The 223,025-nt window shown below is 37.1% G+C and overlaps 20 protein-coding genes and 3 long non-coding RNA genes across 36 annotated transcripts; 6 read left to right on the top strand and 17 right to left on the bottom strand.

Moving 5' to 3' along the window:
• Positions 1-3,818: 3,818 nt before the first annotated feature.
• Positions 3,819-43,318, bottom strand: LOC109097640 (coxsackievirus and adenovirus receptor homolog). Its single transcript, XM_042765146.1, has 7 exons — positions 43,114-43,318; positions 19,009-19,178; positions 11,797-12,001; positions 8,095-8,250; positions 7,722-7,844; positions 7,394-7,532; positions 3,819-5,689 (listed from the first exon to the last, which is right to left on the bottom strand). Exons 1-7 carry the CDS (start codon positions 43,262-43,264, stop codon positions 5,416-5,418), a joined length of 1,218 nt encoding a protein of 405 aa, XP_042621080.1. The 5' UTR covers positions 43,265-43,318; the 3' UTR covers positions 3,819-5,415.
• A 464-nt stretch (positions 43,319-43,782) lies between these two features.
• LOC109097980 (EH domain-containing protein 1-like) lies at positions 43,783-62,277 on the bottom strand. The gene is made up of 5 exons (XM_019111606.2): positions 61,451-62,277; positions 57,959-58,056; positions 46,184-46,596; positions 45,482-45,646; positions 43,783-45,255 (listed from the first exon to the last, which is right to left on the bottom strand). The coding sequence occupies exons 1-5, from the start codon at positions 61,849-61,851 to the stop codon at positions 44,734-44,736; spliced, it is 1,599 nt and encodes a 532-aa protein (XP_018967151.1). The 5' UTR covers positions 61,852-62,277; the 3' UTR covers positions 43,783-44,733.
• Positions 62,278-64,539: 2,262 nt separating this feature from the next.
• LOC122146441 lies at positions 64,540-66,865 on the bottom strand. Its single transcript, XR_006160996.1, has 2 exons — positions 66,423-66,865; positions 64,540-65,196 (listed from the first exon to the last, which is right to left on the bottom strand). It is a non-coding gene; the product is annotated as an uncharacterized LOC122146441 (long non-coding RNA).
• A 3,424-nt stretch (positions 66,866-70,289) lies between these two features.
• LOC109097982 (protein cornichon homolog 2) lies at positions 70,290-72,429 on the top strand (the record flags this gene model as incomplete). Its single annotated transcript, XM_042764561.1, has 5 exons — positions 70,290-70,385; positions 70,599-70,646; positions 71,431-71,543; positions 71,630-71,773; positions 72,151-72,429. Coding segments are annotated over 5 exons (429 nt in total), but the record flags the coding sequence as incomplete, so codon positions are not given.
• A 6,886-nt stretch (positions 72,430-79,315) lies between these two features.
• On the top strand, positions 79,316-81,620 carry LOC122146440. Its single transcript, XR_006160995.1, has 2 exons — positions 79,316-79,365; positions 81,118-81,620. It is a non-coding gene; the product is annotated as an uncharacterized LOC122146440 (long non-coding RNA).
• LOC109098186 (ubiquitin-like protein FUBI) lies at positions 81,299-82,683 on the bottom strand. Its single transcript, XM_019111796.2, has 5 exons — positions 82,548-82,683; positions 82,364-82,448; positions 82,107-82,251; positions 81,831-81,886; positions 81,299-81,668 (listed from the first exon to the last, which is right to left on the bottom strand). Exons 2-5 carry the CDS (start codon positions 82,436-82,438, stop codon positions 81,543-81,545), a joined length of 402 nt encoding a protein of 133 aa, XP_018967341.1. The 5' UTR covers positions 82,439-82,448; positions 82,548-82,683; the 3' UTR covers positions 81,299-81,542.
• Positions 82,684-82,844: 161 nt separating this feature from the next.
• Positions 82,845-84,005, top strand: LOC109098187 (39S ribosomal protein L49, mitochondrial-like). Its single transcript, XM_019111797.2, has 4 exons — positions 82,845-82,942; positions 83,111-83,258; positions 83,422-83,546; positions 83,633-84,005. The coding sequence occupies exons 1-4, from the start codon at positions 82,853-82,855 to the stop codon at positions 83,777-83,779; spliced, it is 510 nt and encodes a 169-aa protein (XP_018967342.2). The 5' UTR covers positions 82,845-82,852; the 3' UTR covers positions 83,780-84,005.
• Positions 84,006-84,551: 546 nt separating this feature from the next.
• On the top strand, positions 84,552-86,739 carry LOC109097983 (zinc finger HIT domain-containing protein 2-like). Its single transcript, XM_019111611.2, has 2 exons — positions 84,552-84,712; positions 84,804-86,739. The coding sequence occupies exon 2, from the start codon at positions 84,852-84,854 to the stop codon at positions 86,430-86,432; it is 1,581 nt and encodes a 526-aa protein (XP_018967156.1). The 5' UTR covers positions 84,552-84,712; positions 84,804-84,851; the 3' UTR covers positions 86,433-86,739.
• LOC109097984 (delta(14)-sterol reductase TM7SF2-like) lies at positions 86,628-91,617 on the bottom strand. Its single transcript, XM_019111612.2, has 11 exons — positions 91,471-91,617; positions 91,179-91,244; positions 90,880-91,076; positions 90,736-90,790; positions 89,879-90,073; positions 89,599-89,702; positions 89,122-89,241; positions 88,850-89,018; positions 88,694-88,774; positions 88,377-88,499; positions 86,628-86,991 (listed from the first exon to the last, which is right to left on the bottom strand). Exons 2-11 carry the CDS (start codon positions 91,237-91,239, stop codon positions 86,831-86,833), a joined length of 1,266 nt encoding a protein of 421 aa, XP_018967157.2. The 5' UTR covers positions 91,240-91,244; positions 91,471-91,617; the 3' UTR covers positions 86,628-86,830.
• Positions 91,618-91,792: 175 nt separating this feature from the next.
• On the bottom strand, positions 91,793-97,538 carry LOC109097965 (vacuolar protein sorting-associated protein 51 homolog). The gene is made up of 11 exons (XM_042765143.1): positions 97,204-97,538; positions 96,882-97,011; positions 96,265-96,411; positions 95,854-96,073; positions 94,789-95,677; positions 93,929-94,144; positions 93,769-93,852; positions 93,537-93,671; positions 93,261-93,382; positions 92,676-92,763; positions 91,793-92,557 (listed from the first exon to the last, which is right to left on the bottom strand). Exons 1-11 carry the CDS (start codon positions 97,378-97,380, stop codon positions 92,297-92,299), a joined length of 2,469 nt encoding a protein of 822 aa, XP_042621077.1. The 5' UTR covers positions 97,381-97,538; the 3' UTR covers positions 91,793-92,296.
• Positions 97,539-97,682: 144 nt separating this feature from the next.
• LOC109097966 (FERM domain-containing protein 8) lies at positions 97,683-104,568 on the bottom strand. Its single transcript, XM_042765144.1, has 10 exons — positions 104,402-104,568; positions 103,884-103,971; positions 103,612-103,779; positions 102,778-102,879; positions 102,634-102,692; positions 101,606-101,772; positions 100,987-101,208; positions 100,642-100,915; positions 100,089-100,311; positions 97,683-99,953 (listed from the first exon to the last, which is right to left on the bottom strand). Exons 2-10 carry the CDS (start codon positions 103,969-103,971, stop codon positions 99,841-99,843), a joined length of 1,416 nt encoding a protein of 471 aa, XP_042621078.1. The 5' UTR covers positions 104,402-104,568; the 3' UTR covers positions 97,683-99,840.
• A 659-nt stretch (positions 104,569-105,227) lies between these two features.
• On the bottom strand, positions 105,228-106,754 carry LOC122146521 (gastrula zinc finger protein XlCGF7.1). The gene is made up of 2 exons (XM_042765735.1): positions 106,623-106,754; positions 105,228-106,390 (listed from the first exon to the last, which is right to left on the bottom strand). The coding sequence occupies exons 1-2, from the start codon at positions 106,687-106,689 to the stop codon at positions 105,723-105,725; spliced, it is 735 nt and encodes a 244-aa protein (XP_042621669.1). The 5' UTR covers positions 106,690-106,754; the 3' UTR covers positions 105,228-105,722.
• An 889-nt stretch (positions 106,755-107,643) lies between these two features.
• On the bottom strand, positions 107,644-110,273 carry LOC109097633 (ras-related protein Rab-1A-like). Its single transcript, XM_042765142.1, has 6 exons — positions 109,999-110,273; positions 109,530-109,602; positions 109,329-109,424; positions 109,149-109,244; positions 108,876-109,007; positions 107,644-108,337 (listed from the first exon to the last, which is right to left on the bottom strand). The coding sequence occupies exons 1-6, from the start codon at positions 110,010-110,012 to the stop codon at positions 108,143-108,145; spliced, it is 606 nt and encodes a 201-aa protein (XP_042621076.1). The 5' UTR covers positions 110,013-110,273; the 3' UTR covers positions 107,644-108,142.
• A 324-nt stretch (positions 110,274-110,597) lies between these two features.
• Positions 110,598-134,504, bottom strand: LOC109097634 (EH domain-binding protein 1-like). 3 transcript variants are annotated; one of them, XM_042765139.1, is made up of 25 exons: positions 133,973-134,487; positions 130,102-130,159; positions 129,638-129,733; positions 129,353-129,406; positions 128,943-129,124; positions 128,079-128,218; positions 127,546-127,620; positions 126,239-126,505; positions 125,366-125,527; positions 123,763-124,086; positions 123,276-123,335; positions 122,975-123,146; positions 121,750-122,466; positions 120,911-121,303; positions 115,182-115,401; positions 114,896-115,068; positions 114,282-114,330; positions 113,624-114,181; positions 113,470-113,539; positions 113,327-113,376; positions 112,327-112,447; positions 112,131-112,230; positions 111,979-112,052; positions 111,571-111,685; positions 110,598-111,477 (listed from the first exon to the last, which is right to left on the bottom strand). In XM_042765139.1, the coding sequence occupies exons 1-25, from the start codon at positions 134,074-134,076 to the stop codon at positions 111,390-111,392; spliced, it is 4,422 nt and encodes a 1,473-aa protein (XP_042621073.1). In that variant the 5' UTR covers positions 134,077-134,487; the 3' UTR covers positions 110,598-111,389. The 3 variants fall into 3 exon arrangements, with proteins under 3 accessions (XP_042621073.1, XP_042621074.1, XP_042621075.1); XM_042765140.1 differs by having other exon boundaries at positions 112,327-112,438; XM_042765141.1 differs by lacking the exons at positions 110,598-111,477; positions 111,571-111,685; positions 111,979-112,052; ... (6 more) ...; positions 114,896-115,068; positions 115,182-115,401 and adding exons at positions 117,537-119,282; positions 119,578-119,937; positions 120,175-120,600 and having other exon boundaries at positions 133,973-134,504.
• A 7,936-nt stretch (positions 134,505-142,440) lies between these two features.
• LOC109097977 (leucine repeat adapter protein 25-like) lies at positions 142,441-146,136 on the bottom strand. The gene is made up of 2 exons (XM_019111605.2): positions 145,352-146,136; positions 142,441-143,905 (listed from the first exon to the last, which is right to left on the bottom strand). The coding sequence occupies exons 1-2, from the start codon at positions 145,604-145,606 to the stop codon at positions 143,642-143,644; spliced, it is 519 nt and encodes a 172-aa protein (XP_018967150.1). The 5' UTR covers positions 145,607-146,136; the 3' UTR covers positions 142,441-143,641.
• A 1,145-nt stretch (positions 146,137-147,281) lies between these two features.
• On the bottom strand, positions 147,282-148,696 carry LOC122146438. The gene is made up of 3 exons (XR_006160994.1): positions 148,288-148,696; positions 148,117-148,186; positions 147,282-147,600 (listed from the first exon to the last, which is right to left on the bottom strand). It is a non-coding gene; the product is annotated as an uncharacterized LOC122146438 (long non-coding RNA).
• Positions 148,697-150,005: 1,309 nt separating this feature from the next.
• On the bottom strand, positions 150,006-154,589 carry LOC109097976 (protein ZNRD2-like). Of its 2 annotated transcripts, none has more exons than XM_042765137.1 (4): positions 154,456-154,589; positions 153,939-154,090; positions 151,352-151,436; positions 150,006-151,269 (listed from the first exon to the last, which is right to left on the bottom strand). In XM_042765137.1, the coding sequence occupies exons 1-4, from the start codon at positions 154,469-154,471 to the stop codon at positions 150,818-150,820; spliced, it is 705 nt and encodes a 234-aa protein (XP_042621071.1). In that variant the 5' UTR covers positions 154,472-154,589; the 3' UTR covers positions 150,006-150,817. The 2 variants fall into 2 exon arrangements, with proteins under 2 accessions (XP_042621071.1, XP_042621072.1); XM_042765138.1 differs by having other exon boundaries at positions 153,939-154,167; positions 154,456-154,564.
• A 462-nt stretch (positions 154,590-155,051) lies between these two features.
• Positions 155,052-159,061, bottom strand: LOC122146520 (solute carrier family 35 member F4-like). The gene is made up of 7 exons (XM_042765734.1): positions 158,989-159,061; positions 158,544-158,856; positions 157,426-157,642; positions 157,189-157,314; positions 156,683-156,875; positions 156,434-156,523; positions 155,052-155,482 (listed from the first exon to the last, which is right to left on the bottom strand). Exons 1-7 carry the CDS (start codon positions 159,059-159,061, stop codon positions 155,184-155,186), a joined length of 1,311 nt encoding a protein of 436 aa, XP_042621668.1. The 3' UTR covers positions 155,052-155,183.
• A 1,021-nt stretch (positions 159,062-160,082) lies between these two features.
• LOC109052317 (arrestin-C) lies at positions 160,083-165,847 on the bottom strand. Its single transcript, XM_042765136.1, has 16 exons — positions 165,733-165,847; positions 164,579-164,604; positions 163,807-163,837; positions 163,636-163,696; positions 163,504-163,548; positions 162,924-163,117; positions 162,620-162,679; positions 162,460-162,536; positions 162,225-162,360; positions 162,059-162,143; positions 161,583-161,655; positions 161,336-161,473; positions 161,023-161,106; positions 160,858-160,881; positions 160,723-160,772; positions 160,083-160,583 (listed from the first exon to the last, which is right to left on the bottom strand). Exons 2-16 carry the CDS (start codon positions 164,590-164,592, stop codon positions 160,579-160,581), a joined length of 1,077 nt encoding a protein of 358 aa, XP_042621070.1. The 5' UTR covers positions 164,593-164,604; positions 165,733-165,847; the 3' UTR covers positions 160,083-160,578.
• Positions 165,848-169,830: 3,983 nt separating this feature from the next.
• LOC109097992 (proto-oncogene DBL-like) lies at positions 169,831-185,534 on the top strand. Of its 7 annotated transcripts, none has more exons than XM_042765132.1 (27): positions 169,833-170,084; positions 170,953-171,072; positions 171,774-171,890; positions 172,206-172,355; positions 172,764-172,888; positions 173,160-173,274; positions 176,054-176,173; positions 176,346-176,537; positions 176,624-176,815; positions 177,684-177,855; positions 177,939-178,027; positions 178,125-178,210; positions 178,385-178,451; positions 178,821-178,936; positions 179,006-179,075; positions 179,403-179,495; positions 179,678-179,770; positions 179,847-179,972; positions 180,127-180,348; positions 180,714-180,806; positions 181,465-181,543; positions 181,657-181,708; positions 182,780-182,892; positions 183,131-183,237; positions 183,375-183,487; positions 184,689-184,803; positions 184,978-185,534. In XM_042765132.1, the coding sequence occupies exons 1-27, from the start codon at positions 170,034-170,036 to the stop codon at positions 184,990-184,992; spliced, it is 3,003 nt and encodes a 1,000-aa protein (XP_042621066.1). In that variant the 5' UTR covers positions 169,833-170,033; the 3' UTR covers positions 184,993-185,534. The 7 variants fall into 7 exon arrangements, 6 of the variants coding, with proteins under 6 accessions (XP_042621066.1, XP_042621061.1, XP_042621064.1 ...); XM_042765127.1 differs by having other exon boundaries at positions 182,696-182,892; XM_042765130.1 differs by having other exon boundaries at positions 169,833-170,167; positions 182,696-182,892.
• A 148-nt stretch (positions 185,535-185,682) lies between these two features.
• Positions 185,683-190,469, bottom strand: LOC109097646 (coagulation factor IX-like). Its single transcript, XM_042765133.1, has 8 exons — positions 190,311-190,469; positions 189,716-189,885; positions 189,605-189,629; positions 189,327-189,440; positions 188,642-188,776; positions 188,123-188,385; positions 187,800-187,923; positions 185,683-187,585 (listed from the first exon to the last, which is right to left on the bottom strand). The coding sequence occupies exons 1-8, from the start codon at positions 190,375-190,377 to the stop codon at positions 187,002-187,004; spliced, it is 1,482 nt and encodes a 493-aa protein (XP_042621067.1). The 5' UTR covers positions 190,378-190,469; the 3' UTR covers positions 185,683-187,001.
• A 1,196-nt stretch (positions 190,470-191,665) lies between these two features.
• LOC109097993 (fibroblast growth factor 13-like) lies at positions 191,666-207,464 on the top strand. 2 transcript variants are annotated; one of them, XM_042765135.1, is made up of 6 exons: positions 191,666-191,966; positions 192,247-192,323; positions 200,423-200,533; positions 200,627-200,730; positions 202,731-202,929; positions 206,048-207,464. In XM_042765135.1, the coding sequence occupies exons 2-6, from the start codon at positions 192,272-192,274 to the stop codon at positions 206,182-206,184; spliced, it is 603 nt and encodes a 200-aa protein (XP_042621069.1). In that variant the 5' UTR covers positions 191,666-191,966; positions 192,247-192,271; the 3' UTR covers positions 206,185-207,464. The 2 variants fall into 2 exon arrangements, with proteins under 2 accessions (XP_042621069.1, XP_042621068.1); XM_042765134.1 differs by having other exon boundaries at positions 191,667-191,966; positions 192,178-192,323.
• Positions 207,465-215,149: 7,685 nt separating this feature from the next.
• LOC109097647 (pinopsin-like) lies at positions 215,150-220,970 on the bottom strand. Of its 4 annotated transcripts, none has more exons than XM_042765124.1 (5): positions 220,496-220,970; positions 219,179-219,507; positions 218,020-218,250; positions 217,761-217,938; positions 215,150-217,534 (listed from the first exon to the last, which is right to left on the bottom strand). In XM_042765124.1, exons 1-5 carry the CDS (start codon positions 220,947-220,949, stop codon positions 217,503-217,505), a joined length of 1,224 nt encoding a protein of 407 aa, XP_042621058.1. In that variant the 5' UTR covers positions 220,950-220,970; the 3' UTR covers positions 215,150-217,502. The 4 variants fall into 4 exon arrangements, with proteins under 4 accessions (XP_042621058.1, XP_042621060.1, XP_042621057.1 ...); XM_042765126.1 differs by having other exon boundaries at positions 217,761-217,930; XM_042765123.1 differs by having other exon boundaries at positions 215,150-217,938.
• Positions 220,971-223,025: the final 2,055 nt, after the last annotated feature.

The following is a 223,025-nucleotide window of genomic DNA, read 5'->3' as shown; positions in this document are numbered from 1 at the left end:
ACACAGAACGTGTTTTGCGTTTAAATACAGAGAATCCAGTGTAGTTAGATTTTTTTTAAAAAAGAAAAAAGTGGTCAAAACAATGATGACTAAGAGATGTACAAATAAATGTTCCTCAAAAACCTGTATTTGATATACAAACATGATTTTTCTGATGAAACCAAAGCAAGTGTTCATTTTGAAATATTATTACTAACAATATAAAAACGTATTCTTATAAAATTTAATAGTAGTACATTTTGTATAACAGGTTTTTCCAGCTGGTTACAATAGCTCATTTTATTTCTTAACTATCTACATTTAATAATGTTCAGGAATGTAAGCAAGTGGAAATATTACACGTTTACCATTGAGAGCCTGTGTGTATGTATTTAAATAGTCTTCTAGCCCTCTGGTGCAGCCTAAAGTTCAGACTAAAGGTCTCTAGAAATGGCTCAGAACATTATTGAAATCTCAGTCTGTTATTATTATTAGTTAACAGTTCTACAAAATTACTTGTGTTGACTGCACAGTACATGCTGTGAATGTGGTGTTCACATCTGATTAAAACCATATGTACAGGTTGCCCAACAGGCTCCACATTCCTTTGTGTGACGGTGGAGAATAAGCAAACAGAACCCCCTGGAGGGCATGTATCTGTTATCTGGTTCCCAAATGCATTCCAGACTGTGCTGTGCGGCCTCTTAGTGGTAGTTATACAGAACCCAGGCCAAGTCATTTAAAATCAACAATATATTATATACTTCACTATCTGAAATTTTCCCCACAGGACCAGATGTAAAATTCTGACCTGTGGAATTGATATTTCTCATTCTTTAGTAAGAATTCTGCTTCTCCTGGAAGTCTATGGAAAACAATGATATGGGTGAAGCAAATCTTGAGAGCAAGACCACCACTGCTTTGAGAGGCTTCTGTAGTTAGGGCTCAGAGCATTGCAAGATAAATTCTTCCCTCTCCCATGCTTCTACTCTCTGTGTACAACCAGATAATGTAACCATGGAAACATGCAGCATCCAACCAATCAGCAATCAACTCCCTCCCTCCAGCCTGCTCCTCTCATGATGTGCAAACAATTAATACCTTCAGCAGGAAAAATAAAGTGTATTTGAGATGGGATGTTTCCATGTCCTCGTCTCACTGTCTGCAGTTTTTGCTCAAGGACAGGAGGTCTATAAGAGTGATGTTTAATGTTGTGTGCAGAGTCAAATCCCACACACAAAAGCAGAGGTGGGCATTAAAAAAAATACCTAACAGCACACATCACTGAGTCTGGGAGTTAAACGCAGCTTGGAGGAAATGAATTTTCCTTACATTAACACAATTACATTACTTTGTAATGTACTTTTGATAGCTTGAGCATGGCATTTCTGAAATTACTACATATTCACAGTGCAATTAATCCATCCAATTGCCTTAATGAAAAATATACTGACATCCAGCAGTTAATCACTTGCTCTGTACTAAAGTTATGACTTGCTGGGGTTTGTGATTGGTTACAAATTCTCATCTATCAATAATTAGGTTTGCAAGACATGATCTTTTAGTTAGAAAATAGATATCGGCATCATTGAAACTAATTATGTTATTGACCACCATTCAAGTTATGTTATTGACCGCCGCCTGAGAAATTAAACATATTAATTAAAGGTGGCTTGAAGTCCTTCATTGTGTGAGAGTAAAAACCAAACAAAAACATTAAAACATTAAATTACATTCACAAAGGGTTCACAGTGCCATAATGTTAGGATAGCATCTGTGAGCAACGGCTGTGGTTATTCAGTCTCATACATAATACATAATAGCAGTATTGTCCTGAGAAAAAGACTCGGCAATACTGCACTGGATAAAATGTATAAAGAGACCTTCAAAATAAATATTTAAACAAAACTGCAACAGTCTGCGGTAGAAAATTCTGTCATCATTTTTAAATATTACAGATGCATATTACTTTCTTCCAAAACATTTTGTTTGAATATTTTCCTAAAAAGTGGACTGGTTGCCTTAAGCTTAAAAATGAAGAAGAAAAACAAGTGGTCCATACACTTGAACAACAAATTTTCCAAAGCAATATGATAAATATATGATAGAAAAAAGGCTTATATTTAAGCAGCATTTGCTTAAAATCTACATCTTCACCATAGTTCTCAAATCTCAATTGTGCATCTACTCATTTCAAAAAGAAATGTATGTGTGTTCAAAAAAGGAAAGGCCAGTCAATTCTCAAGTGCATAGAATAAAAGTAGTTGTATAGGTCAAGTAACCGAAGTTGCCCGCACACCAAGAAAAAAACCTTTTCACTTTTTTCACAAGCAATAAGAAAAAGTGGATGATGTTGTCATGATTGTTAAGTGTTAACTATGTAATTGGTTGTTAGTCTCTGTCAGAGATTTATTCATAAAATATTGTAATGCACGATGTTGCCATATATAAAGGTTTAAAAATAAAAATGGATGTTGAAAGTAAAATGGCTGATAGTAATACATGCAAACATAAAAAAAAAAAACTGGACGCAAGAACAGCTGTTACTTCTTAACCAACTGGTTAATGAAAACAAGGATATAATCAAAGGAAAATTTAGAGTTGGGATAACCTCCAAAACCAAAGGCGATACCTCCAAAACCAAAGGTGATACCTTTTTAAAAAGTCATTTTTATCAGATGTTTCTTAAATGTTTACATTCAGAGGCAGATTGCCGGCAACAGCCATTTTAGCATAGTTTGTGGTTTGATCTTAGTGACTTAGGAGACCTCTTCCCTACTCCTAACGTTTCACAGATTTAGGAGCTAGTTTTAGAGCTAAAACGCTTTGTGAAATACTCTTAGAGCAAAAATGTAGGAGTCCTAAATTTATGATTGACGCCCATTATTTTTATAAGATTTTCTCCTAAATCAGCGAGTTATGAGCTACTTGCCTGAAGATGTTTTGTGAATACGACCATGGTTTTGATAGACCTCTAGTCTAGTAGTCTGATTGTGCTTTATTTTTTCAGTGCGAGCAACTTTGGTTAATTTTGCTCCTGTTTATTAAAATATATAACATATCAACAATGCCAACATCATGTGTCTCAACATCAAACCTCATGCACTGTAAAATATTTTTTATTGTAAACAAATATCAGAGTATGTTTTACAAGAAAATACTATTTACTTCACATTTCTTTATAATTACTACACTTTGTAAAGTATTAGCAATTTCTAAGTGAAGATTGTTTCTACACCACGTTTTTCAGTGTGTGCCTTATTTGATTTTAGACTTCAGATTAGCATTCATTTTTGGGTAAACTAAGAGTTACACTCAGTTATACAATGCAAAGAACTTTTTGCAACCATAACAAATGTATTACTAGCTGATTTGTTTAAACCCACATACAAGTCATTTAAATGCCCATTATTTGACCCTTGTCTATTCAAAGCTAAGCAAAGCAATTTGTCACCCATTTCTACACTTTCATTTACTTGACTTAAACCAGGACAATGGTTGAGCTTGCAGTACAAATTAGTTGTTTGCAGTGAATCGGCTGACTGCTTCTGGGAGCATGTTTTATTAAGCACTCTCAAGGGCACCAATCCACAAGTCCACATGCACCGAGTTTTTCACTCACACACAAACCACCATCGCTTCAGGTTCTGTTGCTTTTGGTCAGCAAAGCCACCGGTGCTTTTGAGAGTCATTGATTAATTGTGGTCATTAGTCGGTGAGAGAATGGCCTCACCTGGAGTTAGAGGTGGAAACCAACGGGAGATTAAAATTAATCACTCTGAAAAGCAGAGACTGCGGAGAGCAGGATGAAGAGGAGGGAATGACTGAATATCTCAATGAAAGTGTGTAGAATGACAGTTTCATTTTTATTCAAAAATACATCACAAAAAGCACACAAAAATAAAATGAGGTTTATACATGATGTGCAAACCAAACAAATAGGAAGCAAAAAAAGTTAATGTAATATTAGTACAGAGTTTTTTTAAAGAAAACATCTACAGTTAATAATCATTGGTTGTCTCTTATTAGTAAGGACAGTATCTATCTCTTTAAATGGCACTGTACAGAGAACCGGCCTAACCTCTACTGTAATGAAATACCAACTGGGCCCCATCCAAACAGAAAACAGATGATTTGGTTCAAGAAAGTCGATTCACACAGCAGTAAAGGTTTGCTGATCAAAGATCAGATTTCCATGTTTACACTGGCATTAGTCTCCATGTTTAAACAAGATGAACCGATCCTGTAACTGCATCTTACAAGCTTAATAAATAAAAGCCAGGGAAATCACAAGTGCATGTGCTTTTGGGTAATGACAACATATGTATAATAAATGTCAATAATACCTTAGCCAGATTGTGGATGATTAGCCTGATCATCCTCTTGTCCTTCATTAAATTCGCAGCCTGAGTGCCAACAGCCATAAAGACAAATGAAATCAATCGCACCCAACATTACAGTAAATATATTTACACATTCAACAGGAACCCTGGTCAAAAGACAAGCAGATCGTGAAAAGGCTGCTATCTGTGTACATCAGACACACAGCATGTCCTTAATCAAAATGTAGTTTGAATTATGATTGTTTTGTAATCATTCATGTGTTATTTACTGCTGACATGGACCCACCAGTGACACCAGTTCATTACACCCAAAGTTAAAAAAGGCACAGTGTGATGGGGGTTTACAACTGCCAAATGGTCCAAAAAAATAAGAAATTCAAAGCAGTTTATGAGTTCCAGTATTAGCTCATTTTCAGATAAAACAATCTCATGTTCACATATACACATCACATGTACATTTTCAATCCAAACAAACGCTGTTATCTTTTTTAAAAAACAATATCATCCAGAAACCAAAACCGACCCACATATTTTCCACAGATCTCTGAGTAAATTTTTACCAGGTTTTGTAGCATAAAGAGATAATAATTGTCATAGATAAATGGTTTAAAGTTGCCTAAAAATGTTTCAAACTGATAAAAAAAGCAAAAAGAAAAACAAATGGCTTGGGAGTTCTCATCTAAAACCAAGAGCTATGGGTTGTACTACATGCATTTCATTTAGTTCAATGGGTTTCACTTCATCTCTGGAGAACACTTAATAAAAAAAACAATTCAAGTGTCTTATATTCTATAGGGCCTTCTATTTTAAAAATGAAAAAAAGAGAGAGAAAATAAAAACCATCATGCATTGCATTATTATTTACAAAACAGGAGCAGGAGAATCAGTCACCTTTCCGCATACCATTACCAAAGGTTTTGTTAACATTTGTTGAAGTTCTGTAAGTCAAATTGTATTATCATAGATGGTACAAGCTGAGTTTGACTCACTGCGATCTCTACAGAGACCTTTATTTGCTCCTTCTCAAATTCTACTAGAACAATGAATAGAATAATGACAGTCAAAATGTGTGGCGAATGATCCCAGTTCAGCTTTACACAATGGAACCATCCCTGTTCTGGGCTGGGACCATGACAGCAATGGCCCCCATGCGGCTTAGGTTGGGGCCGGCCATTCTGCTGGGTGGGGGAATAGGGGCATGACTAGGGGGCTTCTCGTACTCTTCAGAGGGTATCTTGTCATACTGGGACTTGGTGTACTCGTGCAGGTTAGAGGGAGACATGGAGCCCAGGGAGGAGCGCTGGCTGCCCACGCTGGTGAAACTGCGTGCGGTAGAAACACGACTCTTTGGAGGAGGGACATCCTCTCTGTGGGGGAGAGAAAAAAAGAGTGTTCAATCAAAACATGTGAGGGAGTCCATAAGATTTACTTCTGCATTAAAAAAAAAAAACAAGGTTGAAAGATTTTTGACATTTTGCAACTTAACTGTACCTTGTCATAAAAAGTTCAAATTACATCATATCTACAGAGGTTATATAATATATTCTATTATATTATTTACTGTTTTCCTTTTTGGTTGTTTCTGCATGTTGGTTAGATCACATAGCTTCTTTGATGCACCAAATGACTTTGATTTATGCAGTTTTGTTAATACACTACTGTTCAAAAGTTTGGGGTTGAGATTTTTTTTTTAAATATTTTTGAAAAGTCTCTTATATTCACCAAGGTTGCATTTATTTGATTTGCAATTTAAAATAACAGTTCTCCATTTCATTATTTTAAAATGTTTTTTTTTCCATTGATTTTTATTTTTTTCTAAAGAGTTAAGAAGAACATTATTTTTTGAATATCAAAAATTTAATCAATGAAATGCGTCCTTGCTGAATAAAAGTGTTAATTTCTTCAAAAAAAAAACAGAAACACTTAAATGTTTATTTAAAAAAAAAAGACTGTGCCAAGTAAGTAAATATAGCAACATAACTAGGCAATTTCCAAACCAAAAGAACAAGCTAAATCTAATTAAATGGTCTCAATAGAACCATTTTTTGTTGAGTTTGAAAGCACAGTTCATGAGGAAGTCGAGTCAAACTTCAAACTGTGTAATGACAGATCAATTCAAATTAAGAAATCATCTCCCTCTGCACCACCACAAAACTTTGACAGGCAGGAATGGGCACAATGAGGCTAGAATTGCAGCTGAGTCGAGATTTGTTTGGTTTGTTTTGGTGCTTTGCCACTCAGGTCTCAGATTGGCTGAATAAGACTGTGGATTTTCCAGTGTAGCCCATCGGGCCTGCTCTTTACCCATCCTCCAAATTAACAAGCATTCAGCAGCAATAATCCATTATAGCACAGAACACAGCAAACGAGCGCGAGACAGCGGGGTCTCCTCTGAGAGAAGCTGGCTTATTTGGATAATCCTCTTTTGTCATGGCCTATGTGAGGCAGCACATGGCTCCCAGACAGAGTGTCCAGCTCTGGGGTCCGAGGGGGGCCTAATACAGGGCTTGACCCACACCCTGCCCCTTCTCAGAGAGGAATGCTATTTCAATAGGTCGGGGAAGCGAGAGAGGGACAGAAGGGGGGGCACTGACAGAGCAGGAATCGACTGAACAAACAAACACACAGAACTGATTACACCAGCCTTTCATTTGAAGAGAAAAGAGGTAAGAGGGGAAAAGTTACGGCATCACTAGTCAGTTTTGCTGGCCATCAGCTTTGTTTGGTCATCAGTGAGCATAGAGGAGGCATGTGATTGGATGGAGAAACTGAGTGAATCACACAGACATGGGGACAGTGACATGTACTAAATGGGATCTGGGTCAAGAGCTTCCTTTCTCCTTCATTCTTGCTCCTTTCGTTATTAGGCTGAAGACCGTTGTCTAACAGTATGTCAGTTGGGAGAAGCAAGTGTTCTTATAATTCAGTGTGTGTCTGGGTGAATTACACTAACAGGTATTTTCTAAAGAACTCCTCATTTATACAATTAATTAGGGTCTTGTTGGAAAAGGTTCACATAGACATACCTAAAAGTAACTACATAGGATTACGGTCAAGTGTGAGTGTTGTACCTGATCTCATAGGCAATCTCCTTCTCGTACTTCTTCTTGTTGCGGGCACGGCAGAAGCAGAAGAGGAGGAGTGCGAGGAGAATGAGAAACAGCAGAATGCAGATTACTACAGCTGCGATGATGCCGGCATTGTTAGGGGCTGCAAAGGGTCAGAGAGAGACTTTGAGATGAACAAGTTTCTAAGAGTCTAAGACATTACCCATAAGCCCTTTCACCACATCACAGTAATCAGATAATGAGGGAAAGACAAAGATGCACCACCCTGGATGCAGGCAGAAACTCAGAATTTGCTATTTTAATGTTTAAAGAGGAATAGGGCAAGACTCACGTTGTGTGATATTGACCTCCACCAAACACTCTTCTGTTCCAATACGGTTTTTAGCAATGCATTTGTATGTTCCTGAAGCTGCCTCAGTTGCGTTCCTCAGACTCATGGTGCCCCCGACTGGATCTGTGCACAGCAGCAGACAGATTCTTCATTTTAACTGAGGCATCTGACAGTTATGACAGTTTATCAAAATTGTAAAAAAAAAAAAAAAAAAATTTTATTATATATATATATATATATATATATATATATATATATATATATATATATATATATATATATATATATATATATATATATATATATATATATATATATTTTTTTTTTTATTATTATTATATTATTTCAAGGTACATGGGTCAAAGGAACTTACCCAGCACTGCCAGGGGCGGCAGTAGTTTATTGCCTGTGGTTCTTTCCCAAATGTACTGCAGTGGTTGTGTGCCCTCCGCAGAGCTACACCTCAACACCATATCTTTCCCCGCATGAGTCTGACCCTCTGCATAACATTTGGGTTTAGAAGGGCGCACTGTGGGAAAGAAAACAAAAATAAGAGACGGTTAGAACATAAGAAAAATAAAACTACTAAAAGGACCAGCAGTTTCATTGGAGCTATTCCTCATGACAATTTGATGACTTCTCAGGCAGCACTATAAATAGCTCCAGTCACATGGTAAAATGAATTAATTGTCCATAAATAATATTTAAAGATTATTTTATTATTATTATTATTATTATTAAGAAGCACAAGTACATAAAAAATGCATAAAAGATATTGAACAATAATTTATAGTTACAAAATATCATGCTAAAGATTTATAAACATATGTACAAAGTACAGACTGTCTTATGCATATAGAACTACGCAGTATGAATGAGCTATTAGTATAGCAATGTTTTGTGCATGAGACAGCAAGTTAAGGCAAATATCTCAAGTAGGAAAATATCATCAATCCACTCTCTGACCAGGTAAAAGCTCAAATATCATCTCCCGTCTCACATATAGTGCATCACGGAAATAAAGGATGAGTCCCAGAGGCCCTTCTTTCACACTCCACCCATATTCATTCTCGCAGCATCATAACTAATCAGTATAGGAAGCCATGATCACAGTAATGAATACAGCTGCTGCTATTACAGGTGGTGTCAATAAACTTAATTAAAATCAGAGCACAGTGGGTGTCAACATTCTTTGAGATAAAAGAGCGAACAAAAGCAGAAGTAGTAGATGGGAAAGTGGCTGGGTATTTGTAAAACAGACGGCATGTGTTTTCTAAAGATATATGCATTAAAAACAGCAGGGAAAGTGGGTGAAATCTATGTATATAAGGCGGGAGGGAGATAAGGAAAGATAGTGAATGATTGGATAGGGGAAGGGTGGAGAACATAGGGAACTCTGTGTCGAAACCAAAGCCTGCACAAACAGACCCCTTCCTCGCTTGGCAGGAGATGACATGAGAATTCAAAGGCAAACAAAACTCCAAATTAAAACCAGGAGGAGGAGACAGATACAGAGCCCCACATAAGGATGGCAAAGATATAGAACTAAAGGGAGACAGAGTCCACACAAATAAAGAGACGGGGGCAAGACAGACACAGGAATGTCAAAAGTCACTCTCTGTGATTCCTCCTAACCTTGGGCGGGATGTTGGCATTTGAGTCTCTATCGACATCATCGTTTGATAATTGAAGCTGTAAAAACAGATCTCTGGGGCTGCTGGGACAGAGGCTTAGAGACCAGAGGATTAACAGCAGGCAGGACTGAACAGCAATTTAATAGGATGAGGGGTCAGAGCACAGCAGCTTCCTCTGACAGAGAAATGAAATGTGTGGTGATGGAGAGGTGTGCGGGAGAAATCAAGGTGTAGATTGACTAATGCACGTGCTTAAACCAACTCACACATCTATACTAAAAATCCATATCTGTTGCTTTGAGAAAGACAGTTTGTTATTATTTGACATTACTTTATACAAGTTGAAATCGTTTTACAGCTTAGCAGTGTGACCAAGGCAAGCATGTCAGTATTCTGAGGAGATCACACTTGACTGGTCATAAAGGCGAAAGGAAAAACAAGAATGAAAAAGTCAAACTGCCCGATGCAACTCCACAGGCATAAAGGCATGAAAAGAAAAAGGTCAAGCACTTTTATTTTCTGCTGTCTGAGAAAAGATGAACTTACTTTGTCCACCTTGAATGCTAGATAGTTCACCCTAAGTTAACAAACTTGAAGCGTGTCATTTTTGTAAATATTGACAACATCAACAAAACAATGTTGTAAAGAGCTTCTCTCCTCATTCAATCTGGGAAACAATTTATGTTGAGACATGTTTAATTTAAATTTGACAAAATTTAAGCGTTTGATAACATCTCTGCTCAACTACCAACAAAACAAAAAGCCAACAGAAACACGCCTCTGTTAGTGCAACTAAGCAAATGAACAGAAACAAAGCCCTCACGTGCTGAAAAAAATTATATATATAGACATATGTATATATATTATGTTAGTGCAACTAAGACAATTCATAAAAAATATATAATATAATAAAATAAAAACTGAAAATATAAAAATAAAAGCTAATTCAAAATATTAACAAATATTAAAACAGTATATAAATAATAAAATGTTAGAGCAGTTGAAGAAATTTGAAAAAAAAAGAGCTTGCACCTACTAAAAATGTTGTGTGTTTCTCTGTTTCTGCATCCCTAGAGCAGAGCCGTGTCTCTCTGAGGTGGTAATGTACCACATATACAGCCCCTTTAAGTGAATGCCCTTGGACTGCTATCTCTGATGGAGACGTGTTTAGTAAGGAACACACGCACACAGCCAGACAGCATCTGCTCTGAATGCAGGTACAGAGTCCCCGTGGTCATCAGCGATAGGATAAGGGGGGACTATGAAGGGAACAGGCGAACAGAGAACAGCTGTATTCATCAACTGCTGAGAGCACAACCAATCTGTGTCCTTCCATCTGTCTTACTGTGGTCCACCTCCAATCACCGGGTCAGCTCTTGACAAACAGTCCTTCACTTTAATAAATTAATGGACTTTAAGTCCAATAAAGTCTTTTGCCTAAACAATCACTGGTTCATGAATTGATACTAATGTCAGTCAGCCACTTCACTTTCACTTTTTTACTTCATCTTTCGAATCTGGATACCATAGTAAAAACTAAATGTAACTGAACACTCCATTAAATAAGGTAAATAATATAATATAATAATATAAAAAAATAAATGTTCAAACGTTTCAGGTCTTATGCTCACCAAGGCTGTGTTTATTTGATCAAAAATACAGTAAAAATAATAATATTGTTAAAAAAATTATTCCAATTTAAAATAACCTTTCTATTTTTATATATTTTTAAAATGTAATTTATTGTTTTTATGTAACTTTATTGTTTTAACGGACCAATATTTTTGACAATCCTATTCATAATAAATAAATAATCTTTCTGGCTACACTGAAAAATATAAGCACACCACACAGATCACTTGGTGGACTGTCCATTTAATGCTGGGAATCCACCTCTATTAAAAACCTTTTCCCTGTTCCTTTCTTCTTCTATTTCCTGATTCGTTTCTATTTTTAATCATGCATCTGCAATGCAAATAGACATCTCTGTTGTTTGGTTATTGAGTTTCAGGACGTATCACTGTCGTCATAATGTTTGGGGAGTTGCTTCTGATGGCCTTGTTTGCCTAGGGTGTTTTCTGTGTTGGCACTAGTCATCACAACAAGGAACAGGTGATATTTCACACACGATGCAGCACTGATATCACACTTGCTGTTGACAGCGATCAATGCATACCTTGAAAGGCATGTCAGAGAGCCTGTGAAATCAAATTTTATTGTGCGTTATGGTGCAGATCAATACATCGTCACTCAGGACTTTCCCTTAAGTTATATAGCTCACCTTCCAGAAGAAAAGAAAAAAAAAAAAAAGAATGGAGAGTATTTCTCAAAACAACGCCAAATAAGGCAAGCATTTTTGTATAAAACAGGGTAAGAGATTGGTTGTCGAGATAACTTATTTAGCCAAAAGTGGCATTTACAAGCTAATATTTTTTACTCACCCATGACGGTAAGGAGGAACTTCCTGCTGCTGATACCAGGAACCTTCTTCACCTTGCACTGATAGGTGCCTGTGTCTGTGGCTTTCAGACCCATGATGTTCATGGAGGCATCACCGTTTTTAGGGTCAGGGGAGTTGAAGTGAACTCTTCCTTTAAGAGGTTCATAATAGTGTTCAAAGGCCCTGTCACCCGAGTACACAATCACCTGTGGGAAAGAACAAGAGATGACAAAGCAAAAGAGAATCATGTTTTAGTAAGTCTTACTTAGGGCATGGCGATATGACGATATATATCGGATGGACAAAATTAAAAGTCTATCGTTTCATATTATGCTCTAACGTTTTTTTCATGGTGCCGCAAAATACATTGTTTACAGCAATACTTTTTCATCATTTGAATGACGGCAGTCTTACATGCATTACACGGGGATGCAGGCAGACGCGTGGATAACAGCATGCGCGCGCTCACGTCACGTTGCAGTGCGCGTGGTCATGAAAACGTAACGTTTGCACGTGTTTTTAAGCACTGCAGTTTAAAACAACTGATTTTAGGCCGTTGAAACACAAACAACAGAGCTATATGCACACGCTGTCTCTGTTTCTGTGTGAGAGGAGTGCGTAAGCCGCTCATCAGCTGCTAATAGAGCTTTTGAGCATTTTTTGCCGCTTTATTGGCTTTGAACAATTGCATAAACACTTATATGCGTCCAAATGCCTGGCTTTGCAAGTATCCTCATAAACAGTCATTTAGGTCTTAAGGGATTGTAAACAGTTGCGAGAGAAAGCGCATATGTAACAGTATATTGGATCCGGACTTCGGTCTTAAAGAGGAAGCTGTCCAATATTTGTCCTGTCTGCCATTCATGTTAATAAAAAAAACAACAGTAAGAGAAAATCTCTCATTGCTCTTGACTAAATCACTTTTGTAACTAGAATAAGAAAATAAATAAATAATGATAATGCTATTAACTATGCGTGTGTGTGTGTGTGTATGTATATATATATATATATATATAATAATATATATATATATATATATATATATATATAATATATATATATATATATATATATATATATATATGTATATTATATTATATATATATATATCTATATATATGTGTATATATTTATATATATATTATATATAATATATATATATCTATATATATATATATATATATATCACAATGCGTTTCACAAAGATTGGATTGTGTTATTAGATAAATCAGTTAGTGAGTTAGACAGATAGATAGATAGATAGATAGATAGATAGATGATTTATAGATAGATATATATGTATATAATTATATGTTTATAGATTAATAAATTATTTCAATGTATTTCTTATTTATTGTAGTTTTTTGTCCCATTGCTTGTAATTAGTTTCTTGTTCTTATTTCATCACTGACTGTTTATTTATCTTCGGTGAGCTTGAGTTTTATTTTTATTTTTTTAATATACCGTTATCGTGAAATTTCTCATAACGTGATATAAGATTTTGGTCATATCGCCCACCCCTAGTCTAACTCATGTATTAATGAAATGTTACTCAACATTTCGGTTTAACAGCTGTGGGTGGGAAAAAGTGCAGTGTTTATGCATCAGTGAAAGGTTAAACTAATGAACACATTCAGACCAAAACCTCATTTTTCTGCTTTTGAAAGTTAGTTGACAAAGACAAACACAGTGCTCCCTCTTATCTTAAAAATGTCCTTCAGCACGAGTGAATTATTTGCCCTTTCAATTTACAACCTGAACAAAGTATTCTCGTTAGGCTAATTTAACACCTTCTGTCACCAGAAGGAATATACATGCTTCTCTCTCACAATGCTACATCATAAGGGACAGTACAGGTCTGTTTATGGCTAAAAAAAACATACATGCTTAGTACAAACACAGATAAAGACAAGTCTTGTCACCCATGGATGGAAAATATGGGATCCATTTAACAGAACCCATCCCCACCACATCATTTCCATGACGACAGAGAGGCAGATGTATGACAACACAGAAGAAAGAATATGTTGCTATTTTGATTTCATCATGACTTTAACAATAGTTAGTCTTCACTCTAGGGTCAGTGTGAAGTTTCACCGCCATCTAGAAGTCAAGTCTTCAAGGACACAGTGTGACTTGTTAAAATCAAAGTGTGCATATGTTTACTTGTGCGTCTTGTTTACACTTGAGTGTATGCGTGTATGCCTGTAGGTATGTGCACTTCCTCCAGGGCCACATCAGGCTTGTTTGAAATGCAAAGCAGCACTGAGTCACCTGTGAAATCAGTCTGCTTTACAGCCCAGGCAATTTCTGTAGGCCTGCCTGTTTACATCAGTGTCTACCCTCACTGCACAACCACAGATGCTGCCCTGACCCACAGTATCTGCTACTGGGAACCAGTACATGCCAACTACCACAGCTTTTACACATGTAATCATATACTACTATAAAGTAGTAGAAACTTCCTTAAATGCACATTCCTGGTACTGACCCACATTTTTTGCTAATATTCCTGTATTTGCAAATTTATTTTATTGATTTTTGCATGTAACAATTTTAAATATTAACGCATAGACACTAGTTAGTTAACAGGTTATTTAGGCATAACTTTAGCAAACTTATATATTTTTTCACAATTCCAGATGGATAAAATAATAGAATTTAATAGAATAGAATTTTAAAGAACTTAATGCTTTTGTATTTAATTGATCAAAAGTTATTTATCTTACAAATTTTTTCCATTTCAAACAAAATGCTGTTCTTTTGAAATTTCCATTCAAGGAATTCCGAAAAATAAAACCTATCACAGTTTCCACAAAAACATTAAGCAGCAGAACTGTTTTCAACATCTTTAATAAGATATCTCTTAAATCAGCATTTTAGAATGATTTCTGAAGAATAATTTGAAACTAAAGACTAAAGAAATGATGCTGAAAATTCAGCTTCACTGTAAAATAACTTATTGCATTGTATTTTATGGTCAGCAGATATGTTCGTAACATTAGTGGCTAATTAGTGGTTTTTACAGACCTCAAACTTTTGAATGGCAGTGTATGTCATTACATAAAATTTTTCACATTACTCAAATTTTGTATCAAATGGCATTTCATGTTGATTTAAACTGTTCAAATTAACAAGACACCTTCTCTCTGACTGAATTTTCCAATCAATGCAAAAAAACAGCAACTGGGATACTGCAAAAAACTCATCTACTTTTCTATATGTAAAAATGCAAATGATAAAATTACTGCATTTTGACTTCTATTTTCTAAATAATCCTTTTGTTTTGTGTTTCCCATTGTCACTCTCAGACTCAATCACAGCAGGGCTACTGTGCAATTGCAGGTGCCGCTTAAGAGATTATGGAGCCACAGTGCATGTACAGTGAGTGCCACCCCCAATTCCCATCCATTCTTCAATATAATGCTAAAACTAATGGCCAATGCATGGAATTTGTCAACTCGTCAACAGCGTCCCACAAACAAGAGAATCATTCATGCTTCACTGTGTCCCAAAGACCTTCACAATGAATACAATCATTGGAAACTGGGTTCTGCATTCAAGGTTGATTCATTGTTTCAGTTCTTGCGCTTAAATTTTTTTTAAAAACTGAACTGTTGATCAAAAGTGTGAGATGAAAAAGAAGGGATGTGTGCAAAATAGACCAAACACTGATAAGTCAGTTGGTCTTTGTTTATAACTCCTCTATCATTTATTGACACATTTAGTAGCTTTTCAAGGCCAATCAGAGAAGGAAAGAGTAAAAATCCTGTAAAAACAGAAATAATGTTAAATATTATTACAACTTAATATAACGTATTATTACAACTTAATATAACAGTTTTCTATTAATATGTATACGCTGATTGGCCAGCTATCCAGTGCGTTGTGATTGGCCGAACACCCCAAGCGTGACAATTAGGCAAAATCACCCTCATAATCGCAGATGAATCGCATTCAATTTCGAACGCGATATCGCCTAAATTGTCAGTGAACTACGGCTCTGTGTAGTGAAAGCCGCTCAATCTGAAAGCAGGTGATGCTGATTTAGTACTAATCACGGGACCGTCTTTACTGACGAGGTGCACATGACAATCGAATTCGATTTATTGCACAGCCCTACCGGGTGCCGCAGCATAAATGGCTGCCCACTGCTCCGGGTGTGTGTTCACGGTGTGTGTGTGTTCACTGCTGTGTGTGCACACTTTGTCAGGGTTAAATGCAGAGCATGAATTCTGAGTACTTGGCTGTATGTCACGTCAGTTATAATTTTGCACGTATGTGTCATTTCAGGCACAAACAGACAAATAGATGTGGAACTGAATGGAATTCAGAGTTCACGTGGATCTGCGTGGCTCTTACCATGTCTACACTGGACACGAGCAGAATGGCGCGACAAAATACTATAGAACCCTTTATAATCAGTGATGCTGTCTACACTGGATGCGGCACGGCACAACAAATCCCCGACAGTAAACTGATGCCACATTCTAGTTAAGACGAACTGACACAAAGTTCAAATTATTTGAAAAGGTCACTTTGTTGCATCCAGTGTAGACGGACTTTGGGGCTGTTCACGTCACGCCTAAAAACGCGTGGAAAACATCAGCTGTGTCACTCTCTCCTTTCCGAAATGATTGGGAGCATGCGCTTTCGTGGTGACTGCCGTTGCTAAGCAACTGTGACCTGTGCTTTCCACGATGACGCGGAAGTTTCAAGTTCAACAAAGGATAAATGAATTTCCAGCACTGAAAATCGCTTGCAGTAGCTCTGCTACTAAATTTATAAAAAAAAAAAAAAAAGAACGCTGTACATCTGTCGCATCCGGTATAGACGCAGTGTCTGTGTGTGTAAGCAAAGAAAATGATCAGTATAAATATAACGATCAGTATACTAAACATCACACATCCTGCGATGTGACTATCGCAGATGCACACATCACGGTATCGATGCTGAAACGATATGTCTTGTAGCCCTATTGTAAATCAAAATAGAATAGAATCATGAAATTTGTGTCAATGCCCAGCCCTAGTAGATATACAATAATAATAATAATAATATTATTGATGATGTATATATTTTTATTGTTGTTAGTAATAACAGTTGCCAAAGCAAGAGTAAAACATTGCAAAGAACTGGGGCACAATAACAATTTCTCCCAAAATACAAACAACAACAACATTGAAGTAGTCCATGTCCAACCTTCAACTTCTTATAAACCATTAAAAATGATTAAATGGGTCAAAGACAAATTTCAAGTCCTGGGGCAAAGCCTGGCAGAACAGAGGGGGAAGAGGTCTATGCCCATGAGTACGACCCAGCAAACTAAGCAACTGAGGAGAAAGGGAGAACGATAAAAATAGAATGAAAAATTAGGTGTAGAACGACAGAAGAAACGGAAGGAGCTTTGAGAAGAAAAAAAGATGGAGTAGAGAGAGAGAGCATGTGTGAGAGAGAGCGAGATGGTAAGAAAGGTGCAAGGATACCATTGAGATCGACCGCTGAGGGCTTCCGACCCAATTCTGTCCCCAGCTAAATGCATAATCTCTGGAGAGAAAGAGTATGGAGGTAATCTCTGCATGTAGGGGCTGCAGCAGACAAGCACACACATATCTGGCCGCTTACTCTACCTGCAAGTCCAGTGTTAGGGCAAAAATCAGCCATTTGAAAGGCAAAGATAGATGGTTTAATTATGGTTTATATTACAGAGATTGCATTTGTGTGGATGCAGGGGGAAAAGCAGTGTCTTTGCAGACCACAATTCATAGAGAAGTGTAAGCACTTAAAACACACAAAACATCAATACATGACATCAGTTAACAGCTCCCAAATCCAATAAATCTCAAATCAATGTGAGTAAAACCATAATGATAATATGATCATTTATATAGACCCACACACATATCCATCCAAGGAACAACTTTACAGGGTACTAAAACAAGAGGACACGTTCATAAAACACCCAATGCAGTGTGCTGTTTCCCTCTGACAGATGTGGTGCTCACAAACCAGCACCTGCTCGCTGCAGATCAAAGCAGGTACAATGTATAATCAAAGGTCAACCTTCATGGACGATAACACCACCAATGCCACCAATACTTGACTTCTAAATGGATCTTAATTGGGATGCTGACAAGTATTGTTGTTTAATCGTTTGGGATTCAAAGTGTGGTTTTCTGATTAAAATTGTGACCCATTTAGCGGCCAAAAATTTTATGATTATATATTAATATGACTAAAAAACAACAACAACAATTATTATTAGTGTTGTGAATCAGTTTGTGAATATGAGTTTGTGAATATTGCATTCCCAAATGCATGTTTCAAGTGACTCAAACTCAAAGATGCAAAGATTTCCAGCAAACATCTGTGAAACTGAAAACACCTGATCATGAGCTGCTTGTGCATGAACATCAAATTAAAAATCAAATAGGTTCTGATTGGAGAGAATGTGATGTTGTGTGAAACTTAAGACTAGAATACACTATACAACTTTTAAAATCTGAAACTATTTTAAAACACTGGCCATCATACACTTACCGACTTTGTAAATAGTTACAGATGAAAAATTGGCCATCATAAGCTAAACGACAGAGGATCACACACTACCAGACTTTAAAAGTAATTTCGATCACAACAAACTCACGCAGAAATGTGCGCCTTGTTGCTAGGAGACACATACCAAATGAAAACAACATGTGTTTTAAAATCAGCTCAAAATATTAAACATTTGATCTCCTCCGACTGGATGGAATCAAAGTCTGAAGCTAAAAAAAAAAAAAATAAAAAGAGTGTGACCATCATACACTATGTGTATATACTTTTGGCAACTAACGTCAACTTCTCCAGACTGAAAATTGTGGCAAAAATTGTGTAGTGTATTTAGCCTTATATATGTAGTGTAGCCTTTAGTCTAGAGCACTGTGTATGAGTGTGGATGTTGACGACTGTGCAGTAGAAATATCACTGTTCTGCTTTGCACAACAGAGGCAGTCAAACTAGTTCTGAGAGTTTGTTTTTGCTGATAACAAGAACTTGTGACAGAAAGAGAGGCAACAAAGCACAAGGGACAAAGTCAAACTAAACCTCCCATAGGCTTTTGAATAATGCAGACATAAAATATGTTTTCACCAAGCACATAAATAGACAGTCTCTTTCACATAGACACTAACCTTATCTCATAACTTGATACACAATCACATTGTCTACTCACCACTTTCTCTTCTTTCTGGTTGTCAGAGGGCTGCAGGCTCCACTCAATGTCCAGAGGCCCAGAATCCTCAGCAGAGAGAGTAAACTGACAGTCCAGCTTCACAGTCTCTCCACTGGCTTTCTCAATGGATGTGGGGCCAGTGGAGGTGATCTGTAGTCCACAGGCTGAGCCTGAAAGGAGCAGAAAAGATAATGCTTTCAAACAGTAATGAACATGTCACATATTATTTCCAAAATGAATAATTTGCGCAATCAGTTTCTTTTGTAAATGTGTGGACGGATGTTGTTTTCACATCACTACACAGTTTGGATCTGATATCAATACAGGGGTTATAACTCAAAGCCTGAGAAATGCGGCATCCTTGAAACAATTCAAGGATTCTGTGGTCTGAGAAGATATGCATGGTGCATAGCCTCATTAGAGCTGAAGATAAATACATCCAAGATCATCTATTCTTGGAATGCACTTAATTTAGTAAATGACGACTAACAGAGCACACAGCAAGTGGGGCTTTGTATAGCAGAGCTCAAGAATAAGTATAGACATTACAGTGTTTTTCGATAGCTTTTTTTTTTCTATAGCCCCCCTAAAAATGGCCTAGCAATGCCCATGGTTTCAGCACAAAAGCACATTTAGCAAAATATTGTTTAATTATCCATATTGACCAAAATTCCACCATTTCAGGCCCAAGAAGGAAAAAAGCAGCTTATAAACAATAGTTTGTTTAATAAGGCTAATTTTTCATTAAATAAAAACCTTTTTAAAAATTAGAGAAATTTCAGTTTCAGTTGACTGCACCCATAGACATTCAGAGTGATGCACAGCTGAAACTTCAGAACAAGAAAGTCCAGTTTTTTGAAAACAATTAGAAACAGGTGGAGTGCCATTGCCGTAGAGATCAGAATATTGTAGAGGATGCTTCTGGCTACTAATCAGAGTTCAGTCCCATGAGGTTCTGCTCTTTCATCACAATCAAGGGACTGGTTGTAGATCAGCTTTTAAATTACATTTCACACAACACAAAAAGTTGAATGAAAGGTGCTGCAGGGTGTATTGCACCGCATTATATAAAAGAGAATCATTTAAATGTCACACTTAAGACATTGTGTAAATTCACCTTGGGTATCACCGCTGCTTTAATTTGTGGGGTTGAAAAATATTACGAATGTGTATTGCACAAGGAATACTGATTCAAGTGAAAAGCGGCACTGCAGTCAACAAATTAATATTGCTGGCATGGGCCATTCAAAATCCCCCCATTAACAGTAATATATGCTCATTTACCCATGATCAAAGTAATTCTTTAAACGAATGGATCCTTTGGTGACCCTGGCTGAAGGCTGCATTTCATTTCATTTTAATTAATATAGCCAGCTCTCTAGCAGAGATCAGGGCTACACTGAGGACATGACTTCATTCAATCACCTAGGCCTATTCTCTCCATCTAGATCCATAAATCTGGTTCTAAAACCTGTAGTGCTGTGCTCCACTACCATGCTAATCTAATGCTAATTTTTTTTATTATTATTTTTACTATGATGTGACTAAAGAACATATGTCTTTCTTACCAAAAATAACAAACCAGTATAAACTGGATTTGCTACAAATCAAAGCCACCATTTACTGCCCCACCCTTTATCTCTCAACTATAATCATGCAAATTAAATAGTAAATAACAGTTTGCATATCTGATGGACATCACTAATCAATACTGGCCAAGCATGAATACAGAACAAGAAACCTGAACTGAATATAAACTTAGCATGGCTGTACACAAAAATGTGATTTTCATTGCATGTGTTCAAAGTGTTCAACAGAGCCAACAGATGTACAGACACACTCGTGAAACGAAAATCACACATACTAAACAAGACACCAACAATGACCAGGTAATGGTCTTTTTATAGTACCTTAGAGCATCTGCAGTGGCATTTCACAAATGTTTCTTTTAAATTTGCAGTGTGCAGCTACTAGAATAACTCAACTGGGTAAAAGAGTGAGTGAAACCAAAATGTTTAAAATGCAAGTTGAAGGTTTGCTAACATCAATATCCTCATATTTAACTAAATTAATTACAAATGCCACAATTCATTTTTCATTATCACATGATTCGGTACCATTTTGAAGGGCACATGATAGCAGCCTATCAATAAACCATATATTGTTCTTTAAATTGATTATTTAAAAGTCGCATTTGCGACCATAAATATTAATTTGCGAGTGACGTTTTTGCTGAGGTCGCCACTGGCGACTACCCGACGAAAGCTCCTCAGGATTTAACCGTTAAAAAGTTTTCTCAGGCGGAAGATTTGCTTCATTCTAGCAGCGCCCCGTCTGTGATAAAACGAACTCGGGCCGAAGGTTCATACACACAACTACACCGAGTGTGGACCTGCCGCGTGTACAACAGCTTTCGGCCGAGATCGGCCCATAGGGAAAAAGCTGTGTGTCAGCCAGAAGTGTTTTGTAGAGTCGGCGCGGCTCTGGCCCATTATCTTCTCACCGATGCCGAGACTGAACCGACAGAGATGCATTTCAGCCAGAATCAGCCCGAGTGTTATTGCTATCTGGGTATATATTTACATGTTATAACTTTTTTCCTAATTGTTTTGCGATCAAATCTTTTGTTATGTTCACGTATTAAACTGAGACGATGCGTATTAAAGTTTTAGTGTAAAAAGAGAGTTTCAGACAGTCCTCATCTCTGCCGCACATCAGTGCTGACGCACACAGTATGATAAACGCAGCTCCGCTGTGCAGCGAGAGAGAAATGACGGAGACGGAAGAAGGGAAAGTGCAGAAAATACAGCACAACTTGAACAAACTAGAACAGGTAAAGCTGTCAGCTGTGTGAATATTGGCAATATCGTTAACAATTCTCGTTTATAATAATTACTAATATGGCTTCCTTAAACAAGATCTTGGTCTGTGTTCTTTTAATGAGTGAACTTCATTATTTGAAGTGCAACTGCCGTCCAGTAATCGCAAAAAGCTCTGTGCTTTGTAACTTTTTAATAAAAAGTACCAGCTTTAAAATTATTCCGAATTCATAATGAAATTCAAACAATACAGTTTTGGCGCTCCTTAATGCAGCAGGCGCGGTCGCTTTAGCGCCTCAGTTTCAAGGGCAAGTGAACCCATTTAATCTTTCTCTTTACTAATATAGTACATAGTGAACATGAATTAACATCAAATGGTATGCTATTTTATAAGAGAGCCTACAGTACAACTTACTGAAATATCACGTGTAAAAGCTCATTCAGTGTTTCAAACTGAGGAAAACCTGTAAAGCTTGTAAACATTGCAACATAATATACGTTTACCTCAGAACAACCATTCAGTGTCAATAAGCTCATCAGTCAGCTTAAAAATAAAGGTGCTTAAAAGGTTCTTCACAAAAGCATTTTTGGTTCCACAAAAAAACATTCAGTCAAAGGCTCTTTAAAGAACCATATCTTTCTTTATAATCTGGAGAGCCTTATTTCGCCACAAAGAATCTTTTGTGAAACCTAAAGGTTCTTCAGATGTTAAAGGTTCTTTATGAAACCATTTAGACAAAAAAGATGTTCCCACTTTAAGTGAACCTTATTTCCCAGGTCATCTACAAGATTGATTAAAATGCTGATAAAGTCAAGAAAAGATGAGACATAAACGCATGACAGTGTGATTGAAATGTTAAAATATTAAAATAATAATAATCGTAAAATAAATAAAACACGTTTATTCTGTGGCACCTAAAAAAATTATCTGGCTCCTATGATTTAATATTAGAATTACACTGACATGTAAACATGTATCAGAGGCCAATTCAAATCAGGAAAAACTACTCCTATTTAAAAATTCAAGACATGCTTAACTGTGGAGCTTATACACAGTACAACTCTGCTTTAAAATATCTGAAGATTAAGGAAACAAAAGGAGATATTAATCAAGAACAGACTTAGGATCTGCTGCCTTGGCAAAAACATATGTAATACTACTCCACATAAATAACAGACATGTTCGAATCTCATGGAAACAACAGTGCCATACTGAAATTTGAAGTTCAAAATACACTTCTAGTCACATGACCAGGTGCTGCCCAACACTACAGCTGATCTCAAGTGAAACGGATGCTGACCATGTGGGTCTGAAATAAGGAGGACCTAACTTCTAAGAGTATCCATCTCTGCCTTGCTGTTCTTGACCTCCACCAGTTGAGCATGACACAACAAATCCTACGAGGTTTAAAAGAAAGCATTCTGACCTACTAGAATGAGGCCACAAGACCACCACAACACTCTTCTCTCAGTCCCCCATTTATCTCCCACTCTCTTATTCCCCTCCTAACTCTCCCTCTCACGTCGGTCCCATGAGCCCCAGCCCTGCTGATTGTAGACCCCCTTTGTGTGCTCACAATAGGTAAAGAATCCTGTCTCCTGGCAACACATCCTTCTGAGAATGCCAGAGAGGGGATGAACGAAAAGGGGGAAGGTAATGCATATAAAGAGTGAGCGATGCAAACAAAAAAAAGTGGGGGAGGCTAAGTGAGAGAAGAGTAATGTCTTGGTGTGGACAGAAAGAGGGTGAATGTAAACAAAAGACTAACAGCTATGGGGTTTACAATCAGCTTTAAATTGCAGAACACAATTACAGTCAGTTGCAGATCAGAAAAAACACATTTGCTGCGTCCCAATTTGCCTACTTATACTATGCCCTAAAAGTATGTACTCTTTTTGTGAAGAAGTAGCACATACTTTTGAGTATGTAGCAGAATAATAGGCAAGCTTTGGGACATACTACTTTATCATAACTGCGTCTTTAACGGACACTCTGTTTCTTAGTCACGCACATCCTGTCACCATTTAAACTACACTGTCAATCATCTTGTCATTTAATTTAATTTCCTATCCTTTGGAATACTCATTTCAACACACTACGATTTGGGACGTACTAATTCTAATTTCGAATACTATTTAGGATGTATAGTATGCCAATTGGGATGCAGCAATTATGTCAAAGTTAAAAAAACAAAATACAAGTTCTGGGTCCACAATCTTAATAAGCAGCCACAAACAAGACTAGAATAACACAAACAGGAAATGATGAATAGAAGGTTTAAGGATCTTTATGCAGAAATGTTTACACCAATGCCCCCCAAAATTGCTTGGTAAGGTAACAAGTTTAGCTTGTTTTCCAGGAGCAGTTTGACGTATGAAAAGTAAAGCAATACTAACAGTCAAATGATGGCATGCACATCCATTGCCATTATAGTTTTTCAGATTTCCCTAATAATGTAAAATGTGTATTTTTTCATATCACAATATGTATTGCAGAAAAAAAATATTGCAATGTTTTTTTCCAATAGCGTACTGGCCTAATAAAAACACTATGTGTGCAAGCATGTCTGAATGTTTAAGAAGGTAAAAAAAAGCACAGTGAATGTGCATGCCAATAGGATTGATGGTAAGTGAAGGACATTTATCAATTATAGAACAGTGATAAAATCATGTGTATGTCACATTTTTCCATTTCCCAAAGTCAATTCAGCGATATCTGAGCCACACACAGGAAAGGAAAGGTCACTCCCGTATATATGACATGCAACAGGAGGAAGATTTGGAAGGATCTTTCCACAGAGTCAATCCCTCTAGTTTACAGACAAACAAAAAACAGTTAATGCATTTCAAAAGCTAACAAGATTGTTCTGCATATCAGCATGTGAAGCTGTTGTGCATGCAGTACAGCAGAGCATGAATTGTAATTAGGTTGTCATTCGAGGATGGCTGGAGTACACTGTTAAATTGCAAATGGAGCGCTCTCTCTCTCACTCACATAAACTCTCATTTCAGAAGCAGCAGTGGAGTGGGAGTTATTTTGGGGTTCTGACAGTAGAAGAAAATGACAAAATAGACTGTGACGGCTTTATAGAGAATCATGGCATATGTGGCATATTTTCCAGGATGGGTGGAAGGATTAAAAAATGCTGATAGGTCTATTTTGAAAACACTGCGGATGACACTGCTAGTTAAAAATAAATAAATAAATAAATAATAATAATTCACTCCTCTCCATAGCATCACACTCTCTCTGAATTAATTTGTTAAACTAAATACCCTTCTTTTCTTAAAAATAAATAAATAAAAAATTTTCCCACAGCCATCATCTGGATTGAGTCAAAGTTTTGACTTTTACAGTAAAACAACAAAAATAATCAGAAAGTGTTTTAAGCAAAGAAACAGAATTTTTGACTAAACCTGGCCCCCTCTGACTCTCGCTCTCTCACGTCCTCAAGGAACAAGAGGCAGTTTTTATTTATCATCTTATAAGGTGACTGAGCCAATGGGCCATTACTCTCATTTCTCTTAGCATCTGCTTATCATCAACTCCCTCCCTCCACTCCCTTCTCTGCCCTTCAGACAAGTGACCTTTCCTCTCCTCTGCTCTGCTCTCTAACCCCGAGTCAGACGAAGTAATGAATGCAGAACCATTTACATTTTTCCCTGCCCACCCTCAGGTCACTCACACACATCCCTCCCCCACCACCAAATAATGCAACACTTTCCCATAGTTGGAATCCCCTTTGTATATGGCTAAGACAGACACAGACATACACAGGGTGAGGGAAATGTAGAATTTAGTGCATGACAGGCGTTCCAGTTCTGCTGAGCTTTTATGCGGGCGCAAATTCCGTGAGAGCTTAGTCACGATACATTCCAAGTAACTCAACATTAACTGGAAAAATGTACACGAGCAGAACAAAATCACAAGATTAGAATTTTTAGTAAAGTTTAGTAAAGAGGAAAGCAAGCAAGTCATGTCTGGAATGACATAAGGGGGAGTAAAAATTTTTTTGGATGAACTATCCTTCTAAGACATGATCACGGTCTCAAACACAACCGGAAACCAAGCAAGTGTACTAGGAGGAACAAACCCTTTATAATTCAAGTAAACAAGAGGATCATGTGCCTGGTCAGTGCTTGCTGAGAGGCCAGTCCAGGAGACAGACCCCGCGTAAAGGGATAGACTGCTGATTCCATAAATCTCTCCTGTCTACTGGGACCTACACTAATCTAGACACATGTATTTTTCCACGCAGCCTGTCTCTCTCTTTCAATCAGTGTCAAATAAACTCTCTCCGTTTCTAATACACAACTTGAGCGATCAAACGACACACCCAATCTGAACTAAATCCACCGGTTCACTGACCTCTTCCATCTGCATTACATCAAAACTATTTCCACAACAACTAAACAAATCACAAAGTAGCTTAAAAAAATGAACACTGCTCCATCTCTGGATCATTTTCTGCTGCACTTCTGTCATGTTTACGACAAGCAGCAAATTTGGAGCGTGAATAAACTGTAAAACTGTAATACAAAAAAACACTGACATTTCAGGAAGAAAATGTGGGTTGTATCATTGTGATCTGTTATTTGAGCAACTGTAAAGCCTTGTATAAAGCTTGCAATATAAATGAGACAGGAGGGAAAAATACTAAATGAAGATGTAAAATGAGAAATTTGCTCTTCCAGATTTCTCTAAGGGGAGATAAGCTGAAAGTGAATACATCTCATTTTTGTGTACTTCTAATCTGACAAAACCAGACTACTAACAGTCTTTGATCAGTAACTCAGATGAACAGAGCAGAACAGAGAGAGGCTGACACTACACATGAAACCTTGAGCACACGTTAAATTAACTGTTTAATTGAGAGCTACAACACCAATCAAATGTAAAACCGGCACACATAATCCCACACTCACATGTACACACAACGGCTTGAAGTTCTCATGCATGTCTTTAATGATTTTGGAAGGGCCGAGAGAGCAGAGGGCTCAGGCTGACAGAGCGTGAATATCATTCTAGAACATTCTCTCCTGAACTGCAGTGCTCAATTAAGGATTAAAGCCCCCAACTCGTTTGGCAATAATAAGTCCTCTTCTCAGAGTTATTAGCAATGGCTGCTTATGAAAGAGAGGGCTGGCCTACAACCGTCATTGCGGCTGACTTCTCTACAGCTTAATGTACAGAACACCGGTCACATTTTGACCACAGCAAGAATTCCACAAGAGTATGTAGGAGACAGAAAAACAGAGTGCCGTTTAAAAGCAAAATACGGCACACCAATTTATTCAGACAACTAGGGATGCAATGATACCATTTTTTCAGAACCGATCCGATCCAATACTAAAAATTCTGAGTATTGGCCAATTCCGATCAGATCTGATAACACCACAGTTTTTTTTTTTTTTAATCAATGTATTAAACTAAAATAAACATTTACGTTTTTCTGTTTGGACGATGCGTTTTTTGACGGGACTTATTTTGACAGCACTGCTGTCACATTCTACCTTTTTGTTACCTATGTAAAAAAAAAAAAAAAAAAAAACCTTGCAAACTTTGTTGAATCCAGCTGCGAGAACTTATGAAGTGTGCACCTGTATCCTGCACAATCGCGTATGCTCTTCGTGATGGTCGATCCTTGCAAATTGAATATGGACAAGAGGAGAGTCCAGTTTCACTGAGATGTGCAATCGACAAACTAAAAACTTGTGATTTTAAATTATGCTGTACTTCATTGCTTTTGCCCAATGTCATATTCATGTCATTTTCACTATGTACTGTATGTAAAATGAGTGTTAACCTGGCTTTATTTGAAAAAAAAAGTGATTCCCAATACACACAAACTTCCCCGAATACTGAGTGCTTTGTTGGTTACAGTGTTTACTTCCTTTTTAATTACATTTCTATTAAATATTTGTTTATTTGTGAAAAATACATTGTCATTTAAAGTACAAGCCTGTTTATTTGACATTATTTTTTTTAATCCATTTTCAATTGATTTCAAATTTCTTAAATATTAAATAAAATTAATACAATTATATCGGCCATTGGCCACCCTGCTTTCCAAAATATCGGCATTGGCAGTCAAAAAAACAATATCGATCGACCACTACACAATATTACTGTTTTTATTGTATTTTTGATCAAATAAATGTGCTGGTGAGCATAAGAAACTTTTGTCTTCGGAAAAAAATTTGTATATTAAGGAAAAAAAAAAGTATCAACAACCTACAAACTTTTGAATAGGAGTGTATATCATAGCTCATTCCTAGTTCAGACCGCATGTGGTAGGGTCATGAGGTAGGGGAGACCGGGACAGATGATGAGTCTGTTTTATGCGCAGTACTATATATAGTTTCTCTTGTAGAACGAGCCGGTAGTCTTCAGGACACAAGCAACTAGTTCACACACTCGCCCAAAACATTTAACAAGACTTAGTAGGAAAAGATTTGCTTTACAGATGGTGGAAAATGTGAAAGCAATTATTCCATGGACAAAGAGTTTAGGTCTAGTTTAGGATTAAAACTGTGGGTGTTTTTCTGACACTCCCAGGCTGCAACAGTGTTTTATTTTCATCTACAAAATATTGTATTTCTAATAATGGATCCACTGGGAGCTCGGCAAACTGTGAATTTGATAAACTGTGTGCCCATGTAAATCAATAGCACTTGACAACTGATAAGTGACATTGTCTGTATGGGCACAATGCCATTACCAGCACAGCACTACACTGAATCTGACAGATCTCCACATTCTAGAATTCATACCAAGTTTGTATGAATACCAAATTCATACAAAACGCAGGCTTCAGCTGTTCCTGGTGTTCTTTATGAAAGAGACAGCAGGACAGTAAAGATAGGACTTTAGTCACTAGGTGAGAGCACTATCAGATCACACCCAGCCCTGCTGATAACACACACCATTTCGACTCCACACAGGACAATCTGTATGGACCTCATCTGTCATTCTCTGTAGTGAACACAGAGTTTTGTTAAAACGTTTCCATTTACACTTGGCCACATAAACGTGTCGTCGCAAAATGGATATAAATCTGATCTTCAATTTCCGCGTTATATTTAAATTTAACATTCATGTCAACGAAATCAAAAGATAAGCGCTGCATTTTATTAAATATCAGCTCATTTCAAGATCAAAGACCGCAATAGAAGAGTGTGTGGCATCAGCACTGGAAAGAGAAGTTTGTCTTACTACTTTCAATGAAGATGATTGTGTGTTGAGCATCTGCATCATTCTTTCAGTTTCATTCGCGGCAGTTTGCCTGTCGGTTTGCTGAAGAGATGCTCAGCTGCTCATCCACAGCGATGGGTGTTGCATTAGCGCACTCTGACTGATGTCATATAGCATATACCGTAACACGCTCTCACACGTTAATTTATTATTTTAACATTTTGGGAGGAGTAAACTTTACATATGTGGTTTCAACAACTAGATGCATTTACACTTGTCCAGTTTAATCTGGAATGCATCCCAGACCACCTCCTGAAGTGGTTTAAGCGATTGGATTTATATCGGTCTCGAACGCGTTTCGGAGGGTATTTACACCTGGTCTTTTCACGATTGGATAGCTATCCGATCAAAAAAAAAATACAAAAAAAAATGCATGAAGTGACCAAGTGTAAACAGACCCTGAATGCCATGCCATTTCCACACAGCAAATATTTAAAGATCAGTCCACAAAATTGTTTACAGAATTGTTTACAGTGCCACTAGATGTGTATGAATGTGATACAGCAGCAAACAAGATCTGCTTTAAAAAGTACTGAATATGCATCACACAAGCTTGCTGTAGGGCACAGCACATTGTGTGGAACCATACACACATTCATAATGCAATGCGTGTTTCTCTCAACTTCCAACAGGCAATGGACCAATGAAGTTGCAAATGGATCACGGTGCATGAATTTCACTTTGCCTTTGCTTTGAATTAAAAGGTTTCTCTTACCCAATCAAAGAGTAAATAACATTACATGGGGGAATTCCAGCTACTGGAAATGCAGGGATTAATGTGTGCCTGTTTTTCTTTGTTAACAGCTTGCCATCCTCCATCACACCTCCTTTAATTTTATCATTAGTTAAATAAATTACCATTCCAGGCAGTCACTGCATGCCTGCACTATAACATGACTTCTTTAAGAATGTCTATAAGCTTTTGTGGGTAAGCATAATTTCCAAATACATAAACAACCTTCAGATCTAACATACATATTGTGATCCATATTGTTTTAATGTTTTGTAAAATAAAAATAAATCCATTTTGTTGTTACATAAAAACACTGCATTTGATTTTGATGATGTTTGGAGTACAATATGAGGACAGTGTAGTGATAGAAGCCTTTTGGGAAGATTCTGGCTCACATCAGTACTGGCTCACACCTAGACATGTTTATTTAACAAATCCACATTCATCAGACCAGAAAACACACAGATGACCTTTTCACAGGCAAATTTTATACACTAAAAATTAAAAACAAAAAAATAAAAAGTGTACACTCTTTAGAAAACTTAAATTAAACATTTCTATGTAATTAAACCTGCAGACATGACCATTACAGAACATTCATTCATCAAATAAAAGTCACTGAATGCAGAAATATACCTGGAAAAGCAACTTGCTTCTCAACCTCAACTACCCAAGTGCTTTGAAAGCCAATAAGCCCACACAACATGCATGTCCATTTGCACTTACACACAATGAAACAAACACACTAGAAGCTAAACGGCCTTGTATCTAAAGAGGTTAAGTCAAAAGTGGTCAAACAGACAGACAGCTGTCTCTCAGCTTAAAGATCAGTCAGGGTCAGACAGGCAGTAATCCCAATGAAAGTGTCTGATCTGCGCTAACAGGCCTTCACTCTCAGCAAGGAACCTCAATCAAAGAATCAGAGAGAGCTTGTGTTCAGAGTAGGGCTGTGCAAAAAATCGAATGCGATTTTCATGCGCATCTCATCAGTAAAGACGCTCCTGTAATTAGTAGTATTTCTCCAGCACGTGCGTTAAGATCAACTTCAACCCGCGGACATGAAAAACAACCGCAGACTTGGCAACACTGGTTCAGGTGGAGCGGCATTTACTACACAGAGCCGTAGTCCACCGACAAGCTATACAAAATCGCTTTCAAAATCGAAAAAGAATCGCCTGCGATTTTAAAATCGATTTTGTGTAGATTGTCAGTGAATTACGGCTCTGTGTAGTAAATGCCAACCAGTGTAGCCAAGTCTGTGGTTGTTTTTCATGTTCGCGGGTTGAAGCGACCCCAATACCAATAACGTGATATTTACCCCCTAAAATGTGAATATTACCAAGGGAACCCTGCCAAAAACGTGTATTTTTATCGCCCGGAACGAAACGCGTTTGGACTAGTTTTGAGAAGCTATTGGGCAGGTTTTGTTTTGAAAACCTGGCAATCCTGATCTGAACGCACGTGCTGGAGATATACTACTAATCACAGGAGCGCCTTTACTGAGGAGATGCGCATGAAAATCGCATTCGATTTTTTGCACAGCCCTAGTTCAGAGCCAAAACACCAAAGTGGTCATATACCAACTTCTTATGTGACCAAGGCTAAAACAAAAACCTAAAATATATCAAATGATGAAAAACAATTTTTATACTCAAATCTCAATAAACATGGAACCTTTCTAAAACACAATAGGTAGGATATGTGTGACAGAAACAGACCTATTATTAATCTTCATTTAAATCATTCTGCAAAACATACTGAAAAAACAAGTCAAGCAGAACGACCACATGGCTTTGGTAAAATGACATGTCAGAACACAGCCAAGAGCCCTAAAAAAGCAGTTATTTTATTTTGCAGGCCTGGAAAGCTTGAGTCTTTAGCTTAGGTGGGTTTTGGAGGCAAAAAGGCACACTAGGCTGTTTCTATGATGCTGAAGGAATTCATATTCTCACCAGTAAAGAAAGTGGGACAGATGTGTAAGGCTAGAATATGCTCAGACGACAAACTAAAATATTCTGAGGGAAGCTTTGTTTATTTAGGATGCACAAGAGAAAAAAAAAAATCTTTAACCTCCTAAACCAACAAACAGTTAATCTTAAGATTTCCAATGTGCCAGAAGGCTCTAGAGAATCTTCTCTCATGCTAAGGTAAATGTCAAACCATTGTAAACACTCTAAAGAATAACGTGAAATGTCAAAGTTCTGATTTTAAAAAGGGGGAACGTGTCTCTGTGTGGATGAACAAAGGACATTTCAAAAATGTGTTTTTATTTGTGTCAGATGAGAGCACACCAGAGAAGAACAGTAAATCTGAGGATTACAGAACACCTAGCCCTGCCTAAATGAATCACTTTATACAGAATGAAAAGGGAGGGGAAAAGAGAGAGTGCTCTAAAAGTACAGAGATAACAAAAAACTATTTCTTCTGATACTAGAACACAGGATGGAAAGGGATGAGAAAACAACACCGAGAAATGATGGCCTTGTGATGTGGCCATGAATTAAACACGAATCCATTAAGACACTTAACAGCTGGCTGCCATAAAGCATTTTTCCAGAGGAACATCTACAGTAGTGGAAATTACACACAGCAGCTTTATACTGGCATCACACAGACTTTACTGTATATGCAAAAGGCTTAAAACAAGCAAACCTGAGACAGATTTCAGCATAAAGGATTTAAAAACTAGGTTAAACTTCATAACTACCACTGCATGGGTAAAATATTTTTTCACAATACAAACTCCACTTCAAACATTACTGTTTGCCAAGTACTATAAAAACACAACTTATATAAAAAGGCAGTCTCCAGGGAAACAATGCGTTTTGCAATTACAGACATTTTTTTTCCTCTGCATCTTGATATCTCTGTCTCCTTCTTTAAAGCTCTCTTTAATGTCCACTGGATTTGAGCAAAATGCTATTGCATATACAGCCCTTACTGACCATCAAACATGCACTGAAAATAAATGCATCAATATTTGCATAGCTGCTATTAGAGCTGGGCGATTTTTCCGATTTTATAGATTAATTCTAATTTAATGTTTTGCCACGATTTTATTTTTTAGAAATTGAGGAACATCAGAATTAGACACTTTGACAACATGCCAATGATAACAGTAAAGAGAAAAGAACGATCCAACCGCATGTTGGCGCACGTGATTAACCGCTCACTGTGACGCGCTCATATCGCTAGGCACCATTCACACAGAATGCACTTTTGTGTTGACAAAGATGCGACATGGGCAGTGGAAGAGGAAAACATGCAAGAAGATATAAGTAAACTTCTTTTAACTTGCCACATTTTTAGAATGCCGTTTCATGCATGAGATGCTGCAAGAGACACAAGTGCAACAGTCAAACACGTCCATGTTTACATAGAAAACAGGGTTGGGCCAATAGACGATATACCACCGTCCATCACCGATGACTGACAGACATGACGATGTTAAGCTGACATCGTGACCCCCCCCCCAACTCCTCTCCCGCAATCCGCCGCATCCCAGTTCCGTGTTCGGAAAGGAAATGAAGTGTACAACGGAAACCCTAAAGGGAATAAATTTAGGGTTTATTACCATAGTCCATAATAATAGTCCATAATAATACCATAATAAAACAATTTTACCGTCGGTGGCAGTAGACAACCACCGCGGTGATGTGGTTGTCACGGTGAGTGTCACAGCCCTAGTGTGAACTAGGATTTAGCTGCTTTCAGCATTGTTTCAGTATGTTTTCTCTTCCGCAGTTCTGACTCATTCGCTGCTCATATGTTGTATGTGTTTAAAGCCTACCCTGTCTCTAATGACAAATGACCATTACACTTCCGCGCAAAGTTTTATACAGAAGAAACCCAGGAAAACATTTCTATGGATGAAACATGAAGCTAATAAACACACAATTACAACATTATGATTTGTATTGTTTTATGAAATTCTACCTATTTTTATAACAATACAGACTGTTTACATGAGAAATGCTAAGCAGGTGTAGCGATTAGCTTGATATAAATGGCTACTAATAGCACATTTCAGCTACATTATATGACCAAAACCCACATTAGATCGCAAGTTATTGAAAGTTATTACAAACAGTTTTGAGAAAAGTGTAGCACAAATCTTATAAATTGTCTTATGTAGCATGATGATACAGTGTGCATGAATGGTCACGGAACATGCGTTTTTAGTCATGTAGTGTGGATAGAGATCTTTTCTGAAACGTGTGGCTCACTGACATGGTGAGATTAACCCCTTAGGTATCGAAATTTGGTACCAAACCACAAGACAAGTTATTATCAACAAAAAGGAAAGAAGAAAAACAAAAAAGAAACAAAGAAAGATGGTATTAAAATGCATTGCCACTGTCAGTCATCCGATCACAAGTGGTCATCAGAGGCACATTACATCTTAAACCTTATTTTATAACATGCATTTTAAATGTGTCTCCTGTGATCACTGGTATTAGAACTTTATCTAGACCCCCCTCTTTGTTTATCACACTCTACATCACTTTCGTGGGTGTGCAGAGTGCAGCACATGAATACAACTTAATGAATGAAGCCATTACTCTACTTACGATCGAGCAAGTAAGAAAGCGAAAGGAAACAATAAGAGTGGTAACATCGATTGCAATCTTAAAGGGGATGTAACACACATTTTCTGTTTCATCTCATGTTAATCTTGAGTACATATAGATTAGTATTGCATCCTTCATATAGCTTTAGTTTGATCAGAATTATAAAAGAAAGATGCAGAAATGATTCAGTCGAAAACAGCTGAGCTCCTGGAGGTGTGACATGGGCGGAACTAAAGTCTCCAGCATGTTTGTGTTGTTTACATTATATGCACTTATGCGCCGATTGCTAACAAAACACAGAAATTCTATGCAGTTTTACTTACCACTTGAGGTTCCGACTCATGACTGGGATCTTTTATCGCTGGGACCACTTGATATTACAGTATACATCGATCTGCAAATCCAACATGAACTGGGCCTTTTTTATAAAACATTCGTCACTGAAATGACGGGAACAAACAAACATACGTCCGCAAGTCCGTTGCTGCCCCGGAAAAACAAACTGCATCCACTGTTCACTTAACGCTGGGTTCTTTGGGAAACTGAACAAGGTTATCTTTCCATCACAACCAAAAACACACTTCTTTGGAGACATTCTTGTGTAGCACTGCCGACGACTTCTGTAACCCCGAATGAAGCACGTTGATGGGCTGCTCTTGCTCTCGCTCTGGTTGATTTGTGCACATGCTCTTCCTGGGAGATGTGCCCATACAAGTAATTCCACCCATCATGATGTCTTGAAGGGCAATCTTTCAGAAACTTTTTTGACCACATGTATGTAATTGAAAGTAGACAAGCTCAATGTTTTAGACCCCGTTTACACCTGTATCTAGCATTGTCCAATCATCGGATCAACAAATCACATCTTAATACCATGTGTAAAAAAAAGCCTATATGTGAGACTGCTCAAGAAACTGGTGATTAGACCCCTGATCATCACAACCCTGAGGATTTTAACACCTAAATCCAAAACCCAATGCAATGAAAAGGTCAGGCAGTACATAAACAGACACAAGCTGTTGACACCTATATTCAAGGTTATACTCAGGAGGTGGACCTTGCTGATGCTTTTTTTGCCTTTGTTTTCTAACATCACGAGAAACTCAAATATTTGCACTATAACACACTGTACACTTCCTTCCTCCCCTTTTAAAGCATTTAAACTCATTTCACATTCATGCACACTCACTGTGTCTAATCATAGCTCCAGAAGCAGAACGTAGGAAATTATCATGAAGGCTGTAATGAAACAGTTTGTTTGGGTAAAGATGGGCACTAGATGGTTGATTTATCAGAACTACTAGAGCCCAAAAGGTTATTCGTATTACAAAATTACAGCATACATTGCATATGAGCACCACAGGCTAAATGTAAAGATTGCAACAAGAATCCTCCCTCTTGCAGAGAAAATGGCACATAAAAGGAAATTGTGTATAGTAATGATTATCTAGGAAAAACAAATCGCTTTTCTCTGCACACGAGGGTCATTTACATATGTAGGAACAGATTACAATTTGCCTTAACATAAGAGTGGGGTTGACTTGAATGATAATGCCAGAGGAAGTGTGTGCGTGTGTGTGTACAGAGGGGGGTTGAAATGACAAGGACATTCCATTTTTTTATTTTTCCAGTCTGTGCAAATTTGCTTTTTCTCTCATGCGCTGGCAGTCGAAAATGCATAATGTTTCTCAATGAGATAAAGTGCCTAAAATTGGTTCCTACACAGCTGCTTTACTTCTTGCTTTCCTTATTTCTGGAGGAACTAAATCTCTTTGATAACATAAAACAGAGTGACAAAGATCTTGTACTATACATGAATAAATTTCCTAATCTACAGTATAATCTAATCGTAGAGAGCTGGAACAGACTTCTTGCATCTATCTGGAAGCTTTAAAACCATTTCTAAATTTGGCAATGTTTAAATGGCTTTCAGCTCGGCTAATGCTGGACCAGAGATGAGGTTGTTTTAATGGGCTAATCTGAGTAATACAAGTAAAGTGCCAATATTTGATTTTCTGCTCCAGCTGATTCTTAAGGAGACTGATAGCAAACTTCATTTTTCCAATCAACGTGAGTGTGTGAGAGAGAGAGAGACAGAAAGAGACAACAGTCCTGGCACATATGAAGTTTCTGAGTAGAAGACCTGCTAAAGTAAATCCCAGTAGACATGATTCCTGCATAGTGAAGGCTCTCTCTCACACACACACACACACACACAAACTCTCTGTTTGTGTTGTCACAAACACTGTGACTGCACCAAGACTGCACACACAGACATACCAATGACAAGCTTGCAGGCATAAATGCACACACACATACACACTCAGTCTTTAAGGCAAATATAATCTCACACTGAAGCCTGACCACTCTCTCCCAAACAAAACACAAACACATAAGCCTATACACCATGCATTAAAAGCTGCATACTTTCAGAGAATATGTTTTCTCCTACCAATTTAGATTAAAGAACAACTGTGCTTTAGGATTAAGGAAAACTGCTGCATGACTGTCTTACTTTTTCAAGTGAATAAATGCTGAAACATGCTGATTATCTAAGATAAAATACAGGAGTTAAGTGCACCGCACACAAACAATGTCCTCGGAAGACCGCGAGGACACAAAGGATCATGTTAACCCAGTCTAGCAGTACCTAAACAGGAAGGACAGGATCTACATTCCAAGTAATTCTGACAGACGTCATCGATGTGTTTATGACAGGACACAATGGAGTCAGATAACTGGTACACATTACTAGTAATTCTACCATTGCATGTTTTAGATTAAATTATGTCAGGTGACCTATTTAGTTTACACTACTATTCAAAAGTTTTTTTCTAATTCTTTTAATATAAAGTTCAAAAGAACAGCATTTATTTGAAATGGTAAAGACACTTCATTTACTTTAGATGAAATTAATGCATCCTAGTTGAAGAAAAGTAATAACTAACTACCAAAAAACAACTTTATGAACCCAAATTTTGAACAAGACAAGGAAGGAAAAGGAAGAGACAATGACTGAACCATATCAATAGTCATGTCAGCCAATTACTCATGAAATCATAAATTCAGCAAAGAGTACTCATTATTGTCAACATCATTACAGATGGAGCAAACTAAATTCTCTGTTCTAATATGTCAGCTGTTATTTATGCATAATATTGTTCTATTTTTATACCAATAGGCGCATCATTAAAAATATTTGTTTCCTGCAGTTTACACCCAAAAATAAAGATTCTGTCCTCATTTACTCATCCATGTGGTGTTTCAAGACACACAAAAGAAGATATTTAGAATTTTTTTATTTTGTTTGTCCATACTGTCAGTTAGGTCCTATGTTGTTTTGCTGACTAGGGCTGCAACAAATGATTATTTTGATAGTCGATTAATCTAACGATTATTAGTACAATTAATCAACTAATTGTCGATTATGTCACTGATTTATCAGTAGACTTTGATTATTCAGCTATTGCAATTAGTTAAAATATTGAGTTATACATATTGTAAGGGGTAAGGGATGAGATGCTTTATTTTTGGATAAACTATTTTATTCAAGCACAACCTTCACAACAAAATCTCTCTTAAAATACCTTGTAGGGTTATGATAATCAAAACAGTCCTGAGCTAGATCAACTTTTGATCTCTGCAAACCAAACTATCACTTAAAATAATATTTTTTTTCCCCACTAATAAGAAGATTTTATCATTAGTCAGCTTCACACTGGAGAGCTGCTTTATAACAGAAAATCAGGTTGTAATTCTAACTGAAAGCGACACTGACTCTGGTTTTTCATGTTTGATACTGTAAAGCTTTATTGCATAAAGTACTAACGTTATATAAATAAACATGACTTCACTGGAGTACCGAACTGCAGAGCTCATGCAAACATCCACATCGTTGTAATCAGATGCGTTTTAGACTGCTGCTTTCACACCGCGCTCAGTTTTTGTTTTTATTTCGTAATTGAGATGATTACATAATCATCCAAACGCTGCTCAGCAGCCTCAGGTTCGGCTTTGCTGCGTCTGCTTTGAAGCTCTTGAATTGCATTCGGAGAAGGCTGAATTACAGTCGTGCACTACAGCGCCACACTGGTCAAACCACGTTATTGCAGGCTCTTACATTGGGTCATATGAGATAAAACGACTAAACAACAAAAATATTTGTCAACAATTTTTTTTTGTCAACGTTGTCAATAATGTCGACTAATCGTTTCAGCCCTACTGACTACCTTTCAGTTTATGGATGAAAACGGTTTAAATATTATTCAAAATCTCTTATTTTGTGGTCAACAGACAATTTTTATTTAACAATCTAATTTTTGGCTGTACATCATTTGAAGTCCACTTCACAGTGCGATATTAGGGGATTGGAATGTACCACAAGATTTCATAAATCATAGTATCAAAAGGTCTATTTGAGATGGAGACATCTCTGTCTGAATCACAGATGGGAGTTTATTAGTCATGTGTCTGCACTAAGACTCATTATGGGATATAAGCATTACTGAGGGGTGAGTCGAGGGATACAATGATGGATGCACTACAGGTCCTCCTTATCACTGCTGAAAAAACAAGGAGGAGCTGATGTGTGATGGATGGAGAGACGCAGAAGGAGAGGTTTCATCACCTTGTGTTTATGGAAGGTTTATCAGAACAGTGGGAGGAGAGAAGTGTAAATCCCAGCCCAAGACTGCCTGGCTATGATTTAAGCTTAACAATGATTCACACATCGCTATTAAAAAATAAATAAATAAATAAATAAAAACTGCCAGCCTTTACATACTTGACCCTCAACCTTGCCAAATCCCTCTGAAATGATTCCTTGTTTCATGCGTCTTTTCGTCTCACATGATATCTTCTAATCTCCCACTCATACACTCAGCCATGACTTTAACCTCTGCTCCCGCATCTCCTTTCTGTTTGTTTCTATTGTTTCTTTTTATTTTTATTTATCTCTAGTTTGCTTATGTCAGCAAGTGTGAGTGATGATCCATGCATGCATAAGACTACAATTGAAACTGGAGTGACCAAAAAAAAAAAAACACCTTACAACCTTGGTTATTTATCATTATCACCAGGTCTAATGGAACATGATCGGCCCGCCGTAATGGCCCACTTACTCTCCAAATTGAAAAAGAAGGCAATGAAATCAGGCAAGAGAAAGTGAGCAAGCGCTTGGCACACGGGACCAGAGTGTTGAAACGCAACAGGAGTAGGTGTCGCCTGCCGTCTCAGGTACGAGTCTTGCATCCTAAATTATTTATGAAGCAGAGGCCTGAATATTCATATGGGTAGCATGTCCTTTCTGTTAGATGGAGGGCATACAGCGTCCACACGTGAACACAGGTGCTTGGAGTGTGATTATACTCTAAAGCTCAGTCCCTTATTCAGAAGGACAGCACCAGGGGGAATGTTGTGTTGAGAGGAGAAACACACTACAAAATGCAGGGCTTTGAGTCACAGGTGAGGCTGCAGTCAATATCAGCATTTCATTTTGAGAGGCTTTGCTGGTTGGATTAGACAGCGCAGCTGAAGAGCAGAGTAGAGAGGGTGGCCTGAGGCCATAACTCAGCAACTTGTCTCCCCTTAGATTACACAAAGACAAATCTCAGTGTATCTCAAATAAATATCTCACTGCCTCACAGCATGCCTTCAAGCCATACCTGCTCAACATTGTTTCCTCTCTGTGGGTGCCCACTCTCACAAAACACATCAAATAGTTTCTGTTCAATCTAAAAGTAAACTAATTAGAAAGAAATGATATTTATTGAGAGCAGTAAGTGCAATATAATTATAAAAAGACTGCCATTTTATATTAATAGAAAAATAATTATCATAGTATAATACTATAATAATTGTTTTTAGAATAATTCATTATAGTAACAAGCACATTAGCAAGCACAATAATAAAATAGTAGTTAAAAGAAAATAGCAGTTTCCCTTTAAATTAGCTTGTTTATTTGTCTTACATCTGTCAAATCCACTGAAATACAATAATTAAAAAATTAGATGGTGAGATATCTGACTGGCTGGTAAGAAACTGTTTAATTTATAACTTTCAATAAATATTCATTTATTAATAAACCGTGTGTAAAATGAACCATGTTCTGCTGAAACCTGCCTGACAGCATTTTGATATCTCAGAGCACTAGTCTTGAAAAATGTGACATTCAGTAATTTAAAAATATATATATAAAAAAAAAAATGATACATCCATATTCCAATTTTTATTTTTCGTAATTTTTTGGAAAGAAGATTTTTTTTCCCCCCTCAAACTCAAATACAGACTAAACCAAGATTTATTTTTTCACTATTAGCTGAATGTTTGGAAAGAGCACTCAGGAACCCACTCCAAGTAGTGATTCTCTACTACAACCACGTTCCAAGGACTCGTGTGTGCTACAGGTCTCCTAGCAACGGTCTCCAGGCAGGGTCTCCGGAGTAGTTAGGTTTCTCAGGTAACTACAGCACAGGTCTACTCAAGGTTAAGGAGACTTTCAGAGCAGTATACTGACCTTAAATGAGGTTAAAACAAGACACTACACTCGGTCGCTTGTGAATGGGAAGGTCCTGTAGGGTCCTTAATGGCTTTTGAAGACAAGTGTGAGTCAAAATTTAGAGAGGAGAACCAGATAATATTGAGGAGTTGAGTGCATACACAACATGGGCCAAACATGAATGAGTGAGCTTGCGCACATACACAAGCACAGGAGCAAAATAAAAGTGCTGACTGACCAGGGATGTCTGACGGCATCTGGCTAATGTCGAAGTGAAGGGACAAGCCTGTCAGAGCCTGTGGACGCTATTATTGGAAATAACAGACACTTTAATGGACACTAGGGACTATAGGACAGAACAGCCACAAACTGTGATTTGGTATTAAGGGAGGGACATTCTCATTCTAGACAACATTTGATTGGACAAAAATCCCGTGCAGGATGAATCATCTATTTTTTTATCCATTTTCACAGAAGAAAAATACTGTACATTTTAATTTTGCAGCATATTATTATTATTATTATTGTTATTATTATTTTTATTATTATTATTATTATTGTTTTTTTAAACTACTACATTCCAGCTACTAAAATTACTTATAGGCTACAGATAGAATATGATATATTATAACAAATGACATCTGTAATATTACACTTGTGGAAAAGCCATGTCTTTACATCCCCAGTTTCCCTTTATGAATAATCTGTGTTGTGACAGAATGACACCATGAATGAAAAATATACTTGCTGGCACCAAAAACAACATCCCTGTCTACTGAGAAGGACACACAGCACACAAATTTCAAACTCGACATTCTGTTGTGATGGCAATGAGTCTGACAGGTTAACACCATCGAGGAATAAATGTCACACACACACAAGCCTTCTAAAACATACCTGAATGTCGTCCATGGAAATGGGAAGATGCATTATGTTTTATAGCTATGATCAAACACTACAACCATTCTTACACACATTCCATACATGAATTTAAAACAAAAGCGTGTGTGCACAAAGCTTGTTATTGTTAGACTCCAGTTTATCAGTAACCAGTGACATGGAAAGTCATTGCCCTATCCATGCCACTCTTTCTCAGTTTTATTTTTTCCTTGTGCTGGCCTGTGTGCTAGGCAATCTGAATCTCTGAAGAACACATGTAACCTTTGACCAAAACTGCACAAACAGTATCAGTTGATACTCAAGAGAAATAAACCGGAGGAGTGGGTGGTTTCTGTGTTAATGCTTGCTTTATCATTATCCTCATTCCCTCCCTCTCATGAACCAACAACCAGAAGCGCCTAACTACTAAACAGCATGTGCCTCTCATAAAAAAAAAAATCAATGTTAACTAGAAAGAAGTCCACTGCTAAACCTAGTGTGCTTTTGTTTGTCTTCTCAACCAAGGGATCAACAGGGAACCTCAGTTTCGGACATCTAGAGGAGTCATCTTGAGAAGGGGGGTGTAAGTGGAGTTTGCATTGCCAGATGGCAGCCTGAAACAAGCCCCTCTTGATGGCTTTAAGACGGTTAAGCTATTGTGCACTGCCAATTAACAACAATATTCAAGAAACGCATTTTAGAAATTTAATATATCAGTGTGACCTTTAAACATGTTCAAATAACACATCTGGTTCAACAGCAGCATAAAACAAGACTTAATAAACATCATGAAAATAAACCGCTATTTAAACTGCGCTTCGCGGACTGGGTTCCTGTTAACAAAGCCACGGATTAAAATAAAAATACATATTTAACTCAAACGTATACGTATATACTAGTACCGTTATACTAGAATTATATTTATTGTGTAAATGTAGTGTTTCCCTACTCCGCTTGAAATATATATGACGTTATTTTATAAATAATTCTAAATAAATTAAAAATAAAAGTAATCTATTTACAATTAAGGTATTTATTAAAAGTTTGTTCTATCAACTGGTAATATATTTAATTTAGTTGTTCTTATAAATATCGCCGTAGTAAGAGGTTAAATTCTAGATTTTGAAAATAGTGACCTTTTTTTTAACTGACCAACGCCAACGTACTTTTGCCAGTTTGGTGTACAGCTGAAATGGTATTATACAATTCTGATATAACACAAATCTAGAAGGTAAATGAAAACAAAAGTATTTTAAAAAATAAATAAAAAAACTTTTTTTGGGGGGTGGTGGGGGGGGAGAAATAATTTATTAGAATAATGGGGAAAAAAAAAAGACAAATTCAAACTTACCTGCGAGGAGAATAACATTGATTAAACACAGGCAGGACGTACTGAAATCCATTGCTCTGCTTTTAAGCCAAATTAACGGTGTGGGTATAAAAACAACTTTTCCCCGCGACTGTTTAACGCTCACTCTTCTTTCGCCAGTCTGGCGTTGCATCAGAAGTCCACTAGCTCGCTCGCGCAGGTGGATTGTGGCTGGAATCTGCACACGTGATTTCCGGAGGTATCAGCCGGTGAACACTGAGGGGTTTTCACGCCCTCTTGCGTACACACGCTCCAAAGGCTGCAGAGTTTCTCCTCCCATCGACGCATATTGAATGAATAATTTAGAAGCACTGATCACTTTAAAGCAAAATCTAATCTTAACCTTTAATTTTTCTACGCAAATGCTACAGAGAGTTTCATGTGCTCCTTACCACTATTTATTCTAGCATTCATCTTTAAACAGTCTTTTGAGAATCTCAAATCTCAACTGCGCATCCTTTAAATGACTGTGGAGTAACTATTTTGATGCTTTTCAGGTAAATACTTCATTATTTTCCACCTTCATAAGCTCAGATCTGGCACAGCCCCTGCTTGGCTTTTAAAAGAGGCAAACACTCAGCATAACATGAGGATATGAAGACATACTAACTCTTACTAAAATACTCTGTATAGAAAACTAAGAGGCAAATGCAGTTTGTGGCATTTTTTTTTATTGCAAACTAGACCAACAAAAAATATACATATGAACAGTATTTATAGAGAAGGAGTGACACTTATAGAGAAGCTTTTGACACTGTAGCAAAGAGAGGCACTCAAGAACAGACAGAAACTAATGTGAGTGGTTCTACAACCGACTCCTATCATACAACTAGAGTCTCTGTCTGTTGAATATCTTGTCATAGACACTTCCTTTTGAAGTTGTAATTCATAGAAAAACACTTCTGAACCATCACACTTGACAACACAACATCAGTGAACAAACAATACAAGAATGCAGCACTGTTTTGTGTTTATAGTGATAAAAAAAAGATGAAGATTAAATTGACAAGTCCAAATGGTAAAACCAAAATTGGACAAATTGGTGAACTACAACATTGTTTAACAGAGTTTCAAAGCTCTGGTGTTCCCAGGATCCAGATAATATAGATCCATCTGCAAAGCTAATGTAGTTTAAAAATCAAGCAGAACCATTTTTCCTTGCATGACTTTAAGTATGAAGCAGCATCCGTGCAAGATATGGAACAATTAAATACCTCTTTCTAATACAGCCTATATTTTGGTTATAATGAACTCATCTCCCTGCCAGCATGCCATCATACTTGCTTAAACAGAATTTGACTACATCAAGCATTTGAAAAATACAATTACAGGATGCAGTTTAATTTATTAATTATTATTTTTTTGATTAGGTTGCTAACTACTGGTCTAAGAGGAACAAAGAAAATAATAATAGTGAGATTGACAAAGTGTAGTGATGGATAAATTCAAATTTATTTGGCTCTATTCCCACAGCTAATACATGTTTAATTTTATCATAAATTCTGTTTATATATTTTTTACTTCCAGACCCTCCCCCATCCTCCCACATCCATAACCTCTACAAAGATTGGCTCAATGAAAATATTTATTTTCCCAAATTGTTTACTGTCCTCGTTTAGAAGGTGGCACAAGGTGATCAGGAAGATCAGCAGGTAACTCATGACCTTCCAGTTTGACCTTGATGAGGTGGTTAGCGAGGGCGAACTCTTCGTCGTCCAGGTACCCATCCTTATCCACGTCAGCAAGCTTCCAGATCTTTCCTAGAACATTGTTAGGCAGCTTGGATTTGACCATCTCCTTCTTGGCCATGGCACCAGAGACCTTCCCGTTGACAGGTGACAGGGTATAGAAGATCTCATCGTAAGTTGGTTTGTCTTTTGCCACTATCCACTCCAGCTCATCAATGCCTTCACTAGCACCCTCTCCATAGCCATGCCCGAAGGGTCCATTCATGGTGCCTTCAAAGGCACCACCATGGACAGCCTGGCTGGGCATAGCAGCCTCCTCCTGCCGAACGAGGGTCATGAGTTTGGCAATATCGTTGGCCAGCATATCCTCCACTGTTTCCAGGAGCTTGGGCTTCAGTCCCTGAAACTTAGTGAAATCTTGACCAGCGAGGATTTCCTAATAATGAGGACAAAGTTGTGATAATATTTTTTAAACTAAAACTAGTTTTAAGAAGTAAGATAAAACTAAAAATCACCACATAAATTAAGGGGCTATATTGTTATAAAATATTTACCACTCTTAAAACTTTAAGATAATATTTTATCATGGTATTACACTTTCAAACTCCTAACAAAAATTATATTAAAATCATTTTCTGGGAGAGATGGGACTATTTCCATACCTGCATTTTACTGAGTTTCGGGAAATCACCAGGTGAGATCTGATGTTCTTTTTCAATCCTTGTATAAATGTCACCCAGGTTAGCAATGAGCTCCTTTTTCTTATTCTCTTTCCCAAAAACATTTGGCATTTCTTTCTTCAAAGCACTGATGATGTAGGCATGAACCTAGAATTAGAGAAAACTGCTTTGTCAGAACATTTAATATTTCAAATAAATCTGTGCTATATGAGCAATTTGTCAATCTGTAAAATTGCAGGGACTTGAATGATAATAATATTAAGTTTTTAAGCAGAAAAAACAATGGTAACATTCATAATAATAAGAAATTTTTCTTGAGCACCAAATCAGCATATTAGAATGATTTCTAAAGGATCAAGTGACACTAAAGAATGAAATAATGGCTGTGGAAAATTCACCTTTGTCATCAAAGGAAAAAATTTAATTTTAAAAAGATATTAAAATTATTTTAAATTGTAAAATCCTAAAGATCGATAAATAAATCTATAAAAATTCAATTTAAAAAAAGGAAGAGGCTTTGGGATGATTACAATTTTATGAAGTGATCACATGAGGGCAGCATACACCAGATTACTTATCTAATCAAAAACCTTAAAGTACTTTCAGTTTTAAGTAAGTGTCCAGACAACACCCCCTATGTCATTACTGTAAAAATAACTAACTATAAAAGCTTTCACTTCTTACTTTGGCTAGACGGGCTCGTTTGATAAGGTCATTCAGCTTGCGCAGCGCTGCATTTCGTGGAAGTCCCTGGATGTCACGGAAAAGGTCTTGTTCCTCTGCCTCAAACAGTTTCCTGTTATCTGGAACCAGGAGAGGCTGAGCCCAGAAAGAGCCAATGTAGACCCTGATGACCTCTGGGGTGTTGACAATTTTACCAAGTGACCACATGAGGGCACCATAAACCCTCATGAGCTGTTGGGTACCGATCTGATCAGCTTTGTTGAGCACCACCCGCATCTTGTCCTCATGGTTTTTCAGAGCTCGGATCACCTCGGAGAACTCGTCTGAGATGTCCAACTTGTGTGCGTCAAAGAGAAGAATGATGCGGTCCACGCGTTCAGCAAACCATTCAAGCACTGCAGCAAAGTCATAACCTGAAACAGAGATGTGACATATTAAAGTTTGTTTTTTTTCACATTAATGATTGTTTAGTTCACTTAACAAATAGTCTTTCAGTTTATTCACAGCAAAAGGAACTTGTTCGTGTATGTGAGCCTCTCTGATAAAGTGCAACCCAACACTTTTCTTTCTATCCAGATAAAGGGCAGTACATCAGTCAGCAGATATGTAACCCTAGAACTTCCTGATTTGGCCCACATCACTCCACACCAACTTGACACAAACAAGCAAACTCAAACAAACTCACACAATACAACATAAAATTTGGTTTTCCTGTCAAAGGAAACCAATTGACTCATGAGGGGAGTACATCTGGCCTTTCACATGAGAACAAAAAAAACACAAAGTCAGATGAAGAGCCGTCTAGTTTACTACAGCCGAACTGACATCACATCCACTCACACTGACAAACAGGAAAGAGAATAAATTGTCCCACAGACACTCCTTCCTCTCCCATGTTTGGATATTTTCTGGCATAATGGTTTTTTAAAGATCACAGGGAACAATGGAAATCCGCATCAAATGTTTTGACAGTAGTCAAGGAGATGACGATGTGTCATGCTGGAACGATGCTGGAATATGAAATGTATGTGGTAATGGAAAGTGTGTGTACTCCCCAAAAATGCTATATTTTCTCTTAGGTATTTTGACGTTTTCAAGAAGCCAAACGCACAAGCTGCATGCACATTTTACAACAAGGGCCAGCATAAATATTGCTAGACTCCACAAATTCAGCTCACTTGCCAAAAAGCTGCTTATGAGATCTTGAGGGCAAAGGTTTAATCTTCAGAGATTTGTCTATATGCAATAATACACATACTAAAAACAGGATTTCCGGCCCAACTCTCTTGCTTACCGAGACAGAAGTTACCAATTTATGTGTGGATTGTGTAGAGCGTGTGTGGAAGACAGGAAAGACTGAATCCCAGCTCACAACAGTTGTGTCAACGTCAGCAGGATGTGAAATCTGGATCTGAATCTAACGTGGGCAAGACTTCACAGATTTAGTGCTGTTCTTTATCGACTGTTATCCATCACAACACTGATGGCAGTACTGATGAAGCAGGCCTAATGAATTATAATAAATGATGTTATAATCCATAATATAATATTTAATCTGCCCTTAAATAATTTAACAAGTAAAAACTGAAATGCAATTTAACAAAATGAAAGAGAAGCAAGTACACTTTACTCATACTTATAAGACCTGAACTTTTTTGGTTTATCTACCGAAAAATTCATTTTTCTTTTCACAGCAGTTAAGAATTTACTGTGTGAGTATATAAGCAATAATAGAATGCTTATTTATGCATATAAATCAGTATTCTTTCACAATAGGATCTATTTTCTCTGTGAGTTTCTGAGACTGAGTGAAGGTTGTCTTAACTATATTCAGAGCAGACACAAATAATGATTTTGTGTGCGTGTGTGTATATTTTATATACACACACACACACACGCGACAGTGGAGGTAGCTTATATTAAAGCAATATGGCTTTTCCAATTCTTTGCTTGTTTTCCCTTCTAATGCTTTCCAAAAAACACATCCTTGTGTAAACTATGGGATATCCTTGTTTGCATAAGCATGCCACAGTAATTGTATTTGTTCCAACACTAAAATCTGTGCAAGTGGGCACACAATTGTGCCAATTAATAAAATTAAATTAAATCAAAACATTGTGAATATCAGGACAATTTTATGACAGTAATTGTATTAATTTTTTTATTCCTTTTTTGATGATGCAGATACGGTTAAAAAAGTTGTTTCATTATTTATTTTTTATTTTTGTGAAAACAAACTAAAGCAAATGAATGAACAAACAAAAAAGCACAGATGAATGAATGAAGACAGACTAAATGACTGACTGTCCATGCAGGAAACTCTGTTCAGATAAGTAAATATAACTGTTTGGAAAACAGAAATCACACCAGCTATCTACAAACATGTCGTTGAGTGCATATTATGTATGGTTAAAACAAGGTTGGGACTTAAAGTTTACAGCCAACACAAAGATTGTACGTGCAATAGATATATATATTTGGGTTCATTCTGGTTTAAAGGTTGGACCAACTGTCCAAAAAAAAAAAAACCCTTTGGCTCAGTATGGATAGCTGTCATTTAAAACAAAGGCTAATCTTTAGTATTGCTTCCACCCTGCTAAGATCAAATCCAGACATTGACCCACAATCTCTCACACATTACACAAACACATTATGAAATACTGAACATGCATAGATCATTTAACAAGGTTTCGGTAAAGGTTAACAGTGGAATCTGTACCTCAAGACCCTAAAAACAACTTATAATCTGATGCTAATGCCAGTGAAGGTTACAGTGTTTTGTAATGAGAGCCCCTGTCCTGTAGCATCTCTGCAAAAAGATTTGCTCATAACAAATTCATTAATAAGCAGCAGCTGTTTGTGACACAGTTGTGAATGTTGCTTAGCAGACATCGGCTGTACAGCTGTTTCACACCAGATGCATTACTATAAACTGAAATTTCCTTACAGCTCTGAGCCTCTGACATGGGCATTTCTTGCAGTTTCATCTTAACATTCAATAATAATAATAATAATAATACACCCTTTTTCTGTGAGTAATCGCACACTTCATGAAATTAAGCATGGACCATTTATCTTGTTTCAAATGTTTATTTTGTCATCATTTGCTATATCTAGCAAAGTAAACCAAAAGATTAAAGGGTCATTCTCAAAAATCTGTATTTTCTGCAAGTTTTTTTAAAGATAAATTTAGATGTCTTTCCAAAAAAGGACACTTACAAACTCCAAAAGGACACCAAAGGAGCCCATACAAGTACATATGAAAGAAAAAAAAAATCTGAATTTTATAGTATGTGTACAGTTCAACAGCAAAGAGGCTTTTTACATTTTACAGAAGTCAAGTTGCGATACTGAACAAGACCTTATGGAGATGCCAAAAAAAAAAAAAACTTAACCGCCTGCTGACCACATATATCTACTGCTGTAGACAGATTCATTCATTATCGTGAAAGTGTGTGGTAACAACGTCAACATACGGAAATGTCTGTGCTGTGCATAAATACAATGTGTGATCAGTGCGTCAAGAGCACTCATACACGCATTATTATAACAGACTCACGCGTGCTTACTGTACGACTCTTGTACATCACCGCAATAGTCTTTACCTGGATTGCAGTCTTCATCCATCAAAACTCTACTAGCGAGACTAGTTATCCAGTTGAGAAAACGTAGTTTGCGTCTCATCTGGCCATACAGTGGTGGGATGTTGACAATCCGTTCAGTCTGTACTTCACACAGCACAACGTTTGAGGGCTCACGCTCTTCAGAGACAATCACAGAATATGACAGAGCTCTGCAATCTCTGATGTAATCAGCCTGGTTTCCTTTATATAAGCGCTGTTTTGGATGGATTGTTTGAACGCATTCGCTTCCTGGATCACTGGACTGAAAACTTTCCCTGAGTTTAGCATCTTAAAATTATCTGATCGCAACCAGAGAAGTAAAATTGGGTTAAAGGGTAAGAATAGAATAGTGCTTCAGTAATTGTGTGAACTGCATTAAATTATTTTAACGTATTAAGGATTGAAAAATTAATTGCATGTGTTAACGCGTTACCAATGACAGCCCTAATAAAAACATTTAAATACCCCTCAAAATTGTCTTTGTAATACGTCATACATTTGACAGTACAGACTCCAGACTTATGACCACTGCACTGATGGTGCCATAAATTCAGTTAACTATTAACCCAGCAACTGTCTTCGTGATAACTGATCTTAGGTTTTTTTTTCCTCAATCCTGATCCAGCATTGATTTGATAACCTGAATTTGACAAAAAGTCTTTAAACCCACTGATCTCCATGTCACATGCAATTCTTTCCTTTTTCCACATTTGAAAACTAAATTAAACATACTTTTCATAGTAATGTGCTATAATTTTATACCATTAGCATGAATGTGTAGAATATGGGAGAAGGCCTGAGTTGTATGCATTCATTTGTGCTTGGAAGGAAATAATCCCTTTCCAATATCAGCACATGTAAATGTGGCACCTCCACAAATTGCTGGAAAGCACAAGGAGAGGAAGGATGTAGAAATCTGAAATCTGCTATAATGATCTCGGTAAACAATAGCACATACTCAAGAGATCAGTTTATCTATCACACTGAAATTAAGTCATTAGAAAGATAACTTAGTGATTCTTCATAAAAGAACCATTGCTTTACACAGAAGATTACAGCATGTAATTGTGACAAAAAAAAAAAATTAAAAGAAAAAAAAAAACCTGAAAGATTAGAGTTCATGTTGATGTTAGTTATTGTTATAAGTTTGATGTATTTGAATGATATATTTCATTTTAATAGAAAATATTATTAGAAAAGTTTATTAAAATAATTCTCTAGTCCACATAAAACAAAATCAGAAAATGTAATAGGCTATAAGGAAGGAAAAAACAAACACATAGGCCTAAGTGGTTTGGGAATATCCCAGTATCAAGCAACCTGACTTAAAGCAGATATATGAACATTCATTTTGAAGTGCCTTGTTGTTAACTGCTTGTAAAGCCTAACTGAGGTCAGGAGGAAGGAGAACGGATGTGAAGTCAGCAGACTTTAGAAGATTATTTACTGACCTCACAATTTTACGAATGAGCAGGACATGTTTAGAGGGATAAAGACAAAACCTGTAAGAATGCAGGTTAAAAACATAACACACACATACAGTGCTGTGTAAAAGTCTTAGGCCATTAGTATTTTCACCAACAAAAAAATAATTTAAAGCCAGTTATTTCTATATGTTGCTTTAGTGTGTCAGTAGGAAGTAACAGTTTACATTTCCAAACATTCCTTTTGCCATTAATTGTAATAATCCAGTGAGATTTTTGTATGCACAAGGAGTCTGACAACAACCAGTGCTCCACAGAGATCTGATCTCATCATCATCCAGTCTGTCTGGGATTACGAGAAGAAACAGGAAAAAATGGAGACTAAATCCAGAGGAACTGTGGCAATGTCTCAAAGATGCTACAAGAAACCCACCTAGAAAGCTACAGTACTGTGAAAAGTTTTAGGCACTTGTGTAAAAATGCTGTAAAGTAAGGGTGCATTCAAAAATAATGTCATAAATAGATATTATTTATCAATTAACTAAATCAAATCAACATTTGGTGCAACCACACTTTGAATTTAAAACTGCTTTTGTCCTTAGGTGCACTTGTGCATAGTTTTTCAGGTAGCTTTACAGGAAGGTTTCTTGTAGGATCTTGGAGACGTTGCCACAGTTCTTTTAGATTTAGTCTGTCTTAGTTTTTCCTGTTTCTTCATGTAATCCCAGACAGACTGGATGATGATGAGATCAGATCTTTGGGTGGAGCACTGGTTGTTGTCAGACTCCTTGTGTATACAAAATTTTACTGTATTATTACAATTAATGGCAAAAGGAATGTTTGGAAAAGTAAACTGTTATTTCCTACTGACACACTAAAACTAAATATAGAAATAACTGGTTTAAAAAAAAAAAATTTGTTGGTGAAAATACTAATGGCCTAAGACTTTTGCACAGTACTGTGTGTGTGTATATATATATATATATATATATATATATATATATATATATATATATATATATATATATATATATATATACACACACACAGTACAATTCAAAAGTTTGGAAACATTACTATTTTTAATGTTTTTGAAAGAAGTTTCTTCTGCTCATCAAGCCTGCATTTATTTGATCAAAAATACAGAAAAAAAATGTAATATTGTGATATATTATTACAATTTAAAATAATTGTTTTTTAAATTTATTATACTTTAAATTATCATTTATTTCTGTGATGCAAAGCTGAATTTTTAGGATCATTATCACATGATCCTTTAGAAATCATTCTAATATGATGATTCATTATCAGAGTTGGAAACAGTTCTGCTGCTTAATATTTTTTCAGAACGTGATACTTTTTTAGGATACTTTGATGAATAAAAAGTAAAAAAAATAAAAAATAAAAAAAAAGAAGCTATGTTTTTAAAATATAAATATTTTGTAATTACAATATACACTACTGGTCAGTAATTTGGGGTCAGTAATTTTTTTTTCTTTCTTTTTTTTTAAAATAAAATCAATACTTTTATTCAGCAAGGATGTGTTAAATTGATAAAAAGTGATAGTAAAGAATATATATTATTAGAATATATATTATTATAATTTTTTTTTTTTTTAATAAATGCAGTTCTTTTTAACCTTTTATTCATCAAATATATTAGACAGCAGAACTGTTTCCAACACTCATAATAAATCAGAATATTAGAATGATTTCTAAATGATCATGTGATAGACTGGGTGTTACATGTGACACTGAAGGCTGGAGTAATGATGCTGAAAATTCAGCTTTGCATCACAGGAATAAATTATTTTTTTTTAAAGTATATTCAAATAGAAAACTATTATTTTAAGTTGTAACAATATTTCACAATATTACATTTTTTTCTGTATTTTTGATCAAATAAATGCAGGCTTGATGAGCAGAAGAAACTTCTTTCAAAAACATTAAAAATTCCAAACTTTTGACCTGTACTGTGTGTATATATATATTTTTTTTGTATAATTTAATTATTAAAGTTTGATTTTGTTTTGCTGTTTGTTATTTTGTTTATTTATTCTGTGATTCATTGATCTGTTCTAAAGTCAGAGCAGGAGTCCAGAACCACAATATGGAAACCACACTGCTGTGAAGAATGAAGTGGGAGGAGATAATATAAGAAAGAGTACAAAATGTAGAAAATCAAATACAGAGAGAGAAAAGGATTGAATTAAAATAGAAAGCATGCTCATCCACTTCCAAAGAACTGTGTGACTGTGGCTAGACAACCAAATAGCCGTCATTCCCAGCTTAAAATTCATGTTGTTCAGATCAGTTACATAACCAATCATTCCCATCATTTTCAGACAGGCCCAGAATTGCTCCTAAACTTATTGCTGTTGGGGTTTTATTCACTAACGCCATCCAATTGACCCCTGGCTACACACCACACTACAATCCAAGACCTGGTTGTGTGAATGATTGTATGTGTGTGTTTCCATGCCAGTTCAATGCTATTTCTTCCTATGTACTGTATTTGACATGAGAGTCAAATACTCACATTTTCCATGTTTAGATAATGACAGTAGCAGGGCTCACATTTCCCTCTAACAGCATTCAATTACTTTAACACTGGTAAAGAGGAAGCTTTGAACACAATAGAGCCGGAATCTTTAAATAAATGCATCTTGTTAAGAAACACACTTTCCATACGTACCACAAGCTTTCTGAATAGCTATTATGGATGAAAAAACAATTGTTATAATGGGAAATAACCCAAACAATGGACAAGTATGCTTTTAATTGTGATTATGAAATGCACACAGAATGATGTTATGCATGACTAGTCCTTGTTTGAATATTTCTGTAGTTCAATCATAACTTTAATTAATTATTGAACCTTTAAAAAGGCCTGTCAACTTAGTAGAGCACATTTTGACTTAAGATATTCTGAAACAATTTTTGCACTGATGTACTTTTGTACTAAAAATCTCTGGTGCTTTTGAAAAAAAAACAACAACTAATTTTCACTTCAGAATGCAAGTGAAAGATTGAAATCACTCATAACTTGAGACCATTTTTGGGAATTGTTTTTAAAGTAAAAGCTAGGGATGCACGATATTGGATTTTTGCTGATTTTATATCTCTAGTGCAGAGAATCTAAAAAAATAAATTGTATGTTGCCATATTATTTGTAGATTTAACATTTGTAGATGGTCTAAAGCAAAAGATTTCCTTGTATTTAATGGGGTCATATGATGCAATTTCAAGTTTTCCTTTCTCTTTGGAGTGTTACAAGCTGTTTGTGCATTGATAAGATTCCTAAAGTTGTGAAGACTAAAGTCTCAAACCCAAAGAGATATTCTTTATAAGAAAGTTAAGACATGTCTACGTCACTGTGAGGGAAGATTTGCGTTACACCGCCCAAATGTTTACGCAAAGACAGAAGACGTAACTTTGATTCTCTCTGTAGTATTGTTGCTGCCGCTGCCGCCATGTCATGGAGATGCTGTGTGTTTCGTTGTGAAAGCGAAACTACTTTATTTGGCCTTCCAAAAGAGGACCCACCTTTAATTCAGTGGTTAAATTGTATTTGCAACACTGTTCCAGAACAGTTCAACCCAAATATTCAGATGTGTGCAGCACATTTTACGGAGGACTGTTTCCTGATACTGGGAGAGCACCCAATGCTGGCTGTTCTTACTAACAGTCTTTAAGTATGTTTTCATATTTAAAGAATTTGCCACTGATGATTCAAATGCGAGTTTTGAGCAGTGTAGAGTAGCACTTGTTTTTTGTCGTTTCTCAGATCACAAATGCACACATGGTTTTATGTTTGCGTGGCGCGATACGCAACACAATACGTAAAAAGACAGTTTAAGTCATTATAATCAGTCTAATTATGTCCCCAATGGATGCAACAAATGCATCGTTTGTAATGGGTTTTATTATTTTTGTCTCATTGCACCAGGACACGGCATCACAATATGGTAAGGAGCATAACATTTCCATCACATGCTTGAGGTATTTGGCCAATCACAATGTACTATATAGCTGGCCAATCAGCATACACCTCTCTTTTCAGAACGATGAGCTTTGTAAAAATCACAGGTTTCAGAAAGGCAGGGCATCAAGGAGCAACAATAATGTACAGCATGTGGAAAATAATGTGTTTTGTTGAACCTTAAACCACATAAACACATTGCATTACACCAAATACACACAAAAAAATATATATTTTTAGCAACGTCCTATGACCACTTTAAGTTTTCATAATATATATTATTTTCATAAAATATATTACACATTAATAAATATATATTTTTTTTTTTTTTTTTTTTTTTTACAAGTGTCGTTTGTGATTCTTAGTCATGTAAGCTGTAGCTTTAAAAAACAAAACTATTTTTTTATGACATCAGCTATTGCTTTATTTATTCAGAAACTATCTTAAAGGATTAAATTTTTTTATTATTTAAATTTCATGATATTTTATTATAATTTGTGTCATCCAAGATGTTCATGTCTTTCTTTCTTCAGTAGAAAATAAATTAAGGTTTTTGAGGAAAACATCCGAGGATTTTTGTCCATATAGTGGACTTCAACAGTTACCAAACGGTTGAAGGTCCAAACTTCAGTTTCAGTGCAGCTTCTAAGGGGTCTACACGATCCCAGCCGAGGAATAAGGGTCTTATCTAGCCAAACCATCTGTCATTTTCTTAAAAAAATATTTATATACTTTTTAACCACAAATGCTCTTCTTGCTTTAGCTCGTCTTGCTTTAGCTCTGCTTGCACATGCTTCAAGTATTACGTAATCCCGTTGGAAAGGTAGCGCACGGTTAGCTCTTCGTCTGTGTACTCCGGTTCAGAAAGGTAGGGTAGGGCATATTTTGTGTTTCAGACAAAGCAAACATGCAAAGAAAGAAAAAATTCCAACATTTTATGTGCATCTAATACAATAGAATCTTTGTGGTGACTATCAGAAGACCCTTTGCTGTGTCTTAACTCTGAATTCTCTCAACCACCTCGCCTTAAACCATCTCCATCATCACAATCAATCTTTATGACTCTCATTCTGCTTCAGAGTGAAGAAGAGTACAAAGGGCAGCAAAAAGAGAGTAACCCTGGCCACTGACGGAAGACTAATTTATGAGTCTAAGCCATTATGACTCTCACACCACGTGTGCAAATCACTGGGGTAAGTTCAGTGTGCAGCACATGGGTTGCATCTCAGATACTATGACCTCACACAAGCTTACATGGTCATGTATCAGCCTGGAAATACTTTCACCATACACTAATGAAGTTTTACACCCACCCGAGGCACTGCCAAGCTCTGGGGGAGGGAGAGTTGCTTATCAGAGATCATAGGGTGTGGTCCATTTGAAAGCAAACCTAAATAATCAACATTTGAGATAAAGCTGTGCAGTATGGAATGCAACAGTGCTCTAGAACACCTGGTTAGTGTCATATACTCACGTCTGCACTCCCTCATGGAGTTCACAGGCAATTCTCCTACATGTATACCTTCAAGATCACTCCCTTATACAAAAAACTATACAGTATGTCGGTGCCATATTACAGTGATGCATACCATGGTATTGAATGATTATCATCATAATCTTGTACATGGTATTTATATGGTACACCAACGTACTCAAAGAATAGCATGGTATGTGTCCAAAAAAACATGGAACTACTATAGTACTATAGTTTCGCACTAAAAAAAATGACCATGAAATAAATAAACTATTATATTATTTTAAAAAGCATTATTAAGATGCTACATGATGTTACTGTGGTTTCAGCCCACTCCAAGAAAGATAACAAAGTGTGCCGACATACATCTACTCACTTACATACACTGACAGAACATGCTCAATAACACATAACTGAATCTTTGAACATGGAAGCATTCACACATCCATCTTCACCGCACCCTCTCTGCTCTGTCTGTTTCCTGGCCTGAGCTGTCCCACCTCTTTGTCAGACTGTTATCCGTATATGCCACTCACCCTCTGATTGCATTTACATGGTCTTCAGGGAAAGGCAAAGAGAGGCCCACATGCACAAACACACCATGGCAGATAGACAAGCACAGGATAAGTCCATAGCAGGACACCGGTTACCTCCATACACAATGCTCTCTTAAGAGTTTTCTTGAATAAACAAAATACCAACATGCTCCTTTCTAATTTCTGGGCATGTAACAGGTCCAGACTAGTCAAGTGTACTTCTAGGGAAGATAAAAAAAAAAAAAGAAACCTGAACCTTTATCTCCTGTAGTGCTCGATTAACCATTAAATACACTGCCTATAGGATTAACTGACCATTTTGGACATTTTTGAGTCATTTTTGTTTTCAGTGAGTGCTCAGATAATCCATCATCCTGCCCAAATTATAGTATTTGATGGGAATGGAGATTCCACATTGTTACTATAGATTAATTAGGTTTTCAACTTGCCTTCCTTCCTACAGGAAAAATGGCTATGGAAGGAGCATGGGTTTGTTTTGCTCCAACATAAACAGGAGAACTAAAAATACTTCCTTCTTAAGACTCCCTATAATGCAAAAGCTAACCGAATTAACCTCTTTTCCTTTGCCTGGGACAAGCGCTACACTCACAGCTGTCTATGTAAATGGACTTTGTATTAATGGTTGTGGTAACTCCAGGAAGGAAAGCCAGGCGATAGTAAAAGAAGTGCACATGGCAATTACAGAAAGAGGATTAATAAAAAAAAAAACACTGACCTCTACTGATCCGCTGTTTCTCTCCGGACAGGATTCCCGGAGTGTCTATGATGCTGATGCTGTCCAACACTGGATTTGGCATCTGAGCACATATAAACCTGTGAAAATTGACAGGCATTTGAAACAATTAGTCATTTCACCATCGAGCCTAGTGATCTTGCAGAAATGTTTTTAGTGCAACATGATTGATTGAAAAGAATTCCCTTCTCACTTGCCAAATCTTATCATTCCAACTCTTAACTCAGCAATTCCATTACCAAATGCTTGAAGCTTATCTTTCTATGTGTTTTTTTATTTATGTGCAAACCCGTATGCTATCATTTTCATTTAAATTACCAGCACATTTTAGTCATACAAAAACAATCCTCAGCCTCAAACCCCCTACCACTGTGTTCCCTCTTGTGTATTTTACTGACTCCCTCCCTTTAATTTTTCCAGAAAATGTGCCATCACTTATTCCTTCCATGCTGCTACATTCACTACTGCCAATCGTATCCCACATTTCCTTTCTTCTTGCATTCCACTCATTATTCGACCTGCTGTCATTTGACAAAGACAATTCGTTTCATTTTGGCTGATGTTTTGTGTAAAGTGTAAAGCCAAGTATTCACGGCCAAAACAGACACACTTCTTGCATGTTTTCAGAAATCCAACTGAACAAATGTACTTTTATTTTTAAAAACTGACCAGTAAAGAACATTTGGAGCTTAACTGATTTCTAATGTTAATAGGGCTGGGCGATATATCTAATTGTTTGATGTTGAGCATCTAGTCAGTAAATTTTGTTGTCTGATTACCGCTAAATCGCCATCACCTGCTTTCAAATGGAGCGGCATTTAATAGACACAACCGTAGATCACTGACAAGCTACGCAATATCGCGTTCACTATCGAAGGCGATTCATCTGGCATAATGAACGCGATATTGCGTACCTAGTCAGTGATCTACGGTTGTGTCTATTAAATACTGCTCCATTTGAAAGCAGGTGATGGCGATTTAGTGGTAATCAGGGAACCAGATTTACTGACTAGATGCGCATGATCATATCGTTAGATATATCGCCCAGCCCTAAATGTTAATACTATTTTCAACCACTTCACCTTTTGAAGTCAGGCTTCAGATGTTCTGCAAACATCCTACAAAAGGGAAACTTCCTGCGCAATGCAAATTTATACACCACCTTTTAAAAGTCTGATTTTTTTTTTATTTTTAAGAAATTAATACTTTTATTTAGCAAGGGTATAACTCTGTCCATACACTTCTATTAAAGTAAAGCTGGACTACATATAACATAAGGACTAATAACCTTTTGTTGAGGAACACGACTGGTCCCCAAAGCAACAAAAATTTGAAGATTAATCATTTTTTCCTTTGCTGATGTAATATTCAGAGAGAGTAATTTCTCAACCTCATTTTCCCTGTCTGTAGTTTATTCAAGAAATATTTGAAATTCCAGATCCTTCCAGGACTTCATGTCTCAAGTACACCTCTAAAAAAAATCATGTCATTGCCATTTTTAATTCAGTGACTCTTTTGTGTACAGAAAATTCTGATATCAAGCTAACAAGCACATAAATCCAAATAGCCACACAATGATACATGTCAGAAGAAACCTGTTTAGCGAGATAGACAGCAGTAACGGAGTACGGTCTGTTGCATAACACCACAACCACAGCAATAACCGTAAACTGATCTTCAGCCTAGTAGAGGTTAAAACACCATATAAGGCTTACATATGTGCATACATTTGAATTTTGCTCTTGGGAAAACAGTTTCACAAATACTACAGTGGTGAGAATCTACAATCAGCTATATGGTTCACTACAGGCTAGAGCCTATGGAAAATGATGAAAACAGCTGCATTGGAGAAAGTGCATACTCAAGTTACAGTCAGAAGTAGCAGGGAGAATGAGGACGATGGCACAAAGGCGGGGCATCCATGTATTATTTAACTACTGGAACAAGGTTAATATGTAGCCTACTAAGATTCTACATTGGTCACAAGGTGCTCTCACACACCCCCCCTTGATACCTCACCAGTGACTTTCAGTCTACCTTTGAACCTTTCCCTCAAGGTCAGAGTGAAAACGCTGGGAGGGAAAAATCATGCTTAATAAGCAATAAACAGCATAATATAAAGGAAGCTGGGGTCAGAGATTTGCAAACTGGGGACACTTTTGAGAGTGACTTTTCTGAAATTGCTGATTCAGTTCCTCAAATTATCTGTCCATTGACTTAGCTGAGTCTGCCCTTATTTTAACCTCTTGCTAACCTATACAAAAAGTCATACGGATAAACTTGGACTGCCAAAACTCTAAAATCCTGTGTTTAAACGAGTAGGGCAGCACCTACAGAAATGTCTCCGATCAATTCATGCAGCAATGAAAAAACACAGCGCTTCTCAAGAAACCCTGATTTGACCTTAATATGACACACACCGTCAAGGTGAGTTTAGGGAGGGAGGCGGAATGAAATCTTTAACTATTCTCCTCCCATTCATGAATGACTAGTCAACCTAAAAGCATTCCCAGATTTTCTTTAAAAGGACATTTTTGTAGAATAAACCCTTCATTCTGCCAGCCCAGGCCTGTTGGGGTGTGAATATGATCTGTGCATATGATCCCTCTTGTTCAAGCATTGACCAGCATGAGGTTCTAGTTAAGCGCAGTGTTTTGTAAAGCTCTAAAAAGTCATATCTACAACAAGCACAAAGGAAAAGTGTGGCACTAGTGCTTGGAAGAAGACACACCCACATCTGCTCAAACTAAATCAGCCTGAAATGTACCACAGCGGACCTTTGTGTCATGTTGAAAAGACAAGTGTGAGCTGAACTGATACACCATTGTAAACGCCAACTCATCTCTCTTCATGGCATTCCCCAAGAGCTTGTTAAAAAACACCCCTAAAGGCCTCAGCAGCTGTCAAAACCAATGTCAGCTGACATTCCTCTCAGAAGGGGGAACCAAAGACTAATGAGCAAGAAGTACAATGCACACAAAATATGGCCTAAATATCTTCAATAGTTGGAATAAAATTATACATTTTTTTGTTGATATGCAGTAAAGGTTCAAACCTTAGTTCTCAGATACAAACACCTTCCATCTACAAAACTGGGGGTGAACTTGTTAGGAAATCAGTTTTTCTACTGTCATAGCTCCACCCTTGCAATACAAGCACTAGCTGGTAACTCCTGCATGCAGGACAAAGCCTAAAAAAAGTGCAAGAGATTCAGTTTTCAGTAACATGAACACCACCCTCACCCGGTCTAAGGACTGGTTTTTGACGTTTCCATTATTATAAAACTAATCCTGTGCTCACATGAACACAAAACTCTTCTGGAAAACAGCACACTAACAGCTGCGACCCTCAGCAAAGAAAGCCCGAGATAAAAACTGCAAAGAAAAATCATTAATGAAAAATTGTTTTGTTTATTTTTAAATGGAAGAGTAAAAAAAAAAAAAAGAGCTCATTAGAAATGAACGAAGATCTCACCTGTTCAGAAAGGCGTTTCCAAAGGCATTGAGTTTTCTGAAGGGTTTCTTGGGGTCGACCACTAAAGCATTGCCCGGGATGAGACCCTCCTGATCCCCGTGCATCACCGCTATGAATGAATCGGTGGTCGGCTCGGGGCCTATGCGCATCCCGGGGAAATCCTGTTCCATCAGATGCCGAATAAAAGTGGTTTTCCCCGTGGAGTACTGGCCCACTAAAAGTACCATGGGCTTGTTGTCGAAATCAGCATCCTCCAGAGCCGGGGAGTGGAAGTCGTGGAAGCGGTATGTGTCTTCCAAAGGAAATAATTTGGTCCGGTAGAGTTTCTTCAGCCCGTCAGAAACCGTCTGAAACAGTTCGGGATCCTTCTTCTTTCCGTCCTTGTTCGCCCAGCTGAACATCTTGCAAAAAATATGTGAAATAACCTTCTTACTTAAAGAAAAAAAACAGTTTAAGGGTGGTCTAAAAGTTCTTTGCTGGTTTTTAGGCAGTGTAATCCAGCGTTTCGGATGAATCAACGGTCCGGTGTCAAGTAAATTAATTTAAAGCGGACTGCCAGCGTGGTGGGTCGGTCCCTTCAGCTGTTCAACTAACTGGTGTCTTTTTGTTCCCTCGTTTAATTTCTTCTGACTTTGCCTTTTTTGTAAATCAGACTGAAGTAAGTTGAGCTCTTGCAGCAGACTGTTGTCTTTTATATCCGCTGGAGACGCAACGCACAGTTGCTCTCTAGACTCCCACAGCCCGAAGGTGGCACTCTGCGCGTGATAGTACGAGCTCGCGCCCCACTGCTTTTTTTAATGCATCACTATAGACCGGAAATCCTAGGTTACTTCCAAAATAAAAGGCGCCACCCTCCCCAAAATATGTTTTTTTTTTTTAACACAGCTGACGTTCATTATTCAACAGAAGGGTCTAGATATATAGTAACGAAACTAGTTTTTTTCGTTTTTTTTCTAACAAAGAAACAATTTTCTAGCAAAGAAATAACAAATAAAAATAATAATATTAATCTGTGTGCTGCTTTCTAATTTGCAACATATTCTTTAATGTTAAGTTGACAAAATTCTGGCATTCAAATAACTAGAATGAATGAATGAATGAATGAATGAATCAGAGGCCATAAATTACTGCATACTAGTGCATAGACATTTACCTCATTCCATAACACATATATACTAATATATTATATTATATTATATTATATTATATTATATTATATTATATTATATTATATTATATTATATTATATTATATTATATAACCCTTTATCAGGTTAAATGCCATACTAAATGCCATACTGTTCATTCCAGTATAGTATGAATTTCACATGACAAACTTACAGTACAGTAAGTACAGTAATATTCCTGTTTTTGAGGATGGGGTTGGGGGGTGGGGGTTTTACTGAGCATGTACATAACTGGCAGTCTGCTATATTTGTCCGGGACTTTCAGGAGAGTGACAGTTGCTGGTCTGAGTCTGTGCCGAGTTTGACTGTCATAACACTCGTCACCCACTATGCTCAGTGAAGACTCTATAATGTTCTTTTAATCTGAAACTTTAGATATGAATTATTTAGAAATCCTTTGTTTGGGACTTACAATCAGCAAAAGTAAATCACCCAAGAAAGAACACAAGAGGCCTCTTTATATTTTATATCACAGTATCAGAGAGTGAAAATGAAAGTCTTTCAGAATTCTCTGTGGTTTGCAGAAAGTTCCCAATGCTTTCATTGTGTTCTTAGAGAGTCAGAAAGGGATGCAGACAAACAAGTTTTATTAAAAAAACAAACATAATTTAATAGATTTTTTTAGTTCAGTCATAAGAAAAGCTGTCATTAAACAAATATAAAAAATATACTGTCTTTATGTTGTTTCTACATTCATTTGAAGATTGAATAAAATTGTGATTAATTGTGATTAATTTCAGAAAAATGTGTGATTGATTGGTAAAATTTTTTAATCAATATACAGCACATTATTTTTGAAATCAGCAATCTTGTAATGCAACATTTGTATTGACCTGTCTCTACATGTTGGTAAGCTGTAAGCTTTCTGTCTTAGAACTATTCCTGTCCAAGACTCTACTGACATTTCAGGGGGAAAACTCTGGACAAAACAAAACTGAAGGTGAAAGCAGCCTGACCTTTACAAGAAATCAAGTTGTTTGTGGGTGAAGTGGCATATATTGTCTGTGATCATACTCTCTTTTCAGTGGCTCATTCAAACTGTGACTAAAGGCCCACTGACACCAAGGATGATTACTATAAAGTGTTACTAATCATTCTATTCTTATGAGAGATGGAAAGTCCACACAACAACAATGACAACAGAGGAACAATATTGTTGGAATAACTTTACAAATTTTTGAAAACCAATCAGTATCCAGATCTAGCATTTGAAGCAGCAGGTGTGCACCTATTAAAAACAGAACATTATCATATGTTAGTGTGGACACTAATATAGTTATCATAACTGTTACCGTTCTTAGTGTGAATGGGTCTTGGCAAGTCATGGCAACGTTGATCTTGGAAAATGGTGTAAATAATGTATATCTGAAATGTATGCAAAGAATGTGACAAAAAAAAAAAAACAAGATATATGATGAAAAGGGCGAGAAACAATTCACATTTATTTAATATTAAAGAAGATCTTGATTATGATTGCAGCCAAAAAAGTGATACTCCTCAATTGGAAATCTCCATAAGCCCCTTGTTTTCAAAGATGGTTAAACGAGATGCTCTATATTATCCAAATGAAACAGTTATGTTTTGGTGAGCTCTGCTCACAAAAAAAGAATTGAAGCCATTCTTGAGGCTCTTGTAAATTTAACTATGAAACATTCTGTAAACCTTCCCTTCTATTCTTTTGATATTTCTATTTCTTTTCCTCCTGTGGTGAATTATCTGGTTTATACAAAAATTGTGAATATTGTCATTTATGTATATATTTTCAAAATATGTTGTAAATATCGAGGCAGCCCTTTCTTTTCTTTTTGTGTAATTGTGTGTATTTTGTTATTCTATGTTAGTTACCTTTTTTGTGTTTGTTAACGTAACTTTAAACTTGAAATAAGATATACAAAAAAAGAACTTGATTTTGAAATAATTTAATGTTCAAATGAAATTATATGCAGTAAAATAAAACAAATTAACATAATATCAAATAAATCATGTTGTAATATAGCCTTAACATAAATGTTCCCAGAAAATTATAGTCCAACATTTATACAAAACCATGCATTCTCTGTGCAAATCAGTGTGTGTTTAGTAGGATAAACAGGACAGTGGCCTACAGAACTGACAGGCAGCTGGACTGCAAACACTGGCTGTCAATTCATAGGTCATCACCCTGTGTCCTAGACACTGGGTTAAACATGCTTTCTGACAACATGCAAATACATTTACAGCCACATAATTAATAATTACAGATAATTAATTAGGACTGTATCTTCATGCAGAACCAAAGTAGATAAGGGTGACTATCTGCACGCAACAGCAGCTCCACTGGAAGACATAAGAAACCTTCCACATGGAGTTGCTGTTACAACCAGTCAGCACCAAATATTTGGAAAGCGTCCCCTTTAGACAGCGGAAGGAAGTGCACATAATCCCTCACAAATGTTACAGAGTCAGTGTCCCATTCTCACTATACAGGGTAGTTCTTCAAGTTTTCTAAAAATAAATAAATAAATAAACAAAACAAAAATAAGAAGATGCCAAAAAGCAAGAAAAGAGGAAGTGGTGCCACCTGAAATGAAAGCAAGAGAAAACCAAGTTAGAGGGTTTAATCAGGATTCAGACAATGGCTAATGACTGCCATTAAGGACATGTGAGAGTCTTTCTGTTGGTTCATGACTTTGACCTCTTTTTTCTTTCTCATCTTTATGATATGCCATAGACTCCATTATTGGCCAACAGCATGTCCAAAGTGCTAAGACTGATCTTGATAACAGCAATTTTATGACGGCAGTCAACATGAGGGTGCTCAGCAGAATTTGTGTATGGACTGAGAGAAAAAGGGTGTGTCGCTCAATAATTTATGTGCCTTTATGTCCCTAAGTTTAAATTTTGTAGATGTCACTTCCTTTTAATTGTGAGTTACCCATCCCACATGCTCTATCATGTTCTTTCTCTCTTCTTGGTTTCTTAGTTTATATCATATTTTAGACTTTGCCTTGCTGTAAACCTTCCATTGCTCCTTGCTACCTTTGGAAAAACAGCATAATAAAGCAATTAAAGGAGGCACACAGCACATGAGTCAGTCTGTGTTATCTGCTCCTGTTATCATCTTTTGAATCCACCATTATCTTTCTCATCCCTGCGCCGTATCCAACATTTTTGTAGGGTGAGAGAAAATCAATGGCATGAACTCATGTAGGCTGTTCATTTTTATGACAATTCCCAATTGCTGAACTTGATATCGGAGTAACACACACATGTATTTTATCAAATCTACATTGTAGAAAATAAAACAACAGCTAAAAATTTGACATGACAAAGCAGTCTGCGATTGTTGTATAAACACTGATTGAGTCAACCTAAGACTACCATTTATTTGCATTTGAACTTATCCAGTTATCTGCAATTTACTTCATTTAATGAACAAAAGTTTGAATATCTTTCTTAAACATACTCTATGCCCCTTGTAATTGATTTGTAAGATCCTGTTCCTTGAAAGTAATGTTTCAAATGTTTGAGGGCCGAGCACAAGCCTTTTGCATTCTTTTCTTATCCTCTTTAAAAGCATTGAGAAAGACTTTCTCAGACAATGCAGGTATATTTACATTAGAATATTAATCTAGCCTTTTATAAACAAACAGAAAGGTGTTAACATTGTAAATTAATGCAATAATCAGCGTAACTGCAGAGAGGCGAGGCAAAGATGTGAACCTCAATGATCTTTCTCAAAAATTACACACTCCATGTTCCTCACATATGTACCCAGTACTTTGTTTTCAAGAAAGAGTTACTTACATTCACAGTTCTTCCTCATGGGAGTCCAGGTTTTTGGAGCTAGATGTATCAGAAAAAAATGAGAATGTATGCAAACAAAAGAAACTTTTTTCTAAATATAGAGATTAAAGAATTAAGGGAAGCGAAGCAAAATATGGCTATAAAAAAATTAAAAAGGAACTGAAAACAGCAAAGTTAGTGACAGCAAAGAGAGCGAGCAGGTCAGAGGGGAGCGTCAGTCAGCAGTGCTATGTCAGGCCGAGAGAGGCCAGTTTAAAAGTGATTTGGAGTTGAAGCTTAGTTAATAATTATACTCCTTGTCAATATTTAACATATTTTTGGCCCTGCCCCTCACATCCAACATCCTGGACTCCACACAGACTATCTCAAGACCCTATTTTGTGCTCTTAGGTACATTTATAATTTTTTCAAAGAAATATATTTCATTAAAATGGACTATGCAAATGTTGTGGGCCTAATAAGCATTTAATTCTGAAGTCTCGACAGTTTAGTTTACTATAAACACAATGAACCACTAGGGGGCGCAGGGGTTTAACTTAGTTTTTATTAATTACTATGTAAAGAAGCAGAACGTTGCTTGTCTAATATCACAAAAAATACTTTAAAGTCTTATTTTTTGCATCATATGGCTATGGCATAATCATATGGCATATTCAGCCGCAGTGAGTTGCTAAGGCTTGATTTATAAATCAGCAAATGTGATGTAGGTCAATGTCTTAATTACTGGTAATGGCACAGCATGAGGTAATGCTGCATGATTAGAATAGATAAAATAGACTATGGACTCTAAACATTGATCAAAGATTGAAAAACAAGAAGGCTTTATAACAGGATAATAAAATGCTCATGAGAGAGAGTTAATTATTGCCATTGTTAGGTTAAAGAGCACAGAAGTGTACACTATGTGAAGGAATTTTGATTGTCAAACACAAGAATGGTGCATCAATTAATGTACCACGACAAAATACTCCATCTAAGCACATAATATAGTACCTCAGGCAGGTGGAAGTCTGGGAGTAAAGGGTCAAAATCTGCTTGCGTTTCTTGTGATAAGAGTTTTTGGATCGGACTAATAAAAATAAAAAATAAAAATCCAGACACACAATCTAACACTGTACCCAAATAATTATAGGCCTGTACGATAAATACATTTCAGGATATGTATTGTAATGGTTGTGTTTCTGGTATTAATTTTAGCTATTTCCCTCACTTTATCGGAGGAAATCAAGAGGAAATGAAATCTTTGAAGTAGTTATGACCTTGTTACAGTGCAAAGGGTCAAACCACAAACACACAATGTTTCATGGTTTTCAAAATACAGGAAACTATACAGGAAATTTTGAGGCTGTTGTCCTGCTTATAAAGCCACACTTCTGGTTTTTTAATCGCAAGTCAGCAGTCAGGAATACTGTCCCTCCACCCTGCAAAGTCTCAGAGTTCAGTTCATGTTGTCACTTCATCACTCCATCTATATTTTATGCCCTTTGCTCTTCAGCTCCTTTAAAATATTTCCATGGTAAAGTATCCATCACGTTGGAGGGGTTACATATTAGATACTCTAAACACCAAAAAAATAATACATATGGAAACCACATTTCATCCCTTGAACATATAATCTATAAATCTATAAGATTTATAAATACTTTTTACCCTACAAGAAGCTTGGACAGATTTTTTTTTTTTTTTTTTGATGCGATTCCTCTGTAATTACAACAGAACTGTACTGGCAAAGGTTACGTTTTTTTAGATGTACAGCTTCACAAATCAGTCAGTTGTTACTAATGTTCTCATTTACAAAGTCTACAGTTTCAGTGCTAACCAAGATGTCCCTTATCTTATCAGAGGCTAGAACAGGGTGTGTTTAAGTGTGCATGACGAAATGTGTAATACACACACCCACACAAGCACAGGTATGAATGGTCATTCACGGTCAAGTCAAGGACCAGACCAGCACAGATTCAAGTTTCTATTCTTTTCTGAACTGCACACTACTAATATGTATACATTTTTAATTCTGTGCTTATGATATGCAGACTCTTCATTAAATTCTGTTTTATACAGTGATTAATGGGACAAATTGTTTCTTTTCACATAAACTTGTTCACTTGTTCCAGTTAAGCAGAGTTTTTTACACATTTAAAATGTAATTTGAATATCACATTTCAATTCATTTTATGTTCAAATTCACTTCATGGCCCAAAATAACGATCTGCACCTAATAATATATATCCATATTATACAATCTCTCAGATTTAAGTTTCTTCTTGGCCCTGGCTGATACAGTTTTACTGATGACATATGTATAAAATGATAAAAATGTCCATTAGAAATCACTTTTCATCACTTTTTTTTAATTAGTTTTCTTTTCTTTTCTCCATCTACTCCAGTAGCAGTTGCTTCGTCTTTCTGGGCAGCCCTCTTTTTTGCCTTCTCCGTCACTGTTTCCATGGTATCCCAAACCTCATCCTCCTCTTCCTCTGCTTTCACCTCTTCAACATCTCCACTAACATCAGCATTTGATGACTATAAGAGAAAGGCACATAAATAGTCAAAGTCATTAGGATGCAGTATAAAGACTTCAGCGAGAAAGCAACTTCTATTGTTGTTACTGTTGATAGGCAGTTACATAAAAGCATATCATCAAAATGATGCTCCTCTGACACTGAACCGCTGCTTACCTCCAGTTCTCTGCTAGACAGCAGCACGCAATTGAGTCGGGACTTCAGATATACCTGCACAGAGAAAATATGTGCATTTATACAAACACGACAGTGAGTGGGAGGCACTTCTGATTATATGGTACATGCAATCAGTTGTAAATAAGAGGAGAGGGGCTATGAAGAAATCTGCAGAGAGAATTAAAGAGATGAAGTGCAGGGAGAATAGAGAAAGAAACCTGATTTCTTGTGCATTCATACCTTATGCTGTAAGGAACGGTCCTCCAGGCTGTGTACTCTCAGAAAACGATCTAAACCACAAGAGGCCACCAATGGGAGGGAAGGATGGCACTGCAACCCCCGCACTGCCCCCGCCAGACCCTTAAGACACCCACACACAAGCCCTGCAGGCAGAGAGAGTCAGACAAAACAAAACTCTCAGGAGTTCAATAATATTACAGCGCATATATGGAGAACGGCTGGCCAAATACATCCTTTAAACTTGGAACACACATAGATCCAGGACAAAAAACCCTTAGCAATGGAGCTTCAGTTCAAAACAACTGCTTTCATGCAGATCCAAGCCTGCCTTAGAGAACAAAATAGACGGAGCATCCACCTACTACTTACCTTTCCGGAGGTCAAGGATGGCGAGCTCCCCGTGAGAGTTGCCCACGACCACTGTGCCCTGGCTGGCAGGAAGAGAGAGTGCTGTGAGCGGGTACTCTCCAAACTGAGCCTCCAACACCGGCCTTCTCTGAGGCGTCGAGGGGTCATACACGCACACCTGATGGAGGAGGAGCAGAACAGAGAGGCCAAGATATTTTAAGTCATGTTTGATCACAGATGTTTACCTTGAAACACAAAGGAAGACATGAATAAATACAATAGCAAAGGGTTAGGGACAAGCTGAAAAAGATGATCAGCTCACAATATATTTGATAAATCCAATAGTAATGTGTTGCTCACAATGTGTTTCAGTTGATCACCTTAGTATTTGTTTTATGTTTTTTGATAAATATGTGAGGGGATGGCAGGAGATATGGATCTATAAGGGGAAAAGGAAGGAGGGGAGAACATAGCTTGAAGCTGTAGGAATGGCTAGAGAATGTGAAAAGTTAAAAATAAAAAGGGCCACAGATGGTACAATCATCCTACATCGTCTCTAACCTCCAAAATCTCCAGTGGTTTTGTTTCAATGCTCATGTAATACAAATTCTGTTTGTCTCTTCTCAAGATTATTGCTTTTGACGAGCTGCGCACAGACTTCAAAAATCCCATCGATCAGAGCAACCCCACCAGAGCGGTAAGGCTTTTCTTAGATCACGATTCCTTTCACACTGCACAAACTACTCAACATCCCTCTCCCAACTGTGCACAGCAGGTTTCAGAGACACCGAGACAGCATACATGCACATATGTGAACACACATGCACAAACATGCATCCATGCCTCACTCTTACAAAACAGTCAGAGTGTGCTGTTAAAAATCTTACTGCATTCTTCTGTTTTTCCTCAGAGGGAAAGAATATTGAACATTGAAAGAATCTGCAACCTCCTCCGAAGGGTGAGTGAATTTGTGGCAGATTCAGTCGAGTGAAAGCATATATAAAGTGCAAGAGAAGCCCTTAAAACAGCTAATAGAGATGCATTGATTATACAATTGTGATACAATTGCTGATACCCTTATTTGGTAAATAAATGAATAAAATAAAACAATAAAAATAAAAATGTATTATTTTAAATGCTACAGGTGTATTTACGCATCACAACATTATAATACACAGTATGAAAAATGGATATTCAAATAAATTATAAAATGTCTAATATCGGCTGATAATTAATAAAGTGCTGATGCGTACTATCATTCAAACGTTTAGGGTCAGTGGAATTTTTTTTTCTTTTTTTGAAAGAAATTAGTACTTTTATTCGGCAAGGATGCATTCAGTTGATCAGCTTTATAGAATCCTGGAAAAAATGTATCATGGTTTCCACAAAAATAATGTTTCTTGAACAGTGGTTTGTTGATCATTAATGATTTTTTAAGGATGATTTGAAACTGATATTTTTATTAGTAGCATTGATGATATTTAGATAATTGTTTATATTATAACAAAACATAAAACAATCTATCATGCATGTATCATGCAACCATACTTTAATAGCTAGAAATGTCATGACAATGCAATTTTAAATACCTTCCCATAGACCCCAGAATATCGGTCATCAGACTCCTGATTGAAAACCCTGGTGTTAAAACATTCTGTATCTCCCAAAGAACCACTAAATTATCTACTTCCTGAAAGTGGTATCATTTTATCTCTTTTTAATCCTCCCCCCCACCCCACCAGCTGGTGGTTCCAGAGTATTCCATCCATGGGCTGTTCTGTCTGATGTTCATGTGTGCTGGGGAGTGGGTAACTCTGGGCCTTAACATCCCCCTGCTCCTCTATCACCTCTGGAGGTACAAACTTTCCCTCATATCTACTTCATTGAAATTTCAAAACGGGTTTCTATAGCAATTCCCCTCTCTCTTTTTTTCTCCATCAGGTTTTTCCACCGTCCTGCAGATGGGTCTGAGGTTATGTATGATCCAGTGAGTGTGATGAATGCAGATATTCTGAATTACTGCCAAAAGGAGTCCTGGTGCAAGCTAGGCTTCTACCTTCTGTCCTTTTTCTATTATCTGTACAGGTAATCCCTCCTTATTCATCTATCTTCTAACCATTTAGATATGATCTCATATTCGGATTTTATTGTTGCCATTACTATTACTATTACTATTACTCTGGCTTATACTATTACCTACTTCATCATCTGAGAGGAACAATGGGCTTCTCAAACAGGACAAAATAAACGTAAAATAAGAAATGAAAAAAACTTTCAATGGCAGATAATAAGAAATGTTTCTTGAGCACAAACTCAGCATATTAGAATGATTTCTCACGTGGATCACGTGACGCTGAACACTGACTTTGTCCCAGAATGTCTTTCTTAATTTGAAGTAGATGGTGAAAGTTTGTTTAGTATATCTCTCTCAGTTCATTTCTCTCTCTCTGTCTCTTTTGCAGTATGGTGTATGCTTTGGTCAGCTTCTAAGTGATCAAATGAGGGACAGACGATTATGAAAGAAAGGAGAAAAACGACAGAATAAAGACCGAACTATGTCGCGCTCTCCTCTCCCTCATCCGCAAACCTTGTTCAGCTCCTCCTCAGATCTCCTGGGTGGGGATGGATGATGGACAGATGTAGAAAAGCTCGAGACAAGGAGGCATTTAAAGCCATCGATGTAAAGCTGCCTCAATCACTGCCATTAAAAAAAAAAAGTGGAGAGGTGGACCAAAAGAAAATGAGTGCAATAGACAGAGAGAAATATGGTGAACAAAAGGCTCAGACAGTGTAGATGTTTTGTAACACCATTTAATTTCTCAAGGGCTGCTGAAAATTTCTGCTGCTCATAGCAACAAATAGTTCTTAATGTCTATGAAGAGACATGTAACGTGCTACTAAGGCCATTACTGAATGTGTTACCTTGAATTTTACATCAATAGACTGTGGACTTTGTTGCAACGTCTTTTTCTTCAGATAACTTGTTATGTCAAAGTATTTAATAACTGCTAAGTATTTGCTATTTCAGTATTTGTGGTAGATAAATGTACCCTGTATGTAGAGGTACAACATAATAATTGATTAAATTATGAATATATGGCTCAGTTGTTGCAGTTCGGTCAGGGTAGTTCTATTAGTGTCCTTAAACAACCGCACAAGAGGTATATTTTTACGTCAAATCTGATGGTGACGTTTACAAAGACATTTCAAAGCAAATCAACCAATGAGATAAGTATCACAAACCGGATAACTGTTTGAGCAGCATCACATCTGCATACTGACACCCGATGTTCTGGATTCATCCATCATGAGCTGCGGTGAGGATGAGCGGTCAAGCAAGCGGCAGACTCTTAATTGAGACGGGCATGCAGGACGGGCCGTGCTGGAGGGAAGAGAGACCTGACCCCAACCTCTGCCAGAGTTCAAATACTTGATAGACTGAGACAAATCATAAAAGCACTTTTGGAATGCCAACAGATGAACTGTAGCAAACAACAGAGGAAGATGAGTGGGCTGACGTGCGTGAGACAGCCGAACACAGCAGGATGCAGATGATGGTGTCGCCGAAGATGCTTTGGACAACAGACTGATGATGTTGTCATGACAACGATGACGGTCTCACATCAAATACAAACTTTTCAGGCAATCTTCTGTCTTGTCAAGGCTATATTCAACATTTAATGCCACTCTGTTCTGTGTATCATAGGGCCTCTCAGTTTGCCTCACCTGGAGTTCCTGTGTTGTGCTGTGTCCATCAGTCTGCTAAACAAGTAATTAATGATTATTTAACTAAACTGTGTGTAGTTCTAGCTTCATAGATGAATAGAGTGGCTGAGCATATCTCTCCTGAGCTGCTGCACTAGCTAGAACGGCTTTGTATTACACTTAAAATTTCAGTTCAACAAGCGAGCAATTTAATAACAACACAGTCTGAGTGCTTTTTTAGCAACACTGCCTATCTGGTTCGAACTCCTGGGTCTTCTTTCCATCTTGGCTTTGACTTGATGTACCCTCAAAAATGTGAATATGTACCCTGGACAATCGCTATTAGCACAGGAATGTGGGCCGAGAGAAAACCGACTGGGTCTTCATTATAGACGTCATCACTGAATGTCTTTTTGTGATTAATATTAGTTCACATGCAGTATCTACATTTAAGAATACCTGCATGATTATGTCTTTTATACATGATTCATTAATGTACGTTACAGCACCTTTGGTAACTTTGTGGTCTGTATTCAGTTGAATACAACCAAATATCTTAAATACTCCAAAAGCAATTACACAAGTTCTAATAAAATAATGTTGCCAAAAAAAAAAAAAAGTTTGTTTGTTGATTTGCATTGAAATATATGTAAGGGTCAGCATGTTTTTTTTTTTTTAACCTTTTATTCAGCAAGGTGCAATAAATTGATCAAAAGTGACAAAATACTTTTATAGTTTAAGTTTTACAAAATAATAATAATTATTATTTAAAGAAATGCTGCTATTTTGATTCTGTTCTACTCTTCAAAGAATACTGAAAAAATGTAAGACAATGTTTTATAAAAATATTCGGCAGCACAACTATTTTCAACACTGATAATAATAAGAAATGTTTTCTTTAGCAGCAAATTAGCATATTAGAAAAATTTTTGAAGGATCAAGATAATGTAAAGTAATGATGCTGAAAATTTAGCTATGCCATAAAAGGAATATATTTTTGAAATATATAACAGTTGTTTTAATTTGTTATAATATTTCACAGTATTACTACTGTCAAATAAATGCAGCCTTGCAGACTGCTTTCATAAACATTAAAAAATCTTACCAGCCCCAAAATTTTGAGTGGTAGTATAACTTAATTAACTACAACATGTTGCAATATTTATAAATGTTGAAATGAGAGAGGTTTTTTTTTTATTATTAAAAAGGTCTGCAAAAGGTGCTAATTGAATTCCACCAAAAAAGAAATAAGTAAATTGAAAAGGGATGAAACTGTGATAAGAAGAAAAAAAAAAGATCAAGGCAAATATTGAAGGCCAAGAGAAAGTTTATAAATAATTTGAGCACATTCTTGCAAGTCTCAAGCAAAAGTAAATGTGAAAGAGTGATAATGAAAAGGAGAGACAGAGAAAGTGTGAGTGCACTGGAGTCAATAAGAGGCTAACACAGTTTGGTTGCCATGGAGACACAAAAAGAATTAAATGCATTTTATGTTAGGTTGTCTCTCTCTCTCTCGCTTTTGCTTGCGCAAAATCAAAACCAAAAAGCCTGTCCAAAATAGGTTTTCTGTGCATGGCCGCACAGCTGAAACATTTGCCAAAGCTTTGAAAAGCAATTTGGTATGAAAATGGAGCAGGAAAATAGAACAGAGTATAGACAAATAAATAACATAAAAATTGCAGCAAAAAAAAAAAAAAAAAATCTATTTTTTTAAACCTAAATTTTATCAAAGAGCAGCAGAGTGTAGTTTATGTGCAACACATACAGAAACATGCACGTAATCACACACATTGGCAAATTCTATTTCTCTTTCTGCTCTTTCTCTCCCTCTTTATTCACCTCTTGAGAGATGTTGCTATGGAAACTGGTTACAATTGATAAGTTTAAAACATGAGTGAGCCACAGACAAGCTGCTGGTACATATAGACACACACACACACACACACACACACACACACACTCACACACGTGAACACACACACACACACACACACACACACACACACACACACACACACACACACTCACACACAGACAGACTGAGACAGCTACACTTGTAAAGAAATGGTTCTCTTTTTGAAGAGCTGCTTTTAAATGTTGAAGGATCAGCAATTTAACCCTTTCTTTATACCACTTAAGATGCCTTTTTTCTATGATGAATCAACAGCAAATGGCATAATTTGGTCTGATGTCTAGAAAGCCTGTCAGTGCTTTTGAATGCATGAGAACATCTCCCTAAAATAGTCATTTCCACGATATGAAAAGACTGAAAAGACTGACAGAACATTAAGAAGGACAGTGGGAGACATGAATTATGCATCGGTGCAAATCTCAGTACGGTGAACCTTATCAGAATTAAGATGAGGTTTAAAGTTAGGGTAAAAAGAACTTCAAATTAGAACAGTGGGTGAGAACTAAAAGTTAGAATGATAAATCCGGTTGAGAGAATAAAGATAGTTTAGAGATGCTTTTGACACTAGAAAAAAAATCACCTGAGATTGCTTTTATCAGCACAAATAGGACTTAGTGAACAGGTAAATACATTATGTGATAATACATCCATCCATCCACACACACACATACACACAGGCCTACTGTATATTGCGCGCATGAGACTTTTTTTTTTTTTTTTTACTAAAATAAATGGCATCATAGGAAATTACATGTAAGACCTTGAAAACCATATTGTATTTAAAATACAAAAAATACATTAAATTAATAAATACATTAAAACTGTTTTTGGTGTATAGACTACTCAGAATTAATAGACTATAAACAGCACTCAATGTTCCTATTTAAGCTCAAGATGGAAAGGTCATTTTTGCATAAAGCAGAAGTTTATGCACGTATGCACTTGTTTTACATTGTTTTACTAATAATGCGATTATAACTGACATTCTCTGCATTTGGGAAGTAAAGACATTCAGGTATCCAAACACACACACTCACACGTTTCCCCTTTCCACAGATGATTTATGTACAACAACACATACGCAAATTGTAAGTGTGAATTAGTGTCTGAAATTCCGCTGAGGACTGTCAGTGGGCTCTAGTTGCCAACGCAATCAGAGCCATGATTAGCATTCATACTGGACGCGCTGCTGTGAAATATCACACAGGACCACACAGGTGTTGAGGGGTGTTAAACGCTGTCGAGAACATTATGAAAGCACTGTAGCCTATATATAAACTATAGAACAGAGCAGACCATGGCGCACTACCTCTTAAAATGCACAGGCACACCCATAATCACGCATATACCGCTGCAAATCGGCAGTAAACTACACAGTTTACATACACACAGACACGCACATCCTTCAATGATCAGCGGTGCACCTTCGGGAAAAAACGGGTGTCATGGCAACAGGAGCAGGCATCCGCAAGCGTTACTGTAGCAATCAGAGAGGAAAGGCAGCCAGGGGGCTGGCGTGAGAGGTGTCATTATAGACTGAGTGATTTTGAAGGGAGTGGGGGGTGCGAGTGGCAGGAAACGATTAAAAATTCAAGCAATAACGCAGCCAGAAGAAATTACCTCGCTTTCTCCTTCAGAACATCAGAGGTAAAGCGTGTCTGGAAATCAGAAAAGGAAGGGTGAAGGAATCTGTAGTATGCTCACAAAGTCTGCCTGAAAATTCTGAATGTGTCTGTGATGAGAGAGTAAAATCAGGAAATCTGTCTAGATTTTTTAAATAGCATAATGCTGACTAAAATGTAGTTTTTGCTAAAATATTTTGTATCCCAAAGAGGAGGCACCATAAACTGTAACACCATAAACAATGTTTTGCAGCCAGTTGCAGCAGTAATGCCAGCTTTTATTATTTAAAACCAATCATAGTTTTTTCCCCTCCCTGATGTACTGAAAACATACCAAACCATGACTTAAAAACCAAGGAAGATAGTGAAGCATCTTTTTTGTGTACCGTTACACCCCTAATAAATAGTTATATAAAAAAGAAGAAGAAGAAGCAGTTAACTTTCCAGCTAAACTGAAACATGCCAAACAAAATTTCCTAGATTAGAGGAATAATCTTTCACATTAACCTATCAGCAAATTAGTTTCTTAAAGGGGATCCCTTTAGACTGTTATGATGTAATGGATGCAGTCCATTTCAATTTGTGCATTGCTTTCATACCACGATTTCCACTTAAATACAGACTGTTTTTGCTGTAAACCCAAAATAAATGAATATGGCATCTTCTTTGTTATAAGAGGCTTTTAGAATCATTGTGTGATTTTGTCTACTTTCTGGCAGTCGTGAATAATAGCAAGTTATTTTAGTTGCACTGTAGTAACTCTAGCTGTAGCAACTGTGGTGTTTGTGCAGAAACTAGGGTTGCCATGGTAATGTTTTATAAGGGATGAACAAAGCTCTACATGCGCTGAGAAAATGTCGCTTAAAGGGACACTAATGTATACCTTCCGTTACAGCTATCTATTTTGCACCTTGACTCTGATGGACACACATTATCAGCACTTATGTGCTTTCTGCACACCCACCTAGCAATCACTGAGTCACACACACACTCGATCAGCTACATTTAGACCTGATAGTATGTCAGAGCCATCTGGTGGACAGTATAATTAACTTCAGCTGTGTTATGTTCGGTTGTGTTTTTTACTGTCTTGCTTATTTAGCCAGTGTGCAGCTTTGGAATGCATTAATTTGACCCTTGAAAATTACTAATATTTTAAAAATCAGCTTTCATAATTTGTTATTGTCCTTCTTGACTATATCAACATTTAAATAAACTTCATCCAATAATGAAAATTTAATGAAAATTTGGAGGCCATTCTTGATGTTCAGTAGATGAATTAGTTTTTTCATCAGAACAGATTTGGAGAAATTTAGCATTACATCACTTGTTCGCCAATGGATCCTCTGCAGTGAATCGGTGCCGTCAGAATGAGAATCCAAACAGCTGATTAAAACATGGCAATAAGTAATCATCACAAATCTTTTAACTTAAAATGCCACTTCTGGCCAAAATACGGGTTCATAATCCATCTCTTGTTACCCTCTCACATCAAAACAAATTTGTTTAGAACTGTTTAGGACTGTTTTTGCATGTTAACAGCGCTTGATCCGTGCATATTTCTCTCATAATTCAGATGAGATTACTTTTTCACTGGATTTGTTCATTACAAACACACACAACCTGCAGATTACTTACATTTCTTGTGGATTATTGTCATGATTTAATCAGCTGTTTGGACTCTTATTCTGATGGCACCCATTCACTGCAGAGGATCCACTGGTGAGCAAGTGATGTAATGCTAAATTTCTCCAAATCAGTTCCCATGAAGAAACAAACTCATCTACATGCTGGAGTAAAGGAGGAGTAGATGTTCAGGAAATTTTCATTTTTGGGGGATATATTTTTATTTTATTTTTTTAAAGTACAACCCCTTATTTAACCACTGACTGTTTCCACATAATCTATTTAATTAATATTAAATAGTTTGTTAATTAAGGGAAAAAAATTATATGTAAATTTAGATGTTTATGAAGTGTATATTGCTATAATGTTTCAAAGTTTTATTTATATAGAAATTTTATAGACATTTATAGCCTAGACAAAATGAATGGAAACTAAAACAGCTCTTATATTAAGTTTGACCTCTTATGAGGCTGAATATCAACATTAGCACCTCCTTTGTTATTCAGAAAGTGCGACTATAGGGTATATACTTATAAGAACGTGTCAGCTGTCCGTTTCCCTAATCAATCTGCCGGTAACCGGTTAAAAAGCTGTTTAATAAAGGACTCCCTTGATGCACTGCATAGTGTCAACTGACAGTGTGCGATGTGTTTTATACTGACCTAGCTTTTCCCGCGACCTGGGGGAGCTGATCATTTAAACCACGCGATTGTTTATCGCTATTGTCGGGTTGGTGTGTGTTGTGTGTTTTGTATTGGGATAGTTTTCCGTAATTTCACCTGGAGAGGAGAGGAAAAGGAAAAATATTAAAGGTACTGAAACATTGCAGATTTATAAATAACATAAACCTGTTATGATTAACTTGCATAAACGTGGGGTGTTGTTTTCACGACTATGACAAACACTAATGACTCGTGTCATTGTTTATCAACAATCAGTTTCATAATAAATGTGGTCGTGCCGGGTTTTACACGATCTCTTATTAACGAATGAATATAAACGGGATCATGTTTTATTACACGCTGATTGTGATGTTTACTCCCTCTGGTCAGCTTTTACGCCTCTTGGTTAATAGCAGTGAGAGAACTACAGTATTGTTCTATTGCATTGAAAGCACTTGACATGGATCACTATACACCAGTGGTTCTCAAACCTGTCCTGGGGTACCCCTGCCCTGCACATTTTGTATGTCTCCTTATCACACCTGATTCAACTCATCAGCGCATTAGTGGAGACTGCTAGTCCTGAAGTGGGTGTGTCAGATATAGGGAGACACATTTGCTGCAGTGACGAATGATAACGTTGCACATGGATTCGGGGGACAGAAATGACAAGATGTGTTTTCACAGATATCAGACTCTCACATGCCACTAGCAATCTGTAAATGCATAGGGAGGAGAAATATTTTTTAATTATATTTAAAAATAAATTATCTGAAAATGCTCCATGTCATATATGCTAATGATCACTTGATGGTACGTTCTGTCAGTTTTGCTTTGCTTGTGTTTCCATTGCTGGAAATTAATCTTAAAACGGTAGCTGTGTTTTGCACCAGGTTCCAAAAAAAATAAAAAAAAATAAAAAAAGGGTTCTGTGAGTTTTTATTTTATTTTGTTTGTGGCTGGTCCAATATGGACCACACCCTTGGATAAGAGAGTTAGAAAGCTTTGTTGCTTTACAGTTAAAATTGTTTGTATACTTATATACATATTTATGGAGATTGTATTGCAAATAAAACTTTGAACGTGTTTTTGTGTTTTACTAATATTTAGTTATTTTCTAATAAAGTATACATTCCGATCTCGAGTTAGGATGATTCTAAGGGCCCACGCACATTTGGGGCCCCCAGAGATTTTTTATTAGTAGTAACAGTAGTATTATTAATGTAATAGAAATTATAAATGTATCTACCAAAGAGTTACCAATAAAACAAAATTACGGCAAAATTATCTATTGGGCTAGTTTTGAGTAGCAATTGGGCGGGTTTTGTTGTGAAAATCTGGCAACCCTGCGTAGCCTAGAGAGTCACTGTGAGTGAGATCAGATTGTAAACTGTCAAATTTGTCTTCGAGTTCGAGGGGGGATCCAATTCAAATTCACACTCTGATTATATAGAGCAGCAGCAGAAAGCGGGTGAGGTGCCCATGGCAACCAAATACACTGCACATGAAAACTGCTGTTTGGGAACTGCTGGAGCTGCCGAGTCCTCTCTGGAGGGGGCTGCTGGCTTCAGGGGGATATGTGGGCATGCAAGAGCAGAAAGTCATGCATCTAGGTCAGGGGTAGGCAACGCCGGTCCTGGAGTGCTGATGTCCTGAAAGTTTAGCTCCAACCCTGAAAAAAAACCTCACCTGTCTGTAGCCTCAGGTGTGTTTGTTTAGGGTTAGAGCTAAACTCTGCAGGACATCAGCACTCCAGGACAGACGTTGCCTAGCCCTGGTCCAGGTGGACCCGCATCTATGGGCACAGTGGTTCAGAAGATGTTTACTGCAGCTGAGCTCATTCGTGCACTCTGTGTTATGAGACATGAAATCAGAACTGACTCTTATCTACTCTTTCCTTAGGTTTGGCTGCCTGGGGGCTCGTGGCAATCTTTGATCCAGTAGGGAAAGGCAACAAGAATAGCATAGCTTTGCATTTGGTCTTCCTATTGACATGGACTTTTGATTGGATCATCAAAGCCACACTGGCAGAATTATCAAATTCAAATAACTGAATAATGTAATGACACATGATTCAATCATATTTCATGAAATGTTTTTTTTTTTTTTTAATTATTATTTGCAACTTACAAAACCTCTTTCTTTCACCAAAGTGATTCGGTGTCTAATAATTTACAAATCATTGTAGCATATAAAGTGACCAAAATAATTTGTTTTCATGAATCAGCTGGCTTTTGTATTACACACCCCCCCCCCATCCCATCAACAATGTCCTATTGGTCAGCCAAAGAATGCAGTGAACATTGACAGTCATTTTGAAGAGCAAATTATGAGTTAGCATTTGGCCCTTTCTTTTTGCCAAATGTTGGGACAACATTTACAAAGCGCCGATTGTACTGAATTCTTCTCTTTGCCCTGCCGGTCTTTTTCTTTTTCTTCTCTTGTTTGTCCACCTGAAAGGATCAATATCAGTGCACAATATCAATAAACCAGTACATGCCCAAAATTATGATTTTATGTATATATTATATGTATATATCTTTATATATATATATATATATATATACAAAATTATGATTTTATGTAGATATGAACGTTGTTGAAATGTATCTCACCTTGGGAGTTTGTCCTCTAACTTTGCCTGCTCTAGCCAGGGAACCGTGGACTTTGCCTTTGGGTGGAAACCAAAGGTTATGTTTATGAAAACATCCAAACTAAGATAATGTATCATAAGGTAGCCAGTTACTCAAAAATTAATATTTATAGATGCTTCTACTTTTAATTTTAGCACAAAAGAAGTTTGAAACAATGTAATTCATCAGACATTCCATCTTCTACAACAATGGCATGATAAATAGTCACGGGTAGAGTGCAATAAAGTTTATCTTTACCTCCTAACAGTCTCGATGAGACCTCAAGAGTGTTGAACTCCTCAATCCCAGACTGACAAATCAGTGTCTCATCCTCAAGAGGAACCCCACAGAGAGAAATAACCTGATCATCACAGGCCAGACCCTCCCAGGCTTCGATCTGAGCCTGGAAACAAGCAGTTAATAACAATAATCAAGACATTTTCGCATTCAAGTTTTCTAAATGAACTATGAATAAAAATGTGGGCTATCAGGAAAAAAACAAACAAACAAAAAACCTTGATATGTGCAACAGTCTCTGAGCCATTCAGATGAACAGAGTGCAAAGTCTGGCCACGAACAAACAGCTGCATTATGTTCGGTCTCCATAAAACAGAATTAAAATATGTAATCAGCTTAACAAAATTAATAAAAACAGCACCATATAGACAACATTATTATTTAAATATTAAAAGTACTTACCTAAATCGCTGTTGATAAGTATGAACGCCAAACACACGACGTCTACATCAAGTCTAAAAAGCATTAGGCCTGCGCATGCTCAGTTTATTAAAGCCACATAAAAGTCCCCAGCACAGCATTTTTTTTTTGTATATTACGTTTCAGTTCCTTGAAACATAGAAGTGAAAATAACATTATAAATATAGGTTTTATTCTATATAAATTATTATTCTGCATTTTCTTTGTGTCGTCCATAAAGTTTTTTCATTCAAAGCCATGACGTCATATTCTCGCTGGTCTTTGAATTTTTTTCGTTCATAGGAATCATGTCTCTGACAGTCTGCCGAGCTGCGAGAGTTGCTTACAGAGCTTCTAATCCAGCCACACGTTCACTGAGTACTGGGGCTTGCTTAAGAGTTAGTATTACAATCCGCTTTATCGTATAATTCATCCAGGTAGTATAAAAATCATCGGTGCATCAGCTGTCACAGTATGGATTTGCTGTTTGGATGATTTGTTCTTGAAATGTTACGACCAACATACAGTCATTCTTGTTTTCACAAGTAGGATTTGTTTCATTTTAGACAGAAAGCAGCCCTTCTGAAGGATCAAGGGGCTTCATTGAATCCACAGAGGAGTTCAGGTTTGTGGAGAGACTTATTCCTCCTTCACGCATCCCAACTCCACCTAAACATGATGGTGCTGCACCGTCAGGATGGACCCCAGCATCAGGTAAACACACTCGTAGTTTTACCTTACATGGAAATGCGTATCATACTAGTGGTGTCTTAGCTATAAGGAAGGATGATTTGCTTGATGTTTAATCTGTGAAGTCGGGAAAGCATTTTGTGAGATTCTCATTCATGGAGTTCTGTTTTTGTTATTAATTATATAGCCATGCCACCTCCTCTGCCTTACATGATCCGTCGCTCCCAGATGCACAATGTGCCTGTGTACTCGGACATCAAGCATGGGAATCAGCACAGCACCCTGCTCAGAAAGGTTGAGGGAGAAATATGGGTTAGTGTAATATAAACAGACCTGTTTAGAAGCAGTGTAATATATTAGTCCAATTCTTTTATTCACTTTCTGTCAATTATTTCCAGGCCCTGAATAAGGATGTTAAGGAATTCCTACTGGGGCTTACGGGCAAAGAGCCTCCAACACAGGTTAATGAAGTAACTGGGACCATCAGAATTAAAGGGCAGTTTGATAAAGAGCTGAAGGACTGGCTGCTGAAGAAGGGCTTTTAAATTCTGATGTGGGCACAGCAAACGAACTGAACTGCATTACAAAGGCTGAGAGGAAATGTATAAGAGTGTTCTCTCCTCCTTAAAGTGGACAAACTGTAAATTATCATTAGTGTACCATTTTCAGTACCTGTGTTTTGTTATTGTATTAAAGAGTTTGTGATTATATGTTTCTATGTTGTCCCTGTTGTTTAGGATTGAAACAAATAAATGTAAGGTGTCGACTAAATCTGATTTGTAATAATTGTGTCTGGAAAAAAGGCTAAATATAAATCGGTGCATTTAATTATGTATGCACTTTTGTTCAAATGCAAACATCACACAGTTATGCATACAGTAATAAAAAATAAAATAAAAAAAGAACAATTGCTACAAAAATAAAAAAAAGTGCCAAAGAGTTTCTAATACTGTCTATGTTCAGCTATACTTCAGTCAACAAAACCAAATTTTTGAAAGTGAAATTTTGTCAAAATGTAAGTAAACAGCAAAAGTGAAAATAATAACAGATCAGTGAAAGCGAAAGGTTCATTTTCTCATAAAAGTGAGAGAACAGTCTTGAATACTCAAAATAACTGGTTTCATAATAGTTCTTGCAGAAAATACAGTTTATATTTATGTTTTTAAATTATTTTTGTCTAAAGATTTGCCGGCCTATCTATCTATCTATCTATCTATCTATCTATCTATCTATCTATCTATCTATCATTCTATCTATCTATCTATCTATCTATCTATCATGCGCAATATTGCGCAGTCTTGACGCTTGAAGAGCAAGGGCACGAATGCGTCATCATGTTGCGACGACCAACGTTATTCTAACGTGGAGCTTCAGTATGAAAGTATATTTAAAAACACGAGCTGATGAAAACATCCGCTAATTTTAATATATTTGTAGGTGCGTGGAAACAAAGTGCGCACACACAAATTCTTTGTCAGGTAAGAATAGATTTAAAATCTGTTATGCTTTCGTGAATATTTAAAAGTGTATTAACATTAGACTTGCCTTTTTTTCTCTATTTAATTGCAGATTTGAAATTGTATACTAATTCAGTCTACCTCGATCCATTAGCTGCTCATGGATCCTATTGTTAGACGTAAAATCCCTGCGTGTGTTCGTTCATTACTCACTGATAGTGCAGCAAAGGAGGAAGAACACTTAAGCGACTGGCCTGAAATAGACTCTGAATCAATTACCAGCAAAGATGGGATTGCACTTCCCAAAAGAGGTACTAATGAAACTCTCCTGACACCTGCTGATGGGACAGAGAGTGGAACTACTGCATCATCAATCAAGCCATGTGGGCTTTGCTTATCCAACCCCTCCTGTTACACTTGCCCAAGGTGTAACATCCCATATTGCGGCCTGGCTTGTTACAGGAGCCAGAATCACTCTTCATGCTCAGAGGAGTTTTACAAAGAGTCTGTGCTGCAGGAGCTGAAATCTCAAGGTGTCACAGATGAGGAGGGGAAAAGCAAAATGCAGGAAATTCTGCTCCGGCTCAGACAGAGTGCAGAGAGCGAGGGAGGGATGGAGAATTTATTAAGGAACTTGGGAGATGATGAAACCAGTGTGACTGAAAAAGACGCACATGCTTTGGAGCTGCTTTCTCAGTTAGCAGAGATTCAATCTAGTGGGGATGAAAAAAGTCACGAGGTGCAAGAAATACTAGCGAAACTCAGAGATATTGAAGACGGGAGTGATGAAGAGGAAGCTGATTTAGCTGAAAAGTTAGCAGGCTTGGATATTGACTCTCTTTCAGAAGAAGAACTCTGGTCGTTGTTGTCAGCCCAGGAAAAGGAGAAATTTGAGACACTGGTGAAAGAAGGTAGCATCGGTGGGCTGGTTGTCCTGTGGAGCCCCTGGTGGGAACGGCATGAGAAAGATACTAAAACACTAATCGAGGAACTTCAGTCTGAGAATGATGAAGAAATGCATAATGTGAATGTTGAAAAAGACAAAAAAGTCAGTAGCAATAAAGTAAAATCGGACAAATCACTTAGAAGCTCAATCCCTCCAATAAGTGCCAAAATTGCTCCTCTTCACACACTATCTTCAAACCCATCTCCTCTAGTGCGGTACAACCTGATCAATGCTCTTTATGGATACACCTTCTCGCTGCGTCTCTATAATGGAGAAATCTCAGAGATGTTGCTGGAGTTCTGTCAGGCGGTGCTTGCCATCTCAGATGGTTTGGGTGCCGGACGGGTCTACAACTCTGTCTCTGAGGCTCTTGACGCCGGAATAAGAGCTGTATCTGCAGGAGGATACTTTGATCGCGAGGACCCTTTAGCTCCCCTTCGAGCTGTGGAAGCCGTGGCTCATATTCTGACTGGAGAGAGCAGAGAGGATGCTGTTGGATATTCTCTGTCTGCTCTGTCCCAGCTGCGCACAGCTTTGAACAAGGCAAAGGCTTCTGCTCCAAAGGAAGACGAGCAGAGGAGGCGGACCTATTTCCAAGCTGGAAAGAAGTGTGAGTTTTTTCAGTCTTGGGTGAAAGAGAATCCCAAAGTTTTGAGGAGTCTGGCGGGATGTGTGTGGACGGACTATGAGCGAAGGGAGATGGAGAGGATGACATTAGAGGGAGAGAAGAAATGTTTGGAAAAGGGACGGGAAAAAAGTAGAGGTAAAGGAGGATTGATAGAAGAGATTGAGTGAGATTGTATTGTATATATTTGTAAATAAAAAGTAATAATTTAAAATAAAATAATTTGTATTGCAAGCATTTGTGTCTAAAAAAATGTTTTAATTCACAAATTAAATACAAGTAGTTTAGTGGATAATTAACAGGTGTTTAGCATTTAAATGTCTTTAATGCTACAGTCAAGACTTGTAGATTGCACTGAACACTGATGATAATAAAAATGTTTTTATTAATATAATACAATGTATTTTTCATATGTTAAAAACATTTGAATGAATGGAAAGCAATGTTATGAAGCTAATAAAAACAATATGTGCAGAATATTTTGTTGTGTCCAGTTCTCTGCACTGATGATGACATATCCACTGGTTGCTCACAACAATCTGTTGGTCGTTCAGAACATATCAGTTCATTAATAAATGTACGGGATTATTCTGTAGGGCACTCGTCTGCAGTATGTATCCCAGGCCAGTCCATATTTGGCTCTGCAGTGTTTCTCATCTCTGGCCTCTCGGTGAATGAGCAGAATGGTGAAATAAATGACATAGAAGTAAGGCAGAATATGCGACATTCCTATGAAGAAAAATCAGAAAATTCAATTATACTGCAATTATGGTTTGTCTTAATCATTTTTTTATATTCATGGCAAGACCCAGATAGTTTAAAATACAATGCCATACAATTAACTCTTACAGCAAACATCAGTTTCTTACAGAAAAACATCAGTTGGAAAGTTCCTGTGAATCCTTTCGGCTTTTTAAATTAAAGGTCTTAAAAAGCATTATTTTTACTTAAATGTTAAATGACACTTAAACAAATCTAAATGCTTTACCAAATTAGAACAATTTGATTAGTGTTATATGAATTTTATTATTATTTCTTTGTGGATTTGCTTATTTATGTCACAACTGGCAATTAAGAAGCTAGATGGTATGCTACTAAATGACCATCTAGTTTCTATCTGCCATTACAAGCCCTGTGAGGAATGTCAGACAGACTGAAATGGCAGTTCCAAACACTGCAAAAAGAAAGACTGCAGTCTTTATATATCAAACCTGCCAGCTTGGGCACCGAGGAGCTGTGTTCCCTGTTTTCTGCATTTGGATATGTGATTTGCGCTGGGCAAAAGTTATGATGAACAACAGCCGGAGCATGGGCTATGGATTTGTTTTATATTCCTTCATATTCCTTCCATATGCCATTATAACTATATCATTAATGAATGGCTATATTGTCAGCAACTGACCACTGAAAGGTTGCTTTCTCCCATAGTCCAGAGAAGAGAGAAAAAAGGAGATGGGAAAAAAGGGAAGTAGAAAAAAATAGAAGTAAAAAAATTATATCTAAGTGCCTTATGTCTGTGTTATAAATGTATTTCATGTAATTATTCTGCATTTATTATATGGAATATTGTGTTGTATTAAGCCACACTATGTTGGTCCGTCGGGCAAGAGGAGAAGTGGCCCCCCAACTAAGCCTGGTTTCTTGGCAATATTATTTGACTGCACGGACACTATTGGATAAGAACTAAACTGAGCTGATGATATCACTGTTTTCTCCACAGCTGCTTCATAAATTAATTAAACGCATTCCATAATTGATGGACTTCACACAGTTATTGAACTGAACTGAATCAACAATGAACTGAATTCAACTGAATGCCCCAACTATTAACAATTTATAATTATATTCACTTACAGAATCTTTCTAATATCACATATTAGAATGGGTCTTTTTACCCCATTAATTCCCAACACCAACTTTGGAAAAATCTTCACACATTTAATTTCCATATTAAGATATCGGGGGAAAGATGGCCTTGTATGAGTTCTTGTTTTCATATTTGGAACATATGAAATGGTTAAGCAATATCACATGACCAAAAGTGTTGTTTTTCCTGAATACCAGTGCAAAGTTATATTGATTTTCCTTCCAATCAGTTAAATCGATTCACTTACCACAAGGCAGGGACCACGCCAGAGCCATGAGAAGGTCCCCCAGGTAGTTTGGATGCCTGACAAACCCCCACCACCCTGATACCAACAGACGCTTTCCTGTTGCTGTGGCAATAGTTTCCAGGTCTACAAATGAAAAAGAAAGATGAGAAAATTCACCATTTATGTTAATCTGGAGGCCATAATTTGGTCTCCAGTAAGAAATTCTTCCTTTTCTTCATTTTAGATACTGATAATGTATAAAGTGTTCAAAAACAATAGTCACTTGAATACAAACCCAGAGTAGGTAGTATATCAAAAGACACAATGTGATTACTAACGTGCTACACTTTTATGTGTGGGGTCTCTTCTGAACTGATTTTTCTGAGAGTTGGACTTCCGGAAAATGTAATAACCAATTCCTGTGAAAGATTAAAAAGAGGAGAGTAAGTTAAAAGGTAAACATTCAGACTGCTGCAAAACAGGCTGTAGATTACCATTTAGAAGAATAATCCCCGCTGCTCCAAGAGTACTAAGTGACTGTGGGTGCACAACCAGAAACATGGCCTGAAGACCATACGTGAAGGGAACCCAGGCCAGGTCACCAAACGCCAACATGAACCCAAATCCATCATGCACAATGTCCATAGTAGTAAGAACAGCCTCCTGCAGACACATGGAAAAGTATACTGTTGTGTGTTTGGGACTCTGTCTATTTAAATATATATATATATGTGTATATTTTCAGACTAGACTAGATTTCTCATACTTCATTCCACAGAGCATCTGTCACATAGAGGAGCTGGAAGCCGTTGACAAGCAGCATGGCAAGAGATGGAGAGCCTCTCAACTCCACTTCTTTCATTAACATCCCCAGGTTTATTACCACCTGAAAAACAACAACAAGAGAGAGAAAGCTGGTAAGCTTAGTTTGGTGTTTCAAATAAATGCTGTTCTTTGAATCAGCAAATTAGAATGATTTCTGAAGGATCATGTGACACTGAAGACTTACTGCTGAAAATTCAGCTTTCTATCACAGGAACTAATTACATTTTAAAATATATTCAAGTAGAAAGTTATTTTAAATTGTAATAATATTTATCTATATTACTGTTTACACTGTATTTTTCATCAAATAAATTAGCATAAGGCACTTCTTTCAAAAACTTGAAAAATATTAACAATACAAAAAAGATTTATATGCATATATTTAGATGTGGATGTAAACATCTTTTGGGACTCTTACCCAGCCTATTAATCCAGGTCTTAGTTCACAGAAATATTTCAAGTCAAAGTCTCCAATGCGAGGGTTGAGCTCTCGACCCATGAAGAAGTCATACAGAGGATTTCCTACAAATGACAATGTAGCTGCATTGACAAATAATTCAAAGTGACAGAAAGTAGAAGCATCTGGAATATCTGACAGGTCAAAAAGGTAGACTGTCTGTATGAATAATGAAATGTTACTCAAAAGATAATATCAGAAAATCACACTAATTTGTGAATATCAGGACTGATAATCTCACCTGTGTTTCCTCCAAGTGATAAAGCATGTTGAGGTGCCCAGAAAGAGCGGATATACAGGTACATAGACAGCAGGTAGGACACACCAATGGCACAAACAGCAAGAGGCAAAATCAGCTCAAATAGATACCCGTGTGGCATTCCCAGCCAAAGACATACTATCAACAGGACAGCAGTAATGCTCAGGGCATGGAAACCTAAGAAATAAAGATGTAAGATTCTGGTCACAATCATATCTACAAATATAAATATATACATATACAGTACACTGCCTTTCAAAAGGTTTAGAAAGGTTTTTTTTTTATTTGCCATCACAGGACTAAATTACATTTTAAAATGTATTGAAATAGGAAAAAGTTATTTTAAATTGCAATAATATTTCACAATATTACTGTTTTTACTGTATTTTTAAACAGAATGCAGCCTTAGTGAAAGTAAGAGACTTTCTTAAAAAATGCTAAAAAATCTTACAATTTTGAATGAAAGTGTGCATGTATTTTTTCCTGGTAATATAAGATTTGTAATATTTAAATTATATATATGAATTATATATATTTTTTTTACTTAATCTTTAAATTTTTTTGTAAAAATGCACAGTCTTGAATTATGAAACTGCTATAGCTTAAATGAACTGAAGCACAGTTATAAGAGGAAACTAGAGTTTACTGACAAATGGAATTTGAACTCTACTTTGAATGTAATAGGTGGTAAAAACCAAGGACAAGAGGTCAAAGACTATCGCGTTTAATTTGTGTGAACAAAAACTATCCTGTTAAATTTTTCAAACACACAAAGACATTAAAATGTATTATTAGCATTATTTGTATAACATCACAAACAGGCAGACATCATATATTACCATTAATAGGATATTTCAGTCTGGATCCATCTCTGAGGACCAATCCTTCAGAAACCTATTAAAATAATAAATAGTTTAATTTTTGACATACTCTCTTAAGAGAATAATTTGTCTTTCGAAGAAACAAATGATTCACTATCTCACCTTCCCTATGGGCAGTAGATAGAGAAAACTCTGCAGGGTGATCCAACCTACAACCAGAACCGCGGCCAAAGGGTCCCATAAATGTGCAGTGGGGGGTAATGGAGGGGGCCACTGCAGGACACTGGCTGCTGGAGACCGACACACACTCAGCAGGTACAGAACCGTCAGAGGCAGGAACACAGGGATGCAGGTGGCACCTGGACAGGTGAGGTGGACAAATGAACTCCAATTTGGCACCGTAGCCACATATCATTACACATACACAAACATATGCACACATGCAACAAATAGTAGCTCACCAAGAGCACCTCCAAATTCCCTTTCAGCTGAATGTGTTAATTTGTGCTTGTTAGGCTTCATTTTGCCTGTTTGGGACAAAGATGAGCACTTAGCATGGCTGACAAAACATTTATAGTATACAAGAATAGTGTATCATTTAAATTACAGTGCATTTGTTAAATACAGTAGCTGTATAGTAACGTTATACGCGTTTGTAACGTCATGATTATTTTTAATTTTGACTTCATCTAATCAAACAAATAACCCTTTAGTAACCTATTAATGAATACATAGATGCTATTTTTCTCTTACCTCTGTTTCCCACAAACCTACTATTATTACATTGTATGTAAACCGCTCATCATCACTGTTAATGCCTGAGAGGAGGTGACGCCTACGCTCAGAACACGCTGTTTGCCTTTACTGCATCTGACCAATCAGCGCGCACCGCTGCAATCACAAGAGTGGGGAGAGACAATCAGTGAACCAATCAGAATCAGGGACGAGCGGTCGAAACCGCCCCTAATGTTTTCCTGACCAATGGCAAGAGCGTCTGTTCTGGCTTCATATTACAGTGCATTCAATAACTACAGATGTAAGGTTGCGTTTTTTCCTCCCAAGAAACTTGGACGCATTTTTGTACTTTACGTTTATTAAATATATACTATCCAGTTATGCAGATTGAACAGCCTTCACAGTCAATGAATACAGAAAACCAAAAAAAGACAATTTTCAAACATGCTGATTTGTTTTTATAGACAGATCATCATACTTTTAATATACAGTGATTAGAGTTGTTAAATAAACGGGTTATCGTTTACGTTCATAGTATGTAGTGTTCATTTTAGGACTTTGACACGAGACAACAATATTTCAGCTTTTAGCACCCAACGTCAACACAATCCTAGCCTTTAATCAAATGAAGGTTTAAAAAAAAAAAGAAGTGTGATCTCAGTCCAGCTTTAACAGGGTTCAGTCTGAGGTCACTGGCTTTATATTAATTTAACTTCACTGAAATGGATACTCCATCAGTTATATGAAATATAACTGCAAATATAAGCATTAGTATTGTCCACCAGCTGAGTTCAGTTTCAGTTATGTGCAAACTTGTTTGCCTATTCAAGTAAAAACACCCACGCTAACCCCTTTCACAGATGACCTCAATGACACTTTGCTCCATTGGAGATGGGTCCAGGCAACGATGGGCAGCACTACACACAATCTCATCCAAAAGAAAGTGCACTAGGTTCTCATCAGACACAAACCGCCACAGGTACATCTGCAAATAGTGGCAGTCCACCTGGATTTGCTGCAGTCCATATCTGCCAAACGTACGGAGACGAACACATTCCAGGAATGTCTTCAGACTTATCTTAATGATGCCAGTTAGCACCGAGACCTAGGACAAGATAGAAAACTGGTCATACAGTCTGAAAAAACATAAATAATAAAATCTGCATCGGTCAGTTAGTTAAATGATAGTAACAACAGTTAGCTAACAGCGTTTTGCTTTCTACCTTGTTGAACTCCACTGGGCTAAAGATATCGATCCTCTCAGAAAACAGCTTGTGAATGTTACTGAGCAAGTTCGTGTCCATTGGAGCACTGGAACAAAAACATAAACAATTATAAACAGAATCCTCTGTGTGGCTGTGTATATTCCATTATACCTTTACAGAACTCAGGAATGTGATCAGCTAAAGAAAACAAGAAGGAAAACATGCTATATAATAGTATATTTATAATAATGATAACAACAAATAATAATCAAAATATTATTTGTGTATTATGAAATCAATAAATATATGATTATTGCAACAATAAACTGTTAAAATATTTAATAATAATAATAATAATAATAATAATATATTCATATAATAAGTATATTCATTATTAATTAAATGTTTTTAACAGTAAAACTGTATTTTATATGTCATATTTAGACTGAAAAATGCAGGGAGGCCCTAAAACTTGTCTTTTGTTAATAACAGATTTATAAACGATTCTCATTACAAATTTGGGGGAAATGGTTGGCGCAGCTCACATTTTCCAATGCACATTATAAGAAATTCTCATTTCAAATTTGTGAAGTGATTGTGCACCTCGGAGTGTAGCTTGGTGCGTAGCGGATCTGCTGTCTTGAGCTGCTGTACACAGAGAAGGTGCGTTTGCTGGAGTCACTGCTGTGGGCTTTCCTTACTCCTTCCTCATAAAGCAGTCCCACCTAGTTAACGCATACGGAGGCAAAAACATTACAACTGCCTTATACAATGGTTAAGAATTGATATGAATCTTTTTTTTTGCATGGATTCAAATGGTCTGTTACATATCTTGAATCTTTTTTGTATATGAAATATGAACAAATGTTGCTGCATCACCTGTACATCAATAGAGGTGGTATCTTCCACCACCCTCTTCATTACAGCCCGGACATTTCTAGGTTCAATGGTGTTCACCCAGTCTCTTGTTTCCACGCTCTTCCTCAACATCTGACTGATGATTAATCCCTGAACCTGGAGCCAAACAAAACCTGCTTAACAAATGTTGTCCAACAGCAATCTTATCCCAGAATACAAGACTCTGAAGAGCTGAATCTTTTCTCATAGTTACCTTCACATAGTGGTTCAGTAATTTCTGAGCCGCTTCTCTGGCCTCTGCACAAAGGGCTGTAACTGGAGTGACTGGAGTGTGGTGCTGTTTAGAGAGGAAAGGTCAGTATGAATAATGTATTTAGAGTTTGTTTTTAACAAATATAATGGATATGGAATACCTGTACAAGAAACTGTTCATCTGTGAGTGTGAGGATGTAGGAGATGGTGGAGGTCTCATAGTCCAGACAGAGACGAGAGAGCAACAGAAGCAGAGCAGGAGGGGTGGATCCTCCTCTGTCACCCGCGCTCTCACAGTACTGACGAGACGACTGGCAAATGAACTTAATAAAGCTCACCACCAGGCCCTCACGCACACCTTGACTGCAAAACTCACCCTGAAAAAAAATACGAGACCGGTATTAGAAAAAAAAACGACAAAACGTGGGAACATATTTGGTCATTTTAGATTGAAAAATGTTCTGTTTTGAATTTTAAATTGTTTTTTTCCCCATTTCAATACAATGGTATAAAACTTGGTAATGTTTGTGAACACACACACAAAAAAAAACAAGGACACATGGTACCAAAAAAAGATAACCTCACCATAGTAAATGAACAGGGCAATACAGAAAATATGAAAGTACAGAGCAATTTTTGGTGGTTCATGCCTTTGCTCCATTTTTAACTCAAACACTGTATTAATTGAAAATGTTCTTCTAATTTAAAAATCATTTTAAATTAAATTACATTTGTTTAATTCAAAAAATGGTGAATAATTTATAGACGAAAATTCTCTAGTATCATGAAATACCCCTTAATACAAAAATACTAAATATTAAAAAAAAATATTATTGAAACAAAATATAATACATTCATTTCATTAATAAAAAAATGTTACAATTATTGTCTTTGGTCTGTTTTAACTGTTGAGGATCAGAAGTGTGACCCCTAAGTGAGGAATACCAGGGTTACTGTAACTAAAAGGTCCTATACTTGGTACTTACATATAAAACTTACATTTGTACACTTTATTCTATACCTTGAAATAAGGCTTGTTGGAGAATGTGATGTCCTTTGCTGTGAAGAGATGCACTGACGCTAATACAGACTTTAACTGATTCAGAATAAAGTTTGATAAGGACGCCAGCAGTTCTGGCAGACTAGGTGTGGCATCTTTACTTGAAGCTCCGCCTCCTGATGCACTGGCCCCTCCCACTGCTAGACGAGGCGCAGCCAAAGCCTGTCTTACATCAGTAAGGCTGTCATGGTAGAAGGTTTGTAAGGCGGACAGGTACTGTTTGATTCTCTCTCTTGCTGCCTGCACCACAATCTCAGTTCCGTGGCTAGGCACTGCCGACCCCGGAAGTAGTTTGGATATGGCCTGTAATCTGCGATGGAAGCGATCCAGGGCTCTCACTAACAGAGAGTTATCACTCACTCCCTTCTCTTCCTGTATCCTCCTCTCCACTAGAGAGAAGTATCTAGCAGCCAGGGTGTCCACAAACACATGTAGCTTGCCATTAGCCATCTCTGGGATGTTCTTTGAAGCTAACTCGCCTTCCTGTGGACGGTTGATGAACAATTCTTGATAAGAGGCAATGACTAAACAGAGACTGCTGACAAACTCGTTACACCCGCGATCTATGAACTCAAGGATGTCTGTTCCGGCAGTAGGAGAGAGGAACGGATTGATCACAGAGGAACTAGGAGATACAGGATTTGATCCAGGACTTGTTTTTTGGACCGAGCCTCCGCCGGTATCAGTAACGGCAGAGTCTTTAAGCTCCGCCTCCAGTCCCTGGAGATCCGCCTCCAACCTAGACTGGGCGTGGCTGAGGAATTTGTCACAGAGCTCCTCCGCTGGCTCGTCTAACTGCAGAAGAAGCTCAACACATTCAGAAAGGTCTTTAGCACTTGAACCTCCATCCCTGCAAGCAAATATGAATTAATAAAGAACGTGAGATTTGATTTTATGGGGGGCATTTTGAATATATTTGACTCATATCAATGATTTAATTAGCAGTTAAACCAAATATAAAATCAAATGTTTAGATGCTTTTTTAAACTAATAGAAATATGCCATGACATCCGAGAAAGCACAGACCTGAATTTCTGCCGCAGCTGTTGAGCGAGCTGCTCCATAATGACATGGCAGTCATCTTGGATGCCCCTGAAAGAGGGCATATGACTATACTGCTGCAGTACACAGCGTGCCCTCCGGTGGGAGCTCACTGCCTGGGCATAGGCCTGCAGCTCCAGACACTTATTGAGCCTTGCTGGCAGCTCAAACAGGAACTGAAGCTTACGGAGGAGTGTGTGAACACCTGCACAGAAGATGAAAGATTCATGGCTTATGTAGAGGCAGAAATCGATTTAAACTTAAAATCAGATGTATTTGAAAATACCAAATGTGGTTTGAAGTCATAATGGTTGTTATACTACCAAAACAAGCCTGTGAGATGAATTAGTCCTTTATTATTACTGTGATCCATTTATATCACATTAATATTCATACCTGATAGCTTAGTGATCTGTGCATGCTGGTCCTGCAACGTCCCACTAATGCGTGCACTGAACTCTGTGATGGAGGCCATGTTCGCAGACAAACAGTCCATTTCATCTTCCATCTTCTTGAAATCATTCTTCATTTTTCTGATTGTGTCTGTGCAGAGACAAATACACTTTGAATATAACCAGGGAAGGGTTATGAAACCAGCATGATGTAAAGCTGTGATTAATGTCTAAACAAAACAAAAGTCAGTATGACATGAATTACGGTGATATTTTCTTGCCTTGTGTAAAGTATATCAGATTGAGATGGCTTCTCGAACAAAAAAAAAAACATAAGGCTGGACCTGATTTTGCCCAGTGGGAATTGATTTGATTGTTGAATCGTTGTGTGTTTGCTAACTGCTGCAATTTCATGTGAGTGACAGAAAACCATTATAAAAAGCCTATTAATGATTTAGCACACTGCATTCATATTCGTGGCTCATCTGCTTGCTTATAGGTGTATACTGAATTTGATATCGCCATCTTTTAATATCGCCATCTTAGTTTATTAGGACACAAAAATAAGAAGAGCCATTTATGAGTTCATGATGACTTCAATAGTAAAATCTATTCACTAACCTGTGGCTGAGATGAACTTATTGTAGTTTTCATAAACCAGGGTTTGCATGTCACTGTCCAGAGACCTGATCTGTTTCACCATGCAGCTCTCATGATCCATCAGCTCACCCAGAGAACACTCTTTCCTCAACTGAAACACAAACGAGGCATTTCAAAGACAAGCCGAAGTACATTTTAGCATTCTAACATAAAACACAGTCACATACAGGTATTTCTGGAGGATAATTTATATGTGGAATAAAATGCAGAATAACGTCACAAAGTGACAGCATACTCTTTGTCACACTGCTAACAGATGTGAACACATTATTCATCACACTACCTTATTTAAATAAACCTCTGGGTCGAAATGCGGTCCGTTGATATCACACGGATCCAGAGATTCGGCTTGATCTGCGGCTTTTCCTTCCTCGTTCAGGCCGTAGTAGAGCTTCAGCATACTGTGAATCCGTCGCCGCCCGTTCGGGTCCGAATCCGGTGGGGTTGTAGCTGAACTCATTTCCACTACAGTTCAACTATAGCCTAATGTCAGAGCGAGAAGGACTTTATTTCATGAATGAATGACAGATGTCAACAAAACTTCTGTCGCAAGAGCTATTGTTGTTTGTTGATGGTGCTGCTGCTTTGATCCACAATGGCGCTACTGTAGACAATATTTCAAAATAAGAGCCGGCTCCGAATTATACTGTACGACGTATTTAATGGAAAAATACTATTTTATATAATAACCACAAACATGTAAATAATTTAACTTGGACAAAATAGCTATTGTGGAGAGAAGACAATAAAATAAACGCTAAATGCTTAAAAATCAAAACAATTTAATGCTTTTTACTATTTCCACGCATGAAAATATACACAATATTTAGTTTGTTACATTTATTTCATTCCTTCTTTTTCTCCTCATGATGTAATTTTGTTAAACACATCAAAGACGTTATTGCAAGCATAGTTCGTTTAAATAAAACACCAATAAAAAAAATCCATTATACAGAAAAGTATTTACTGATTGGTATGACAGAAGTTAGTACAAAGCGGGAATAAAAATGCATATAAATGGTTTCAGTTAATTTTACAGTCACAAAATTTTGGTAGTGAAATTTGTGTATAAAACCTCACAAACAACAAAAGACAGTGTAGATATAATTTCAAGGGACATATGACAGCAAAACTATAGCAACAGATTTAATGTGAATGTAAAAAAGGCACTTTAAATTAGTATTGACAGATTCAATATTTCTATAACAGATGTGACTATCTACAGCACAGTTAGTAGGTACATACGTGGTTGACAGATGTTCAGATTGAAATATAAATATTGGATTAGCTTTAAAATTGAAAATATAATATGGAACAACGGTACAGAAAATCTGGAAACAAGCATTTTAGGATTAACATCTTGATGACGAGAGTTTTGCATAAACACAGAAATGCAGTGGGTGTACAGATCAGCTTGTGATGCAAAAAAAATCTAAGTTTTCATTTTTCACTTTTAAATGTGATTGAGTAAGTAGGTATAGAAACGTTCACAGAAACACACACCACAAAATCAATTTAAGACAACAGATGTCATGCATTGATAAATAAAGAATCATGTTTGGTAACTAAATACCTGTTAATGTAGGGCTTGACGTTAAGATTTGACAGGTACTTGAATGTTTAAGAACAATTAAATCACTTGCTAAAAAACAGAAATTCATTCATTTAGTAATTCTTCACAATTCAGACAATCAGTAAAAGTCTCAAATTGTTTGTAAAGATGCCACAGGGTGAATAACTGGACATTAAGCATCAGAGGTTATGATCAAATAAACAATGACAGCTGACAATTAGCATGACAATTAGATTGTTACCAGATTGAACAACTTCCTTTGACATGTTTTTGTAACTGTCCTGGACAAACATTAATGTAGAGCCCTGTGCTGCTACAACTTTTGCAATAAATCATATGCATTTCATATAGTTAGGTACATTCAAGCTCTAAAAGGCTGGAAATGCAGTACAATGCTTAGGGTTTCACACGTTGTAAAAGCATCACTAGATCGAAATACAAATAGCAGACACATCATCACCGACTGATTACCAAGCACCTACACAATTTTGTATTAAAGTTCTCTCTGCTTTACAAATGCAGATTATGCTCACATGTGACCTGGATTGTTTTCAGCAGTGCATTACATGCACACCATCAGAAAGACATGATTCTCCAGAGCAATAAGGTAGTGGGACCACTACTATAACGAACAGCACTCAACGTGTAGAGTCATGATTTATGTTTGGTCACAACTGAACACACACACAAAAAAATTAATTTGAACAACCATCTTGTTACAAAGCAGAAGTCTCTATATGCAAACAAGCCCTGTAGTAAACAGATGGCAAAAAAACAATGCACTCATTCAGTACACAAGTAGAATGTCATAATCTCAGTCTATGCTTTCTTTGCAATGCTTTTCTACAGACTGCAGCCCTGGTTTTGTGTATAGGAGCAGTCGTCCTATACTAGAGGCATTGACTGTTTGCTTTGGTGCAGCAGGTCTAGTTTTAGGAGTATTAGTGGCATTGATTACAGTGCTGGACTACTGTGCTCTTGATTTACAGCCACTGGGATGTAGTTTGGTTTGATGGTTGCATAGTAGAATCTACATTCAGAAAAGTGACCTAAACAGAGCTTTCAGATCGTGTCTCATAGTCCTGCACTTGCACCAAAATATCTTTAAGTTAGTTAAACAGAACAGCATTATTGAAGCAAATTTCACATTAATTTAACGGCCAAAATAGAAAGCTTTAACCTGTGACATAATACACAAATTATCTATAAATACTGGCTTAGCTCTTCAGTCTGTGATCTTGGTCCGATCTGTCCATTCAGAGGGTTTTGCACTGTCTCTCTGAGGATCTAAATAGACAGATGTAGTTTTGGTCACCAGGCAGAAGAGGGCAGCGTTGAAGCCGGGGGTCACCCTTGCTCCAAACTTTCAGTCACCTGAACAGCCGAGTAAGTGGGAGGCTGCGCCTGTCGCGTGAAGAAAGAAGCAGCTCTTTTGGGCTTCAGACGTTTAATCTCTTTGCCTGAAACAATGCAGGTAAATTCAAATTAGCTTTGTTCCAGTTTAATATTTCTCTATTGTACATAATAAAAGTTAATGGGCAGAACAACTGAACACCAAGTGCATCCATCGCACCAATGCAATTTTAGTCTCTTACCGTCATCAACATAGCTGATGGTGTTGAGTGAATGGACTCGGCTACAGACCACGCTGCTCTGTCTGCGCAGTTTCCCCTGTCGTCGCTCTCGGGTTTTCTCATTGGTTTCCTGACCTGTAGGTTCTTGAGAAGGTGTGACCTCACCATCAGTACCTGTGGCAGCTGACTCTCCGACAGAACGTAACTCCACGCAAAACTCAATAAGACCACTCATTAGCTCGGCCTAGAGGACAAAACAAAGTGTACTGTTATGCATATGTAATATAAGTATACATAAGTAAATATGTAATACATAAGTATATCATGAAAATTTATACATGCATTATTCATACATAAAACCGTTCTAAAGTTTAGGTCTCTTTTGACCAATTTAATGTATCCTTATATGAAAATATTAATTTGTTTGATTAAATACATTTATGAAAAATAATTAACTTGATAATATTAATATTGATCATTTTATTGCATTTGAATATTTAATTACTATAATACATTTTAAATATATTCTTGCTTCCACTGTCAAACATAACAACATAAGTCGTCGTGTGCTCACCTGTTTTGAATAAATCTTTAATAATTTATTGACAGGCACGCCAGCCTCTTCCCCATCAAACTCCAGCCAGAGGATATGCGAGTCTCCCTCTGTCTCTGGGTAGCTGTGATCCCAGGAAAGCTCACTGAACTTAAGACCCAGAAGGACATGTTTCTCTTTCACATCCATAACATATACTCCTTCCAGACTGATGCCCACACTCACAGCCTTACGGCCACCTCTGTGAAGGAGGCCCTGTGCTGGCTTGTCTATCTCACCCATGAAGAAAGCACATCTGCAAAAATACACACATGTAAGGCCCAGATACTTCATATTCGAACAACTTTCCACTTGCAGTGATCGTACCCATAGTAAGGCAGAGTGTGGCAGCTCCCGAGGTACTGGTGCAGCAGAGCGATGGGCTCCTGATTGGAGCCAGTGGCAGCAGAGGAGCAGACGGAACGATACTCCTTTACAAGATTTTGCTCCATCTCTGCATTCCTCCCTCCTCTCCCCCTCAGTGTGGACAGAAAACCTCCTCCTCCTAATGCAGCGTGGGCCGGTAGGAATGAGGACAGCTTCTTCTCTCTGGAATAATATTACAGGTAGAAACAGAAATTAATTTACAGCAAATTAGCCAATAACAAATTATATTGTAAAAGTCAACTAATTAATTCTAGGACAGGATTTCCAAACTAGGAGGTTGATGAAAAGCTAACAATTACAATTTTAATGTTTTTTTCCTCTATTATAAGTTGCTTTGAATAAAAGCATCTAGTAAATGCATAAATGCAAATGCAGTAAATTACGCATAATTAAAGCAGATAATCCTAAATCAAACCCTAATTCTACATTACTCGGAACTTATTTGTGTCAATACCTCAAAATGAAGTGTAACTAAACATTGAAAATAATAAAAGAAACATGTGAAACCTCATCTTTACATTAACCATTTGATCAGTGATGTAGGAGCAGAGAAGGTCACCTGACTGCCGCTGTTAGAGCGTGGTCATCAAGCCCAGTCCCCAGCTCAATGGCACAGGACAAAGCTCCCAGTTTCAGCCAGTGTTCAGGGTCACAGGGGTAACGACCCTCTAAAATATTCATCTTGGCCTCATCATAAAGTAGCCTCAACACTCCTTCATCTTCAATCTGATATTACAAAATAAAAATGTTACACAACATAACAAATTCACATCATGAATCACAAAATCAATTTTAAAATTAATTAATTTAATATATCATTAATTCAATTTATTTTAAATTTTTTTTATTTATTTTTTAGTTAATTCAATTTTTGTTGTAAAAAATCTTGAAAACCACAGTCTTATAGGGTAATGGCAGTTTATGGTGAAGCCTGGTGCACACTGTACGTCTGAGGTAAACGTCTGGAATTGTAAAAGATTGTGCTTGTCTATATGATTGATATGTAACATAAATCTCTTTGGGACGTTTATGTTATGATCACTCAGAATAAGCAGTCCACTGGCCAGCCTCATAACTCCAGACACAAATACTCATGCAATCAAGTCCAAAGTCTTTGATAAGATGTACAGTATAGTGTTGCACAGTCTGACATACAAGGCATTTGACATTGTACATGTGCCTTGGCTTTTATGCATGATCTCTCTGGGGTCATATTGCATAATCTGACAAGCAAACCTCTTAGTAGACCAAGAAAAACGCAAAGTGTGCACTGGGCTTGAAGGAATAGTTCACCTAAATGTGACATCATATACCCAAACTCATGTTGTTCCAAACATGTGTGACTTACTTTCTTCTGTGTAAAAAAAATAAAAAAAATTCAGTGTCCATATAATGTTAGTGTGTGCATTTGATGATATTAACTTTAATTATGTGGACTTAGGACAATGGAAAATTATTTATTCTTTAAAATATCTTTTTTTGTTGTGCAGTTGATTGTGTTGGACCCCACTGACCTCCGAAAAGAAATAAAGTCATACATAAGTTTGGAAATACATGACGGTGAGTAAATAAGAGAATTTTCAATACCTGAAGTTCTTTTGACCTGGAATAAAAAACATTTCTTTTGAACAGAAGACACGGCTCATCTGAAAAATACAGAAATTTGTTATTGATAATCACCTAAACTTTCAAGTGAAGCAAAACGTATGAAAATTAAACACACAAGCATACCTTGAGAAATGTCTTCTGCGGGGGCCTCAGTAAAGCGGTACAGCAGGTCCTGCCACTGACGACACAGCTTGTAGGGCAAATGTTTCGGCTTCAACTGCAGGTCTGTTCAAACACATCACAACAAAATGAGGCTAAAGGTGGGAAACAATAAGGACTCCATAAAAAAAAAAAAACGCTAGAGTGGATTTTTTTCTATTAATCAATAAGACTGTATGTCTAACTAAGGTTGGAACAGAACACACAACTCTTGACCAATTATATTGCCCTGATTTTCAGTCAGGATGAGCTGGCAGTAGTAGTCGGATGTCAGTACAAGTCTGCAGATTTTGGGCAGTAAGAGTTGACAGATTACACAGTTTTTTTTTTTTTTTTTTTAAAGTATATTGCTTTCATTTGTCATGCGCCTCATAGAAATTAGCTGCATGTTTCTGTGCGAGTTTGTTGTGTTTGGAACTATTTGAAATCTGGTAGCGTGTGATCCTCAGTTGTTAAGTATGTGATGCACAGTTTTTCTTCGTAGCTATTACAGATTTGGCAAGTATATGATGCCTAGTGTTTTAAAATCTGTACTCTGTACCGATAATAACAGTCATGTAATGCATTCCAGACTTTAATAAGTAAAAAGCTGCCCTTGTTTATAAAGACATCAAATAATCCACAAATGCCAGCGGGTGGCATTCACGCCCTGAGGACTTCCTGATGTACCCTCCCAACACTTCACTTGCAAATCAGCCACAGAGATTGTAAATGCCATCATTGTGCTTGCCCTTCTTCATATCCTAATATTAAATTCTGTATCAGTCTGACATCTGAGCACAAAATAACGATCATTACCAAGCAAAGGAGAGCAGAACCAGAAAGCGAACACATCTACGGCAGAGTTGGGAATGTTGAGGGCTTCTCGGACATTGCGGCCGAGCTCCTGCGCATTCATACAGCCGAGACCCTCCAAAGTCAAGTGCACTGCACTGTCGCTCGCCAAGTACACCAACAGATCCTGAGCTGGAGAAACACAAGAGGGACAAATGATCATGTGAGGTCAACAGTGATCAGATCACGACCTCCAGTCCAGTGACATCAGATCCAGAGAGGAACAGAGAACCGACCTCTGGTGACCGAGGAAGCCACACTTCCTCGCTGGGAATGAGAGGGCTCTGATGGATCAGGGGGGAAGTCGCCATCATCTCCCTCCATCTAATCCAGAAACAAACACAAGTACTGAGTAGGAAACACAACGCATTTTTATTTAAGAGACTTCTGCTAATTGTTAGTGGTATATTCTGTACAAACTAAGTATAAACAGATGAAAACCTCATCATTTGGATAGTAGTTTTCAAAGCAAAATTATCCGTCATACGCATAAACAAGTTTAAATAAATACCGAAGGCTAACGCAGCAACTTTTAAGTTCCTTAAGTATTATATGATTTACAGTTTGCTTTCGCTATTTGTACCCTAAACATCAGCTGGTTTAATATACTTTATTAAAATACGGTAATATGATCAAAAAAGTAGTGAATCAAAAGAGAAAAGGAAATACAGCTGACGTCCCTGTTTTGACTGGCTAACGTTAGCTAACTTAGCTACTCCAGTAACTGACTGGACATCAAACTACAGCAACATACCGAGACACTGTCCTTCGTTTCAGAAGCTTCTTTCTCGATCAAAATAGACTGAACGCATCAATATTTGGTGGGATTAAGTTACATAAAAAGCTGAGCGTATGACGGCAGCAGCAGCGCAGCTGGATAATGTTCTTAAAACAGCGCCCACCAGTGTACTTGGTGAAATCAGCAACAACCTGGAAGAAGCGTCATGACTGTAGGAGCGTCGTACTGGAACTCGCCAAAAGAGGGCGCACTACTGCCCAAAATGCACTTTTTGCAATTGACACTAGGAAATGTAGTAAATGTATCATCAAAAACACATAAATGAACTTGAATGATTTATAGTATCGATGTATTTGCTTTTAATAAATATAAAAAATTCAAAACAAATAAAAATTCAAAACAAAAATGCTTTACACCTAAAACGTTTGTATAAAGATTCTATTCTAAATTACGAGGCGGTCATTCATATATGACTTATACTGAATAAAATAACAATTTTATCTCCGCGATAAGGGTTAAACCGATGAATTCAGAATCATGTGGCACATTTGGTCTCTGCTGATTCATAAATCAAATGGGCTTCAAACTAGAAGACTCTTCTCCTCTCTAGGTTTTAATTGTTTCTGTGCGGCGCCAATGCCAAGTCTGCGGTCCACGTGATTCATTCCCATCATTGCCATGAGTTAATGCCATCTGCTGCTGCTGCATTGGGTTGCATAAACTAAATAATAAAGATGTTTTTTAAGTTATTTGAATGGTCACTACATATAGCCATAGTTGCATTTTGAATTTTAATTAATACATTGTTATTCCAATCCATTACAAGTTGTTTTTTGCTTTTTTACTATGGTGTTTTGGGTAAAATATTAAGTCTATTAGGGGAATAAGGGAATCTACAATGGTTTTGTTTAGGACACTATACCACTACATAAAAAAAAAGAGCATAGTCTTTATTGAACCAACAGTTTCACACTGATCTGCCCATGGTAATGAGGGAATTCAGTCGCTAATCATAGTGGACAGTGATCTATAATATGTGTTCCAGGAAGCTAAAAGAAACATTTCCACCCTCCTAAAATCCTAAACTCAAGGCCTACCCTACTACCTCAACAGAAATAATTTCTTTTTTTTTTCTGGAAGAACAAATAAAATGGCAAAACATGAACAGATCAAGATAGTATTTTATTTAATAGTGATATATAGATTAACAGGGTTGTTCATGTCAATCATACTGAACAAGTGAGTTCTAGTGTTCTTGCTACTCAAAAAAAAAAAAAAAAGAACCCACACTTCATCACAACAGTTATTGTAGTTATTCACTTTGGTGAAACTGCTCTTATAATTTTTTCTTTTTTCTCACTGTGACAACTTTGGGCAATTTTTTTATGTGATTCAGCAGTGCACTTGACTGACAGAAGTCTCTACCACATGAACGGCAAATGTATGACTTCAAACCTGTATGAATTCTCTCATGCTTTTTCCTAGATCCTGAATGCGAGAAACTCTTTCCGCAGTGTGAACACTTGTAAGGTTTCTCTCCAGTGTGAAGTTTTTGGTGGTCTTTTAAGTGGCTGGCTAAATTAAAGGAGCTCCCACACTCAGAGCACACATGTGCTCTCACATTGGCATGCAATATCTGGTGCTCTCTGAAATGGTCCATGCGTGAATAACTCTGTCCGCAAATGGAGCACAAGTATGGCTTATCATTTGTATGGATTCTCAGGTGTCTCTTCAGGTGAGCAGCAAACATAAATTTTTTGCCGCACTGATCGCAGTCATGCACTCTTTCTCCAGAGTGAGAGAGCCGGTGATCTCTGAGATTTCTTGGATCTGCGAAACTCTTGTCACACAGATGACATTCGAAAGGCTTCTCTCCAGAGTGAATCCTAAAATGAATCCTAAGGTTTCCTTTTTGTGTAAAGCTCTTTCCACACTGAGGACAGGGGAACATTTTTTGGTCTCCAGTTTTGTTGTTTTCAGGCTGTGAGCAACTGGACTTTGGTTCTGTTATCAAAAAATGATCACATCATTTGTTAATTGTCTTTAAATGAATTCAAATATTAAATAAAATAAAGTGGAAGGCTTTTCTGGAATCTCTGCCATTCTCAAATACATAACTTCCATACATTGTGTAGTATTTATTATGTTACATATTTGCTTTTATTATGCTCTATGACCACTTAAGCTTTGCTAACTTAATGTAAGACGTTAGAGAATATCATGAATGAACACCAACCTTGCTCTTCAATATCTTTATTTTTCCTTCTTCGTGGTTCTAGATCACTTCTGCACCCACTTTCCATTCTTGTAATACGCACTGTTGTCTCTGTTGACTGTTGATTTGTTCTGATGTAGAATGGTAGTATTGATCATGGCTTTTAATAGTGAATTGAGAATTGAAAGTGGGAGTGGCTTGAATCGCTATCGCAAGGTGTGAATTGGAGATATTCGAGAAATGTTGTGTAAATTGTTCTTTAGACCATTTTCACATAAATATTACAATCAGTTCAGTGCATTCATTTAAATAAGAATGGATGTTTACATAGCTGTAGGAATTATCAACAATGTGTGTGTGTATGTGTGTTGAGACAGGGACCATTTTGACCCAAACCAGCAGTTTAAGTTTACTTTTAAATAATCGATTAATTTTAAATGACTGAGTAGATAACATTTGTGCTAAATAATATTTTATATATATATATATATATATATATATATATATATATATATATATATATATATAAATATATATATATATATATATTTGCAATTATATTTTAAATAACTACAAATTGTATTTATATTTTAAAAAAAAATTTTTTTTACTTTTTTTAATTAAACTTTTTAAAAGAGCAACAAAATGAAAAATACATGGATGGTTATTGTCTTCTTAACACACCATACTTAATAAATAATCCTAGAATCTAGCTAGCAGTGTTTTCACAATAATAATCGCAGCCTCTGAAATACACGGTTCACTTGTTATCATTTGTCATTCAACAAATTTTGTGGAACATAAAAGTAGATATTTTTAAAAATATTTCAGGATCTGTTTATACAATTAGATCCAGTGATGTTTTTTAGGATCCCAATGATTTAAGATGAAAACATCTTCAAAATATTTTGCTTTCTGCAGGTTTAGTGCAACATGAAGTCACATCAATTATGGGTTTAATTTCCAGATAAACTACCCTTTTAAGCTCCCTTTATATGGGAAAATAAACACACACACAAAAATGAAAGTAGAAGCAAATGAATACACACAAAACAACATTATTTATTCTTACAGAACCACAGTGAAACTCCGCATGAGAATATTGGAGAGTCCCTGCTTTACCACGCTGAAGCCAGCAATGACCATTCAACCACCTGATCTTCTTGAAAGCATGAACAAGAAAAAGCACCGCTTAAGCGAGGTGTGAATCCCAGTTCATTGTTTAGGAATTTCCATATGATTGGGTCAATTGTGAAAGTTAACCAGCTATCAACACAGTGATCTGGACCATTTTCACCTTCATTTTTCAGGCAAGTACCTGAATCAGTGTGTGCCTGTGCTTTAATCTTATTTTCAAACACAACAAAAATATGGGAAGAGCCATGAATGTTTCTTTGTTAAACAACAGTAATGAGTTCAAACTTTATTGAGCACCATGTAGGTGACAGTCTGTCATTAATTTCTACATTGGCCACCTCTACACAATACTCATCAGTGTCCAGTCCTGCTCATCACTCTCCCTGAGAAAACACGACAGTGATCTAACAGCACCCGCTGCCTGACTGTTGCACCGGGGTGCTTTCGATTTTAAGATCAGGTTTCTCTGAACCCCCTGAAGTCCCTGGTCTCATGCGCTTCTTTATCTCCTCTGCCATGGTCATGAAGGCCTGCTCCACGTTCGTGGCATTTTTGGCACTCGTCTCAAGGAAAGGGATGCCAAGAGAGTCAGCGAACTCCTGAAAAAATGTATGGGAGAAAGAAGACCAATCTTTGTGTTTTCAGTTAATGTGTACAGTGTTTGGTGTAGAAATGACATAGCTTACCTCACCAATGGGTCCTCTGCAGTGAATGGGTGCCGTCAAAATGAGAGTTTGATAAAAACATCACAATAATCCACAAGTTATCTGACAAGACAACTTTTTCACTGGAGGAAGCATTATTATGGATTATGGACTAGTATTTTGCCAGATGCAATGATTTAAAAGTTAAAACATCCTGATGGAGTTTCACTTCAGACGAAATGAATGGACGGACTGGAGTCATGTGGATTACTTGTGGCTGTTTGGACTTACGGCACCCATTGACTGCAGAGGATCCACTGGACAGCAAGTGATATAATGTTAAAACTTCTCCAAATCTGTTCCAATGAAGAAACAAACTCATCTTCATCTTGGATGGCCTCAGGGGGATACGTTTTCATCAAATGCTAATTTTGTGTGAACTATTCCTTTAACTAGTTTAAAAAGGAAGCTCATTAGTTCCCCATCAACCAACCTTAGCTGTAGTGTAGTCCACAACTTTCTTTGTAGTGAGGTCACACTTGTTTCCTACAAGTAGTTTGTTGACATTCTCACTTGCATAGCGATCGATTTCTTTCAGCCACTGTTTCACGTTGTTGTAGGATTCCTGAAAAGACACCAGCATTAAACTTTTTAAGAATGTGTGCAGTTTCGATTACATTTGGGAAGCGAACCTTTATCTTAAACAGTAGCCATAAATGTTTTAAGTACAGATGTGATTTAAAAAAAAAAAAGGAGTCTCACAAACCTGATCCGTAACATCGTACACAACAATGATCCCATGAGCTCCTCTGTAGTAGCTGGATGTAATCGTGCGGAATCTCTCCTGCCCAGCGGTGTCCCACTGTAAACATGGATGTGACTCATTGAACTGAAGTTACACATTAAATGACACACTTAGGTTGAGTTCTAAAGTATACAAACTCACTATCTGAAGTTTAATAGTTTTTCCATCCAACTCAATAGTTCGAATCTTGAAATCCACTCCTATTGTGCTGATGAAACTCTCTGTGTAGGTGTCATCCTGGAAAAAGAATAATCAATCATATTTCAACCACACACGGTCAGAGATCATTCATATCAACAGATGCTGTTGCATACAAAAACAAACAAACAAAAAAACACTTACTGCAAAACGCAATAGAATGCAAGACTTTCCAACTCCAGAATCTCCAATCAGGAGGAGCTTGAATAAGTAGTCACTGTGGAAATATGCAAAAACAAATACAGTTTTAAAACAGTCCTGAGATGTTCATTTTATTATATTCTATAACTCATATAATACTAATATTACATGTTATATAATTATATATATATATTATTCTATTTATAATTATTTAATAATAATATTTTATTAAGATTTAAGTTCAATATATATACACAAATATATCTATCATACGTTTATTTACCGAGCAACTAGACTGCAACCATGTCAATTGCTTTAAGTAGCCTACCAACCGTAACACAATTCGTACTATTTGCTATTTAATTATTATATAAATTCATCATCATCTGCATAAGAAATTTGGTTAACCTGCCAACTAAAAGTAAAGGAAATTACGAAGCGGTCATAAATGTTCATAGTTCTCACGACTTACTATTCAGGGTTCATGATGTGACAGCAAAGGGATTGTTATTGTTTGTCCTGCGGGTAGATGCGCTCTGGGTCGCCTACTGTTCACCGGCTGAGCGCAAACTCTGAGCTAGTATTTAGCCTGGAATAGCAGCAATAAAAAGAGGATCTCCGAGATTTGATAAGCCTTTGTGGACGGTTTCCAGACCTCCTTGTAAAATCAACCCAATCAGACTTCACGCCTCTCCTGTCCTCTCTGGGTTTGCAAGCCGCGCAGGTGCGGCAGTGACGGATGATGATGCGCCGCTATTCTGATCCGCTTTCGCCGCCTAGTGGTGGGATACATGCATATGTAATTGTGTGCGTACATTGCCAGAATTCAGAACACATGTAAAGTAAACTGTAATGTACAGTTTGCTTGTGCTTTGTGAATAAAATGTTGATTTTGTAGATCAGCTGATATTTACATGGAGCAAACGTGTGTCTGTGTGGCCTTATATCAGGCCTCGAGATATAAAATGTGAAATAAATAAATAATATATATGCATATTTTTAAATTTACATTATAAGCTATGTGTGTGTGTGTTTACTCTCCTCCCATGTTTTAGGCAGAAAGAAAAAACATTAAAATTCAAACAGCATCAAACTTTATTGAATAAGACACCCTAAATATTAAAATAGGAATGAATTACACATTTAATTATCAAAAAGAGTACAAACAGACAAAATACTTTTTGTATATCTATAAAACAACCCTTAAATGTTTTTCTTTTTGAGTTAGCTTTCAAGGTTTAAAGCACAACGATACAGAATGGGTTCATTTTATATAAAAAGCCCCTTTTCAAAAGGTATTAAACCTCTAAAGGCACTGCAATGCAAAATAACTTTATGAATACATTCATTTGGAGACATATATTGTCTGATAAAACATCAGAGAATATAATTTGCAGCTAACACAAGACAACAGCCCAACAGAGACATTTTGGCATAGCAGGAAACAACACACTTAAATAAATAATGTAAAAACAGCAACCTACAATAGTGTGCAGAATTTTTTCCTTTTTCTTCTTATTTCTTGTGTTTAGTTCAACTGTCTGCAACCATGCAGGTGTGTGAAGGCGGTTTGGCCTTCTTTCAGATTTTCAGATTTAAAGTAATAATTGCTTAAAATACCAAACTCTTAACCGGTGCAACCTCGGAAAACCTTCACAACGTTATGCAAATTCTGAGGGAATAACTGGACAAATTTTATATCCCACTGAGATGTAATTGAAATCTTTAAGATGTTTTGAGGAAGGGCTTCACGTTTGAGCCAAATGTCTCTGAAAGTTAAAAGAAGGCACACTAATGTAGTCCAAGTCATTTAGATCGTCTCCGGTGCAGTGAGCCACAGTTTTCATAAGAATTCAAGTTTCTTCATTGAAGAACACACTTTTCCTTATTGCTCTGTTTTCTCCGTCTTGCCTCCAGGCCTCTCTCCAGTCTCTCATCCTCCTCCAAAGCCCTGCACATACAAAATACATTCAGTGTATGTGTATGTAAAGTCTACTTTCTACAATTCACCATTCCAGTGCAACAAAACACTGACTGGACTGACCCTCTCTCTTTTGCATCCATGTCTCTGACCAGCTCGTCCCGCTTGTTGACCAGTGACACCAGTTCCTGTAGCAGAAGCTGTTCTCTGTGCTGCTGGGCCTGAGTTTTCTGCCAGTCTGATGGATGAAATATGGATATTAGTGATATGATGGTACAGTGTTGAAATACTGACTATTACAGCTGCAGCCACAGAGGAAATAGGTAGGTAAAAATGTAAAGCATTCATAGACTAATATATAAGCAAAGCAGATGTTCCTTCTTCCATTTTGTTTTGCTTTGTGTTTTTTAATAATGTTCAGTAAATATTGTGTAAAATACTCAATAAATAACAGCGGAATTCAAAATGAACATTGGTATTAATTAAATGAATATCTTTTTTCCCAGTAACTCTTAAAGTTAAATGGCTTACCTTCAATAGCCATCATGGCTCTGAGCTCTCGGGTTAGCAGCTCAAATCTTCTTTCTAAATCCTGCTCTTCTTGTCTGCAAGTGTAACATCATGAATATTTATTGATGTGGCTGACAGTGCACACTGACTGTGTCTTACATATCAGTACATACAGCAGCTCCAGATGGTCCTGTCTCCTGATCAGAGCATTCTTCTTGTTGACCAGAGTGAACCATTCCTGAATCAGCTTCTCTTCTTCATCTTTATCACTTCCTTAAGCAGATAATGTGGTATATCATGCTGCATTTCAAGAGTTAACTTGAAATCAACTTCATTCTCTCTTTCTCTATATATGAGTGTTTTTCTTACCTGTCTCCATGAGCTTTCGTAGGCTTTTCTCCACGACTGCAGCTCTGCTGTCTATGTGCTTCTGTTCGGTTTCCAGGGCCTGAAGTTCACTCAACACATATTGATTGGTGTCCTGCAGACACTGGCCAGGAAGTACCACAGGGAGACATACATAAAACCAGACAAGAGCAATACAGACAGAGAGAGGAAAAGATGGTGGAAAGGAATGGAGATTGAGAGAAAGAGAGGTGATAGAGAGAATAAAAGACCAACATTGATAAGACAGAAACAGACAATGATGTACAAAGATAATGGAGAGGAAAGGACAGGCTTGATTAAACTAAAAGCTTTATAAAACAAGGAAATTAAACATGGGATGGTAAGAGCTTGTGAGTCATGGTCTGGATTCTCCAAATTCTTCTTAAGAATGAAGTAGTTTGTATGAATGTTTCTGAAATTCTTGAAAAATTCTTGCCAGATATTTTCGTACCCTTTTCCGCTATATTTTCTTTTTTTTTACTTAAGAGGAAAATGGCTTTGGTGTTATCTGACTGTATGCCAGGTCTACAGCTTAATGACTTCCTGACAAACACCTTTTTGTCAAACTTGTCTTTTTGCACTGCTTGAAGAGTAATGCAATCATTATATTCATAATAACATAGTACTGTTTAATCACCCAATAAATAAATTTAAACATCTTATCTTTGGGGATTTAAGACAAGTTTGAGGTTATCCTAACTTTAGAAAGTAATTTACAATGAATTTTCAGAACATTCTTTTCAGGAAATCAATTTAATATGTTTTATCTTTAGAACAATCTAAAGAAAAAAGGTAAGAACTATTTCTATGAAATGTTAAGAAATGTTTTTGGCAATAAAATATTCATAACCTTATTCTTAAGTTAGAAAACAAGGGAAAAAATAGCAGTTTTATTCTTAAGAATGTTTTGTGAATCTGGCCCCAGAATTAGAGAATTATGACGATTACTGTAAACTGTCTCAAATACTGAGCGCATACTGACCATTGTCTCATTCTCTGCTGATTTAACATCTTGGTTTGCTTCCTGAGGTTCTGCAAACAAACATTACATGACAAAAAAGTGTAAATCAGAGTGTAAAATACCAAATCTTTCCAAATTCAATCATTTTTTAGATATTAGGTTACCAGTTTCAGCACTTTCTCTGGCAGCTGTTGAGCCATTAGTTCCTTCAGCTGTTAGTTCATCTTTATCTGACTGTAAAAGGTTAGTAGAGAAAAGATTATTAGATCAAATATTAAAACATAACTGCGAGGAAAGGGAGAATTTGATGTATTTTACCTCCTTTGGCTGCTCCTTTGAATCAGTCTCATCCATGGATTCACTCTTTAGTAGCGACCGCCGTTTCTTCACCAGATCTGCATCTCGAATGTGCCCGAATCCTGATCTGGAAGTAGTTGAGTTTGATCGTGGTGGGGCCACAGGAGTCTGCGCGCCTCCCTCTGTCTCCTTACTGCCCTTCTCTTCCACCTTTCCTGCACGTTTAGTCCGAGGTGGAGGAACTAGACCTCCGTTTGGCTTACCCACAGCGTCACTTCCCTCCTCTCCCAGTGAGTCCTTGCTGTTACTGTCTCCTGACAGAGCTCCAGCCTGGAGCCTCTCTGCACAGAATTTGGCTGCTGCTTGTACATCCGGCCCTTGGTTTGGCCTGGCTACTGCATAGCTGGACTGACTGTTGTTCTGCTCTATCTGTAACACACTCAGCTCCTGCCCAGTGAAGTGTGCACGGATTTGGCACAAGTACGTCATGACAATCAAACGATCTGGCACAGAGAGAAGCACCATGTCCGAGGGCTCCAGCAAACGAGAGATTCCCAGTGATGCAAAACCATCAAAAGCCTAAAAGAGAAGCAAAACAATGGGTAGCACAAATGATGAGGTTTAGTTTATGGTTAAAAAAAAAATATTTACGTGGAACATCTGCTTAAACCAAACTTACAGCTTTGTTGTTTTGCTTTATGTTGTGAGGCTCCAATGCATCAAAGTCACTGGAAAAGAACAACTAAGTCAATACACAATAACAAACATAAAAAGTTATTAAAAAGTTTTTTTTTATAATTAATTAATTAATTATAGTCATATTATGAACAATAAGCTATAAATGGCCAATATTGAAATTCTAAATTCTAAATTCCAGAATACTGGAATCAATTATTTTAAGTTTATTAAGGCATCAAAACATTATATTATAAACAATGATTTTTTTTTTTTCATTTTAATTTTATTTATTTATTTTTACATTTTTGCTAAAGATTATATTTAACAGTATAATTAAAATACCCCCCCCCCCAATATTTAAGGTTAGTGATGGCAAAGGTAAATTAAACAAACAAAAAAAGCAAATAACCATGCACAATTAAATATCTAATATCAACAAATTTCTGTAAACTTAAATATTAGTCATTAAACTATATGGTACAGATACATTTTGCATTGCTAATTTGTTTGTACTTGAAGCAAATATATTTTTTTTATGTTGGTGCACATAAATTGATTCATGCTAAGAAAGAATGAGTTTGCATTGAGCTGGGAATGAATAAATCAGAAACTCACATTATCTCAGGGTGGAAGTGATGTAAGATGGCACAGAACGCCAGGCCGTTACGCCAAGAGGTGCTGAAGTTTGTGATTTTTACTCCCTTATAGTTTCTAGTGATATCTTGACACCACTTCAGCAAGGATTGACTGGAGGTCACCAAACCAGGACTGGGCAGTGGACTGGCAAACTGTATAGTAAAAAATGGAAAAACATAAAAAGAGCGTTAAACAGTGTTTAGACAAAGCGATAAACAGTCTACATTTCAACAGGTACTTTACATTAACAACAAATGCCCCTTACATCACATGCCGACACTGCTGAACATGTTTTTACTATTGCAAGGTCCATTGGTGGTGGAATTATTTTCTTTTTACTGCGCATTGGAGGCACAATCACATGGGATGCGTCTGCAGTGGTCTGGCCGTTAACCTGCATGCTGCCTGGGCTCCTAGATGGCGTCTCGCTCCCTTTAGCCTCTCGGGACACAACAGAGGAATCCTTTTCTTCAGGATGATTAGACCTATCAAAAGGACAGGAAATGTTTTAGACACACTGACATGACTTACAAATTTTGCCATGTTATTATAAAAACACACTTCCTCGTCATTGTTTTTGTTTCATATAGTTTTGAAATTAAATTTGGAATTCAGTGTTAAAATGAAAATGAATTTGTTCTGCTAGAGTTTCCCTTTCTGCAATGCTTAGAACATTTTGTGGGGTTTTGAGGTTAATAAAAAAAACTTGCAAATATTAATATACACAGTATTATTACACTACTGTTCAGAAGATGTAGTAAGATGTTACATATACATATAGATATGCAAGATATATATTTTTAAAGAAAAAAATATTTTGAATTACCATTAGGATGCATTAGATTGATCAAAACTGACAGTAAATACATTCTCAATCTTACACATAATTTTTCAAATAAATGCTGTTCTTTTGAACTTTCTGTTTATCAAAGAATCCTGAAAAAAAACTTCCACAAAAATATTAAGCAGCACATCTGTTTTTAGCACTGACAATAAGAAATGTTTCTTGAGCACCAAATCAGCATATTAGACAGACTGGAGTACTGGCTGCTAAAATTGGCTGCTTTGCCTTCACATTAATAAATTACTTATTAAAATATATTAAAATAGAAAACATTTATTTTAAATTGTAATAGTGTTTCAATATATAACTGTTTATATAACATTTTTGATCAAATTAATTCAGCTTTGGTTTGACTTCTTTCAAAAATCTTACCAACCCCAAACGTTTGAACGGAAGGGTAAATAATGAACAGAGGTGTACATTTTTAGCCATCAACCTTTAGAGCTGTAGATGTCGTTCCAGACTTAAAGTCAAACAATATAATATTGCAAAATACAACTGAATTTTAGTCTTTACAAGCCACTCAAACTTACAATTCATCAGGCACTGGAGATGGTGGTTTATCTTGCTCTATTTGAGCCTCTTCACATCTATCAATACTTAATTCTGGTTCTTCCTTCTTCTTAGTTTCAGCTTCTGTTTCTGTGTTCTCTGTCTGGTTTGTGGGCTTAACAGCTGGTGTATCTTGGCACTCCCTTTCAGCTGCCATACGTTCCAGCTGGATGTTTTGTTCTTGCTTGTTTAAATGGACATTATCATTTAAAACAGCATTTCTAGCATTGGCTTCTATGTTGCTATCATCTAATTTAAAGCTCTCCGGTGGCACAGAGGGAGTCTGAGACTGACTGATGTCAATCTTCTCATCTATCTGCTCTGGGGAAATCACTGACGGTGGAGGTCTGAGTGTTTTTGTAATCTCCGTCTGATCTAAATTCGGTCGTATTTCATCCATGGGCAGTTTCATGCTGGACTTTAGTTGCATGGGAGGAGTTGGAGGAAGTTCAAAATCAGACTTGCAGGGGATCAAACATTTCTTAGTGCATGGAGCAGAAGCTGACGGCTGTGCTTTCTCTTCTTCTGCCATTTGACGAATCTTTGCTAACAGAAAGCTCTCCTCCAAGAGGTCGTCATCCTTTAGACTGGAGCTTTCTGTACTTTTTGAGGGCTCATGGTGTCTTTCGAGTTTAGGAGAAGGAAATGGCCATGAGACCACTGAGCTGCCTGGAGAAATGTCCTTCCCGGAAACAACGTTCTCATCAACGTTTATGTCTTTCGGTCTTTCTGTGGCTGCAACAATTATAATTTCTGACGCCTTGGTGATGACTGGGTTGCTCTCTTTTTCCATTTCATCTTTTGAAGTGATTTTTTTTGTTTTGTTACTTTTTAGTGTTTTTGGTATTGTTTTCATTTGTTTGTTTTGAGTTATTTTCACTTGTATCTTCTGTATTTTCTTCTGATGTCTCTATAGTTTTTTCAGCTGCTGTGGTTCCTTGTTCATCGCATTGTAGAACCACATGCCTTTTAGCAGCTGCAGAGCTACTATTTTGATTGATGGCATCAGGGCTGACTTCCTGTAAAGGCACTGGGGGTGGTGACTGCATACTCTCGTCTTGACACAGAGGGACAACTTTGCTAGCAGGTTGGGAAATAGTTTCCGTTGGTGTAGTGTCTTTTAATATAGGCCCAGATTCTGGTGGAAAGGCAGTCAGAGGCGATTTTAGTGTTTGTATGGCTGTGATAACTATTGGCGGTTTTGAGGATTCCTCTGGTCTGTGAGAAATGGAACACCAGAACATGAGATCAAAATGCTGCACCTTACCAATTTGGTTATTATAGCATGCAAAGGTTTTTCAGTAAAAATGCAATTAAGTGAAAATAGCACAATCAGTTCCAGCAGGGGGCTACAGCAGCGTTAGCCCACTGTCAATGTGTAATGTTTTCTGCTAACAACTTTTGCAAGCTTGCAGCAGCAGTGACAAACAAGCTGCTGTTTAGTCCTTTTTGAAAAACCACAGAGAGCCCAGAATCAATACAACAGGAACCAACACAATATGTTTCATGCTCATAATATATACACTACATCTCAAATAAATGGGTTTGGTAAGATTTTTCAAAAATTTTTAATAAGAGGTCATCAAGGCTGCATTTATTTGATCAAAAATTATTACAATTATTATAATTTAAAATAATTATTTTCTTTTCAAATATATTTTAATGTAATTTATTAGTGTAAAGGCAAAGCTGAATTTTCAGCAGCCATTACTCTAGTCTTCAGTCACATAACCCTTCAAAATTAATCACATATGCTAAGTTGGCAATCAAGAAACATTTCTTATTATTATCAGTGTTGAAAACAGTTGTGCTGCTTAATATTTTCAGGATTTTTGATGAACAGAAATAGAACAGCATTAATTTGATACAGAAATCATTTGAAACATCATAACTACCTCAACCCTTTCTTTTGATCAATTTAATGCAGCCTTGCTGAATAAACATACTAATTACTTTAAAAAATTGCCTTACTTGACCCCAAATTTTTGAATAGTAGTGTATCCCAACCCATCACTTAGAAGACTTGTCGGCCACAGGACACAGGAGACTTTAAATGCACCGCTTGATGCCAAATGCAGACTCCACCAGCCCTCGTCTCAGACACACATGAATAACGTAAAGAAACAACTAGAATGTTTGAATGTCAGCCAGACAGAACACTGACAAAATCATGCTGTCTGTGTAAAGAGGGTCATAAAAATGAGAAGCAGTGCAGGCAGAGGTGATGTCCCTTGCACTTACCCTCCATCCATATATAGCTCAGCAGACCACACTGTTCCTAAGTCTTCCTGACCTAGTTCAAATTCCAGCTCCTCCTGTGAACCCTCCGACTCCGCCATTGGCCTTAAATCTGCTGCTGTTATCTTGCCAGGCAGAAATTCTTCATGTCCATTTCTTTTTGGGCTTTCATGTATTTTTATTTTCTCAAAGTCTACCTCAGTCACCAGATGATCTGTTTCAACATAGCTGAGGTTTTGCACATCTTTCTTAGCAGTTATGTCTTCTTCTTCCTCCAGAGGTAAGCATGGCTCTTCATTCTTTTTTTCATTTGATATCACGCTCTCAGACATCAATTCCACCTTCATGTATTTGTCATTTCCTATTGGTGTCAGTATTTGGGTTTGCTCAATTGCTGTTTTTTGTTTAGAAGGGCTTCCTTTATCCTGGGTCTTGAAGTTCATAGATCCGCTTTGAGTTTCTCTGGCAGCCAGTTTCAAACACTCCACCAAGCTCATGGCCACAGGCTCGGAGGTCTGAATATCTATCTGTAACTCGCCAGAAGGTAAGAAATCCTGGATTATTGATTTCTGGGGCTCATCGTCGGTTGGATGCTCAATTTTGGTGTCAGAGAAGACCTCGGGAGGGAGAATTTCGACCACAGATCCATCTTGATCATCCAAAATCTTGTCATCTTTAACATCGGTTTCTGTTGTGCTTGGCTGCTGTAGTATTGATGTCATGGTCTCATAACTAAAGGATGAGGACATTTAAATATGATTACATTACACCATGACAAAACAAATTCTTTCCATTCGCAAAATGGCGCTTTTTGAATCACCAGCCAGTATCAAACAGGCAAGCTCTTCCTTAAGCTAAGCTTCTCATCACTACAGGACACCATACGTGTGGATGCAAAAGCCTCCTTGCAAATGCACAATCACACCTAATAACAACCTTTCAGTGCTTCAGGAAAACGAAATTGTAGCCATGCAGATGCCGTGACAAGAGGAACTCTGTGCACGTCTCAGAATCGTCCCACACTTACCCTTTATACAGAACACCGAAAATCCCCTGTATGAAGCCTACAGATACTTCTTTCTGGTCAGAAACTGAGTCATGTTCCTGTATGCAAGTGGCCACGTTTCTGTCTGTTCCTACATCAAGCTCAAGACCAAGTCCAGTTCCTGAACAGACACCAACAGTCTTCAGATCTTCTTTAGGTCCAGCTTGAGTTGCCCAAATAGTATTACTGCCAGTTTGCGGCATCTTTTCATCTGAATCTTCCTCTTTAGTGGTCTTCTCTTTATTATCTTCCCTCTGGTTAGCATTTTTATCTAGTTTGTGGTGGGTAAAGGAATCCTTTTGCTCCTTAAGCTTGGTTTCTGATGTTTCTTGTCCACTTTGGCTGCCATGGACCAAAAAGTGTAAGTGACAAGAACATTCTTTGAAGATCAATGTTCTCTCACTAGCATCTCAACTCCCAGCAAGTAAACAGATGTTTACTTTAAGTTCTAATAGAGACACATTAGAAACTCAGGCAGAATGAAACATGGACACACTGGTCAAAACCCATGCAAGTTCAGATAGTCTGAAGTCCACACAAAACACCATGCAGTGAAGTTAACAAACCTCATGCACTTACCCCCTATCCAGGACCTCTTTTTCTGGAATCAACTTGCTCATGCTAACAACATCTTCACTTTTTTCTTTTGTTTTCTCTTCGACCGCAGCCCATAACACACTGTCTTCCTCAAATGTGACCTTTTTCCTTAAACCATTTCCATCAGACTCTGTATCCAGAGACATGTTGGGCATTAGAGGGCAAATTTCCTCCAGATGCACTGAAGTTCTTTTGTCCTCTTTTGTTACAGCAATAGCAGGGGAGATCACAGGAAGTAGAGGGTTCATATGGATGGGTATACTGACTTTAACAGCTTCTATTTTCTTCTCCTTAATAGTCTGAGCTGGATGTGGTTTAAGGACAATGGAGGGTATTGGCTGTTGGGAATCTGGTTTATTTAAACTGAGATTCTTAGCATCCTTGACTTGGATAACGGCTTTTTCTTCGCTGTGAGGTAAGGAATAGGGTTTGTCACAATTTACTTACCTTGTTTTGATCAAACATGCGTTAATGAATCTTTATCCACATACTGTATATTTGCCTGCTATAACACTGGTATAAATATGAAGCCAGTGTTAGCACAAGTTTATATTCAAATCAATTATGACTTGTTGAAACTCACTCTCTTATTGTCACATGACAGTGTACAAAACCCTCAAGAGACCATTTTAACAATTAATTGTATGAGATGTGTAACACAACTCAAGCATGCAAGCACTCGGCCATGGCTGAATATTTGAGACCAACTGTTTCTTACCCTGCTTCTAAAGATTTTTTTGAGGATATTTCAGCTTTATTTTCGTCTTTTGGCATCTTGTCAGGTATTTTGTGCTTATTTATTTCCTCATCCCTTGCTTCATCGTCCTGATTTTTTACTTTCTCTTCCAGAGAACTCCATATAAGCACTTCTGCTTGGGCAAGTGAATGGACCTCCACACTCTTCTGTGTTAACACTGTGTTTTCTGACTCCTTCACAATCAGCTCTGGTTTTGTTGTATGACTGACTGTTGGAGTTTGTTCTGAGATGCATTTAAGGACTTTGGGCTCCAGGGACTGGGGATGAATGAAAGGAAACTCTTTGGGCAGATCTGATATATCAGGGGAAGCTCCTTTGGGGCTAACAGGTGGAGTTAAGGCCATTTCATTTTGACTGAGAGAATAACAGGGAAGAGAAGAATGAGACAGAAAAAAATATTATTACAGATAGAGAAATATAGATAAATTAGTATTTAGTTAAAACTTTAGGAAGTTCATCTACATTTTTTTCTGGAGAATGATGTCGATGATGTAATTATACAGTGTTGAAGTGTAACTGAAGAAGATATATGGTTGGGGAAGAAGATATAACCTCTATTCATCTATTCATACTGAGGTCAGTTAGTATATTTAAAATGTGTTATCTCTTAAAGCGTGTTATCTAAAACTATGCATGACGCCAATGAGAGTTTTATGTGCCTAAGTATTCAAATGAACATCATTAGAAGACAGACATTATAGAAGCCAGAGTTTATTGAAACGGGAAGTGACCCAAAAGAGGACAGTTCCAGATTGCCACAGTCTGGTAGAGTAATAATACCATGTCAGCAGCTAACTCACCTTTCCACAATTGTTAAACCCTTGTCCAGATTATCCTTATGGGACTGCTTCTCTCTCAAACTACTGTCGGACTTAGATGCAAGGACTTCTTCCACCCACACTTGACTTTTTTCCCTGGGAATATCTGTAGGTTCTTGCTTTAGAAGTGATGAGCTGGATAAAATGTTGGGGATATTGTGTTCTGTAGGGATTACCACAGCTGAGGCAAATTTCTCTATTATCTTGTCTTCGTCTGACTTGTTGAGGTCACCACAAAGCAGAGCACCCTTTGCATTCTGCACATTCGGTTCCTCTTTTGGAGAAACTTCCCCTGCTGATTCAATTTTTGTGTTTTCTGGTTGCTTTATTAAGTCACTATCGGTTATTGAAAAGGTTTGAACCAGACTGGACTGCACTGGCTGTTCAATGTCAATTTTGAGTGGTTCTTTCTCAGGGCGTTTGCCAACAGTAACATCTTTAATGGGTTGAGAGGCTATGATAATTTGATCGAAATCGGCCACTTTAAAATCTGGTTCTTCCTCAGCCAATGGTGGTTTCTCTGCTATAAAAACTAGATTTTTCTCCATGTGAGTGGAAACCACTGATGAGGGAGGTGTTGTTGCTGGAGCTGAGAATGGGTGTGGAGGGACAGTTCTAATGTCCAGTTCCTCAGATCTTGAAGCTTCCACAGGCTGTACTCCAAAAGTGTCCAATGATGACTTGCCAACAGGCCCAAGACTGGGGGACAAAGATACTTGGAGTCAAAGTTGGCAAAAAATGGGGTAAGAGGCAAAAGCATGATGGTATTTGGTAAGATTAGATGCAATTTTTCCTTAGAGAGAGCATTTTGTTTGTGCCACAGCGATGTTAGTGGTGAGAAAACAGGACAAATGAGACAGACGCAGGAGTAGTGAGAGAAAGCAACAGAGAGTTTAAACATGAGAGCTGATGTAGGCAAATGTCATGCTCTGTTTAAAATAGACTTATCACAAGGTCATGCATTTCTCTACTGTTATTAAGAAACTTTCTCATTAAAAGGATTCTATTTGAATTTGTGTCCATATGAAGCCTAACACACTTTCATACAGAAACACACAAAGTACTAAATTCTGAATACATCTCTGCAAATCAGACTGGGTCTGCAAAGGTGATAATACATTTTTTTATTTAATTATATAGTTAAGATTGAGGTTAGTGAATTATACTTGATGCCAGAACAACAAAAAAAAAATGTTTAAGTGCTCACCTTTTTACAGCCATGGCAGGTTTGAGCTCTTTTCTTTCAGTGCTGATGGTTTCAGGTTGATGGAGGGAGGAAGGAGATTGTTTATTAGCAATGCTAATGCTGCATATAGTCCGAGATGAGCTACACTGGTCTGATTTGAGCTCTGAGTTCTTCGTTTCTTCAGCAAGTAAATCTGTTGAACATAACGGCAAACTGAATCAGAACAATTATTAAAATAAGTAAAAGCTAAACAGCCTTTATCTATTTTATTTTCAATCATTTTCAGCTCATTTAATGACACAAATAAAGAATACTTATTCACCTTGTAGAAATGGATTTGTTTGATCCTCCTCTGTAAGTGTGTTGAGCTCCCTGGGTATCTCTGGAAAACAGTGAACATACAATAAAGAACAATTTTAAATTATTTTATTAACGTATAATGAGTTTTATTTGGTTTTGATTCTTAAATTCATTTTCAAAGACAATTGCTGATTTGAAATTACATGAGTGACCGAGGCCATCATAGAGTTTTATGCAAATAAAGTCTCTGGAGCGAGATTTTGGACCAGTGAGAGTTCCCTGTGAGTGGGACTATCCAGCATGACATGACCAACATAAATTAAAGCAAACAACAAAATATATCTAGTCGCTTGTGGTGGTCGCAATTAGTTATGACAAAACCTATTAATCACCGATGTGATTTAATGGTAAAATAAGTCTCCTAGTTCACCATAACTGTTAGACCTATCACCAATCACATAAGTTCTAATTAATGTGTCTTTTAAAGCAAGCAATAGGCAGTTTAGTACCTGAGCGAGCAGAAGAAGATTGAGATGGACAGCAGGGAGCAGCTGTGTGGGCATCAGTGGTTGACAGTGCAAGAGAAGGGGTAGAGGAAGAGACAGCTGCTGGGTTAAAAGAGGCAGGTAGGGGTTTGCTAATGGGGTAAGAGACGGGGACAGAGGGAGGTAGAGGTGACTTGGGGAGTTCACTAGAAGTGCAAGATGTTTCACACAGAGCTTCAAGATCTGGTCTGCTCAGCAAAGGAACAGGGGTCACAGATTCATTTAGAGGAACACTGAAGAAGGGAGATGTAGAAACCGCCATCATCTGTTCATTTAGCTGTGTGGATACTGTGAGGAAAAGATGGAATATATATATATATATATATATATATATATATATATATATATATATATATATATATATATATATATATATATATATATATATATATATATATATATATATATATATATATATATATATATATATTTAGAATTTGAGATAAAGTAACAGACAATACTTGATTAAGTAAAGAGGCTCATATATATATATATATATATATATATATATATATATATATATATATATATATATATATATATATATATATATATATACGTATATATATATATATATATATATATATATATATATATATTAGAATTTGAGATAAAGTAACAGACAATACTTGATTAAGTAAAGAGGCTCATGATAAACATCAGAGCAGGAGCTTTCCAACATTTTCAAAGACAACCGAATATAATGATCCTCTCGCAAGGGACCCTTCTTAAAATATAAAGGCAGCTGTATTTGAGAAAACTATTAGTATATGATATAACATGATTTTAACCAGACAAAATAAAAAAAAAGACAAAATTAAATGATTGTTTTAAAAATAATTGTCTTTTATATTGTTATTGCACTAAGGCAAATTTTTAAATGTTATTTAAAATTCTTGATTTAAAAAAAACATGCAGATTTTTTTTCTTACTGTTAAAAAAATAATGCTGTTTATAAATTAATTGTAATTTTTATGATTTCTGACAAGTCTTTAGAAAGCAGGATTAAATATATAAAATTTACTTTAGTAATATTATATTTAAAATGTAATTTAAATTTTAACAAATTATGTTCAAGATATTTTATTAATATCTTAAGTGCATTTGTTAACTGTACTTTAGTATTGCTACTTCTGCTGTTTATGTGCAGTCTGAAGGATTTCTCAATACCTGGCATGGTGCCAGCAGACGGATGTTTAAACGTGTCAGAGAGAGAGAGGGAAGAAGTTTTGGGCTTGAGGAGGGGGACAGGATTGGGGGATAGAGGGAGAGCACCGGGGACAATCTTGGGCTTAAAAACATTGGTGTGAGGTGCTCCGAAAGAATCTAAGACAGAAGTGTGATGACACAAAAAGGACGCAGACCACATGAAAGAAGAAGATTAGTCAGAGATGCGGGAAAAGTGAGAACAAGAGAGGCAGTGGATAGGAGAAAATGAATCTGACTTCTCCAAAAGCAGTCTTAAAGAGTCAAATCAGGCTAACATATGCTATGGGAACTACAGTTAGCATACTTTGAGTCTGAATTGCATGTAATCTTTGAATGTTTAGGAATCATGAGTCTGTACCTTTCAGGAGCATAGTGGGAGAAGAAGGAGAGTGAGAGAGGAAGGGATCAGAAGGAGAAGAAGGAGAAGCCCGAGGGAGTTTGAGCAGAGGATAGTCGGAGGTCGTGGGACCCTCCAGAGGGGCCTCGGAGCCCGACAGTCTTCTTTGAAAGGACACAGGAGCTGGACACAATCACAGAGGGAAAAACAGACAGAGAAACTATCCTAGAAGTCCAGGCTGTGTTTGTATGGAGGTTCTTTGATAAAACACATCCATGATGGCAGTGAATTCACACTGCAGCTAAATATGACCGCTGCTGTTCTTTGTTCGGTTTAAATGTGGTTGTAACTCTTAAAACTTTGCAATGTGTATGTGGCCATAGTGATTTTCAGTTCTCATTTTCCTGAAAAAATTTCTTTAATGCCACACACCCACATACAGTAGCAGCCCTACAGCACTTCTAATGATCAAAGAGAATTTCAAAAAAACATTTTGGTTAATTCCTCCATGTAAACTCAGAGGTGAAGACTCAGAAGGAAATGAAGTTATACCACATGACCCTGGTGTTTGTCAAAAAACATTAGGTCATTCAGTCAATTTTCTGGGTGGTGAGAGAAAAATACATATAAAATTACAGACTAGCGCCAATAAATGCATTATTTGCATTTATTTGAATATAAATATTTTGCAACATTATAAATGTCTTTACTATCACTTTGATCAACTGAATACATCCTTGCTGAATAAAAGGATTAATTTCTTTCAAAAAAAAAAAAAAACCCTCCATAGAAGCAGCATAACTGTTCATATAAATAGTTGTAGTCAAGTAGGAATGCCAACTAGATACCAATGGTACTAACAAAGACTTGATGACTTCCAGCTATCTGTGGTACCTGAGCCGGGGGACGGCTGGAAGATTTTGGGTAATGCTGGAGGGGGCGAACCAGAAGTATTTTGCTCTGTGTGGGAGTCAGATGGGGCCTGTGGCTGGGCAATGGGTGGTGGACGTGGTGGTCTGGAGCGGGCGGGTGAGGGCATGGTGCGAGGGGTTGGACTGGGCCGGGTGGGTAAAGGTGGATGTGATGTCAGGTCAGGGTTATGAACACTGCCAGACACTGGGCGTGAGAGGACACAACCAGTAGGTCTCTCTTTACCAATGACTGAGGTTAAAAGAGTGAAAAAGAAAGTGAATGATCAGGGTTGAAGGAAAGGGATGAGGCAAAAGGTAAGAGAGAGAGAAAGTTCAGGAATTTATAATGAAGGATGATGTAACTTAATAAAAGACATTTAAAGGATTAATTCACCCAAAAAAAGAATATTCTATCATTATTTTCTCACCCTCATGTCATTCCAAACATCTATGCTGTTATTTTTCTGTGTAACACTAAAGGAGAACGTAGGAAACTGTTGCGCTGTAACGGTTTAATATTTTGGAAACTGTGATACATTTGTTCAAGATTCTTTGACGAATAGGAATGAATGCTTCCTTATTGAATTAAATTATTAATTTCTATGAAAAAAAAAAAGAAATTTTACTGACCTTAATTACTTATTCAAACTTTAGTTTTGTGAATGTAAATCCTGATGTATTATTTTGTCAATATTGAAGTAATGCAAATTGTCTTTCCAGTTATATTTATGTAATTTGTGCAATATTTTTGCAAATAAATATGCATAATTCTAAAATAATCAAATTAAATTGAATCGTGACACAATTTCACAGTACATCTCAATAATGAGGTTAAGAATCATAACTGAATTGTTGTCTGAAATTAACTTTTTTCATCCCGATGTCAACTATGTATTTTTGTTAAGAAAAGTTGCATGAGTTGCATTTGTGTTCCAGGACAAAAACTAAACTAAACAGTGGGTTGTGACATATTTTTTTTGGAAGGGTGAGCTACTGCCTTTAAATTATAATTAAAAGGTTTAATGATATTCATGAAAAAATGCAAGCCAAAGTGATGCAGGACAAAGAATGATTGTGATAATCATATGCAAGAAAACCATATCAGTGAAAATTCATGAAACATTTTAGTAATATTTCATTTAATGGAAATAATTAGTTGGATGTGGCTTCATAATAACTTATAAGTTCAATTTCAAGAGAAAAAGATATCAAAATGATTGGTGACATGATATAAATGAAAAGACTGTTAAGAAGGAATATTCAAAGCACACATGTAAAGGTTGCTGTTACCTATTGCTGAAGGACTCTTAAGAGATGCAGGTCTCTTTTCTTGGGAGTGTGCTGGTCGAAGAGGAAGGTGGGGTGCTGACAGTGAAATAAAATGAAAAGGGGAAGCTCTAGCTTGTGAGGAAGTAAGTGTTACTATAGTAAGTAAAATAAACATGCATCATTAATTATTAATACAAGTCCTGTGTAAGTGGACAGAGGAATAAAGATGTAAGACAAGAAATACATGACATGATTTTGAAAGTGTTTTATCTAAACAGTGAGCTTATAAAGCCTGAGACCACTGCTGAAAATGCATCTACAATATTTAACTTTTGTCTAATGCTTTACACTTTTTAACACTTCAAGTATTCATTACCAATGATCAGCATGATAATAGCGCAGAATCTAAAATAATTATTCTTCATTTTACATAATAATGTTTTGGATTTTTCAGAATCCTAAAACTTTGCTTATTTCCAAGTATAAATTAGATGTTGAATCCTAGATTTTCAGGTGAATAACATGTGTTCATTGTTTTGTTTTGTTTTTAATACCTGGAGCTGCAGTACTGAGATTAACACCAGTACTAGATCTTTTATCCTCTTCTTCGTCACTCTCATTAAAGTCATCTAGGTTCCCAATGTCCGTTGGCTTTACACTCATCAGACTGGCGAGACTCTGCATGTCCTCATCCCTACAGAAGAAAATAATTTGTAAAGAGGTACAGGTGCAACACCTTCCTGTGAAAACCTTACTGTGTGTGTACAGTATGTGTCTCAATTCCCAGAAAATACATAAAGTCAATCAGCCATTTAAGAGCTTTCCAGACTGTGATTTGCTGTCCATTTTTATGTCTAGCAGATTGAGACTACTTTAAGCCTCTATCTCTATCTAAGCCTCCAAGTCTATTTCTGGATGTGTTATTATATCAATCACTATGGACTGTTTATTTTAATGATATCAATTAATGTATAGTTTTTAGAGGCTCGGGAACAGGTTATTTGATAGATGTTCTAATGGAAATTAGACACAAAATTCTCTTTCATTATTTTATCCTAATGTAGCATCTCTTCAATGATGCTCAAAGCTCAAAAGGCATTACTTCAGATGCTCAGGCTGTGATTTGAGAGTTCACTGTATTGTTTTGGAAAATTCTGCTCCGCTTCTTGACTTGCACATGTCAGGGAAGAAACCCTCCCCAGTGTTGAACAGCAATTCCCCTGACCGGGCAGGCAGCCACTTCTCTTTTTAGATTCAAAATGCACTCCAAATATCTGTAACTGAAATCAAGTTTTGGTGCAGTCACAAAATACGACTTGCTGTAGTCACATTCCCAAATGATTAAATCTAGATAATGTAACACCACATGAAAAGTGAGCAAGAACTCCATATGGATGAGATTAACTGAGAGAACTCACGTAGCTTTCCCCTCCTTGAGGAACACACAGGATAAGGAGAGCTTCAGTGTGGCCTCCACCACCTTAACCGACAGAGGCTTCATTTTGAGCATCAGGTCCGTCTGTGAGTGTGTGGCACTGGCAAACTTCTTCATGTTCAAGTCCACAGACGCCAGAACTTTCCGACTGCCCTTCGCTGTCTCCTGTAGAGCATCAGAGAAGGGTTATGCAGTTTCTTTCAACTTAGAAAATAAACAATCTTTATTATTTTCTTTTAAGACATTTTTTGTTTAATTGTTTTACATAATATATATATAAATATATATATATATATATATATATATATATATATATATATATAATAAAATATTAATATAAAATAATTGTGATAAACCTTCAAAGAAAGTTCCCCTTGATTTAAATAAACTCACATTCTCAATGAAAAATGTCCACTCTTTGTCTTCAAACTCATCCGCATGTGGGTCCTGTCAAATAAAACCATATTTAAAAAGTACAACACATTTAAAGTTATAGTTCAGCAAATTATATCAATTATATAAATATATATACTATCACTATCTTTAACAAGCCATATGTTGCATATATTATTAGTTAATGCAAGATAATATATATATATATATATATATATATATATATATATATATATATACACACACACATATATAGCTAATAATAAGCTGTGATAGGTGTCCTACCCTGTAGAGTGTGACGGTAATGTCCACGTTCTCAGGTACGGGCCATACCACCATTCCCCTGTAGGGGTTTTTGATGCCTGGCTGCCAGGCATGAAGCTGATGAGAAAATAAAAGATAATGTCAGTCATAATAATCCACATTGTACAGCAGTTGTAATCATTGTTAGAACTTGTAAATAACACATTGTTACACATGATCATTTAAAATGTCAGTACACTGTTCTGACTGAAAACTTGGGAAGAAAATCATCTTGAAATTCTGGATTCCCGGACATAGTCATAAACTAAATTACACTAGCATTTGCAAATAATCTGAATCCAGAAATACAGTCCATAAAACGGTAACAATTTTTTAAAACTGAATTCAACATGGGTCAATAAAAACATGAATTAACACAAAATAATATTAGTTAAAATATTTTATTTCTATATTTATTCACAATTAAAGCTTGTTTACTTCTGTACCTTTGAGCAAATGCGTCTGTTCCTCCGTGTCCACACCACTCTCAGTTTGTCTGGTTGCCTATAAAATCATTTAAAAAAGAGATCTGAGAGGGCGTTTACAAGTTCAATAATAGGATTGGTCCTTTAATTATTATTGATGAAGACCTCTACAATGACTCTAATGCTTTCCATGTGTGCTTAAAATATAGATATAGGCTAAATATAAAGGCTATACAATATGATCTTGAGAAAGCCACTGTGGCATTTCTGGTGTGTGTGTCTACAAAAAGCTAAAGGCAGTGTAACAGATCTTGTGATCTTGTCTCCCAGTGTTATCCCAAGGCAGAAAGGAATCAATAATTGCTGCCAACTGTTTCAAACCCCACACAAAAACAAGAGCACATGATGCAAGCCCTTGAATACAAGATAAATCCAAAGCTGAGAAACTTTTAGTTCACAAACAAATACACAAAAACATATAATCAATTGAGGCATGAAACTTTCTGTCTTGCCAAATAACCAAGTCGTAATTTGTTGACTGCTGGAACGTGTGGAATCTATTACTTTTACTGCCCTGCATTGTTATCTATGCTACCAAATAAAAATGCAAAAACATTAAAGAAACAAAGCTTTTAAAGAGTTCCTCTCTTGTTTAAGTCTCTTTATTGAGGGCACAGCACCATGTAGACCTAGATAAGCCTTGTATCTGATATCCAGAACATTATTCTGGATTGCCGGTATTGCCAGCAAAAATGCAAATCAATGTGCAGCTTTAAAACAAATAAATGAAAATCACCTTTTCCAGGGTTGCACTGTACTTGTATGCTTTTGTTTCCTAAATAAACTTGCCCTTTGATAGCGAATTGTTCAGATGTGAGCCCATTGTACACCTCTGAGCTTTCAGTCAGTGTCATGCTTGATGGATTAAGAATTGGAGGAAACTCGGCAGGGTCACATGACCAAGCTGAATTTGGCTCACAGCACAAAGGGTGTTAGCCTGTGATCTCCAAACCACTAAGTCTCACTGTGCTTACAAACGGCTGTTCACATTTAATAATGGCGGCTTATATTTTGTGATATAAAAGCTGTCATTAAGCATACAAAAACACTGAAGGGAGCAAAAAAACAATTTTTGCCATTATAGATACCGTTCAAAAGTTTAGGGTTGGTAAAGTTTTTAAAAAAAGAAGTCTCTTTATGGTCAACAAAGCTGCATTTGATCAAAATACTATAAAATATTAATACTGCAAAATATTACAATTTAAAATAACTTTTCTATTTTAATATATTTTAAAATGTAATTTATTCAAAGCTTAGGAAATATTTCTTACTTACATTGCTGAAAACTGCTTAATATTTTTGTGGAAACGGTGATAATTAATTCAGGAGTCCAAAAGAACAGCATTTATTTGAAACAGAAATTTTTTGTAACATTATAAATGTCTTTAGTGTCACTTTTGGGCAATTCAATGTATTCAAAGTATTCGTTTAAAAAAATAAATAATAAAAAATAAAATTTTACCGACTTTTGAACAGTGGTGAATTTGCTCATGATGTTTTTAACCCATGAAAAACTAAACTATCTATGTTTCATCACACAAATCTACTTCATACTGTAGCTTCAGAACATTTGAAATATAGCATATGAGTCACACTAACCACTTTTATGATATTTCTATGGTTCTTTTTCTTGCTTTTTGAAGTCCCTGTTCGTTAGAATCACATGGAAACTCATGGCCAGTATATGAAAAAATTCTACTTTTTCATTCCACAGAAGGTCAAACAGGTTTAACAGGGAACAATAAATAGTATCCCTTAAAACACACCAAAACGATTCTTAACGAACGTGACCCAGATGTATATTGTCATAGTGATTTTCACACTGATGTGTCAGTAGCAGCATGAACCGCTACACAAAGAGAAGCAAGACCCAGCTCTTACTCAGGTTACAGCTCGTAATAGTAACAGGGCTGACAGCGTGGTTGCAAAAATGAGTCCTTTTTTTGTAATTTTCGTTCTGAAATGCAGCCCTTCTTTTTTCATGTCACTTGGACACATAAAGTAAATGTCACAGATAAACACACACATGCTCACACACACATTCAAGTTATACTACCCCATCAGAAACACAACCACTGTGTCATCTTTCAGCTGTCTAATATCTCCAGCTCACACCCTCCTCAGCTGTGGCGTAACTTCAACAGACTTTGACCCACTAGCAGTATTTAAAAATCACAGCTATACAGTAAATCATGTCTTGAACTGCACAAGATCAAACGTGTTTATAGAAATGCATATTCTTTCATTCCTTTCTCCTTTAGAAACACTCTAACTGCTCTATTGCTTTCAAAAAGTCAGACTACAATACACACGTTTAGGTCAGCAAAAGCAACCGTGAAGCTGTGAAAAAGATACAGGACATTCTTTCTTCAGAGTTGCAAAAGAATCTGACCTCTCACATCAGCTGATAGCTCATTAGGTGATAACAACAATTACAACTGCCAACCTTCCTTTCTAATAACAATGTCGAAAGGATAAATATGAATTAGTATTAAATAATAAAATATAAATAATATATAGACTTCAGAATCGCTTACATAGAGATCATCTACATCACCAGTAAAATGATTTAGGCTATGTATAATGGAGATAAATCTCAGATAGTGCTTTACACTAATAGGCAGAAATTACAATGAGTGTTTCATTTTCTCCTTCAGGCAGATGACAAGCTATTGCATAACGGAGGGTTGCTTCATTGGTCAGGCTATGACTTGTTCAGAAAATACTGACAATAGTCCATATCACCAGATGATAAAACACAAAACTGATTCAAACGGAAGTGCTCTTGTGCACTGTGAAATATGTATATTATTGTGTATATTGTGTGTATACTGTGCACAGTGTATTTGGCATCTTTATATTGTCTTTAACTGTCACTACATAACTGTAATGTTGGTGCACGATGCACTCAAGATTTCCACTCGTGTATATGGTTTAGTAATGATAAAGTGATTTGATGGATCTTATTTAAAGACACAGCTTTTTGTGTTTGCTGTGTACTTGTTGTGATTGAAAAACATTTTTCTCAAATCCAATCAAACTGACCATGCTATCTTTGATCATAGATAAGGACAGATATACATGACGTGTGTCACTGATGAATGTGAGGACAGAAACACTCCCTGTCTGACAACAGCTGTCTCTTGATCAAGTCACTGGACTTAGACAGCAAAAATAATTCAATTATTGAATTCTCAACATTGGTTACATGGAAAATATGAACTTGAAATAGAACTAGAACTGAAAATAAATGCAATATATTGCATAAAAGATATAATTTGAGTTGTAATGTGTTGTAAAAACTGTTTTGTTAAAAGATTTATTTTGTGTTTTATTGTGTTGTATCAATTCCCTTTAAAACTTTTTATAATAAAACCGACAATGACAACACCAAAACAGAAAAGGAAAAGCAACACAACTCAGTTTAAAACACTGAAACAATACAGTATATAGATGCTGGCAACACACACACACACACACACACAAAGTTTATAATAGTCAACTAAATAAAACTCAAAAGAAGCATCAGCACTTTCTTCTGCTTAGGGGAGCATGATGGATATTCATAATATCTTCAGTGTTGACAGCACGAGTGATGGAGGCGGAAGTGGGGGGGTGTGACTGTCAACGTTCTCCAATACATTTCAAATACATTACTAAAATCGACTGCTGTATTAATTGTTCTTATCACAATCATTTATCACAACAGAGCAAAAATAAAAGAAGATCCAGTGAGTGCGCGCACGGTGCTGTTTCAGTCAGAAGAGCCGCCCTTCAGCACTGCGTATTTAGGAAGCACACGCGCTATAACGGAAAAGAAATCATAACTTACCATTTCTTTGTACATTCCAGAACAAGTTCCTGATACGAAGCCACGAACTGAAATTTAGTGGCCTTTTTGCCAACTCTTTGTAATCTTTTCCACACTGAAGTCATTCTTCTGGAGAAAATGCAGTATCCGCGAAAGTCAGACGCATGGAAATGAGATTTTTACAGTCCCGCCACTGAACAAAAAGTAAAAACTACTCAAATAGATGGCTGTCAAGTGGCTCGTGAAGTGAAATGTTCCTGCTGAGGAGCACGAGCAGCACCTCATGCGGCTCTGAACCACTGAACTGTCGCCATCGTGTAAAGACCATTTACGGAAACTACTGCATCACGTTACACGCCAGAGCGAGAGAATTAGTTGCCTTAACTAACAAATAACAACATTTGTGCGTAAAAAAAAATCCAGGGGGACTTTATCGCTTCATGTCGTGGAGCTTCACGCGATACGAGATGTCTCTAAAAAGCAGCTGTCTGACAGTGAACTGATGAAAGTAAATGTAGAAGTGCAAGAGTAGGTGGGAAGAGTAGGCTATGCAAACACGCCTATGGTGCAGCAGTACGCAACCTCCCTCACTGTATTGTATTCAGTACAGCACTAAAGGTAGCTACTGTTAACATGACGCGTCAGGGGTTACATCCAGTCAGCTAGGGGTCAAAAGAGGATTGCATAAATATGTCAAAATCATATTTTGCTAGGAAAAAAGCAACTATCAATGAGGTGAATTATTCCCCAATAGAGGAATTACTTACAATAGTTTCTTATAATTTTTTAACAATAGGTGGCGCTATTTTAAAAATCTAATTTGTGCACTTGATACATGCCCAATAAAAATGTGTAAAATTGCTCTATGTGACTCCAGAAGAAAATCATGCCAAGGTATGAGCATATTTATCTTATATGTAAATTTATATTTATATTAAGGTTAAAATTATAATCTGATGAACATGAACTTTAAACATGTGGTTCAATGGCCTAACAGACTTTCGCACAATAGGAAGAATGCTTCAAACAAATACATTATGCACCTTAAGTGCTTGGGCCCTGTGCATTTATCAACATAATGATTGGGAGCAGCAACGCGGGGCCGTCCAGACCTTGATCACGATGGGTATTTTTAGAGGACACTGGCAAGGGGTTTTTTCAAGTTATGCAGGATCTATTTTAGATGGCTGGGAGTGAGGGATAAATGGGCAGAAGCAGCTGGAGGGATTGACGGAGTGGTGCCGTTTGTGTGGGTTATGGGGGGAGTGCAGAAGTTTGGCTCAGCTGATGACCTAGAATCCAAATCGGTGACCCTCTTAGTCATATTCCTGTACGACACTAACCTCTTCCTGTCTGGTGTTGCCACTTACTGCTAACCCCATTATAATGATGTATTTATAAAAACATTACATAGCATATATTCAAATATATTGAAATAAAATCAAATGACATTTTCAGAAATACAAAAACCCTTTGATGTTATATATTGTACCATATAGGGCATTTCAAAAAAGCTCCTTAACATTAAGTGATCAGCACATGTGTTTATTGACAGAACTAACTAGCAGGGGTTTGTTTGAGATTTGTTAAATACAGTTAGTAGTCTAATTTCAGTTGTGCAAATATCAGCTAAAGCTCATGTAAACCTTGCAAACAGTCTTAAGTCAACTGGGAAACAGTGATTTGTGGTCATGACTATGAGTTTCGGGCCCCTCCCTTCACTGGACATCACAGGCTGAGTTTGGATCCGGGTAAGACATGAGCTCACTCATAATACATGCTTACTCACTAGGTGGATCAAGAAATGCCTCATCCGTATAATGACGTGACACACCACCTTAGAGTACAAGGCATAAAAAAACAAGAGCCTCATTTATTACTGTTCAACTACAGCCACATACACTATAGGCCTACTGTTCAAACGTTTGGAATTTGACAGAAAATAATAATTTTATTCAGCAAGGAACCATTAAATTGATAAAAGTTAAAGACATTTATAATGTTACTAAACTTTCTGAAAAATACAGAACTTTCTATTAATCAAGGAATGCTGAAAAAATATATCAGTTTCTACAAAAATATTGGTAATACTTTTAACATTTTAGGGTTTCTTAACTAGTTGCTTAAGCATGCATATTACTAGAATATTAGCCATTTATTAGTACTAATTAAGCACATATTAATGCCTTATTCTGCATGACCTTATTCTACATCCCTAATCCTACCCAATACCTAAACTTAACAACTACCTTACTAACTATTAATAAGCAGCAAATTAGGAATTTATTGAGGGAAAAGTCATAGTTAATAGTGAATAAGTGTTTCCTTTTCTAAAGTGTTACCAAAATATTAAGCAGCACAAATTATTTCAACACTGATAATATTAAGTAATGTTTAATGAGTAGCAAATCAGCATATTAGAATAATTTCTGAAGGACCATGTGACACTGAAGACTGGAGTAATGATGCTGAAAATTCAGTGAATAAATAATTGTTTTTTTTAATTTTGTAAAATAGGAAAGTTATTTAAAAAATTTTTAGAAGCTTAGTTAAAAAAGCAGAAAGAGGGGGGAAAGTATAGTTTTTTGCCATAATATTTATGTTTAATCAAAGGGCAGAAACTGCATTTTTTTATTTTTATCATTTAGATGTGACTGAAAAGATACACAAGTCTTGGTCTGAGTTTACTTTTAATAGACATACCGCATATCCAACAATATCTTGTACATCTGTGTTTTATTTATAGAGGCATGAAAAGCTTTCTAGAGGAACGCCACATCCTTCATCACTTAATCACTCCATCATACTAAATATATGCAGTTTATCACACTGTAAGAAAGATAGTGTCTCTGAATAAATGGTATGCAAAGTGGAAAGTACACTGGGAGTGTTTCAGTGAGCCAAGAGCAAGGTTTTGACACCTGACTGGGGCTTGTGGCGTAATGACAATTGATCAGCTCTGTACGACTGCCCAGAACTTTGTTTCCTGTGTCTACCTGCAAAGACTCAAACAGAAGACCACTTAGACAAAAACATTTCATAACTCTTTGGTTTTCTTTGAAGAACACTGACAGCAGCTGCAGTGAGCATAGAGGTTTTAGACATTGTGGTTCATCCACGTGCTCAACGTCAACTGAAATACATGTCATAGATTAAACCAAGGTTATATATGGGTGTGAGTTAAACAATTAGTAAGTTAGTGTTTTTTTTTTATTTATTAAAATTAAGTTTAAAATTAAATTATTAAATTAGTGTGTGTGTGTATACTCATTATATATACTGTATATATATATATATATATATATATATATATATATATATATATATATATATATACATACATACTTACTGTCACAGCCACACCATCTACACTCCCTGAATCAGACACTTACGCCACGCCCACTCGTTCCCAATCACCAGCATTCTGAACACCTGTGCATCATCACCAGTGCTACACATAAAGCCCTCAGTCACCATCACTCAGTGTCTGGTCTTGCACCGATCTCCCTACTTACCTGAACGCCCTTCGTCAAACCTACCTGAACTGTTTACCCTCTTCATCCTCTTCTGCCTACCTATTCCCATCGTCTTCGTCGGAGTCACCATCTGTATCACCATCACCGTAAAGGAAAGTTGTGTTACCACTGTTTGTCTACGTGTCAAGATTCACCTGTGTCTGAAACCTCTGATTAAACTTTAACACTTTTGCACTGAATCCTCTGTGTCCTCGTCTGTGTCTGACAGAAGACCAGACCTCATGCAGAGCTCTTCAGACACAGGCGAGGACCGCACCGCGGATCCCTTCACTGAATTGGTTCACGCTGTACGGTCCTCACTCATGCAACGCCCCTCACCTGCTGTCAACTGCTCATCGCCATCCAACACCGCTACAACTCTGGTCACTTCTTCAGTTGCCCCTGCGAGTCCCATGGCCAAACCAGCGACATACAGCGGCGCGGCGGAGGATTGCAGCGGGTTTTCTGCTACAGTGTTCACTCTACCTGGAGTCCAACGCTCACCTCTTCACCACCGAACGCAGTCGAGTTGCCTTTATCATCAATCTGCTCACAGGTAAAGCTCTCCAATGGGCCCAATCTCTCTGGGAATCGAATTCCTCTGCTACTGGATCTGTTACTGATTTCTGTTCCCAGTTAAAGTCTGTCTTTGGTCAACAAGCATCTGAATTATCTGTCCATGATCAACTGTTTACAATTCGCCAACAGCGAAATGAGTCCGTGAGTGATTATGCGGTTCGCTTCCGTACCCTCGCTTACATCAGCGGTTGGAATGAAACGGCCTTAATCACCGCCTATCGCCACGGTCTATGTGAGAAAATACAAAGTTTGATTGTTGTATATGAAGATTCACTGGGACTGGAGTCTCTAATCCAGAAATCCATCAGAGTCGCCCAGAGACTCACTGCATGTAGACAACTCACTCCCGCTGTATGTCCTCCGCCCGCTCTACCATCTGTAGCTCCTCCAGCACCTGAACCCATGCAAATAGATTCACACCATCTATCTACATCAGAACGTCAGCGGAGGATTAACACCGGGCTGTGTCTCTACTGTGGGGGAGAGGGACACCTATTACCATCATGTCCCGTCCGACCTCCACGCCCAGCGGTGAGTACCATCCATCTACCACCTCAAACTGCTCAATTGATTCAAACCTGGGTTACTCTAAGACATCTCCACTCTTCTATTTCAGTACAAGCCCTCATCGACTCCGGCTCAGCGGGGAACTTCATCAACCAGCAAACATTAAATCGTCTAAGTGTCAAGCGTCATCGAAGCCCCGTTGAACTCAGAATCACGACCATACAAGGAAAGCCGCTGGGCCGAGGTCATATCCGCTATTTCTCCCCCACAGTCATCCTCCGCGTGGGTTCCCTGCATGAGGAAGAAATCACGTTCATGGTGCTGGAGGAATCCACCGCAGACATCATCCTGGGACGCCCCTGGCTTAACCAACATCAACCACACATCCATTGGCCCACAGGTGAGATCCTGAAATGGGGAAAATCCTGCCATTCTACCTGCATCACTCCACCAGTTAAAGTTCCCAAGGTCAGTCAATCCATCAAGAAGTCATCCCTACCGGTCCAGTCCACATCAGTGGAAAGCCCCGAAACTCAGGTGGAACATACCATCCCTCCAGAATATCGGGCGTTCCAGGATGTGTTCAGTAAGCGGTTGGCAACGAAACTTCCACCTCATCGGCCATGGGACTGCGCTATCGACCTCCTGCCTGGAGCAACCCTTCCCAAGGGACGAGTCTATCCTCTGTCCATCCCGGAGCAGAAGGCCATGGAGGAGTACGTACAGGAAGCTCTCGCTCAAGGATTCATCCGACCATCTACTTCCCCTGCCGCTTCCAGCTTTTTCTTCGTGGCCAAGAAGGACGGAGGCTTGAGGCCGTGCATTGATTATCGCCATCTCAATTCTCAAACCGTCAAATTCAGCTATCCTCTTCCCCTGGTCCCAGCTGCCTTGGAACAACTACGTGGAGCAAAGATCTTCACAAAAACTGGACTTGAGGAGCGCCTACAATTTAATCCGTATCCGGAAGGGGGACGAGTGGAAGACAGCTTTCATCACTCCTTCCGGGCACTATGAATACCGGGTCATGCCGTATGGGTTATCCAACAGTCCTTCCGTCTTTCAGAACTACATGAACGAAATCTTCAGAGAATACCTTAACCAGTTCGTAATTGTCTACATCGATGATATCCTCATTTACTCCACATCCCAGGAAGTACACATCCAACATGTCATCCTTGTACTCCAAAAACTCCGGGAACACCATCTGTACCTCAAATTAGAAAAATGTGAGTTCCACACGCCCTCAGTCCAGTTCCTTGGATACATCATCGGCCCACGTGGCGTGAAGATGGACCAGGGGAAGGTGGAAGCCATCACACACTGGCCCCAACCTGGCTCCATAAAAGAACTCCAACGCTTCCTGGGCTTTGCCAACTTTTATAGGAGATTCATCAAGAACTACAGTTTACTCAGCTCACCTCTAACCTCACTCCTCCGGAACCGGCCCAAGTCTCTGTCCTGGAACCCCATGGCCACTGAAGCTTTCCACCAGCTCAAACAAGCCTTCCAGACCGCTCCGATCCTAGCTCATCCAGATCCCAACCGACAGTTCATAGTAGAAGTGGATGCTTCATCGACCGGGGTCGGAGCGGTACTCTCCCAGCGGCAGGGGGATCCTCCACGACTCCATCCATGTGCCTTCTTCTCGAAGAAGCTATCCCCGGCGGAGCAGAATTACGACATAGGAAATCGGGAACTATTGGCTATCAAGCTGGCTCTGGAAGAGTGGCGTCATTGGCTGGAGGGAGCCAAGGTCCCTTTCGAGGTGATCACTGACCACCGGAACCTGGAATACCTCCGTGAAGCTAAGAGACTGAATCATCGCCAAGCTAGATGGGCCTTATTCTTCACGAGATTCGACTTTAAGGTCACGTATCGCCCTGGCTCCCAGAACAATAGAGCTGATGCTCTATCCCGCCTTCATCAGGCAGACCCAGAACCAGAATCTCCCGAACCCATCCTCCCTCCAGCCATGATTGTAAGCCCCATTCAATGGGACCTTAATCGTCTGATTGAACAAGAAAACCATCAACACCCTGCTCCGCCGGGAGGTCCAGAAGGGAAACTCTTCGTCCCTCCTCAACATCGGATTACCCTTCTGGACTTAGCTCACACCTCTCCGGGATCTGGACATCCAGGCAGGAGGCGGACCCTCTCGTTCCTGCAACAACGTTACTGGTGGCCCTCGATGAGTCAGGATACCTCCCGTTACCTCAAAGGATGCTCAGTCTGCGCCATAGCGAACACCCCTAGGAGACTCCCGGAAGGTAAACTGGTGCCTCTGCCCATTCCTGAACGTCCATGGACCCATATAGGTGTAGATTTCATGACTGACCTCCCCCTTTCTCAAGGAAATACTTGTGTGCTGGTAGTAGTCGACAGGTTTTCAAAATCATGCAAACTCTTACCTCTCAAAGGACTTCCCACAGCGTTTGAAGCGGCAGAGGCACTATTCCACAATGTGTTCCGTCACTTTGGCATTCCAGAAGACATCATCTCCGACAGGGGTCCCCAATTCATCTCCAGAGTCTGGTCAGCTTTCTTCCGCCTCCTAGGGGTATCCGTCAGCCTCTCTTCAGGATACCATCCACAGACCAACGGCCAGACTGAGCGGAAGATCCAAGAGATCGGGAGGTTCCTGAGGGTCTACTGCCACCGGAATCAGGACTGTTGGAGCCAGTACCTACCCTGGGCAGAATATGCACAGAACTCCCTCCAGCAGTCTACCACCGGGCTCACCCCCTTCCAATGTGTCCTCGGATACCAGCCTCCACTCTTCCCATGGTCGGGTGAGCCCTCGGAGGTCCCAGCGGTGGATCACTGGTTCCGACAGAGCGAGAGGGTCTGGGACTCGGCTCACGTGCATCTCCAGCGGGCAGTTCGGAGGCATAAAGAGCAAGCGGACGCTCGTCGAAGACCTGCGCCACAATACCAACCTGGACAGCTGGTCTGGCTCTCGACGAGGGACATCCGCCTCCGGCTGCCCTGCCGTAAGCTGAGTCCTCGATACATCGGACCATTCAAGATCGAACGGCAACTGAACGAAGTGACCTATAGACTCCAGCTACCAGCACAGTACCGTATCTCACCTTCATTCCATGTCTCACTCCTCAAAAACCATTCACTGAACCTTTGTCTCCTCCATCCACAGAGCCTGGTGATGATGCCGTACCTCCTCCTCCCGCCATCGAAGAAGACAACAGCATCTTCCGGGTGAGAGCTATCCTCGACTCTCGACGACGGGGTCCTCAACTGGAGTACCTTGTAGACTGGGAGAACTACGGCCCGGAGGAGCGTTGCTGGGTTAATCGTAATGACATTCTGGACCCTAGCCTGCTCACCGACTTTCACCGAGACCATCCAGACCGCCCCGCTCCCCGTGGCCGTGGTAGACCCCGTCGTCGTTCAAGATCCCAGCCGTCAGGAGCCGCCCGTGGGGGAGGGGGTACTGTCACAGCCACACCATCTACACTCCCTGAATCAGACACTTACGCCACGCCCACTCGTTCCCAATCACCAGCATTCTGAACACCTGTGCATCATCACCAGTGCTACACATAAAGCCCTCAGTCACCATCACTCAGTGTCTGGTCTTGCACCGATCTCCCTACTTACCTGAACGCCCTTCGTCAAACCTACCTGAACTGTTTACCCTCTTCATCCTCTTCTGCCTACCTATTCCCATCGTCTTCGTCGGAGTCACCATCTGTATCACCATCACCGTAAAGGAAAGTTGTGTTACCACTGTTTGTCTACGTGTCAAGATTCACCTGTGTCTGAAACCTCTGATTAAACTTTAACACTTTTGCACTGAATCCTCTGTGTCCTCGTCTGTGTCTGACATATATATACATACAGACTTGATAAAACCCAAAACTAGAGTCTAATTTCAGGAACGCAAATATCAGCTAGCTCAAAATCTAGCAAAAAGACTTGTGTGTGTCACTGATTGTCCAAAATTAAAATGAATCAAACTAAAATGTAAATTGTTATAGTATATTGCTATTTATTAAATGCTGTAGACTTACATATAGACTTGATAAAACCTGAAGCACAGTAAAATGACAGGACATGCAGTCAACGTTACTGTAATTATAGTAGTTATGGGAAGAGTTTTTAGTAATGCCTGGCCTGTGTCTGAGCTTGTTCCTCCCCCCTCTCTCTGGTGCAAAAGTAGCAAGCAGTATTACCTAATAAGCACAAGAGTAGCTAGAACCATTTGTTTATACTTGCAGAGTAATGACAGAGTGATTCAGAAATATCTGAAGGAGCCTCAGTCTAAACATTTAAATTTAGAATAATTGTTTTAATCAGATGGCATGTATCTGGTATGACTCAAAGATTAACATTAAAGGAGAAGAACCTAGCAATCTTCTTTTGCGATATATGGCACCAAGACGATGGAGAGCACAGATGTTTCCCGAAGCATCTGTAACACTCCAGGCATCATGTCTCAAAACAACATCCGTTTAGAAACTTTAGAAAGTAAATGAGTGCCACCTAATGGCTGATGTGATCATATCTGCACTGGACAGCTATCTTGAACATCTTGAGCACATGTTTGAGATGTTGGTGAATAAAATACCAGACAACAAAACATTTAGCTAAACTATAAAGAAAACAAACCACTTTTAAGTGCTTTTGTGAGACCACCAGGAAATGTTTACATGCTTTATTATTACTTTTTTAATTTTTTTTTACAAAATGCACATTCTGCATTCAATGATTACCTTACTAATGAGAGACAGAGGTGGAAAAAAATTATATTGTATAATAAAAAAAGTATCTGGTAAGTGATATCTCAGTACATATCTGACAAATCTACATAATATAATGAACATCCTATACCGCACTGTTTCTGGCTACATCCTCTTCCTGTCAGTCCTCATCCGGTCTTTATGACTTCACAGGCAGTGAAAAAGCAGCTTTTCATGGTTCCCCTGAAACAAACTTACAGTCACCATTGTAATAGTATCCTACAAAAATAAAGACCTTGTTACATTTTGATTCTTATAGAATCCTTCAAACAATGGTGTCATGTCTGTCACAGTTTATATCGATGAGGATCATGGGAGATTGGATTTGTTTAAATGGGGATGTGGAAGGAGTCTTTGATCCACTGGTCTCGGGAGTTCTGAGTGGGCTGAGGAAGTGATAACAGCGTCTCACTACTCTCCCTTTCATGTTCATCTTCCTCCTCTTCATCTTCAGAATAACCATTTTCGGTGTTGAAGGAGCACTCACACAAAGAGGAGGAAATGTCCTGGAAAGCTCCTTTGTATTCCTGTATAGACTCATAAAGAGACCACAACTGGCAAAGCAAAGACATGTCTAACTGTCGAAGTCCAACCTGCAAAAGACAAGAACATTTAGCCTGTGGACGTTCAGATATATACTTGAATTAACATTATTAAACACAAAAAAATATAAGTGTTCAAACAGTTATAAGTTTGTGTGATAAAACTGTAACATAAAGAATTCATTTTTTTTTTTAAACAAAACTGTCAATGAACTGTTAGTGAAAATGTGAATCAAATTGTTTTCATTTATTGAGCTACTCAAAATGCAGGTAAAAAGCAATTCAGACCAAAATGACTGTACAATAATATTTTTCATACAAAATACAATTTAAAATACTTATTTATAATATACATGCATAATATATGACCAGTGTTGGGCAGTAACTACTTACAGTAATAACATTACTTTTTGCAGTAACTAGTAGTGTAGCTAATTACAGTTTTCAGTAATAATATTACAGTTACCATCTATAAAACAGCTCATTACTTAGTAACTTTTGATGCCTCAACCCCTACTGATTTGAAATGCAATAATTGACTCGCACAGGCACATGAGGTCACAAGTGCATCAAAAAAAGCTTGGAATATGGAAAAGCTTACATTCAGGGAATGGAAATATTGCCATAACACTGATTTTGTCAGGAGAAGAATTGATCTGAACACAGATCTGCAAGTTGTGGCATTACATGGCTTTCCCACCTACATCCATCTGATCCCCATATAAATTATATTACTACAATTAAAAATCTTCTGAACTTGTGATTTCTTTTGATAAAATACTTCATGAAATATAATCATATTTGGTAACAGAGAAATTATAGCTACAATTAGCTTCAAGCTTCACATGACAATACAACACCTTTACTTAAAAGTCACTATCAATCATTGAGTGTTTGTAAAAACTTGGATTTTGGACAAATGATGAGGCAGAAATTTATTGTTATTAACATTTAGGAAGAATTTTATGGGGAAGATACAAAATTATAACTTCTGTGGGGTGTGAAGGAAAAGTAATGTAACTAGTAGTGTAACGAATTACTGTTGCTGAAAAAGTAATAAGTAATAATATTACTTTTGAAAGGAGTAACTAGTACTGTGTAATAAATTAATTTTTTTTGGAGTAATGAGCCTAAAACTGTATATGACTAACTTGTTTTTCAGTTTTGAATTAAGCCATTTTAATTTAGATTTTTTTGTTGAGCTCAAAGTCTAAATGTCTATGTGGTGTAACTGTCCAGAGATTAAAATATGGGAAAATGATCTTTCATTATTTTCTAATCTATTATTCTTATATATATATATATATATATATATATATATATATATATATATATATATAGTAATGTTTAAACATACGTAATTTCAAAGACCTTGGATTTATTTTTATTTTTTTTTCATTTTTATAATTTCATTTTTATAACATCTATATAATTTATAATGTGTAGTCGCCAGTTTAGCACACATTCAGTGAGGGTCACACAGGCACGCGCACTCACCATCTCTTTGCGAAGCACGGCCAGCGCTGCGTCAAGGCTCGCGGGTTTACTGCGGCCAAGAGAGTCGCTTACTCTGGACTTGCTGATGTCCGCCTGGATGCGCGTCCTCTTGCTGTAGACCTTCTCAATGTCCCTCCAGGACCCTCCGCTCGAGTTTAAGATCCCGCTCAGTCCTTTAGGTAACGGAGGCAAGCCTTCAATAGAACAGACGCTTCCAGACGGACAATCCACTGGACTGGACTGAAATCCGTTCATTTCCGATTTCGCGTTTAAAATAAAAACCTGAGTTTAATCTCTTCTATGCCCGGTGTTGTTATTTTGTTCATTTATTTTTAACACCACCAAAAAAATCCAACCGAGAAGAAAAATTGTCTTTCTATATAAAAAACAGATTGTACGGAAGGTGACCTTATACTGCAACTATCACGTCCAAAAAGTAATTTCCGGTAAATAAACAGAAAAGTAACAATCTATGCGCGATTCCTCATATATAACTGTAACTTGTAGCTCGTTTTCAACATAACAGAAATAATTTCGCTCTGATAAACTCTTTGACAATCTTTGCTCTTTCAGGAGGTATTAGGTTTGATGCTCTTCCTTATTTGCATTTCGTCGTAGCAACGCATAAATCTAACGTTGGGAGATAAAAACAAAATCCTACGCTTAGATTATAAGCAAAGCCGGACAGGAAACCCTGGAGAGAAGATGAACGCGCCCCGCTTTGTTTTCGTTTAACGTTTTCTTTTGTCTTGTACAACGAAACCTCGCCCACTGCATCTCTCCGCCCAGAGGTTAGGTGTTTTTCAGAAGAGTGAATGAGAGGGGCTTGTGTTTGAGTGGTTGTAACTTGACGAAAGAGGCGTAACTTGAAGTTGTCCAAATCACACAGAACCACGCGAGATGTCAAAACGAGATTTTGTCGGGCTGCGTTCGAAACCGCATACCCTTTAATTAGGTACTTAATTTCAATAAGAACTAATTTAACGAGCGATAAAAGAGTACATACTCTACAGCCTGAATGCGTATTTGTGTATGAAGCATTAATGCGATTTAGATATCATCATCCGCTATGTTGATCATGTGACCTACAAAGTTAAAACGAGCGTAAAAACTTAAAACATATGAGTGAAAGGTTTAATGAATGTATTTGTATCTTGATAATGAAGATTGTAGTATAGCCAATACTGTTAATTTAAGTTTTATATTTTTAACTCCACTAATGTGATTTTATTATAGAATTAGAAAACCCAAAATCGTTATCTCTAGAATATTTTTTCAATTATTTTATGTGAATTTGTTTTCTTGTATAGTATCTTATACTATGATGAACACGTTATTTTTTTATTTACTGTTTTATGGCGTTATGATTGTTATTGTTAGATACAACCGTCTTACCATGATCTTTTATGTAATAAGTTTGGCAATAATAATAAAAAAGAGGTACAGGTGCACTACCACCTCACAGCATCACTAACTCAACAGTCCAGTACAGTTTCTCTCAGCGACTCTGCAATATCTGCACAAACGAAACGTCGAACAGCTGCTCAAAGATCTCACCTTTGGAGAAGATTGTTGATTTTATACTCTAAAAATGTAAGTATCACTACTCAAAAATTAACATTACCCCATAATGAATTGCATCTTTTGCTCACCCCAACACTTACATGAAATAATAATGATAAATGCCAACCAATAATTATATACATTTTTTTCCTTAAAATTACATTTTAGTAAAAGAAGCAAAATGTATTTTCTGTCGTGACATAGCTATACATGAATATACACTAATGCAGTTGATGTGAATACATCAGTTTTCAGTCAAGCAATTAATACATGAATAGATCAAATATTTATATTTTATTTACTGACAACAAGAAACATGTCTAAATGATTAAAAGAATGTATAAATGTTAGCATCACAATAAATACAGACATGTACAAGTCAACAACACATAAAACAAAGCTTCTTTCAAACTAACTGTTCTAACAATCATGTATTTACAGACGGTGAACCCCACATCTTACTATCATCTCAACACAGCTGAGACAGTTCTGCTGCTGCGCTGTGCTTCACAATCTCACTCTTCTCAACGGGGATGTCGTTGAGCAACAGGATGAGGAAGACCTTGATGACGGCTCTCTGAACCACACTACCTTGAAGCGAGAGCAGAAGAACACATGCAGGACAATCTGACTGCTGCTGTGTCTGCTCCAAACAATCGTGTGCTAATCTCCATGAGCACCACTACCTGTAAAACATTTACACAGAGTTTACAAGTACATGCATTGATTTATTACTTTTGTAGTGTGCTAAACCACTGAACTGGTTCAAAACTGTGCTTGAGCACGGCTCTTTTCTCCAGCTTGATCAGAGGATTGTAGGCCTCTGTAATAAGAGCACTGTCAATCACTTCAGATGAAAGCTCCATCACATTTTTTGATGATGCTTTTGAAGCTTCTGAAAGTCAGCCTTCGTCTTATAAACAGAAACCAGCAGAACAAACTTTACCAAAATCAAATTCTCAGTGTCTTTTGGTGTTTCTCTAGATGCTCTCGCTGCTCTGGGGTCGCTGATGATGAAGAGACCACAGCAGCATCTGGTCCTGATGAGACAGTAAGAGCTGGAGTGATGGAGCGTCTCATCCGTGTCTCTGGACCATTTCCGGATGCTGCAGTGGACTTCTCCATCCTCAGTGCACCACACCAGTCTGTAGACATTTTCATAACCTACAGAAATACACACACACAATACAAAAAGTCATTACTTTATTCTTTTGTTTCAGGTTTTTCCTTTTTTTCCCCTTTCCTTGCAGGTCCTGCTCCACCACAGAAGATCTGCAGCAAATGCACAGAAAACAACAATAAGAAAAGTGCTGTAATAACTGTTTGAAATTACACTAATTAAAATGTTTTATTTATTTTTGTAGTGTACTTACACAAATGCTTTGATGGCAGCATTCCTTCATCAGTCACTCTACAGCAGATAAACATAATCTGTTCCTGTAACGTCCAGACAAGAGTCAAGTAACCTCTGTGATTTATCTGTGATATACTGCATCTGCATGTTGAGTTAGTAACTGATGTAACTCGCTTTTTATCCAACACAAATGTTCCTAAAATTATCAATATTGCAAATGGACAAATAAAATAGATAACTAGTGTTTAGTTACTGTATGTAGATTTGTTTGTTTACATGACTTACACTCATCTAAAGCAGTGTTGACAGTGAATTCTACATAATAGCACACACACATCACTCAGATGCCTGTTTCATGTCTGTTAAATGTGCTTATCTGCAATACTTATTAAAGACTATCCTGTCAGATGATAAATAGACAATTAGTAATAGTCTTAAGATGTATATATGGTTTATGTAAATCCACTTTAAAAGAAGTGTACTTATTGGAGCTCCCCTGTTAGTTATTCATTATAAAACGTGTTTTTACAACACAATCACAAATATGCTATATTATGTAAGTAACAAACAGGGTTTAGATTAAGCCAGGATCAGGCCATAGCTCAATTAGTCTTGTCTGTGAAACCGGAGGATAGCGTCTTTACACCTTTTGCTTATATGTTGCTGATTTTACACCTTAGTTTTAAAAGATTATTAACTCCAAAATCAATAACACTGTATGAAAATAACTTGTACTCTTAAATTTAAATAATTATTTTGTGAAAAAAATATATTCTCACCATTGTAACTCATTGTAACTTCTTTCCAGTTTAACGGCAGTTGGCATCCAGCTTATTGGTGCAATACCGCCCTCTTCTGTCCCGGAGTGTGGATCAGATAATAGGTTTTCCTACTAAAGGTACGCATCACTCACATTGTCCCCTACCATTAATATCTACACACATCTTATGCATCAAATCCTGCCTAAAACCCCTGCTTTCCTTAAAAAACGTAATCAATATTCTACTCTGTGCCCTACTGAAAGCAGCCAACAACTTATCATTTTGACATCTCGCGTGATTCTGTGAGATTTCGACAACTTCAAGTTACGCCTCCTACTTCAAGTTACACCTCCTACTTCAAGTTACGCCCCTGTCTTGCAGTCTGCAGACGTACACGCTTGGCCCAGAGCGCCGTTCGGCCACAGCGTGGCGCTGTTTCTCATTCCCAGCAGCATCTCCTCCCTTTCTTTTCATTTAGAATTTTGGGTTTCAAGGACTTTTCCAGTTGCTTCACCTGAGCCTTAACTTTACTTTGGGAGGAAACATTTATAATCTAAGGGGTCACAGAATTAGTTTTTGCATTTAAAAATAACACAGGGATAAGGAATTGAAAAATGCAAGGTCTAAAGACATTAAAATTCTTTTAACTCAAGCGCCACTTTTTTAAGATATAAATTCTCAATTCTGAGAAGAAAATTAAGAATTGTGAGATATTAACTCTCACTAGCAAGAAAAAAAGTCAGAATTGTGAGATAAAAAGAAATTCCTGTTTTTATTTTTCATTCTGTGGCAGAAACAAGACAAAAAAATAAAAAAAGGAGAATTGTGAGATGCAAACTCTGAATTCTGACAAAAAAAGTAATAAAAAAAAGAAAAAAAAAAGCGAGATATAACCTACGAATTCAGAGGGGGGAAAATGTCGGAAACTAACAGTTGCAAGTTTTTTACTTGCAATTCTAAGAAAAAGACGTCTTAATTTTTGAGATATAAACTCTCAATTACCCTTTATTATTCCCATAAAAGAAACATGCATCCACACAAAGCAGCGCAATGGAATCCAAATGTTCTTCAGCATAAAGACATGTTCTATGTGAATGGGCCCTATTAAGATCCATCACGGAGAACATGTTTTTGCATTTAAAAATGTGAGACATGGGCAGTGAAATGTGGAAAAGAAAAAAATAACCCTTGGTTTTGCATTCCCCTGCAAAAACATGGAAAAACGATGGAAGACTCTGAAGTGGAATACAAAAATGCTAGACACAGGGCAGTGTAATAAAAAAGTGCAAGGTCTAGAAATACTTTTAAGCTGAACTAAGGAGTCGCTGGAAAAACAATAGAAAAGCCCCAACTATCAAACGTATGATGCTGTTATTTGTTACCAAAACAGCACTCACAGCACTGAGATGGATCTGCTGCTGTTTTGAAACACTTCACTTTGCTAACTGTAGCTTTTTCTAACATTGTCACAACATTTAAGTTGGTACTTTCATAAAATGTGGAGTTTTCATCCAATAATGAGTTCATAAAGAAACAAAGTTAAAACTTATAATGTAACTCAAATGCAAACAAATCAGAGAGAAAGAAACAGCCTTTGCAGCTCAAGCAATGTATTTCAACACACGACACAGTCACATACTCAGCCGCTTCAGTACAAACATAAACACAACCGGAACACTCCGTTGAGTATGTTACTATATATATATATTTAAATATATATGTACATGTGTGTGTGCTGTTCGTATTTCGTTATGTGTCTGCTGTTACAGCTCTGTCTGTGGTTCAGTCTTATGAGAGCTGCAGTTCTTTCAAACTACGCAGGGATTCAGCACAGCCTCGGATCAGACTGCAGAGCTGGATACTGGCCTCCACTGACACAGAGTGCTGGAGCTCCTGTGTGGCCCATCTGAGTTTGTGTAGCACTGCCTCCTCTGCGCTTGACAAGGCTGGGTGGTGGTGCAGGGTGTTGCCCAAAGGCCCTAAAGGAGGTGCAGTCTGGAGAGGAGGGTTGGCTGGTGGCAGAAAGTTGGAGCTGACGGTGGGAACAGAAAGAGGGGTGGGCTGTATGGCGGGAGGAGGACCTCTCAGTCCAGACGCGGCCCCCTCGCAGTGCTCCGGCCGGGGCTGCCCCGTGATGGAGGGAGGGGGATCGCTGGATGAAGCTCCGTTAGATTCAGGGAGAGGCTGAGTCGCAAGCTGTCGCTCTCGTACCTGTGACAAAGCTGCCTGGGCATTTAAAGCTGAAAGAGAAATTGAACAAGTCAACAGAGATACACAAGACTGTACATTCATAAATAATTCAAAGACTGCATTTAAACGTACCTGGGTTGTCCTTGTCAATATCGGAGTCCAGCTCTTGACAAGCAACACAGTAATTTTTCTTCTGCTTATCTTGCAGCAGAATTGTCTGCAAATATACAGGACAATTCATTGCATTCCTTAACTTAATAAATATGAATTAAATACTAATCTTTGTAATTCCAGTGGGGTCCATAAACTGAAAATGCTTTTTTTCTTTCCTTTTTTTCCTTTAGAAATTACAATATATGCATCATTTTATTGAAAAGATCACCTGTAACTTTTTAATTATTACAAAAAAAAAAAATTGAAAGTAAAAATGTTTATTTCCAGGTTTAAATCCCAGATTTTGGGGAGATTTGCTTTTCTTTTCTTTTTTAATTTGTTTTGGCAGATAATTAAATGTTGATTCTTACAACATAAGCCTCACTAATTATTTAAATGTTACAAACAGAATTTAAGTCTGTAGCACAGCAGATCTCAAAATGAATATTAATCTGTATTTTATTTTATTTATTATAATATGATGATACTTAAATTTCATTTATAGTACAGCCATGTCCAAAAGTATTGAGAATGACACAAAGATTAATTTTCACAAAGTCTGCTGCTACAGTTTTTAGATATTTTTGTCAGATGTTCCTATGGTATACTGAAGTATAATTACAAGAACATCATAAGTGTCAAAAGCTTTTATTGACAATTGCAATATGTTTATGCAAAGACTTGGTATTTGCAGTGTTCACCCTTCTTTTTCAAGACCTCTGTAATTTGCCCTGGCATGTTGTCAATCAACTTCTGAGCCACATCCTGACTGATGGCAGCCCATTCTTGCATAATCAATGCTTGGAGTTTGTCAGAATTTGTGGGTTTTTGTTTGTCCACCTGCCTCAACACCTTCTACAAGTTCTCAATGGGATCAGGGTCTGGGGAGTTTCCTGTCCATGGATCCAAAATTTCAACGTTTTGTTCCCCGAGCCACTTATGGCAAGGTGCTCCAGCATGCTGGAAAAGGCATTGTTCATCACCAAACTGTTCTTGGATGGTTGGGAGAAGTTGCTCTCGGAGGATGTTTTTGTACCATTCTTTATTCATGACTGTGTTCTTAGGCAAAATTATGAGTGAGCCCACTCTCTTGGATGAGAAGCGACCCCACACATGAATGGTCTCGGCATGACACAGAACTGATGGAAGCACTCACATTTTCTTCTCCGGACAAGCTTTATTCCGGATACCCCAAACAATCAGAAAGGGGATTCATCAGAGAAAATGACTTTACCCCAGTCCTCAGCAATCCAATCCTTTTGGAGAATATCAGTCTGTCCCTGATGTTTTTCCTGGAGAGAAGTGGGTTCTTTGCTGCCCTTCTTGACACCAGGCCATCCTCTGAAAGTCTTGGCCTCACTGTGGGTGCAGATGCACTCACATCTGCCTGCTGCCATTCCTGAGCAAGCTCTGCACTAGTGGTGCCCCGATCCCGCAGATGAATCAATTTTAGGAGACGGTCCTGGCACTTGCTGGACTTTCTGGGGCTGAAGCCTTCTTCACAGCAATTAAACCTCTTTCCTTGAAGTTCTTGATGATCCGATAAATGATTGATTCAGGTGCAATCTTACTAGCAGCATTATCCTTGCCTGTGAATCCCTTTTTGTGCAAAGCAATGATAACAGCACATGTTTCCTTGCAGGTAACCATAGTTAACAGAGGAAGAACAATGATTTCAAGCACCACCCTCCTTTTAAAGCTTCCTGTCTGTTTTTCTAACTCAATCGGCATGACAGAGTGATCTCTAGCCTTGTCCTCATCAACACTCTCACCTGTGTTAATGAGAGAATCACTGACATGATGCCAGCTGGTCCTTTTGTGGCAAGGCTGTAATACAGTGGAAATGTTTTTGGGATTAAGTTAATTTTCATGGCGATGAGGGACTTTGCAATTAATTGCAATTCATCTGAACACTCTTCATAACATCCTGGAGCATATGCAAATTGCCATCATAAAAACTGAGGCAGCAGACTGAAAATTAATATTTGTGTCATTCTCAAAACTTTTGGCCACGGCTGTATAGATTGTCACAAGACAACCAATAAACAATTAAATGAATAAATGTGTGTATAAATATGTGTGTTTTGAAATGTACTTTAAAATGAAGCTGAATTTTCAGCAGCCATTACCCCGTCTTCACTGACACATGATCATGCAGAAATTATTCTAATATGGTGCTCAAGATTATTAATATCTTATAATCAGTGTTGGAAACAATTGTGCAGCTTAATATTTTTGTGGAAACGTGACTTTTTCAGGATTCGATTAATAGAAAGTTCAAAAGAACAGCAGTTGAAAAAACCGTTTAATGCATCCTTGGGGGGGAACAACCATTACCTAAATGATACTGTATGTGTGTGTGTGTATTTGTGTGTGTGTGTATATATATATATAGTTATTGGTCAGAATTGTAATTATGGGGCATATCTACAGACCGTCAATATTGTACCTTAACGTTACTGTATATTTAGTTATTACAATTTACTGAAAGGCTCTTGCATGTACTTTTTCTAATAAATCACTAATTTTGTGAAGTCACAGAGGAATGAATGTGTTTTTCCTTTACCCCACACAGCTCACAGCACTCTCCCAGCATCTTGTAGCCCTTCAGCAGATAGTCTCCCATCAGCTTGCTGATCTTGTCCTGTCGCTCCCGTCGAGCCTGAAACACCTTCATCTCGGCCTCGGACGGAGGCTCCCATTCAAAGTCCTCATCATCTAGATTCATCAGAGCACACAGATTCCTCGTGTGTCCGGGGCATGATGTATACGGATCAGAAACAACCAGCTAGCGTCTGTGTACACGGAGCTTTCAGACAGTTATACCACTTCAGGTTCTCACTAATAGTCAGTTAGGCTAAAACCATTTAGAAGACCTAGATATTATGACTGACCAAAAAAACCACACACCCATTCAGCCAGATAGCCGTTGAGGCGCTAACCTGCTAGCGTCAAGACGTTATTTTTGCGCGCCTGCACATACACTACTTCAGCACGACGGAAGTAAGTCAAGTAAATGAAGATTATTGAATGATAAAAATTGGGAACTCAATAGCAGAATAAGTAGTCTATTCACATTTTACCTGCGTTTAGGGCCATGCTTTCCTCCTCAGCCGCCTCTCAACACAGATAACGCTTCCTGCTCGAAACTTCTGCAGTGAAATGTATGAAGTGCTGTGAAAATGGACTGGCGCCATCTAGCGAGCTGAATGTAGGATCTGCAGTTTTTGTTCAAGTAGGTATCGCTGCAGCCCAAGTACACTTTATAATATATATAATAATATACATGTGAAAATCATGCAACACAATTAGCTACTACTTTTTAAACTACATTTAAAATGACAATAGAAAACACAAAAATAAAAACAAATTTTAAATATGATACTAAAATAACACTGTCTTGACCATACTGATTTATTTTAAATTTACTTATACTGAAAACGGGAAATAAAGAAAATGTTTAGGATTTTTACACATTTAAAACAAAGGTTATGATGGAAAACAAAGAATGATTCTTAAAATAAACATCCTGACATTCATGTTCACTGTTTCACTTTTTATATTTTGAAAATGTTTATATATTTTAAATTTATTTTTTAAATTAATTTATTATTAATTATATTTTTATTTTATATATTTATTAAAAACGTTGTTAAAAATTAAAATTTTTGCCTTTCATTTAATCTTTATTATAATCTTATCATCATGATTGAATCTGATGGTTCTATAATAAAGATATTTTGAATTTCAAACAACATGAAAACAGAACTACAATGTAAGTAATTGCATTTACACAGACACACAAAAGATTTTATGATGTTATCACACCAACACTAGAATCAAATCTAGTCTGCTCATAATATGCTCCGCTGAGTGTCACTACAGCTGGTCTGGGTTTTGCTCTTACAATCCCAGCAGTGTCCATTACAGCCTCCTCTCCTATACTGTCCTCTCGCCAGTTTCCACGCCACAGCGTGTTGATCCAACGCAAAGTGCTCTCGTCCCAGTTTTCTGGAAGCTGCAGCATGAGGTACCCTGCTGAGATGATGCCGGCTGCCGCAGCTCGCACATGACTCATTTGCAGAGTTTCAGTCACAAATGTATCTACAGCTTACGAATGAGAAAGAGACAGCAATAGACTTAACATTAGAAAAAATTCTCAAATTCTCAAAAAATGCAAAAATGAAATACTACACATCAGATTAATCACTTTTACACATCCAGGCCTAGAGTGCTACAGAGATGACATGTTTTTGTAGGAGAGTAGGTTTTTTCTGCAATAATCCAAAAGTAAAAATCCTACTGGGTTTTTGTCAAGGGAACCAGGGAGATTCTAACACCCTGTTTGGCCTACAAAAATACGTCATCACTGCAGTGCTCTATTTCACATGTCTGTGAGCAGTGGTGGAGTGCAGGTTATATGCAGGTATGCGGCATATACCCACTTCTTTATCAGTCGGCATTGCGTATAGCCACTTCTAAATCACTTCTGATGCACATCATTCAGTTGTTCTGGATTAGCCAAACGCATGAGAGTCCAGCACATGAGTAGCTAATCCAATCGCGTGTGAACAAATGCAAATATTCCTTAAAAACACCCAGTAAAAAAGTGATGCGGTCAGGACCGAGGTGTAAATGCTCTCATGCAGTGTGTTTCATTCATATTCAGAAAGTCCAAAACAGCCTCATAGAAGTAATAACTTATGATGTGCCAGGAAATCGCTAATATGGATAAAGACATGCAGCTATCGTAGCCAAAGAAATCTCTGCTGTAGCTAAGCTGAATAAAAAGAAACGTTTTGACTGATGAAACATAAAGACAATAAGCACACGATGCAACAATATATAGTTTATGTGTTTTTCAAGTAATCTCCAGGTTTTAAAAAAAGCATCTAAATAATGCAGTGCTATTTGACATAGCATTTATTAGAGTTGGCTATAGAAACTATAAAATATGTGAAATATAAAATATAAAAATGGAAAAAGTGTTTGTATATAAACAAATCACTGTCTTTGAGGCTTCAGGTCTATTTGACAGCTTATTTATAATCAAATACATACCTGCACTCGCTGGGATGGTCAAGAGAATTCCCAGTGACATTAAACTGGGGTACGTAAATATTCCTCCCAGGTTTAACAGCACATTGAAAACTAGGAGAAACAGGACAAAAAATAAAATAAAATAAAAGATACTTCAGATAAAAGCAAATAAAATTCTGAACTATTATATTTTTCCATGGAATATTTATTATATTAATAATAATAACATTGAGTGGAATCATTATTACATAATGCATAGTCATAAATTACCAAGCAGTAGAGAAGCCATGACACAAAGTTTATCCCAGGGGATGTGCTGAGAGGGAGGCCAGTATTCCACATGTGTGAAATAAAGCAATACACACACCCAGGAGTGGAGGACAAAGCTACACAGACCCACACAGGACAGCATCACACTGGCAGGGCCTGGCTGGACATTCCCTGCATGTTTTCTGAAAAGTACCTGAGACATAAAACTATAAACTAAAGTGAAACTGCAGAATAGTACATTTGTATCAGATGTTTACACACATACAGGTTTAAAGAACACCTTAACCTTATACAGTCTTTCTGGAGGTTTGTAGTGAATTAGTAGACACACAAATTTTAAGCACAAATTATTGTTTTGAGTGTGAATGACTCGCAATTTAATTTGGTTAAACAGTTACAGTAACTGTATAACTTGACAAGATCACTGAATGAATCGCTGTAACTTTCTGAATGAATCTTTTTAGTGAACACTGGGATGAATTCAAATGCCCACCCCTAGTGCTAACCTTGAATAAAGCAGAAGCTGAAGCTGAACCAACTCCCAGTGCTACTCCTGTGATTGAGTCGCTATGGAAACCATCACCATAGGCCAGCATAACAATGCCAGTGATGGACAGGATGGCAGCCACTATCTAAATAGAGAACAGACAAATGCAGAAAAAAAGATTACTTCAAAATTGGCGAAAAAACAAGCAATTACCAAATCACTCACACAACACTCGATATCCTATTTGATTGCTCACCCTAACACCCATGAAGCGGTCCTTGAGTCCAATCCATGAAAGGAGGAAAATAAATGCCTGGCTGCAGCAGAGGATGGCACTTACATCCACTTTGGAGATGCGGCAAAGTGCCAACAAGTACAAATAACCAGATAAACTCCACAGCACAGAGAATGGAGCAGCTCCTTTCAAAACAACCCTTACAGTCAACTCTTCACCCAGGAACAGACTGCACTTTCTGAAGGATAAAATTATATACAGCATGGCACATCCAAATGCTATTAAGTTTCAAATAATACTGACCCTTAAGATAATTCTATCACATAATTCTTTAAGTAATAATATAGGATAGACTGGGCTGGGGCTAGCTGTCACAAGTAGGTTTTGAGTAAAAAGTCCAATAATACAAAGATGTCTTTTCTCTATCAGAGGTAAAGATGAATGCATGCAGCTTTAGTAGGCTGCTTTATAAATCAAAAACTCTTAACTGCATGTGTAAAAATACAGCTTAGTCAGGACGCAGGTGCATGTACAGTACAAATTATAATAAAGCTGCAGCCAACCTCAACTGATATTGCTGAAGGTTTCGCTGTTCCCAACAAATGCCAGCCAGTGTCAGTGATGACTTTGCACTGATAATGGGCTGCTGACCAGGCATTGATTCATTAACGAAAAGCTGTTATTTGTTTAGATGTACTAGAAGCTGAGAGGATTAGAGACTGAAAGCAGCTTGTACTGAACAGCTTAAAATAAAATAAGAATTATGCAATAATGATTATTTGTATTTAACTTGCTTTAACTGCATCAGCAATTTAGAAAATTAATATTGCATGAAAGATGTGCAGCTCAGGTTTGGACTGCAAAACATGCATCTTAACAACATCATATACACTCTATAAAGTTTCCAAAAGGTAGTTATCACAGCAATGCCATAATATAATCATTCTGGGTTCCCTAAAAAAGTGATCAGTTCTTAAAAGAACCATTTTTTTTCTTAGAGTGAAAAACATATTAATAATTGGTAGAATCTTTTTATGCTTTAAAGAACCTTTATGCAATGGAAAGTTTCCATGGATAGTAAAAGTTTGCTATGGAACCATCAAAGCCATCAAAATTCATTTAAAATGTTTTCTTCTAACCTGAACTCGGTTGTTGGCAGCTGCTTCTGTTTCTCCGTGAGAAGATGACACAGATAGTAGAGCGGAAAAAAGAGAATGTTCCAGGTACTACAAAACCAAATGATGAAGAACGGGGCAGGATGTCTTATCAGAGTCTCTTTAGCACTATTAGTACCCCAAGCCCAGGAAACAGCTACACAAGCCCCTAATATTAGCCCAGATGTCACCTTCCGTACAGCTCGGAATGGACATCGAGCGCAGCAACGTTTAGATGGTCTTTCTGCATCAGATTCATCCTGAACTAAAGTCTGCTCCTGAGGATCCTTCTCAATTGCTAAGAAAAACAAAGACAAGACATTTAATTACAGGATTACAAATGCCACTCCTTCCTATACTTCTACAATAACAGATTTCCATTCCAAGAAGAAAGCTCCAATAGACTATATGAAGAGTTGAAAATCATTACCTGGTGTGGACAGGTGAATTGTGACAGGTTGGGGTCCAGAGGAAGGAGATATCTTGGCTGAGAGTTTGTTCATTGTTCGTTGTGCTCTCTTAAAAAAAAAAAAAACCTAACTGTATGATGGTTTTTTTGAACTCTTTTTTGTGTGGTAGTATTATAATAGTAGTATTATTTTTTTAGTAAAAAATGATGATTGGTTATTCTGTTGTTATTAATCCCAGGTTTAACAGCTTATAGTCTCACTTGCTAAAAGCTGTTAAGTCACAGTTAGTGCTGATGTTAGTTGTTTTTATGTTGAGGGTATAAATGATATAGAAAAGAGTTAGTTAAAACTAAATTTAAGCAAGTGAAGTAAGGTTTTGCATTGACAGTTGATCAATAATTATACATTATTAATACTAAACTAAAAAAAAAAAAAAAATGTCTAAATTAACCGTTTTCTTTTTTCAAATCATATTTAACTCTGCTGAATCAATTTAAATCATTCATTTATACTAACGAAGGGTTAAATGAGGCAGAAATAGCTCTTTAAGGTAACAATTGCACTTTTTAAAGTGTGTAAATATGATGGTATGAATATCTGTATCCATAATTAACTTTACTTTGACGTCTGAACTTTATTAATCCAGATTTTGGCAGATCATCAGCACTGGACTATTCAAAATACTGATGAGATGGATGTAATTAGAACCTAATTAAGCCAAGAGATCTGGGTTATGTAATCTCCAGTCTCTAAACTACTGTAGATGCAAAAACCCTAACTTACTCTAGCTAGAATGTTATTTTTCTTTATGAAAAACTGTCGAGTCATTTTTGTCAGGTCATTAAGAGTAAATATTCATATAGTTCTCTGTGACTGAATTGGGAACTATTATTGTCCAGAAAAAAACAAAAAACAAAACAAAAAACATATAGCTTATTTAACTTACAATGATCTTTTGTAACAACATGCCCCAGTAGCTTGGCTCTGATCAACAAATAGTGTCTGAAAATCATCGAACAACAGCAATTTGTTGAAATTGCTTCAGTAATTTTATCAGTTCTCTAAAGTTTAAACTATATTCATGTTATAGTAATTAATATAAAAACATTGTCAATGAAGGTTTTAAAGGTACTTTATTTGGTTTAATCAAAAATTGCACACTTGACAAAACAAGACTCTAGACTCGAGACAACACAAGTTAACACAAGCATACATAATGAGATGATCAAACTCCATACATTGAAATGCATTGCTCAGACACACTTTGTAACCATATGGGTTAATTTATAGGTAAGATGACAACCATTAGGGAGCACTTTCACAAAGAAGAGGCATGTTATTCCTGGACTGAGAACCTCAAGGCAACCATTCACCCCACACTTATGTATTCAAGTTGGATTTATGCTTTAAACTGTCTGTTTATTACCATCAGTATGACCTAGTGAATTTGCAAGTGATACAGATGTGGTTTGTTTGCTGTGAGGTACTCCTGGCATTGTCTGAAATGCCTTTTTGCTTAATGTGGAGCTGGAGTAATGGTCTCGCTGTGAAAGTGCTGAGGGAATGTACTTGAGGATAACATCTGTCCTGTGGAAACTGATACGGGGAATTCAGTCTGTTATAATCAGAGAGGGAGACACAAAGAAAGGGAGTGAGATAATTATGCGCTAAACATTGGTAAACAACATTTGGACATCAGTTTCTTAAAAACTTGCCATGGATATAATGATGAGAAAAGAGGGTGGTTTTTTTACCTTTGGGTTTAGGGTGCATCAGGGTCAGAGGCAGCTCTACTGTCACATCACTGTATGGAGGAAACAAAAGGTTAGATAAAGGGCCATTTCTGATTTCCCATAATGCATTTCAGCTGCATTTCATTTTTGATTTACCTTGCTGTCAAGCCTCCCAGCAGCCTGAAAAAAGAGAAATAAATTTATAAATAAAACACTACTAATAATTATAATAGTAATGATACTATATCTAGAATTGTCATTTATTTATGAACAATTGTTTAGCACAAACTGGACGAATTTCTCAAAGAAAGCAATCCTCACCCTCCTCCTGATACCATGAGGTTAACCTTGATCTTGTAGGAGACCAGGATTCCCAGGATCTCCTTGTCCATGCCGCTCCTAATTCTGAAGGAAAGAGAGAAAAGTAAATGGGTAATTAGCAACTGATAAAAAAATAAAATAAAATAAAATAGTTCATGCATTTATGTATGAACTCAAGTCAGATTAGAAGTGATAGATACTAAAGAGTTCACAGTACAGTTCCAATTACTTTATTATAAGCAATATTACTTCATTCTGTGGGAGCTCTGTGAAACTCTTTATAAAAGTTTGTAAAGCTGAAACAAACGCTCACATAGTGGTTGAGGCCAAATTGGTGTCTTCATCTTTAAGCCTGCCGTCCAGCGCCAGGCCACGTTTCTCCTTGTTATTTGCCAGCAGAGGAGTGATTGAGAGGGTTTTATCAAAAGTTGCATTTCCTTCTACAGTTTCCCTGCAGAGAGCATGTAAATCACATAGTTTTGAGAACTTAAGACAGATCACTGAAGAGATCTTCACTATGACTGGCATACAAGCATACTGTCGAAGAAAATAACACTCACCCAAACTCTTCACACAGCACATTCTTAGTGTATTTGTCGGCTGAATACAGAACGACGTCTGTGGTTTGGTCAACTATGAGGATAATGGATGCAACATCAGTTCATTTGAATATACAGGTATATGTATTATACTGCCTGCTGGAATACTCAATTCTGATTGGTCAATGACGGCATTCTGTGGCTAACTTTTTTTTCTATAAATTATAATGACTACTAAAATGTAAAATTAACTGTTGTTTCTGGCACCTGATTTCCCACATAAATCTACTAATTATATTTTATATTGTTCCACTCCATGGTCTTATTCTTTTCACATTTTTAATAACTTAACTCATTTCATGTCTATTTATTGACTTATTTCGAAGTAGTCATGTAATTAGTTGGATAATAAACAGTCAACCATTTAGCAGTAAGCTACATTATTTGTTATATATACAACCTGTGAATTATTTGAAATTTCTTTAAATCTATCTCACCTGTAACCTTGATTTTTTTCACAACTTTGTTGGTCTCGTTCTTGATCTTAAGGGTGACGGGGATGGAATCACCATGGTAGTAGATCTGTCATCAAGAGGAAAAAGACACATGAGTTTCTTCTTGATTTGGTAAATATCAAAGCCTGCAGTGCACAGGGTTACATACTTCCTTGTCCAGAGAGGCTTCCAGAAAAACAGGCTTATCAGACATCATAAAGCTCTTGCAGAGCTCCGCTTTCTGTCCAGATCCTGTGTTATCAGGAGCAAACTGGATTTTACGAATGACAAGACGGCAGGTGTCCCTGTAGAGGGAGAGGACAGAACAATGGTTAGTAAAGTTCAGTGAATTAACAGTGTTTTAACATGGATTGAATGTGCAAAATTTCCAACAACAAGCTCACTTCTTGTCGATCTTCTCATCGGGGTCATCAGCTGATTTGGCCAAGTAGGCCTTGACCTCAAAGTCAACACCGCAAGCCTGCAAGAACAAAGCCATGAGCAAGTCCATTCAGCGTATTTCTATTTGAAAATAATGTATGTCATTCAGTCTTTGCATCTCACCTTTCCTTTGTCATCTGGGCCAGGCTGAAGTGTAACAGAGCAGGGGAGGTTGGTAGGAATCTGAAAGACAGTTCATTTCAATTAAAGTCCTTTCAGTTCTATGCAGATTATTCTATGACAAATAACAAGTAATAAGTAACAAATAAATAATATAATAAAAAGTAACATATATATGTATAATGCAAATAGGGGTGTTGAAGGGGTGTGTTAAAAATATCAGTCCTAATCATTGCCTGTGTTATTTTAGTGTCTGATTCACAGTGTAAAATAAATATTCTGTTGTCGGTACTGGCAGATGCCTTACATTAAAAGTGAAGGCATGACCCTGCTCTCCAGCTTTCTGTAGGAGAGTGTTATGCATCTCTGTCAGGGTGGGTTTGTGGCCTGCATCAGGATATAGCTGTATGTGCTGAATCCAGATGTCTTTTCTGAAGGAAAGCCCGATCACATCCAGGTCTTCACGACCATAGCGGAAAGCACAGGCCAGCTGAATCCAAACTGCATGAAGCAAGAAACTGGTCAAACATTGTTTTTTGTTGTTGTTGTTTTTTTTTACACGAATCCAACTGTATTTTTTTCTCTATTGTTTTAAAGTCATTTTTACATTTTAAATTGGAATCAAGGTTAGAGCAAAATGTCAAAAAAGCAAAAAGCTAAATGTTTTTTTAATCACAGGCTTTTTTTTTTCTTTGTAAAATTCTTAAATACCTAACTAACTAACTAACTAACTGACTGACTAACTAACTAACTAACTAACTAACTAACTAACTAACTAACTAACTAACTAACTAACTAACTAGCTAACTAAATAAATACATTTCTTTATTTACTTTTATCATTAAGTATTGTTATGTTTTGTTAAGACACATAAATACCGACAGTACCTTTTCTGTCTCCAAGATCTGCAGGGTCGATTTTCAGTACACCCTCTGTTTAAAATAAGAAACAATTAAAATTTAGTTGTTGGACATTACCTGTTGTCTGTGTTTCAATAATAAATGCAGACAGTTTCTCACCAACAGCGTCAACTGAGTCAACATGGTCAACATAGTCTCTCTTCCCCAGGTAGAGAGTGAGCTGAAACACAAACAGTGCATTACACACGTTTTGTCGGATAATGTAATATGAAAATTCAAGATGCATCTGCATATTGAGGAACTGACAAAACAGAAAGAGTTCAGTCATACCTGGCCATTTCCACTGGTCTTTTTGAAAACTCTTTTTGAACACACACACACACACACACACACACAAATAATAATAAATAAATAAAAGAAAGAAAAATGGGAAAAAGAAACAGAAAGAAAGAGTTTTTGGAATATGGTTTGTGGTGTAGTAAATACTGATAAAACAAGAATTTAGTTAGTGTTACAAAAGGGTGGACTCCAAAGAGGAATGAGCTGGGGTCACTTGTCCTATTTGGCCTATACCTTAGGTATTAACCCCTTCAGCCACCTCTACCTGAGCAATGTATTTGCGTTTGCAGGTTTGACCTTCTTATCCTGGGCATTTATCAAGCTGTTAAAGCTTAGTATTTTAAGACACTTCAAAGCCAAGTCCTGGACTACCCTGTGCTAATCCAGGCTCCATGAATGGAGGCAGCTTGTGTTTACTCCAAAGGGGATGCCTGGTAATTGATTGTGACTGCCAGCTTATGACACGTTCATGCTGGACTCCAGTGAATGTTTCCACTTAATGATCTATTCTAAACTTACAACAACATCCTCACAGACACATGTAATGGTTTTTCAATATGTGCTGCTTCCCATCCCATCCCATCCCATCCTATCCTATCCTATCCTACTTAGATATGTTAATTTATGATCTCTCAAATGATTCAAGACATTAACAATGCTTGCAGTTTTCCCCAAGTTTAGAAAAAACAATTTGGCAGCTGTTTTTTTGTATGATAGCTGTTTAAATCTTCAAAGGTAAGAGCAAAAAGGAAAGAAAACTTACTTGTCTGTCATCATACAAGGATTTTCCTGAAATAAATAAAAAAGAGAATATTATGAACAGTAAAAAATTCAGATGTTATCAAAAACAACAGGCCTGTTGTCAAGGTGACAAGACTGTGAGTGTGAGTCAGTGTTAGTTAACACTGAAAGCATAGAAACTTCTGTTATTTGATATTAAATAAACTTGAACAGAAATTAAATATACAGCCAATTTTAACTTATTTTATTTCAGCTAGTTGCCAAGGCAACCAATCTCACTTTCTCATTTGTAAACAACAACAACAACAAAATAACAAAAACTTTAACTAAAATGAAAAAGAAAACAGAAAATAGCAATATTAATAAATACAAACAAAATCTATAATAGCACCTCAGTGATACTAACATTGTGTGCATCTGTCCCTATCTTTATTGCCTATCACTATGTGTGTATAAAAAGCCGTGATGTGTTTTTGTGTGTGTGAATGTAGTGATAATCTCATCCAATGAACTTTTCTTTTTTCTCTTATTTTTCTTGAAGATAAATCTAAAATGAGGCATTGCTCATCCAGGGAACTCAGATGCTTTGCCATAAACCTCTCTAAACGTGCAGAGTTAACTAGGCTTTAAGGTTCTTTTTACATGCAAATCACATGGAATATATTCAGACAAAAACTAACATAAAAAATAAATCCGAATGTGGACAATTTACATTTCAAAAAGGATCAAAATAAAAAAGAGACACTAAGAAGTTGTCAATTACTTGTGCATCTTATCTAGGCTTTTATAAATGCATTAAGCAGTAAAAAAAAACATGTGGAAACCTGTCAAAAGGTTTAGAGATTTTTTTCCTTTTTGTTTTGTTTCTCAAGACCCTTTCTTTTAACTCTAAAGCACATGTTCAGATACACAGCATGAGGTTGTTAACGCACTGCTGTTCATCCCTGTCCAAAATCTGTTTTGCTAAATTGAACGGCTCTTCACAGGAAGACAATCTAAATACAATCAAAAATTGGTTGCACACACGGGCTAAATTATTATTCATTAGGCCCTGCCGATAATCCAGGAAAGATGTAGGCCTAATTGTAATGAATGAAGTCAGTACAATACTGTATTGAATACTGTATTGTTATTGAACCAATGCTGTCCTATAATGGAAAGGCACTGAGTTCTTACCTTTGCACTGGTAGGGCAATAGGGTGATCTGCTTCCTCTCTCTGGTAATCCGCAGCCTGTCTGGTGAAGTCAGAGAGTGCAGATGCAGTCAGAGGAGCAGGGTTTTATACTTGGACCTTTGCTCTGCTGGCTTGGGCTGCTCTGTTGTAGACACTGCTGTCTTTCTGTCAATCCAATTAAACACTTAACCTGCTATTTAGGGCTACAACATGTTTATAAATAAAAACTGGGAATTAAACCAAAGATCTACAGGGAAATTGCAATGGCTTAGTGTAAAATGTATGACATTTCTATCCCTGGAAATGTTATAATGACAGAGTAATATCTTGGGACAAGATTATGTATCTCAATGTAGTCCAGTTTAGAATTGAATTGACTTGAATTGAACCAATAAGTCCTGTTTATCTTTTTCTTTTTTACTTGACACAAATGTATTTTTGATTCTAAATCAAAATTATTTGTCATACAGCTTGTTACAGTAACTTAATAACAAACAACAAGCTCATTCCATATTTTAAAGAAGGTACAGTTTGATACAGTACATTGAAGTGTTGAACAATTTAACAGAAGTGCATGAAGCATCTAAATACATTTTGGTAAAATGCATACATAGTTTTAATATAATATGACAATAAAAATGTAATTAATTAATTTAATTGTAATATTTAATATACTGCAGTTAGTCTTTATAGTCTAAAGACGTGGTATTTTTTGTGGAATAAAAATCAGAATAATAAATGTCAGCAAACTGTTAAATTCATGTGTCAATCAGTTAAATAAATAAAAAAAAACTGTAGTACTGTAGTAAATGAGGTGAGAACCTCAAATCTGATCGTGTTGATTTTGCATTCCATCATTACCTAACTGAGCCACTCAAAATGCAAATCTTTTTCTTTAACATGCCCTCAGAAAATGTAAATAAATGTAAATAAATATTAATAAAATATTCCAACACAAACTGAAATGGCTGGTCTGCAGTTGGAATGTGTGCAGGACACTTCAACTTCAAAACAACTGTGAGTGATGTCATGCCTGAATATAGACCATTCACCCAGTACAGCACCTTAATATACACAGGTATTTTTAACATACCTAATAGTTAATGGCAAATGTAATTATATCCCCACATATTAAAGGTGCTTCCTTGCACAAAAGGTGTATGTAAGCTTGTTATGAAATCCCCCTTTGCCCAAGACAGTTAAATCTCTTAGCGTCAGTCAGTGTTCACTGAGATGGCCTTTACTTCCATCTGTTCCCTCCTATCAGGAACTGGCAGTCCAACGATATCAAGTTTATCTAAAGGCTCTCCACCAATCCCAGGAGATCAAGCACTCAGGTGGCGTGTGGCTCACTGGTGCAAGAATTGGCACCCTAAGGATATTTCTTGAGAGTAATCCACTTATTGCTAAGAATTCACTTTAATAGCTACAGTCGAGTCAAAACATAACATTAAGAACATATGTCTTTATTTTTAGGACATAATAAATGCAGAATGAATTATCAAAGCATTCTCTAAAAAGTGTGAGACATTAACTGATTTAATTAAAGTGAGTTAAAGCTGCTACGCAAACCTTTCTTATATGGGGACATTTTAATCACAATGATGTAACTGAAGAAAACAATCAACACAAAATTACACATTTAAGATAATTAATTACATTAGATCCATTGTGGAGGTTGATAATTACAAGTAATTTGAAAAAAATTAAAAAATAAAATAAAATAAAAAAATAATAATAAATTAAAATAAAATAAAATAAGTCAGTAAGACATTAGTCTTTCATGTCATTAGTCTTTCACTTCTAATATCTAAAGACCATATTTATTTCAAAGTGTGAAGATTTAGGATTTAATCCAAAGGTAATTACAGAAGAGCTCATGTGCGTCTGTAATTACACTTTATGGAGGGAGTGGGCGGGCTTGTTGAGAAAGAGGTAAAACCCAGGTAACAAAGAGTGCACATAAACACAGAATTACTTATTTTCTAAACAACTCCTAAAAGAATAAAATATTTTAGAATTATTAAGAAAAAGAAGTGAAGTCATATTCCACTTCTTGTATCCATCATACACAGGACTGTTGAATATTTTCAATCTAAAATTTTCTGACTCAACCAGCAACAGAAACGAATAATGAAGCAAAAATTATGTAGCAGATTTGTTTTTGAAACATTTTTGAACTTTGAGTAATTTATGATCCAAAACTATGTTAATGAATGGCTTAAAAGAAGTCAAACTCACATCTACTAAATATATGCAAAGTTACACATCCTCCCTAGATGGCATCTGTATAATCATCATTTGCATTAGCCCAACTTCCATATAAAAGTAATTTTTGCCTGGTTTGACTGGACTGATTGACATCCAGTTTGGTTCTAGTGCTGTGGACCCATAGCTGGCACAGATTGCTTCAGAGTTTAATCTCTCTTAATCTGTCTACACTCCAACTTTGTCCGTAATGGGATTGTGTCTACTGAGTGCACAGGATGGATTCCCTGTTTATTAGAATGTGCTTGCAGTCCTCTGTGACAAAACCAATGTCACTCAAATGAAGTAAAGACCTATGAACTCTGGCCTGACCTTTTGTAAATGCCCAAGGATTCCGAAGATCTAGACAGTGCTCAGCACCTCCCTGGGATGTATTCAGGCTTCCACTTTGATTAAGCTTTTTAATCTTTGTTCTGGACGTTCAGAGTGAGAGTGACCAAACAGTTTTAAAATATTTAGTCTTTTGTGCATTATTGCTTATTTAAGTCTTCTTGAAAATGCACCGAATGACTCTTGAATTACGTTAAACCTTGACTAAAACTTCATTTTGCTTGGAATTGTAAAAATGTTATCAGTGTCCTTCATTAAGAAAATAAATAATGCCTAAAGGATGGATTGAAGAAGAGTTAGTGTCCCCTACAGGCCTCTACCTATAATGTGCATCAAGCTGAAAAATTGTGTGGTTTGCAAATGACAGGTGAAATGGGTCAGAATTTGTGTTCCTATGAGTGGAAAACCAGGTGCTCATTAATTCTCACGATCACAAGGCTTCAATTCACATTTTCTATTCATAACTTCTATGCATGATTAAAAAGTCTAATCACAGTGGCTGGAGACAAAAGCCTTGAAAAAATTCCAGGAACATGTTGAGATGTCCAGATCTTTGGTAAAAGTTATTTAATTTGAGTGACTGCCAGCACTTTCTTATATCTTTTAATGTAAAGTGTAGTGTAGTTACATGGTTATGAACCTCATCAGAGACATTCATATTTCTTACTCTGATTGCTGTGCTGGTCATCCATAATCAGCCTAAAACTTAGGTCATCATCATTTCCCTTACAGTGGTTACATGTAATCACTAGCAATGCTATGCTTTGCTATACACTCTCAGAAAAGAAGGTACAAAAGCTGTCACTGGGATGAAACACTTTTAAAAAGTACACCTTTACACATTTTAGTACCATTTTTTGAACATTTTATCCACTGAGAGAGAGAGAGAGAGAGAGAGAGAGAGAAAGAAAGTGTGTGTGTGTATATAAAGCTATTTACAATTTTCTCATGCCTCATACAATTAAGAAACAATGAAAAAGTAGAAAAAGAACATGTAAAATTATGTTTTATATAATTTATAACTTTAAATCAAATATATGGATATGCTATGTTTACCTAGTCATACTAAATGACATTTTAACCAATTAATATAAAAATAAAAAAAATAAATTATGTTGTCATTATACATTTAGATGAATATTTATTTTATATATATTATGTCATTTATTATAAATTGAAAATAACGATATCTATATATGTTTTTGTTTGTGTGTGTGTGTGTGTGTGTGTGTGTGTGTGTGTGTATTTATCATTTTATATCACATTTCAGGTATTTTTTTTTGTATTGCCTACATTTATTATTATTATTATTATTATTATTATTATTATTATTATTATTAGGTATATGGCGGTTTACTGCCCGAGTGTGTATCGACCTCTGTCCATGGTGCTGGATTTTATAATTCGTGTCCTCCCTACAATGTAACGCTTGCAGTTTAACTCAATCAGGTCTGATTCGAGCAAATTACACAAAACTGTGGTTTCGTACATAGATTTTGCTCTGCGTTAGAGTGCCATGTATTATAGGTGTGACAGTAATGAGCAGATAAGTGCGGTCAAGGTGTCGTCGGCACTGCAGCATCCGCTCTGCGGCTGATCGCTGCTGCTGCTGCTCACAGACCCGCTGACAAAGTCATGGAGGGAGGGAAGTTGTGAGGCTAAGAAGTGGGTCTACATCCCCACGAAAAGGGCAATTTAAAAACAATGGCGGAGGCTAATCCACTCAGGGGACTGCCCCGGATCCAGAGGGCTGCGGTAAAATGGATTCTTCTCGGTTTTGGACCGGGTTTATGCTGCAGAACTGACAAACGCTACTGCGGGCGCTGGGCGCGAGTCTGGTTTGCTTTTGATTAATAAGAAACTATAAACAAGACTATAAACGCAAGCGTTTGTAATAATACATATTAGTTAGGACCGGGATAATTATTGAGGTCAGCAGTATTGCGTTTTACATTTGAATACAGGCATGTGCAATGATCGGTTTTTGAAACACCTGAGCACTTCGTTTGTAACTCCGTGTATGGATTATGACTAACGCAATAATAATAGACTTTATACTTTTGGCTGTGCATCTGTGTTTTATTGCTAGTCATTACACATATGCACCATAAGGGTGTATTTTAACCCCTGATGATGAAGTAAATTGCAGGACTACTGATTATGGCAGCAAAAGTGAATGTCTCTGATGAGGTTTACTGATCATAAGTCAATCAAAAAGGGAGACGACAGACAGCTTACACTTACTTTTCAGCATTAGCAGTTAGTCGGTCTTTAAGGGTCTGAAAAAGTGCATAGTAGTTGCTAGTTAGATTGAATTTCCTGCTTGAATCAGCAGGAAAGGTGTTACAAGAGGAGGTCACATTTTAGTATTTTAAAGGCTAAAAATACATTTTAATTGTAATTCGAGTTCTGCCCTTGTTGTTTAATCTGTTTGCTTAATTATAATTTCAATATGTGCATCTATGGAAATAGGTGGGTGTCTGACCTAAATCTGTGAACTCATTAGAAGAGAGAGGATGATAAACAAGCAGCCACCCACTCTTTATGATTAAATTATTATATTATTACTCTATAAATCATTATGTGATTGGATATGAGTTGAATGTGCCCATCTCATCTTCAGATGTCATTCCCTGGACATTTGCACTTAGTTCTAGTGCTGAGACCCAAAACCCAATTGCAGACCACTGGAACAGACCTCGGTTTCCGCTTCAGTCAGGACGACTTTGCGCTCAAGATGCCGGTAAGAGCTGACGAGATTCCTCTGTGGTACAAAAACAATATGATATAGTCATTAGATGCATATACCTGAACAAACATCAAACTGTATAATATTGAGTCATTTATTTTAATACCCGCTGATTATGTGAGGCAAAATGTGATATTTTATATCTATATCTTTCAATCTTTATTTATCAATAATAAGGAATTCATTAAAGGAACAGTTCACCAAAAAATGAAACTATGCTGATAATTTACTCGCTTTCAAGCCATCCAAGATGGAAATGAGTTTGATTTTTAATTGGAAGAGATTTGAAGGATTTTATCATTTTCATCACTTGCTCATCATTGGATCCTCTGCAGTAAATGGATGCTGCCAGAATGAGAGTCCAAACAGCTGAAAAAAAAAAAAAAAAAAATATGGATGGAACAATGTATTTTGGCCAGAAGCGACAGTTTAATGTTAAACGCCTTGGTGAATTTATTTCTTGCAAACATGCAGTTTTTCACTTCACAAGACATTAATTGATGGACTTGTCTGTATGGTCTTAGTGTGAGTAAATTTTCAGCAAATTTAAATGTTTTGATGCACTATTCCTTTAAAAGGATATTTCACATTTACAATGTTAGTCTGCTTAATGAATGGGCTCTTAATCTTATTGAACTCAATTTCATTAAATATACTGTGTTTAATTAATTCCCTGCTTCTTTTGCCTTATTCAGATGGTAATGCTGAGCTCCCTGACAGACCTGCTTCGCTTCATTGATGAAAATCAACTGAGTACTGAGTTTGGTGGTACGCTGGAGGAATGCCATAGTGACTGGATAGTTCTGCAAACGGTAAGCATTCTGTTTCGGACTGTAGCAGCACATTGATTTCATGCAGGGAAACAACAAGACATTTATACTGTAAAAAAAAAAAAGCATTATATGCTTCAAAAAATGAAATTAAATCGCAAAATCACATTGTATGCTTCACTATTTAATATAAGAGAAACAAATCAGTTACTAAATTATATCTGTTTACTTCGTATTCATTATTTATGATATGCAAATTTAAAATCATACAAATCTGATTTTAGATAAGGATGCTTTGACCTACAATTGCAGTAAATGCTGAGTTATGCATATTTTTGTCTGTGCTGCCCCCTCCAGGCTATAGAGAGTTTTGCAGTGAATGTAAAGGAGATTGCTCAGTTACTACAGACATTCGGCACAGAGCTGTCTGAGATGGAGCTACCTGATGAAGCCAGCGGCATTGAGTACCTACTCAGATCACACACTGAGAAATACAGGCAGATGAAGGTGTGGTGATCATTTTGTAGTTGTGAATGTATTATGCACATAAACAGTGGGGGCTGACATTTTTTTCTAATTTAATATAATTTTATCTAATGCATTACATTATCAGCATAGCTTTTTTTAATGGAAAAATAATATGAACTTTTATGGAACAATGTTGTCATAATTTATATGGCATAATTAATGTTTTAATCTTAAAATTTATTCCCAGGTGAATTCCATACTTTCATTATGGTCTCAGAATTTTTGAAAATCTATCAAATATAAAACAGAATGACTGGTAGGATGATTTTGACAACAAAATATTTCACCACTGATGTGCCAATACAGTACAACTAAAATAATATAAAGCATCTCAAGTTGTACTGTAAAAAAACTGTAAAAAATGTATGGATGCTTATATATAAATAGGATGACATTAGGTCAGTTATGAGGGAAGGACGCCAGCTTCTCTCAAACCTTGAGGCCTCAAAAGCTGTGGAAGGTGCTGCAGCAGAAGACAGAGACACTAGCCAAGACAAAGAAAGAGTGCAGAGGTATGTAGGCTATTACTCACCAGTGGAAAAAGCACAGTAAATCATTGCCAAATAAATAAGGAGTTTTTATGTAATTCATGTATTCAAAATCATGTATTTATTGCCTCTTTTATATTTTATCCTCCAGTATTGGATTGGTTGAGTCTATTTAACTTCCACTAGGTCACAATGCATCATTCTGCAAAAATTTGTCCAACCCAATCAACATTATATTCTAGGGAGACTCTGTGTGTGAAAAAAAGACCCATCATGTTCCATTTGTTTCTTGCAGACTCGTGGCACAGTTACGAGACATGGAGATGGCCTTTGATGGCTTTTTTGAGAAGCACCACCTCAAGCTCCAACAATACCTTCAACTGCTCCAATACGAGATGAGCTTCCATGAGGTACAGACTAGAAAAGTATCGATTCTACTTTAAAAACACAGCTTTTCTAGTAACAAGATACGTTTCCCAAAAATTAGTGATATAGTGCTACATTACTGTTTTGAATATCATTGTACTGCACATAATAATAATACATTTTATTTGTAATGCGCTTTTCTTAAACCCAAAGTGCTACAGAAATAAAGTAATAAATAAAATAAAATAAAAACACCAAAAGCAATACAACAATTCATTAGAGAAAGACAGTCTTAAATAAATGTGTCTTAATCAGCTTTTTAAAATAACCCAACGTTGGTGCATTTCTGACAGGGAAACGAAGGACATTCCATAGCTTAGGGGACTTTGTATGAAAAGGCTCTTTCCCCCATGGTCTTTAGCTTACATGATGGCTGGTAAAGTGAAAGAGAGTTTAGTAGAGCGAAGAGAGGGTGATGGAGTATAAGGACTGATGAGATCACAAAGATACTCAGGTGCAGTCCCATGAAGTGCCTTGTATGTTAAAATAAGAATTTTAAAATCAATTCTCGCATTTACGGGAAGCCAGTGTAATTGTGTATTATATTGTGTAATTTGTTCACGAGGAGAAGTACAAGTGAGCACACGAGCGGCAGAATTTTGTATATACTGAAGCTTGCTCAATGACTTAGCTGGAAGGCCAGAGAACAAGGCATTACAGTAATCTAACCTAGTTGTTATGAAGGCATGTATAAGCCTTTCTGTGTCTGCAAAAGAGAGAAAAGGTCTAAGTCGAGCTATGTTTCTCAGGTGGAAAAATGCAGTTTTAGAGATGTGTTTTATGTGTGCTTCAAATGATAATTGTGGATCAAAAATGACACCAAGGTTTCGCACCTGTGAAGTGGGGATTACTGTACAGGAATCAACAATCAAACTGATCTGCTCGGCCTTACGAGTAGCCGCCACTGTACCAATCTGCATCAGTTCAGTTTTGGAGCCATTCAGCTTCAGGAAGTTGTTATGCATCCAGATACTGATCTCTGCTAAACAACCACGCACAGCTATTAATGAGCAATGGACATCAGGACTAGTGGTTTATGTAAATCTGCGTATCATCTGCATAGCAGTGATACCCAAGACCATGTTTCCTAATGATCTGCCCAAGTGGAAGCATATAAATGTTAAATAATATTGGACCCAATACTGAACCCTGAGGAACTCCCTGTCGAACAGGCACGGTATCTGAATTGTAGTTACCCAAGCCAATGAACTGGGCACGATTCGTTAAATAAGACCGAAACCAATTGAGGACAGCTCCAGAAAGACCCAACCAATTTTCCAGCCTGTCAAGCAGAAGAGAGTGACATATAGTGTCAAAAGCAGCACTGAGGTCTAACAAGACCAAAATACTGCATGCACCGGAATCCGCCGTGATAAGAAGATCATTTACGACCCTAATTAAAGCGGTTTCAGTACTATGCCCTCTTCTGAACCCAGACTGAAAAGGTTCAAAGAGACTGTTCAGAGCTAGGTGATTATTTAACTGAACAGCCACAACACGCTCAAGAACTTTAGCCAAGAATGGGAGGTTAGAAATCGGCCTGTAATGGATAAATCTTGGATAAATCACATCACAAACCAGTCTTCTTAGGAACTGGTGTAATGGCAGCTATTTTTAGTTCTGGAGGAACAATTCCAGAAGTCAATGACAAGTTCACAATTGAAGTCATAAAAGGGCAGATTGATGAAAGGGAGTTCATAATGACCGAGCAGGGAACCAGATCTAAAATACTGGTTGTAGAGTTCATGGACTTCACTGTACTTATAATAAAATCATCTCCGACCATTTCAAAGTTTGAAAAGGTAGTAGTTGGGAAGTTTGAAGGCTGGATATTAACTAGCTCAAGAGGAGCGATGGTATTTAAAGTGCTATATATACCCTCAACCTTACCGGTGAAATAATGAAGAAACTTATTACACTGGTCAACAGAGGAATGAACAACGGCCTACTAGTAGAACAACATGCTACTTTGCACAAATTCGCTACCACCAGCTAAAGCAAAAATGCTCTCGGCTCTCTCGCTCTTATTTAGGGTAGCGCTACAAAGTCAGATTTATTTTAGCGTCCTCTGTCATATAAAGCGTATGAAAGCCTGAGTCATTCTAGTGAAACGTTTTGCCTTAAGCAGTCCACTTTTTCATGTGCAGCATTGGAAAGTGTGATTCATTCTAGCGCATCGGTTCATCCTAAACAATTCATACTCTCATGTGTAAGTCTGATTCATTCAAGTGAATCAATTCGTTTTTGAAGGGTCCTCATCTCTGTCATGTGTAGCATTGGAAAATGCGAGACATTTTACTGAATCAGTTTGACCTAAACGGTTCATATGCAACACTGGGAAATAAAATAATTCTAGTGAAATGGTTTGTCTTAAACGGTCCACTTTCTCATATGCAGCATTGGAAAGTATGATTCATTTTAGTTTATCGGTTCGTCTTAAATGGTCCACCCATTTGCAGCATTGGAAAGTTCATTCGGATGGTTCTTGTAAATGAACAGAATAAAAAAAAATATTCACAGATTCAAGTTGCTATGGCTTTTTAAGTGTTATGTTCATTACTATGCCTTCGACTGACTGATGATTACTCCACTCTCACTCTATATAAAGCATTTATTACAAACTATGGAAAAAACATTAAAACTTCTTTTGTAATTATACCAAGTCTGCTATATTATTATTTTTGTGTGTGAATTAATGCACTAATAAAACATCATCTTAAATGCATCAGTGAACATAATTATTTGGTTTTGGTCTGTGCATAGATGGAAGCCATTCTGGAGAAACTCAGTGCGCAGGAGAAAGCCATTGCATCTGTGGGGACAACAGTGGCCCAGACAGAGCAGCTGCTCAAAGACCTCGAGATGCTGGAAACCACAGCAGAGGTTTAATATGTTAAAGATTTAAATATTCGATCTTCTCTTTTTTTACTAGTAAACATTTTTAGTAAAGCACACCACAAATATTGATTGATGTTGAAGTTGACAGATCTCTTGACCAGTCTTTTTAACTGATACACTGATTAAAAGCTGAGAGCACTCACTGTTGTTCTTGCAGGAAGAAATGGGCCATGCTCAGATTATTATTCTACATGGGCACCAGTTGGCAGCGAGTCATCACTACGCTCTTGCCCTAATAGTTCAGCGCTGCAATGAACTGAGGCATCAGTCTGACACTCTCACTACAGCTCTTCGTGCCAAACGGGCATCTCTCACGCGCATACGAGACCTGCTGTTGCGGTTGGAGGAGGTAATAACGATGCAAATGCAAGAAATATATAATTTATCCACTTTATGCAAAGCACATACAGGCTCTGCATATCTGTGTATGGGCAGACTGTGCGTTGGTGTGATGAGGGTGCCTATCTGCTGGCAAACCAGCTGCTGGATAAGTTTCAGTCAAAAGAGGGGGCGCAGGCAGCCCTGCAGGACATTGAGAAACTGATGGAGACAGATCCCTCAGTGCTGCAGTCTAACCCGGACATTCTCAGCCTGGAGTTTGAAGCAATACTCACTCCACAGTTGCAGGTACTGACACATTTTTGGATAAACTATTCTCTCTTTTTTTTCCCCAGAGAAAATAACCACACAATTGCATACCTGTGTCAAAACTATGCTCAGATTTCCAAATTCTGCAAGCCAGAGATTTCAGAGTAAACTCAAACATTTCTTCCAAGACTAATTATCTGAGCTATGCTATCCACGTTATTTTCTATCTGTTGTTTCATTATTTAAAATTTATTTTATTGGATTTTCTGCACTGAACATCAAATTCATTGACAACAATGCTCTGTTAATACCCTAGTAAGCACCCCCCTCAACCAACTACCTAAGAAAAACTTGTCAAACAAAAAAAATATAATAACAATAAAAATAAATAAATAAACAAACAAAACTCAATAATAATATCTTAACAGACAGAGATGAGGTCGAAAATGCCGCTTTAAATTCTGAAGACAAGGACGCGCCGTGTTCTTCCAGCAGCGTTAAGCAGTGTTAAGCTGCCCCTAGCTTGTGCTTTGTCTTTCTTAACTTCGTCTTTCTTAGCATTTTTAGATTTCAAAGTAAACCAATTAACTATGTTATAAAATCGTTGACGGGCTAGAGAAGAAATTTGAAATGAAAACTGTGGGAGCACAGGTAAAGTGCAGCTACTCCCCACACATGCCAACCGGAAGTCCTATCTATTGTCATATTTTACACCTTCTTTTTTTAATCGCATGGCAGAAACAAGCCTCCATATATCTGAGCTCTCAAAAAGCAATATTCTTTTTCTCTCTGAGTACAGACACTAGAACGTAACAATGTCGTGTCCCTCTTTTTCTACAGTATATCCTTACTCATTCTCTATCGATCAGGTACCTATTTTAAGTTCACACTGTTCCTTTCTTGTTAGTCTCAGATAGAGTCTGTCACAGAAAAGCTATCAGCAGTGCAGGGAATGATCCAGAGCAGACAGTCCTGTCTGAGGAAACTGGCTGATATTCAAGTCAGACCCATCCAGCTGGTTGCTCCGAGGCCTGAGAACTTGCCATGCTGCAAATCCCCTGTATTCTCTCCTAAACACAGTACGTTTATCTATTTCAACCGCATTTGCACATGGTAAACACACTGTCTCCATTTGTCTGAAAATGTTGTGTCTTTTTCAAAGGTTTTGATGTGAACTCCGGTTTAAGGTTTTCTTTTGATCTTGCACTTCCTGGTAAAAGGGCCTCACGGAAAGGTCCCAGCACTAAAAAGGTTTTTCTGACCATCTTTGTTCATCTCAAAATCATACAAAGTGCACTTTGTCTACTCGTTGCTGACAGCTTTAGGGACTTTTTTGTGGTTCTTATAGATAGAGGTCATGCACGACTACGAGGAGAACCGCAGCTGTCTGTCCTACAGCCCAGAGGGAGTTGAGAACCCCGACCAACATAAACGGTGAGCATTTATGCAATATCTTGACAAAATAAAAATTTATCTTCATGAATCATGAATTTCTTCTCAACCTCCTCTCTTTGTCTGTCTCTCACCAGTCTGTTTCCTGTTCTGTCCTCATATCTTTCTTCCCCTCTCTCTCCTCTGTTATTGCCCATGCATCCCTCGCTTCTGCAGCCATGTAATGAAGGAGCTGATTGAGACGGAGAGAATTTATGTGGATGAGCTGCTGTCTGTTTTGCTGGTAATGTCTAGACCAAATGACCTTGAAATAATTGGTCTATGTTTTATTTTCTCTCATCCCATTTGCTGTGCAGCTGTAATATTGTAGATGAACTTTGGATGCACTCATTTTGAAATCACATCTTTTCTTTTCACACTGTAGTTTATAGTGGCATGGTGCATTAGAGCCTGGTCACGTAGTTACATACACATTTTCCACTGGTAATGTAATGTTTTCTGTACAACTGTTGATGGAGACTGCCATATAAAAACAAAAGAAACTGTGGTGGGTCTGATTTGATACAATGATTGAGGATCAAGCATGAAAAGTGTACAATTAGAGCTAATTTAATAGTTTTAAAAAAATGACTGCTCTATGATATTGTGACAGGGTTACAGGGCAGAGATGGACAACCCATATCTCTCTAATATAATGCCATCTGTACTGCGAAACAAGAAAGAAGAGCTGTTTGGAAATCTGCCGGAGATCTATAAATTCCACAGCAGGTGAGAAATATGCCCACACACATGGACACATAAACACACATTCATGCTGATCCTGTCTTTGTTGTGCAGGATATTCATGCAGGACCTCCAGAGCTGCTTTGAGACCCCAGAGAGAGTGGGAGAGCGCTTTCTGGAACGGGTGAGCCATTCTGTGTCATACATATACTGCATTTTTAAAGACATTACAAAAGATTTAAAGTTACATGATATAAAGTTACAAAAGATTTTCTATTTCAAACAAATGCTGTTTTTTTTTTTTACTTTCTGTGCATCAGAATCCTGAAAAAATGAACATTTTAACATTGATAAAAATAAATGTTTTAGACTGTGAACTCACAATCACAGCTCAGGTAAATATATTTTATTCTGCCGTGGTTCTGAAGATTCAGTACTGACAGAGTAGAAAAGTAATACTGGAAACATCTGGATACCTTATGCCCTTTGAGAGGAATGAATGTTTTTGCAGAAAGAAAATTTTCAGGTCTATGAGTGCTACTGCCAGAACAAACCTCGCTCAGATGCCCTCTGGAGGCAGTGTTCAGATTCAGCTTTCATCCAGGTATTGTTGTGGATATTTTTTTTGATATCACACAACCATACATTAACAACTGATAAACATGGCTACAATAACAACATTAGCAGATATTTATATGGATAGATAGTGATTAGTGTAATATTTTATATTCATTAAATGAGTTTTAGATTGTTTATTTTGCTCATTTTATCTTCTTTCTTATGTAGGAGTGCAAAAAGAAGCTGGATCATAAACTGGGTCTGGACTCATATTTGCTGAAACCTATTCAACGTTTAACCAAGTACCAGCTTCTTCTGAAGGTGCTTAACCAGAACAACCCCCCCCCCCCCGCCTCAGATGTCTGTTACACTAAATGCTGTCTGTCTCTTTGATTAGGAACTACTAAAACACAGCTCAAACTCACAGTATGCATCTGAGCTGCAAGGGGCGCTAAATGCCATGCTGGACCTCCTCAAGTCTGTCAATGACTCCATGCATCAAATTGCCATCACTGGTTATGAGGTGCGGCCAAGAAATGAGGAAGGATAGAGGAGGAATATTAAAGGAATAGTTCACCCAAAAATGAAAATTTGCTCACAAATGGCCTTCCATTAAGTTTGAATGTGCTGCTACTTACATTTCCACATTTTCTTTCTTCTGTGTCCTCTGTATCTAGGGCGAATTGAGTGACCTGGGCCGTGTCCTTATGCAGGGGTCTTTCAATGTCTGGATCAACCATAGGAAAGGGCCAACACGCATGAAGGACATGGCTCGCTTTAAACCAATGCAAAGGCATCTGTTCCTTCATGAAAGAGCTCTGCTTTTCTGCAAGAAGAGAGAGGAGAGCGGAGAGGCACATAATCGGACAGCCTCTTACAGCTTCAAACACTGCCTGATGGTGAGAGAGAGTGAGAGATCAACTCATTTGCCATTTAAAAAGTCATTTTGTCAGAATGCATGACTACTTTTGAATGACTGTCAACATAGAAAAATACTTTTTGCAGCCAGATTTTGCAATAATGACATCCACCATGCAGCTAACCATTTTTGAGCATGTTGTTGTGTTGCACAGATGCTGAAGTTAAGCACCTATTTATTTATTCCAGCTCTATTTTAAGTGTGCTCAAAGAGATGGACTTTTCATGAAAGGGATTTTAGGCTTAACTCAAATTCCACTGGCCGTTAAAAAAACCACAATGTTATTAAAATACTGTGTTACTGAATTTCCAAGTGAAATCTTTGACCTCTCTGTTTCATTTGTAGATGAGTGCTGTTGGTATCACAGAAAATGTCAAAGGGGATGTAAAGAAGTTCGAAATTTGGTATAACGGAAAAGAGGAGGTGTATGTTGTTCAGGTGAGTCATTTTATCAAGGTTAAAACTCCACAGTATGGAGTACATAAAAAGTTACAAGTGCCTTTGTCATCACTTAATAACGCCTCCTCAATACCTCCTCATTGATGGAGATATATAAACACTTGGTTGTTCACAGTGAATGTGAATGTCAAGTCCTGAACATTACATTTCAGTTTGTTTGCACAACTAAAAATGAGTGTTAAAAAAATAAAAAAATAAAAACTTTAGAGGAACTAATTAGCCATTTTTAAGACACATTGCAACCACTTTGAAAATGTGGGCTTCAAAATCTAATTTAAAACTTAAAATAAGGATTTAAATAATAAGATAAAAAAAATAATAAAAAAAACATTTAAGTGTATGATGGGTTTAACTTTTCAACTAAAATTGTTATGATAATAATGTAACTTGTAATTAAAAATAATATTAATACAATAAAATATTGAAAAATCTAAGATGTTATATAAAATGATATATATTTAAACTTATATATACCTATATATTGTATATATAAATTAGATATATAAAATATAATATAAAAATGTGAGTAAATATTATATAAGAAAATAAAATATTAAACAAGAAAAAAATATGGTGGCCTCGGACGTTTGTGTGCAAAAAATTGATTTGTATTTTGTAATATTGTAATATTTTGCAGGCTTCAACTGTAGATGTGAAGACTGCATGGCTCACGGAGATTAGAAAAATCCTCCACAATCAGCAAAAGATTGACAAAGGTTCCTACACTGCATTTCCATTTCTGTTAACATCAGTGTTGAATTCTGAATTGGTATTTCTTAATTAAATCTGTCGTGTTTAATAGGTCAAACTCTGTGTTTCACTTCCTCAGGTGATGCTCACCTGGATGGTGAGCAGACATTATCTCCACCCTTGGCTGACAGGTGATCCTCACTGTACTCCCGTAACCCCTCACTTTCTTTTTGTAATCTCTTATATAGTATGGATGTAAAATGTGTAAATCATCATTCATATCTGAATAGGGAAGGATCTGAACAAAAATCAAAGGAAATTTGTCGAACAGTGTTGCCTTGTATAAATCACATTCATAAAGACAGTATGCTTTGAGCCCATCTACATGATGGATATAGTACTAATCGGTACCATTCTGGCATGACAAACACTCTTGAAGCACACATTCTTGTCATTTCTGAAACCTACCTGAAACATTTGGACATTGGAGAATCAAACATAAAATGCAGTAAATGACCGTCTAATAAATATTATGAACTACTTCCAAACATCATGTTTTTTTAAACATTTAGTGAAGATGTTATCTAAGTGCTGCTTTATCCTAATTGCACATTTAAATCTATTTTAAATCTAATTTAAGTCATGGGCTAAGTAATTGACTAGTTTGCTAATCTGTCATTATTTTTATTTAACCTTTAGGATTGTTTATGATATGACATATATATATATATATATATATATATATATAATATATATATATATATATATATATATATATATATATATATATATATATGTATGTATTAAAGATACAAGCATCATTTTATAATAAATAATAATAGTGAAATTTATAATTAAATTTGGGAAGTCATTTGCAGCACATAGTACTTAGTTGTTTGTTCTTTCAAAACAATTTCTTTGAATGTTGTTGTTCAATGGAACAGGATTGGGGTCAATGTCCTAAATGTCCAAACTCCTAAATGTTTTTTTTTTTTTTTAACCAATGAAATTAACACACATCATTAATACTGAGCTTATTTGCCGTTTAACTCTATTGACCGCAGTCCGGTTCATAATATGCTGTTTGTGATGACGTTTGATAGTTGTTGTTGTGTTTTTACCCTGTGTTCCTTTGATGCCCTTGTTTCCATTCGTCGGTTCATCGGTTGGTGGGTCAGTGTGAGGCATATGTCGGTATGCATGCCCTGGACATCCACACAGATCACTGGCTGCTCAGGTTGTTTTGATGTCCTTGCTCACAGCAAGCTCCAGGGGGCGTCTGTCAGCTCTGAGGAGGCCGATTCAGGCCGCGTGAGTCCGGTTTTGACAGACCCAGTCATTGTTTCTCCACGTCCTCGCCACCACAACCACCGCAGTGAGTCACTGCCAGTGACTGAGTTCACTGGCATGTAGTCTAGTTGACAGGAGCAGGAAAATTCACTATTAATTCACTATGCTATGGAACATAATGGTAAATGGAATTTTTAATATGTAATATGTAAATTGTGGGACATTTATTTGCATGAAATTGAATCTCGTAATGGCAATGCATGAAAGATTTATGACCCGTTCGGGGAGAATGTCATTTTGGTTCGGCTGGTTGTGGGTTGCAGGCTGGCCAGGGACATCTCACTCAGTGGACATCAGTGAGAGTCTGGAGGACTGGACCACTGACCTTTCGAACATTTCAGACTCTGATGAAGAAGACGATGTATTGCTTGTGAGTTTGGACCTTTAGATATCACTCAGATTCCTAGTTATTTGGGGGAAACTTCATCAACAATAAAGGATTTTGGTTGTATAGTCTATATGATGCCTTTGACCTTGTATTATGCTTGATTGTTTGTTGTCTTTTAGGTTCCTGGAAGGTATAGAGCAATGGTGGACCACTTAAAGTGTGGCAAGGATGATGTAATCATCAAATGTGGTGATGTCATTCACGTGCTTAAGGAGAGTGCCATGGGGCTTTGGTGAGTCATATTTCATTATTAATTTATGCTTAAGTAAGTGCTCCGATGTTAAAATTCTGGCTAATATTAATAAGCCGGTTGATAACTATTACTATTATAACCAATATTAAAATATTTTTTTCTAAATACATAAAAAATAAAACACTAAACTAAAATCAATAGTTTTAAATGCAAAAAGAATAAATTTAAGAGTGTAAATAAAGTGTTTTAAAGCGAGAACTGTTTTCAGCATTGGTAATAATAAGAACCGTTATTAAAGGGTTAGTTCACCCAAAAATGAAAATCAGCCCATAAATTACTTGCCCTCAAGTCATTCTAGGTGTATATGACTTTGAAACGAATCCAGTTAGAGTTATATAAAATAAATTTCTTTGATCTTTCAAGCTGTTCAATGCCACTCAGCAGGTGTTGCATGCATCAGTCCAAAAGACGTTAAATAAAAAGCGCCCATCCATAAAAAAAGTGTCTCACATGGCTCCGGGGGGTGAACAAAGGCCTCCTGTAGCAAATTGATGTGTTTTTGTAAGAAAAATAACCATATTCAAAACATAATAATCACTTTAATCTAGTTTGCACTCACTGTTGTTCACGGAAGCAGTTGATGACGTATATGAGTTCAGCTTTGCGCATGTGGAGGCCTTTTTTTCACCTCCCGGAGCCGTGTGAGACACTTTTTTTCATGAATGGGTACTTTTTATTTAACTTCTTTTGTACTAATGCATGCAACACCCGCTGAGTCCCATCAAACAGCTTGAAAGATCAAAGACCATTTTTTATATAACGACTGGATCCGTCTGAAAGAAGGAAGCCATATACACCTAGGATGACTTGAGGGTGAGTCATTTATGGGCTAATTTTCAATTTTGGGTGAAGTAACACTTTAATAATAAATTTATAAATTTAATGCATCAGAGCTTAAAGGGACTAGCGCCATTCACATAGAGGGCATCACACTATTTAAAGGGGAAGTTCACGCATCAATGAGTAACAAAGGAATAAGTAGCTGGATTCTGATTACTTTCATGTGACTGATCAAGCTTTTTTATGTAGTTTGGGGTAACAAAGGGTTTTACAGGTTTGACTGAAATAATAATGAAAAACACACTTTAAATCAACGTTTCAAACAGCAACAACAAAACAATCTTGCCTAGGGGGTCAAAATGGCTAGAAACGGCCCTGTGTCATGCTATAATTCCCACAGGCATGTTAAGAATTTGACTCGTGGAGGTGAAGGAAAACTCCCTGTTGATGCACTTCTGAGAATGCTGGGAGACGCAGGCAGAAGTCCCTCCATTAGGCCAGGAGTGGGGCTTATGGTAAGTGAACTCTACAGACCTAAGGATTTTATAAGCCTACTAATTAAATTTAAATGTTTATTAAAAGCATGTTGAATATTTCATTTTAAAGAGACAAACTGATTGTATTCATTTAAACATATCTGTACTGCTGAAGCTTTTCTTTTTCTAAAGCATTTCGGTGTTGTCTCATAGGTACGGGAAATATAAACAGCAGGAAGCCCAGCAACACATAAGTACATAAACCACATGTACACAAAGCTCCCACCATGTGACAACCCTAAAGACCATTATTGTCATTCAGGACTGAGCCCAGTCATGCCAACCTGAGCCACACAAACAAACAACAAGTCAGGAAAACAGAGACTCCTAGTCAAAAGAAAGTTTCCATCTGCCATCAGTGGGGATTTTGGATTATGCTGCATTTAAAAACAAAAATATATTCCTCTCTCTCGTCGAACAAGTCAATGACACCATCAACAACAGTCTGGAAATAAAAGGAGCTTTGCAAAGCACTTTACACTGATCTACTTCACCCCAGAAAGTACCATCACCATGCTGTGCCATAACATGATATAAAACACGTATTTGTGTAGTTAGCACAGTATTTAACTGTTTAATAAAAACAGGAAGGTTTATTGCATGGGGCGTAAACTGGCTTGAGAGAATAGTAAACTATTTTTTTCTCAGTGGTTAGACATTTATTTAAAAAGCCATTTTAGTTCTGGAATGGACACCAGTGCTACAAAGAATGAAAGATAAACTAAACATTAGTATCTAGTTTATGTGCCAAAACCTAACATTCCATTTCCAAACTTACCAGGATGACACTATTTCCTCTTTTTTATTACTCTGATTTTACTTTGGCATTAGTATTCGGAAATAAATATTTCATAGAAATATGTGCAAGAAATTTTATTTCAGAGAGTACATGAGATTAAAACTTTACAAATCACTAGTCAGCAATATAATTACTTTATTGCTTCATGGTTATGCTTAAAAACATACTGCTCACCTTGAGATGATCTGTGTTTATATTCATATTCACTTTAAGCCAGATCAAATATGACTATTCTGGACTATACTTAGCTAATTTTCTTAGTTATCAATGTGTTTTTAAATGGGTTTACAGTAGAAGCAGCATAATTTAATTTGTTTTAAAAATTATTTTTTAGCACATCCACCATATTTGGGTCAGTTTTAGTCACTGAAATATAACTTGGTGGTATACATCATTATAATGTCCACTGTAAACTTGTCCATTCCATTAATTTTTAATTAACTTTCTCTGCACTCACAATGTGCACTTTGTTAACTGCTTAGAAACCACTGAGGTGAATATACATGAGCTAACCTCATTAAAAACTGCAATGAATAAATACACTATTGTTAAAAAGTTTGGGGTCAGTAAGATTTTTAAGCATGTTTTTTTTCTGAAAGAAATTTATATTTTTATCCAGAAAGGACATTGATAAGTATTTCTATTTCAAATAAATTCTATTCTTTTAAACTTTTTGTTCATCAAAGAATGCTGTAAAAAATAATGATTTCCACAAAAATATCATATTTAGCAGCAGTTGTCAGCTTTGATATTAATGAGAAATTATTTTTGAGACCAAATCAGCATTTTAGAATGATTTCTAAAGGATCATGTGACACTGAAACCTGGAGTAATGACTCCTGAAAATTCAGCTTTGCATCACAGGAATAAATACCATTGTAATTTTTGTTATTTTAAATTGTAATAATATTTTACAATATTACTATTTCACTGTATTTTGATCAAATATAAACAGGCTGTGCATAAAAGTTACCCCAAACTTTTGAACAGTAGGGTCCATTTGCATGCCTTTAGTTTAAAAGGGGGCTTGACAAGGAAGAAGAAAAGTGGATGTGGCCTGAATGGGTTTCATGTGTACATCAATTTGAAGTACACTTCTTAAAGCCATACACTCTTAGTGTATAATATGTACAGAGTTCCTAAGATGAAATTGACCTCATATTGATTTGTGGTATATCATGTATGAAAATTTCACAAGATGTACAAGCACAAAGTGTAAGATGGAAAACTATATTTTTTTCTTGATTGTTACAGTATGTCTGTTGAATGATGACTAGTAAATATCATCTGAACAAAAATGTCTGTGAGATCTAATTCAATCCAACATTTATTTTTATGATACTTTTAAAACAGACCTGCACAATGTTTTAATCTAATTCTAACTCTGTTGATCTGTATTGGACATATGTCCTGTTCTAATGCCAGTAGCGTTACTTATCCAGTGCAAATATTTGGAGATACGGGTATAAATGCCATACTTTCCCTTCATGGCGCACTCGTCCCCCCAGCTGACGATGCCTGTGAGGAACCATGTGTTCTGATAGAGGGTGGCATGGGGTCCTCCGCTGTCCCCCTGACAGGAATCCTTGCGTACCGTACTGTAACCGGCACAGAACATGAAGCGGGAGATGGTGTCGGTGCTGCTGCCTTTACACTCCGTCCGGTCCACGTAAGGGAGCTCTACTTTCTGAAGTGTTTTAGATTCTATGCCCCCGTACCGTAGCCTCCCCCAGCCACTCACCACGGAGATTTCCGCGCTCCTGAGCAAGTTCTCTAAGAAGTCTTTAGAGCCCAGGCAGATGGGCAGGGCATAGTCAGAGAATTTGACAGGTCCCTTGAGCTTTAACAGGGCGATGTCATGATTGTAAAGACTTCGTTGAGAGTTGTAACGTGGGTGGATATGGTACTCCACTATGCCGTGGTCACTCTCTCTTCCCTCATTCTTTGAGACATCATGTTCCCCTTTAGAAATATAGCACCAGAAATACAGCAACTCATTGACGATATGTGTGATATCACATCTAATGTGGCTTGGAATATGTAATTGTAGATTTGAGACAGTGAAATTAAAAATTAAATAATAAATTATATATACTATTCACAACTGCAAAAGTTTTTTTTTTCTCTATAACCAAATAGCAATAAGTACAATGTGCCAGTGAAGTTGTTTTCTCACCAACTCTGATGAAGAAAGATCCCATCTTTCCTTCAACACAGTGGGCAGCTGTAATGACCCATTCTTCACTAAGGAGAGAGCCACCACAAAATGGAATCTTTTTCACCTTTTCCATAAAAACCACCTGCCAACATGACAGAGAAAAAGCCAGTAAATTTCCCTCAAGATTTCTGATCTTATGGTTTTTACTGTAATGTCCTCTTTATAAGGTCTTGTGGTTTTTTCAACACAAACTAGAGAAGATTACACCAGCCTTGCTTCAAAAGATGAAGGGGAATCGTATGGATGTTTTATTTGGACACACAATTCATCGCTTCACCTACCTGCCAGGGAATCTCCCCTGGTGTTGCCTCATTTCCTCCTACAATACGATGTTCATTATTTGTTGCATTTTTGATGGTGGGCTGAGTGGGAAAGAAGGAGGTGATGTTCTTCAGTGTAGGTTGTGGTGTGCTAGTCACGTTCACATCAGGGTAATCTGTAGGACTGGACTCTGTTGTATTTTGTTCTGTTGTATCACTGATAAGAGACCTTGAGTTAAGAGTTGCAGCAATACTCGCTCCAAGTCGTCCACATGGGTACTGCCCTATAAAGACGGATGGGGATGAATTAAGTTCAGGATCTAATCAATAAACCAAACCAAGCATCTGCTAAAACATGAATGAAATTCCTTAAATGAAAATGGTATTCAAAATATGCTACTGCATGGGATGAAAAGTCATACTGCACAATATAAGAAAAGCTTTGAGCTATGAGATTAAAATATAATGCATGTCCTGGTGACAAAACTGGCAAAGTGTCCATGCAGATAAATGTAATACATGGGAATAGGATTATAGTACCTGTAGGTTCACAAGTCCTGCCATCCAGAGCCAGCCTGTAACCCTCGGCACAGTCACATACTACTCCATAAATTTTATCCACAAAGCAGAAGTGCATGCAGCCTCCATTATTTACATTACACTGTTTAGCCATTTCTGCACCAGAGCAACCCATGAAAGATGAAATAAGGTTTTAGCAGAGGAAGTCTTTAAGAGTCATTAAACCTCACAAGGTTAGGAATTTCTTTTTGACGAAGTACTAATGCAGATATTTGGACACATAAAAGAAAAAAAACAATCATAAAAGGTTTGTGTATTATTTACTTGATATAAAATTACGATATTTATATTCATTTCATGTTTTTCATGATCCGTGTCTAAATATATACACATTTGTGTGTATCTTTAAACTTTATAAATTTAAACTTTAAAAATAAATAATTCAGAATAAACATATAAAAACATACAATATTTAAAAATACACAATTTGAAATAAATGTAAATAAATACAAATAAATTTAAATAAAAACTAAAAACAACATATTTTAGCATATTTGTTAAAAAACATTGGATGCACTAGAAGATTTAATGTCAAATATTAAAATGTTTTATATATATATTCTTTATACAACATATTTAAATGTTTTGCATGACAATCATTGACTTCCTCACTCTTAACAGCTAATGTGAGCATCATGGATCTTACCCAACTCACAGTTCTTCCCACTAAAGCGGGCTGGACACCAACAGATGTATGTATTCATTCCATCCTCACATTTCCCGCCATTCTGACAGGGAGTCGACTGACATTGGTCTCCATCTGAAGAGGAGGAGAGACCATAATCATGATATTATGAATACAGTATATCCTGTATAACGTATGGTAAAATTAACAGACGCTTTATGGACAAATCTGAAAGGACAGAAAGATTTATCATCAGTGTTCTACATGACACATGTATCAGAAAGAATATTTATGCTCACCTATGTAAGTGATCCAGAATTTCATCTGAAACAGAGTTTGGAAAGTTTTAAACTCACAAATAGAACCCTAAAAACATTTCAATGGGATAAACATGTGCTTATGCAACTCACAGTTTTTTCTTGGTCTTCAAAAACCTCTCTGGCCTCCTCAAAATCGCAGCGTTCTTCTAAACATTCCCTCTCCAAATTATCCGTCATAAACCTCTCCTCAATACCTGTGTTAAACCGTTTCTGTCTCTTCAGAAGAGACCCTGCCAGATACTTTGGCAGAAACACTGAAGCTACACACACAAAAGAGACATGCTGAAAAATCACAAACATCACGATCTGTTTCTAGGACACAAATAATGCAGTCTTACAAGCATTGAAGATTTGGCAAGGGAATATTATTTTACTCTGAAAGGCCTTTTATTTTGAGTTTGAACAGCTGTTGAAATCAGAGGCAAAGACTTCAGTTCTTTCAGTTCCACCATGATAAGAACAATATGATGACTGATTTTTAGTTTCCTTTGTTTTCTCACAACACAAAACATGAAAGGACTTCTTGTGTTAACAAGTTTCTCTCTTTACTACTGTAACTCTAACTGGTCATTGCACACGGTTTTTACATTTCAAAAGACTGCCTGTAACAAACAAATGGTCAGCCTTTGACCATTAGAACAGATTTTACATAGACCAGATCAAACTGGGATAGATTAAGACTTACCTCCAGAAGAAAGCCAGGTTTCAAGCAGCAAACTGCTTATCAGAATAATGGGATAAATCTTCAACATTTTCTCTATGATAATTTCCCTTCAGGCAGAAATCTTTCCCAAAAGTTTAAATACCTTCATGATCAGCTCCAAAGTTCAGGACATGCGTATTTACACTTCATGCAAACAGATACAGATATCTCATCTGGTGGGTGTTTTTTTTTTTTTTTTTTATAGCTGATGCATTTGAAATAATTTTGTTTATGTAATGTATAGGTGAATGAGAAAACACCAGTGTTTGAATAATGCATTTTGTCACACTTCATTACACAACAGTATGGATATTTGGATTATATAATTCTTGTGGATGATTATGGATACCCATACACGTCTTAATAATTTCTGTCTTTTAATTTATTTTTGCTGAGTCAGAAAACTCAGTTCAGACTTGGGACCCAGCAAATATTGACAAGACTTAATTGGCTGACTGCCCTCATAACAGACATCCATGGGTGTTAAACAAGTTAATGCTTTTAAACGAAAGAAACAACACCGACATAATGTGCTAAGAACTAAGAATTGCCATTTGGCAAACGACTACAGCCTTTGACAACATAAACTAAAAAAATCCTTGTGGAAAAATATAAAGCATGTTTGATGTTTTCCTCCAAACTTCAGTTCTCCTTTAGTGATCCATGGTGAATAAGCCAACTTAAGTTTCCCAACAGAAACTATGTGAAATTCATTTAAGGAACATGACAGATCTAGTTTAAGATTTTAAATATTTATAGTGCTCATATCTGACAACTCAACTTGGAAAAATAAAAAACATAAATTTGCTTCATCGTTTTTATGTAACAAGATTTGTGACTTCTCTGTGGCAGTCAAATAGGAAGTTTTAACTACATAATTAATGCTGCTCTTGAATGTTGGAATGAAAATATGTAATAATGTAATAAAAAGCGACGTACTGTTGCTATGGTTCTGTGGTTGCTCAGGGGAACTCGATTTCTCAGCAGAACATATCTGCAGAAGATTTGATACCTTCGTGGTTAGAAATAAGGTAGTTACCAGTTCTCACCTTTAACGCAAAATGTAACAAACAGCTATTTTTGCTAGTATAGACAGCGAACTAACGAGTCCATCACTTGTTGAAATAATACAGGCATTTTCGTTCAATCTTGAAATCATTGTTTAACAGGTTATTTCGCTTATGGTTATATTTTTTCACTTACTGGCCTGTAGCTACTCTTTAAATGAATCTTGTAAGTTCAGCTAATGAATGACTCAGCGTAGATGTTCTACGTCATGTTTGTCAACTCGAGAGTATTCTGATGACTGAAGCGTCAGCGGAGGGCGACGTCACGCGTCACGTGGAGAGGTTTGGGACTGGGCTCCACAACGCGACCTCAATAGTTGCGTAGCGGGTTGATACACCGCCATGTGGTCTAATTGATGTGTCAGAGCACATCATGAGCGCTCGAATTGTAATCTTGCGAACCGCGAACTGAACGACACTGAAACAGCTTGGAAGTGGCCTTTTACATTTTAATTTCACCAGAAGACTATTGTTACAATTTTTCACGCCTTGTTTTCCTGCCTTTTCTTTTGTCACATGGAACAAAGCGTTATGCGCACCTGTCAGAGAACACAGTAACGACCAGCAAACGGTAAGGATTCAGCAACATGAAAATCCACTATATTAAATTAATCTAATTACACCTCTAATTCAAGTTTTTTGGTTTATTTGATGAGTGTGATTGGAAGAACACACATAACTGGTTTATTATGAATGCCATGTATTCTTTGATTTAAAAAATATAATTAAAAAGACATCATGCAATGGGAAACCGTTATAAACAGCGCTCTGGTTCCTTTAAGGGGGGTTGGCCACTGTTTATTAGAAGAGCCAGTTTTAAATGATCGGACCGATTTGGTGTGAGTTATCAGGAATTCTTCCTCAAAACTGGGATCTATGAGCGGGAAAGCATTACTAAAGACGAAAGAAGATAAGGATGCAACTAAGGGTAAGACGTCACATAATTTTGCTTAAACATTTTTGCTTTCCATGTATTGATGTAAATTTGGCTGTTTATGATTCTGCAAAAAGGGCTCGCGATCTGGTTATGCAGACAAGGTTATGCATGTCAAGCATCGCACGGAAAATCCTTAAATATTGATTCCCTCGTCGGTAGTAGCCACCGATCTACTAGGCCTCTACAGACAGTAACTTAAAACGAATTTATAAAAATATCTATCTGCGTTTAAGCTTATAGATAAACAAAACCAACAAGTGTTATGTTTATTTTGCCATCATATTTGCGGTGACGCGGTCACTTTAAATCTACTGTAACAATCGAGTGCGCTTAAAGAGAAGCAAAAATAGCTTTCCACTCTTCTCACACTTTACCTCAAAACAAACGCTTTAATTAAAAACACTTTCTTTAGATAAAACGTGTTGATGGCAAGAAATGGATTATAGGCTATATGTATTATTTTCCTCGAGAGCGACAGGCGCTCAGCACGCTTCAGTTCACGGATGTAGGCTGGGTACCTATTGCCATGGAGACAAAGAGGCGGAAAGTACCTCATTAATAATACACAGCATGCTGTATAAAGCAGATGCATTCTGTTTTTAGTGTCTACAGTGGTCCTTTCACTGGACATAAATTGCATAACATTTTATATAAGGTCACCGAGCATTAAAGTACACGCCTGGATTTTATTAATATGTTCTGTGTATTGTGTGGTTGGGTCATAAGTAGGCCTAATATAGCTGTTCACACTCCCTGAGAGGGAGCTATGAATGGTTGTACAGAGGATTAGGTTTGATTAAGTTGTTACAGGAAAAACTCATTAAAGTTTATTAAGTTATGGAAGAGTGAGGAACAATCTACACATCTACACTAAAGCCATGTTAAATGAGGGGTCATTAAAAAGACACAGGTTTTCAATATATTTAATAGACCTGTGGGGATACAGCTTAAACACAAGATTAAGCTTCTTTGGAGTTTTAACTGAACACACTGTTCGTCCAGAACACCTTCATTAAGTGTTTAATTGGTCACTGTATGTCACCACTGTATGCCCATGTTTTGTAGCCTAATAGTGTCCTTCAAAGATACATCATACGCTGTGATGTTGATACTAATAAAATAGATTTTTCATGTTGAAGCCTCAGTGGTTTATACTTTGTAACCTCATTAGTGTCAGTGACACACAAGTGTAAACAAGACTACTCCAGAACAATCTTATACTATATGGCTACAGATTAGATATAATACAAAAAAGTAACAAATATATGTACACAAAAATCATCACAGGTGTGTTAAAAAAATATATATATATATATATATATATATATATATATATATATATATATATATATATATATATATTATATATATATTATAAACGGTTTGACTTGTTTATATAAACTTAATTGTCTTCTTACATAGTTTTCATTTCTTTCTGTGTTCAGCTAATTCGTTTATATTTTTCATGTGTTTATATTGTTGTAGAAATACTGAAGAATATAGTGTAGATTTCATTAAACACATGGCTTTACCACCAGATGTCAGTATCATCTTTCTAAACTCATTTGGTCTCTTTTTATGGGTTTTCGGACTCCCGCTGTGTGTCTCTTGTGTGTGTGTGTGTGTGTGTGTGTGTGTGTGTGTGTGTGTCTCGCTCTCATTTTGTGTACGTGCACGCTCACATGAATCGGTATATCGTGTAAAAATGATGTCTAGGCTATATAATTTCATACCATATTTTTTCATAATACTTGTTGTTCTGTATTTCTGTTATGTTTAAGTATACACTGTTCAAGATGGCAAGGAGTACATTCTGTTGCGGACGGAGTCAACTCAGTCGCTCGCTGTAGATAAGAAAGAAAGCTCAGCCTTTCATAGTAAATGTCAGGAGCTCTTTTGCTGTCCATTCTGGAAACTCTTCGTTTTAAAGAAAAAAGACAACACTGAAGGTTTGTCGAGATGAGAAGTTTATCAGTTCTGCCTGACGAGCACTTTCAATGGTCATTTCACATAAGAATGTTTTATGATAAATAGGCAAAGACTACTGACAGTCTTTTTTATTTATTTATTTATTTATTTATTTATATCATCAACACCGTACTAACACACTGGAAATAACACGCTTTGTAAATGTTTTATATGGACATTTCTCACGTACTGCGATGACGCGTTTCCACAAACGTTAGATACATCACAAATCTAGTAAAGTTTTTCATTTTTTACTGCACATTTATAACTCTATACTGTGTTATATTACCTTGGCATTAACTAGTCAACGCTTCTGTGATAGAGTTTCTAATGGTGGCGGCAAATTTGATCTTTTCTGGCCAACGTAAACAATCTACTGATAGTTTTCCCCTCTTTTGTAAAGTCATATAAACGCTGTCGTTTTTCCTTTACAAATGGGGATTCAAAAATTTGTTGTAGTTTACATTGACCATAAAAGTTTACCCAACGCTTTTGAGAAACCCGGAAATGTGAAAAGTGTCCATTGCAACACATGCTATTATTTCAGTGCACCAGTACTGTTATGAATTTTAATTAACTGAATAGAAAGGTAATCAGTATGCCTTCACGTCTGGAGTCTGGACCCGCACAAGTTGTTACTCCTGCATGCATACACTGATTGTATTTCAAACCCAAGTCTGTTTTATTGCGCACTTCAGGAACGATTGGATGTAATGATGAGCAAAAGACTAGAGATATACAGAGACGGTTCACTCTATTACTTATGAATGGGAGAAACTGCAAGGCGCAACATGTTGGAATAAGTCCCGCCTTCTAAATGAAAAAGCCAATCGCTGATCGGTAAAGTCTTTGCGTCACTGCACAGCTTCGAGCTTATGACTGCACATACGCATTGTCTAGCTTAAAAAATAAGCGTTTTTTATTCTATTTGAGCATAAGAAACAACATTTATGGGGTAGTTCATTTCAGATTTTGTTGCTGATTTGAAATATGTAACTTAATTGTTAGGTCAGCTAGCAGTTTTTGAAATGTCAGGATTCCCCCATTCATTTAGATAGGACTTGGTCTTGGATTCCCGAAATAGTGGCCGCAGAGTGAACAGACTTTGCTTGAAAGGGACTTTGAATGAGCCTATGTTCTCTCTGAGCCCATTTCACACCTTTTAGCGCCATCTAGTGGTGCTCTTTGAGATCAGCTTCAGGGTGGGGTTGTTGTTTTTACTCGAAAGGTGTCTGGAAACAGAAGCATAAAACTAAAGTATTTTCTAACTGTTTAGGTTAAATAGTCCTACGTTTATCCAAATCTGTTTCGATCATATATACGTTTGAATTATCCAAAATGTTCAGTTAATTGTTAATGGGTATTATGCTTTTGTTCAACAGCCAGTCACTAAAATAAAGGTCATTTTTTATATTTTTATGCCTTTTTGAGACTTCATCTCATCTCATCATTACAAGATTTTAGACAGTTTAAGTTTAAGTAGACCATGGTTTAATAGCCCTAATAATTTAGATCAAGACTTTATAATTATATTATTGCCTGGCTCATTAATATGCTTGGTTGTGTTTGCATGTTGGTCCAACACATAACAGGAAGGAGGGCCAGACTAATTTGATTTTCCCCCCTACTGAGAAAAAAACACTTTCAGGTTTTCAGTGCTTATAAACCAGCCAGATCTCTGACACTTTTATTACCAAGAATAATATTTAGAAGCAGGACTTTTTATCCAAATGGATTTTATTTATTGCCCTGTAATTTTTCATGATGCTGCCTTGGCAACACTAATACTGTAATCTGTTATTGCCTTTAAGATGGATATTTCGAGCGTATACGTTCAAGTAAATCCTCAGGTTTGTGATTAGGATTCATTTATCTCAACAAAGGTTTGAGAGTGTTTGCTCTCTCTACTCTCTTCTCTTCTCTCCTCAGCGTCTTGCTGTGAATGACCCTGAAGAGAATGTTAGGTTTGGCAGTATCACAGATGCATCTGATGAATCATTGATAAGGTGCCCTAAGCTCATAGTGGTCCGTCAATAATAGCCGATAATGATCTGCTATGATCACCGTGCTGTGATCTTTTGATGGACAGAATTCTCATGAGAATTAGTTGAAAGTTCGCAACGCCCTTTTTCTTGCTTTGCACACTATGAAGAAGTGAGAATGAATAAAAGCATTTTCTGGATGCCTCTGAGAGTAACATGGCGTTTCCCTTGAGAAGATCTGTATCAGGTACACTTTTAGATATCTGTAGATATCCAATCCTAAGGGCTTTCTTAATAGGAGTTAGACAATTGAATGAGGTATAGACATTTATAAGCTGACGATGGCATGTTTGAGTGGTTGAATGGCTTTGTTTGTAACTAACAGAGAGGCGTGGGTCTTTAGTGCTGTCCGTGGTGCTGAAATTTACCAGTGCAACTGAAATTCATCTTAAGTAGGTCACAAGATTTTTCTAGTTGTTTTCTCAAAGGAGGATCTGAGTTAAAAAAAACAGATTTGAAATATATATTTGCTTATGTATATTTTCAAATATATATTTCCGCTGTATACTTCGTTAACACCACCCATCGTTATACACTGTAAAAATTGAGCATTTAGTGAAAAATATTATTTAATATGACTGAATTTACATGCCTATAGGTTGAGGGTTAATTGAAAAGAATGTAAAAATCTATTAAATTAAATGCAGGTTACTTTACCATATACAGTAAGAGTATTTTAAAATATTTCATATATTTTTAAAAGTGTAAAATTACTGTAGATATTTTTATTTTATGAATTATCTTATAATTTGCAGACAAATAATATTTACAATAATAGGCACTAATATAGTTTTATATATATTTGTAAACAAATTTTTAAGTAAAAAGTATAATCCCTGTTAAATGATGTGGAAGTGGCATTCCCAGAATCCCCCTGTGTGAAGTATTAATTAAAAAGTTTGTTTCTCTTATTTTTGTTATTAGTTATTTATTAAGTGTTTTATGTTATACATTACACAGTATGTTGTTAAGTTAATGTTTACTGCATTATTGTTACTCTGATGGTGTTTATGTTATTTTTTAGTTACTGGAGAGGCAAATTGTTCATGTTATGTGGCCTTCTTTTGTCTGTTGTCAGTTAAACGGATTTAAATACCAAATAGTAGTTGGTAAATTAACATTATAGCATTAAATGAGATATAACTGAGGCATTTGTAAACTTTTGTTTGTAATATATATATATATATATATATATATTTACAAACAAAAGTGGTAAAAATGACACTATAAAAATGTTTTATTAATTTATATATATATATATATATATATATATATATATATATATATATATATATATATATATATAAATTTAATAAAACATTTTTACAGTGTCATTCTACAAAACAACACAAAACATGTATGACAATGAAAGGACGACTAATGAGTTGCCAAAAAAGGACACTCCTCACTTCAGGAGGCTCTAATATTGCCTGTTTATACAAGCCGGCTTGTTGAAGACCACAGTCACGTCTCTCGGGCTGTCTGTCACCATGCAGCCGCTGAAGCTGTGCTGCTGCAGGAACCACTGCGAGGAGAACGAGCTGCTGCTGCTGCTGCTGCATTCCAACCCAGTGTCGAAAAGAGAGCAATCTGGAATCTCTGCACTAGTGGATGTGGATATTTTTCCTTCTTGGATCATACTGCTGACACCTGAGTTCAGACGCTGTTTCCTACGCCTCTGAATTTCCATATTTTGGGCGGGAACGGGGACGGGGTATCTGTTGAGTACCTATGCAGATCTTCACTGCTGAAAACAGGAGCACATCTGCAAGGGAAGCCGATTAATCCACTCAACTTCAATTAAAGGCTGCGTTATTGAAAGGCGGGGACCTCTTGCTCACAATTTTCCGGCACAATTCCTACTCTCTCTTTCTCTCCGTTTCTCATAATAATTAATTATTTCCAAAGCCGCGGTGTGTTAACAGGTGCTCATTTTTCTGAATCAGCGCATGGCTTAGTAAAGCGTTGGATCATGGCACAATGGCACGCGTTTCTCTCTCCCACAAGCGCGCAACAAAAAGGCAACGTTTTCTAGAAGGCTGCTTTTTTCCCCGGAGAGAAGAAGAGGAGCTGCTGTCCGGGATCTGCTGCACCATGTCAGGGCACAACAGCCGACGCTGAATGCAGCGGCTGTAAAGGATTCAAACCAAGTAATTTGTCAATAGGAAAAATATGCTCAATCCTTGTAGGGACAACAGCGGACTTCTGAAATGACCAATACGCAGTCCGTCATGGAGTACTGATTTTTCTTCCTCAGTGACAATGTTCTGAGCACACAGGACTTTAACATACACAACATATGGTCATTTTTAATCTGGGACGCGTCGCGACAACGAAACGCCAAACTGGCTACAGCCGCAGCGATCGCCAGCTCCCTCATTCGGCAGAAGAGGCAGGCGAGGGAGCGCGAGAAAGCCAATGCCAACCGCTGCGCCAGCAGCCCCAATAAGAGCATAGGGAACTGCGAGAAGCCCAGCAGGCTCAACTTATTCTCACGCGTCAAACTCTTCGGCTCAAAGAAACGCAAGAGAAGGCGGCCAGGTCTGATGTTATGTGTGTTCTTTTTAGCAGACTTTACCCATATAGCCAAGTCCATCAATCATCTTCATCATCCCCATCCTCATCATCGTCATAGTTGACTGTGTTAAGAAATTGTGACTACAATTTAACTCCTTCTAAACGAAAGAGTCTGAACTGTAAATAAGATCCGCTGAGCATTTCACAGTTCACTGCTTTTGAGCACTGGCTTCTCTCTGAGCTAGAGCTGATGTTGCAATATCACCAGGGCACACAGCTCATCACTTGTTCTACACTAGATAGCATGCAGTCTACGCAGTCTGAATCAGAGATTTGGCTGAATGGAGATCTGTGGCACTCTTTGGGTTATGTTGACTTTTGGGTTATGTTGACTTTAGAGTTAGTATGAGCACTGGCTGATCTTTCATTCAGTGTTTTATTTACTTATAATTCTACAATAAATATAATAAATGTATATCTTGTTTATGAATTAATATAGTGGGTTTCTGGTTGGTACACTATTAGAAATAAAGGTTCCAAAAGGGTGTTTTTGCAGTAATGCCATAGAAGAACCATTCTGGTTTCCCACAGGACCTTTTAGTGAATAGTTTTTTAAAAGAGCCAAATTTCCTTAGTGTGAACAACATTTTTTCCACTTTAAAGAACCTTTTGTGCAATGAAAAGGTTCTATGGATGTAAAAGAATCTTCACGAACCTTCATGAACTTTAATTTTTTTAAATTGTAGGTTGAGGCAGATGTGAACTTGGGTCATGGAAAATGTGGTAACATGCAAATTAACGTAAAAAATATTTTGAATGATATATAAAAAATACATAAAAACATATTTTTGAATATTTGTTGGTGTATTCATGCTCAGAGCGCTGAAAATACAACCACTTACAAGTGAATATAGCACAAAACCAAATAAAAATGTTAAATAATATTAATAATAGTAAAATAAATAATAGGAAAAATAAATAGTCAAAAATATTAAATATGACTGAAAAAACCTGACCTTGCTTCACATAATTTCAAGTTATTCTAAGGGTCAGAAGGGTCAGATCAGGTAGAAATACCTCTTTAAACAACTGCAGGTTAATAAAATGAGAATTACTATAATTTACTGGAAAATTGTTTGTGACATTTGTGGCATCATCAAATATCAATAGCACAGAATGGGTAAACAATGTGATTTGTATTCTTGCTGCTCTTTTTTTTACATTTACTCTTGTATACAATGAAGAAATAAAGTTTTTTTTAAACTCATAAATTCAGAGTGGTTTAACTGGAATCAGGATATTACTGAAATGCATGTTATATAAGCTATAGTTATCTATCACCTCAACACTGAGGCATGCTTGGCAAATGCCTGGGTCCTGTTGGCACCAGCACTCACTATGTTTTCACAATTCACATTTTATGGTTTTCCAACATTCATTTCTTGGCTTTCATAAGCTGTGCCTTTGTGCTGAATGTTCTCTTCTTCCTCACCCCATATAATCTGCTGTGGCACACCCTCCCTTTCCCCCCTCCTCCTAAATTGTGTTGTCTCAATTCTACAGAGCCTCAGCTCAAGGGGATAGTCACCAAGCTCTACAGTCGACAAGGTTTTCATCTACAACTCCAAGCTGATGGGACCATCGATGGTACAAAAGAGGAAGATAATAGCTATGGTTGGTTCACTATATGTAACATGTTTAAACATGACCATGCCGGCACGCTTCTTTCCCGTGGGTTCAATTCTGTTTTATACTGTAACTTCACAGCTATTTTCAACCTCATCCCTGTTGGGCTGCGGGTGGTGGCTATACAGGGTGTCCAGACCAAGCTCTACCTGGCCATGAACACTGAAGGCTACCTGTACACCTCTGTAAGTATAACAATCTTTTTATACACTCTTGAAAATAATGATTCCAAAAGCGTTTTTCACAGTGATGCCACAGAAGAACCATTTTGGGTTTCCCAAAGAACCTCACAGTTAACATTTCTTAAAAGAACCTTTTTTTCTGAAGAACATTTTTAATAATCTACAGAAACCTTTTCCAACATAAAGAACCTTTAGTACAATGGGAAGATTCCATGGATCTTTGTAAATAAAAGTTCTTTGTGGGAACATCAATGCCAATAAAGAACCTTTATTTTTAAGAGAGTAGTGCATCTTTGCAAGACCCTCCTACACATCGTGGGCTCTTCTGAGTTCAGGGCAGTAGTAAACATCCCACATTTCATCTCTGCTGCTCTCATTGTAGTTAAATCTATGTCTTAGACAGCATCATGGATGCCTGAGGATCCGAGCTGTTAACTTAAAGGTTGCAGGTTGGACTCCAGACAGCAGGCGATCGATGAACTGAAGAGTTAATGAGATCCAACTCCTGCCCAAACACCATCTGCCTCTCTTATTTTTTCGCAGCATTGTATCGTGATCATATTCAAAGAGGAGATAATGGCATATTTAGACATGCTTCTTAGCACCACACATTCACACGAAGATTATTCACACTTCATATAATTGCTTTGTATTCGAATGCTATCTATAGAATGCTCATGGGAGATCATCATCATACCCAAGGTTTTCCGCCCAATATCTACTCTGCAGTTTTTAAATATGGAGAAATCACAATAATGCTCTAATGGATATTCTGTTTTGCGAGTGCCTCCCTCGCCTCTTTCCTTTGATTAAATGTGCTGTGGCAAGATGAATAATTTAGGGCTGTGCCAATAAGTGCTTCTGTCAATTCAAATTGGACATGTTGAGGAACATTGCTGGCATTAGAACGTAAAAATCTTGGCCAAATCTGTGCTTTCATAATGCAGAAACAGTTTACACTGTACCTTTGTATTTCAACTGTGTGTGGGTTCGCGTCTGACCGCCTGCCCACAGAAATGGACTCTTTTCACAGACTGTGATGATGCGCTTCCACGGTTATTAACATTGTAAATCTAGCTAAGTTTTTTATATGTATACATTTAAAAATGTAACATGGATTTATGACTTTATACTTGGGTTATATTACCTTGGTATGAAATATCAGAAAACTAGATAATGCTGCTTTTGGGGTGTTTTAACACATCAGCTAAGGAAATGACTGCAAATTTGACATATTTCTCTTTTCTGATATAATCAATCTCTCAAAATTATTTCCTCATTTGGAAAGTCAGAGACGCTATTGTGTATTTTTTCAAATGGGAATGCCAAAAATGCATTTGTTGTTCTTTCTATTCACCACCATTGAAGTTGCTAGTAATTTTTACAATTACAAAGGAACAGTAAGTAACAGATTAAATTAAATGTGAATTTTGTAGTAGAATGGCTGAAATATATTCTTTTGTAAAACTAACTCCAATAATCATTATTTCAAAAAATATTTTTTTTGCAGTGTATGACAACTTTGCTTCTAAAAGCACTGTAAATGTGCAAAGGGTCCATTCTCAAACCCATGGTCGTGCTGGTATACACGTATCTCCTTGTTGATTTTGAGAGGTTGTTTTCCCCAGGATGAATGTATTGATCCGCAGGAATGAGTCAAAGTGTTTCAGGCCTCAGGAGTTTAATGGTAATCAATCTGTACCACAAACTAGAGTGAAAGCACACGGGACAACGTGCTACCATGTTTAGACCACTTATTAACGTTCCAATCAGAGGAGTTTACCTTCAGGTTTAAAGACAAATCATGAAGAGGTGATGTGTGATATCGACGAGGCTGGTCTGGACCATCTTCAGCCCAAATTTGTCTGCTCTCGCTTTCTGTATCTAGCTCACACACACATTTTTTCTCTCTCTTATGAAAAATACTCCTCCACAAACATGTAAAAGTTTTCCTCTTGTCTCTTGTGTCTCTGTCGTCTTCTCTGCCCATTTCACTCTCACAGGAGCACTTCACGCCAGAGTGCAAATTCAAAGAGTCAGTGTTTGAGAACTATTACGTGACATACTCATCAATGATCTATCGGCAACAGCAGTCGGGCCGAGGCTGGTACCTGGGTCTCAACAAAGAGGGTCAAATCATGAAGGGCAACCATGTAAAGAAGACCAAGCCGGCTGCACACTTCATTCCCAAACCCCTCAAAGGTTTGTTCAAGTGTCCTCTGTACCGATCGTCAGGCTGATGGCTTTCTAAAAATATCTATTTTAGACTGAGGAGATATTGGCTGAGTGTAGTTCAAGGATTCAAGTAACTTTTTGGCTTTCCAGCATGTCTCTGCAGTTGTTTGGTTTTAGGGAAAAAATGTGCTCTTCGAAGAGATATAAATGCAGATGTGTTGCAAATGCAAGCTTGTATTGTACAAACTTGCATATCTGTGGTCGTGCTCAATCTGTGCTATTAAACTGGTTAAACCAGTATAAGTTCTGTAAAAATGTTAACAGCTTAAAGGAGTTATTTCATAAATTGTTTAGGAGTTCTGCTTAAACTCCTACTCAAAGCTTCTTGCAGTAAAAACAGCCATGAGTTGGTTTTACATGTTCTGTTTTTTGAATATTTTTGGCACTGTACCTTTAAGATTTTTCATGTTAATTAAACAAATAAAAACACTTTTTTAACTAACTTTCTAAACAGATTTTGTTTGGGGTGCTATATATTAGTACTACATGTTTTATCAGCCATTTTAGAGTTTTGTTGTTGTTTTAATTTATCAGCATTAGTTAATTTGAAATGGAATTTAATTAATTTGAAATGTAACTGTTCATGCTCATTTCCCCTCTTTTCATCTAAGGGCCAGTTAAAGGTATTCTTTAAGAACATTAGTATATTATGTAATCTTAAAGGGTTACTCCATCCCAAAATGACAATTTTGTCAAGATATTTTGGATGAAAACAGGGAGGCTTGAGACTCTCCCATAGACTGACAAGTAAATAACAGTGTCAAGGTCCAGGAAAGTATGAAAGACATCGTCAGAATACTCCATCTGCCATCAGTGAATTAACCGTAATGTTATGAAGCGATGACATTACTTTTTGTACACGAAGAAAACAAAAATAACGATTTTATTCAAAAATTCCTCTCCTCTGTTTTCTTCGTGTACAAAAAGTATTCTCGTCGCTTCGTAATGTTATGGTTGAATCACTGATGGCAGATGGACTATTCTGACGATGCTTTTCATACTTTCATGGACCTCGACACTGTTATTTATTTGGCAGTCTATGGGACAGTCTCAAGCCTCCCTATTTTCATCCAAAATATCTTAAATTGTGTTCCGAAGACAAACAAAGCTTTTATGGGTTTGGAACAACATGGGGGTAAGTGAATAATGACAAAATTTATTTTGGGATGGAGTATCCCTTTAAAATGGATATTCTCACATTCTGTATATGATAAGGTTGTGATGACTAAATTTGCTTGCAGCATTCAAAATGATAGATTTAGTTTTTTAAAGTTTTATTTTTCATTTAGGCAAAATACAATAGAATGTAAATATGAAAATGATTATCTTCATTAACCAGATAACCCCTAATTCTCAAAATATGACTACCATTGAAGAGAAAACAGACCATAAAAGAAGATGTATAGGCACACCTTACTTTACCCCTTGTAAAAATATGCCGTTTTTTTCCTCCTTGAATTAAATTGGTGCCTTTCTTTCTCAGAACTGTCTGAATCAGTGGGGAAATCAAAAACTGCAGCTGCTTGTGTGCAGTCATAAGTGAAGCTACGGAAAGATGGCTAGACATTAGTCTGCTTTAAATGAGCATGGAAGCACCATGCAATTAGATTTTAAATAAAGTTATGGTGTATTCATGCAACACAAAATTATTTTTATTGCAAGCAGGAGTTTTTGTGCTGCATAGAGTACTTACTTGGAGCTGGTTCAAATGATTTTCATGATGTTCTACTTCAACAGACAGGAAGTTATTAATTTCCAATTGAGCTGAGTGGATTTCCCTTCATGTGTGTATGCTGAGATTTTTGTATCTGTTTTGTGCCCTGGTTGCGTTGAAATATTTGAACTTTTATGGCTAGCCCGGATATGATTTATTTTAATCAAAACTATGATTGGGGAGAAATGCAAAATACACACACACACACACACACACACACACATACACATATCATATATCTTAACTAAACACTACTTCTCTAAAGTGAGCGGTTATACATTTTTTTTCTCAGAAATAATTATTTTATGATCATTAAAGAATTTCTGTGGAAACCTACTATATTTTTCTTTCAAAAATATTAACGTCATTTTTTTTGTGTAGATATATTCACACATTCATTGTTCAGTCACTTTAACATGATGAATAGCCTTAGTGCTTATTTTCAGTAGACAAGGTCATAAGAACCAGAACATAAGAGGCTGCTGTTAAGTAAACTGTCATATTAGCAGAAACAATTTTTTTTTTTTTTTAAATACAGCTCCGGGTAACCTGCAACAGCCACCACAAATTTCTCCTCCGTCATTGCAGTCTCTGGACGTTCCAAGCAACTGTAAAATTCTGTCACCACAACGGAAGGCCCGCCTCTCCATTCATTCAATTGGACAATGGAAAAAAAATGGGAATGATGTTGGGTGCTTTTCTGGAGTTTATTTTTTCAACTTCAGGCGCTCACAGCACTCCTACAAAAACGCGAGGCGCAGCAGGTGGCTAAAACATGAGGCACCGGGGCTCATAAACAGCGCACAAAATATTAAATATACACACTGCCAATATTAAACAATTTAAAAAAGGTGGCTCTCACTGCAAAAACTGCATTCTGTGTGATCAAGTCCCAAATTTGTCGCATTTGCCCCCTAGTGCCAGTTGCATGGAACTAGCTAACTGGTCGTGAAGCAGCCGTTCCCAAACTTAAGACTCTTCGGAGATGTTATTCTTAGTGAATGACAGACAGTTGTGAATAAGTTGGAGCAGTTTCTTTTTTTTGTGTGTGTGTGTGTATATATATTGTATTAAATAATATATGAGTATTATATATATTATTTTAAATATGTTCCTACATTTATTAGTGTTTAAAACAACTTTTGGCATCAGAATGGCATTTCTGTTTTCCAAATATTTCTTCCTCAGATTCAAAAGAATCAGTAATTGAAGCCCTTAAGGAACAGGAATCATTCAATTCCTCGTGATTCCCATCCCTATAGCACTGTGTAGACACTAATAGAAGTTATTGATGTACTAATAAGGAGACAAGCTTGCTACAACCAGAACATGAGACTCATGAGACCTGTTACTTGTGTCTCCCTCATATAGTTGCCATGTACAGAGAGCCGTCGCTCCACGAACTGACTGAGTTCTCCCGCTCCGGAAGTGGCACTCCAACCAAGAGCCGCAGCGCTTCAGCCATGCTCAACGGTGGCAAGACTCTGAGCCAGAATGAGTCAACATAACCGCAGGGCACAACTGTGGTCTGCTGCTGTACAGCTGCTGGACTCTACCATCAACTAAACAGCACAAACCCGTTTACAAGAGTGCAGTGAAACCCTTAGCTGGTCGCTAGCTAGTGTTTCCTGAAATCACTGTGATGAGAACACAAGTGCAAACCTGCATTGTACAATCTTCTGCAGGTCAACCTCGTGAGACAAACAAACCAAGCCATCTTTCTGATGTAGGGGTCTGATTCCATTTGCGGGCGATCCCCGTTTCCATGTGTAGCATACAGAGCTGTGGTTTTCTCCTGTGGCATTTTCACAGAATCTTCTAGGACACCTACTTTTTGTGTTTTGCTCCATTTCTCTCTTAGGGATGCCAGCTCCATAGTGCTAAGTCACCTACAATATGACAATAGCAGCTTGTGCGACCCATTTATTGGTATATAGAGACAGAAATCCCAAAGGTTTTTGGACATATGATTCAAGTAATTCAGCTCAGCTTTTTTGAGGCAGCGGTTCATTGTTGTGTGCTTTTTAGATGAGGCGTTTTGCTCCTCGCTTCTCTTTTTCTGTCTTTTCAGCTTTCCTCCACACATTGTTATTCTGCAAATTATACAGATTTAGGGTTTGGTCTTTCTGCACACCAAAGATGTCATTAGTCTCTTTGTATGGAGGTAAGTCAATTTGTGTAATTTCAGCTCCCTCAGACAGATGGTTGAGAAAACCGCAAGAGTGAATGTCATTTAGTCAGAGGAAATGTATTCAGGATAGAAGAAGGCTACTCGCTGTGTGTCCCTGCTTTTTTGTCTGTTTATGTCTTCCTTTACTTCCCCTCTAATTTGGGAACCCGGTATCTTGGAGAAATGTTTAAATTATTGATTAATGCCAACACGGTATGATTTCCGTAACAACAGGGCAGGCTCCAGCCCCCCAACCCTCTTTTTCGTAAACAGAAATATAATGAAAACCAAGCAAGAGAAAGCTTCCATTGCTTTTACAGGGCTAAATCAGCATAAGTAAATAATTTGTGTGTGAAAATGTATTCTTATTGTTCTTCTTTCTTGTCCTCAGTGGTCAGGCAGCAGCCCCTGTTTATAATTTTAATCAAAATCCTCTTCCGTTGTATGTATGTATGTATGTATGTATGTATGTACTGTATGTATGAAGCATATATAATGCATGGGGGACTATGGACGCTGCATGTTATGTGGCTATGTATATTAACTACAATATGGAACCATGTGCTCTAATGGATACTGGAGTAAAATACAAATGTATATAAATGCATTTTATCCTGCTACCCGCCTGTTTATTATTTGTTGTACATTTAAGAAGCTGCACTGAATAAAATGTTTTGTATGTTCAGAGCAATCACAATGTTTGATTATGTGTTGTTAAGTGACTTAAGCTTTGAAGGCACTTGATAACTCTTCTTCAAAATAGTCATTGTATGTTGTTTGTGACAATGCTGCTTTAAAATACAATACTAATGCAAATCTTTAAAAAAATTCAAATATTTGAATTAAGCATATTCTTACTGTTATAAAATACAAATGTAAAAAGATTAATAAATTATGTAATATTAAATATAAAATTATATTTAATTAAAGGCACAATATGTAATTTTTCGCCACTAGAGGGCGCGTATTTAAAACGAAACAAAGAATCAAAGGCGTAGTTTGATCACGCTGTGACTGAGTGTGGAATCATGGGAGGTGTTGTCTTCATCCCCACAGCCGATACAATCCAATGGGACTGGGGCAGAAATCATGTTCATGTATGAGCTAATGATTTATTAACGTAGTAGAATGAAGTAAGGTGAGGTTGAAAGCCGTCGAAGTGAAACAAGGCCACTGAAGGAACGCGATACATGTTATATTGTTTTATAATGTTAATATGATGAAGTGTGGTGTTGTTGAAAGCCGTCGCTTACAATAAATGCAATTACTACTCTCTGAAAAACTGATTCTGAATGTCTGTCATCAAGGCTGGTTGATTGTATATTATTGCTTGCATTTTTAATAACCTAGTTAATTAACAGTAGTTTGACATACTGTCCTGAAATTATTATTAATATTGACTGACAGAAATAATGACAATAGCAACAAATAACTTTACATAAAAAAGTGTTTTTAATTATATTATGAATTTGATGTTCTGTACCAGTTTGTCAGTGAAACTCTTCACACCCTTGAAAAATGCAGACTCTGTGACATTCAGAACCTCTTAGGAATGTACGCAATGTTCATTTTGGCACCACAGTGCATAAACTGTGGTGAATTCATCTGAATTTAAACCATAACTCGTGAATAAACATCAGGTCAGCAAGCACTGTTTGATTTTTAAGTAGATAGTTCTACCTGTTTTTTATTCATGAATTCATATTGATGAAGACACCGTGAATGAAGAAATTGATTTTGTTGTGCTTTGCTTCACTGGAGTGGTGTAATGAAATGCTGATCATGTCTAATGCATAACCTATGGGGAGGCTATTGGAAAACCATCTGCTGTTGTTTAATGTACTGTAAATGGGCATGATATAGGCCTAATTTCAACCATCCAGTTCAACACTATTTTACTCAAATATGATCAAACCATTAAATAATGTATAAAGGGACATTTTATTGAAAAGGGACTGAAAATAAATAAGGCAAGATGGCCTTGCTTGGATTGTGTTTTCGGGACATTTTAAATGCAATCAAGCATTTGATACAGACCAATATTGTAAAGCAGCAGAAGAAAAAGAAATTACAGAAAATAGCATCAACTTTATTTATTTTTGGCTGAGATATACCAACGTGTTCTTAACCCTTGGTTATCATCATTCTAAAACCCACTTTTAACCCTGTATTAAGGTGCATTTCACACTTGTAATTTGGTAGAGAGTTAGTGCATTTTTTTGCCCTGGATTATGAAGCCCTGCTTCGGAGCAGGATTTTGGCACCAAGTTTTTTTTTCTTCAAACTTGCACAGTGTTAAACGATGTGGTGTTAGATGCTTAGAGACACCCAATCACACATGCTTATATTCACATGCTTTGGACAGTTATAGAAACACAGAGAGTTGTACAGTCGTTTCAGCGTTTGAGGGGAATAATATCAAATTGTGATGAAAACATGTGAACTACAGTGAAGAAGAGACTGTTTTATTCTAACTTTTAGTGTCCAAAAAGTCCATTCAGAGAAAACATTTTGGGTTATGATTGTAACCATGGTTCCCTGAGAGGGAACAAAACACTACATCCCCTAGGTGACACTTTTGGGAAAGCCATCAGCATGACCGGTGTCTAAGTCATGTGTTTAAAAAACTCCAATTCATTGGACCGTGCAGCCCATGATGCCATAAGTGGAGCACCCGGAAGTATAAGAAATGCTTGTAATGCATGTCACCAACTTCTTTGTCTGAAAGAATAGTGACACAGGCAGGCCTTAGGCATGGCAAGGGGATGCAGTGTCTCGTTCCGTCTCGGCGAACCATGGCTACATGCATAACCCAAGACGTTCCCCTTCAAGGGAACTCGCAATACGTCCTCTAGTGGACACTATGGGAAACGAAATACCCACTATGCCATGCCCTTGTGAATTGCCAGTATACCTGGTGAGAGAGCTCCAAAAATAGTGGCAAACATACACAAATTTAAAGGGTGGCACTTTTGTCTTCATGCTGATGGTATTCCCTAAAGTGTCCCCTAGGGGACGCAGTGTTGAGGTCCCTTGAAGGGGAACAAACATACAGCTCCTGATATGACATATTACCTTGGAGTCAGTGCTGATTGGGCGTCGACAACTTAGGGAAAATGGGGAACCCAACCAACACTAGTATTTCAAGGAGGGCCATCCCATTCAGCCAAGTTGGGAACACAACTGTCCTCAAACAGCTTTGTTCCTAAAGGCAATGGGCCATCTACTTTAAACCCTAATGTAGGGGAGTCAGCCCAAAGCATGTGAGACTGTGGCCTACTTGAAAATACTCTGAAATCAAGAGAGGCAGCCTAACATATCAAAAAGGAACTTCAGGGGGACCACCTACTTAAAGCCCTATAAGTGGGGAGGCAGCCTGCTACCAGAAATATTCCTAGGGAAAGAGCTCACACTCAGGGGGAAATCTTATCAAAGGAAACCAGACTCGGTACATCTTTGACAAAAATACTTTCCGAATAGGGAGCCTAAAAAGAGACTCTACCTATAGTCATGGACTGTCTACCTGAAAAACCTCAAATTACAAGGGAAACAGCCCAAAGGCAAAGAGCAGCTTTTCAAAGGGAAACTATCCTCAGACAGTTACCATCTCTGAAGAGGCTGCTATAGGTGGACCACCTAACTTACTACCTTACGAGACTTATACGAGAGCTCAATCCAAGGAACCAAAGAAGGCTGACCACCCACTTAAAGCCCCTAGTATGCGGGGGAACAGCCCAACCCATGCATGCAGACCAAAAGGTTATTGAGGGATATCTTGCTCCACTCAAGCCAAAAAGCAGCTAGTCAAATGGGAAACTGTCTTCAGACAGCTACCAACATTGATGTTTCAGGTGTGCTACTGTAAATAGACTGGAGGCAACCCGACCTGCAAAGCTGCTAAGAAGAGAGCAAGGAACCCTACTTAAAATCCAAAATCACTGGGGAGGGACATCTTGCTACAATCTATAGCCATCAAAGGAAACTGTTCTTAAAAAAGGACATCTTTGATAAACTTCCACTTAAGAGAGGTAAACAAGAGGAGCAAGTATGGAAACTTTCTACTCCTCCTGTGCTCTGCATACAACCCCTGTGCTAGATCCCGACTCACCGCAATGCCAGCCACGGAAACCAAACCACAGAGTGTAGGGGCTCAACTCTCATCCCTCGAGAGAGTTAGACTAAGGTGGAACCGATTATTGTGACCACATCACACAACATCCATTAAGCATACTAAGTTCGAGCGTCACCATAATCCTTCAGAGAGCCGGACGTGCTCATGCAAATTCTTACTACTATCCCTTGGGAGAGAACAGAAAAGAAAATATAATAATCTGTCACTTTCAGTCAGTCTTGCGAATGCATCACACCAGTTACATCCACTCTCTCTTATTACATAGCTTCTATTTTGTATAAAGAATAGAAACAACATGGAATTCCTGAAAAGTAAAAACATTTCCTGTTATGTCACTTCCCTGCTCCACCTACAAACCACTTGACCAAAATCCACAGTAGCGAATGCATCGCTATGAGCCTGTTCAACTCCCACAAGAAGCAAATTCTCTTATGCATATGCTGTTTACAATCTTGGGTAAAAGGTGAAGCAAAGAAGAATCAGGCTTGCTACCTTCCCTCTCATTAGTTCCTGTGAATGCATACGATGAGCACATGCCGCCGTCTCCTCATGAGCAAAATGCACTCCATCCACGCTTCTCCACAAAGAAATAAGCACAATGAGTGCATTCAACTACCTTGAGAGCTGAATGTGCATGCTTCTTACCCACACACACAACATACAGTCGTATCAATCCACAGGTATCAAAGCAAATCCTAAATGTGCATGCTCCTCACTTATGCACAAATCGCATCAATCATGCTTCAAATAGAGGCATGCACTACATGAAATGATTTGCAGAGTGTTTCCTGCAAACAAACAGCTCCTGAAGACAAAGACGTTAATAACGTGCATTACAGGTGTCTTTTATACTTACGGGTATTCCGTTAATGACGTCATGGGCTGTGCGGTGCAATGTCTTGAAGTGTTTTCACACATGCTTCAGACCTAATTGCAGGCACCCTCTTATACTTATAATGACGTTAGTTGGATAAGTGGATGTTTGGTTAAGGGTGAGCTTGATGGCAGTTGACTGTCATATTGGCTTATAATGGTTTTCATGGACTCTTAATTTGCTTTTCCTTGTTTCCTGTGGTTTTTGTGAATTGTGAAGTGAGATAACCCAGGATTCTATTTCTGATATGGTTTAGAATGACCCATTGTTAACTACTTCAAGTGTGAAAGGACTAAATGTGTCTCTATAAGCTTGTTGGGTGAATCTGGGATGATTACATCACCACTGCCCAGGCTAAGGCCATGAAATCATGTAAATATTTCATAATCTGAAATTAATTTCGAATGAACTGGGCTGGGAACTTTCTTCCCCAATAAACCCAGTGAGACAAGATTATTTGCCCCTGGGAAAAGACTTTGCATTCATTAACATTCATATCATTAAAAGAGGAGGTGACATGACCTGGCTGGTAGCAAAAAACAACTGATATGGAAGAGTGATGTGGGACAGAAAGATGTATAGATACTGAAGAAAGGAAATGAGATGAAAAGTGAAGTTATGATGGACAGCTCAGTGCTGATCTGCCATTTTAAAATCTGATTCCGGGAGCTGCACTCAGGAAATTGTGCTCCGTGCTGCAAATGAAAATAATGAATGGAAGGAAACCAGACGAGGGTGAGTCTGGACTGAATCGCATGTACAGCCGGCTATACAACCTCAGCTTTGTGCAGTCATGCATGGTCACTCTAGCTTTGCCATGGTCAACCTTTTGCATTCTATAGAAGAAAGCATGGCTCGGTGAGCACTGACTTCTTAAAATAATTTTATTGGCTGCTTTGCGAGATATCAAGTTCTAATATAACTTACATTTACATTTAATCATTTTGTAGACGCTTTTATCCAAAGCGACTTACAGTTCTTCTTACATAACATTGGCAAACCCACAGATACTAGAAAGTATAGTTGCAGGTCTGTGTTTGTATTTACAGTACAGCAGTGTGCCGAAGCAGATTTGAGCATGAAGTTCCCATCTGTTTTGGTGTGCGTGTGCTGCGAGTACTGCCTCGCAGGCTCTGATGTCGATGATGGAGTGCAGAAGAAAGGCGGGGCTGACAGCCTGTACCATCACTGGTTGCCATGGAATCAGGGAGGATGTGATTTCTGTGGTTATGGGGACTCTCTACAAACCCCTTACATACAGTTTTTCTTTTTTGGATGATGAATGTGTATATGTATCTATGCTTTAGATTCAGATGTTCGGTGTCTGGTCAAAGAAACTGAAATGCATATAGTCCTATTTTATTCTATGTGTCATAAAAGCATTGAGTCAGGCCATCAGAAGATTCTGGAAGCGAGAGCAGGTTAAAAAGTCATGTAAGCTCTGTGAGAATCAAACCTTGTGTTGTTTGTGAGGTTGTTTTATGCATATTTTAAAAGCTTGGCTTACTCTGTCTTCCTCTCTGAATCCATAGGGATTTATACATACACACACACACACAGACAATCATGCACATATGCTGTTCAGTGCCTCAATGTAGCTCTGTCCCATACCACCAAGGGGCATCGTCAGAGTCTTTTATTTTACTTGGGTACAGATCCTGGTAAAGGAAAACTTGAAAAAATATAGTTACACATGGACTGTCAGGCCAAATCTGGGATATTTCTAGCCTTTCATAAGTAGGCTACTCCACCAAAAAAATGTCTCCATGTTTTCATTCTCATTTATGATACTGTTTTGAATGTTTGAATATAAATGGTTACAGAGTGTGTTGCTCATTCACAAGCTGAGCGTTTTCATCGCTGACATGTGTGAGTTTGTTCCATACAATGGGCTGTAGGTAATTTTTATGTGTTTTGTTTTATTTTTTGTTTTTTGTGTTTTAATGTATATGTTTTTTGTTTTATAAAATGGTGTAAATGATTCAGTGTGTGAGTGAAGTATCCGAATGAATCAAACTGAATTGCAAAATATTTCAGACCTTTTTGCAAACCCATTTAACTGAAAATATCAATAGTGATTCATCACTGAATCACTAGCTCTGATTCTAAACAGCTAATAGAAACTAGACATGATATTATTGCTGAAATATTATCGGAGATAATGAATATCAGGTTGGTATTCAGTATTCTCCAGCATCAGCCAAGGATTTATCAGAAATATTTTACTGGGTCAATGGCATTTCACTGGGGCTCATCCCCCTGTAAATAGGGTCTAACGACACCCCTAGTGAAAACATGACAAAATATTTTGCCATTTAAAATTTTAACAGTCTGGAAAACTTTTAGACAGATAATCTCACACAGTGCATGTGGGTATTTCAAGCACACCACAAAGAACAAAGCGTGAGCCATGATGTCTGATTCAGAAACAAATGACTCTTATGAACTGGTTCTTCTTAAGTCAAAATGATTCACAAACCAGTCTCAAACTCACCAAATGTTGGTGAAAATATGACAAAAATATCTGACTTGGCTTTAGTCAGACTTGAAGTAATCTCACAATGTCTAATTTGTAACCAAACAACACTTATGAACTGGTTCTTTTTAATGAGTCAGTCGAAATGATTCACAAAACTCTCAAACTAGCTCACAAGTTAAAATAGACCCACTCACTCAAAACCTTTGGAGTTTTGCACTTGAATTACTAAAAGCCCCACAAGACTTTTGTCCAGATTTCTGGCTGATTTATCTGGATGAATCAAAACCAGTTGCCTAAAGTCATAGCCAGTCTGTAGATTTAAGTTGACAGTTCTCATAGAAAACCACAGTCTATGATGGGCACAGGCTATTTTTTTTTTTTTTTTTCATTTTTTTATTTAATTTTTCCCTCTGGTTATATTCAATCCAAAACAAATGATATTATCATATAATCATATACATATTAAAACAAACCACATACACATGCATGCACGTTTTACAGGTTTGTGTAATATCACAGCATCTTCCACAAATAGAATCCCAGTCAAACTGGGTAACCAAGGACACATCCATAAAACTGTCAGTTTATAGATTTTTCAGACTCAATGCTCGGCTCATGGTTTGAGCGCTTGTGCGTATGTGCCCAGCTTTGGCACTCATTTCACCTGATCGATCAGTAAACAGAGTTCAAGGATAAGACTTATCTCTAGAGCAAAAATGACAGCTTAATGACGCCATTCAATCTGATGGAAACAGAGTGAACATTAGACCAAAAGGAAAGCAGCTGAACTGAATGCAAAGGGAGAATGCAACAGCCAGTTTTTAAAATAGAAATATAAACAGGAACCCCCTTTTCATTAAACCACAGGATTGTGGTTTGTAATTATAAGAGGTCCATACATTACCTTTCTGCTGAAGCCATATTTACCACTGTGCTGAGATTGAAATATACTGCGATGGATTATCTGACATGACAGGCCAAATGAATGTCTATTGGTAATCATGCATGTGAACCTTTGCCTTGCCCTGTATAATTAATGACAGTGAGGTTCATGAGATTTGTGACGGGATAATAAACTTGAGAGATGAATACAGAGAATAGGATTTGATATAATACACAGATCACTCACATTATAGATTTAATTATAGCAAATACACTGACTGCATTGTGATAATTTGAAAGGAAAAACCTGGGACCACTGGATGGTCAGCTAATTTTTGTTTTGGTTATATTTTTCAATATGAATCCAGCCTATAGAAATTGCATTTTTAAAATATATATTAAAATTAACATTCAAATGATATCCATTCACCTGCCTCTATAATTGAATGCATGGCTTACCTTCATTATGTTTCACAGTAAATATTATGAATTACTATGATTAATTTGATAAACAACTCAGCATATCATGTAATTGATTTAATTACATTTTTAATTGAGCTTAAACTAAACTGTTGCATACCAAACCCTGTCAACTCAGATGGGTTTTTCAGATCAACATGCCATCCTCAGAGCTGAAGCTCTTTTCTCATCGACTGGTTTGCTGGCTCATTAGAGAGTGTGATATGCAGCTCTATCTCTGTCAGGTAAAAGCCAATTTCAGAGCCAGTTATTCTGTGATGAGAACAAGGAGCCCTATTAATGAAAGCCTTCCTCACATATTTCCTGTGAACTTAATCAGCCAAGGCTAATCATAGAACCTGCACCATCTATCCTAACGAACAGTTAAAAAAAAAAGTTTCAACCTTTTGAAATGATCTTGATTTATGTCAGCAGGCTCTCAGCATGTGCTTCCATCTAAGTCAGTAATAATTAAATTCTGTCATTTAACAATATTTTACAGTGACACAAATGTTTTTTGTGAATACTATTTATATTTAGTAACTTTTTGGGACCCCAAGCACTGTCAAATATGTCCTATAGCTCCCCTGCACAAGCTGTTTCATAAATATTTTAGGATATCTTGCATATTTTTGGGATGCCTCAAATGGCCTTGAATAGAAATCATGCCACAGCATTTCAATGAGATTGAGGTCAGGACTCTGACCTGACTATTTTTTAGTTTGGACGCACTCTGATGGTGATTTATTCCTCTGTTTAGGAACAAACATGTTGCATGACTAACTTTTTTTTTTTAATTTCAGATAACAAACTTCCTGACAATGTGCTGTAAAATTGGAACAATTATATTTTAATAAGTATGCTTGCAGATCCACAGATTTACCTCTAGGGTACTTTGTCATTTTCTGAAGGATCCTTTGATATGTCCTTACACTGACCTTTTAAAGGACAGCCATGGTACCACTGGTGCTGAATTTCTTCTATTTGTAATCAATCTGCTTCAGTGGAGACTGATGGAGCCCCAAGTCTTCAGACACCCTCATGTAACCTTTTCCAGACTAATGACCCTGTACAATTCCTCTTCTGTGGTTCTCTGAAATCTCTTAGGTCATGCCATATTGCACTTTAACAGTATTCAGAGGTAAAGAGCAGGTAACCAAAGATTTAATTTTTCAAGAGGCCTAGAAAGTCACATTGTATATTAATTACTACTTTGATGGATTTAACCATTTGTTGATATGGATTTGCTAAATATTTTTTTCTCGTCTGGTATGCAAGATGATCTGTATTGACTTATGATTTTAGGAAGTGTCATATAGAAATCTAAATAATTTCAAAGGTTTCCTCAACATTTTCTCATAACTGTTAATGAAGAGAAAAGTTCATGAGGAAGATATAAACAACAACAACAACAACAAAAGAAAACAAACTAATAAAATAAAAAAATGATTAACAGAAAATTCATTAATAAAAAATCCATTTAAAAATAAGTTTCTTACTCCATTACCACTCAAAAATATTGCAGTAATTTAAAGTAATATATATATATTACTTGAAGAAATTGAACATAACATGCAATATTCAGACTTCTAGATTGATTAAATCCATTTACCAAGTTCTGTAAGAAAAAAGATCCCTGGTGAAATATTTTGGTTTATAGTTATGTGTCACTGTAATTGCTGTACTGAACAGGTAAAAGGGTTCAGGGGACCAGTATACTTGAAGAAGATTCTGATATAGTATGACCAAAAAAAACTTTAATACCTTTTTTTTTCTTCCACTTCTGTGCACACCATAGGCATGACCTTCGGATGCTGCCAAGCCCAAGTTTCAATGTTTCATGTTAGAACAAATACTGACACCTGGTGGCAATAATTACACGCAACATTTGAAAAAAAAAAAAAAAATTAATAATAATATCTACATTGCACTTATAAATATACTAGTATCTTTCTTAATAACACAAACATTGTGTTAAGTATATGGCAGTAAAAATGCACACAATGTAGTTTCCTGTCCCTCTAAATATGGTTTCGCATGGATGGACCTTTCATATCCCAGGCTCAACAAGCACCAGAGTCTTATTACCTCTTTGTACTGAAGCCCTCTGGGTCCCAAACTTGTCTGGGCTGTCAGGTGGAGAAGTAGCACCATATGACCCCATAGGGATGCAGTCCTGTTGAGCACCACCTTCTTCTGTGTGAAGGGTGAGATGGGCTGGAGGTTCTGGTCCACATCTTACTAAAGCTATAAAGCATCTGTAAAACTGGCAGTAAATACAGATTTGACAGTAACACTGGTCTATAAGAATAATTTGGATACAAATATGATTATGAGAAGTGCATACCTGATTATTGAACAGAACGTATATGATGGGGTTCAGAACGGTGCTGCTCTTTGCTAGTATGGATGACACGGCGCTGGCTGTGGGGCTGACAATACCGACGCTGAATGTGCCAAGCAATGCCATGACCCCGTAAGGCATCCAACAGAGCAAGTAACAGGACACCATGGAAACCACCATCACCAGCACGTGCGTTTCCCTCCTCTGTGCAGCTGTCTGATTGATCTTAGCAACCTGTGAGATGAAGAGACACGCTTTGAGGTTTGCTTTTCAAAGAATAACTGCAACAAGGCTGGATTGGAACACCATATTGTGTTTATGCATCAGAAGGTTTAAACTATATTTTCATTAAAGGATTAGGAGAGAATCTACTTTACAATAGGTTTTCATTAACTACAGTTAACTAACAATGAACAGCATTTTTAATAAGTAACGTTAACAAAGATTAGTTACAAATATTACAAAATATTTTCAGAGAATTGAAAGGAATAGTTTAACCAAAAATGAAAATTTGCTGAAAATGTACCCACTCTCAGGCCATCAAAGATGTAGGTCAGTTTGTTTTTTATCATTTTTTTTTTTTTTAGAAATTTAGCATTTCATCTCTTGCTCACCAAAGGATCCTCTGCAGTGAATGGGTGCCGTCAGAATGAGAGTTCAAACAGCTGATAAAAACGTCACAATAATTCACATGTAATCCACACAACTTCAGTCGACAAATTAACATCTTTTGAAGTGAAAAGATGCTTGTTTGTAAACAAATGTAGTGCTAAATTTCTCCAAATCTGTTCTGATGAGTAAAAAACTACATCTATGACTTGAGGGTGCATAAATATTCATATTTGTTTTTTTTTGTTGTTTTTTTTTTTTTGCAGACAAGACAAGAGACAAGACCAATGAGAATTTGCACATTTACATACTAAAATGCCCAAGTCTGATCCAGCTGTGTATATAATTCACAGAAGCCATAAATAATGATGACAATGAGTCTGCGAAGGACTTTGGTTCCAGACAGTGGCATGAAAAATGCTTAATTTATGGCGAACAAACGTTTGGCTAGAAAGATCGATGAGCCTTACTAGAAGAGAGCTCTTTATCAAAATAATTGCTTCCACTCCCTCTCTCTCACTTTCAACCTTTTCCTCTTTCACTCTTCCCTCACCCCATGAATGGCAATGAGGATCTTCCCGTAGCAGTAGACCATCAGAAGAAGAGGCAGCAGCAGACAAAAGACAAAGAGGCAGATGACGTAAGATCTTGTTTCCGGGGAGTGCTGGTTCCACTGGACTGAACAGGTGGTGCCGGGACCCTCAAGACCATAGCTGCTCCAGCCAAAGAGTGGGGGCACTGTCCACACGAGAGAGTACAGCCAGCAGCCTGTGATGAAGAGCCAGGCCTTCCTATAGTCAGACACATCTGCTTTTGAGCAGCAGAGGATGGTGCTGTAACGCTCGTATGACAGTACAGCAAGGGATACCAGTGAAACAATGCCTGTTGATATTGTATAAAAAGACAAATAAATTATACGTTCATCAACTATTTTTTTATTATGGTTGTTTATTTTATTGTGCAAATTACTTTACTTAATGTAAAAAAACTTAAACTTCACATTAAACAGAGTGGCTTTGTGACAGGTTGGTGAATTTCACTAAGAAATCAAGAAGTATTTGTACACTAAACGCACACTTAACTACATCATGAGAAACTTTCTACATATTTTCATGGGAGTTCCCCAAGAGATAATCAAACAAATACACAAATAAACCAAAAAAGTACCTTGGTAACCCTAGTTTCATTATTTAACCATGTAAAAAAAAATATTATACATCTAGGGGCAATTGTAACATTGATATATTTTCACAATTTAGGACAAGACTATAATTAATTGCAAGTTAAATGCAAGAAGTCAGAGTGTTACAATTGCTCCCTTGGTGGGGGCGATTGTAACAGTGTAACACTGAAAAATAAGTCGTATTAACCCACTGTTTCTCAAATAAAAGCCTACCTCAAAGAAATCACTTTACTGCTGTAGTATCAAATTTATTTTATCTACTTTACCAGACGTGAACTTTGAACGTAGTCACCGTTCACGTCCATATTGATAAATTCCATGTTTTTCGTTGAAACGACTGTACGACTGTATTTTCTGTCATACGTTCGTTTCGTAAATGAGGCCCAATAACTTTATACACGGTGCACTTTCAGATTTAAAAGTTTGCAGGATGTTTTCATTCACTTAGAACTGTGTTACACACTGCATGTAAGGTAATTTTCAAAAATCCATAGGCTAATAGGGGCACTTTAATAACACAATTCTCTGAAACTAATAAATCAATGTGACACAGACGTGAACCACAAGTTAGCAGCCATTGAAATGGACTCAAACCAGTTAATGTTGTATGTTTTCTATAACGTCCAGTTAAAGCTAATCACATTTCGTAATCAACAGAACATAATAATTTATTAGATCATAGCTTACCGAACAGTGCGTTGGCAAAGCCATACCACCTGCAGCCATGAACTCCCGTCAGCCACCGGCCGTGCACAGACGCGGCGAAACTCAAAGGTGTGCCAAAAATACAAACGAGCATGTCGCTCACACTGATGTTCACCAGTATTAAGTTGATCGGAGTCCTCAGGACATGAAAGCGGGCGAAGACCAAAAGAACAAGAAAGTTATTTAGGAAACCGAAAACGAAGATTATTCCCAAACACACTGCCACTACAGTGTATCCCGTGCGGCTGAATCCGGGCTGATCTACAACTGGAGTCATAGTGTCGAGCTGGCTGCCGTTCTCTATAGAGTACTCTCTGAGGAACATAAAACACTGGACAGTAACCATAGTAGGCTGAAAAGAGCACACCTGTACGCTATAATGAAGAAGATGGAGAAAGATAAAGTTAATTGGACTCTCAGGTTGTTTAAATGCCATATAGACCCACAGACGCGGTTCATTGTCGCCCCGCTATTGCCCCCACCTCAGCTGAACGCGACCCTCCCCGTGTTCAATCAGCATGAACGCCACAACTTAATCACGCTTATCTCATAGACAATATGGCAAGCCATTTAAACATTTTTATTATATATTATTAGCTATATCATATTTTTGTAATTATTAGTAAAAATTCAGTAGTGACTACTAGGTCTTTTATAGTTGAATTTCATTTTGAATATAAACTTCTTTTTTTTTTGTAATTGAACTATAAAGTAGCCATTCTAATATTACATGCATATCATTTGCCTTTAAACTGTCGCTTCTGGCCAAAATACTAGACATGCATAATAACAAATTCTGCTACCTGTAATATTACATAGTAACTATCAGAATATTTAGTTTTAGTCAGTGAAAATGAAATAACTATTAGTCACTAATGTATTTTATTAAATATTTAAAAAATAAATATTAGTGATATAAAAGTAGTTATTAGTTAAAGGAATAAAATGAAAATAGCTTGCCACAAAACCCATATACCCATATGCCATTTAATGAGGTGGAGGGTCTTTTGATTTCTGTCTAGAAAGGAAGTCTCACACATCTCCAGAGGTTTCAGACATTGTCTGATGATTGGAAATATGTGGCTCCAAAGTCCATTTATTAGTGAAGTGAAGTGACGTGTGGCAGAGTATGGTGACCCATATTCGGAATGTGTGCTCTGCATTTAATTCATCCAAGTGCACACACACAGCAGTGCACACACACACCCCGTGAACACACACCCGGAGCAGTGGGCAGCCATGTGCTGCGGCGCCCGGGGAGCAGTTGGGGGTTCGGTGCCTTGCTCAAGGGTCTCAACTCAGTTGTGGTATTGAGGGAGGAAGAGAGCACTGGTTATTAGAGGAAAACTATTTTAACTACACTGGTTGTTTGCTGAATTAAACAGTTTGAAAATATATAACAGTAAAAGAAATGTGTTAACATTTTAACATTCCACATTGACTGTTTCTTTAGTCTGTTCAGCAAGTAAATAACTGCAACAAAGTGGGTGTGCATATTGTTTCTCATGGTTGTTCCTCAAATGTGCTGAATATCACACATGACAGATTTAGATTGAATGTGCCCCTGTTGTCCTCGTGTTTTGGCATCAACCTGATTTATTTACTTCACAAGAGAACAGGAAAATTAGGGCAGATGGGAGAGAACTTAAAATGTGCCAAGGCATCAATAATCGAGTAGTGAGCTTGCTAAAAAGACAAGTTCTACCATCTGCTCCAGTATAATGTACCACTTTTTGCTGTGATCAGATGAGAAGTACATTCCACATTATTCAGTCAACCATAAAACTGTCCTTGTATTTACTTTCTTAATCCAAGTTCCTGTGTTCATAATTACATTGCGGCCTGTACACTGAATATCCCGTTTCACTCAGACTTCGAGTGACTTCAAATTACCGAATTAAATGGGTTAAGAAAGTTGTTTAATGCTTATTTCAATCACTAAAAGAAATACAAACAGAAGCTTCCAGAATAGCATGCTTGAAATCACTGCTAACAGTTTAACCAAATGAAAAAAACAAATTTTCATTTAGTTTTCATTTAAATCTTTATTGAACTAGGGTAAATGCTCTGAGAACATCTTAAATCTTATCTTCTCATTCAGAAATACACTCTAGGGATGTGAGAGGAAGACGGGAAAGACAAAACCACACAAAGAAACATGCAGCAATCAGGCAAACAGATATTGTAATTATTAAATTTATATTCAATTATTGTAATACAAATTTTATCTCTTAAAAAATATAATGTATTTATTTTATATTTATTTGTAATTTAAAACACAGGACAACTTACCTCTATATAGTATGTTTCCCAGTATATTCAATGCCATTAATATGCTGACCCAAGATAAATTATTTATCATTTTGCTCTCTTTTTTTAATTAGTAGAAGTTGGATTTAGCGGCTCTCTGTGCATAGTTAGGCTATACCGCTTTAAGGTTTGTGGGCAGCCAAATGAATGTGTCTTTCTTCTACTAGAGTCTCCCAAAGTGTTACTAGCAGTAATACATGTT

This window comes from Cyprinus carpio, chromosome A10 (assembly GCF_018340385.1).
Source record: "Cyprinus carpio isolate SPL01 chromosome A10, ASM1834038v1, whole genome shotgun sequence".
Lineage (NCBI taxonomy): Eukaryota > Metazoa > Chordata > Actinopteri > Cypriniformes > Cyprinidae > Cyprinus > Cyprinus carpio.
This window is presented reverse-complemented; position numbering and strand designations above follow the sequence as displayed.

What these genes read in the sequence shown, in the direction of transcription:
- LOC109097640 (XM_042765146.1), bottom strand. Translation starts at nt 43,264, where the DNA reads ATGCAACGCCAGACTGGCGAAAGAAGAGTGAGCGTTAAACAGTCGCGG. An exon ending in GTTCCTCCTTACCGTCATGG is followed by an intron (nt 8,251 to 11,796) that starts GTGAGTAAAAAA and finishes TCTTTCCCACAG; the next exon opens with TGCGCCCTTCTAAACCCAAA. An exon ending in GCCGCCCCTGGCAGTGCTGG is followed by an intron (nt 7,845 to 8,094) that starts GTAAGTTCCTTT and finishes TGCTGTGCACAG; the next exon opens with ATCCAGTCGGGGGCACCATG.
- LOC109097980 (XM_019111606.2), bottom strand. Translation starts at nt 61,851, where the DNA reads ATGTTCAGCTGGGCGAACAAGGACGGAAAGAAGAAGGATCCCGAACTG. An exon ending in GGAAACGCCTTTCTGAACAG is followed by an intron (nt 58,057 to 61,450) that starts GTGAGATCTTCG and finishes CAATTTTCACAG; the next exon opens with GTTTATATGTGCTCAGATGC. An exon ending in AACGAGCCCGTCTAGCCAAA is followed by an intron (nt 45,647 to 46,183) that starts GTAAGAAGTGAA and finishes CTCTAATTCTAG; the next exon opens with GTTCATGCCTACATCATCAG.
- LOC109098186 (XM_019111796.2), bottom strand. Translation starts at nt 82,438, where the DNA reads ATGCAGCTGTTTGTTCGTGGCCAGACTTTGCACTCTGTTCATCTGAAT. An exon ending in CTCATCGAGACTGTTAGGAG is followed by an intron (nt 81,887 to 82,106) that starts GTAAAGATAAAC and finishes TTCCACCCAAAG; the next exon opens with GCAAAGTCCACGGTTCCCTG. An exon ending in TTAGAGGACAAACTCCCAAG is followed by an intron (nt 81,669 to 81,830) that starts GTGAGATACATT and finishes TGATCCTTTCAG; the next exon opens with GTGGACAAACAAGAGAAGAA.
- LOC109098187 (XM_019111797.2), top strand. Translation starts at nt 82,853, where the DNA reads ATGTCTCTGACAGTCTGCCGAGCTGCGAGAGTTGCTTACAGAGCTTCT. An exon ending in AGGATGGACCCCAGCATCAG is followed by an intron (nt 83,259 to 83,421) that starts GTAAACACACTC and finishes TTAATTATATAG; the next exon opens with CCATGCCACCTCCTCTGCCT. An exon ending in AGGTTGAGGGAGAAATATGG is followed by an intron (nt 83,547 to 83,632) that starts GTTAGTGTAATA and finishes AATTATTTCCAG; the next exon opens with GCCCTGAATAAGGATGTTAA.
- LOC109097983 (XM_019111611.2), top strand. Translation starts at nt 84,852, where the DNA reads ATGGATCCTATTGTTAGACGTAAAATCCCTGCGTGTGTTCGTTCATTA.
- LOC109097984 (XM_019111612.2), bottom strand. Translation starts at nt 91,239, where the DNA reads ATGAAGCCTAACAAGCACAAATTAACACATTCAGCTGAAAGGGAATTT. An exon ending in ACTGAAATATCCTATTAATG is followed by an intron (nt 90,074 to 90,735) that starts GTAATATATGAT and finishes TTTATTTCTTAG; the next exon opens with GTTTCCATGCCCTGAGCATT. An exon ending in ATCACTTGGAGGAAACACAG is followed by an intron (nt 89,703 to 89,878) that starts GTGAGATTATCA and finishes TGTCATTTGTAG; the next exon opens with GAAATCCTCTGTATGACTTC.
- LOC109097965 (XM_042765143.1), bottom strand. Translation starts at nt 97,380, where the DNA reads ATGAGTTCAGCTACAACCCCACCGGATTCGGACCCGAACGGGCGGCGA. An exon ending in ATGAACAGTTTCTTGTACAG is followed by an intron (nt 93,853 to 93,928) that starts GTATTCCATATC and finishes CTCTCTAAACAG; the next exon opens with CACCACACTCCAGTCACTCC. An exon ending in TACTGAACCACTATGTGAAG is followed by an intron (nt 93,672 to 93,768) that starts GTAACTATGAGA and finishes GTTTGGCTCCAG; the next exon opens with GTTCAGGGATTAATCATCAG.
- LOC109097966 (XM_042765144.1), bottom strand. Translation starts at nt 103,971, where the DNA reads ATGGAGGGAGATGATGGCGACTTCCCCCCTGATCCATCAGAGCCCTCT. An exon ending in GTTCTGCTCTCCTTTGCTTG is followed by an intron (nt 102,880 to 103,611) that starts GTAATGATCGTT and finishes GTGTTTGAACAG; the next exon opens with ACCTGCAGTTGAAGCCGAAA. An exon ending in GCTCTAACAGCGGCAGTCAG is followed by an intron (nt 101,209 to 101,605) that starts GTGACCTTCTCT and finishes ATATTATTCCAG; the next exon opens with AGAGAAGAAGCTGTCCTCAT.
- LOC122146521 (XM_042765735.1), bottom strand. Translation starts at nt 106,689, where the DNA reads ATGGAAAGTGGGTGCAGAAGTGATCTAGAACCACGAAGAAGGAAAAAT. An exon ending in TAAAGATATTGAAGAGCAAG is followed by an intron (nt 106,391 to 106,622) that starts GTTGGTGTTCAT and finishes TTTTGATAACAG; the next exon opens with AACCAAAGTCCAGTTGCTCA.
- LOC109097633 (XM_042765142.1), bottom strand. An exon ending in GCATTCTATTGCGTTTTGCA is followed by an intron (nt 109,425 to 109,529) that starts GTAAGTGTTTTT and finishes TTCTTTTTCCAG; the next exon opens with GATGACACCTACACAGAGAG. An exon ending in AAACTATTAAACTTCAGATA is followed by an intron (nt 109,245 to 109,328) that starts GTGAGTTTGTAT and finishes CCATGTTTACAG; the next exon opens with TGGGACACCGCTGGGCAGGA.
- LOC109097634 (XM_042765139.1), bottom strand. Translation starts at nt 134,076, where the DNA reads ATGACTTCAGTGTGGAAAAGATTACAAAGAGTTGGCAAAAAGGCCACT. An exon ending in CTCAAGGAGGGGAAAGCTAC is followed by an intron (nt 128,219 to 128,942) that starts GTGAGTTCTCTC and finishes TTTCTTCTGTAG; the next exon opens with GGATGAGGACATGCAGAGTC. An exon ending in CCAGCCGTCCCCCGGCTCAG is followed by an intron (nt 125,528 to 126,238) that starts GTACCACAGATA and finishes GATTGTGTCCAG; the next exon opens with CTCCTGTGTCCTTTCAAAGA.
- LOC109097977 (XM_019111605.2), bottom strand. Translation starts at nt 145,606, where the DNA reads ATGAACGGATTTCAGTCCAGTCCAGTGGATTGTCCGTCTGGAAGCGTC. An exon ending in CCGTGCTTCGCAAAGAGATG is followed by an intron (nt 143,906 to 145,351) that starts GTGAGTGCGCGT and finishes TGTCTTTTGCAG; the next exon opens with GTTGGACTTCGACAGTTAGA.
- LOC109097976 (XM_042765137.1), bottom strand. An exon ending in AGTGCTGTGAGCTGTGTGGG is followed by an intron (nt 151,437 to 153,938) that starts GTAAAGGAAAAA and finishes GTATATTTGCAG; the next exon opens with ACAATTCTGCTGCAAGATAA. An exon ending in TATTGACAAGGACAACCCAG is followed by an intron (nt 151,270 to 151,351) that starts GTACGTTTAAAT and finishes TTTCTCTTTCAG; the next exon opens with CTTTAAATGCCCAGGCAGCT.
- LOC122146520 (XM_042765734.1), bottom strand. Translation starts at nt 159,061, where the DNA reads ATGAACAAACTCTCAGCCAAGATATCTCCTTCCTCTGGACCCCAACCT. An exon ending in AATTCACCTGTCCACACCAG is followed by an intron (nt 158,857 to 158,988) that starts GTAATGATTTTC and finishes TGTTTTTCTTAG; the next exon opens with CAATTGAGAAGGATCCTCAG. An exon ending in CAGCTTCTGCTTTATTCAAG is followed by an intron (nt 156,876 to 157,188) that starts GTTAGCACTAGG and finishes TTTATGTCTCAG; the next exon opens with GTACTTTTCAGAAAACATGC.
- LOC109052317 (XM_042765136.1), bottom strand. An exon ending in AGATCTTGGAGACAGAAAAG is followed by an intron (nt 163,118 to 163,503) that starts GTACTGTCGGTA and finishes TGCTTCATGCAG; the next exon opens with TTTGGATTCAGCTGGCCTGT. An exon ending in CTCATGGTATCAGGAGGAGG is followed by an intron (nt 160,882 to 161,022) that starts GTGAGGATTGCT and finishes CTCTTTTTTCAG; the next exon opens with GCTGCTGGGAGGCTTGACAG.
- LOC109097992 (XM_042765127.1), top strand. Translation starts at nt 170,034, where the DNA reads ATGGCGGAGGCTAATCCACTCAGGGGACTGCCCCGGATCCAGAGGGCT. An exon ending in AGCTGCTGTCTGTTTTGCTG is followed by an intron (nt 178,452 to 178,820) that starts GTAATGTCTAGA and finishes ATATTGTGACAG; the next exon opens with GGTTACAGGGCAGAGATGGA. An exon ending in TCGCCACCACAACCACCGCA is followed by an intron (nt 182,893 to 183,130) that starts GTGAGTCACTGC and finishes TGTGGGTTGCAG; the next exon opens with GCTGGCCAGGGACATCTCAC.
- LOC109097646 (XM_042765133.1), bottom strand. Translation starts at nt 190,377, where the DNA reads ATGTTGAAGATTTATCCCATTATTCTGATAAGCAGTTTGCTGCTTGAA. An exon ending in TGGGAAGAACTGTGAGTTGG is followed by an intron (nt 188,777 to 189,326) that starts GTAAGATCCATG and finishes GCTCTGGTGCAG; the next exon opens with AAATGGCTAAACAGTGTAAT. An exon ending in CAGGACTTGTGAACCTACAG is followed by an intron (nt 188,386 to 188,641) that starts GTACTATAATCC and finishes CCGTCTTTATAG; the next exon opens with GGCAGTACCCATGTGGACGA.
- LOC109097993 (XM_042765135.1), top strand. Translation starts at nt 192,272, where the DNA reads ATGAGCGGGAAAGCATTACTAAAGACGAAAGAAGATAAGGATGCAACT. An exon ending in AGATAAGGATGCAACTAAGG is followed by an intron (nt 192,324 to 200,422) that starts GTAAGACGTCAC and finishes TCAATTCTACAG; the next exon opens with AGCCTCAGCTCAAGGGGATA. An exon ending in AGAGGAAGATAATAGCTATG is followed by an intron (nt 200,534 to 200,626) that starts GTTGGTTCACTA and finishes GTAACTTCACAG; the next exon opens with CTATTTTCAACCTCATCCCT.
- LOC109097647 (XM_042765123.1), bottom strand. Translation starts at nt 220,949, where the DNA reads ATGGCATTTAAACAACCTGAGAGTCCAATTAACTTTATCTTTCTCCAT. An exon ending in TCCTCATTGCCATTCATGGG is followed by an intron (nt 218,251 to 219,178) that starts GTGAGGGAAGAG and finishes TTCATCTCACAG; the next exon opens with GTTGCTAAGATCAATCAGAC. An exon ending in ACGTTCTGTTCAATAATCAG is followed by an intron (nt 217,939 to 218,019) that starts GTATGCACTTCT and finishes ATTTACTGCCAG; the next exon opens with TTTTACAGATGCTTTATAGC.